The sequence below is a fragment of the Ranitomeya variabilis genome, chromosome 3, assembly GCF_051348905.1.
Source record: "Ranitomeya variabilis isolate aRanVar5 chromosome 3, aRanVar5.hap1, whole genome shotgun sequence".
In the NCBI taxonomy this organism is placed as follows: domain Eukaryota; kingdom Metazoa; phylum Chordata; class Amphibia; order Anura; family Dendrobatidae; genus Ranitomeya; species Ranitomeya variabilis.
This window is the reverse complement of record NC_135234.1, coordinates 21,846,927-22,099,213: the sequence shown is the minus strand read 5'-3', so window position 1 is coordinate 22,099,213 and position 252,287 is coordinate 21,846,927. Positions and strand designations below refer to the sequence as shown.

The window sequence follows — 252,287 nt, the reverse complement described above, 5'->3', positions numbered from 1 at the left end:
GCAGTTTTATGTGCGGACTATATAGAGGTATTATTTATGTAGTGCACGGCAGTATTAGGTGCTGACTATATAGTGGTATTATTTATGTAGTGTACGGCAGTATTATGTGAGGACTATATAGTGGTATTATTTATGTAGTGCAGGGCAGTATTATGTGCAGACTATATAGTGCTATTATTTATGTAGTGTACGGCAGTATTACGTGAGGACTATATAGTGGTATTATTTATGTAGTATACGGCAGTATTATGTGAGGACTATATAGTGGTATTATTTATGTAGTGCAGGGCAGTATTATGTGCAGACTATATAGTGCTATTATTTATGTAGTGTACGGCAGTATTATGTGAGGACTATATAGTGGTATTATTTATGTAGTGCAGGGCAGTATTATTTGAGGACTATATAGTGGTATTATTTATGTAGTATACGGCAGTATTATGTGCAGACTATATAGTGCTATTATTTATGTAGTGCACGGTAGAATTATGGGAGGACTATATAGAGGTATTATTTATGTAGTGCAGGGCAGTATTATGTGAGGACTATATAGAGGTATAATTTATGTAGTGCACGGCAGTTTTATGTGAGGACTATATAGAGGTATTATTTATGTAGTACATGGCAGTATTATAAGAGGACTATATAGTGGTATTATTTATGTAGTGCACGGCAGTATTATAAGAGGACTATATAGTGGTATTATTTATGTAGTGCACGGCAGTATTATGTGCGGACTATATAGTGGTATTATTTATGTAGTGCAGGGCAGTATTATGTGAGGGCTATATAGAGGTTTTATTTATGTAGTGCAGGGCAGTATTATGTGAGGGCTGTATAGAGGTTTTATTTATGTAGTGCAGGGCAGTATTATGTGAGGACTATATAGATGTATTATTTATTTAGTGTACGGCAGTATTATGTGAGGACTATGTAGTGGTATTATTTATGTAGTGCACGGCAGTATTATGTGAGCACTATATAGATGTATTATTTATGTAGTGCAGGGCAGTATTATGTGAGGACTGTATAGTGGTATTATTTATGTAGTGTACGGCAGTATTATGTGAGGACTATATAGAGGTATTATTTATGTAGTGCACGGCAGTATTATAAGAGGACTATATAGTGGTATTATTTATGTAGTGCAGGGCAGTATTATGTGAGGACTATGTAGTAGTATTATTTATGTAGGCAGGGCAGTATTATGTGATGACTATGTAGTGGTATTATTTATGTTGTGCACGGCAGTATTATGTGAGGACTATATAGAGGTATTATTTATGTAGCGCAGGGCAGTATTATGTGAGGACTATATAGAGGCATTATTTGTACACTGCATAGCAGTATTATGTGAACATTTATTGCTTATACATTAGTATGTACATCAGATTATCCTTGGCTTTCAAGGGGGATGTATTAGATTAGGAAATATGGCTGTGACCTTGAAGATTTAACCCATTCATGATGGGGACAAAAGAAAATACCATTTATGCTAATTAGATGCAGCATTTCTGTAGCTCCCAAAATCGCAGATACCCATCATGTGCGGAAGTGACAAAATCTCGTACTTTATCGCCATCTAGTGTAAATCCAAAAGAAGGCAATATATGTCTCCACTGTATGGCCCTTCTGTGTGTGAGAAAGCCCTGTGTGTGTTCTGTATGGCGGTATTATGTAAGCCTATAGTTGCATTAAATACTTTATGACAGTGTTATCATGTAAGCACCACATGGCGATGTTATTATAGCTCCAGAGGTCAAAGCATTATTTGAACAATACAGTGGCATGTAAAAGTTTGGGCGCCCCTGGTCAAAATTACTGTTATTGTGAAAACTCAAGCAAGTTGAAGATGAAATGATCTCTAAAAGGTCTAAAGTTACAGATGACACGTTTCCTTTGTATTTTAGTGGGGGGAAATATATAGTCTCATCTTTTACATTTAAATAAATTACAAAAAGGAAAATGAGTCAATGCAAAAGTTTTGGCACCCTTGGAGATTTTCTTGCCCAAATAACTTTGACCAAGGTTTCAGACCGTCTTTAACTTTAGGCCTTTTAGAGATCATTTCATCTTCTAATTGCTTAGCAGTTCACAATAACAGTAATTGTGACCAGGGGTGCACAAACTTTGACATGTCACTGTGGATGGCAATATTATGTGAGAAATGTATTATTTCAGCAAAATATGACTGTTATGTGAGCACTGGTGGATGGCATGATTTGCACATTATATGTTGCTACGTGAGGAGTCTACACCGCCATTATTTGAGCACAATATGACAGTATTATTGGGGAAATTGAAGGTTATACAGGTGCTCCTCACTAAATTAGAAAGTTAATTTCTTTCAGTTCTTCAATACAAAAAGTGAAACTCCTATATTCTAGAGAGTCATTACACACAGAGTGATCTATTTCACGTGTTTATTTCTGTTAATGTTGAGAATTATGGCTTACAGCCAAGGAAAACCCAAAAGTCATTATCTCAGTAAATTAGAATAATTAACAATAAACACCTGCAAAGGCTCCTAAGTGTTTATAAAGGCCATTAGTCTGTTTCAGCAGCTCCACAATCATGGGGAAGACTGCTGACCTGACAGATGTCCAGAAGGCGTCACTGACACACTCCACAAGGAGGGGAAGCCACAAAAGGTCATTGGTAAAGAAGCCGGCTGTTCACAGAGTGCTGTATCCAAGCATATTAATGGAAAGTTGAGTGGAAGGAAAAATTGTGGTAGAAAAAGGTGCACAAGCAAACGGGATAACTGCAGCCTGGAAAGGATTGTTAAGAAAAGGCCATTCAATAATGTGGGGGAGATTCACAAGGAGTGGACTGCTGCTGGAGTCATTGCTTCACCACACACAGACGTATCCAGGACATGGCTACAAGTGTCACATTCCTTGTGTCAGGCCACTCATGACCAATAGACAACGCCAGAAGCGTCTTACCTGGGCCAAGGAGAAGAACTGGACTGTTGTCAGTGGTCCAATGTGTTGTGTTCAGATGAAAGTAGATTTTGCATTTCATTTGGAAATCAAGGTCCCAGAGTCTGGAGGAAGAGTGGAGAGGCCACAATCCAAGCTGCTGGAGGTCTGGTGTGAAGTCTCCACCATCAGTGATGGTTTGGGGAGCCGTGTCATCTGCTGGTGTAGGTCCACTGTGTTTTATCAAGACCGAAGTCAGCGCAGCCGTCTACCAGGACATTTTAGAGCACTTCATGCTTCCCTCTGCCGACAAGCTTTTTGGAGATGGAAATGTCATTCTCCAGCAGGACTTGGCCCCTGTCCACACTGCCAAAAGTACCAATACCTGGTGTAAAAACAACAGTATCACTGGGCTTGATTGGCAGCAAACTCGCCTGACCTTAACCCCATAGAGAATCTATGGAGTACTGGCAAGAGGAAGATGAGACACCAGACCCAACAAAGCAGACGAGCTGAAGGCTGCTATCAAAGCAACCTGGGCTTCCATAACCCCTCAGCAGCGCCACAGGCTGATTATTATTATTATTTATATAGCACCATTAATTCCATGGTGCTGTACATGAGAAGGGGTTACATACAAAGTTATATAGATATCGTTTACAGTAAACAAATTTATGGTGACAGACTGGTACAGAGGGGAGAGGACCCTGTCCTTGCGGACTTACATTTTACAGGATAATGGGGAAGAGACAGAAGGTCGGGGGTGCGGTAGCTCTGGTGGTGGTGAGGCAGCAGCTCTGGCGGTCGGTGAGGCGGCAGCTCTGACGGTTGGTGAGGTGGCAGCTCTGGCGGTTGGCGAGGCGGCAGCACTGGCAGTTGGTTCAGAGATATAGGGAGGGGACAGGTTGTGGATGGCTTTGTGGATCAGTGTTAGTAGTTTGATCTGGATTCGCTGGGGAATTGGGAGCCAATGAAGAGATTTGCAGAGGGGAGAAATGGGAGTAGCGAATAGAGAGGTGGATTAGTCGGGCAGCAGAGTTGAGGACAGACTGGAGCGGTGCAAGAGAGTTAGTGGGGAGGCCACAGAGGAGGGTGTTGCAGTAATCAAGGCGGGAGATGATGAGGGCATGCACAAGAGTTTTAGTAGACTGAGGGCTGAGGAAGGTTACCCCGAGGCAACGGATTTCAGGTGCTGGAGAGAGCGTGATGCCGTTTACCATAATAGATAGATTAGGTAGGGGGGATACGTGAGATGGAGGAATGATGATGAGTTCTGTTGTCTACATTGAGTTTTAGGAAGCGAGAGGAGAACAAGGAGGATATGGCTGATAGACACTCCAGGATTCTGGACAGCAGAGAGGTGACGTCTGGGCCAGAGAGGTAGATCTGAATGTCATCAGCATAAAGGTGGTACTGGAAGCCATGGGACTTTATGAGTTATCCTAGGCCAAGGGTATAGATGGAAAAGAGTAGGGGCCCTAGGACAGAGCCATGAGGGACTCCAACAGACAGTGGGCAGGATGAGGAGGTAGTGTGGGAGTGGGAAACGCTGAAAGTGCGGTCAGAAAGGTATGAGGCAATCCAGGATAGGGCAAGGCCTTTGATGCCAAGGGAAGAAAGAATCTGTAGCAGTAGGCAGTGGTCGACTGTGTCGAAAGCAGAGGACAGGTCGAGAAGGAGGAGGATGGAGAACTGTCTGCTAGCTTTGGCTGTAAGTCATTAGTAATTTTGGTCAGAGCAGTTTCGGTGGAGTGGTGGGGGTGGAAGCCAGATTGGAGGTTGTCAAGGAGAGAGTTAGATGAGAGGTGGGAGGAAAGTTGACCATGGACATGCTGCTCAAGGAGTGTGGAAGCAAACGGGAGCAGTGATATGGGGCGATAGCTGGACATAGCAGTTGGGTCAAGGTTTGTTTTTTTGAGGATGGGTGTGATGGTGGCATGTTTGAAGGCAGAGGGGAAGGTACCAGAAGAGAGCGATAGGTTGAAGAGATGGGTTAGGGCTGGAATGAGCATGTTAGTGAGGTTGGGGAGCAGGTGGGAAGGGATGGGGTCAAGTGCACAGGTGGTGAGGTGCGATTTGGAAAGGAGGTGCGTAAGCTCTCCTTCAGTGATGTTGGAGAGGGAGGTTATTAGGGAAGGGCAGAGGTTTGGTATATGGAGTGGTTGGGCTGATCGCCTCCATGCCACGCCGCATTGATGTAGTAATTGATGCCAAAGGAGCCCAACCAAGTACCGAGTACATTTACTGAACATACATATCAGTAGGGGAACCCCTCGGATTTTAAAATAATTTTTCAAGCCGGTGTTATAAAGTATTCTAATTTACTGAGATAATTACTTTTGGGTTTTCATTGGCTGTAAGCCATAATCATCAAAATCTTGTTTTTGGAAATTGTATAGCTTTCTTGTGTGAGCACATTATAGCGGTATTATGAGGGTACAGTCTTTGGAAATTGTATTGCTTTTTTATGTGAGCACATTACATGTTCCAAATTATTATGCAAATGACGTTTTTCTCAGATTTTCCTAAATGGTCGGTGCAAATGACAGTCTATTAAAAGTCATCACCCGTTAGAGTATACATCGAATTTTATTGAAGAAACCTCCCAATGATAACAGTATAATCTCCAAAATCAATAAAACCTCACAATGCACTGTTCTAAATTATTAGGCTCAGTAGAATTTCTAGACATTCGATATGTTTTAAAGAAATTAAAATGCTCATTTGTGGAATTTGCAGCATTAGGAGATCACATTCACTGAACAAAAAAGCTATTTAACTCCAGAACCTCCTAACAGGCCAAGTTACATGTTAACATAGGACCCTTCTTTTATGTCACCTTCACAATTCCTGCATCCATTGAGTTTCTGCTTGTATTTCTTCCCTCCCAGAGCTGCTGTTTTGATGTGAACTGCCTCCCACCCTCATAGATCTTTTGCTTGATGATCCTCCAAAGGTTCTCTATAGGGTTGAGGTCAGGGGAAGATGGTGGCCACACCACGAGTTTATCTCCTTTTATGCCCATAGCAGCCAATGGCTCAGAGGTTTTCTTTGCAGCATGAGATGATGTATTGTCAGCATGAAGATGATTTTGCTCCTGAAGGCACGTTTCTGCTTTTTATACCATGGAGGAAAGTTGTCAGTCAGAAACTCTATATACTTTGCAGAGGTCATTTTCACACCTTCAGGAACCTTAAAGGGCCCCACCAGCTGTTTCTCCATGATTCTGGCCCAAAACATGACTCCTCCACCTCCTTGCTGATGTCGCAGCCTTGTTGGGACATGGTGGCCATCCACCAACCATCCACTACTCCATCCATCTGGACCGTCCAGGGTTGCTCGACACTCATCAGTAAACAAGACTGTTTGAAAATTAGTCTTCATGTATGTCTGGGCCCAATGCAACCTTTTCTGCATGTGAGCACTCTTTAGCAGTGGCCGAATAGTAGGTTTATGTACCACAGCAAGCCTTTGAAGGATCCTACATCTTGAGGTTCGAGGGACTCCAGACGCACCAGCAGCTTCAAATATCTGTTTGCTGCTTTGTAATGGTATTCTGGCAGCTGCTCTCTTAATCCAATGAATTTGTCTGGCAGAAACCTTCCTCATTATGCCTTTATCTGCATGATCTCTGTCTGTGCTCTGTTTCAGTCACAAATCTCTTCACAGTATGATGATCACTCTTAAGCTTTCGTGAAATAGCTAATTTTTTCATACCTTGTCCAAGGCATTGCACTATTTGATGCTTTTCAGCAGCAGAGAGATCCTTTTTATTTTCCATATTGCTTGAAACCTGTGGCCTGCTTACTAATGTGGAACATCATTCATAAGTAGTTTTCCTTTAATTTGAATCACCTGGAAAACTAATTATCACGTGTTTAAGATTGATTTCAGTGATCCATTGAGCCCTGAGACACAATACCATCCACGAGTTTATTTGAAAAGCAAAACAATTAAATCTTTGACACTTAAATCCAATTTGCATAATAATTTGGAACACAGTGTATAGCGGTCTTATGAGGGTACTGTCTTTGTAAATTGTATTGCTTTTTTATGTGAGCATATTATAGCGGTATTATGAGGGTTCTGTCTTTGTACATTGTATTGCTTTTTTATGTGAGCATATTATAGCGGTATTATGAGGGTTCTGTCTTTGTACATTGTATTGCTTTTTTATGTGAGCATATTATAGCGGTATTATGAGGGTACAGTCTTTGGAAATTGTATTGCTTTTTTATGTGAGCATATTATAGCAGTATTATGAGGGTACTGCCTTTGAAAATTGTATTGCTTTTTTATGTGAGCACATCAAAATACTACATATCTGTATAATAATTTAAAAAAAACACACGACATGGGGCACTAACATGTGCGGTGATGCGGCCCGAGATCTATCGGGGGGGAACAAGCAGAATTCTGAGTGCAGCTTTGGATGTGACTAGAGTACAAAACCTGACAAACGAGGAACCATCTGGAGGAATCTGCGGGCGCGCGGGGAAGCAGCCGGTGTGAAATAACATTTTTTCAGCACTCCGATTCCTTTTCTTAGAGATTGGAAACATGTGTAGAAAGAAAATAAATAGTTTACAGAGCGGAGGGATCGATATCCAGTCACCGCAAACCGCGGGAGGATTCTGAATCAATAGCGGCAATGCCACCGAGATTACAGCCGCTATTGACGAATCCTCGGACGGCCGCTCTGTGCCCAGAGAAATTAACTTTTCTAATTACATAACGGAAACATTCGTCCTCGCAGGAAACAATCTACTGACAACCACTTTCCCGCGCTGCCAGGACGCCATTGACTTTCCTGGAGAATATAATTATTATCTCGTGCCGGGTTCATTGCTCGAAGGAAATAAAAACCCTCCGCAGCAACGACGGCTTCCACGTGTCACTATTCATTTCATTATCATCCCCTGACCTCTCTGGGGGTCCGCCGGCGCCATAGAAGAACCCAAAGGTAGGGGGGTAGTCCATGCCATGTAGTGACATTGTATCTTGTCTACTTTGCAAATACTTTTGATTAACCCATTCACTTCCATGGCATTTTAAGTTTTGGTTCCTCTTCTTCCCAGAACAATAACTTTTTTTAAAAAAATGTTTCCATCAATATGGCCATGTGAGGTCTTCTTTTTTCTGGGACGAGTTGCACTTTTGAACGACACCATTGATTTTATCATATCGTGTCATTTCCAAGCGTGGTGAAATTGCAAAAAAAGTGCAATTCCACTAATAAAATTTTCAAGCTTTGTTTTACCATGTTCAATAAATATTACAACTGACCAGCCGATATGATTCTCCAGGTCATCCCGAGTTCATAGACACCAAACATGTCTAGGTTCTTTTTTTATCTAAGGGATCAAAAAAAAAAAAAAATCCAAAATTTGTAAAAAAAAATTTAAAAAAAAAGCACGCCATTTTCTGAGACCCCATCTCCGTCCTCCATTAGCGAGTCTGCCTTCAGTCTCTTAGTAATCGTCCGCTCGCCCCGTGTCCTTCTACATCTCGGCCTGCAGAATTAAGCAGATTTTTCCAAAATTAAAGGGATTGTCCCTAGAAGGCAGCTCCTGTCTGAGTTTGTCATAGATGTGGGTCCCCAACTTGGGACCGCCCTCTAGGAGCGAGAAAAAAAGCGACTCTGGCCTACCGTACGATCTCCTACCTGGCCAGTCTGATCAGATGAGCGCTGGTCTGGACCCCTTTAATTATAGGGTGAAGAATCACTTTTTTGGCAACAATGTAGTAGTAAAATATACTTTGAACGCGATGGCGGGTCTACAGCAGCACAAAGTATTTCAGGAGACTGGATGTAATTGTTAAATAAAAATACAAAACTTTATTTAAAAAGCACAAATCATTCGGCACTCCTGTATATGTAAGCAAGCGTTATTAGAATAAGACAGAGGATACTTAGATGGAGTACCAAAAGTCCCAGCAAGCCCTGGCTGTTACATGTTTGAGCGTTTAGAACATAACATTAATAATAACCCCATCCCTGATCTGTGCCCACTGGTGATTTGTGGGAAAGTAGCACTTAAAGGGGTAGGAAAACCCTTTGTCACACTCCCCGACATTCATGGTTTCCCCAGCGATCAGATATAATCAAGAGTTCGATATTCCTGCAGCGCACCCGCAGGACAAATGAAATATTACACAGGATGTGTGCTCCAGTGCGAGAGATGCTCTTTGTAGGATCCTAAATGGCAAATTAAGACGGGACTAGAAGAGACTTCTCAATATAATTCTGCATCTGGATGGTATGTCCCTTTAAAAAAAAAAAAAAAAAGCAAACAAACCCCAGCAGACATCATAAAAGCTTTCACAGTTTTTCCCCTTTAATCAACTCAAAATGAAAAGTTCTGAAAGTTTACTAGAAAGTTTGTAATCTCATGTCGTCGTCCCGTCCAAGATCTCTGCTCCCAGTCAGTGAATGGAAACATTCATTTTTCACATACCCTTTCCGACACTGATCCATTGTGACAAACTTCAGCTGTCAGAGCAGGACAAGACTAGGATGAGATTTTAGCCTCCGCTTGCTGTCAGTGAAAGAAAATGTTCTTGATACAATCAAAGTTCTTGAAAGGAATTTTAAAGTCTCTTAGAAAGTTGTAGACGTTTCCTTTCATGCGACGATAAAACTTTATATAAAACCAGAGCGCTCCTTTAAGATTAGATTTATGCAGAGAAGATAACGAACAAAGAGGCACATCGGCATCAGATCGAGAAAGTCTCCGCCCCCGAGGAGCCGGATCCGCAAGATCAGACCTTTAAGATAAAAAAAGAAGATATATCATGATCATGTATGTAAGGCCGCGCTCACAGAGGCCAACACAATTCCTGCGCCACCTGACAGTCGTTTCTTCCACTCAGTAGCTGTCAGGTTGCAGTCATTCCTCCTAGTTAGTGATGAGCAAGTGTACTCGTTGCTCGGGTTTTCCAGAGCACGCTCGGGTGATCTCCGAGTATTTGTGACTGCTCGGAGATTTAGTTTTCTTCGCCTCAGCAGCATGATTTACGGCTACTAGCCGGGCTGACTACATGTGAGGATTCCCTAGTAACCAGGCAACACCTACATGTACTCAGCCTGGCTAGTAGCCGTAAATCATGCAGCTGAGGCGAAGAAAAGTAAATCTCTGAGCAGTCACAAATACTCGGAGATCATCCGAGCGTGCTCTGGAAAACTCGAGCAAAGAGTATATTCGCTCGTTACTACTCCTAGTAACAGAGCGGCTATCAGTCATTCCTCCTAGTGTACAGAGAGGCTGTCAGTCATTCCTCCTAGTGTACAGAGCTGCTGTCATTCCTCCTATGGTACAGAGCGGCTGTCATTCCTCTAGTGTACAGAGAGGCTGTCAGTAGCAGTTTATTCCTCCTAGGGTACAGAGCGGGTGCCAGGTGGCATTCATTCCTCCTCATGTACAGAGCGGGTGTCAGGTGGCAGTCATTCTTCATGTACAGAGCGGCTGTCAGGTGGCAGTCATTCCTCCTCGTGTACAGAGCGGCTGTCAGGTGGTAGTCATTCCTCCTCGTGTACAGAGCGGCTGTCAGGTGGCAGTCATTCCTCCTCGTGTACAGAGCGGCTGTCAGGTGGTAGTCATTCCTCCTCGTGTACAGAGCGGCTGTCAGGTGGCAGTCATTCCTCCTCGTGTACAGAGCGGCTGTCAGGTGGTAGTCATTCCTCCTCGTGTACAGAGCGGCTGTCAGGTGGCAGTCATTCCTCCTCGTGTACAGAGCGGCTGTCAGGTGGTAGTCATTCCTCCTCGTGTACAGAGCGGCTGTCAGGTGGCAGTCATTCCTCCTCGTGTACAGAGCGGCTGTCAGGTGGCAGTCATTCCTCCTCGTGTACAGAGCGGCTGTCAGGTGGTAGTCATTCCTCCTCGTGTACAGAGCGGCTGTCAGGTGGTAGTCATTCCTCCTCGTGTACAGAGCGGCTGTCAGGTGGTAGTCATTCCTCCTCGTGTACAGAGCGGCTGTCAGGTGGCAGTCATTCCTCCTCGTGTACAGAGCGGCTGTCAGGTGGCAGTCATTCCTCCTCATGTACAGAGCGACTGTCAGTCATTCCTCCTCATGTACAGAGCGGCTGTCAGTCATTCCTGCTAGTGTACAGAGTGGCTGTCAGTCATTCCTCCTAGTGTACAAAGCGGCTGTCAGTCATTCCTCCCAGTGTACACAGCAGGTGTCAGTCATTCCTCCCAGTGTACACAGCGGCTGTCAGTCATTCCTCCTCATGTACAGAGCGGCTGTCAGTCATTCTTCCCAGTGTACAGAGCGGCTGTCAGTCATTCCTCCTAGTATACACAGCGGCTGTCGGGGGCAGTCATTCCTCCTAGTGTACAGAGCGGCTGTCAGTCATTCCCCCTAGTGCACAGAGCGGCTGTCAGTCATTCCTCCTCATGTACAGAGCGGCTGTCGGGGGCAATCATTCCCCCCAGTATTAGGACACAGACTGTCAGCTGATCGGCCGGCTCTGTATATAGTATATACTGGGCAGCTGCTATAGGCGGTACTCACTAAGGTTTGGCTTGGTAATATTCCTCCGGGGTGACGGTTTTGATTCCTCCAAAGTAATCGAGTACCCAAATGTTTGTGATGTTGAGTTTGGCAAAAAACCAGTTGTGGTCGCGCGGCCAGGTCGCCATCTCCGGGTGGCGGCTGAACAGTGCCATCTTCGCCTTGTCAGACTCGGCGGCGGCCACCTGGGTGTAAAGCATCGGTCATATCTACACTATATGCATCATGTATGTGGGCACAGCGGGGCCGCGGGGGTCCTCACCTCCTGGATGCTGCCGGACATTATAATGTGAGCGCACAGCGGACTCTGGGGGTCGTAGTGCTCCTGCCGGCAATATGGGGTCTGCGCCAGAGACATGGTCAGGGAGGCGTTGGCATTCACCTGATACGGAAGAGAAGAGGAGACTGAGGTCAGAGGCGTCCTCCGGACACTCGGACATAGGTACTGCCATCTGACGGCTACCTGTCCACAGCAAGCAAAGCTGCAGTGTAAAGCAAGAGTGTGGAAATGAGCAGCAGACTGCACTAATAAGAAGCAGAGCTGCAGTATAAAGCATGAGGGTGGAACTGAGGAGCAGTCGGAGTCACATGGGGTGTTACATAAGGCCTCGGTCATGTGACCACGTGATTCTATAGGCTCCGTATACAGCACCTCTGCCTTGGTCTCACAGACACACGCAGCTCCGGTCACGAGCCGGGAACATTGCAAAACCGCGGATTCTGCAGCGTCAACTGCAGCGTCAGCGAGAGAAAAAACACAGAAAAGAGGAAACTACGAAAAAGAAAACTCGGCGAGTGTCAGTGAGGGCACTAATAATAGTGAGGGCGAGTGATGGCGACTAGTGATGAGTAGTGTTGAGCATTCCGATACTGCAAGTATCGGGTATCGGCCGATATTTGCTGTATCGGAATTTCCGATACCGAGATCCGATACTTTTGTGGTATCGGGTATCGCAACAACATTAATGTAATAATGTGTAAAAAAGAGAATTAAAATAAAAAATATCGCTATACTCACCTGTCCGACGCAGCCGGGACCTCAGCGAGGGAACCGGCAGCGTTGTTTGTTTAAATTTCGCGCTTTTACTTGGTTACGTGAAGTCCCGGCTTGTGATTGGTCAGGGCGGCCATGTTGCCGGGACGCGGACCAATCACAGCAAGCCGTGACGAAATTACGTCACGGCTTGCTGTGATTGGTCCGCGTCCCGGCAACATGGCCGCCATTAACCAATCACAAGCCGTGACGTCACGGGAGGCTGGACATGCGCGTATTTTGAAAAGCGCGCGTGTCCAGCCTCCAGTGACGTCCCGGCAACATGGCCGCCATTAACCAATCACAAGCCGGGACGTCACGGGAGGCTGGACATGCGCGTATTTTGAAAAGCGCGCGTGTCCAGCCTCCAGTGACGTCCCGGCAACATGGCCGCCATTAACCAATCACAAGCCGGGACGTCACGGGAGGCTGGACATGCGCGTATTATGAAAAGCGCGCGTGTCCAGCCTCCAGTGACGTCCCGGCAACATGGCCGCCATTAACCAATCACAAGCCGGGACGTCACTGGAGGCTGGACACGCGCGCTTTTCAAAATACGCGCATGTCCAGCCTCCCGTGACGTCACGGCTTGTGATTGGTTAATGGCGGCCATGTTGCCGGGACGCGGACCAATCACAGCAAGCCGTGACGTAATTTCGTCACGGCTTGCTGTGATTGGTCCGCGTCCCGGCAACATGGCCGCCCTGACCAATCACAAGCCGGGACTTCACGTAACCAAGTAAAAGCGCGAATTTTAAACAAACAACGCTGCCGGTTCCCTCGCTGAGGTCCCGGCTGCGTCGGACAGGTGAGTATAGCAATATTTTTTATTTTAATTCTTTATTTTACACATTAATATGGTTCCCAGGGCCTGAAGGAGAGTTTCCTCTCCTTCAGACCCTGGGAACCATCAGGAATACCGTCCGATACTTGAGTCCCATTGACTTGTATTGGTATCGGGTATCGGTATCGGATTGGATCCGATACTTTGCCGGTATCGGCCGATACTTTCCGATACCGATACTTTCAAGTATCGGACGGTATCGCTCAACACTAGTGATGAGTGAGTATTCTCGTTGCTCGGGTTTTCCAGAGCACGCTCGGGTGATCTCAGAGTATTTGTTAGTGTTCGGAGATTTAGATTTCATTGCAGCAGCTGAATGATTTACAGCTACTAGCCAGCCTGAGTACATGTGAGGATTCCCTAGCAACCAGGTAACCCCCACATGTACTCAGCCTGGCTAGCAGCTGTAAATGATTCAGCTGGGGCAAGGAAAACTAAATCTCCGAACACTAACAAATACTCGGAGACCACCCGAGCGTGCTCTGGAAAACCCGAGCAATAAGTATACTCGCTCATCACTAATAACGATAGTAATAGTGAGGGCAGTAGTAGTAATAGTGGGGGCAGCAGTAGTAGTAATAGTGAGGGCAGCAGTAGTAGTAATAGTGAGGGCACTAATAATAGTGAGGGCGGCAGTAGTAATAGTGAGGGCGGCAGTAGTAATAGTGAGGGCGGCAGTAGTAATAGTGAGGGCGGCAGTAGTAATAGTGAGGGCGGCAGTAGTAATAGTGAGGGCAGTAGTAGTAATAGTGAGGGCAGTAGTAGTAATAGTGAGGGCAGTAGTAGTAATAGTGAGGGCAGTAGCAGTAATAGTGAGGGCAGTAGTAGTAATAGTGAGGGTAGCAGTAGTTATAGTGAGGGCAGCAGTAGTTATAGTGAGTGATGGCAGTAGTAATAGTGAGGGCAGCAGTAGTAATAGTGAGGGCAGCAGTAGTAATAGTGAGGGCAGCAGTAGTAATAGTGAGGGCAGCAGTAGTAGTAATAGTGAGGGCAGCAGTAGTAACAGTGAGGGCAGTAGTAGTAATAGTGAGGGCAGTAGTAGTAATAGTGAGGGCAGTAGTAGTAATAGTGAGGGCAGTAGTAGTAATAGTGAGGGCAGTAGTAGTAATAGTGAGGGCAGTAGTAGTAATAGTGAGGGCAGTAGTAGTAATAGTGAGGGCAGTAGTAGTAATAGTGAGGGCAGTAGTAGTAATAGTGAGGGCAGTAGTAGTAATAGTGAGGGCAGTAGTAGTAATAGTGAGGGCAGTAGTAGTAATAGTGAGGGCAGTAGTAGTAATAGTGAGGGCAGTAGTAGTAATAGTGAGGGCAGTAGTAGTAATAGTGAGGGCAGCAGTAGTTATAGTGAGTGATGGCAGTAGTAATGGCGAGGGCAGTAGTAATAGTGAGGGCAGTAGTAGTAACAGTGAGGGCAGTAGTAGTTATAGTGAGGGCAGTAGTAGTTATAGTGAGGGCAGCAGTAGTTATAGTGAGTGATGGCAGTAGTAATGGCGAGGGCAGTAGTAATAGTGAGGGCAGTAGTAGTAACAGTGAGGGCAGTAGTAGTTATAGTGAGGGCGGCAGTAGTTATAGTGATGGCAGTAGTAGTAATAGTGAGGGCGGCAGTAGTTATAGTGATGGCAGTAGTAGTAACAGTGAGGGCAGCAGTAGTAATAGTGAGGGCAGCAGTAGTAGTAATAGTGAGGGCACTAATAATAGTGAGGGCGGCAGTAGTAATAGTGAGGGCGGCAGTAGTAATAGTGAGGGCGGCAGTAGTAATAGTGAGGGCGGCAGTAGTAGTAATAGTGAGGGCAGTAGTAGTAATAGTGAGGGCAGTAGCAGTAATAGTGAGGGCAGCAGTAGAAATAGTGAGGGCAGCAGTAGTAATAGTGAGGGCAGCAGTAGTAATAGTGAGGGCAGCAGTAGTAGTAATAGTGAGGGCAGTAGTAGTAATAGTGAGGGCAGTAGTAGTAATAGTGAGGGCAGTAGTAGTAATAGTGAGGGCAGTAGTAGTAATAGTGAGGGCAGTAGTAGTAATAGTGAGGGCAGTAGTAGTAATAGTGAGGGCAGTAGTAGTAATAGTGAGGGCAGTAGTAGTAATAGTGAGGGCAGTAGTAGTAATAGTGAGGGCAGTAGTAGTAATAGTGAGGGCAGCAGTAGTTATAGTGAGTGATGGCAGTAGTAATGGCGAGGGCAGTAGTAATAGTGAGGGCAGTAGTAGTAACAGTGAGGGCAGTAGTAGTTATAGTGAGGGCGGCAGTAGTTATAGTGATGGCAGTAGTAGTAATAGTGAGGGCGGCAGTAGTTATAGTGATGGCAGTAGTAGTAATAGTGAGGGCAGTAGTAGTAACAGTGAGGGCAGTAGTAGTTATAGTGAGGGCGGCAGTAGTTATAGTGATGGCAGTAGTAGTAATAGTGAGGGCGGCAGTAGTTATAGTGATGGCAGTAGTAGTAATAGTGAGGGCGGCAGTAGTTATAGTGATGGCAGTAGTAGTAATAGTGAGGGCGGCAGTAGTTATAGTGATGGCAGTAGTAGTAATAGTGAGGGCGGCAGTAGTTATAGTGATGGCAGTAGTAGTAATAGTGAGGGCAGCAGTAGTTATAGTGATGGCAGTAGTAGTAATAGTGAGGGCGGCAGTAGTTATAGTGATGGCAGTAGTAGTAATAGTGAGGGCGGCAGTAGTTATAGTGAGGGCAGTAGCAGTAGTAATAGTGAGGGCGGCAGTAGTTATAGTGAGGGCAGTAGTAGTAATAGTGAGGGCAGTAGTAGTAATAGTGAGGGCAGCAGTAGTTATAGTGATGGCAGTAGTAGTAATAGTGAGGGCGGCAGTAGTTATAGTGATGGCAGTAGTAGGAACAGTGAGGGCAGTAGTAGTAATAGTGAGGGCAGTAGTAGTAATAGTGAGGGCAGCAGTAGTTATAGTGATGGCAGTAGTAGTAATAGTGAGGGCGGCAGTAGTTATAGTGATGGCAGTAGTAGTAATAGTGAGGGCGGCAGTAGTTATAGTGATGGCAGTAGTAGTAATAGTGAGGGCGGCAGTAGTTATAGTGAGGGCAGTAGCAGTAGTAATAGTGAGGGCGGCAGTAGTTATAGTGAGGGCAGTAGTAGTAATAGTGAGGGCAGTAGTAGTAATAGTGAGGGCAGCAGTAGTTATAGTGATGGCAGTAGTAGTAATAGTGAGGGCGGCAGTAGTTATAGTGATGGCAGTAGTAGGAACAGTGAGGGCAGTAGTAGTAATAGTGAGGGCAGCAGTAGTAATAGTGAGGGCAGCAGTAGTTATAGTGAGTGATGGCAGTAGTAATGGCGAGGGCAGTAGTAATAGTGAGTGATGGCAGTAGTAGTAACAGTGAGGGCAGTAGTAGTAATAGTGAGGGCAGCAGTAGTAATAGGGAGGGCATTATTATCATTATTACCCCCCTCCGCTCGGCGGCTGCAGTGTGTGAGATAAGCGGCGCCCCCTGCAGGCCGGCACTGATAACGCTTCTCCTCCCGCCGCTGCAGGGATAGTCACCAGTAACGCTCCCGCCTATACCGCCTCCTGCTCCTCCGGATTATCGGACTGCTGTAAGCCAGTTAACCCCTCCTGAGCTGACCCCACACTCGGGCCTCCCGGGGCAGCTATGACGTCACCCCCGGCGGCCGCCGCTCACCTGCAGGTCCTGCACGGAGATCTCCATGGCGGTCAGGTAGAAGTACAGCACGCCGCCGCTCTGGCCCCGCGGACCGTCACTCACGGAGAACACATTGGCGAAGGGCAGCCCCCGCACCGGCTCGTGGCTGGAGAGAGTGGCCAGAGCGCCCCAGTCACACTTGTGCGCCACGTACCGGGCGACCCGGGCGGTCTCATTGTGAGGGGGGATCGCAGCTGCCCCCAGCGATACGACCAGGAAGAAAACCAGAGAAACCCCCCAGGACACGATCACACCAGCCCGGCTCATCCTTCCTCCTCACTGACAGGACTGGAGGCACCTAGTGACAGAAGGAGAAGCACGCCGCCCCAGGGGAGGAGCCCGAGAACGTGCGACCAATAGGGGAGGAGAATAGTGCACGGTGGCCAATCACAACAGCCAGGAGGCGTGGTGACAATGAGGATGTAAACAACAAGTTAGAGGAGGAGTTTGTTATGTAACAACCAATAGAAAGATCATGACTAAACAAAATAGAGGAATAGTGTGTGGGCGGGGCGACACATGTCACCTTGTAGCCTCAGCATAGCGCTTCATAGTGGCAATTCTGGGTACTGCAGCTCATAACAATCCCTTCAATAAGAGCCGAGTTGCAGTACCGACAGCGGCCACTACACAGTGAGTGGCGCTGTGCTGTTCAGGGCTCCATCAGTGCAGTCCACATGTGTGTATTGTTTTTATTTTTTTTTAATGGGAAAGGGGGGGGGGGTGATTTGAATTTTCTGGGGTTTTATAAATTTTTTAAATATTTTTTAAAACTTTTTTTTTCAATTTTTTACTTTAATATAGTCCCTTTAGGGATTGTCGGCAGGTGCAGCGACTGCGCACTGGACAGAAAGGGTTTTTTCGTTTTTTCTTCCATTAAGCAATTTTTTTTTGCAGTGGATCCTCCTTGAAATAGTCTTCAAAAAACTCTTAGAAAACTTTTCCTGTTCACTTTTCTATTGGTGCAGTTCACACTTGAAAAAAAAAATTAGTTTTTAAAAGTCTCAAAAAAAAAAAACCCTCAGTGTGAATATAAAAGCTCTGTTTTTGCATTTTCTTTTTTTTTTTTATGCGGCATTTTGGTCTTTTTTTTTTCACAGCGGTTTTTGGAGGTGTGGATTACTGGTGTGTTTTGTCTATACTACGTGTTTTAATAAAGTTTTCTATTATTCAGCAAAAAGTTTTAAAAGCGCCGTGAAAACTTTTGCAGTGTTTTTTTTTTCACCCTTAGGCTACGTTCACATTTGCGTTGTGCGCCGCAGCGTCGGCGCCGCAGCGCACAACGCAAACAAAAACGCGGCAAAACGCACGCTAAAACGCTGCGTTTTGCGCCGCATGCGTCCTCTTTGGCCGAAAGTTGGACGCAAAAAAAATGCAACTTGATGCGTTTCTTGCGTCCAACGCTTGCGGCCATGCGGCGCAAAACGCAGCACAACGCATGTCCATGCGCCCCCATGTTAAATATAGGGGCGCATGACGCATGCGGCGCCGCTGCGGCACCCGACGCTGCGGCGCTGACCGCAAATGTGAACGTAGCCTTAGAAAGCAACATAAAAGTGAAAAAACGATGCAAAAATGCTGAAAAAATCGACACGCCGCGGTTCTGAAAGTCGGGAAAATAAAAGTGAAAAATCGGGAGAAGAAAAGTCACAAAAGGTCTCTAGACTCGATTTCTCCAGGAAAAGTCCAGGGCGCAGTCAGATGTCTGTGCGGCCTCTAATGCTGCAGGTGTCGGGCCCCGGGCCCCGCTCCCAGGTGTCAGCGCCGGCTCCTGAGAAGCTTCGTCCTCCGACCTCCTCATATAGGAACGTCTATGTGGGGGAGAATCAGATGAACCCCACAGGGCGGAGATAGCGCCCCCCGGTGATCAGATATGGCCATAGATCACATTCTCATGGAGATCTCCTTGGATCTGTTTGAGAGAGTTGTCAGGTGACAGCGGTGTGCCCGTCACAGGCGGCACATGACAGCACCGACATGCCCGGCCCGCCCATGGAGTCTGAGGAGGACGCTGCATGTCAATTTAGTATGTGTTGGAGAACAGGATGGGGGACACTATTACTGGAAGGGGCCAGGATGGGGACATTATTACAGGAAGGTGCCAGAATGGGGGACATTATTACAGTAAGGGGCCAGGATGGGGGACATTATTACAGTAAGGGGCCAGGATGGGGGACATTATTACAGTAAGGGGCCAGGATGGGGGACATTATTACAGTAAGGGGCCAGGATGGGGGACATTATTACAGTAAGGGGCCAGGATGGGGGACATTATTACAGTAAGGGGCCAGGATGGGGGACATTATTACAGTAAGGGGCCAGGATGGGGGACATTATTACAGTAAGGGGCCAGGATGGGGGACATTATTACAGTAAGGGGCCAGGATGGGGGACATTATTACAGTAAGGGGCCAGGATGGGGGACATTATTACAGTAAGGGGCCAGGATGGGGGACATTATTACAGTAAGGGGCCAGGATGGGGGACATTATTACAGTAAGGGGCCAGGATGGGGGACATTATTACAGTAAGGGGCCAGGATGGGGGACATTATTACAGTAAGGGGCCCAGTATGGGAGACAGTATTACAGGAAGAGGCCAGGATAGGGGACATTATTACAGTAAGGAGCACAGAATGGGAGACATTATTACTGGAAGGGGCCTGGGTGGGGGACATTGTTATATTTGTATTAAGACCTTGGGGACTATTAAGAAAAATGGGGCCAAAGCCCATACGCTCATAGGTGGATTATAATAAGGACAATCTGGGTTACCGCCCGGGTCCCGTAGCTCCAGGGGCCACATGGTCAGATTGCCCTCAGTATGAGGGGGTGGGGGTGCACAGCGGAGAGGGGGCTGTGAAAATTTTGATATAATGTTTGATAAAAGAGGCGGCCTATAAATGTCACACTCCGAATGAGCGTTATTAGATTTGGGAATTACAGTTATACGGGCCGAGTTGGAATAGTGACCCAGCTGAAGCCAGACTGGAGACGATGAAGCGGAGCATCCAAGGGGCAAAAACAGCGGGAAAGTCTTCACAGGATTGATCTGGTAAACCATCGGGGCCCAGAGAATTGTGATTGTGGCACATTTAGTAGAACTTCTATCCAATCTATGAAATGGCCACAAGGTGGCGCCAGGATCCTGTGTGAGGCTTTCTGCACATGACATCGCACAATGCTTTGCAAAAGTTTTCAGACCCACAGGGTTCTCCCAAAGACTCTGAGCTATTTATTTTACGCTTTTCTGGGATCAAATCCACATAAAAAAACACTTCAAATTCGCTTTCAGCACTTCAGCACAATGCATTATTTTTTAGCAAACGTCTTTGGAGCAGAAATGCAGCAAACCCACCCTATTCGTTTGGACCTGTGCCCCCCACCACCATGTTAGTCAGGTGTATGGGCCTTTGTAACATTCTAGATCTTATAAAGGCATGTGTATTCACCCTCAATGTAATAATGTTCCCATCCTGGCCGCTTTCTGTAATAATGTCCCGATCCTTGGCCCCTTTCTGTAATAATGTCCCACATCCTTGGCTGCAATAATGTCGCACATCCTGGCCCCTTCCTGTAATAATGTCCCCATCCTGTCGTAATATTCCTCTTCCTGCAATAATGTCCCCATCTTGGCTCCTTTCTGTAATAATATTCCCAGTCCTGGCCCCTTCCTGTCATAATGTTCCCAGTCCTGGCCACTTTCTGTAAAAATATCTGTCATCCTGGGCCCATTTTTGTAATAATGTCCCCATCGTTGACTCCTTCCTGCAATAATGTCCCCCATCCTTGGCCACTTTTTGTAATTTTGTTCCCCCTCCTATAATGTCCCGCACCCTAGGCCCCTTTCTGTTATTATGTTCCCCATCCTGACCCCTTTCTGTAATAATGTTCCCAGTCCTTTTCTCTTACTGTATAATTTTCCCAGTCCTGGCCACTTTCATAGTAACATAGTTATTAAGGTTGAAGGAAGACTAAGTCCATCTAGTTCAACCCATAGCCTAACCTAACATGCCCTAACATGTTGATCCAGAGGAAGGCAAAAAAAAACCCATGTGGCAAAGAGTAAGCTCCACCATGGGGAAAAAAATTCCTTCCCGACTCCACATACGGCAATCAGACTAGTTCCCTGGATCAACGCCCTATCAAGGAATCTAGTGTATATACCCTGTAACATTATACTTTTCCAGAAAGGCATCCAGTCCCCTCTTAAATTTAAGTAATGACTCACTCATTACAACATCATACGGCAGAGAGTTCCATAGTCTCACTGCCATACCTTCCAACCGTCCCGGATCCAGCGGGACTGTCCTGATTTTGACAGTCAGCCCCGCGATCCCGGGAGGAACATTAGTTGTCCCGCACTGGTTGGGAGGTGTGCATATCACCCGGTCAGCTCCCTGAGCCCCTGCACCCACAGAGCAGCATATTGGCTCAGGCTGCTCCGTGCACACAGGACCTGTGATGAAGTCACAGGATGGGAGGAGTCAGGGGTCACATGATCAGGAGGACCTCCATGTACAGGACTCTGCTGGTTGTCATGGTGCTGGACGAGGGTAAGCGTATGTGTGAGGTCAGGAGGTGTTTACAGTGTGGATGTAGCAGAGCAGTGTGTGTACGAGGTGTATGGATCGGAGCAGCGTGTGAAAGGTGTATGGAGCGGAGTCGTGTGTGTAAGAGGTGTACGGAGCCATGTGTACGAGGTGTACGGAGCGGAGCAGCGTGTGAAAGGTGTATGGAGCAGAGTCGTGTGTGTACGAGGTGTACGGAGCGGAGCCACGTGTGTATGAGGTGTACAGAGCAGAGCCACGTGTGTACGAGGTGTATGGAGTGGAGTGTGCAATGTGTATGGAGCGGAGCCGTGTGTGTACGAAGTGTATGGAGAGGAGCCGTGTGTGTGCAAGGTATACGGAGCGGAGCAGCTTGTGAAAGGTGTATGGAGCAGAGTCATGTGTGTACGAGGTGTACGGAGCAGAGCCACGTGTGTACGAGGTGTACAGAGCAGAGCCACGTGTGTACGAGGTGTACGGAGCGGAATTTGCAATGTGTATGGAGCGGAGCCATGTGTGTACAAGGTATACGGAGCGGAGCAGCTTGTGCAATGTGTATGGAGCGGAGCCGTGTGTGTACGAGGTGTACGGAGCGGAGCCGTGTGTGTACGAGGTGTACGGAGCAGAGCCGTGTGTACGAGGTGTATGGAGCGGAGCCGTGTGTGTACGAGGTGTACGGAGCGGAGGCATGTGTGTACGAGGTGTACGGAGCGGAGGCGTGTGTGCAAGGTGTATGGAGCTGAGTCGCATGTGTACGAGGTGTACGGAGCGGACGCTGGCTGTGTCGGATCAGAGCAGATATTGCTCCTCGCTCTGACACTGACTGGCACAGGAGACACAGGAGGTCTTGATCAGTGGCGTATCACAGCTGCAGCGACGAGAGCAGTCAGCGGCGCAGCTGGATGACACCATTCAACGCCATGGGAGTGGAAGCTGCGGGCTGCTGCGAGGGTGCCCAGTGAAAGGTGTGTGTTTGTAGTGATGGAGAAGGCAATGATGGGGGTGGGGTAACCACGTGTGGCCATTATACTGTACCCAGCATTATGTGTGGCCATTATACTGTACCCAGCATCGTGTGGGGCCATTATACTGCACAAAGCATCATGTGGGGCCATTATACTGTATGGACCATCACGTGGAGCAAGTATACTGTACGCAGCATCATGTCGGGCCATTATACAGTATGGAGCATAATGTGGCCATTATACAGTATGGAGCATTATGTGTGGCCATTATACAGTATGGAGCATCATGTGGAGCCATTATACAGTAAGGAGCATCATGTGTGGCCATTATACAGTATGGAGCATCATGTGTGGCCATTATACAATACGCAGCATCATGTGTGGCCATTATACAGTACAAAGCATCATGTGGGGCTATTATACAGTATGGAGCATCATGTGTGGCCATTATACAGTATGGAGCTTCATGTGTAGCCATTATACAGCATGGAGCATAATGTGCAGTCATTATACAGTACTAGATTGTGGCCCGATTCTAACGCATCGGGTATTCTAGAATATGCATGTCCCAGTAGTATATGGACAATGATGATTCCAGAATTCGCGGCAGACTGTGCCCGTTGCTGATTGGTCGAGGCAACCTTTATGACATCATCGTCGCCATGGCAACCATTATGGCATCTACGTCGATACTGTGCCCGTCTCTGATTGGTCGAGGCCGCGCGGCCATTTCCATTATGACATCATCGTCGCCATGCTGTGCCCGTCGCTGATTGGTTGAGGCCTGGATTTCCAGGACAGACAGACAGACAGACAGAAAGACAGACAGACAGACAGACGGAAAAACCTTTAGACAATTATATATATAGATGGAGCATCATGTGTGGCCAATATACAGTATGGAGCACTGTGTGGCCAATATACAGTATGGAGCATCATGTGGATCCATTATACAGTATGGAGCATCATGTGTGGCCATTATACAGTATGCAGCATCATGTGGGCCCATTATGCTGTATGGAGCATCACGTGGGGCCATTATACAGTATGGAGCATCATTTGTGGCCATTATACAGTATGGAGCACCATGTGTGGCCATTATACAGTATGGAGCGTCATGTGGGCCCATTATACTGTATGGAGCATCACGTGGGCCCATTATACAGTATGGAGCATCATGTGGCCATTATACAGCATGGAGCATAATGTGTGGCCATTATACAGTATGCCTGGGGCAGGCGCAGTCTTCATTGTCCGTCATCGCTCAGATGCCGGGTGCCTGACTGCGCCTGTGCGGGCAGTGCGGCCACCCTGTTACTGAATCCCTGCCCCGCACTGTGTTATGCATTATGCACAGTGCGGGGCTGGGATTCCAGGGCAGATTCCTGCACAGACCGACGCTGGAAGGCGGGGAACCTGGGGGAGCGTCTGACAAGCGCAGTGCGCATGCCCAGGAATCCCAGCCCCGCACGGTGCATAATGCATAACACAGTGCGGGGCGGGGATTCAGTAACAGGCTGGCCGCACTGCCCGCACAGGCGCAGTCAGGCACCCTGGATCTGAGCTATGAAGGACAATGAAGACTGCGCCTGCCCCAGGCAGGCACGCACAGTGCAGGCGCCGGATTTAAGAAGAAACAGCGCGCAGGGGGCGGCGACCACATCCCCAGAAGAGATGACTGACGGCAGTTGGGCGCTTCACAGAGGAGGCTTCAGACCTGCCTCCAGGTACAAAGACAGGTATTTAGGGAAAATTATAAAACGCTTTATTGAGGGAATAACAGAAGCAAAAACTAAAAGAGCCACCTTGTTAGACTGCAGCATTACTGCTGCACAAGGTGGCTCTTTTAGTTTATAACGGCTGGAGGGGGTGACAGTGGCCCTTTAAAAAGATCAGCAGAAAGCTCTTTGTACTGTCCCCTCATATATTTATACATTAAAATAAGATCACCCCTTAGTCTTCGTTTTTCCAAACTAAATAGCCCCAAGTGTAATAACCTATCTTGGTATTGCAGACCCCCCAGTCCTCTAATAACCTTGGTCGCTCTTCTCTGCACCCGCTCCAGTTCAGCTATGTCTTTCTTATACACCGGAGACCAGAACTGTGCACAGTATTCTAAGTGTGGTCGCACTAGTGACTTGTATAGAGGTAAAATTATGTTCTCCTCATGAGCATCTATGCCTCTTTTAATACATCCCATTATTTTATTTGCCTTTGTAGCAGCTGCCTGACACTGGCCACTGAATATGAGTCTGTCATCCACCCATACACCCAGGTCTTTTTCATTGATGGTTTTGCCCAGAGTTTTAGAATTAAGCACATAGTTATACATCTTATTACTTCTACCCAAGTGCATGACCTTACATTTATCCCCATTAAAGCTCATTTGCCATTTATCAGCCCAAGCTTCTAGTTTACATAAATCATCCTGTAATATAAAATTGTCCTCCCCTGTATTGATTACCCTGCAGAGTTTAGTGTCATCTGCAAATATTGAAATTCTACTCTGAATGCCCCCTACAAGGTCATTAATAAATATGTTAAAAAGAAGAGGGCCCAATACTGACCCCTGTGGTACCCCACTGCTAACCGCGACCCAGTCCGAGTGTGCTCCATTAATAACCACCCTTTGTTTCCTATCCCTGAGCCATCTCTTAACCCACTTACACATATTTTCCCCTATCCCCATTATTCTCATTTTATGTAACAACCTTTTGTGTGGTACCATATCAAAAGCTTTTGAAAAGTCCATATACACTACATCTACTGGGTTCCCTTGCTCCAGTCCGGAACTTACCTCTTCATAGAAGCTGATCAAATTAGTCTGACATGAACGGTCCCTAGTAAACCCGTGCTGATACTGGGTCATGACGTTATTCCTCTTCAGATACTCCAGTATAGCATCCCTTAGAATGCCCTCCAGGATTTTACCCACAGTAGAGGTGAAGCTTACTGGCCTATAATTACCGAGTTCAGTTTTTGTCCCCTTTTTGAATATTGGCACCACATTTGCTATACGCCAGTCCTGTGGTACAGACCCTGTTATTATGGAGTCTTTAAAGATTAAAAATAATGGTCTATCAATGACTGTACTTAGTTCCTGCAGTACTCGGGGGTGTATCCCATCCGGGCCCGGAGATTTGTCAATTTTAGTTATTTTTAGACGCCGCCGTACTTCCTGCTGGGTTAAGCAGGTAACATTAAATTGGGAATTTTTATCACTAGTCATATTGGCTGCCATGGGATTTTCTTTTGTAAATACTGATGAAAAAAAGTCATTTAGCATATTGGCTTTTTCCTCATCCTCATCCACCATTTCCCCCAGACTATTTTTAAGGGGGCCAACACTGTCATTTTTTAGTTTCTTACTATTTATGTAGTTAAAGAATATTTTGGGATTATTTTTACTCTCTCTGGCAATGAGTCTCTCTGTCTCAATCTTTGCTGCCTTGATTTGCTTTTTACAGAATTTATTTAATTTTCTGTATTTATTTAATGCCTCATCACTTCCTACTTCCTTTAATTCTCTAAATGCTTTCTTTTTGTCCCTTATTGCGCCCCTTACAGCTCTATTTAGCCATATTGGTTTCCTCCTATTTCTAGTATGTTTATTCCCATACGGTATATACTGTGCACAGGTCCTATCCAGGATGCTAATAAATGTCTCCCATTTTCTTTGTGTATTTTTGTGTCTCAGGATATCGTCCCAGTTAATTGCACCAAGATCCTCTCTCATCCGTTGGAAATTTGCCCTCCTGAAGTTTAGTGTCCTTGTCACCCCTCTACTACACATCTTATTAAAGGAGACATGAAAACTTATTATTTTGTGATCACTATTCCCCAAGTGACCCCCAACCCTTATATTTGATATGCGGTCTGGCCTGTTTGTTAATATTAGGTCTAGCAGTGCCCCCCTCCTTGTTGGGTCCTGAACCAGCTGTGAAAGGTAATTGTCTCTCATAGTTGTCAAAAACCGATCACCTTTGCTGGAACTGCAGGTTTCTGTTCCCCAATCTATTTCAGGGTAGTTGAAGTCCCCCATAATAATAACTTCTCCTGGAGTCGCAGCTTCATCTATTTGCTTTACGAGGATATTCTCCATTGCTTCCATTAGTTTTGGAGATTTATAACAAACCCCTATCAGTAATTTATTATTTTTTCCCCCTCCCCTTATCTCCACCCACAGGGACTCTACATTTTCATTAGATTCACCTATATTATCACGCAGGATGGGTTTTAAGGAAGATTTTACATACAGACACACCCCACCCCCTCGCTTATCTGTACGGTCATTTCTGAAAAGGCTATAGCCCTGCAAGTTAACAGCCCAGTCATGGCTCTCATCCAGCCAAGTCTCATGTTTCGGTAAAAATATCTCTCATCCTGGGCCCATTTTTGTAATAATGTCCCCCATCATTAGGCCCTTTCTGTAATTTTGTTCCCCCTCTGTAATGTCCCACATCCAGGACGCTTTCTGTAAAAATGTCAAATGTCTCTCATCCTAGGCTCCTTCCTGAAATAATGTCCCCCAGCCCGAGTACGTCCTGTAACAATGTCCCCCATCCTGTGCCCCTTCCTATTATAATATCCCCTGTCCTTTGCCTTTTTCTATTATAATGTCCCCATCCTGGCCCCTTACTAGTATTATCGGTCACAGATCCGGCTGAAATAGGCACTGTCATCGCCGGCCCCCTCTCACATGGACCTGGTCGCGGTCGCACCCCCTACGTCCGCCATTGTTATGCCCCTGTATATGGGTCTGTGATAGTCACTGATGAAACTGATGGTAAAAACTAATAAAAGACGTTGTGTGCACTTACCATAAAGGATACATTGACACAAAGGTTTTTAAGTAGAATTTTTAAGTGGTTTTTGCTCCACAATCCAAACAAAATTCACCCCCCAAATGCGCCATTTTGAAGAATTTGATGCTACCTATGTCGAAGAATACCGAAAGGCATAAAAAGAAAAAATAACAGAAGAGAATAAACCCCATAGATGAGGACCCAGACCTTCAGTTTTGCATTTTCAACTTTTTTTTGAGACTTTTAAGAGCAAAAAGTCGCACGTTCCGTAACAATGTTGCACACGATAAAAAACAAACAAACACTGCGGGTCGGATAAATGGAGGACATTTTTACCAAAAATTTAGCTGCAAACATCTGGATTATTAAAGCCACGTCCACAAATGGTGAGAAGAAAAAAAAATTCAGACCAACCAGTAGAAACGGACATCGAACTAGGGGCAACTGAAAAGAATTTGGCACAGAACTAAAATAAAAAATAAAATAAAAAAATAGGCACAAATGTGATAATGAACTGGGAACAAACGTTTAACAGAAATTTTTTTAATTGTGAATTTCTTTTGATACAAAGGCTGAGAGCGATGTACGGCCAAGATTTATCTCTGCAATACTGAGAATGGCCACAGAGGGGCAGCATGAGCCCGACCACGCTCTGCATGTGTGACCCATGGCCGTGTGATACTCCGCACTGTATCTAAGCCTTTCCCATGTTCCATCCGGTGTATAGAAGACTATCGCATGGGATGCCGGCTGAAGTCTCGAAGCCCATCATTTGTGATACTGTACAATGTATCCAAGTCTATCGTGTGATACTGTGCGGTGCAGCTAAGCCTGTCATGTTTGATGCTGTCTGAAGTATCTAAACCTATCATGTGTGATACTGTACGGACCGCTGTATGTAAGCCTAGAACTTCTGATACTGTTCAGTGTATCTAATCCTATCGTCTTTGATACTGTGTGGTGCATCCCTAAAGACCCCATGGAGGACAGAGGAGTGTGGAAGAGAACAGAGGAGTCTGGAGGAGGACAGAAGACCCTGGAGGAGAACAGAGGAGTCTGGAGGAGAACAGAGGAGTCTGGGGGAGAACAGAGGAGTCTGGAGGAGGAGAGAGGAGTCTGGGGGAGGACGGAGGAGCCTGGGGGAGGACGGAGGAGCCTGGAGGAGGACGGAGGAGCCTGGAGGAGAACAGAGGAGTCTGGAGGAGGACGGAGGAGTCTGGAGGAAGACAGAGGAGCCTGGAGGAGGACAGAGGAGCCTGGAGGAGGACGGAGGAGTCTGGAGGAGAACAGAACAACCTGAGGGAGGATGGAGGAGCCTGGAGGAGGACGGAGGAGCCTGGGGGAGGACAGAGGAGTGTGGAGGAGGACGGGAGAGTCTGGAAGAGGACGGAGGAGCCTGGAGGAGGACGGAGGAGCCTGGAGGAGGACAGAGGAGTCTGGAGGAGGACGGAGGAGCCTGGAGGAGGACAGAGGAGTCTGGAGGTGTTGTGATTTTGCTTTTTGCTCCCTCTAGTGGTCATTAGTGATTTGACTCTGGAGCTTCTGTCTTTTCCTGTATCCTCACCTGGGCCGTTAGTTCAGGGGCGTTGCTATAGAAGCTCCCTGGACCTTCAGTTCAATGCCTGGCATCGTTGAAATCAGAGCTAATCTGTTGTGCTCTTGTCCTCTGATCCTGGTTCCTGTTTTTCAAGCTAAGTCTTCTTCTTTGCTTTTTGCTTTTGTTTTGTTTGGTATTTTTGTCCAGCTTGTTCCTATCTGTATCCTGACCTTTGCTGGAAGCTCTAGGGGGCTGGTGTTCTCCCCCCGGACCGTTAGACGGTTCGGGGGTTCTTGAATCTCCAGCGTGGATTTTTATAGGGTTTTTGTTGACCAGATAAGTTATCTTGCTTTATTCTGCTATTAGTAAGCGGGCCTCTCTTTGCTGAACCTGGTTCATTTCTGTGTTTGTCATTTCCTCTTACCTCACCGTTATTATTTGTGGGGGGCTTGTATCTTGCTTTGGGGTCCCTTTCTCTGGAGGCAAGAGAGGTCTTTGTTTTCTTCTCCTAGGGGTAGTTAGATTCTCCGGCTGGCGCGAGTCATCTAGCGATCACCGTAGGCATGATCCCCGGCTACTTCTAGTGTTGGCGTTAGGAGTAGCTATTTGGTCAACCCAGTTACCACAGCCCTATGAGCTGGATATTTGTATCTTGCAGACTTACACGTTCCTCTGAGACCCTGTCCACTGGGGTCATAACAGTATGCCAGGCCAGTATTAAATGTTTAATGCATTGCAGAAGTGGGATTATAAGAAAGAAAATTTTGAGGTTTTTTTTCCCTCTCTCATTTTTTTTTTTTCTTTTCCCCTTTACCTCAGAGTGGCTTAAGCTTGCTGCAGACATGAATGTCCAGACCTTGATTACAAGTGTGGACCGGCTTGCCGCTCGTGTGCAGGGTATACAAGATTATGTTACCAGAAATCCTAGGTCTGAACCCAAGATTCCGATTCCTGAACTGTTTTCAGGAGACCGATTTAAGTTTAGGAATTTCAGGAATAATTGTAAATTATTTTTGTCCCTGAAACCTTGTTCGTCTGGAGACTCTGCTCAACAAGTAAAAATTGTTATTTCATTCTTACGGGGCGACCCTCAGGATTGGGCTTTTTCGTTGGCGCCAGGAGATCCGGCATTGGCTGATATTGATGCGTTTTTTCTGGCGCTCGGTTTACTTTATGAGGAACCCAATATTGAGATTCAGGCAGAGAAAGCCTTGCTGGCTATGTCTCAGGGGCAGGACGAGGCTGAAGTGTATTGCCAAAAATTTCGGAAATGGTCCGTGCTGACACATTGGAACGAGTGTGCACTGGCCGCTAATTTTAGAAATGGCCTTTCTGAGGCCATTAAGAATGTTATGGTGGGTTTTCCCATTCCCACAGGTCTGAATGATACCATGTCCCTGGCTATTCAAATTGACCGGCGGTTGCGGGAGCGCAAAACCGCAAATTCCCTCATGGTGTTGTCTGAACAGACACCTAATTCGGTGCAATGTGATAGAAAAACCGCAAATTCCCTCATGGTGTTGTCTGAACAGACACCTGATTTGATGCAATGTGATAGAATCCTGACTAGAAATGAGAGGAAAATTCATAGACGCCGGAATGGCTTGTGCTACTACTGTGGTGATTCTACACATGTTATCTCAGCATGCTCTAAACGTATAGCTAAGGTTGTTAGTCCTGTCACCGTTGGTAATTTGCATCCTAAGTTTATTCTGTCTGTAACTTTGATTTGCTCACTGTCATCTTATCCTGTCATGGCGTTTGTAGATTCAGGTGCTGCCCTGAGCCTTATGGATCTCTCATTTGCTAAGCGCTGTGGTTTTATTCTTGAACCATTAGAAAATCCTATCCCTCTTAGGGGTATTGATGCTACACCATTGGCAGAAAATAAGCCGCAGTATTGGACACAGGTTACCATGTGCATGACTCCTGAACACCGCGAGGTGATACGTTTTCTCGTTCTACATAAAATGCATGATTTGGTTGTTTTGGGTTTGCCATGGTTACAGACCCATAATCCAGTCCTTGACTGGAAGGCAATGTCAGTGTCTAGTTGGGGCTGTCGTGGTATTCATGGGGATTCCCTGCCTGTGTCTATTGCTTCTTCTACGCCTTCGGAAGTTCCGGCGTATTTGTCTGATTATCAGGATGTCTTCAGTGAGTCTGAGTCCAGTGCACTGCCTCCTCATAGGGACTGTGACTGTGCAATAGATTTGATTCCAGGCAGTAAGTTTCCTAAGGGAAGACTGTTTAATCTGTCGATACCTGAACATACCGCGATGCGTTCATATATCAAGGAGTCTCTGGAGAAAGGACATATTCGTCCGTCTTCTTCCCCTCTTGGTGCGGGATTCTTTTTTGTGGCTAAAAAAGACGGATCTTTGAGGCCTTGTATTGACTATCGGCTTTTAAATAAGATCACTGTCAAATTTCAGTATCCTTTGCCGCTGTTGTCAGATTTGTTTGCCCGGATTAAAGGTGCCAAGTGGTTCACCAAGATAGACCTTCGTGGTGCGTACAACCTTGTGCGCATTAGGCAGGGCGATGAATGGAAAACCGCATTCAATACGCCCGAAGGTCATTTTGAGTACTTGGTGATGCCATTCGGTCTCTCTAATGCACCTTCAGTTTTTCAGTCCTTCATGCATGACATTTTCCGGAAGTATCTGGATAAATTTTTGATTGTTTATCTGGATGATATTCTGTTTTTTTCTGATGATTGGGACTCGCATGTGGAGCAGGTCAGGATGGTTTTTGAGATTCTGCGTGAAAATTCTTTGTTTGTAAAAGGCTCAAAGTGTCTCTTTGGTGTACAGAAGGTTCCCTTTTTGGGGTTCATTTTTTCCCCTTCTGCTGTGGAGATGGATCCAGTCAAGGTCCGAGCTATTCATGAGTGGACTCAACCCTCGTCAGTTAAGAGTCTTCAGAAGTTCTTGGGTTTTGCTAACTACTACCGTCGTTTTATCGCAAATTTCTCTAGCGTTGTTAAACCGCTGACGGATATGACCAAGAAAGGCTCTGATGTAGCTAACTGGGCTCCTGCTGCCGTGGAGGCTTTCCAGGAGTTGAAACGCCGGTTTACTTCGGCGCCTGTTTTGTGCCAGCCTGACGTCTCACTTCCCTTTCAGGTTGAGGTGGATGCTTCGGAGATTGGGGCAGGGGCCGTTTTGTCGCAGAGAGGCCCTGGTTGCTCTGTTATGAGACCTTGCGCCTTTTTCTCTAGGAAGTTTTCGCCTGCGGAGCGAAATTATGATGTGGGCAATCGGGAGTTGTTGGCCATGAAATGGGCATTTGAGGAGTGGCGTCATTGGCTCGAGGGTGCTAAGCATCGTGTGGTGGTCTTGACTGATCACAAAAATCTGATGTATCTCGAGTCTGCTAAACGCCTGAATCCTAGACAGGCCCGCTGGTCATTGTTTTTCTCCCGTTTTGACTTTGTTGTCTCGTATTTACCAGGTTCAAAGAATGTGAAGGCCGATGCTCTTTCCAGGAGCTTTGTGCCTGATGCTTCTGGAGTCGCTGAACCTGTTGGTATTCTTAAGGATGGTATTATCTTGTCAGCTATTTCTCCAGATCTGCGACGTGTGTTGCAGAGATTTCAGGCTGATAGGCCTGATTCTTGTCCACCTGACAGACTGTTTGTGCCTGATAAGTGGACCAGCAGAGTCATTTCCGAGGTTCATTCCTCGGTGTTGGCAGGTCACCCAGGAATTTTTGGCACCAGAGATCTGGTGGCCAGATCCTTTTGGTGGCCTTCCTTGTCTAGGGATGTGCGGTCATTTGTACAGTCCTGTGGGACTTGTGCTCGAGCTAAGCCTTGCTGTTCTCGTGCCAGCGGGTTGCTCTTGCCCTTGCCTGTCCCTAAGAGACCTTGGACACATATCTCCATGGATTTCATTTCTGATCTTCCGGTGTCTCAGGGCATGTCTGTTATCTGGGTGATATGTGATCGCTTCTCCAAGATGGTCCATTTGGTTCCTTTGCCTAAACTGCCTTCCTCTTCCGATCTGGTTCCTGTGTTTTTCCAGAACGTGGTTCGTTTGCACGGCATCCCTGAGATTATTGTGTCAGACAGAGGATCCCAGTTCGTTTCCAGATTCTGGCGATCCTTTTGTAGTAGGATGGGCATTGACTTGTCGTTTTCGTCTGCTTTCCATCCTCAGACTAATGGACAGACGGAGCGAACTAATCAGACTTTGGAGGCTTATTTGAGGTGTTTTGTCTCTGCTGATCAGGACGATTGGGTGACCTTCTTGCCGTTAGCTGAGTTTGCCCTTAATAATCGGGCTAGTTCCGCCACCTTGGTTTCGCCGTTTTTCTGCAACTCTGGTTTCCACCCTCGTTTTTCTTCGGGTCATGTGGAACCTTCTGACTGCCCTGGGGTGGATTCTGTGGTGGATAGGTTGCAGCGGATCTGGAATCTTGTGGTGGACAACTTGAAGTTGTCACAGGAGAGGGCTCAGCGCTTTGCCAACCGCCGCCGCGGTGTGGGTCCCCGACTACGTGTTGGGGATTTGGTGTGGCTTTCTTCCCGCTTTGTTCCTATGAAGGTTTCCTCTCCCAAATTTAAACCTCGTTTTATTGGTCCTTACAAGATATTGGAAATTCTTAATCCTGTGTCCTTTCGCCTGGATCTTCCTGTGTCGTTTGCTATCCACAACGTGTTTCATAGGTCCTTGTTGCGGCGGTACGTTGTGCCTGTGGTTCCTTCTGCTGAGCCTCCTGCTCCGGTGTTGGTTGAGGGCGAGTTGGAGTACGTGGTGGAGAAGATCTTGGATTCTCGTCTCTCCAGGCGGAGGCTTCAGTACCTGGTCAAGTGGAAGGGCTATGGTCAGGAAGATAATTCCTGGGTGGTCGCCTCTGATGTTCATGCGGCCGATTTAGTTCGTGCCTTTCACGCCGCTCATCCTGATCGCCCTGGTGGTCGTGGTGAGGGTTCGGTGACCCCTCACTAAGGGGGGGGTACTGTTGTGATTTTGCTTTTTGCTCCCTCTAGTGGTCATTAGTGATTTGACTCTGGAGCGTCTGTCTTTTCCTATATCCTCACCTGGGCCGTTAGTTCAGGGGCGTTGCTATATAAGCTCCCTGGACCTTCAGTTCAATGCCTGGCATCATTGAAATCAGAGCTAATCTGTTGTGCTCTTGTCCTCTGATCCTGGTTCCTGTTTTTCAAGCTAAGTCTGCTTCTTTGCTTTTTGCTTTTGTTTTGTTTGGTATTTTTGTCCAGCTTGTTCCTATCTGTATCCTGACCTTTGCTGGAAGCTCTAGGGGGCTGGTGTTCTCCCCCCGGACCGTTAGACGGTTCGGGGGTTCTTGAATCTCCAGCGTGGATTTTTATAGGGTTTTTGTTGACCAGATAAGTTATCTTGCTTTATTCTGCTATTAGTAAGCTGGCCTCTCTTTGCTGAACCTGGTTCATTTCTGTGTTTGTCATTTCCTCTTACCTCACCGTTATTATTTGTGGGGGGCTTGTATCTTGCTTTGGGGTCCCTTTCTCTGGAGGCAAGAGAGGTCTTTGTTTTCTTCTCCTAGGGGTAGTTAGATTCTCCGGCTGGCGCGAGTCATCTAGCGATCACCGTAGGCATGATCCCCGGCTACTTCTAGTGTTGGCGTTAGGAGTAGCTATTTGGTCAACCCAGTTACCACAGCCCTATGAGCTGGATTTTTGTATCTTGCAGACTTACACGTTCCTCTGAGACCCTGTCCACTGGGGTCATAACAGGAGGAGGACGGAGGAGCCTGGAGGAGGACAGAGGAGTCTGGAGGAAGACAGAGGAGCCTGGAGGAGGACAGAGGAGCCTGGAGGAGGACAGAGGAATCTGGAGGAAGACAGAGGAGCCTGGGGGAGGACAGAGGAGCCTGGAGGAGGACAGAGGAGCCTGGAGGAGGACAGAGGAGCCTGGAGGAGGACGGAGGAGCCTGGAGGAGGACGGAGTAGTCTGGAGGAAGACAGAGGAGCCTGGAGGAGGACAGAGGAGCCTGGAGGAGGACAGAGGAGTCTGGAGGAAGACAGAGGAGCCTGGAGGAAGACAGAGGAGCCTGGGGGAGGACAGAGGAGCCTGGAGAAGGACAGAGGAGCCTGGAGGAGGACAGAGGAGCCTGGAGAAGAACAGAAGAGCCTGGAGGAGGACAGAGGAGCCTGGAGGAGGACAGAGGAGCCTGGAGAAGGACAGAGGAGCCTGGAGGAGGACAGAGGAGCCTGGAGGAGGACAGAGGAGCCTGGAGAAGAACAGAAGAGCCTGGAGGAGGACAGAGGAGCCTGGAGGAGGACAGAGGAGCCTGGAGGAGGACAGAGGAGCCTGGAGGAGGACAGAAGAGTCTGGAGAACAGAGGAGTCTAGAAGAGAACAGAGGAGCCTGGAGGAGAGGACAGAGGAGCCTGGAGGAGGACAGAGGAGTCTGGAGGAGAACAGAAGAGTCTGGAGGAGGACAGAGGAGCCTGGAGGAGGACAGAGGAGCCTGGAGGAGGACAGAGGAGTCTGGGGGAGGACAGAAGAGTCTGGAGAACAGAGGAGTCTGGAGGAGAACAGAGGAGCCTGGAGGAGAGGACAGAGGAGCCTGGAGGAGGACAGAGGAGTCTGGAGGAGAACAGAAGAGTCTGGAGGAGGACAGAGGAGTCTGGAGGAGAACAGAGGAGTCTGGAGGAGGACAGAGGAGTCTGGAGGAAGACAGAGGAGTCTGGGGGAGAACAGAGGAGTCTGGGGGAGGACAGAGGAGTCTGGAGGAGGACATAAGAGTCTGGAGGAGGACAGAAGAGTCTGGGGGAGGACGGAGGAGCCTGGGGGAGGACGGAGGAGCCTGGAGGAGGACAGAGGAGCCTGGAGGAGGACAGAGGAGTCTGGAGGAGGACAGAGGAGTCTGGAGGAAGACAGAGGAGTCTGGGGGAGAACAGAGGAGTCTGGGGGAGGACAGAGGAGTCTGGAGGAGGAGATAAGAGTCTGGAGGAGGACAGAAGAGTCTGGGGGAGGACGGAGGAGCCTGGGGGAGGACGGAGGAGCCTGGAGGAGGACAGAGGAGCCTGGAGGAGGACAGAGGAGTCTGGAGGAGAACAGAGGAGTCTGGAGGAGGACAGAGGAGTCTGGGGGAGGACGGAGGAGCCTGGGGGAGGACAGAGGAGTCTGGAGAGGACAGAGGAGTCTGGAGGAGGACAGAAGAGTCTGGGGGAGGACAGAGGAGTCTGGGGGAGGACAGAGGAGTCTGGAGGAGGACAGAAGAGTCTGGGGGAGGACAGAGGAGCCTGGGGGAGGACAGAGGAGCCTGGAGGACAGAGGAGCCTGGAGGAGGACAGAGGAGTCTGTAGGAGAACAGAAAAGTCTGGGGGAGGACAGAGGAGTCTGGAGGAGGACAGAGGACAGAGGAGTATGGAGGAGAACAGATGAGTCTGGGGGAGGACGGAGGAGTCTGGGGGAGGACGGAGGAGTCTGGAGGAAAGAAGAGTCTGGAGGAGGACAGAGTCTGGCAGTAGCTGTCTCATAGAGAATACAGCAGTACTTTCCTATGTGTGGGGTCAACTTATCTACCTCATTCATGGAGGATAGTATCTGGTGTATCTAAGCTTATTATGTGTTATATTTTTTAATATATCTAAGCCTATCATATGTCATACTATTCGGTGTATCTAAGCCTATTATTTTGGCTACTATCTGGTGTATCTAAGCCTATGCTGTGTACTTCGCGGACGTCGCCCCCTGTTGGTCCGGTGCAGCGCCCCACGCTCTGGGCTTCGGTCACTTCCTCACAGCTGCACATTTCGGGCGAGGTTTACAGAACGTTCAACACAATTACACAAAAACAGGATGTTACTAATCCCAGAACACAGAATACCGCCATACTGAGCTGCAATGTCCAGAGAACAGGAAACAATAAGAAAACCTACAATCTGTCCTGACGGATAATCCCTGAAATCTGCGGGCACCTGAGGGACACATCTACATGTATAACACAGCTCCACCATGGATATGTGAGATGCCTACAATGAAGGATATGGCTGCCCCCTCCCTAATAATTCCTAGCAGGACCTCTCCCCAAGATTTCCCTATATGAGATAATCCCTACAATATCCCTAGTGCTCCATTTACACCCAAAGCTGCATATTAAATCCTGATAGTTTCCATCCAGCTGTCGGCTCCAGGTTCACAGATCTCACTGCTCCTACTGATCTTATAATAAATCTACATAAGGTATCAGATAAATAATGTAGATACAGTCAAATGGGAGAGGGAAGTCAATAAAATAAGAAGCCTACAACATAGAAAACCAACCTTTAGGTACAAGAATATAACTACTATAATACTGCTCATATGGACAAGAATATAACTACTATAATACTGCCCCTATGTACAGGAATATAACCACTATAATACTGCTCCTATGTACAAGAATATAACTACTATAATACTGTCCCCTATGTGCAAGAATATAACTACTATAATACTGCTCCTATGTACAAGAATATAACTACTATAATACTGCTCCTATGTACAAGAATATAACTACTATAATACTGTCCCCTATGTGCAAGAATATAACTACTATAATACTGCTCCTATGTACAAGAATATAACTACTATAATACTGCCCCTATGTACAAGAATATAACTACTATAATACTGCTCCTATGTACAAGAATATGACTACTATAATACTGCTCCTATGTACAAGGATATAACTACTATAATACTGCTCCTGTATACAAGAATATAACTACTATAATACTGCTCCTATGTACAGGAATATAACTACTATAATACTGCCCCTATGTACAAGAATATAACTACTATAATACTGCCCCTATGTACAGGAATATAACTACTATAATACTGCCCCTATGTACAAGAATATACTTACTATAATACTGCCCCTATGTACAAGAATATAACTACTATAATACTGCTCCTATGTACAAGAATATACTTACTATAATACTGCCCCTATGTACAAGAATATAACTACTATAATACTGCCCCTATGTACAAGAATATACTTACTATAATACTGCCCCTATGCACAAGAATATAACTACTATAATACTGCTCCTATGTACAAGAATATAACTACTATAATACTGCCCCTATGTACAAGAATATACTTACTATAATACTGCCCCTATGTACAAGAATATAACTACTATAATACTACCCCCTATGTACAAGAATATACTTACTATAATACTGCCCCTATGCACAAGAATATAACTACTATAATACTGCTCCTATGTACAAGAATATAACTACTATAATACTGTCCCCTATGTGCAAGAATATAACTACTATAATACTGCTCCTATGTACAAGAATATAACTACTATAATACTGCCCCTATGTACAAGAATATAACTACTATAATACTGCTCCTATGTACAAGAATATAACTACTATAATACTGTCCCCTATGTGCAAGAATATAACTACTATAATACTGCTCCTATGTACAAGAATATAACTACTATAATACTGCTCCTATGTACAAGAATATAACTACTATAATACTGTCCCCTATGTGCAAGAATATAACTACTATAATACTGCTCCTATGTACAAGAATATAACTACTATAATACTGCCCCTATGTACAAGAATATAACTACTATAATACTGCTCCTATATACAGGAATATAACTACTATAATACTGCCCCTATGTACAAGGATATAACTACTATAATACTGCTCCTATGTACAAGAATATAACTACTATAATACCGCCCCTATATACAAGAATATGACTACTATAATACTGCTCCTATGTACAAGGATATAACTACTATAATACTGCTCCTGTATACAAGAATATAACTACTATAATACTGCTCCTATGTACAGGAATATAACTACTATAATACTGCCCCTATGTACAAGAATATAACTACTATAATACTGCCCCTATGTACAGGAATATAACTACTATAATACTGCCCCTATGTACAAGAATATACTTACTATAATACTGCCCCATATGTACAGGAATATAACTATTACACTGGTCAACAGCATTTTTGGTGCCAAAGATATTTCATCGAATTTAGGGTATTTTTGGGGTGCTGATTCTGAATATGTCATCAGTTTTGCCAGATTGGCTCAAGTTTTTGAGATTTTTGGTATCTTATTTATAGCACTTGTTGGTAAATGCGACGCATCATCTCATTAATTTCTTTGGATTAGTACTTGAACTGAGCAGTTCTCAATATAGTTTTGTGTTAATTAGTGTTCTAAAAGTTTGTTCATAGCTTGATTTTTGCACTAACTTTATGTTGTTGTCTGTTTTCCAGTGAAAAGCATGAACTCATCAAGAAGAAGTTGTCTTAACGATCCAGACTCATTCTGTTACATTTGTGGTGAATACACACTGCCAAAACATAGAAGAAACATAACAGACTTCGTAAAAAAAAGTGTATTTTGCCTATTTTGGGGTTATGCTTGGGGACCAAGACAAGTTTTGGGCACCACACATAGTGTGCAAAGCATGTATCGAATTATTACGAAAATGGAGCAAAGGACAAAGAAAAAGCTTCAAATTTGGTGTTCCAATGGTGTGGAGAGAGCCAAAAAATCATCATGATGACTGTTATTTATGGTAACCACAGGTACAGGCACATCTTCACAATGAGGGACAGGCCTTCTTGCAGATTCCATGTTACTCCCATTTTCGTTTCTTATGCTTATTGAATCCTTGCACTTGCACTGCACAGAAATAACAGTCATCATGATGATTTTTTGGCTCTCTCCACACCATTGGAACACCAAATTTGAAGCTTTTTCTTTGTCCTTTGCTCCATTTTCGTCATAATTCGATACATGCTTTGCACACTATGTGTGGTGCCCAAAACTTGTCTTGGTCCCCAAGCATAACCCCAAAATAGGCAAAATACACTTTTTTTACGAAGTCTGTTATGTTTCTTCTATGTTTTGGCAGTGTGTATTCACCACAAATGTAACAGAATGAGTCTGGATCGTTAAGACAACTTCTTCTTGATGAGTTCATGCTTTTCACTGGAAAACAGACAACAACATAAAGTTAGTGCAAAAATCAAGCTATGAACAAACTTTTAGAACACTAATTAACACAAAACTATATTGAGAACTGCTCAGTTCAAGTACTAATCCAAAGAAATTAATGAGATGATGCGTCGCATTTACCAACAAGTGCTATAAATAAGATACCAAAAATCTCAAAAACTTGAGCCAATCTGGCAAAACTGATGACATATTCAGAATCAGCACCCCAAAAATACCCCAAATTCATTAAAATAGTTTGGACACCAGAATTTTTTTTTTTTTTTTTTGTTGACCTGTGTTATAATACTGCCCCTATGTACAAGACTATAACTACTATAATACTGCCCCTATGTACAAGAATATAACTACTATAATACTGCCCCTATGTACAGGAATATAACCACTATAATACTGCTCCTATGTACAAGAATATAACTACTATAATACTGCTCCTATGTACAAGACTATAACTACTATAATACTGCTCCTATGAACAAGAATATAACTACTATAATACTGCTCCTATGTACAAGAAAATAACTACTATAATACTGCTCCTATGTACAATATAACTACTATAATACTGCTCCTATGTACAAGAATATAACTACTATAATACTACCCCTATGTACAAGAATATAACTACTATAATACTGCTCCTATGTACAAGAATATAACTACTATAATACTGCTCCTATGTACAAGAATATATCTACTATAATACTGCCCCTATGTACAAGAATATAACTACTATAATACTGCTCCTATGTACAAGAATATATCTACTATAATACTGCCCCTATGTACAAGAATATAACTACTATAATACCAGTATATTAATCTTTGAGTTAGATAAAGACAGAACAGTTCTCAATTGCACAGATTATTGTAATTTCGCTGCATTAACAATGTTGAACTTATTTTCGTATCAGCTATTGGACCCCCATGATAAATCTGTATTATGCCCCCATCTCCCATGTGCTGTATATAATTCCAGCGTGTTTTGCGGTGGGGTGTTAGGTCAGTATTAGGCTGCGGGCCCCCTGTGATTATAACCTCTGCACCCCCGGCAGCTGCACCCTGAACCCATCAATCAGAACGGTTTTCTTATTATAGATGCCTCCTGTTTCGCTTCCTGAGTACACGCTGTGGTTGTGACTGAAACTTTTTCATCGGAAGGCAGGCCTGACATCACCCTTCAGAATTCTCTATAAAGCTACGTCCTCTAGATGATCAATTATCATGTCTCATCCACATCATCACACATATTATCTAATCATCACATTAAATCAATACAATCACTTGTGTCATCTAATCTGCCCTCATCATCCATATGATTAGTGGGGCGAGACGACATCATAGTATCTTGCCCTTGAATATTGTGCTGTGAGCCAGCACTATGAGGGATCTCATTTGTCTCTTTTTTTACCACCACCTTTACATTATCTATAGAATTGTAACACTATAAGGTTTTGTTGCTGTGTGTCTCTCCCAGTAATATAGGCTGGATGTGAGGTCTGTGTGTCTCTCCTAGTAACATAGGCTGGATGTGAGATCCGTGTGTCTCTCCCAGTAATATAGGCTGGATGTGAGCTCTGTGTGTCTCACCCAGTAATATAGGCTGGATGTGAGGTCTGTGTGTCTCTCCCAGTAATATAGGCTGGATGTGAGGTCTGTGTGTCTCTACCAGTAATATAGGCTGGATGTGAGCTCTGTGTGTCTCTCCCAGTAATATAGGCTGGATGTGAGGTCTGTGTGTCTCTCCCAGTAATATAGGCTGGATGTGAGATCTGTGTGTCTCTCCAGTAATATAGGCTGGATGTGAGCTCTGTGTGTCTCACCCAGTAATATAGGCTGGATGTGAGGTCTCTGTGTCTCTCCCAGTAATATAGGCTGGATGTGAGGTCTGTGTGTCTCTCCTAGTAACATAGGCTGGATGTGAGATCCGTGTGTCTCTCCCAGTAATATAGGCTGGACGTGAGGTCCGTGTGTCTCTCCCAGTAATATAGGCTGGATGTGAGGTCTGTGTGTCTCTCCAGTAATATAGGCTAGATGTGAGGTCTGTGTGTCACTCCCAGTAATATAGGCTGGATGTGAGCTCTGTGTGTCTCTCCCAGTAATATAGGCTGGATGTGAGCTCTGTGTGTCTCTCCCAGTAATATAGGCTGGATGTGAGGTCTGTGTGTCACTCCCAGTAATATAGGCTGGATGTGAGCTCTGTGTGTCTCTCCCAGTAATATAGGCTGGATGTGAGCTCTGTGTGTCTCTCCCAGTAATATAGGCTGGATGTGAGCTCTGTGTGTCTCTACCAGTAATATAGGCTGGATGTGAGCTCTGTGTGTCTCTCCCAGTAATATAGGCTGGATGTGAGCTTTGTGTGTCTCTCCCAGTAATATAGGATGGATGTGAGCTCTGTGTGTCTCTCCCAGTAATACAGGCTGGATGTGAGCTCTGTGTGTCTCTCCCAGTAATATAGGCTGGATGTGAGCTCTGTGTCTCTCCCAGTAATATAGGCTGGATGTGAGGTCTGTGTGTCTCTCCCAGTAATATAGGCTGGATGTGAGCTCTGTGTGTCTCTCCCAGTAATATAGGCTGGATGTGAGCTCTGTGTCTCTCCAGTAATATAGGCTGGATGTGAGGTCTGTGTGTCTCTCCCAGTAATATAGGCTGGATGTGAGGTCTGTGTGTCTCTCCCAGTAATATAGGCTGGATGTGAGGTCTGTGTGTCTCTCCCAGTAATATAGGCTGGATGTGAGGTCTGTGTGTCTCTCCCAGTAATATAGGCTGGATGTGAGCTCTGTGTCTCTCCAGTAATATAGGCTGGATGTGAGGTCTGTGTGTCTCTCCCAGTAATATAGGCTGGATGTGAGGTCTGTGTGTCTCTCCCAGTAATATAGGCTGGATGTGAGCTCTGTGTCTCTCTCCCAGTAATATAGGCTGGATGTGAGGTCTCTGTGTCTCTCCCAGTAATATAGGCTGGATGTAAGGTCTGTGTGTTTCTCCCAGTAATATAGACTGGATGTGAGGTCTGTGTGTCTCTCCCAGTAATATAGGCTGGATGTGAGGTCTGTGTGTCGCTCCCAGTAATATAGGTTGGATGTGAGCTCTGTGTTTCTCTCCCAGTAATATAGGCTGGATGTGAGGTCTGTGTTTCTCGCAGTAATATAGGCTGGATGTGAGGTGTGTGTGTGTCTCTCGCAGTAATATAGGCTGGATGTGAGGTCTGTGTGTCTCTCAGTAATACAGGCTGGATGTGAGGTCCGTGTGTCTCTCCCAGTAATATAGGCTGGATGTGAGGTCTGTGTGTCTCTCCCAGTAATATAGGCTGGATGTGAGGTCTGTGTGTCTCTCCCAGTAATATAGGCTGGATGTGAGGTCTGTGTGTCTCTCCCAGTAATACAGGCTGGATGTGAGGTCTGTGTGTCTCTCCCAGTAATATAGGCTGGATGTGAGCTCTGTGTGTCTCCCAGTAATATAGGCTGGATGTGAGCTCTGTGTGTCTCTTCCAGTAATATAGGCTGGATGTGAGGTCTGTGTGACTCTCTCAGTAATATAGGCTGGATGTGAGATCTGTGTGTCTCTCCCTGTAATACAGGCTGGATGTGAGGTATGTGTGTCTCTCCCAGTAATATAGGCTGGGTGTGAGGTCTGTGTGTCTCTCCCAGTAATATAGGCTGGATGTGAGATCTGTGTGTCTCTCCCTGTAATACAGGCTGGATGTGAGGTCTGTGTGTCTCTCCCAGTAATACAGGCTGGATGTGAGGTCTGTGTGTCTCTCCCAGTAATATAGGCTGGATGTGAGATCTGTGTGTCTCTCCCAGTAATATAGGCTGGATGTGAGCTCTGTGTCTCTCCAGTAATATAGGCTGGATGTGAGGTCTGTGTGTCTCTCCCAGTAATATAGGCTGGATGTGAGCTCTGTGTGTCTCTCCCAGTAATATAGGATGGATGTGAGGTCTGTGTGTCTCTCCCAGTAATATAGGCTGGATGTGAGGTCTGTGTGTCTCTCCTGGTAATATAGGTTGGATGTGAGGTCTGTGTGTCTCTCCCTGCAATATATATATGGTTTTCAGCCTGGGTGGTCGCATCTTGTAAATTCACTAGTAAAAGCTAAGCAGACAGCAGTGAACTGATAATAATAACCTGGGAACCTTATGGAGTATTGTCCCTTGTCCCAGATCAGATTAACATCAGTCCCCAGCTGTGGGCTTTCCCTCTTCTGGTTATGAAAATTACGCATTAGCTCACAACATTTTTTTATTTATTTTACACAGGATGTACACAGTTGGTGCTGTGATCTCAGGGCGACCAGGCGACCATGATGAAAGCTGCCTTCAGCCGCCAGCGCCGGGGATCAGCATGATCTGTACTGCTTGTTCCCAGGTGCCAGTACGTACGGTACGGCTGATGACACAGGGATGTAAAAACACGGTCGCACCACCATTGAATACAGTGGGCGTTTGTGTGTCCGTACTTGCAAGCCTTAAAAAATCTGTAGCGGCAAAATGGTAGAAAAAAAGTTATTGATTATGTTTAGAAAGTTGCAAAACTTTAGGAAAAGTTGCAAAAACATTTAGAAAGTAAATTAGCACCTTTAACTATTTCTTTCTATTTGTGTTTTCTTTTTAATAAGAAAGTAACATAAAATCTGCAGATTTCTATGTGTCGTGTTTTTTTTGTGCCTGTAAAGTTTAGGTAATTTCTGTTCCACCCAGATGAGACCACTGAAGACGTCTCACCACTTGTTCCAGTGAGGTCACTTCCTATGTGAGATGCTGCAGGGTCCGCACTGCCCGGCCCTCCATCTTGCTTGGCCGGTGTTTCCTGCCCTAGGTAAACAGCCTGGAATGTGTCACAATGAGGGTCTCCATGAGTGACGTGTAGCTGTGCCTCTCAGCTTAAAGGGGTCCTCCGCCAATTAAGGGGAGGGGGCTCTAACTGCAGATTGTAATCACCATTACTGCTCTTCTCCATTACTTTCAATACAGCTGCAATACCAGACACAACCTGTAGACGGGGTGGTGCTGTTTTTGGGAAGAAAGTAATTTTTTTTTCTTTTTTACACTTTCACCATACGATTGTGCCAAGATGCCATGCACAGTTGTATCCTATGGCAATTAAAGGGAACATGTCCACATGTTTTTAAACATAGGACGTAGTAGATGCGCTTGTCCCTCAATAAAAATGGTACCTGTTTTATAGAAATCCAATGCGCCAGTCAGGAGAAATCTGGCATATAAGTCAAATCAGGCTGGAAGTGCACTGGGGCGTGTCTGCCGGAGAGTTTTCAGTGCAGTGACACGCCCCCAGTGCATTTCCAGCCTAATTTGCATATGATTTCTACGCCAGATTTCACCTGACTGGCACATCTAATCTCTATAAAAATGGTATCTTTTTTGGGGGGCAGACAAGCGCCTATAAAGCAACACTGCTACTTATATGTGCAGAGAACTTCCCTTTAACCCTTTAAATGCCATGATTAAATCACGTTGTGGCAGTAATGTTGCGTGAATACAAAGCAAAGACCCTCAGGGCTCTCAGCAGCAGAAATCTCTCCTGCCCTGATGGTTTGCTACAATGTATCAGTGCAGGTGAAATATATCTCCAGACACTTTAGCTCACCCCAATGCTAGAATCCTAGCTCTGTACTGCTGTATAACGTCCTTCATGCTACTGCTTTGTAGTGAGTGTTTTATCTAACCCCAGTGCTGGATTCACAGCTACGCTATTCAGTACTGCTGTATAATGTCCTCCATGCTGCTGCTTTATAGTAAAAGTTTTATCTCTCCACTGAACTTGATTCACAGTCACACTGCACAGTATTGCTGTATCATGTTTTCTAGGCTGTTGCTGCTCCTAGAAAGAGTCTTATCTCACTACTGTACCGGATTTAAGGCTACACTTCTCAATATTGCTGTATAATGTCACCTATGCTGCTGTTTTCTAGTAAGTGTTTTATCTAAAACCAGTGCTGGATTCATAGCTACACTGTTCAGTACTGCTGTATAATGTCCTCCAAGCTGTTGCTTTCTAGTATTATATCTCTTATCTGAACTTAATTCACAGCTACACTGCACAGTATTGCTGTATCAAGTTCTCTATGCTTCGGCTGCTTCTAGTAAGTGTCTTATCTCACCCCTGTGCTGGATTCAGAGCTACAATTCTGCTGCTTTTTAGTAAGTGTTTTATCTAACCTCAGAGCTGGATTCATAGCTACACTATTCAGTACTGATGTATAATTTCCTCCATACTGCTACTTTATAGTAAGTGTTTTAACTAACCCCAGAGCTGGATTCACAGCTACACTATTCAGTATGGCTGCTTAATGCCCTCCATGCTGCTGCTTTCTAATATGCGTTTTATCTCAACTGGATTCACGGGCACTGCACAGCATTGCTGTATAATGTTCTCTATCCGGCTTCTGTTTCTAGTAAGTGTTTAAACTCACCCCTGTGCTGTGTTTGCACCTACACTGTTTAGTAATGCTGTATAATGTTCTCCATGCTGCTGCTTTCTAGTAAATGTTCTATCTCACCACTGAGCTGCATTCATAGCTGCAATGCTCAGTACTGCTGTATAATGTCCTCCATTCTACTTTATGTCAACTCAGTGCTGGATTCACATCTACATTGCTCAGTTCTGTATAATTCCCTGTATGCTACTGCTCCTAGTATTTTTTAAAAACACTGAGCTGGAATCAGCTAAACTGCTCAGTACTGGTGTAGAATGTCCTCTTTATGCCTTTGATAGGGGGAAGGAGACTCACTTGGAAGAAAGTGAAGACTATATTTATGGCTTCTATAGGGGGTGTCTGGCCGAGGACTTACTGAGGACTGTAGAAGTGCTTGTAATGGATTTTGGAAGCTAAAGTTAGAATGAAAAACAAAAACAATAAAGTAAAATAAAAAATAATGAAAAAACAATTGCTTAAAATAAAGATTAAATCAGCCCCATTTTATGGGTTCAAAAATAAATATATATATACTGTATGTAAAAAAAAAAGTGATATCGTCGTGTCCATAAAAGTCTGACCTATCAAAATCTCAAATTATTTAGTGAAAAGAAAAAGGGAGGAGCCAGATCTGCCATTTTTGGGGGTTGCTGCGCCTCCTCAACAAAATAAAAAAAAAAAGTGATTAAAAATCATATGCACCTCAAAATGGTATTAATGAAAACATCTGCATCAAGCCCAACACAGCTTTATCGACCAAAGGAAAAGAAGTTATGGATCTCAGAAAATGACAACTTTTTTGTTAATTTTTAACAAATTTTTAATTTTTTTTTACTAAAATAAAAAAAAAAACAAAAACATTTTGGTATCATCATAATCGTGCTGCGCTGGAGAATCACATTACCGGGTCGTTTTTACTGCAAAATAAATTCCATAGAAACAAAACCCCTAAAAAATGAATGAAATAGTGAAATAAAGTCTCATTACTTCTTTTTAATATTAAAATAAAAAATGCTAAATTTTGCCCCAGATAAAAAAAAAAAGTAATGTGAAGCATAAACGTGGTGGTCATTCAGGGGTTAAACTAATAGAATTTCTTTTTTTTTGCTACTTTCTTGAAAATAATGATATATTGTCCTTCGGACTTTGCGCCATTTTTTTACGCTTTTTTTGGTGATGTCATATGACCTCCCGCAGTTTATAGAACGGTCCTGTGTGGTGTACCTGCAGGTGGATGCTGGGGGCAGTAGTGCGCCACTCCTGTCCTGCGCGCTGGCGGTGAGCCCCCCATGCTGTCCCCATGTATGGGCAGGTCAGCGCTGTTCTCGCCCCTCCGGGCTCCGCTTTGCTCTCAGTATCTGTTTAGATTTGTGTCTATATATATCCGCTGATGGCTTCTTCCCCTCCCTCCTTCCTGCCCTCTCCTCCAGATTTCGCTCTTTTGGGCAGGGTCCCCGCTCTTGTATCTCGCAGCCCCGGGACGCAGCAGCGAAGTGACAGGAGGCGAGAACGGAAATTACAAGAAGTGAAGTCCGCGGCGCAACAGGGGTCCTGGAAGATTCTGGGGGCAGCGGAGCCCGGACCCCTCCTGTGACAGAGGAAATGGAGGTACAGTCCTGCAGGCTCAGGGGTCTGCACTGGGCTCCTGCTGTCACTGCGCTCGGTGCGACCGGTCTGCTGACACTGGGGGTACAGGATAATGACACTGACACTGGGGGTACAGGATAATGACACTGACACTGGGGTACAGGATAATGACACTGACACCGGGGGTACAGGATAATGACACTCGGGGTACAGGATAATGACACTGACACTGGGGGTACAGGATAATGACACTGACACTGGGGGTACAGGATAATGACACTGACACTGGGGGTACAGGATAATGACACTGACACTGGGGTACAGGATAATGACACTGACACTGGGGGTACAGGATAATGACACTGACACTGGGGTACAGGATAATGACACTGACACTGGGGGTACAGGATAATGACACTGACACTGGGGGTACAGGATAATGACACTGGGGGTACAGGATAATGACACTGACACTGGGGGTACAGGATAATGACACTGACACTCGGGGTACAGGATAATGACACTGACACTGGGGGTACAGGATAATGACACTGACACTCGGGGTACAGGATAATGACACTGACACTGGGGTACAGGATAATGACACTGACACTGGGGGTACAGGATAATGACACTGACACTGGGGGTACAGGATAATGACACTGACACTCGGGGTACAGGATAATGACACTGACACTGGGGGTACAGGATAATGACACTGGGGGTACAGGATAATGACACTGACACTGGGGGTACAGAATAATGACACTGACACTGGGGTACAGGATAATGACACTGACACTGGGGGTACAGGATAATGACACTGGGGGTACAGGATAATGACTCTGACACTGGGGGTACAGGATAATGACACTGGGGGTACAGGATAATGACTCTGACACTGGGGGTACAGGATAATGACACTGGGGGTACAGGATAATGACACTGACACTGGGGTACAGGATAATGACACTGACACTGGGGGTACAGGATAATGACACTGACACTGGGGGTACAGGATAATGACACTGACACTGGGGGTACAGGATAATGACACTGACACTGGGGGTACAGGATAATGACACTGACACCGGGGGTACAGGATAATGACACTGGGGGTACAGGATAATGACACTGACACTGGGGGTACAGGATAATAACACTGACACTCGGGGTACAGGATAATGACACTGACACTGGGGTACAGGATAATGACACTGACACTGGGGGTACAGGATAATGACACTGGGGGTACAGGATAATGACACTGACACTGGGGTACAGGATAATGACACTGACACTGGGGGTACAGAATAATGACACTGACACTGGGGTACAGGATAATGACACTGACACTGGGGGTACAGGATAATGACACTGGGGGTACAGGATAATGACACTGACACTGGGGGTACAGGATAATGACACTGACACTGGGGGTACAGAATAATGACACTGACACTGGGGTACAGGATAATGACACTGACACTGGGGGTACAGGATAATGACACTGGGGGTACAGGATAATGACACTGACACTGGGGTACAGGATAATGACACTGACACTGGGGGTACAGGATAATGACACTGACACTGGGGGTACAGGATAATGACACTGACACTGGGGGTACAGGATAATGACACTGACACTGGGGTACAGGATAATGACACTGACACCGGGGGTACAGGATAATGACACTGGGGGTACAGGATAATGACACTGACACTGGGGTACAGGATAATGACACTGACACTGGGGGTACAGGATAATGACACTGACACTGGGGGTACAGGATAATGACACTGACACTGGGGGTACAGGATAATGACACTGACACTGGGGGTACAGGATAATGACACTGGGGGTACAGGATAATGACACTGACACTGGGGGTACAGGATAATGACACTGACACTGGGGGTACGGGATAATGACACTGACACTGGGGGTACAGGATAATGACACTGACACTGGGGGTACAGGATAATGACACTGACACTGGGGGTACAGGATAATGACACTGACACTGGGGGTACAGGATAATGACACTGACACTGGGGTACAGGATAATGACACTGACACTGGGGGTACAGGATAATGACACTGACACTGGGGGTACAGGATAATGACACTGACACTGGGGGTACAGGATAATGACACTGACACTGGGGGTACAGGATAATGACACTGACACTGGGGGTACAGGATAATGACACTGACACTGGGGGTACAGGATAATGTCACTGACACTGGGGGTACAGGATAATGACACTGACACTGGGGGTACAGGATAATGACACTGACACTGGGGGTACAGGATAATGACACTGACACTGGGGGTACAGGATAATGACGCTGACACTGGGGGTACAGGATAATGACGCTGACACTGGGGGTACAGGATAATGACAATGACACTGGGGGTACAGTATAATGACACTGACACTGGGGGTACAGGATAATGACAATGACACTGGGGGTACAGTATAATGACACACACTGGGGGTACAGGATAATGACACTGACACTGGGGGTACAGGATAATGACACTGACACTGGGGGTACAGGATAATGACACTGACTCTCGGGGTACAGGATAATGACACTGACACTGGGGGTACAGGATAATGACACTGACACTGGGGTACAGGATAATGACACCGACACTGGGGGTACAGGATAATGACACTGACACTGGGGGTACAGGATAATGACACTGACACTCAGGGTACAGGATAATGACACTGACACTGGGGGTACAGGATAATGACGCTGACACTGGGGTACAGGATAATGACACTGACACTCGGGGTACAGGATAATGACACTGACACTGGGGGTACAGGATAATGACACTGACACTGGGGGTAAAGGATAATGACACTGACACTGGGGGTACAGGATAATGACACTGACACTGGGGGTACAGGATAATGACACTGACACTGGGGGTACAGGATAATGACACTGACACTGGGGGTACAGGATAATGACGCTGACACTGGGGGTACAGGATAATGACGCTGACACTGGGGTACAGGATAATGACACTGACACTCGGGGTACAGGATAATGACACCGACACTGGGGGTACAGGATAATGACACTGACACTGGGGGTACAGGATAATGGCACTGACACTCGGGGTACAGGATAATGACACTGACACTCGGGGTACAGGATAATGACACTGACACTGGGGGTACAGGATAATGACACTGACACTCGGGGTACAGGATAATGACACTGACACTCGGGGTACAGGATAATGACACTGACACTGGGGTACAGGATAATGACACTGACTCTCGGGGTACAGGATAATGACACTGACACTGGGGTACAGGATAATGACACTGACACTCGGGGTACAGGATAATGACACTGACACTCGGGGTACAGGATAATGACGCTGACACTCGGGGTACAGGATAATGACACTGACACTCGGGGTACAGGATAATGGCACTGACACTCGGGGTACAGGATAATGACACTGACACTCGGGGTACAGGATAATGACACTGACACTGGGGGTACAGGATAATGACACTGACACTGGGGTACAGGATAATGACACTGACACTGGGGGTACAGGATAATGATGCTGACACTCGGGGTACAGGATAATGACACTGGGGGTACAGGATAATGACACTGACACTGGGGGTACAGGATAATGACACTGACTCTCGGGGTACAGGATAATGACACTGGGGGTACAGGATAATGACACTGACAGTCGGGGTACAGGATAATGACACTGGGGGTACAGGATAATGACACTGACACTGGGGGTACAGGATAATGACACTGACACTGGGGGTACAGGATAATGACACTGACACTCGGGGTACAGGATGATGACACTGACACTGGGGGTACAGGATAATGACATTGACACTGGGGGTACAGGATAATGACACTGACACTGGGGGTACAGGATGATGACACTGACACTGGGGGTACAGGATAATGACACTGACACTCGGGGTACAGGATAATGACACTGACACTCGGGGTACAGGATAATGACACGGGGGGTACAGGATAATGACGCTGACACTCGGGGTACAGGATAATGACACTGACACTCGGGGTACAGGATAATGACACTGACACTCGGGGTACAGGATAATGACACTGACACTCGGGGTACAGGATAATGACACTGACACTCGGGGTACAGGATAATGACACTGACACTGGGGGTACAGGATAATGACACTGACACTGGGGGTACAGGATAATGACGCTGACACTGGGGGTACAGGATAATGACACTGACACTCGGGGTACAGGATAATGACACTGACACTCGGGGTACAGGATAATGACACTGGGGGTACAGGATAATGACGCTGACACTCGGGGTACAGGATAATGACACTGACACTCGGGGTACAGGATAATGACACTGACACTCGGGGTACAGGATAATGACACTGACACTGGGGGTACAGGATAATGACACTGGGGGTACAGGATAATGACGCTGACACTCGGGGTACAGGATAATGACACTGACACTCGGGGTACAGGATAATGCCACTGACACTGGGGGTACAGGATAATAACACTGACACTGGGGGTACAGGATAATGACACTGACACTGGGGGTACAGGATAATGACACTGACACTGGGGGTACAGGATAATGACACTGACACTGGGGGTACAGGATGATGACACTGACACTGGGGGTACAGGATAATGACACTGACACTCGGGGTACAGGATAATGACGCTGACACTCGGGGTACAGGATAATGACACTCGGGGTACAGGACAATGACACTGACACTGGGGGTACAGGATAATGACACTGACACTGGGGGTACAGGATAATGACGCTGACACTCGGGGTACAGGATAATGACACTGACACTGGGGGTACAGGATAATGACACTGACACTCGGGGTACAGGATAATGACACTGACACTGGGGGTACAGGATAATGACAATGACACTCGGGGTACAGGACAATGACACTGACACTGGGGTACAGGATAATGACACTGACACTCGGGGTACAGGATAATGACACTGACACTCGGGGTACAGGATAATGACACTGACACTGGGGGTACAGGATAATGACACTGACACTGGGGGTACAGGATGATGACTCTGACACTGGGGGTACAGGATAATGACACTGACACTGGGGGTACAGGATAATTACACTGACACTCGGGGTACAGGATAATGACACTGACACTGGGGGTACAGGATAATGACACTGACACTGGGGGTACAGGATAATGACACTGACACTCGGGGTACAGGATAATGACACTGACACTGGGGTACAGGATAATGACACTGACACTGGGGGTACAGAATTGTTATATGTATCACCACTTGTAAGTCAGGGTGTTCTGTGACTTGTGGTTCTCCCCCATGTGACAGGTGATCGGTGTCAGTCTCAGGTCAGATCTTGTCTCTCGTTGTCCTGTATCTCGGCCGCTCCTTACATCTCCGTTGACGTCTCGTCGTTTTCTTTTCACTTGTGGATTTTTATATTTGTAAATAATAACAGGTAGAAATCGAGAAATTCTGATTTTAGTAGAAAATCTTTTTTTTTCTCTCCCGCGGTCAGTATTGGGCGGTCACATGACTTTATATAGAGGTAAATCTGAGCCACCTCCTCACTCGCTTCTCTCCCGCCCAGGTAGTGACATCTTCTGTGTTTTTGTCTCTATTCCATTTGCACAAATTCTTCTATTAGTTTGCACCTTTTTGGTCGGTTTTATTTGCATTTGCCTTTTTCTTTATTTATTGTGTGTAAGGTTTGCATTTTCCAAATATTTGCAGCCAAATCATTAATTGCTACTTTTTTTAAGGAAAAAAAAGTTTTGAAGTTTTTCCCCAAATGTCGGAGTTCCGTGCAACATTTTAGCGGATCATGTTACATTTTGCTCCAGATTTAAAAGCCGAAAATAATGGGCCGATTCATCTGTTGTGTTTTTTTGTCACTTTTTTTTTTGTCTTGTTGTATTTGTGGACTTTCTTCATAATGGGGCGGGGGGGGGGGGGCGGGGGTGTTCATGAACTTTGGAAGTAAAACATTTTTTTTATTTTTGCATTTAACTTTTGTTTGCAACTTTTTAGTGCGAGTCGTGCTTTCTGCCAAAAAGTTGCAAAATTTGCACTGAAATTTCAGGCGTGCATAAAATCATTCTGGGGGAATTCTGCATCTTTGTTAGTGCCTGCCTATAACGATGAACGTAAAAATAAACTGGGGGAACAAATCGGAGAGATTTAAAAAAAAAAAAATGAAGAAATTAAAGGACAAATGAAAAATAGGTGAAAAAAAGACAAAAAGAAGGCGCAAATGTAACAATGAAAAGTGAAAATTACTTCCAGAGTCAGGTAGGATCAGGCACTGTCGGGGCTGTCACCATTGACCACTGGTGGTCATTTTATAGGGGGTCTCCAGTATTAACCCTTCACCCAGAACAGGACGGTCACCCTGGAACCGTTTCTAGAATGTCAGCGATGAGTCCAGAGCGGGATTTTGGCCCCCGGACACAGGCGTCAGCGATCTGAGCCTGGACCTGTCCGTACATGTGCGATACAGGAGGAGCACGGAGCTGTCACCATAGTATACATGTCTGTATACATCCGGGGGTATGTGGGGGTCCGGCTACACTGGGGTCTGGCTACACTGGGGTCCTGCTACACTGGGGTCCGGCTACTCTGGGGTCCGGCTACACTGGGGTCCGGCTACACTGGGGTCCGGCTACACTGGGGTCCGGCTACTCTGGGGTCCGGCTACACTGGGGTCCGGCTACACTGGGGTCCGGCTACTCTGGAGTCCGGCTACACTGGGGTCCGGCTACTCTGGGGTCCGGCTACTCTGGGGTCCGGCTACACTGGGGTCCTGCTACACTGGGGTCCTGCTACACTGGGGTCCTGCTACACTGGGGTCCGGCTACTCTGGGGTCCGGCTACTCTGGGGTCCGGCTACACTGGGGTCCGGCTACACTGGGGTCCGGCTACTCTGGGGTCCGGCTACACTGGGGTCTGGCTACTCTGGGGTCCGGCTACTCTGGGGTCCGGCTACTCTGGGGTCCGGCTACTCTGGGGTCCGGCTACTCTGGGGTCCGGCTACACTGGGGTCCAGCTACACTGGGGTCCGGCTACTCTGGGGTCCGGCTACTCTGGGGTCGGACATGGAGCGGCAGGCCTGCGGAAGCTCCTGGTCTACTTATAAATGACTTTGGACAGATGGAGACTGTCCCAGTTGGTCTCAGGTCTTTGGGGTGATGCGGGGGTTATAATGGGGCACCGTGGATGTTATTCTGGGGTAACTGATCTGTAATTATGGGGCATTGTGATAATATGGAATCAGTATGGCTCTCATAATTATAGGAAGGGGGTGGATGTTGTTATTATGGGGGCTTCATAGTCCTAGTTATGGGGCACTATTGATGTTGATATTATGCTGACGGTGTGGATGCTGTTATGGGGAACTATACTTGTTTTTGTAAATGAAATGTGACTATAGGTATGGGGTCACCGTAGGCGTTATTATGGGGGTAATGTGACTGTAGTTATGGGGCACTGTGAATGCTGTTACTATGGGGGCACTGAGACTAGTTATAGGGCACTATAGATGCAATTATTATGGGGGTACTATGACATGTTATGGCACTGTAGATTATGTTATTATGGGGGTACTGTGAACGAATGCTGTTATTATGGGGGGACTGACTGTAGTTATAAGGCACTGTAGATGCTCTTATTATGGGGGTACTGTGACTAGTTATGGCATAGTAGATTATGTTATTATGGGGGTGCTGTGGCTGTAGTTATGGGGCACTGACTATAGATATAAGGTACTGTAGATGCTCTTATTATGGGGTACTATGACTAGTTATGGCATTGTAGATTATGTTATTAGGGGGCAAAGTGACTAGTTATTGGACACTATATATTAAGGTGTACTGACTAGTTATGGGGCACCTTGCACATTGTTGTAATAGCGGCTGTATGACTGCAGTTATGGGGCTTGTTCTGCAGGAGCTCTGCCTATGTCTGTGGTTATGGGGACACTATAGTTGTGGGGGACATGGCTGCTGCTCTTATATGACGGCACTGTACTCATGTGAGAAACCCTGTGGCTGCCATTACTGACACAATGGTGCGTTTTAAAGGATTAAGACCTGGAAACCATCAGCATGCTGCTGTTGACAGGCTCTTTCTGATTATTATTTATATTTAGTTCTTTGAATACATGATGGAGTCTGCTTCAAGGGAAATAATCCCAGCTGCTGCAGAACCTCCTAGATAAGTCGGCTTTTACCATCCTCCCTCCTTAATGGGTGAAACTATCCAGCCGAAAAGACGTAAGGAAACATGGAGTCTCCATATTTCCCATTGACTCTGATGGAGAGAGCTGGACACATGGATGCCAACCCCTCTCAAATATGGCTGCTTCAGGGAGTCGGGTGGGGTCTGGGTCCCAGAGGAATGATCGGGACCCCCACCAAATATTTTGTTCATGAGTTTCCCAGCCCTGGTGACATAGATTAGTGGTCATGGGAGGAGGGCAGGACGTTTTCTAGACTTCTTACCACTTATCCCAATGGGTGGACGCCATGATGACATGGGAGGTCCATGGTGGTGCCTCCATGGTGGTGCCTCGCCTTCACGGTCCATTGGACTTCATTACTGATTACACAGGCTGACATCATGTCTTCCATCCTCATCACCGGCCGCAGAGAACAGCTCCATTGTAGCCATGAGATCATCCTCCAGCATTATGCAATCATCGGGGTGGAGGACCAGAAGTCTCACACCATGACTCCATGGAAGAACTGAGTCGTCCACTTCTTGTTAAAACTTCTATTAAGGTGACGACCAATGTGGCCGCCTCTACTTACTAGTTTCTGCTTTCTCAGATGACATCTTGATGATCTGCCTTTCATGAGTCCTAAAAAACGGAGTCACTGCCCCTATATGACTAATACTGGTGGTCATATTAAGACGATAACCCCTGGACACCAATGTAAAATCTGGCAGAACATGTGCAGTGCTTACAAGCTCTTTCCTACTGAGCTTGCAGGCTCGGCTCTGAGACTGTCTGGGATCGCTGGAGCGCACTCTTGGCTCCCGATCCTGGCTAGATTAAGACCTTCTATGCTTCTGATTCTTCATGGAGAGCAGAGGAGAGCAACGTAACGATGCTGCTGGCCTGAACTGTCAGGAATCAGGAGCACACCGCTCCCTTCACCAACGAGGAAGATGGCGGTCTACGGAGCAGTGTGCTCCTGAAGATAAGTCACGAGAAGAATCCATTAAGGATATGCCACCACATGGTGTAACTTTGGGGAGAATTGAAGGGTCTTGGTGTCGATTTTGCACTTTGGTTCCTTTTACAGTATTTCCATGTACAGTGGCACCACAATCAACCACTGTGCAGGGGAACTGCAGCACAGCTCTGTTTAAGCCAGTGGGCTGGTTGCGGTACTCCTGCATGGTCAGGGTGCCAACGTACAGGGAATAAAAACAATGAAGAGGACAAAATTAGTCCTGAAAAACCATCATTCTCAGGATCGACGGTGGTCCCAGAGGTTGGAACCGCACTGATGATAAAGGGTACCTGACAACTTTCTTCAGGTTGTGGTCGGAGTCGACCACAAAGTGCGTTGTCGATAATTGCCCCGTTTTCAGGTCGCACTTCTCTATCCCTCTTCTTCGTCCCTGTCTCAACCAAAGAGACTTTCTGGATTTGCTCCTTTCCCAGAAATATTGGGGCTATTCATCGGGGACATTTGCCAACCATTTTGAGAGACCAGGAGATCTCTCCTGTTTTGGGAGTGATGGGTGAATCTTTTAGTATTCCGACATCTTATAATAATGGTCTGATCGACTGCTATGGGGCAGGGGGACCTTTTGGGCCCCTCATGCAGCGTTCGCCCAGAGGCGGCCATCCCCACACCCTCTATAGTTAATCTCACGATCAGATTTGCATTCACACTGATTTCTTAGAAATGCATAACAGATTTATTACAGGCTCCGCTACTGTTCTCTGTTGTCTGCCATGATATTAGAAATCTCTAATCGTTTGCGTCTGCTGCTAATCAGGACTTCCAGCTGCTGGTGACCAGACGGATGGCTCGCCCAACTAAATAGTCACACAAATGAGCAATGCCGGCTCCTGCGCTGTGTAAACTCGCTGACAGCTCGGGAGTTCTGCCTGCTGCAGATGCAACTACTGGTTACAAGTCAGATGGACTCATACGCAGTGTTGTGGGGGGGCATCTCAGAAAATGTAAGACCCCCTGGAATGGAAACCAGGGTTGAAGAAAGGTCTGTGGATGCCTCTGGGCAACGCATGTTGAGGCAGTTTTAGAAGGAAGAAATTAAAAGTAAGAATGTCCAAGTATTAGTATTGCTCAGTGCATAAATAATACCTCCATACAGTGCTACATTACAGTGCCATAATATGTTTAATTACAGTACCATCAAATATCCAAATAATATCACCATACAGCGCACACATTATAGTACTGTACTTTTAGTACTGTGCTTCAGATAACATACCCTAGATAATATCACCATACCGTGCTTATATTATACTGCTATACAGCGGTGTACTTACAGTGCCAAGAAGAACCAAATAATATCACCATACAGTGCACACATTATAGTACTGTACTTTTAGTACTGTGCTTCAGATAACATGCCCAAAGTACCTAGATAATATCACCATACCGTGCTTATATTATACTGCTATACAGCGGTGTACTTACAGTGCCAAGAAGAACCAAATAATTTCACCATACAGTGCACACATTATAGTACTGTACTTTTAGTACTGTGTTTCAGATAACATATCTAAAGTACTTAGATATTATCACCATGAAAATGACGCTGGACACTTGGCAGGATGATAATAGTGTAGTATAATATAGAATCCAAATAATACTGCTATATAGCGCCATGTGGTGAACAGCGGTCAGTGTCCAGATAATAAAGCCATTTATAAGTACAACTTTTTTTACAGCGCACTATTAAGAGAGCAGAGGGAAGATCAGTATGAGACGCACAGCTGCAGACATATTGTTCTTTATCCCTACGGTTTTGGTAATATCGTGCCTCAGGCGGTATGTTGACCTGACCTATGGGCAGTGCCCCCTAAGGGTCAAAATGAGGATGCATACATTTATATTTAGTGCCCCCCGGCCCTTTGACATGATGTGCATGTGATGAGACTCCTCCGGCTTAGCTGCATTCCACCACTGCACAAAGACTAATCCTTGACTTGGCACCATGTGGCGGTATAACAGCCAACCGCCAGTTATTAATACACCCCGGAGATGTGATCCCACCGATTATCGGCCATGATATCTGCCGGCTTATTTATAACTTATAAAACATCTTCATCAGAATGGACCTTTCACTGCAGATAATCCAGCGTGTTTTCTAAGAATTAAAGACAGATCCCAGTTAATCCCGGGAGGTGTTTGTGGCCGGGTAAATGAGGTCAATTATCATTATACCCCTGCTGCATTAATGGGGGAGGGTGGGCCTGTGGGAAAAAAACGAGAGACAGATAGTGGAGCAGTACGAAGTATGACCGTATATGGCGAGCAATGCAGTGTATAGGGGTCATACATGTGTCGTTCTCATTTCCTGCATTATCGGGTAACCCCGCAGCCACGTCTGCTAGAAGCAAAGCCTGTGTTCTAGCAGTGGTTCACGGCAGGGCACCGTGGTGGCATTGGACAAGCGCCCACCTGCAATATTTATCAAGCCCAAAAATTCACCTTTGCATACTGTAGGTATCAGCACAAGTTGTCGTCTGGTCCCATCCAAGTCATTAAAGTTCCAAACTTAGACACAGCCATGGGGACCCGGACGGTGCCGGAGCACCGACCTACAATGTGCCATTACAATACCGGTGTCTGTTTACACTGCAGAGGTCTTTGACCACCCCACAAAGCAGTTATATTGCAGTACGTAGGGGCAGTTTTATAGTAGTTCTAATCTACTTAGAGGTTGTATTACAGTAGTTATATTCGTGTACATAGGGGCAGTATTATAGTAGTTATATTCTTGTACATAGGGGCAGTATTATAGTAGTTATATTCATGTACATAGGAGCAGTATTATAGTAGTTATATTCGTGTACATAGGGGCAGTATTATAGTAGTTATATTCGTGTACATAGGGGCAGTATTATAGTAGTTATATTCGTGTACATAGGGGCAGTATTATAGTAGTTATATTCGTGTACATAGGGGCAGTATTATAGTAGTTATATTCTTGTACATAGGGGCAGTATTATAGTAGTTATATTCTTGTACATAGGGGGCAGTATTATAGTAGTTATATTCTTGTACATAGGAGCAGTATTATAGTAGTTATATTCTTGAACACAGGGGCAGTATTATAGCAGTTATATTCTTGTACATAGGGGCAGTATTATAGTAGTTATATTCTTGTACATAGGGGCAGTATTATAGTAGTTATATTCTTGTACATAGGGGCAGTATTATAGTAGTTATATTCTTGCACATAGGAGCAGTATTATAGTAGTTATATTCTTGTACATAGGGGCAGTATTATAGTAGTTATATTCTTGTACATAGGGGCAGTATTATAGTAGTTATATTCTTGTACATAGGGGCAGTATTATAGTAGTTATATTCTTGTACATCGGGGCAGTATTATAGTAGTTATATTCTTGTACATAGGAGCAGTATTAGTAGTCTATACAGGTTCATTAAATATATTCCAAATGATTTTTTTGTGCATTTGTTGCATGGGCATGAAAAACATTTGTGATTCAGAACTGTATTTGGAGCAATCATGCTTCCTCCTTTCTCTTTGGTTTTATAATTGGAACAAAGCAGATTTTCAGCAGGAAGGATTCTTGCATATTGTAAAACTATTCATATGTCAGATTCCTGTATAATTGATGTGTTGTGAATTGCTCTTAAAGGGATCATTGTACAGCTATACATAGGTCCTCACTTGCTGTTTTTTGTCGGCCTCATAGTACGGTGACGTTGGGGACGAGATATACGGTACTTTATTCCTGTTTGCACATTTCCTTTTTATTGCAGAAGGTGTCTGAGCTCTGCCGTGCGGTCGGGGAGTTGTGAAGATTTCTCACATTATTGCACGATCAGTTTTCAGATACATAATATATTTTATGCACCACAAACAATTGTTTTTTTGGCTAACCCAAGTAGGAGGTACGTGGAGGTTTGCAATTAAGCTACTGCTGAATACACGGGCACTGAATCCTATCATAGGGGGAAACATCTATTTTTTAATGACAATGTTTTTTTACCCTTTCCATTCCTGATGATGTTTTTTCTTTTTGCATTTTGTTTTTCACTCCTCTTCTTCCAAGAGCCATCACTTTTTTTTTCACTTTTCCACAAATGTACGAGGGCTTGTTTTTTTGTGTTTTTTTAATGACGCAATGGTTTCATATTTGGAGTTTTTTTTCCTGTCTCCTCTGACATATCCCAGCTGCAGACACAGGACAGATGGGGCCTTGAGCATCGTCTCCTCTTTATTAGGATATAACAGACACATTTCTCTTTGTGTTTAATTGCAGGATCCAGACTGTTATAATATTATAATTCTATATCTCCTTCCTGCGACCTAATGTAATAGTACGTCAATAGGACGGGGTATCGTGTCCAGGGGATGGTGCGTACGTTGTCACACAGTACGTGCAGACTCAGAGATTGCTCAGATCCGGGTACTTAACTCCTCCAGTGCCACAATTAACCTGATATATGAGGACCCTCTAACTACAGGACACCACCTGTTATATGCTAAATCCATTTTCCTCTGGGCCAAAGACCCACGGCCCGATGCCATATGTTAAACAGGTTGTCCACTTTTGGAGTAAATCCAAGAGCAGGAGACCGAGTGTGACGATACAGTGGCATGAAGGCCTTTCTAATGCTTCTAACCTTGGACCAGATGTAGCTTTTCTAATTTCCTTTGCAGAATTAGATCCCCCCAAAATATGAAAATTCATGGTCTGTCCACCTAAAAAGCGTCCCGCTTGCTCATCTTGTGAGGAGGCGCAAGGGCAAGCAATGGGTGGGATGTGATGAGGAAGGGACTAGGGCTTTGCAGGTGCTACCAAAATGGCCAACTATGCTTCCTATGTATTAGATCTTTTTTGTATGTTCTTTGGTTGATGACCATAATGATCTACAAATCCAACTTTTTAGGCTCAAAGTTAACGAGAACATACTGTATACCTATTAAGGGTCCAGAAACCAAGATAAAATCGGGATCTGAACTCTCTGCACTTGTCAGCTCTACACCCAAGTTTTTGGATTTATAGATGTTTTCAGAGGATTCATCAATTGTAACTTTTTTTCAAAGTTGATATGCAGCGCCCCAGAGTCCTGGTCGTGCAGTACTGTCGCTCCGCCACTAAGGGAAGCGATGTTACGTCTGATTGCACTAAAAGAGTTCACCTGACCAGGTATCACAGTCACACATTACACTTCACACTCCGGCCACCAGGGGGAGCTAAGGGTTCTATGTATTAGGCCACTCCTCACAATCTGGTAAAACTGGGGGTTGGATAGGAAGTTAGGGAGAAGCTGACTGGGTTATGCCTAGGTAACATCTAGTGAGAGAAGAGCATTGCTTGGGAAGATCCAGGGGGGTCCCTGTCAGGGGTGGGATCCTGACAGTGGCCTAGCACAGGACAGATCGTTACGGAGCCGTGTATGCACCTCATTGCGGCGGCATCTTAAGAAAGGACACGAAGCGAAGTATATTGTGGAGAAGTGAGAAACGAGATCACAGCACAAAGGAGATAGAACCAGAAGGAGTCGTGCCCCGAGATCGGCAACATCCTTCTGAGGCGCGTAGCCGGTGGCCGGAACGCCGAGAAAGTAACAGACTCTACGCATTACTTTGAACCAACGGCAGGGCAGTTAACTCTAGGTTGGCTGTCTCACCTAAATCACCTAATGAAGACAACGGAGGCAATTGTGGGAGAGGGCATCTCTAGGGTCCCTATAAAATAGCTCCAGGCCTACCCCATCATACGGGTGCGTCCTATCCATATCATCTGGGGGACGGACAGAGAAAGAACAGAAACATACATGACAGTTGTGAGGACTATCCCGTGGTGCTCAGCAGGGAAGTACTACAACACCCAGGCGCTAGTAGGTAGGCTACTAATTTCCACCTGCAAAGGGAACTGTGGATGTGCCTTCGGACCGGCCGGTCTCAGCCAGCCCTGTTAGCAGTGCTCTGGATTGCGGATGCCGAAGCCTTCAGTAAAGAGGTAAAGAGACTGCAACCCTGTGTCCTCGTCATTTACTGCGACCTACACCGTGACCTACATCTTTAATTGGACACCCCTTAGCAGGACCACGGACCGGGTCAGGCCACCGTGACAGGCCACCGTGACATCCCCAGAACCGAGAGAGAGACCAGGTACCGAGTACCCCGCTGCCCTGCGTCTGGGGGCTGCTCCAACTTGGCATCACGAACAGGATCTACTTAGACCTGAAGAATCAGGTCATGTGTGCCTTGGAACTGTGACTGAATTGTGCTTGAATCGTGATTTATTGCAAAGACTGTGTATTGCTATTTGCCGCCAAAAATTCCCGCCAAAACCACCGCCATTACAGCGCCACGAGGAGCGCAGAGAAAGAAGAAAGGCGTGCCATGGGAGGAGACTATCAAAGCGGCGCCAAAAGTGGCGACCGCCCCCTCCGACTATTGCTGCAAGATGACGACCTGCCCCAAAGCAGAGGTGAACCGCCCCCTGATTTGCAACGGCGGGAACCAAGACAAGAAGGAGCCCCACCCTGGGAAGATGGCGGAACCATGTGTGTGTGCAGCTGCCGACTGCGAAACAGCGAGGGTGACCAGCGAGTACCTGAACGACGACAAAGTGATCCCAGACTATCCCCATCGACCAGAGGCAGATCCGAACCCACCGCAGCTGGAGGATCCGAACTTCTTGGAGCTGCAGGCGGGGGAGCCAAATCAACCTATCCCGGACACGGAGCCAGCAGATGTGACGCCATGGAGGTCGGAGCTGTCCCAGGGGGTCGCATCAGAAGACCCGTTGCCCGAGCCGCTGCTGACTCCAGTGTTCTCATCAGTGGAACAGACCGGCATCGGTGGAACCACATCAGACGCAGGTATGGAAAGCACCCCTGCCCCACCGACCGATCCTGCTCCCATGGCCGCTCCCCGTCCCGACAATGACCGATTCCTCTCCACTGAGCTGGTAGTGGTAACCCCCGATACTATGGAGAAGCTGGTGCCTCCGTTACCGACATCCATGGGAGAACCGCTAGATGTGAGCTCAGAGGGGGTGATCTTCCAATTGGAAACTCCGAGGATTGGACCGGACGGAGCCAGACAGGAGGGCCTCAGCATTGCTGTGCTCACCTGGGAACAATATAAACAATGCCTAATTCTACACTGGAAAAACTGAAGAGACAGAACAAAGTGACCCACCGAAAGTACACAACCCAAAGACTGAACGCGGTAAGAAGAACTTGGTAAAACGGGGGACTGTACTAGCCTTTCACCCAAAAAGGGGTTGGGGCTCTATATAGAAACCGGGACTGCCGACTGAAGTCTTCTTTACCAGTTACAATGTGAAGACCCCGTTCCGCAACAGATGTGACAATCCACTATTATGTAAAGGAGACCAGGTGACCTACACTCGCCATCGGAGTGCGCAGGGATGGTGCGCTCGGAACGTCCAACAATGCGAGCCTGCAGTGGTGCCACCTGCTGCCCTGACTACGACTAACTCAGACCTGACAAATTCTGCTACCATCACCACTGTGTGCATTGTTGCTGCTACTGAACTTGCAACCAAAGCTGACATTTGAATCCAGACACCGGGTGACCTGACCGCGCCTGAGAGACGAACCACTGATACTGACGCCGCATCAGCCGAGAACAGGGAACCGGAGCTTCCCCGGTCAGGGAGTGTTCGCTACCGGCTGGTGTCTTGCAACCTACTATGAGGATAAACCTTGGAACAACAAAACTGTAAATAGTTAACTGTGTGTTTTCCTGCTGTTTTGCTGCTTTAAACCCGACCAGGGTTAGTCCTTAAAGGGATCCCTTCGTTTACCCGGGATCCCTATTGTTTTATGTTTTGCACAAAGTTCATCACTGTTTTAAAAGACTGACGAATCATGGACGGTGAATGATTCACAAACTGATGCTGTATATAGTTGCACCTTCTTAAAGGTGCCCCCTACTGGTTTTACAAAGAAAAGAGCTTTTTGAAGAGACTGTTCCGGATTACAATGCAGAAGTTCTTGCCTTATCAGACTGGCAAATCTATAGTTTGCACTACCTCAAAGAGACTTGAGATGTCCCTCTTAAAGGGAATGTTTACTGTTGCACTTAGCCAAAATACAATGTTGCCTTAAGAGAGTTAAATAGTAATAATGTTACATAGGAATAGTAAGTAGTTTGTTAGATAGGAATAGGAAAATGTTTAATGATGTTCTCTAAAGATTGAGGACGAAGGAAAGTTGAAGACTGAGCTTCAATAAAGTGAACCCGTAGGGGTTAGTGAGTCCTCCGGAAAGCCATAAGAAGATGGTTGGTGAATCTGTACTTAGGAAGATAAAGTAAAGTTAATTTGTAGTATAGTGTTTTATAGTAGGCCTTTAGTGGGTACCTGCCCTTACGCCCTTAAAGGAGAAAGTTAAATTATTGTTCAGAATTTGCACTTAGTAGATAGAATGCCCAGCTGGGTAATAATGGTTTATAGTCAGTTATTTAATAAATGTTATTTAAAATCTTAAGCACTATGTAAATATGTTTTTGTTTGTAACGTTCAAGTGTCCTCACCTCCCATAAAGGGAAGCACTGTAAAATTTACTTGTTTATTGCATTTCAAAATTTTGTATGTCTTTTGCTAACATGTATTGTTGTTCTTTTTTCCCAGTCCGGGAGTACTGGATTTAACCAGGGGGGGGTGCAGCGCCCCAGAGTCCTGGTCGTTGCAGTAACGTCGCTCTGCCGCTAAGGGGAGTGATGGTACGTCTGATGGCACTGAAGGAGTTCACCTGACCAGGTATCAGAGTCACACATTACACTTCACACTCCGGCCACCAGGGGGAGCAAAGGGTTCTATGTATTAGGCCACTCCTCACACTCTGGTAAAACTGGGGGTTGGATAGGAAGTTAGGGAGAAGCTGACTGGGTTTTGCCCAGGTAACATCTAGTGAGAGAAGAGCGTTACTTGGGAAGATTCAGGGGGGTCCCTGTCAGGGGTGGGATCCTGACAGTGGCCTAGCGAAAGGACAGATCGTTACGGAGCCGTGTATGCACCTCATTGGGGCGGCATCTTAAGAAAGGACATGAAGCGAAGTATATTGTGGAGAAGTGAGAAACGAGATCACAGCACAAAGGAGATAGAACCAGTAGTAGTCGTGCCCCGAGATCGGCAACATCCTTCTGAGGCGTGTAGCCGGTGGCCGGAACGCCGAGAAAGTAACAGACTCTACGCATTACTTTGAACCAACGGCAGGACAGTTAACTCTAGGTTGGCTGTCTCACCTTTTTCACCTAATGAAGACAACGGAGGCAATTGTGGGAGAGGGGCGTCTCTAGGGTCCCTATAAAATAACTCCAGGCCTACCCCGTCATACGGGTGCGTCCTATCCATATCATCTGGGGGACGGAGAGAAAGACCAGAAACATACACGACAGTTGTGAGGACTATCCCGTGGTGCTCAGCAGGGAGGTACTACAACACCCAGGCGCTAGTAGGAAGGCTACTGATTTCCACCTGCAAAGGGAACTCTGGATGTGCCTTCGGACCGGACGGTCTCAGCCAGCCCTGTTAGCAGTGCTCTGGATTGCGGATGACGAAGCCTTCAGTAAAGAGGTAAAGAGACTGCAATTCTGTGTCCTCGTCAGTCACTGCGACCTACACCGTCACCTACATCTTTAATTGGACGCCCCTTAGCAGGACCACGGACCGGGTCAGGCCACAGTGACATCCCCAGAACCGAGAGAGAGAGACCCGGTACCGAGTACCCCGCTGCCCTGCGTTTGGGGGCCGCTCCAGATACATTTCAGAGACAAATGTATTCTAGTTTCTTCTTGTAGTGATTTTAGGCACAGCTGTAAATTTAGCGCTAATTTTGTGACATTATGAGCTGAATAAGCGGCGAAACAAAAATTTAAGTGCCCAATTTATCATTTGCAAGTTTTTGTCAATTTTTCTTTGGCTTCTGGTATTTGTTTATTTTATTTTTTTTTGCAACAAATTTTTTAAAATGGCGAAAGCGGTTCGTAAATTCTGCGCAAAAATAATAATGCTTCTTACTGTTGCCTCTATTTGTGCAACTTTTTAGTGCAAAAGGGTTTGTTAAGATGTTGCAAAATGTGTGCTTACAATCAGTCTGGGGGGAAGGGGATGAGGGGGACTGGCGTAAATTTGCGCCAAAAATTGTGCAACTTTTGAAAAAGTTGCATTTGATGAATCAGCCATAAGAAATAAGCGGTAACCCAGATGCCCGACGGCTGCTTTTCTCTCCTCCTTCAAGAAAATACTAACATATAGGGGATTTTAATGGGACAATGGAAGAGGAACCATCAGTTCTCTCAGGTCTATGGACAACTTTTGGATGTATGTAGGTCCTAGAAGAGGCAGTACAGGGGATCCGTGTCTAAATGTCCACAGATTTTGGAATCTTCTCTTGGGTTTGGAGTAATTTGTTGCCTACCCTCACCCCACACTGCTACCTACTTTATTAAAACTAACCCTTTTATTTTTCCATCAGACGTCACAGGATTGTGAAACATTTCCTTTATTACCAAAAGTGACTGATTGTGACCTTTTTTGGAGGTTTTTCCGCTCTCACACCTGCACCATGCAGACTGTTCACAAGGCGGAAGATCAGATCTGAGATCTTGTGAAGAAGAGTAACCCATAAACCGATGCCCGAGCGCTGCTGTCTCTGCGGCCGCTCTCAAGTCTTGTGTTGGTAATGTCCTCACTTCCTGCTTCTGCTCCAGATGCTTCCTCTCAGGATCCAGGCTGTAAGGAACTGGCACAAGGCTACTGCCTGAGCCTGATAGGACAAAACAGGCCTCAGGTGTGAGTGCCATCACAACAGTGCCAGCCAGAATATCCTCACAACAGTGCCAGCCTCACTGCCCTCACAAAAATGTCAGCCAAAATACAGTCAGAACAGTGCCAGCCTCACTGCCCTCACAACAGTGCCAGTCACACTGTCCTCACAGCAGTGCCAGCCTCACTGTCATCACAACAGTGCCAGCCTCACTGTCCTCACAACAGTGCCAGCCTCACTGCACTCACAAAAATGTCAGCCAAAATACAGTCAGAACAGTGCCAGCCTCACTGCCCTCACAACAGTGCCAGTCACACTGTCCTCAAAACAGTGCCAGTCACACTGCCCTCACAACAGTGCCAGCCTCACTGTCATCACAACAGTGCCAGCCACACTGCCCTCACAACAGTGCCAGTCACCATGTCCTCACAACAGTGCCAGCCTCACTGCCATCACAACAGTGCCAGCCAGAATGTCCTCACAACAGTGCCAGCCTCACTGACCTCACAACAGTGCCAGCCTCACTGACCTCACAACAGTGCCAGCCACACTGCCCTCACAGCAGTGCCAGCCTCACTGCCATCACAACAGTGTCAGCCAGAATGTCCTCACAACAGTGCCAGTCACAATGTCCTCACAACAGTGCCAGACAGAATGTCATCACAGCAGTGCCAGCCAGAATGTCATCACAACAGTGCCAGCCTCACTGCCCTCACAACAGTGCCAGACAGAATGTCATCACAGCAGTGCCAGCCAGAATGTCATCACAACAGTGCCTGACACACTGCCCTCACAGCAGTGTCAGCCTCACTGCCATCACAACAGTGCCAGCCAGAATGTCCTCACAACAGTGCCAGCCAGAATGTCATCACAACAGTGCCTGACACACTGCCCTCGCAGAATTGCCAGCCTCACTGCCATCACAACAGTGCCAGCCAGAATGCCCTCACATCAGTGCCAGTCATACTGCCCTCACAACAATGCCAGCCTCACTGCCCTCACAACAGTGCCAGCCTCACTGCCCTCACAACAGTGCCAGCCACACTGCCCTCACAGCAGTGACAGCCTCACTGCCCTAACAGTGTCAGCCTCACTGCCCTCACAACAGTGCCAGCCAGAATATCATCACAGTAGTGTTAGCCTCACTGACCTCACAAAAGTGCCAGCCTCACTGCCCTCACAACAGAGCCAGTCACACGGTCCTCACAACAGTGCCAGTCACACTGCCTTCACAACAGTGCCAGCCACACTGTCATCACAACAGAGCCAGTCACACTGCCCTCACAACTGTGCCAGCCTCACTGCCCTGACAACAGTGCCAGCCTCACTGCCCTCACAACAGTGCCAGCCACACTGCCCTCACAACAGTGCCAGTCACACTGCCCTCACAACAGTGCCAGCCACACTCATCACAACAGAGCCAGTCACACTGCCCTCACAACTGTGCCAGCCTCACTGCCCTGACAACAGTGCCAGCCTCACTGCCCTCACAACAGTGCCAGCCAGAATATCATCACAACAGAGCCAGTCACACTGCCCTCACAACAGAGCCAGCTACAATGCACTCACAACAGTGCCAACCACAATGCCCTCACAACAGTGCCAGCCAGAATGTCCTCACAACAGTGCCAATCTCACTGCCCTCACAACAGTGCCAGCCACACTGCCCTCACAACAGTGCAAGCCAGAATGTCCTCACAACGGTGCCAGCCACCCTGCCCTCACAACAGTGCCAGCCACACTGCCCTAACAACAGTGCCAGCCACACTGCCCTCACAGCAGTGACAGCCTCACTGCCCTAACAGTGCCAGCCTCACTGCCCTCACAACAGTGCCAGCCAGAATATCATCACAGTAGTGTTAGCCTCACTGCCCTCACAAAAGTGCCAGCCTCACTGCCCTCACAACAGAGCCAGTCACACTGTCCTCACAACAGTGCCAGCCACACTGCCTTCACAACAGTGCCAGCCACACTGTCATCACAACAGAGCCAGTCACACTGCCCTCACAACTGTGCCAGCCTCACTGCCCTGACAACAGTGCCAGCCTCACTGCCCTCACAACAGTGCCAGCCACACTGCCCTCACAACAGTGCCAGTCACACTGCCCTCACAACAGTGCCAGCCACACTCATCACAACAGAGCCAGTCACACTGCCCTCACAACTGTGCCAGCCTCACTGCCCTCACAACAGTGCCAGCCTCACTGCCCTCACAACAGTGCCAGCCAGAATATCATCACAACAGAGCCAGTCACACTGCCCTCACAACAGAGCCAGCTACAATGCACTCACAACAGTGCCAGCCACAATGCCCTCACAACAGTGCCAGCCAGAATGTCCTCACAACAGTGCCAATCTCACTGCCATCACAACAGTTCCAGCCACACTGCCATCACAACAGTGCCAGTCACACTGCCTCACAACAGTGCCAGCCACACTGCCCTAACAACAGTGCCAGCCACACTGCCCTCACAACAGTGCCAGCCACACTGCCATCACAACATTGCCAGTCACACTGTCTCACAACAGTGCCAGTCACACTGCCCTCACAACAGTGACAGTCACAATTCCCTCACAACAGTGCCAGTCACGCTGCCCTCACAACAGTGCCAGCCAGAATGTCCTCACAACAGTGCCAGTCACAATTCTCTCACAACAGTGCCATCCACACTGCCCTCACAACAGTGCCAGTCATACTGCCCTCACAACAGTGCCAGCCACACTGCCCTCACAACAGTGCCAGCCACACTGCCATCACAACAGTGCCAGTCATACTGCCCTCACAACAGTGCCAGTCACAATTCTCTCACAACAGTGCCAGCCACACTGCCATCACAACAGTGCCAGTCATACTGCCCTCACAACAGTGCCAGCCACACTGCCCTCACAACAGTGCCAGTCTCACTGCCCTCACAACAGTGCACAACAGTGCCCTCACAACAGTGTCAGTCACACTGCCCTCACAACAGTGCCAGTCACACTGCCTTCACAATAGTGCCAGTCAGAATGTCATCACAACAGTGCCAGTCACATTGCCCTCACAACACTGCAAGCATCACTGCCCTGACAACAGTCCCAGCCTCACTGCCCTCACAACAGTGCCAGCCACAATATCATCACAACAGAGCCAGTCACACTGCCCTCACAACAGTGCCAGCCACAATGCCCTCACAACAGTGCCAGCCAGAATGTCCTCACAAAGGTGCCAGCCACACTGCTCTCACAACAGTGCCAGCCACACTGCTCTCACAACAGTGCCAGCCACACTGCCCTCACAACAGTGCCAGTCACACTGCCCTCACAACAGTGCCAGCCACACTACCATCACAACAGTGCCAGTCACACTGCCTCACAACAGTGCCAGCCACACTGCTCTCACAACAGTGCCAGCCACACTGCCCTCACAACAGTGCCAGTCACACTGCCTCACAACAGTGCCAGCCTCACTGCTCTCACAACAGTGCCAGCCACACTGCCTCACAACAGTGCCAGCCACACTGCTCTCACAACAGTGCCAGCCACACTGCCCTCACAACAGTGCCAGTCACACTGCCTCACAACACTGCCAGCCTCACTGCTCTCACAACAGTGCCAGTCACACTGCCCTCACAACAGTGCCAGCCTCACTGCCCTCACAACAGTGCCAGCCAGAATATCATCACAACAGAGCCAGTCACACTGCCCTCACAACAGAGCCAGCTACAATGCACTCACAACAGTGCCAGCCACAATGCCCTCACAACAGTGCCAGCCAGAATGTCCTCACAACAGTGCCAATCTCACTGCCCTCACAACAGTGCCAGCCACACTGCCCTCACAACAGTGCAAACCAGAATGTCCTCACAACGGTGCCAGCCACACTGCCCTAACAACAGTGCCAATCACACTGCCATCACAACAGTGCCAGCCACACTGCCCTCACAACAGTGCCAGCCACACTGCCCTAACAACAGTGCCAGCCACACTGCCATCACAACAGTGCCAATCACACTGCCATCACAACAGTGCCAGCCACACTGCCCTCACAACAGTGCCAGCCACACTGCCATCACAACAGTGCCAGCCACACTGCCATCACAACAGTTCCATCCACACTGCCATCACAACAGTGCCAGTCATACTGCCCTCACAACAGTGCCAGCCACACTGCCCTCACAACAGTGTCAGTCACACTGCCCTCACAACAGTGCCAGTCACACTGCCTTCACAAGAGTGCCAGTCAGAATGTCATCACAACAGTGCCAGTCACATTGCCCTCACAACACTGCAAGCATCACTGCCCTGACAACAGTCCCAGCCTCACTGCCCTCACAACAGTGCCAGCCACAATATCATCACAACAGAGCCAGTCACACTGCCCTCACAACAGTGCCAGCCACAATGCCCTCACAACAGTGCCAGCCAGAATGTCCTCACAAAGGTGCCAGCCACACTGCCCTCATAACAGTGCCAGCCACACTGCCCTCACAACAGTGCCAGCCACACTGCTCTCACAACAGTGCCAGTCACACTGCCTCACAACAGTGCCAACCAGAATGTCCTCACAAAGGTGCCAGCCACACTGCCCTCACAACAGTGCCAGCCACACTGCCCTCACAACAGTGCTAGCCACACTGCCATCACAACAGTGCCAGTCACACTGCTTCACAACAGTGCCAGTCACACTGCCTCACAACAGTGCCAACCAGAATGTCCTCACAAAGGTGCCAGCCACACTGCCCTCACAACAGTGCCAGCCACACTGCCCTCACAACAGTGCCAGCCACACTGCCATCACAACAGTGCCAGTCACACTGCTTCACAACAGTGCCAGCCTCACTGCCCTCACAACAGTGCCAGCCAGAATGTCCTCACAAAGGTGCCAGCCACACTGCCCTCACAACAGTGCCAGCCACACTGCTCTCACAACAGTGCCAGCCACACTGCCCTCACAACAGTGCCAGTCACACTGCCCTCACAACAGTGCCAGCCACACTGCCATCACAACAGTGCCAGTCACACTGCCTCACAACAGTGCCAGCCTCACTGCTCTCACAACAGTGCCAGCCACACTGCCCTCACAACAGTGCCAGTCACACTGCCCTCACAACAGTGCCAGCCACACTGCCCTCACAACAGTGCCAGTCACACTGCCCTCACAACAGTGCCAGCCTCACTGCTCTCACAACAGTGCCAGCCACACTGCCCTCACAGCAGTGCCAGTCACACTGCTACCACAACAGTGCCAGCCACACTGCCCTCACAACAGTGCCAACCAGAATGTCATCACAACAGTGCCAGTCACAATTCCCTCACAACGGTGCCATCCACACTGCCCTCACAACAGTGCCAGCCACACTGCCCTCACAACAGTGCCAGTCACACTGCCCTCACAACAGTGCCAACCAGAATGTCATCACAACAGTGCCAGCCAGAATGCCCTCAGTACACTGTTAGTTACACCATATTTTTTCACAGATGTACCCCTATATCAGAGACAACCACAGTACCCACGAAAAGTGCCAGTCACAGTGCCTCCTTAACAGTGCCAGACTCATACAGATAGCTACATTTTCCTATAACAGTATCAACCACAGTGCACCCATGACAGTGTCGGCCACAGGGCCCGCACATCACTGTCAGTCACACCATGTCTGTTCACAGATGACCCCCATATCAGTGGTAAACATAGTACCCCAGAAAAGTGCCAGAACCAGTGCCTCCCTCAGCAGTGCCAGACACATACAGACATCTTCATGGTCCCCATATCAATGCCAAACCCAGTAACAGTACACACATCCACATCGTTAGCCACAGTTTATCCTGTTACTGTGCCACCCACAGCACCCCCATAACAAAGGCATTCACCGTCTTTGCTCCGTACCAGAGACAACCATGATACCTCCATAAGACACGCTTACAGCCGGCCACATTGCCACCATAATACGTGCAAGGCCCAGGTGCCTCATAGCAATGCCGGCTAACCGTTCACTTCCTCCTGCGTCATCAGAACTAAAATAACGTCTCTCTGACGGAGGGAGAGATTTTATAACCTGGTTTTATTTTGCTTTCTTTGCCTTTTCAACCAATATCCTTATTTTGCTGTTATTGTAAGTTATGTTTTCAGTCACTTCTGCGTTCAGATTTCTGCTGATTGATCTTGAAAACAGACAGAAGTCTAACTAAACTTTGTTCTCAGCTCTTTCCAAACTCTCACAATGCACTTTCCCTGGAAATGAATGTCTAGCAGAATTCTGAATGCAGCTCTGGATGTGACTGGAGGATAGCATGTAACTTGGTACCTTGTCAAAAAAAGAAAACAACATATTTACAAAATTACTGTATACAGTATGTAGAATTAAAGTAGAATTCCACCCCTTAAAGAATTGTCTTCTCCTAAGGCAGATGTGAAGAACTGCAGGCCAATGTCATTTCCTCTGGCCTTTGGGCAGATTCCCGATGATCAGCAGTGCTTGGGTCGCCACCTGATGGCCCTCTAAATCACACATGCAACATTATGGGCTTGTGCACACGCTGTGGATTCCATTGTGGAACTTTCCGCAGCGGATTTGATAAATCCGCAGTGCAAAACCGCTGCGGTTTTTACTGCGGATTTATCGCGGTTTCTATTGTGGTTTCCTCCGCGGGTTTTCACCTGCAGATTTCTATTGGAGCAGGTGTAAACCCGCAGCGGAATCCGCACAAAGAAGTGACATGCTGCGGAATATAAACTGCTGCGTTTCCGTGCATTTTTTTCCGCAACGTGCACTGCGGATTTCGTTTCCCATAGGTTTACATTGTACTGTAAACTCATGGGAAACCGCTGCGGACCCGCAGCTGCGGAAACGCTGCGGTTCCGCAGCAAAATCCGGAGCGTGTGCACATACCCTATGACTTCACTCAAGCAACGCTGGATTGCGTACTGACAGGCCAGTGCCAGAGTCATGACATTTATTGTTAACACAGTTAGCGTGCTCTGCGATCTGGTCCCTACTCCTTCCTGTGGTGTATATGAAGCGATGGCCGGGGGACCACCACGGTGCAGGAAGACTACTGTACACAAGATGAGGTGCAAACAACAAAGGGTAGATTTATTGGAAGGCAAGGAACGAAGTGAATGAGGAAGATGCAAACAGGGGTATACAATGGTAAAAGACAATTTACAAGAGTTATAAACGTTATCTTTCCCGCAAAATAGCACAGTGCTCCAACTATTACAGACTCAAAATATGTCTAACAAGCAAATGTAAACAATAAACAGGTGATGATGCTACTCTACATATAACCTCCCTGGCCTTTACTAAGCAGGCCACACGGCTCCCGTGTACTGACTATTGAAGCCTACACTAGGCCCTAACAGGTGCACCAAACAGGAACAGACTCACGGTGATGTTGGAGAATCAGCTCCAGTCCCAGGGGGGCCCCCAGAAGTCTAATATGGTGGTGCGCACGGCTTTCTGTCAGCTCTGTGAAACTTGGTCTTCTCCTTGCTTCTGGATCCTAGGGATGCTCCTGGTAACTGTAAATCCCTTTCTCTGTATCTTCGTGGCTCTCTTGCAGCTATATCAGGACACAGTTCTTCTCGCTTTCAGCACAAAAAGTCCTCTCTGCAGCAGCCTCAGCTCACACACGCTGCTCCCGCTCCACACCTGCACTCTGCCAGACTAGTTCATCACACCGACTATTCCAGGGTAGAAGCAGAACATTCCATCACGCCAGACAAGGGGGTGCAGCCTCTTAAAGTGACAGCGTGTTCCTTACTGTCCATAACAGCACCACCCTCTTACATATACAGCAGTCTTGGTATATTCTATGTGATGTGTATACATCAGTCTCAGTGTTTCATGTTTGACCAAATATAATAGGGTAATTTTGTACTTGATAATTCTGTACGGCCCCCCGAATGATGATATACGTAACTATCCAAATGTCCCCTGGCAGGAAAAAAGTTGCCCCATCTGGTCGGGGGGGGGGGCATTTAAATAAGGTGCTTAGCTGCACTGCACCAGCACTATGAAAAAAAATACATACGTATAAAGTGTGTATATATATATAGATATATATGTATATATATATAGCAAAAGTGAGTACACCCCTCACATTTTTGTGAATATATTATTCTATCTTTTCATGGGACAACACCGAGGATCTGACACTTTGATAAAATGTACAGTAGTCAGTGTATACCTTGTATAACAGTGTAAATTTGATGCCCTCTAAATAACTCAACATACGACCAAACGACCATTACTGTCTAGCCACTGGCAGCAAAAGTGAGTACCATGAAAAGATAGAATAAAATATTTACAAAAATGTGGGGGGTGTATTCACTTTTATGATATAATATATATATATATATATATATATATATATATATTTATATATATATATATATATATATATATATATATATATATATAAAATGAATACATTTTAAATAAATAAATAAATATACTGTATGTATGTATGTATGTATATATATATATATTATTCATTTATTTCTTTTTTTTATTTTTTTATACCCGTTTGCCGCCCTGGAAGTGAATATAGGTCTTGTCATAATATACTCTGCAGGGGACCGTTAGGACATTTTCATTCCCCCTATAACCAGAAACGCTACATCCGCAGAGGCGTCCCATCACGCTCCGACCATAGCGGGCCATTTATAATTTTACGATGCAGGTGCCTCCATACATGGACCCATTCAGGTACCACAGCCTCGGTGTAACTACAACTTTGCACCCCTGAATCTGTAATTAAGGGAATTGCTAGTTAAGCGATTAGATCAGAGCGTCTTTCATCTGCCATAGGACTTGTACTGGTTCCCGGTAACATGGGCTGCTGTATGATCTTCCACCATCGGTCGCCCACATTCACTGCATTCCCTTTCTAGAATGCCCCCCTCCCCTCCACCTGACGTCTGCTACTGTCCCTTTAAGCACGCCAGACATTGCAAACAGCAGGGGGGGATTGAGTGAAGAACGCTGGGAATGTCATTCCCTATAAGACCCCATGTGACATCTTATTAGACAGCTCCTCCGCGCTGATGCCACCCACAGCGGTCACTTCTTATAATAAGGGGCTCAGCTTGCAAGGGTCAATGTCTTGTGTACCCGGGTGGAGGGGCTCAGGACGCGGTGCCATGCTCCGTGTGATTGTGACACCGAGCCGGGATCCCCCCTCCTACCATTGTAGATATTCTGACAGATGACCCGCATTGACCAGCTGTTCTTCACATGACGCCCTTCGCAGTAATCTTCAGGGGAGCTGCAGACGATCGTCCCTTGCGTCACACGACATCGGACTCCCGGGGCATCTTGACTATTCCGTGAGTCGCTGGTTCATGTGTCTAGATGGGTGGGTCCGTGATCGGATGTAGGTGACGAGGCTGCCCGGTATTTTGGATGTAGCCCAAGATGAATTTGTCTTTAGATAGTCTCAAGTTTTAATCCTATACCATGTATATGACCAGAAATAACATTCTCAGCTCTGCTACATTTGCTTTCACATGTGCTAATGAAATGATGATGATTATTTCGTGCCAGGTACTGGAGGGGCCCCTCGGCCACATCGTAAGCTTGCCCTGTTATAGATTCTGCATCGGGGGCCCAGGAGCTTCTACTTACGCCTCTGACTTTGCCGGTAGTTGGCCAGAGCTGGAGGTAGGAGACGTGTGCACTGTGCTGGAAGCAAATTTGTAGCATTTACTGTATGATGACACAAGAAAATGTCATCTTCTATTATAACCAGGCTGGGACTGGCCCACTGGGGAACAGGACAATCCTCCGGTAGGCCCCTGTGCAGAGGAGCTAATGAGTAATGCAGGAAAAAGTATCATCTGATCACTAATTAAGCAAATTAGCCAAATTACTATTACATAGAAGGAAATTTGTTTACCAAGGTCAGGTTATTTTTCCATGTAGCTGAACAGTGGCCCCAAGAGTCACTGTTACCGGTGGGCCTTTGCCAATCCAGTCCGACACTGATTTTATGTATCATCTGATACCTGAAATGTAGTGGTATGCACCTTTAAGTGGTTCTTTAATGGCAGCCTCAGAGTGGTGGTAAGAGGATGGGGTGTGGGGGCTGAGGTATATTTTTGGGAAGGGGGTCATGTGATTACTGTATTCTCTGAATGAGGTTCAGTTTTGGTTTCTCTTTAATAACCCCAGTCACTTCTATCATAATATAATACAGAATTATAGAACTGGAGGATTTTAGTCAATTTTGCGTTGTCGTTGTGACATTCCAGGATGCTTTGCAAAACGGGTGACTTCACAGTGTTTCATAACCATGTAACTGTCGTTCCTCCTCTGGTATCACACCATCGTTCTTAGAGTCTCATGCCAGGTGTCCAATCGCCCAGTTGCAAACCTCTCCCAGGATAGGATTACCTTCCTACTTCCTTTGTTGAGATAATCCCTTGATGATATGTTACTCATGGGTGGTCCCCAGTTCTAAGTACCAACCATTCTAAGCATATAGTAATAAGTTACTCGTGGGTGGTCCCAAGCTCCAGGTACTTCCAATGTTCAGCATATTGGGATGATAAGTTACTCATGGGTGCTCCCCAACTCCTGGAAGCTCCCATGCTCAGCTTGTAGGATTGATAAGTTACTCGTGGGTGGTCCCCAGCTCCAGGGACTTCCAATGCTCAGCCTGTTGGGATGACAAGTTACTCATGGGTGGTCCCCAGTTCTAGGTAACAGCCATTCTAAACATATAGCAATAAGTTACTCGTGGGTGGTCCCCAGCTCCAGGTACTTCCAATGTTCAGCGCATTGGGATGATAAGTTACTCATGGGTGCTCCCCAACTCCTGGAAGCTCCCATGCTCAGCTTATAGGATTGATAAGTTACTCGTGGGTGCTCCTCAGCTCCAGGTACCTCCAATGCTCAGCCTGTTGGGATGATGATACTCGTGGGTGCTCTCCTACTCCTAGAAGCTCCCATACTCAGCTTATAGGATTGATAAGTTACTAAAGGTTGGTCCCCAAAACTAAAGTGGCATAAATGTTGATGAATTAGACAAGTGGGCTTTGCCAAGCCCCTTCCCAGCACAGCCAACTTTTGTGAAGTTGCAGGGACTGACGTAAAAACACTAAATGTCGCAAAAAGTTTGCACAACTTCGGCATTGCAATATTTCAAAGTGCTTTACAACCAGAATACACTGTGGTGAATAGGACCGTTAGTCTTTCGTGGTCACCAGCTGCTGGTACATCCCATGCTCAGCTTATAAGGATGATAAGTTCCTCATGGGTGGCCCTCAGTTCCCGGTAGCTCACATGTTCAACTTATAGGGTTGATAAGTTACTTATGATTGCGCTCCATCTCCTGGTACCTCTCATGCTCAGCCTATAGAAGTTATAAGTTACTCATGGGTGGACCCAAGCTCCTTCCATGCAGTAAAGTGGTGTCAATTTTGATCAATTAGATGGGTGAGTTTCGCTCCACCCTATCCTTCCCCAGCTCTGCTGACTTTGGCAAAGCTGACGAGGATTGATGTAAAAACACCAAAAGTTACAATAAGGAGCTTTACACCAGAAATTAAAGGGGAACGGTCTTTGGGATATTGTAAATGAGTCTGTCATGACGCCACCTGTGGTGTTCGGTCAATAAGGGGCACCGACACTGCTTTAAAGGGGTCCTCTGGGGGATGTTGTTGCAGCAAAGATGGTAACGCTTCCCACAGGTGAAGCGGAGTCCCCAGGGGTCCTATAGTGTATGGCAACGATGGTGTATGCCGGGCAATGAGTAAAGGACACAAGTTGTAAAGTCTTTACTTGGTTTACTGTAGTTGGCAGGCCACAGTCCAGGGTACCAGGCACGGGTGGTGATGCGGCCCGGCCGGCTCAGAGGCAATGGGAGAATCCCTTTTCCAGTTGAAGTCCGTGAGCCTTTCCAACTAGCGCCGTTCTATGTGAGGTCCCTGCTGCCTGAAGCTTACTGGCAAAGTCCTCTTTTCCCCTGTCCTGGGACAGGTACCTGCATGACGGGCAGCTTGTGCCATTTTACAGGGACTCTATCATGTCCCGGGCTCCTCAGGTGCTACTGCGACTCAGGTGTGGTGCGGTTCGTTCACTTAAAGTTCTGAGCCCTCCGGTTTTGCCAAGTGTCCTACAGTTCCACTATAGCCTCGGGCTACCGGTACCCGGTACTGCGCTTCAGCTCTGAGGGTGCCCGGTCACAGTTCCCCTCTGAGCCCTGTTCCTCTCCTCTGCTCCTTTCCTCTGAAGCTCCACCACATACAAACCTTGGGGTCTTTCTCCTTCCAGAGGCTGCTGCTCCCACGTGGCTGCTGGGCCTCTCTGTCTGCTCTCTCAGACTTCCTTCTCCTTCTGTGTCTCTCCCAGACTGGCTAACTCCTCCACCAGACCAGGACATATATCCATATTTGAGGGAAGCTCCCCTGAATCCGGGTCCTGAGTTCCCCCTCCTGGTCTGGATTTGGAATATGTTGCACGTGAGTGCCTTACCTGATAAAGGGAATTCCATTGCCTCTGAGCATGATATCACCCTCCCCGAAAGGAAGGCAACATCACTGCAACAACCGCTTAGCTGGGTTGTTGCATTACCTGTGGGTGTTTCCCAGCTCCTGATAACTCTCATTCTCCGCCTATAGGAATGATGTTACCCATGGGTCTTCAGCTATTGGTACCTACCATGCTCAGCCTATAGGGATGATAAGTTACTCATGGGTGGTCAACAACTCCTGATATCTGTCATACTCAGCCTATAAGGATGAGAAGTAAGTCATGGGTGGCGACCTTCTCCTTGTACCTCCCATGCTCAGCCTATAGGAATGATAAGCTTCCTATAGTTATCACCAGCTCCTGGTACCTCCAAAGCTCGGCCAATAAGGAGGCTTTTTCGTCTCTCTGGCTGACAGAGGGTTTCTCCATCTATTTACATAACCAGCAGATCTAGGAAAATATTTGCAGTGCCACTAATTAAAATAAATGTTCAAAACCTTCTACCTTCTGATGAGTTTGTGGAGGACATCAGGGAATAAAAGAAATTGAATGTAATGGCTCAGAAGGAGTCAAGGGCCAGCACTGAGGTCTCCATAGTGGGGTAAATTGTATACCTCTGCTGCTCCAGGCTAGACTATAGTGGTCACAATTGATAAGATGACCCACTGGGGTACCCACTTAAAGGTTTTATGACCACTTCAGGTCCTCTGACTCCATTGGCTCTATCTGCATCTGGCTTGAATGTGAAAACGATTTTATAGTTGAGGTTAATAGTGCATTGCGTGTGGTGGATGGTTGGTCATCATGGAGCCCGTCTGGCCTTTGTCGTTGGTGGCTCACCTCGTATTTGGTGTACCCTTCCATCAGATGTGCATTTAGTCTCTTTTTTATTGTTTTTTTTGCTGTTGGTAAAATGTACAGTTCAGCAGAACTAGCGGAAGTGTGTGCATTTCCTCTGGTAAGTCTCAGTGTTACACGCGCACCTTCTTACGCTGGTTGCACACTGCCTCCGCTCACTGACAGGGCCCTATCTCTGCTTCATGGCGGGACTGTCCTCGCATTATGGAGACCTCTGGCTCACAGTCGTTGTCTGATCCTCGAAACTTCCTGATTATGTTGTTTCACAAGCCTTACAAAGACACACTTGGCAGCTTGAAGCAATGACCGCAGAGGGAATTACGCAATACTCCGCCACCGCAAGAACCATCACCCATTTCCATAAGAACTGTGTTGATAACGATTGCATTGGTTTTTTTTTTTTGCTATGATGACCGGCAAAAAACAATCATATAGAAAATTCTGTACAAATGAACCCACATTTGTCCATCTTAAGGGACCAAAACCAGAAATCACCGGCGATCAGCGGAGGTCTGTGGAGAAATCTGGCAGCAGGTGTTCTGTTTCCCTACAGCACCACCGCTGGAGAAATTAAGTATTACATGATGCTTATTCGTACCAATGGGTTATCAGTGTAATGCAGGACAGGACGGGTCCTCCAGAGCAAGAGACGCTCTTTAAAACCACTCTCCACTCTGAGAGATGAAGACCCTCAACAAAAGACCTGCCATCCCAAAAGGAAAGGGCCCCAGAAAAAGTTGCCTTCTTTATTTTCTGCCAAGTTGAAACAAATGGCAAACAGTGGGGAAAAGCTTTCCGATACTTTCACCATCGTTTCTAGCTGTGATGTCCCTTTAAATGGCGTCTCTTCCTCATACGCTGGATAAACGGGGCATCATCATAAAGAGACAAGACAGAAATGGGGACATGTAATGCAGCCAGCTCCTAAACAGCTTATTCACACGGGAACCCGAGTCCTTGGCTGCCTCTAGACGGTTAATGAGTGATCAGCCACGCGAGGGCTTAATGAGTAAACCCTTAAATCTCCGATCATTGTCATTAGAGACTTATACATGATAGGACGTGGCCAGACATGCTACAAAACTGGAGATAAATGTGCATATTCTGGACTTAGGAGTCCAATGGGCGGTACTTGTGACAAATATAGAAAAGAACCGCCCACTTGACTTCCAAGCCCAAATTAAGCAGCAGTTTATATGACTGTTTTACTAATTCTCTTGAGTACTTTTCCCACAAATATGTACGCCGATCTGCTCAGCTCCTCCTGCTCATTGAACGGTATTCATAGATAGGACTACACATTCATCATGACGGACTGAAGAGGTGGTGAAATAACGGCAGCTCCTTACTATATATCTTACTAGGACTAAAGGCAGAGGCGTAGCTAGAGTCCGATGCAACATTTGGACCTGCCCCCCCCCCCATATTAGTCACATATATGGGCCCTTGTAATGTTCTAGATCCTATGTGGACATACAAGTTTCACGTCCTGCCCCATTATCTAGTAATGTCCCCCATCCTGGGCCCATCCTAGTACACTTGTTCCCCATATTGGTACATATGTCCTTCATTCTGGCTCCATCCTGGTATATAGCGTATATGTCTTTCATGCAGGTATATATGTTCCCCTTTATGGCCCCATCCTGGTATATATGCCCCTTATCCCGACCCTCATCCTGGTATATATATATATCCCCCACCTTAATATATATGTCTCATATTCCCCGACCTGGTATATATGATCCTTATCCTGGGCTCCATCCTGGTATATATATCCCCCAACTTGATATATATGTCCTATATCCTGGGATATACATACCCCATCCTGGTATGTACAGTATGTTCCCCATCCTGATATATATATATATCCCCCATCCTAGTATACATGTTCCCAGGTTACTGCTATTCTTTAATGCATAGAAAAAAATAAATGATTCTACTCACCCTTCCTCCATTCCCCCGCCACGTGGCATCCTCTTCTGAAGCCGACAGTTGACTTCAGCGTGCTAGCGATGGGCGCACATAATGTCACTGCCATTCGCCCCTCCAGTCATGTCCACACCAACATGAACTGCTGGCTTTTGATTGGCCGGCAGCGTGTAGTGCAGCGCACAGACCCGGCTGGTCTACGCTCCACGATACACTTCAGCTGAATGTGCGTCCAAAGACGCGCATCCAGTTGAAGCATGTGCTGGTGTCGGCGGGCCTGGTCGTGGTCACGGCCTCTGTGACTGCTATAGTTACGCACCAGACTAAGGGACATCATAGGTAGGTGTTCACCTTCGGAATCCTTCATGATCCTGAGTGACGTTTTCTGTAGTGGAGCTTGCACACCATGTATTCCGTGGTCAGCCATTTGTTTAAATGTACAGAGTGTAACACAACATTTCTCCTGTAGAGGCCGAAACACAATGAAACTTCCCCCAATATCAGCCGTTTGCTCGAGGCTTCTTTAGGGACCCCACTGCAATCACATTAATAAAGTTGGGGTAATTTAAAAACGAAAGTTTTATTAGATGAGACTAACTCCAACCCTAAAAAGAATCTACTATTTTACGTGCTTTATGCATTTTTCAGTCAAGCAAAAAGGCAGCACACTGCAGCGCTAACACATGCAAACATGAAACACAGAAATTGAATTGCAATACTGCACTAAAAATATGAAAAATGAGAGCGTTTAGCGCATAAAAAAGGCCAATTTTATGTGTACCTGGTAGCCACTTTACGGCATCTCTCTTATACCAGGTCCTACGCTTTCCTTCCTCGCTGAGAATAAACGTCTCCATGTGAATGGGTACCTGTGAAAACCTCTCATGAGACTGACATTCTCTCTCTCTGTGGAGGGGTACTGGACCTGCTGCAATTAAGACACCTGTGACTAGGAGGCGGAGTGCTCGGTTAGAGTCACCAACTCCTATACAGTCAAGCTCTAAGGTTCAGCACCTGTTCACACTTGATCTATGTTTGGATGTGACGGTCAGTTTTTTCAAATGTATTATTTAGCCTTCTGACCGAGCACTCCGCCTCCTAGTCACAGGTGTCTTAATTGCAGCAGGTCCAGTACCCCTCCACAGAGAGAGAGAATGTCAGTCTCATGAGAGGTTTTCACAGGTACCCATTCACATGGAGATGTTTATTCTCAGCGAGGAAGGAAAGCGTAGGACCTGGTATAAGAGAGATGCCGTAAAGTGGCTACCAGGTACACATAAAATTGGCCTTTTTTATGCGCTAAACGCTCTCATTTTTCATATTTTTAGTGCAGTAATGCAATTCAATTTCTGTGTTTCATGTTTGCATGTGTTAGCGCTGCAGTGTGCTGCCTTTTTGCTTGACTGTATAGGAGTTGGTGACTCTAAGGTTCAGCACCTGTTCACACTTGATCTATGTTTGGATGTGACGGTTAGTTTTTTCAAATGTATGCATTTTTCAGTTCAGAGTCCATTCTGTCATAAGATTTCTAAAAAGATGTTTTTAACAGCACATATTACTAGTAGTAACAAGTTCAAGACTAGATCATTTACTCCTTTCCGGACGTGGTATATTCTCATACATGCAGATTTAAGAGCTGTAAAAAAATGTTTGTTCTTTTATTCAAATATATATATATTATTTTTCATTGTACGGGGCATAATTTTCATATTATTTTCATTTATTTATTTTTTTCCAACATCAGACAACATTGATGGGAAATTAAAGAAAATGTCTGTTTTTCACTTTTTACAATGTTTTTTTTTTTTTTCTTTATTGCAGAAATTTGTTCTACTTTCCGGAAAAAAAAAATGTTTTTATATATTGAACATGTTTTGTTTATTTTTCAATCAGGGAGCGGCAAGTAACAGTGATTTTGAGTGTCAGCAGATTTTTTTTTTCCTGCTTTTTTCTTTATTTTTCATTTATTACACATATTGTACATATTGTATCTCTTATGAAGTAAAAAAAACACAACTTTGGGGTAGCATTTCAATTTTTTTTAACATAATTTCCCCTGTAACCGGAGCTGGTATATTATCTTAAAGGGACTCTGTCACCTGAATTTGGAGGGAACAATTTTCAGCCATAGAGGTTTTCAGGTGTTTGATTCACCCTTTCCTTACCCGCTGGCTGCATGCTGGCTGCAATATTGGATTGAAGTTCATTGTCTGTCCTCCATAGTACACGCCTGCGCAATCCAATATTGCAGCCAGCATGCAGCCAGCGGGTAAGGAAAGGGTGAATCAAACACCCGAAAACCCTGCCTCTATGGCTGAAAATTGTTCCCTCCAAATTCAGGTGACAGAGTCCCTTTAAGTTACATGGGAAATAAATTCAGCCTCCTGGCTGTATAGCAGAGCTGACTGGTGTCATGATCCAGGCCAGGGTTAGTTTCTTGTTATTTTCTCCCTGGTCTGGTCATGCAGGGGTTAACCTTCTTTTCCTCGTTTTGGGTTCTATGTGGCTATTTCAGTCTGCTGTAGCCTGCAGACCAAAGTCAGTGATAGTTCATGCTCCCAGGCTAGAGCAACTGACCCCTTGATACCGTGTTTTTGACCTCTGCCTGTTTACTCTGTTCCCGTGACTCCCCTTCCCTGCCTCCCCGCTTGTCTTAGTATTCGCTCCCTGTTCTTGGACCTCTTGGTATGTCACCCGGCTTGTCTTCTGACCTGTTTACTGTTTCTCATCTCTGTTATCTCTGCTCCCGTCTGGCTCTGATGTCTGGCTTGTTTTTGACCACGTGTATTACTGTGACCTCTGGTACTTATTGTCCTGACTGTTTCTGACTCGGCCTGTTTGACCACTCTTTCGCCACCAGGTGGCACTTGTGCTGCTGGTCAGTGGTGTTACGCTGTGTGTGCAACCTCTCTCCCCTCACCAGCATCCCCTGGTTGAAGTTGCGCTATACTGTGCTGCAGCAGCATTACATTTGGGTCTCTTAGGACTTCACAGCTCCTGCTACCTCCCTATACAGAGTGATCACATGACCACTAGGTACTGAGGAGGAAGAGCCGTTAGCGCCTCCTATACATAAGGATTTGTTCAGCATTGCGTATACAGCAATTGAGAAGGTGGAGACGGTAATAAACTATTTATGCCTTCTGTATGAGGAGTCTGGCTGTGTCTGACGCGATCATGCAGCTGCTCTACTAGGTCTTTAATGAAACATTATATTTAAAGGGAAACTACACTGAAAATATTTCAGTTCCTTGGATAAGATGGCTTCTTGACTAACTAAAAGGAGATGACGTAACAAAGTTATTGATATATTTTAAGATTTATCAAAAGCCTTTTGTTTATATTTCATTTAAAAATCAGGGAATTGCTTTTTTAGCAATTAGGAATTTCCTGTTCAAATTCTATTGCCCCACTGCTTGCCTATAAAAAAAGAAGTGGCTAATCTTATAGCAGGTACTATTATTATGGCCTTCGTTCTGTCCATCGGAGTCTGCGCTGGACCAATGACACCGAGGATTAAGGGATGATGAGAAGGTGCAGATTTGTCACCTAACTAATATTTTGTAGAGGCTATAAGAGTACAAAGTCTGCCCGGAGACAAAGCCTCTGTGTGCAGAGCACTAAGCGTCAGTGTACAGATAAATCATGGGGGATTGTGTAATTCCTGTTACGTAATGACTACTGTCAGATCATCAAAGTCTGAGTGTTCCATAACCCAGAGATTATTCCAGTATCTGACGCAGCGTGATAAGTTTCAAAGCCGAGAGAGGAAAGTGAGTTTGGCAAAAGCTCAGATCGAGGGAGAACTGAGAGGTAGATAAAATTCATACGCAAAGTGTGTGAGTACTGCTCCAATACATATGCTGTGTAATAGTAACAGACCAAGAAATATCGCATCGTGTTCATAAAGAACAGTATAAGTTATATAGCAGTTATATTCCCATACAAAGGTGGCAGTATTATAGTAGTTATATTCTTGTACATAGGAGCAGTATTATAGTAGTTATATTCTTGTACATCAGGGCAGTATTATAGTAGTTATATTCTTGTACATAGGAGCAGTATTATAGTAGTTATATTCTTGTACATAGGAGCAGTATTATAGTAGTTATATTCTTGTACATCAGGGCAGTATTATAGTAGTTATATTCTTGTACATAGGAGCAGTATTATAGTAGTTATATTCTTGTACATAGGAGCAGTATTATAGTAGTTATATTCTTGTACATAGGAGCAGTATTATAGTAGTTATATTCTTGTACATCAGGGCAGTATTATAGTAGTTATATTCTTGTACATAGGAGCAGTATTATAGTAGTTATATTCTTGTACATAGGAGCAGTATTATAGTAGTTATATTCTTGTACATAGGGGCAGTATTATAGTAGTTATATTCTTGTACATAGGAGCAGTATTATAGTAGTTATATTCTTGTACATAGGGAGCAGTATTATAGTAGTTATATTCTTGTACATAGGAGCAGTATTATAGTAGTTATATTCTTGTACATAGGGGCAGTATTATAGTAGTTATATTCTTGTACATCGGGGGGAGTATTATAGTAGTTATATTCTAGTACATAGGAGCAGTATTATAGTAGTTATATTCTTGTACTTAGGAGCAGTATTATAGTAGTTATATTGTTGTATATAGGAGCAGTATTATAGTAGTTATATTCTTGTACATAGGGGCAGTATTATAGTAGTTATATTCTTGTACATAGGGGGCAGTATTATAGTAGTTATATTCTTGTACATAGGAGCAGTTTTATAGTAGTTATATTCTTGTACATAGGGGCAGTATTATAGTAGTTATATTCTTGTACATAGGGGCAGTATTATAGTAGTTATATTCTTGTACATAGGGGGCAGTATTATAGTAGTTATATTCTTGTACATAGGGGGCAGTATTATAGTAGTTATATTCTTGTACATCGGGGGGGAGTATTATAGTAGTTATATTCTAGTACATAGGAGCAGTATTATAGTAGTTATATTCTTGTACATAGGGGCAGCATTATAGTAGTTATATTCTTGTACATAGGGGGCAGTATTATAGTAGTTATATTCTTGTACATAGGGGGGAGTATTATAGTAGTTATATTCTAGTACATAGGAGCAGTATTATAGTAGTTATATTCTTGTACATAGGGGCAGTATTATAGTAGTTATATTCTTGTACATAGGGGCAGTATTATAGTAGTTATATTCTTGTACATAGGGGCAGTATTATAGTAGTTATATTCTTGTACATAGGGGCAGTATTATAGTAGTTATATTCTTGTACATAGGAGCAGTATTATAGTGGTTATATTCTTGTACATGGGGCAGTATTATAGTAATATTCTTGTACATAGGGGCAGTATTATAGTAGTTATATTCTTGTACATAGGAGCAGTATAATAGTAGTTATATTCTTGTACATGAGGCAGTATTATAGTAGTTATATTCTTGTACATAGGAGCAGTATTATAGTAGTTATATTCTTGTACATCAGGGCAGTATTATAGTAGTTATATTCTTGTACATAGGAGCAGTATTATAGTAGTTATATTCTTGTACATAGGGGGCAGTATTATAGTAGTTATATTCTTGTACATCGGGGGGAGTATTATAGTAGTTATATTCTAGTACATAGGAGCAGTATTATAGTAGTTATATTCTTGTACATAGGGGCAGTATTATAGTAGTTATATTCTTGTACATAGGGACAGTATTATAGTAGTTATATTCTTGTACATAGGGGGCAGTATTATAGTAGTTATATTCTTGTACATAGGGGGGAGTATTATAGTAGTTATATTCTAGTACATAGGAGCAGTATTATAGTAGTTATATTCTTGTACATAGGGGCAGTATTATAGTAGTTATATTCTTGTACATAGGGGCAGTATTATAGTAGTTATATTCTTGTACATGGGGCAGTATTATAGTAGTTATATTCTTGTACATAGGGGCAGTATTATAGTAGTTATATTCTTGTACATAGGAGCAGTATAATAGTAGTTATATTCTTGTACATGGGACAGTATTATAGTAGTTATATTCTTGTACATCAGGGCAGTATTATAGTAGTTATATTCTTGCACATAGGAGCAGTATTATAGTAGTTATATTCTTGTACATAGGGGGCAGTATTATAGTAGTTATATTCTTGTACATAGGGGGAGTATTATAGTAGTTATATTCTAGTACATAGGAGCAGTATTATAGTAGTTATATTCTTGTACATAGGGGCAGTATTATAGTAGTTATATTCTTGTACATAGGGGCAGTATTATAGTAGTTATATTCTTGTACATAGGAGCAGTATTATAGTAGTTATATTCTTGTACATATGGGCAGTATTATAGTAGTTATATTCTTGTTTATAGGGGCAGTATTATAGTAGTTATATTCATGTACATAGGGGCAGTATTATAGTAGTTATATTCTTGTACATAGGGACAGTATTATAGTAGTTATATTCTTGTACATAGGGGGCAGTATTATAGTAGTTATATTCTTGTACATAGGGGGCAGTATTATAGTAGTTATATTCTTGTACATAGGGGGGAGTATTATAGTAGTTATATTCTAGTACATAGGAGCAGTATTATAGTAGTTATATTCTTGTACATAGGGGCAGTATTATAGTAGTTATATTCTTGTACATAGGGGCAGTATTATAGTAGTTATATTCTTGTACATGGGGCAGTATTATAGTAGTTATATTCTTGTACATAGGGGCAGTATTATAGTAGTTATATTCTTGTACATAGGAGCAGTATAATAGTAGTTATATTCTTGTACATGGGACAGTATTATAGTAGTTATATTCTTGTACATCAGGGCAGTATTATAGTAGTTATATTCTTGCACATAGGAGCAGTATTATAGTAGTTATATTCTTGTACATAGGGGGCAGTATTATAGTAGTTATATTCTTGTACATAGGGGGAGTATTATAGTAGTTATATTCTAGTACATAGGAGCAGTATTATAGTAGTTATATTCTTGTACATAGGGGCAGTATTATAGTAGTTATATTCTTGTACATAGGGGCAGTATTATAGTAGTTATATTCTTGTACATAGGAGCAGTATTATAGTAGTTATATTCTTGTACATATGGGCAGTATTATAGTAGTTATATTCTTGTTTATAGGGGCAGTATTATAGTAGTTATATTCATGTACATAGGGGCAGTATTATAGTAGTTATATTCTTGTACATAGGGGCAGCATTATAGTAGTTATATTCTTGTACATAAGGACAGTATTATTGTAGTTATATTCTTGTACATAGGGGCAGTATTATAGTAGTTATATTCTTGTACATAGGGGCAGTGTTATATTCTTTTACATAGGGGGCAGTATTATAGTAGTTATAGTCTTGTACATAGAAGCAGTATTATAGTAGTTATATTCTTGTACATAGGTGGCAGTATTATAGTAGTTATATTCTTGTACATAGGAGCAGTATTATAGTAGTTGTATTATTGTACATAGGGGCAGTATTATAGTAGTTATATTCTTGTACATAGGAGCAGTATTATAGTAGTTATATTCTTGTACATAGGGGCAGTATTATAGTAGTTATATTCTTGTACATAGGGGCAGTATTATAGTAGTTATATTCTTGTACATAAGGGCAGTATTATAGTAGTTACATTCTTGTACATAGGAGCAGTATTATAGTAGTTATAGTCTTGTACATAGGAGCAGTATTATAGTAGTTATATTCTTGTACATAGGAGCAGTATTATATTAGTTATATTCTTGTACATAGGGGCAGTATTATAGTAGTTATATTCTTGTACATAGGGGCAGTATTATAGTAGTTATATTCTTGTACATAGGGGCAGTATTATAGTGGTTGTATTCTTGTACATAGGGGCAGTATTATAGTGGTTGTATTCTTGTACATAGGGGCAGTATTATAGTAGTTACCGTATATTCTTGTACATTATTGGGAGCATTATATAGTTTTACTGTATCATTGATTTCGCGTGTATTTATGTAGTCTCGCGGTTCCTTGACGTTGAGAACTTTTTGTGTTGTAAATTTTACTGCCCCAGAACTTTAGCCGTCCTCACAAATAATAAGCATGTGGGAAGTTTCCCATGAGAAGCTGCTTTGACTTCCATTAAATACAAAATAGCAGGAGATAACTCTTGCTGCGTCTGTTTCGTTGTTGGAATACATTCAGAACAGATTTCTTAATAAGAAATAGGAGGCTGATAAGGACAAGGGTTAATAAAGGAACGCTGCCATCTTATGCACACAGCCATGTGCATTAGGTGACGGTTGGTCGGTCATAATGGCGCATCTCATAGGATACTAAGTACACCCTACTATGGCTTCCTGGATCCTTACAGAGGATTATGTAGACTGGATAGAATTGTAACAAACCCTCTGCTGTGAGAATGATTTGTGCAAGGTTCAGCTTCAGCATCTCAGTACACTGACTGTAAGCAGAGATCTTGAAAAAGGTAGGAAAATTGGGGAATTGATAATGCTCATTTTACTTTTATTTTCCAGGGGAAATCAGCCGAGAGCAGCGCCGCCGAAGAGCCCGCGCCACCGTCTGTCGCTAAGCTCGCCGGATTGTTTGGTGACACCTTTAACAGTCCAAGAAAAGAGGTGATTACAGGGCAGGAGCGAGGGGACTGGGGCAGTATGGACGGGCACTCACTGGGCTAATGGGCGTCTCCAAGAAGTGGCGCTCTTTACATTGAATGTCCTCCTGGATCATTTGACAATTGGGGCAGGTCCGGAAGATTGACATTTTTGCACCCCGATATAATTTGGTGCCCTGGGCAACTGACCATGTTGCCTTTCCCCATATGTCACTGTGTAACACGTGGGTCAATGCTGATGTTGAGCATGTGAGCGCTGTGTTGTGTCAGAAGGGTGAATGTCCATGGATATGTCCTTGATGCATCCGCTATAACATGTCTGACTCTCTGCTATAACAAGAGCCTCATCAGTGTCCTTACCGTCTATGCGATTCACTGTACAGTGGAGCCGGCATTACCCGATTATCGCCAGCGATCGCAGTGTCCGGTCCCAATAATCAGACTGCGTCTGGGGAGTCTCATGTTTTTAGTAACGTTGTGTCTGTTCTTAGGTTCCACCACACAAGCCGACCAGAAGGAAACCACCATGTTCTCTGCCACTGCCGAAGCCCGAGATTACCAACAATGGGGATGAGGTAGGTTTACCCCAAGTGTCAGTGTCATCATCCTGTACCCCCAGTGTCAGTGTCATCATCCTGTACCCCCAGTGTCAGTGTCATTATCCTGTACCCCCAGTGTCAGTGTCATTATCCTGTACCCCCAGTGTCAGTGTCATTATCCTGTACCCCCAGTGTCAGTGTCATTATCCTGTACCCCCAGTGTCAGTGTCATTATCCTGTACCCCCAGTGTCAGTGTCATTATCCTGTACCCCGAGTGTCAGTATCATTATCCTGTACCCCCAGTGTCAGTGTCATTATCCTGTACCCCCAGTGTCAGTGTCATTATCCTGTACCCCCAGTGTCAGTGTCATTATCCTGTACCCTCAGTGTCAGTGTCATTATCCTGTACCCCCAGTGTCAGTGTCATTATCCTGTACCCCCAGTGTCAGTGTCATTATCCTGTACCCCCAGTGTCAGTGTCATTATCCTGTACCCCAGTGTCAGTGTCATTATCCTGTACCCCCAGTGTCAGTGTCATTATCCTGTACTCCAGTGTCAGTGTCATTATCCTGTACCCCGAGTGTCAGTATCATTATCCTGTACCCCCAGTGTCAGTGTCATTATCCTGTACCCCCAGTGTCAGTGTCATTATCCTGTACCCCCAGTGTCAGTGTCATTATCCTGTACCCCAGTGTCAGTGTCATTATCCTGTACCCCGAGTGTCAGTATCATTATCCTGTACCCCCAGTGTCAGTGTCATTATCCTGTACCCCAGTGTCAGTGTCATTATCCTGTACCCCCAGTGTCAGTGTCATTATCCTGTACCCCCAGTGTCAGTGTCATTATCCTGTACCCCAGTGTCAGTGTCATTATCCTGTACCCCAGTGTCAGTGTCATTATCCTGTACCCCCAGTGTCAGTGTCATTATCCTGTACCCCAGTGTCAGTGTCATTATCCTGTACCCCCAGTGTCAGTGTCATTATCCTGTACCCCCAGTGTCAGTGTCATTATCCTGTACCCCCAGTGTCAGTGTCATTATCCTGTACCCCCAGTGTCATTATCCTGTACCCCCAGTGTCAGTGTCATTATCCTGTACCCCCAGTGTCAGTGTCATTATCCTGTACCCCAGTGTCAGTGTCATTATCCTGTACCCCGAGTGTCAGTATCATTATCCTGTACCCCCAGTGTCAGTGTCATTATCCTGTACCCCAGTGTCAGTGTCATTATCCTGTACCCCCAGTGTCAGTGTCATTATCCTGTACCCCCAGTGTCAGTGTCATTATCCTGTACCCCAGTGTCAGTGTCATTATCCTGTACCCCAGTGTCAGTGTCATTATCCTGTACCCCCAGTGTCAGTGTCATTATCCTGTACCCCCAGTGTCAGTGTCATTATCCTGTACCCCAGTGTCAGTGTCATTATCCTGTACCCCGAGTGTCAGTATCATTATCCTGTACCCCCAGTGTCAGTGTCATTATCCTGTACCCCAGTGTCAGTGTCATTATCCTGTACCCCCAGTGTCAGTGTCATTATCCTGTACCCCCAGTGTCAGTGTCATTATCCTGTACCCCAGTGTCAGTGTCATTATCCTGTACCCCAGTGTCAGTGTCATTATCCTGTACCCCCAGTGTCAGTGTCATTATCCTGTACCCCCAGTGTCAGTGTCATTATCCTGTACCCCCAGTGTCAGTGTCATTATCCTGTACCCCAGTGTCAGTGTTATTATCCTGTACCCCCAGTGTCAGTGTCATTATCCTGTACCCCCAGTGTCAGTGTCATTATCCTGTACCCCAGTGTCAGTGTCATTATCCTGTACCCCCAGTGTCAGTGTCATTATCCTGTACCCCAGTGTCAGTGTTATTATCCTGTACCCCCAGTGTCAGTGTCATTATCCTGTACCCCCAGTGTCAGTGTCATTATCCTGTACCCCGAGTGTCAGTGTCATTATCCTGTACCCCGAGTGTCAGTGTCATTATCCTGTACCCCAGTGTCAGTGTCATTATCTTGTACCCCCAGTGTCAGTGTCATTATCCTGTACCCCGAGTGTCAGTGTCATTATCCTGTACCCCGAGTGTCAGTGTCATTATCCTGCACCCCCAGTGTCAGTGTCATTATCCTGTACCCCAGTGTCAGTGTCATTATCCTGTACCCCCAGTGTCAGTGTCATTATCCTGTACCCCCAGTGTCAGTGTCATTATCCTGTACCCCAGTGTCAGTGTTATTATCCTGTACCCCCAGTGTCAGTGTCATTATCCTGTACCCCCAGTGTCAGTGTCATTATCCTGTACCCCGAGTGTCAGTGTCATTATCCTGTACCCCGAGTGTCAGTGTCATTATCCTGTACCCCAGTGTCAGTGTCATTATCTTGTACCCCCAGTGTCAGTGTCATTATCCTGTACCCCGAGTGTCAGTGTCATTATCCTGTACCCTGAGTGTCAGTGTCATTATCCTGCACCCCCAGTGTCAGTGTCATTATCCTGTACCCCAGTGTCAGTGTCATTATCCTGTACCCTGAGTGTCAGTGTCATTATCCTGTTCCCCAGTGTCAGTGTCATTATCCTGTACCTCCGGTGTCAGTGTCATTATCCTGTACCCCAGTGTCAGTGTCATTATCCTGTACCCCCAGTGTCAGTGTCATTATCCTGTACCCCAGTGTCAGTGTCATTATCTTGTACCCCCAGTGTCAGTGTCATTATCCTGTACCCCGAGTGTCAGTGTCATTATCCTGTACCCCCAGTGTCAGTGTCATTATCCTGTACCCCCAGTGTCAGTGTCATTATCCTGTACCCCGAGTGTCAGCATCAATAACCTGTACCCCCAGTGTCAGTGTCATTATCCTGTACCCCAAGTCTCATTGCCATTATCCTGTACCCCAAGTGTCAGTGTCATTATCCTGTACCCCGAGTGTCAGTGTCATTATCCTGTACCCCGAGTGTCAGTGTCATTATCCTGTACCCCCAGTGTCAGTGTCATTATCCTGTACCCCCAGTGTCAGTGTCATTATCCTGAACTCCGAGTGTCAGTGTCATTATCCTGTACCCCGAGTGTCAGTGTCATTATCCTGTACCCCGAGTGTCAGTGTCATTATCCTGTACCCCCAGTGTCAGTGTCATTATCCTGTACCCCGAGTGTCAGTGTCATTATCATGTACCCCCAGTGTCAGTGTCATTATCCTGTACCCCGAGTATCAGTGTCATTATCCTGTACCCCCAGTGTCATTATCCTGTACCCCGAGTGTCAGTGCCATTATCCTGTACCCCGAGTGTCAGTGTAATCATCCTGTACCCCGAGTGTCAGTGTCATTATCCTGTACCCCGAGTGTCAGTGTCATTATCCTGTACCCCCAGTGTCAGTGTCATTATCCTGAACCCCGAGTGTCAGTGTCATTATCCTGTACCCCCAGTGTCAGTGTCATTATCCTGTACCCCGAGTGTCAGTGTCATTATCCTGTACCCACAGTGTCAGTGTCATTATCCTGTACCCCCAGTGTCAGTGTCATTATCCTGTACCCCGAGTGTCAGTGTCATTATCCTGTACCCCCAGTGTCATCATCCTGTACCCCGAGTGTCAGTGCCATTATCCTGTACCCCCAGTGTCATCATCCTGTACCCCGAGTGTCAGTGCCATTATCCTGTACCCCGAGTGTCAGTGTAATCATCCTGTACCCCGAGTGTCAGTGTCATTATCCTGTACCCCGAGTGTCAGCATCAATAACCTGTACCCCAAGTGTCAGTGACATTATCCTGTACCCCCAGTGTCAGTGTCATTATCCTGTACCCCAGTGTCAGTGTCATTATCCTGTACCCCGAGTGTCAGCGTCATTATCCTGTACCCCGAGTGTCAGTGTCATTATCCTGTACCCCAAGTGTCAGTGTCATTTTCCTGTACCCCGAGTGTCAGTGTCATTATCCTGTACCCCCAGTGTCAGGGTCATTATCCTGTACCCCGAGTGTCAGTGTCATTATCCTGTACCCCGAGTGTCAGTGTAATCATCCTGTACCCCCAGTGTCAGTGTCATTATCCTGTACCCCCAGTGTCAGTGTCATTTTCCTGTACCCCCAGTGTCCGTGTCATTATCCTGTACCCCCAGTGTCAGCATCAGTAACCTGTACCCCAAGTGTCAGTGTCATTATCCTGTACCCCGAGTGTCAGTGTAATCATCCTGTACCCCGAGTGTCAGTGTCATTATCCTGCACCCCGAGTGTCAGTGTCATTATCCTGTACCCCGAGTGTCAGTGTCATTATCCTGTACCCCGAGTGTCAGTGTCATTATCCTGTACCCCGAGTGTCAGTGTCATTTTCCTGTACCCCCAGTGTCAGGGTCATTATCCTGTACCCCGAGTGTCAGTGTCATTATCCTGTACCCCGAGTGTCAGTGTCATTTTCCTGTACCCCGAGTGTCAGTGTCATTATCCTGTACCCCGAGTGTCAGTGTCATTATCCTGTACCCCGAGTGTCAGTGTCATTATCCTGTACCCCCAGTGTCAGTGTCATTATCCTGTACCCCGAGTGTCAGTGTCATTATCCTGTACCCCGAGTGTCAGTGTCATTATCCTGTACCCCGAGTGTCAGTGTCATTATCCTGTACCCCGAGTGTCAGTGTCATTATCCTGTACCCCGAGTGTCAGTGTCATTATCCTGTACCCCGAGTGTCAGTGTCATTATCCTGTACCCCGAGTGTCAGTGTCATTATCCTGTACCCCGAGTGTCAGTGTCATTATCCTGTACCCCGAGTGTCAGTGTCATTATCCTGTACCCCGAGTGTCAGTGTCATTATCCTGTACCCCCAGTGTCAGTGTCATTATCCTGTACCCCGAGTGTCAGTGTCATTATCCTGTACCCCCAGTGTCAGTGTCATTATCCTGTACCCCCAGTGTCAGTGTCATTATCCTGTACCCCCAGTGTCAGGGTCATTATCCTGTACCCCGAGTGTCAGTGTCATTATCCTGTACCCCGAGTGTCAGTGTCATTTTCCTGTACCCCCCAGTGTCAGGGTCATTATCCTGTACCCCGAGTGTCAGTGTCATTATCCTGTACCCCGAGTGTCAGTGTCATTATCCTGTACCCCGAGTGTCAGTGTCATTATCCTGTACCCCGAGTGTCAGTGTCATTATCCTGTACCCCCAGTGTGTGTCATTATTCTGTACCCCCAGTGTCAGTGTCATTATCCTGTACCCCCAGTGTCAGTGTCATTATCCTGTACCCCCAGTGTCAGGGTCATTATCCTGTACCCCCAGTGTCAGTGTCATTATCCTGTACCCCCAGTGTCAGTGTCATTATCCTGTACCCCCAGTGTCAGTGTCATTATTCTGTACCCCCAGTGTCAGTGTCATTATCCTGTACCCCCAGTGTCAGTGTCATTATCCTGTACCCCCAGTGTCAGTGTCATTATCCTGTACCCCCAGTGTCAGTGTCATTATCCTGTACCCCAGTGTCAGTGTCATTATCTTGTACCCCGAGTGTCAGTGTCATTATCCTGTACCCCAGTGTCAGTGTCATTATCCTGTACCCCCAGTGTCAGTGTCATTATCCTGTACCCCCAGTGTCAGTGTCATTATCCTGTACCCCCAGTGTCAGTGTCATTATCCTGTACCCCCAGTGTCAGTGTCATTATCCTGTACCCCAGTGTCAGTGTCATTATCTTGTACCCCGAGTGTCAGTGTCATTATCCTGTACCCCCAGTGTCAGTGTCATTATTCTGTACCCCCAGTGTCAGTGTCATTATCCTGTACCCCCAGTGTCAGTGTCATTATCCTGTACCCCCAGTGTCAGTGTCATTATCCTGTACCCCCAGTGTCAGTGTCATTATCTTGTACCCCGAGTGTCAGTGTCATTATCCTGTACCCTGAGTGTCAGTGTCATTTTCCTGTACCCCAGTGTCAGTGTCATTATCCTGTACCCCCAGTGTCAGTGTCAGTATCCTGTACCCCCAGTGTCAGTGTCATTATCCTGTACCCCCAGTGTCAGTGTCATTATCCTGTACCCCGAGTGTCAGTGTCATTATCCTGTACCCCCAGTGTCAGTGTCATTTTCCTGTACCCCAGTGTCAGTGTCATTATCCTGTACCCCCAGTGTCAGTGTCATTATCCTGTACCCGAGTGTCAGTGTCATTATCCTGTACCCCCAGTGTCAGTGTCATTATCCTGTACCCCCAGTGTCAGTGTCATTATCCTGTACCCCCAGTGTCAGTGTCATTATCCTGTACCCGAGTGTCAGTGTCATTATCCTGTACCCCGAGTGTCAGTGTCATTATCCTGTACCCCCAGTGTCAGTGTCAGTATCCTGTACCCCCAGTGTCAGTGTCATTATCCTGTACCCCCAGTGTCAGTGTCATTATCCTGTACCCCCAGTGTCAGTGTCATTTTCCTGTACCCCAGTGTCAGTGTCATTATCCTGTACCCCCAGTGTCAGTGTCATTATCCTGTACCCGAGTGTCAGTGTCATTATCCTGTACCCTGAGTGTCAGTGTCATCAGGCCTCAGGACAATTCAACAATTGCTTTGAAATCATTAATTTTGTGGGTTTTCTTCTGCTTCTGATTTTTTTTGTAGAAATTATCTCCCCCACAGTCACAAGTGCCTAAGATCAAAGTGAAGAGCTCCCCCCTCATTGAGAAACTTCAGGTGAGATTATAGCCGAAGATATGCAGTGATTAATTATGTATAGCAGATAAATTACCGTATGTACTGTATACCAGGGGTGTCAAACTGCATTCCTCAAGGGCTGCAAACAGGTCATGTTTTCAGGATTTCCTTGTATTGCACAGGTGATCATTTAATCACCTGCACAGAATGATTCCAGCACCTTGTGCAATGAGAAGGAAATCTTGAAAACACGCATGGTTTGAGGCCCTCGAGGAATGCAGTTTGACACCCCTGCTGTATACAATGCTGCTATAACCTGGGTATCTCCTGTATATAATGATATATGTACAGCTGGTATAACCTGGGCATCTCCTGTATATAATTATATAAGTACAGCTGGTATAACCTGGACATCTCCTGTATATAATGATATATGTACAGCTGGTATAACCTGGGTATCTCCTGTATATAATTACATATGTACAGCTGGTATAACCTGGGCGTCTCCTGTATATAATTATATGAGTACAGCTGGTATAACCTGGGTATCTTCAATATATAGTTATATATGTGCAGCTGGTATAACCTGGTTATCTCCTGTATATAAATATATCTGTACAGCCAGTATAACCTGGGCATATTCTGTGTATAATTATATACAGTATGTACAGCTGGCAGGGTCGGCGTTAGGTGCAGGCAGACTAGGCAGCTGCCTAGGACCCCCGCACCTCCAGGGCCCCCCAGCCAGTGGTGTGCTGCTAATAACAGCACACCGCTGTGAAGAAACCAGATTGTATCTTAATTATCCAGACAGCTACGTTTTTGCAAACCAATAAGAACTGAATTTTCATCTGTATATTGGCTTGTGCATTTAAGTGTTTATGTCTGTTGGTTCAAGAGGACAGACTTGCAGACTGATACCATTTAACATACAGTGTAAGGGTACCGTCTCACAGTGGCACTTTGGTCGCTACGACGGCACGATCCGTGACGTTCCAGTGATATACTTACGATCTCGCTGTGTCTGACACGCTACTGCGATCAGGGACCCCGCTGAGAATCGTACGTCGTAGCAGATCGTTTGAAACTTTCTTTCGTCGTCAAGTGTCCCGCTGTGGCGGCATGATCGCATCGTGTAACAAAGGTGTGCACGATATTGTATACGATGTAATGGGTGGAGGAGCTTGATACGTAGGAGCGCCAAATTCTCCACCTCCTGTGTGCTGATTGGGCGGTACAATACTGTGCGCTCATTCGACAGACGTGGTACTATTGTTCCCGGCCGATAAAACCGCGGCTCTCGAGCGCTGTATTCTTTTCTCTCAAGAACAAAGTGAAGAAGGTACTTTTGAAAGCTGAGGTGGCGTCGGGAACAATAGCGCTCAGGTGACAATTTTTCCAACCAATGCGCGCACAGTAACCAACGGCCAATCAGAACATTACAGGTGTAGTTAGCTAGCAGCACAACACGCCCCTCGTGAACAACGTCACACATAGATTATGCAAAATGTGCTCTGAATTGTGAGAGCACCTCCTGTGTGACATGCCCGTACGACTGTCCCGTATGACTTCTACATCGCAAATACGTCATGAAATTATCGCTCCAGCGCCGTGCATTGTGAAGTGTGACCGCAGTCTACGACGCTGGAGCGATAATGGAGCGACGCTGGAGCGTCACGGATCGTGCCGTCGTAGCGACCAAAGTGCCACTGTGAGACGGTTCCCTAAGGCTGGTTTCACACTTGCGTTTTGATCTGCAGCATTTTTTTAAAAACCGCATGTGGTGAAAAAACGCATGTAAACGCGGCAAAACGCCGCGTTTTTTAGACGCATGCGTTTTTGCATGCAGAAAAAAAAACGCGGCGTTTTGCCGCGTTTACATGCGTTTTTTCCTGCGTTTGCGTTTTTGAAACGCATGCTGAGAAGTGTGTGACAGCTGCCAATCATCAAAATCAACTAGAAAACCCACTATAAATAGAAATAGCTAGGGTTAGGGTTAGGGATAGGATCCCTAGGGTTAGGGTTAGGGGTAGCTTTTTATTAGAAGAATGTCCTGGTCACCAGGTCACTGATAAGCCACCCCCCACCATCAAGGTGATAAAGGGATCCAAACCCTAACCCTAACCCTAACCCTGACAAGCCAACCCCCACCATCAAGGTGATAAAGGGATCCAAACCCTAACCCTACCCCTGACAAGCCACCCCCCACCATCAAGGTGATAAAGGCATCCAAACCCTAACCCTAACCCTAACCCTGACAAGCCACCCCCCACCATCAAGGTGATAAAGGCATCCAAACCCTAACCCTACCCCAAACCCTAACCCTAACCCTGACAAGCCACCCCCCACCATCAAGGTGATAAAGGCATCCAAACCCTAACCCTAACCCTAACCCTGACAAGCCACCCCACACCATCAAGGTGATAAAGGCATCCAAACCCTAACCCTAACCCTACCCCAAACCCTAACCCTAACTCTGACAAGCCACCCCCCACCATCAAGGTGATAAAGGCATCCAAACCCTAACCCTAACCCTACCCCTAACCCTAGGGATCCTAGGGATCCATAGGAATTGGCTATTATGTTGACCTGGTGACCAGGACATTCTTCTAATAAAAAGCTTTGTTCAATGTGGACACCCCAAGATATACGGTATTGCTATAGAGTACTAAAAATATAAACTCGTAGAGTATTGACTGTCATATAGGGTTAGGGTTAGGGTTAGGATCCCTTTATCACCTTGATGGTGGGGGGTGGCTTGTCAGGGTTAGGGTTAGGGGTAGGGTTAGGGTTTTCTTGTTTTTTCTTGTGTTTAGGGTTAGGGTTTTCTTGTTTTTTCTTGTGTTTTCTTGTGTTTTTCTATAAAAACGCATGCGTTTTTAATGCAAGCAAACGCATGTGCTTAAAAACGCATGCGTTTACATAGACAGCAATGCATTTTTTTGCCGCGAATAAACGCATGCGTTTTGTTTGCGGCAAAAAAACGCCGCTAGAAATCACTACAGGTTGCATTTCTGCAACTGAACGCACGCGTCAAAAAACGCATGCGTTGCCGAAAACGCGTCAAAACGCATGCTAAAAAACGTATGCGTTTTTTATGTTAAGTATAGGAAAAAAAACGCATGCGTTTTTTAGCGCTAAAACGCTGCGGATCAAAACGCAAGTGTGAAACCAGCCTTAAGGTACCTTCACACTAAACGACTTTGCAGCGATAACGATAGCGATCCGTGACGTTGCAGCGTCATGGATAGCGATATCGTTGTGTTTGACATGCAGCAGCGATCTGGATCCTGCTGTGATATCGCTGGTCGTTGCTGAAAGTTCAGAACTTTATTTGGCCATCAGATCGGCGTGTATCGTCGTGTTTGACAGCCAAAGCAACGATGCCAGCGATGTTTTACAGTGGTAACCAGGGTAAATATCGGGTTACTAAGCGCAGGGCTGCGCTTAGTAACCCGATGTTTACCCTGGTTACCATTGTAAATGTAAAAAAAACAAACAGTACATACTCACCTTCTGCTGTCTGTCACACGTCCCTCGCCGTCTGCTTCCCGCACTGACAGTCAGTGCGGGAAGCAGACGGCGAGGGACGTGTGACAGACAGCAGAAGGTGAGTTTGTACTGTTTGTTTTTTTTACATTTACAATGGTAACCAGGGTAAACATCGGTTAACTAAGCGCGGCCCTGCGCTTAGTAACCCGATGTTTACCCTGGTTACCCGGGGACTTCAGCATCGTTGGTCGCTGGAGAGCTATCTGTGTGACAGCTCTCCAGCGACCACACAGCGACGCTGCAGCGATCGGCATCGTTGTCGATATCGCTGCTGCGTCGTTTAGTGTGAAGGTACCTTTAGTCTGTAGTGGTGACTGTACATTGAGTGTGTTGAGCTTTGTTTGTTGATGTGTGCTTATATGCTAATATACTTAATCCCATCACCATTGTTTACCTTTTCTTGATGTTGGACTGAAAGACCCTGGGTGGTTCTAAAGGTACCTTCACACTAAACGATATCGCTAGCGATCCGTGACGTTGCAGCGTCCTGGATAGCGATATCGTTGTGTTTGACACGCAGCAGCGATCAGGATCCTGCTGTGATATCGCTGGTCGTTGGTTAAAGTTCAGAAGTTTATTTGGTCATCAGATCGCCGTGTATCGTTGGGTTTGACAGCAAAAGCAACGATACCAGCGATGTTTTACAATGGTAACCAGGGTAAATATTGGGTTACTAAGCGCAGGGCCGCGCTTAGTAACCCGATGTTTACCCTGGTTACCAGTGTAAAATGTAAAAAAACAAACAGTACATACTCACCTTCGCGTCCCCCGGCGTCCGCTTCCTGCACTGACTGAGCGCCGGCCGTAAAGTGAAGCACAGCACAGCGGTGACGTCACCGCTCTGCTGTTAGGGCCGGCACTCACACAGTGCAGGGAAGCAGGTCCGGGGGACGCGAATGTAAGTATGTAGTGTTTGTTTTTTTACATTTTACACTGGTAACCAGGGTAAACATCGGGTTACTAAGCGCGGCCCTGCGCTTAGTAACCCGATGTTTACCCTGGTTACCCGGGGACCTCGGCATCGTTGGTCGCTGGAGAGCGGTCTGTGTGACAGCTCTCCAGCGACCAAACAGCGACGCTGCAGCGATCGGCATCGTTGTCTGTATCGCTGCAGCGTTGCTTAGTGTGAAGGTACCTTAAGGGTAGCTTACATTCCTTGGGTATAAAGAGTCTGAAGTAACACAGAGCTACCAGCCAGACATTCTGCAAACCACCCAACAGACAAGAGAAAGGACTGCAGCCAATTCATCATGGCACCATCACGAGGGACACTGATCTATGATTCTATAGGATACAACCTAGGGGTTTTCGGCTCCGGTTGGAAGGACACAGATCTGATCCAGTGACCATCTCTGCACCATGGATATGTTTGGAGAAAGCCAGGGTTGGGACCGCTGGTCGCCTGGTTCCATGGAGATGGTCAGATAAGCCAGGTGGTGACTCTTGTGTCAGACTGGCTTTGGACCTTGTATGGACTCTATGGACAGTTCTTGGTCATCTCCCTATGCTTGTCGTTACCCCTTCTGTGTGCGTTCATCCACAGATGGAATAGCGACCCTGGGAGCTCTGACATCATGTCATACTGGAAATACGTGGAGACGCAGTGATATTTTATATGCGCCCATGTAACCAAACAATTCCAGCCATGGTAGGATTGTTCTGTTTGCTATTGTGTGTTGTGGTTCAATAAAGTATTGCCACACTGTTTTACTTTAACCCTGTGTTGTCTGTGTAGTGTATTGCCCACTGGGAGATAGAGCGAGCGTTCAGTGGTATGAGCCGTGGTCCATGCAGTCTTGTTAAAGACAGCGGGCCAGCGGATGAGAGCACCCACTGACCCCGTTTCTCCACAACCGCTATGGGGCCCGTGAGTAAGGGGGGGTCTGCACTATTTCGTGTGTAGGGGCACTGCACTATAGTGTGTTGTTGGGGGCTGCATTATACTATGTGTGTGTGGTTACATTATACTCTATTAAGAGGGCTGCATTATACTGTGTGTGGGAGGCTGTATTATACTGTGTCACTGTGTGGGTGGCTGCAGTATACTGTGAGTGGGGGGCTGCACTATACTGTGTGTGTTTGTGTCTGCATTATACTTTGTGGATGTGGGGCTGCATTATACTCTATGAGAGGGGCTGCATTATACTCTGAGGGGGTTACATTATACTATGTGTGGGGGGGCTGCAGTATACTCTGAAGGGGGCTGTATTATACTCTGAAGAGGGGCTGCATTATACCCTGAGGAGGCTGCAGTGTACTCTGGGGGGAGCTACATTATACTCTATGAGGGGGCTGTAGTATACTCTATACTCTAAGGGGGGCTGCATTATACTCTGAGGGGGGCTGCATTATACTCTGAGGCCGAGGGGGCTGCATTATACTCTATCAAGGACCATGAGCAGATCATTATTCTATATGTACTATATGGGACTGCATTATACTGTATCGAGGACTATCTGTCCTCGTCTTTCTTCTTCAGCTTCTGTAAAGAAACTTAGGAACAAGCGTCGAATTACTTCAATATTGTCGCTCACGCTCTTTTAGTGCTGAACTCAGCTCATATAAATACAACGGAAACATTTCTGTGTGATGGTGCAATATGTGAGCATTTGGGGCCCCACTTTAAACTTTTGTCCAGGGCCCCACTTGGTCTAAAACCGGCCCTGACAGCTGGTATAACCTGGGCATCTTCTGTCTATAACGTTGTTCTGTTTCCAGGCTAATTTGGCTTTCGCTCCTGCATCGCTTCTCCCAGGACCATCCCCAAAGAGCCCTGGATTAAAAACCATGGCCTCCCCATGGGGCACTCCTCCATCGACACCCAGCAGCCCCAGTGTCCAGCCACATTCCAGCAGCGCCGAGGAATCACCAGTCAGTTTTGAACAACCACCAGAGGGCGCTCATCTCCAGAGCTACAATAAGGTAAGGACAGATGGCGTGTTCACATGGGGGGCGGCACAAATAATGCAACCATGGATTGCTCAATATCCAGACAATACACACGCCAGGGGTCTCACCATGTGGAGTGTGTAACTGGGGAGCTGAGGATTCAAATATTTACCCTCCCGCTCCCATTATTCCAGATTGTGCAACACAAGAAACATGGATCGCAGTCATGTCCTGGACCTCCAGACATGACTCTGACACATTGTAACAACACCAGCAGCTGTGAGAGCAGGACAAGGTCACTGACAAGCAAAGGAAATAGTTATATGCCCAGTATGGCCGCATTATTTATATATAGTGTATGGAGATAGTTATGTGCACAGTATGGCAGCATTATTTATGCATAGTATATGGAGATAGTATGGCTGCATTATTTATATATATAGTGTATGGAGATAGTTATGTGCACAGTATGGCAGCATTATTTATTCATAGTGTATGGAGATAGTATGGCTGCATTATTTATATATATAGTGTATGGAGATAGTTATGTGCACAGTATGGCAGCATTATTTATATATAGTGTATGGAGATAGTTACGTGCACAGTATGGCTGCATTATTTATGCATAGTGTATGGAGATAGTATGGCAGCATTATTTATATATAGTGTATGGAGATAGTTATGTGCACAGTATGGCTGCATTATTTATGCATAGTGTATGGCGATAGTATGGCCGCATTATTTATATATAGTGTATGGAGATAGTTACGTGCACAGTATGGCTGCATTATTTATGCATAGTGTATGGAGATAGTATGGCAGCATTATTTATATATAGTGTATGGAGATAGTTATGTGCACAGTATGGCTGCATTATTTATATATAGTGTATGGGGATAGTTATGTGCACAGTATGGCTGCATTATTTATGCATAGTGTATGGCGATAGTATGGCCGCATTATTTATATATAGTGTATGGAGATAGTTATGTGCACATTATGGCTGCATTAGTTATGCATAGTGTATGGCGATAGTATGGCAGCATTATTTATATATAGTGTATGGAGATAGCTATGTGCACAGTATGGCAGCATTATTTATATATAGTGTAAGGAGATAGTTATGTGCACAGTATGGCAGCATTATTTATATATAGTGTAAGGAGATTGTTATGTGCACAGTGCCCATTTTAATGCAGATAAAAATTACCGTAGTTCAAAACAGAGAATCTCTGAACATGTTCTTTTACCTTTTTACACGTAGAATTTTTTTTTTGCCACCTGTTACATGTTGTGATTCCATTGCTGGCTGGAATCTCACAGCCATAGTCATGGTCTACTCCTGGTTTAAAGCTGGGGTTACAGAGAGCAGGTCCTTGTCGTGTCAGGGCTCTAAATCACATAGCAGCTTTTTTTACCGCTTTTCTGCCATTCTGAGGTTTGCAGATGGGACTTTCCTACATTTCTTGATCCGCTGATTGTTGAAGGGTAAATACTAATCCACCTGCTCTGTCGCTCCCCCATGCTTTACACAGCAGCTCTGCTTGTTCTGATTGACTATTAAGATAAGCACAAGCCCACCACAAGCTGAGCAGGCAGTAATACAGTCAGGTCAGGTGCAATGTATAATAATCGTACTGTCTTATCTCTAGGTCCGCACAAGAGGCTCCTTAAAACGGAGACCTCCCAGCCGAAGGTTCAGAAAATCCCAATCTGATATGGACTTTGACATTGAAACGAGCAATGAAACCGCCAAAGAGAATGGCGATAAATCGGACGAGGGTGACATTTTTGTGAAGGACAAGGAAGATGGAGAACAGTCCCCAGTGACGGAGAAATCACCGTCTGAGTCTGCGGATAAGGAGTCAGAGAACCAAAGAAATAACCGGGAAGACTCTGCCAAACAGGAGGAAGCAGCGGAGGAAAAACAGAGAGAGACGGGGGAGAAATCAGATAGAGAAGAGGAAAAATTGCTCACAAGCGAGACAGAGACACCGGATATAGAACAAGAGACAGTCAACATAGAGAAAAGTGAAGATCCAGAAGACCAGACTGGACTGGAGGCCAAGGATGAGAGCAATGAGCAAAACAAGTCCGATGGGGATGTAAGTGGTTAATGGGTGCCCCCTTGTGGAGACAAATTACATAACATCACCTAAAAAATGAAATGATCCTCATAGCGGAGATTAAAATGTACTGACGGGCAGCGCCGCTACCATTTTTTTATAAATATAAACGTTTAAATCGCTTAAAATAAAGAAATAAATAAATAGACATATTCAGTATAAAAGTGGCTGAAAAAGTCTGATCAATCAAAATATAATCAATAAAAGTTATCAAAACTTCCTATGTACCTCAAAGATCGTATCAATAAAAATGTCAGCTCGGTGGGCAATAACCGAACCTTTAAACGTGTAAATCGATGAAAGAATAAAAAAAAGTTACGGATTGTAGAAAATGGCGATGCGAAGCAAATTATTTTATTTTTTTTACCATTAAAATATAAAAAACTGAGAACGTTGCCAATAAATGATCTAAATAGAATCCAAATTTATGTTTGTTTCCCAAAATGAGGCCAATAAAAACTACGGATCAGCACGCAAAAAAAAATCCTGGCCCAGCTCCATCACGGAAATCAAAAAAAGGGTCTCAGAGAATGGTTACACAAACTAAATGATTTTTTACCCATTTTTACCAACTTTTTTTTTACCATTAAAATAGAGAAAAAAAATATAATAAATATATATATATATATATATATATAAAAGAAAAATTTATTAAAAAAAAACAAACCAAAGTTGTCGTTTTTTATCTGCCATTCTTTTCCCAATAAATGCTCCAAAAGGTTATCAAACTGTTGTTTGTTCCCCAATTGAGGCAGGTAAAAAAAACAAGCCCTGGCACAGCCCCATTGACTGAAAAACGAAAAAAAAAAATGTGGGTGTCAGAAAATGGCTGCACAAACAAAATATTTTATTTTTATGCCAATTTTTTTTTTTAAGACACTAAGATAGTAAAATAAACTATACAAGTTTGGTATCTCTATAATTGTACAAATCTGAAGAATCATATCAGCAGACCGTCTTTTTTTGTTACCAAAATAATGATCGTTGTAAAAATATCCCCCACCCACCCCAAAAAATGTATTTATGATACCTTTTTTTTCGAGCGATTCCGTTCAGCTTCAAAACAGCGCTTACAAACTCAATAGAAAAGAGTTTTTTAGCGCTTCACATGTTCTAGCAGCGGTGATCGGTCTCCAAGGCAACGAGCTGTAATGAAAAGAAAAGTGTTAATATCTCTAAATCAGCTAAAAAATTTTAATAATCAGTAAATTGCTTGTCCATATTAGCAATTTTGAACTGTCCGACAATACCCGTCTATGACAAAGGCATTAACCCTTTAAATGTTTCCCTCTTATAGGATAAACCGGAAAAGTGAAGCAAAAATGGAAAAGAGTAAAATCCCAGGTCTTCACCCAACGAACTTGGGCATCCGCCATGTTTAAGCAAAAACCTGATAATGGATGGCATCTGTCCTCATAGCAGCACAGCCGGCGTCAGCGCCACCTGGAGAATTCCTTACAGATGTATAAGAAGCGTAATGCGCAGAGTAACGGCCAACACAACGTGTATATATGTGATATACGTTCATAGGATGGCGGCTCGACAGCTGTTCTGGAGGCTGGGAGTTGTAGTTTTCTCTAGAATCCATTTTGATATGTTTATGGCGTCCCTGAGGTTTATAGATATGTTACATATTAATTACATCTTGTGCCTCATGCTCATTCAGAACCTCCGTTTAAAAAAAGTCAGTCTTTGTCTGGTTTACAACCAATATGGCCGCCACCTGGATGACAGCCAATATGGCCGCCACCTGGAAGACAGCCAAAATGGCCACTACCTTGGTGACAACCAATATGGCCTCCACCTGGATGACAACCTATATGGCCGCCACCTGGATGACAGCCAAAATGTCCACTACCTTGGTGACAACCAATATGGCCGCCACCTGGGTGATAACCAATATGGTTGCCATTACTGAGTCTACTTTTACTTTTTCCAGAATTAAGGGAATATACAATTGAAACCAGCAGTTTCCATCCACTATATATAAAGACTCATCTTCATGTTTTTCTTAATATCTGACATGAAATCAAAATAAACCTTTCCCGTTTTAGGTCAATTAGGATTATCATAATTATTAATATTTGACAAATGCCATACTAATGAGAGAGTGAGAATGTTTTAAGGCATTTTCCATCCATTTCATTAGTATTTGGTACCATTGCCCTTAACCTGAATTACTTGGGTGGGATCTCCTTCCACAAGCTTCTCACAATAGTTGGTTGGAATTTGGGTCCATTCCTCCTGACAAAACTGGTGTAACTGATCCAGGTTTGCAGGTCGCCTTGCTTGCATCGGCCTTTTCAGCTTTGCCCATACATTTTCAATAGGATTGAGATCAGGGCTTTGTGATGGCCGCTCCAAAACATTGACTTTGGCAGAATGCTTCGGGTCATTGTCCATTTGGAAGACCCATTTCCGCCCAAGCCTGGCTCACGTCTTGAGATGTTGCTTCAGTATTGCCACATAATCTTCTTTTGTCATGATGCCATCTATTTTATGAGGTGCACCAGTCCCTCCTGCAGCAAAACACCGCAATATGATCCAGCCACCTCCATGTTTCACAGTTGGGATGGTGTTCTTAGGCTTCCAAGCTTCTCCCTTCTTCCTCCAAACGTAACAATGGTCATTATGCCCAAAAGTTCATTTTAGTTTCATCAGACCACAGGACATGTCTTAAGGTCTTTGTTTCTGTGTCTATTAGCAAACATTAATATGGCTTTTTTATGTTTCTTTTGGAGTAACGGCTTCTTCCTGGCAGAGTGGCCTTCCTGCCCATGTTAATACAGTAATCGTTTCACTGTGGATATTGACATAATCTTACCAGCTTCTGCCATCATCTTCACAAGGTCTTTTGCTTTTATCCATGGGTTGATATGCACAAGTTGGACCAAAGTGCGTTCATCTCTGGGACACAGAACCCTTCTCCTTCCTGAGCGGTATGATCCCTGGAGATTACCATCTTGTTTGTACTTGCATATAATTGTTTGTACAGATGAACGGGGCACCTTCAGGTATATTGAAATTGTACCCAAGGATGAGCCAGACTTCTGCAAGTCCACAATTCTCTTCCTGATATCTTGGCTGATTTCTTGAGACTTTCCCATGATGCTACACAAAGAAGCAGTGTGTTTTAGGTGTGTATTAACTCTTTCCAGACATGCACCGTACTAGTACTGCTCTTTGGGAACTGTGTTCTGCAAACAGCAGTACTAGTACGGCGCACCGATCACGTGGCCTCATGCTGAGCGCTGCGGCGATCGTGTGCGGAAGACAGCTGACACCCCGAAGCAACGCACGTCACATTGTCCTGATGGTCTTTATGGAGATCCCCGGCCGCAAGATGGCCGCGGAGTCCTTCAGGGAACGTGGCATGTTAGTGTCTGCTCAAAGCAGGACATAAGACCTCCTGTCAGATCCTCGTCTAGATGCATTGCAAAACATCAGATCAGCGGTCTGATGTTATACAGTAATGTCCCATCCTGGAAGATTGTAAAAAAGTTTAAAAAAAATATTAGAAAGTGTAAAAATATTTTTTTTTAAATCCCCAAATAAAGAGACAAATATGTTTCCAATAAATACATTTGTTTATGTAAATAAAAAATAAACAATAAAAGTACACATATTTGGTATTGCTACGTCTGTAACTACCCGCTCTATAAAACTGTCCCACTAGTTAACCCGTAAAAAAAAAAGAGGCAAAAAACAATGCTTTATCATCATACAGCCGAACTAAAAAGTGCAATAAAACTTGATCAAACAGACGAATGTAACTAAAAATGGTACCGATGAAAAAGTCATCTTCTCCTGCAAAAAACAAGCAGCCATACAGCTCCATCAGTGGAAAAATAAAAAAAAGCTATATCTCTCAGAATAAAGCAATGCAAAAATAATTATTTTTTCTATCAAATAGTTTTTATTGTGTAAATGTGCCAAAACATAAAAAAAATATAAATTGTGTATCGCTGTAATTGTACTGACTCGAAGGATAAAGCTTGTAAAGTAATACCAATCTTTTTTACCACACGTGGAACAGTATTTAAAAAAAAAAAGAAGCTATTCCTGAATTGCTGGTTTTTGTTCATTGTCTCCCAAAAATTGGAATAGAAAGCGATCAAAAATGTCATGTGCCCGACAATGGTACCAATAAAAACATCAGCTCGTCCCCCAAAAAACCAGACCTCACATGACTCTGTCGGCCAAAATATGGTAAAATTATAGCTGTCAAAATGTTTTTGCAATAAAAAGGGCTTTTTAGTGTGTGACAGCAGCCAAACATAAAAACCCGATATAAATCTGGTATCGCTGTAATCGCACCGACCCGAAGAATAAAGCCACTTAATCTCTTATACCGCACGAGGAACGGCATGACAAATAAATAAAACCAATTCTTCACATGCTGTTGATTCTTTTCATTCTCCGAAAGATGGCAGTAATGCTTGGTGCACATTTATCCTGCGCTCTGTGCTGAGTGCTTACACCGGGGTTTCTGTGTAAATCTCTGAAATACGTGATTCAGACAGAATCCCCAGCGGAAGATTCCCTATAATGAGGCAGATGGAGACACTGGGCGCCATAGGACCTGTGATCTGATGGTGTCCATCTTTTTAGGATTGCATAAAAGTGCCATTGGCCACAGTTTTGTGCACTTCTGAAAAGGACACCACTGAACAGAGGCCAGACAGAGTCCAGAGTAACTCTGCTGCCTCATTTTAGTGAATGGATCCATCTGTCATGTCACTCAGAAATTTAGATGGAAACCCCGATTTAAGTGCTCAGTGTAGCGCGCTGGATAAATGTGGACATAAATGCTATGTAAAATATTTCCAATGAAAGCTTCAACTCAATAACCAAATAAGCAAGTCCCCACTCAGGTCTGTCATCTGTTAACAGAAATACAGGGGGCTTCCACGTTACTGGTAGCACAAAGGATCTGGAAAAGCGAAAAAGCTCCTCGCTCCCCAAAAGAAATTCAGGAAATTCTCCCCTCCCAAATCCAAATGCTCTCCTCACTTCTGATCCCCAGTGTGCCTAAACCACATTTAGTGCCCACATGTTTGGCATTGGTGTGTGTCTCCAGAAGCACGGGCTGGGCATAACGTACTGGTTCCTACAGCGTACTGGTCCCTACAGCGTACTGGTCACTATAAGGTACTGGTCACTACAACGGGAGTTTGCAATTTTCACTTAGCAACATCCACTGCTGTTTGTTTCTGGAAAATGCCCATGGAGTCAAAATGGTCACTACACCTGTAGATAAATTCCCAAAAGGTTATAATTTCCAAAATGGGGTCACTTGAGGGAGGATTCTGCTTTTCTAGCACGTAGGGGCTCTTTATATGGAATCCGCAAAAATTCTAGGAACATCTGTGTTCCAGGAGGCAAAGAGCACTCTGTCCCTCTCGAGTCTCCCCGTATGGCTAAGTAGTACAGCACTGCCACATATGGGGTATTTCTACATTCAGTAGAAATTGTGGGACACATTTTGGTGCCATTTTTACCCATTTCCCAGTATGAAAATGTAAAACTTGTAACATTATCTTGGTGGTAAAAATGTAAATTATTTTATCTTCACTGCTCAATGGTATAAAAGTCTGTGACACACCTGCGGTGTCAATATAATCACTGAACCCCTAGATGAATTATTGAGAGGTTTAATTGGTAAAATGGGGTCACATATGGGGGTTCTGCAGTTCTGACACCTCAGGGGCTCTGCCAATGTAACATGGCACCCTCAAACAAGTAATATGACGCTACTTCCCTTCTGAGCTTTGCACTGTGCCTCAAAAAACGATTTCGACCACATATGGGGTATCGGCGAACTCAGGAGAAATTGCACAACAAATGTTGGCGTCCATTTTCTCCTGTTACCCTTGTGCAAATACAAAATTTGGAGCTAAAAAAGATTTTTGAAGGACATACTTGATTTTTTTTAATTTCACGGCTCAATACACATCTAGATAAGTTCCCTAATGGGTCTAGTTTCCAAAATGGTGTCACTTGTGGGGGGTTTCCATTGTTTAGGCACATCAGGGGCTCTCCAAACGCGACATGGCGTCCGCTAATTATTCCAGCAAATTTTACATTCAAAAAGTCAAATGGAGCTTGTTCCCTTTCAAGCCCTGCCGTGCGCCCAAACAGTAGATTTCCCCCACATATGGGGTATTGGCATGCTCAGGATAAATTGCACAACAAATTGTATCGTTCATTTTCTACTATTACCCTTATGAAAATAATAAAAATTAGACACGTGGGAAATGTGAAAACAGGCTTCGGGGTGAAGGGGTTAAGATACATCCACAGATATGTCTCTAATTAACTCAGATGTTGCCAAAAACAACTATCAGAAGCTTCTAAACACATGACATCATCTTATGGGCAGCCCAGATTCGTTTAAAGGCATAGTAATCTTAGGGTATGTAAACCTTTGACTTCGCAGCAAGTAATAAAAATGCCTTAAAACTTTCTCTCTCATTATTCTGGCATTCGGCAATTATTAATAATTATGGAAATGGAGGCGATACCTGTAGTGCACACCAATATAAAAACCTAGCCTTAAAGACTTTACAGCCAAAAAATAAAATATGTCTATATGCTGTGAAAGAGGATCTATAGATTTGTTTAATATATGCTTTGGGAGCTTCTCCCACACTTAAAAATGGAAACACTCTAAAATGTGGGCCTTGTATATCAAAACTGTGATGGAAACAGAAAATGGCATTGTCCTTAGCGACCAATCAGAGCTCAGCTTCCATTTCGTATACTGTGCATAAAAAATGAAACATGGCCTCTGGTTGGTTGCTAGGGGCAATTTCCATAGAAACAGAGGCCTAGGAAAACAAATGTAGCCTCTAACCTATATTTACACACCCACTGTAACTTTGGGATCAGACCTGTCTTCCATGGGGAGACCTTTACTGTGTTATTAAAGGGGTTGTCTAGGATTAGAAAAACATGGCTGCTTTTTTTTTTTTTTTTTTTTTAGAAAAGGCACCACTGCCCGACCATGTGTTATGTGTATTATTGTGGCTCAGCTTCATTCACTTCAATGGAGCTTAGTTACAGTATCAGACGCAAGCCATGGTCAGGGGGTGGCGCTGTTTCTGTCAGAAAGCAGCTATGTTTTTTTTTTTTAAATCCTGGACAACCCCTTTAACCAGTGACTGGCGATCTACATTTATATTAACCTTAATTTTAATCTATTGTATGAAAATCAGTGTTCTTAAACATCTCTATGATATATATTGCTGTTACTTTCCATGATTTTAGTTCACATTTATACTGGTGCTCTTTGGAAACCATCAACAAGCTGCTGTTGATTCATATTCCTTCTCCATTAATTTCCCACCCATATTGCCCCCAAGCTTCTTCACACAAATGTCTCCGATGGGGGCTTCCAGGCACTGGTAAACCCCCCAAAAAGTGTGGGGACATTAGGACGCAACCATGTGACAAAAGTACCAAATAGAAGCGCATAATACGATTAACGGATCTGTCAACAGCAGTTACTTGTTGATGGTTTCCAGATTTTTTTTTTTTTTTACAGTAGGAAAAGTAATGAACATTTATTACAAAGACTATAAAGCTGGTGTGACGCTTCCCAATAAACTCAGACGCAAGATATATTTTTTTTTTTTGGGGGGGGGATGATCGCCATGTTCTCGTTCTTCTTTGATGTCCAGTTACGTCTCAGGTGAAATCAACATACATCATATATATATTTTTATAAGAAAATATATTACTGGGGTCACCCGGCTGCTTTACTGTATATAACCCCCCCCCCCATAATAGTGTTATATAGTGGGGCCCTATTCCAGTGGGGCCCCATAGTTCTGTATGTAATGACGCACGGTCCGCTACTGCCCTCTTTGACCAGTGGTAGAAGCTTATGACCGCCAGTGCTGCTTCTGTTGACGTTTGTGTCATGTGTCCGGATAATCTCTACCGCCATTCATTGTGGAGCTAAAATAAAAAAAGTGGTCATGTGACGTAAATAAATCGTGTGTTACTGCCAGGTATGCCTGGTGCTGGAAATGTTATAATCGTATTATTGCCACACACTCATGACAAGCGAAAGCTGCCATTTCCTCACAGAGAAAGTCGCCATTTTGTGACAGATTGACTAGGCTTACACATTTCTTGGTATTCAGATACACGTACTAAAAAAACATGCGTGATGTCACATTTGTGACAGACTGGTTGCTAAGGACTTCCTATATGACAACCCATATAGACGGTTATGGTTGTTAAGCATCCATAAAAACCAAACCAAAATGGCCTCCTGTTTTCTTGTCAGGTTTGTAAATGTGACTAAAAAATTGCACCTTTATGGGATATTTTATGGGAGACTTTATCGGGGCTTTAAAATATCCCATAATATTGGGAGTTATGGCATCACGCCATACGCCATCTTATCTCTTCAGAAGTTTGATGCCTCAAAATGGCCGCCACCTACGTAGATCATTGTTTTCTTCATTTGTTTACCCTTTATCTGGGCCAAGACCTTTTATTCTTCATTTTATTACCTCATAAACGGGCCTAAAAACCGCCATAGGTTCTTTTTTTTTGTCTTCAGGTCGTCTAAAAGATGCTCATTTTTTTGCTTGTTTTATGATTATTTCCTCTGTTGTTGCTTCATACATTTCTATTTTAGCTGTTAATATCATGGAATAAAATAAAGACGGCGTCCATGTCTGCATCTGTGGACAACGTGTCCGTGACTGTAAATTATAAATAAATGCATATTCTTTATAACTCGGCCTCCTGTGTCATTCATTACTACCAGAGGGCTTCCATGATGATGATCCCTCAGTATGGGGTAATAGGGTATGTGCACACGTTGCGGTTTTTCCCGCGGATCCGCGATGTTTTTGACGCTGCGGATCTGCAGCTGTTTTCCCATGCGTGTACAGTAACATGTAAACCTATGGAAAACCAAATCCGCTGTGCACATGCTGCGGAAAAAGACACGCTGGAACACAGCATTGTTTTTTCCACAGCATGTCATTTCTTTGTGTGGATCTGCAGCGTTTCTGCACCCATTGACTTGCATTGAGTCGGGCACATCCGCAGCAAAAGCGCAGATGTAAAAAAGATCTGCGTTTTAGCTGCGGGGGAAATGCTGTAGATCAGGAGGGCATGTGTGGGCAGAGTGTGGGCGGTGACTGTGTGCGTGTATGTGTGTGCGGGCTGTCAGTGGGTCTGCCGATGCGTCTGTGAGGCTGTCGGGGGTCTGTGCGGGGCTGCTGGGGTTCTGCCGGGGCTGTCGAGGGTCTGTGCGGGGTTGTCGGGGGTCTGCCGTGGCTGTCGGGGATCTGTGCGGGACTCCGTGCGGGGCTGTCGGGGGTCTGTGCGGGGCTGTCGGGGGTCTGCCGTGGCTGTCGGGGATCTGTGCGGGACTCTGTGCGGGGCTGTCGGGGGTCTGCTGGGGCTGTCGGGGGTCTGTGCGGGGCTGTCGGGGGTCTGCCGGGGCTGTCGGGGGTCTGTGCGGGGCTGCCGGAGGTCTGTGCGGGGCTGTCGGTGGTCTGTGTGGGGCTGTCGGGGGTCTGTGCGGGGCTGTCGGGGGTCTGTGTGGGCTGTCGGGGGTCTGCCGCGGCTGTCGGGGGTCTGTGCGGGGCTGCCGGGGGTCTGTGCGGGGCTGTCGGTGGTCTGTGCGGGGCTGTCGGGGGTCTGTGCGGGGCTGTCGGGGGTCTGTGTGGGCTGTCGGGGGTCTGCCGCGGCTGTCGGGGGTCTGTGCGGGGTGTCGGGGGAGGTCTTTGGGGGGGTGTGTGTGTGCGCGCAGGCATCGTCCGATGGGATTACAAGTCCCATCGGGCTATGCCTCCTACAGTGACAGTGATTGACACATTAGCCAATGATGGGACAGTAGTAGTCCCATCATCCGGCTAATGTGTTGAATGTAAAAAAAAAAAAGCACATACAGTACATACAACATATAACATACAACAACTCCCCTTCGAAAAAGCTGGACCGCGAAACGCGCGTCAGGGGCGTCAGGGAGTTCGTGGGACCGACTATCTTCCATGGATAAGCGTTTATAATTACACCAGTGTACCTTGCGGGTGGCGGTATTGTAATTGACATTATGCTATGATGCATTTGATAACATGCTGTGCCCCCTATATTGTGTACACTGGCATATATACTGGGCTCGCACCATGGTCTAATACTATAGGGGTCTGTGTCCCCATGAACTTTCTGCTGTACCACTAGTTTGTTTCTTGGTTTGTTCCTGTGTTTTGTACACCATATTTATATGATTGAATTGCTTTTTGGTATCTATGTAATAAACTGTGCATTTTTATAATGATTTTTGAGATTCTATGTCTACTCCATTTTTCTCTTGTGTTGGATATAACATACAACAGTACATACAACATACAACAGTACATACAACATACATACGACATACATACAACATACATACAACAAACAACATACATACAACAGTACATACAACACACAACAGCACATACAACATATATACAACAGTACATACAACATACGGCATACGACATACATACAACAGTACATATAACAGTACATACAACATACGACAGTACATACAACAGTACATACAACATACATACAACAGTACATACAACATATGACATACATACAACAGTACATACAACATATGACATACATACAACAGTACATACAACATAAGACATACATACAACATAGAACAGTACATACAACATACTACATAAAACAGTACATACAACAGTACATACAACATACATACAACAGTACATACAACAGTACATACAACATACAACAGTACACACAAGATATGACATACATACAACAGTAAATACAACATACGACATACATACAACAGTACATACAACATACATGCAACATACGACATACATACAACATATGACATACATACAACAGTATATACAACATACGACATACATACAACAGTACATACAACATACGACAGTACATATAACATACATACAACAGTACATACAACATATGACATACATACAACATACATACAACAGTACATACAACATACATACAACAGTACATACAAAATACATACATTACATACAACAGTACATACAACATATAACATACAGTACATACAACACATACATATAGATATACAGTACATACAACATAGAGTACATACTCACCATCACCTTGATCCCTGAAGCCATTGCTCACCTGTAAAAAATATTAAAATAATAAACCAACAATATACTTCCTGATCCGCAGAAATCCAATTAATGAGTGTCCCATGATGATCTCCTGTGGAGAGCAGCCTGTTGTGGATTCTGTTTGCGGGCTCCCTCTGGTGGTTACTGCTGGTACTGGGTGACTTTGGTGGGTTGCGGCCTTTGGTTTCCATCTGTCCATCAGAGGCTGGGTGTTTCCTATTTTACCTGGCCTTTCTGTCATTTCCCTTGCCGGCTACCAATGTGTTCAGATGTGCTCTGTTTGGTTCCTGCCTACCTGCTCCCAGATCTTTCAGGATAAGCTAAGTGCTGATTTTCAGTTGTTTGGTTTTTTGTCCAGCTTGCTTAGAATGTCTCTTTGTTAGCTGGTTGCTCTAGTGGACCGAGGTTCTCCCCATGTGCCATGAGTTGGCACATGGGTTCTTGTAATCTCAGGATGGTTTTTTTGATTAGGGTTTTTTGCTGACCGCTCAGTCCCCTTTTGTGTCATTCTGCTTTCTAGTTTTCAGCGGGCCTCTATTTGCTAAAGCTATATACATCATCTCTATGTGTGTGCCTTCCTCTCATTTCACCGTCAATACATGTGGGGGGCAACTATATCTTTGGGGTTAATTCCTCTGGAGGCAAGTGAGGTCTTTGTTTCCTCTGCAGTACTAGTTAGCTCTTAGGCTGGTGCGTGGCGTCTAGAACCAACGTAGGCACGCTCCCTGGCTATCTCTAGTTGCGTTTGTCAGGCGTAGGGCAGCGGTCAGCCCAGGTTCCATCACCCTAGAGCTCGTCCGATATTTATTATACTTTGCTAATCCTGTGCTATCCCTAGCCATTGGGGATTCATGACAGTATAGCCGGCCCACAAAGTGTTAATTGTTTGGGCTGAAGCAGGAGAAATAGAAGTGTTCAAGGGAAAATTTTTTTTTTTTCCTTCAGAGTTTTGCTGCCTAGCCCTTAATTGCTGTCTAGCTGCTTCTTACCTCCTCTTAACCCTTGAATGGCTCTGATCTTAGCTGTTTATCATGGATGTCCAGAGTTTGGCTTCCAGCCTGAGTAATCTCGCGGCAAAGGTTGAAAACATACAGGATTTCGTTGTTCACACTCCCATGTCTGAACCTAGAATTCCTATTCCAGAGTGTTTTTCTGGAGATAGATCTACCTTCCTGAATTTCAGGAACAATTGTAAATTGTTTCTCTCTTTGAAATCTCGCTCCTCTGGAGATCCTGCTCAACAGGTCAAGATTGTTATATCGTTCCTACGGGGCGACCCTCAGAATTGGGCATTTGCATTGGCACCAGGGGATCCTGCATTGCTCAGTGTGGATGCGTTTTTTCTGGCATTGGGATTGCTCTATGAGGAACCTAACCTAGAGATTCAGGCTGAAAAGGCTTTATTGGCCCTCTCTCAGGGGCATGATGAAGCGGAAATATATTGTCAGAAATTTCGGAAATGGTCGGTGCTTACTCAGTGGAATGAGTGCGCCCTGGCTGCAAACTTCAGAAATGGTCTTTCTGAGGCCATTAAGGATATTATGGTGGGGTTCCCTGCGCCTACAGGTCTGAATGAGTCTATGGCTATGGCCATTCAGATTGATCGGCGTTTACGGGAGCGCAAACCCGTGCACCAGTTGGCGGTGTCTTCTGAACAGGCACCTGAGACTATGCAATGTGATAGAATTCAGTCCAGAAGTGAACGGCAAAATTATAGGCGGAAAAATGGTTTGTGTTTTTATTGTGGTGATTCAGCTCATGTTATATCAGCATGCTCTAAACGCACAAAAAGGGTTGATAAATCTTTTGCCATTGATACTCTGCAGTCTAAGTTCATTTTGTCTGTGACTCTGATTTTTTCACTGTCTTCCATTTCCGTCGATGCCTATGTGGATTCAGGCGCTGCCCTGAGTCTTATGGATTGGTCATTTGCTAAACGCTGCGGTTTTAGTCTAGAGCCTCTGGAAGTTCCTATTCCTCTGAAAGGAATTGATTCTACACCATTGGCTATGAATAAACCGCAGTATTGGACACAAGTGACCATGCGCATGACTCCCGTTCATCAGGAGGTGATTCGCTTCCTTGTACTGTATAATTTACATGATGTACTAGTGCTTGGTCTGCCATGGTTACAAACTCATAATCCTGTCCTGGACTGGAAAACAATGTCTGTGCTAAGCTGGGGATGTCAGGGGGTTCATGATTATGCACCTCCGATTTCTATCGCTTCATCTACTCCTTCTGAGATCCCTGCGTTTTTGTCGGATTATAGGGATGTTTTTGAGGAGCCTAAGCTCAGTTCGCTCCCTCCCCATAGAGAGTGTGACTGTGCTATAGAATTGATTCCTGGCAGTAAGTTCCCTAAGGGTCGTTTATTTAATCTGTCACTGCCAGAGCATACTGCTATGCGGAATTATATTAAGGAGTCCTTGGAAAAGGGACATATTCGTCCATCTTCGTCCCCTCTGGGAGCAGGTTTTTTTTTCGTGGCAAAAAAAGATGGTTCCCTGAGGCCTTGTATAGATTATCGCCTTCTGAATAAGATTACAGTCAAATACCAGTATCCATTGCCATTATTTACTGATTTGTTTGCTCGCATTAAGGGGGCTAGGTGGTTCACTAAAATGGATCTTCGTGGTGCGTATAATCTGGTGCGGATAAAGCAGGGTGATGAGTGGAAAACCGCATTTAATACGCCTGAGGGCCATTTTGAGTATTTGGTGATGCCTTTTGGACTCTCCAATGCTCCGTCAGTCTTTCAGTCCTTTATGCACAATATTTTCCGTGAATATCTGGATAAGTTTATGATTGTGTATTTGGATGATATTTTGGTGTTTTCTGATGACTGGGAGTCTCATGTTCTACAGGTCAGGAAGGTGTTTCAGGTTTTGCGGGCCAATTCTCTGTTTGTGAAGGGCTCAAAGTGTCTCTTCGGAGTCCAGAAGATTTCTTTTTTGGGGTACATTTTTTCTCCTTCTACTGTTGAGATGGATCCCGTTAAGGTTCAGGCTATTTGTGACTGGACACAACCTACATCTGTTAAGAGCCTTCAGAAGTTCTTGGGGTTTGCTAATTTTTATCGTCGGTTCATTGCTAATTTTTCCAGTATTGTTAAACCTTTGACTGATTTGACTAAAAAGGGTGCTGATGTTGCTGATTGGTCTCCTGCGGCCGTGGAGGCCTTTCGGGAACTTAAGCGCCGGTTTTCTTCTGCTCCTGTGTTGTGTCAACCAGATGTTTCACTTCCTTTCCAGGTGGAGGTTGATGCTTCCGAGATTGGAGCGGGGGCGGTTTTGTCACAGAGAAGTTCTAATGGCTCGGTGATGAAGCCATGTGCTTTCTTCTCTAGAAAATTCTCGCCCGCCGAGCACAATTATGATGTGGGTAATCGGGAGCTTTTGGCCATGAAGTGGGCATTTGAGGAGTGGTGTAATTGGCTTGAGGGTGCTAAACATCGCGTGGTGGTCTTGACTGATCACAAGAATCTCATTTACCTTGAGTCTGCCAGGCGTTTGAATCCTAGACAGGCTCGTTGGTCGTTATTTTTTTCTCGTTTCAATTTCGTGGTTTCATACCTGCCAGGTTCAAAGAATGTGAAGGCAGATGCTCTTTCCAGGAGTTTTGTGCCTGACTCTCCTGGAGACACTGGGCCTGCTGGTATCCTTAGGGATGGGGTAATATTGTCCGCCGTATCCCCAGACTTGCGACGCGCATTGCAGGAGTTTCAGGTGGATAAACCGGATCGATGTCCACCAGAAAGACTGTTTGTTCCGGATGATTGGACCAGTAGAGTCATCTCCGAGGTCCATTCTTCTGTGTTGGCTGGTCATCCTGGAATATTTGGTACAAGAGACTTGGTGGCCAGGTCTTTTTGGTGGCCTTCCTTGTCTAGGGATGTGCGTACCTTTGTGCAGTCTTGTGAAGTGTGTGCTCGAGCTAAGCCTTGCTGTTCACGGGCTAGTGGGTTGTTGTTATCCTTGCCCATCCCGAAGAGGCCTTGGACGCACATTTCCATGGATTTTATTTCTGATCTCCCGGTTTCACAGAAAATGTCCGTTATCTGGGTTGTGTGTGACCGCTTTTCTAAGATGGTTCATTTGGTGCCCTTGCCTAAGTTGCCCTCCTCTTCTGAGTTGGTTCCTTTGTTTTTTCAGAACGTGGTTCGTTTGCATGGGATTCCGGAGAATATCGTTTCTGACAGGGGATCCCAGTTTGTGTCTAGATTTTGGCGGACGTTTTGTGCCAAGATGGGCATTGATTTGTCTTTCTCGTCTGCATTCCATCCTCAGACGAATGGCCAGACGGAGCGAACTAATCAGACCTTGGAAACTTATTTGAGGTGTTTTGTTTCTGCTGATCAGGATGACTGGGTTGCTTTTTTGCCACTGGCCGAATTTGCTCTTAATAATCGGGCTAGTTCGGCCACGTTGGTCTCTCCTTTTTTTTGTAATTCGGGGTTTCATCCTCGTTTTTCCTCTGGTCAGGTGGAGTCTTCGGATTGTCCTGGAGTGGACGTGGTGGTGGACAGGCTACATCACATTTGGAATCAGGTGGTGGACAATTTGAAGTTATCTCAGGAGAAGACTCAGCAGTTTGCTAATCGCCGTCGCCGCGTGGGCCCCCGACTTTTTGTTGGGGACTTGGTGTGGTTGTCTTCTCGTTTTGTCCCTATGAAGGTCTCTTCTCCTAAGTTCAAGCCTCGGTTCATCGGTCCTTATAGGATCTCGGAGATTCTTAACCCTGTATCTTTCCGTTTGGATCTCCCAGCATCGTTCGCTATTCATAATGTGTTCCATCGGTCGTTGTTGCGGAGGTATGAGGTGCCTGTTGTTCCTTCGGTCGAGCCTCCTGCTCCGGTGCTGGTGGAGGGAGAATTGGAGTATGTTGTTGAAAAGATCTTGGATTCTCGTGTTTCCAGACACAAACTCCAGTATTTGGTTAAGTGGAAGGGTTATGGTCAGGAGGACAATTCCTGGGTGGTCGCCTCCGATGTTCATGCGACTGATTTGGTCCGCGCCTTCCATAGAGCTCACCCTGATCGCCCTGGGGGTTCTCGTGAGGGTTCGGTGACCCCTCCTCAAGGGGGGGTACTGTTGTGGATTCTGTTTGCGGGCTCCCTCTGGTGGTTACTGCTGGTACTGGGTGACTTTGGTGGGTTGCGGCCTTTGGTTTCCATCTGTCCATCAGAGGCTGGGTGTTTCCTATTTTACCTGGCCTTTCTGTCATTTCCCTTGCCGGCTACCAATGTGTTCAGATGTGCTCTGTTTGGTTCCTGCCTACCTGCTCCCAGATCTTTCAGGATAAGCTAAGTGCTGATTTTCAGTTGTTTGGTTTTTTGTCTAGCTTGCTTAGAATGTCTCTTTGTTAGCTGGTTGCTCTAGTGGACTGAGGTTCTCCCCATGTGCCATGAGTTGGCACATGGGTTCTTGTAATCTCAGGATGGTTTTTTTGATTAGGGTTTTTTGCTGACCGCTCAGTCCCCTTTTGTGTCATTCTGTTTTCTAGTTTTCAGCGGGCCTCTATTTGCTAAAGCTATATACATCATCTCTATGTGTGTGCCTTCCTCTCATTTCACCGTCAATACATGTGGGGGGCAACTATATCTTTGGGGTTAATTCCTCTGGAGGCAAGTGAGGTCTTTGTTTCCTCTGCAGTACTAGTTAGCTCTTAGGCTGGTGCGTGGCGTCTAGAACCAACGTAGGCACGCTCCCTGGCTATCTCTAGTTGCGTTTGTCAGGCGTAGGGCAGCGGTCAGCCCAGGTTCCATCACCCTAGAGCTCGTCCGATATTTATTATACTTTGCTAATCCTGTGCTATCCCTAGCCATTGGGGATTCATGACAGCAGCCACATCAGCTGATGCGACCGCTCTCCAGGGGCTCCAGCAATACAATGACGGAAGGTATCCTTCCGCAATGTATTCCTCCGCCACTGTGAAAAATAGTCCCTATTCTCACTTGTGGCACTGCGGTGTGGGAAAATTCCCACGCAGCTTTGCCATAAAGTGAGACCCTGAACTCAGGTAACCTCTTCAGTGATGCACTGCAGGAGCCATTGTCTCCTGTCCGTGTGTCACTGGAGGCCTATAGAGCAGTGACATCACCCGATGTCACTGTTCTATAGGGGAGATCGTTGTGGGACACTCATTATTAATTGGACTACGGCGGAAAGTGAGTATACGGTTGGTTTATTTTTTTACGCCATTTTTTTTCCGTTTCTTTTTTTTTAATTATATGTTCATTAATCAACACCGGCCTTGCTATTATATATCTATGGATATATCTATAGATATATTTATAGACAGATATATCTATAGATACATAGATATATCTATCCATATATCTATCTACATCTATCCATAGATATATCTATCCATATATCTATCTGGCTACTTTCACACATCAGGTTTTTGCCGCCAGGCATAATCCAGCGAGTTTTGAAAAAAATGGATCCATTTTTTTTTTTTTGGCTGTATCCGTTTTTTTTCTCATAGAGTTGTATTAGCGCCGGATCAGTTTTTTACTATTTGCAACGGATCCGTTTTTTCAATAATTCGCCGGATCCTGCCTGACGGAAAAAAACTGATGTGTGAAAGTAGCCTATCTATCCATATATCTATCTACATCTATCCATAGATATATCTATCCATACATATATCTATAGATATAGATCTATCTATTCATATATCTATAGATCTATCTATATGTAGATCTATCTATATATCTATCTCATTCCTTCTATCTATCTATAGATATGGGATAGATACATGGATAGAAGGAATGAGATAAATATATCTATGGATAGATGTAGATATATGGATATAGATATATCTATTAGTGATGAGCGAATATACTCGTTACTCGAGATTTCTCGAGCATGCTCGGGGGTCCTCCGAGTATTTTTTAGTGCTCGGAGATTTAGTTTTTATTGCCGCAGCTGAATGATTTACATCTGTTAGCCAGCATAAGTACATGTGGGGATTTCCTAGCAACCAGGCAACCCCCACATGTACTTATGCTGGCTATCAGATGTAAATCATTCAGCTGCGGCAATAAAAACTAAATCTCCGAGCACTAAAAAATACTCAGAGGTCACCCGAGCGTGCTCGAGAAATCTCGAGTAACGAGTATATTCGCTCATCACTAATATCTATCTCATTCCTTCTATCTATTCCATCTATCATCTATTTATCTACCTCATTCCTTCTATCGATAGAAGGAATGAGATACATAGATGATAGATATAATAGATAGAAGGAATGAGCTAGATAGGTGTAGATAGATCTATAGATAGATAATATCTATAGATCTATGTATAGATCTATCTCATTCATTCTATCTATCATCTATCTATATTTATATCTATCTATCTATCTGTGTGTAATGGAGTGTGGGTTTGACAAATGTAAAAGAGGAGGTTGGACAAGACATGACATCACAAATCTTTTTTTTTTTTGTTCAATAATACATCTTCATTTAGCTTTCAAAAACGCATCAAAAAACGCATAAAAACGCGCAAAAAATGCATCAAAAATGCGCAAAAAAACGCGCCTGCGTTTTCTGCCAAGAGCTGCGGATTTAGTGCAGAAAAATCTGCAGGCAAATCTGCAATGTGTGCACAGACCCATAATGTGCGTCATCCAGCCATAACATTAAAGCCAACTTCTAAGGCCATTTCTACACATATACGTGCTGCAATTCCTGGACCTCATGGACAAAGGTTTGTTCCCCCTCCATATTGGAGCTTTTCTGATCACCCATTGCACATCCATTAATATGGAGTCAGTCCTGTTACAGCTTGCACTCTTCTACAAGATTTTGGGGGTGTCTGTGGGAATTTTTGGCCAGTTATCCATCAGACCATTTGTGACGTCAGACATTGATGTTGGACGAGAGGACGCACATGTAATGCCCATCACTCCACAGAACTCGTTTCCTTTGCTCGAGTTGTTACGTGCCTTACACCACAACGTCCAACACTTGGACTTGTGCTTGGTGATGTAAGGCTTGCAAACCCACACTATGATGCTCCCGCCTGAGGGCACGGGTTCTGTGCTGATGTTAATGCCAGAGGTTTAGAAAGGGGTGCGGCCAGAAAGGGGTTGGGGGTGCTGTACAACCCCATTTAAGGGGTCTCTACCAGACTTACTAAGAATGCTGGCACTGGAGAAACCATGGATGACAATAAAGGTGTAGGTGCAGGGTAGCTGGCACTTGAGTGATTGTGGCTGTGGGCACGTTGGCCAACACTGGACTGTGGGGTGCACAGAGACTGGCCGGTATGGGGGGGCTAAGCCGATACTGGGGGATCTGTTGCTGGTACAGGGGGCACTGTAGCTGCACTGTAGCTGATACTGGGGGCACTGTTGTGGTATAGGGGGCACTATAGCTGATAGTGGGGGCATTGTAGCTGGTATAGGGGGCACTGTAGCTGATACTGGTGGAACTGTGGATGGTATAGGGGGGCACTGTAGTTGATACTGGGGGAACTGTGGATGGTATAGGGGGGTACTGTAGCTGATACTGGGGGAACTGTGGATGGTATAGGGGGGCACTGTAGCTGATACTGGGGGAACTGTGGATGGTATAGGGGGGCACTGTAGCTGATACTGGGGGAACTGTGGATGGTATAGGGGGGTACTGTAGCTGATACTGGGGGAACTGTGGATGGTATAGGGGGGCACTGTAGCTGATACTGGGGGAACTGTGGATGGTATAGGGGGGCACTGTAGCTGATAATGGGGGAACTGTGGATGGTATAGGGGGGTACTGTAGCTGATACTGGGGGAACTGTGGATGGTATAGGGGGGCACTGTAGCTGATACTGGGGGAACTGTGGATGGTATAGGGGGGCACTGTAGCTGATAATGGGGGAACTGTGGATGGTATAGGGGGGTACTGTAGCTGATACTGGGGGAACTGTGGATGGTATAGGGGGGCACTGTAGCTGATACTGGGGGAACTGTGGATGGTATAGGGGGGCACTGTAGCTGATAATGGGGGAACTGTGGATGGTATAGGGGGGCACTGTAGCTGATACTGGGGCACTGTTGTGGTATAGGGGGCGCTGTAGCTGATACTGTGAGGACTGTAGCTGGTATAGGGGGCGCTGTAGCTGATACTGGGGCATTGTAGCTGATACTGGGGGCACTGTTGTGGTATAGGGAGGCACTGTAGCTGATACTGGGGCACTGTAGCTGGTATAGTGGGCACTGTCTGTAGCTGATACTGGGGCACTGTTGTGGTATAGGGGGCGCTGTAGCTGATACTGGGGCACTGTAGCTGGTAAAGGGGGCGCTGTAGCTTATACTGGGGGCACTGTGGAAGGTATAGGGGGCACTGTAGCTGGTATATGGGGCACTGTAGCTGATACTGGGGGCACTGTGGAAGGTATAGGGGGCACTGTAGCTTATACTGGGGGGCACTGTGGCTGACACTGGGGGCACTGTGGAAGGTATAGGGGGCACTGTAGCTTATACTGGGGGGCACTGTGGCTGATACTGGGGGCACTGTGGATGGTATAGGGGGCACTGTAGCTTATACTGGGGGGCACTGTGGCTGATACTGGGGGCACTGTGAGTGGCAGAGTCCCAGTTCTCGTGCAGTTCCCCTTCACCTCCACCAGGGGGAGCGCTTCTCCGTGATTTCTCCTTCCCTCCATGTATCATACAGTCACTACTGTAAATGAATTAATCAGAGCCCCTGCAGCACGGCCGGGAGACCCCCTACACGCACATCTTTCTGGGGGAGTCATCTGCGCTCGGTGACTGGCTTTGGTCTCCTTCCCTCCATCTTCCTACACCCGCCGCGTCCGCAGGACCCTGACGTTCACCGGCACCGCGTCTCCGTTCTCCCACAGATGTGTAGACTGTCCGTCTTGTCGGCCGGGGGATCGACTCGGCATAAATGCAAGCCTGGCCACTAAAAATAAAAAGAACGACGTCGCGGCGACATCCACGGCGGGCGCAAGGAGAGCAACATGGCGGCCGGGGAGGAAGTGAGCGGTCGGGATGTGACGAGTTAAAGCGCTGAAGACGCAGATCAGACATAGCGAGTGGCTCGTTGGTCTAGGGGTATGATTCTCGCTTCGGGTGCGAGAGGTCCCGGGTTCAAATCCCGGACGAGCCCAGCTTTTATTTCTTTTAATTACTTTTTTTTTTCCGTGTAGCCAGGGTTAAAGGAGGAGAATAGGAACCCGCCGGTCTCTGCCGAGCGTCACACAGCGCGGTGCTGCGAGCAGAGACCGGACCGGAGGGCGGGGCGACAAGATGCTCATTTAGTGCGAACTTCACCAGATCTGCTGTTTTTCAAAGTGGAGAAAATTGTAACATTATGAACTTTGCCAAAAATAAAGGGCTCGTCCGGGATTTGAACCCGGGACCTCTCGCACCCTAAGCGAGAATCATACCCCTAGACCAACGAGCCGACGTGTGTATGTAAGATAGAGAATGGAGTATACAGCAGTGCAGGCTGGGACATGGGGCGCAGGAGGAGCCCCATAATAAGTATTGTACCCCTGACATCAGCCAAGTGCCCTATAACAAGTATGTGCCCCAATATTATCAGCCAAGTGCCCCATAACAAGTGCTGTGCCCCCAAAATCAGCTAAGTGCCCCAGTATCAGATTAGTGCCCCATAACAAGTACCCCAATATCAGTTAAGTGCCCCATAACAAGTGCTGTGTCCAAATATCAGCCAAGTGCCACATAACAACTACTGTGCCCCAATATCAGCTAAGTGCCCCAGTATCAGATTAGTGCCCCATAACAAGTATGTGCCCCAATATTATCAGCCAAGTGCCCTATAACAAGTACAGTGCCCCCAATATAAGCCAGGTGCCCTATAACAAGTGCTGTCCCCAATATCAGCTAAGTGCCCCATAACAAGTGCTGTGCCCCCAATATCAGCCAAGAGCCCCATAACAAGTGCTGTGCCCCAATATCAGCCAAGTGCCCTATAACAAGTGCTGTGCCCCAATATCAGCTAAGTGCCCCATAACAAGTGCTGTGCCCCCAATATCAGCCAAGAGCCCCATAACAAGTGCTGTGCCCCAATATCAGCCCAGAGCCCTATAACAAGTGCTGTGCCCCAATATCAGCTAAGTGCCCCATAACAAGTGCTGTGCCCCAATATCAGCTAAGTGCCCCATAACAAGTACTGTGCCCCAATATTAGCCAAGAGCCCTATAACAAGTGCTGTGCCCCAATATCAGCCAAGTGCCACATAACAAGTGCTGTGCCCCCAATATCAGCCAAGAGCCCCATAACAAGTGCTGTGCCCCAATATCAGCTAAGAGCCCCATAACAAGTACTGTGCCCCAATATTAGCCAAGTTCCCCATAACAAGTGCTGTGCCCCCAATATCAGCCAAGAGCCCCATAACAAGTTCTGTGCCCCAATATCAGCCAAGAGCCCCATAACAAGTGCTGTGCCCCAATATCAGCCCAGAGCCCTATAACTAGTGCTGTGCCCCAATATCAGCTAAGTGCCCCATAACAAGTGCTGTGCCCCCAATATCAGCCAAGAGCCCCATAACAAGTGCTGTGCCCCAATATCAGCCAAGAGCCCCATAACAAGTGCTGTGCCCCATAACAAGTTCTGTGCCCTCAATATCAGCCAAGTGCCCCATAACAAGTGCTGTGTCCCCAATATCAGCCAAGAGCCCCATAACAAGTGCTGTCCCCAATATTAGCCAAGTGCCCTATAACAAGTGCTGTCCCCAATATTAGCCAAGAGCCCCATAACAAGTGCTCTGCCCCATAACAAGTTCTGTGCCCTCAATATCAGCCAAGTGCCCCATAACAAGTGCTGTGCCCAATATCAGCCAAGAGCCCCATAACAAGTGCTGTCCCCAATATCAGCCAAGAGCCCCATAACAAGTGCTGTCCCCAATATTAGCCAAGAGCCCCATAACAAGTGCTCTGCCCCATAACAAGTTCTGTGCCCTCAATATCAGCCAAGTGCCCCATAACAAGTGCTGTGCCCAATATCAGCCAAGAGCCCTATAACAAGTGCTGTCCCCAATATTAGCCAAGAGCCCCATAACAAGTGCTGTGCCCAATATCAGCCAAGTGCCCTATAACAAGAGCTGTCCCCAATATTAGCCAAGAGCCCCATAACAAGTGCTGTGCCCAATATCAGCCAAGAGCCCCATAACAAGTGCTGTCCCCAATATCAGCCAAGAGCCCCATAACAAGTGCTGTGCCCCAATATCAGCCAAGTGCCCCATAACAAGTGCTGTGCCCCCAATATCAGCTAAGAGCCCCATAACAAGTGCTGTGCCCCCAATATCAGCCAAGAGCCCCATAACAAGTGCTGTGCCCCAATATCAGCCAAGAGCCCCATAACAAGTTCTGTGCCCTCAATATCAGCCAAGTGCCCCATAACAAGTGCTGTGTCCCCAATATCAGCCAAGAGCCCCATAACAAGTGCTGTGCCCCAATATCAGCCAAGTGCCCTATAACAAGTGCTGTCCCCAATATTAGCCAAGTGCCCCATAACAAGTGCTGTGCCCCATAACAAGTTCTGTGCCCTCAATATCAGCCAAGTGCCCCATAACAAGTGCTGTGCCCAATATTAGCCAAGAGCCCCATAACAAGTGCTGTGCCCCATAACAAGTTCTGTGCCCTCAATATCAGCCAAGTGCCCCATAACAAGTGCTGTGCCCAATATCAGCCAAGAGCTCCATAACAAGTGCTGTCCCCAATATCAGCCAAGAGCCCCATAACAAGTGCTGTGCCCCAATATCAGCCAAGTGCCCTATAACAAGTGCTGTCCCCAATATCAGCCAAGTGCCCTATAACAAGTGCTGTCCCCAATATTAGCCAAGAGCCCCATAACAAGTGTTGTGCCCCAATATCAGCCAAGAGCCCCATAACAAGTACAGTGCCCCCAATATCAGCCAAGTGCCCTATAACAAGTGCTGTGCCCCCCAATATCAGCCAAGAGCCCCATAACAAGTGCTGTGCCCCAATATCAGCCAAGTGCCACATAAGTGCTGTGCCCCAATATCAGCTAAGAGCCCCATAACAAGTGCTGTGCCCCCAATATCAGCCAAGAGCCCCATAACAAGTGCTGTGCCCCCATTATCAGCCAAGAGCCCCATAACAAGTACTGTGCCCCAATATTAGCCAAGTGCCCCATAACAAGTGCTGTGCCCCCAATATCAGCCAAGAGCCCCATAACAAGTACAGTGCCCCCAATATCAGCCAAGTGCCCCATAACAATGAATGGGGTGCATGAAGAATAATGTTACTGGGGAGAATTCCTTGGTAATGGAGAATTTACTTTATACAAATCAAGACAAGAATTATTGAGAACCTACGAAGCATTTTGGACATTTTCTTATTGTTGTTCCTATTTTTTAATTCCTTTAATACAGCTAATAAAAACTGGGCTCGTCCGGGATTTGAACCCGGGACCTCTCGCACCCTAAGCGAGAATCATACCCCTAGACCAACGAGCCGATGTGCATGCAAGAAATTGACGTAATCATTCCCGCAACACCAAATGAGCAGAATTACTGACAAATATTGCAAAGTTGACACATCATACTGCTATACTGATACATCATACTGCTATACTGATACATTATACTGCCATACTGATACATCATACTGCTATACTGACACATCATACTGCTATACTGATACATCATACTGCCATACTGATACATCATACTGCCATACTGATACATCATACTGCTATACTGATACATCATACTGCCATACTGATACATCATACTGCCATACTGATACATCATACTGCCATACTGATACATCATACTGCTATACTGATACATCATACTGCCATACTGATACATCATACTCCTATACTGATACATCATACTGCCATACTGATACATTATACTGCTATACTGATACATCATACTGCTATACTGATACATCATACTGCCATACTGATACATCATACTGCCATACTGATACATCATACTGCCATACTGATACATCATACTGCCATACTGATACATCATACTGCTATACTGATACATCATACTGCCATACTGATACATCATACTCCTATACTGATACATCATACTGCCATACTGATACATTATACTGCCATACTGATACATCATACTGCCATACTGATACATCATACTGCCATACTGATACATCATACTCCTATACTGATACATCATACTCCTATACTGATACATCATACTGCCATACTGATACATTATACTGCCATACTGATACATCATACTGCTATACTGATACATCATACTGCCATACTGATACATCATACTGCCATACTGATACACACTGCCATACTGATACATCATACTGCTATACTGATACATCATACTGCTATTCTGATACACCATACTGCTATACTGATACATCATACTGCCATACTGATACATCATACTGCTATTCTGATACACCATACTGCTATACTGATACATCATACTGCCATACTGATACATCATACTGCTATACTGATACATCATACTGCCATACTGATACATCATACTGCCTGTTGTGAACTCTATTTTTGGGCTCCCTCTAGTGGTCACAAGCGGTACTGTGTAGTGTTGTCTTTCTGCAGGTTGCAGCATCAGCTGGTTCGTTATCCTTGGTTGGTTTCCTATTTAGCTCACCTGGAGACTCAGTTCCTTGCCTGCTATCAATGTATTCAGTGCTCTTCAGATTCCTTGTGTCTACCTTGCTCCCAGTCTCTCCAAGACAAGCTAAGTTTTTGTTTGATCATTTTTTGATTATCAGCGTTCATTATGTTTTTAGTCCAGCTCGCTAAAATGTGATTTCCTCGCTTCCTGGTTGCTCTAGGGGACTGAGTTTCTCCCCCCACACCGTTAGTTGGTGTGGGGGTTCTTGAAATCTCAGAGTGGATATTTTGTGTTGTGAATTTGCTTTTTGCTCCCTCTAGTGGTTACTAGTTTTTTGACTCTGGTTTTTCTGTCATTCCTTTTATCCGCACCTGGGTCGTTAGTTAGGGGTGTTGCTATATAAGCTCCCTGGACCTTCAGTTCAATGCCTGGCAACGTAGTTATCAGAGCTAGTCTGCTGTGCTCTTGTCTACTGATCCTGGTTCCAGTTATATCAGCTAAGTCTGCCTTTTGCTTTTTGCTATTTGTTTTGGTTTTGTATTTTTGTCCAGCTTGTTCCAAATCTATATCCTGACCTTTGCTGGAAGCTCTAGGGGGCTGGTGTTCTCCCCCCGGACCGTTAGACGGTTCGGGGGTTCTTGAATTTCCAGTGTGGATTTTGATAGGGTTTTTGTTGACCATATAAGTTACCTTTCTTTATTCTGCTATCAGTAAGCGGGCCTCTCTGTGCTAAACCTGGTTCATTTCTGTGTTTGTCATTTCCTCTTACCTCACCGTCATTATTTGTGGGGGGCTTCTATCCAGCTTTGGGGTCCCCTTCTCTGGAGGCAAGAAAGGTCTTTGTTTTCCTCTACTAGGGGTAGCTAGATTCTCCGGCTGGCGCGTGTCATCTAGAATCAACGTAGGAATGATCCCCGGCTACTTCTAGTGTTGGCGTTAGGAGTAGATATATGGTCAACCCAGTTACCACTGCCCTATGAGCTGGATTTTTGTATTCTGCAGACTTCCACGTTCCTCTGAGACCCTCGCCATTGGGGTCATAACAGTTTGCCAGGCCAGTATTAAATGTTTAATGCATTGCAGAAGAGGGATTATAAGAAAGAAGATTCTGAGTTTTTTTTTTCTTTTCTTCCCCTTTACCTCAGAGTGGCTATGCTTGCTGCAGACATGAATGTCCAGACCTTGATTACAAGTGTGGACCAGCTGGCTACTCGTGTGCAGGGCATACAAGACTATGTTATCAGAAATCCTAGGTCAGAACCTAAAATACCGATTCCTGAACTGTTTTCCGGAGACAGGTTTAAGTTTAGGAATTTCGTGAATAATTGTAAATTGTTTTTGTCCCTGAGACCCTGTTCATCTGGAGATTCTGCTCAGCAAGTAAAAATTGTTATTTCGTTCTTACGGGGCGACCCTCAGGATTGGGCTTTTTCGCTGGCGCCAGGAGATCCGGCATTGGCTGATCTTGATGCGTTTTTTCTGGCGCTCGGTTTACTTTATGAGGAACCCAATCTTGAGATTCAGGCAGAAAAGGCCTTGCTGGCTATGTCTCAGGGGCAGGACGAGGCTGAAGTGTATTGCCAAAAATTTCGGAAATGGTCCGTGCTGACACATTGGAACGAGTGTGCACTGGCCGCTAATTTTAGAAATGGTCTTTCTGAAGCCATTAAGAATGTTATGGTGGGTTTTCCCATTCCCACAGGTCTGAATGATACTATGGCACTGGCTATTCAAATTGACCGGCGGTTGCGGGAGCGCAAAACCGCAAATTCCCTCATGGTGTTGTCTGAACAGACACCTGATTTAATGCAATGTGATAGAATCCTGACTAGAAATGAGAGGAAAATTCATAGACGCCGGAATGGCTTGTGCTACTACTGTGGTGATTCTACACATGTTATCTCAGCATGCTCTAAACGTATAGCTAAGGTTGTTAGTCCTGTCACCGTTGGTAATTTGCAACCTAAATTTATTCTGTCTGTAACTTTGATTTGCTCACTGTCGTCTTATCCTGTCATGGCGTTTGTAGATTCAGGTGCTGCCCTGAGTCTCATGGATCTCTCATTTGCTAAGCGCTGTGGTTTTACTCTTGAACCATTAGAAAATCCTATTCCTCTTAGGGGTATTGATGCTACGCCATTGGCAGCAAATAAACCGCAGTATTGGACACAGGTTACCATGTGCATGACTCCTGAACACCGCGAGGTGATACGTTTCCTGGTTTTACATAAAATGCATGATTTGGTTGTTTTAGGGCTGCCATGGTTACAGACCCATAATCCAGTCCTGGACTGGAAGGCTATGTCAGTCTCAAGTTGGGGCTGTCGTGGTATTCATGGGGATTCCCTGCCTGTGTCTATTGCTTCTTCTACGCCTTCGGAAGTTCCGGAGTATTTGTCTGATTATCAGGATGTCTTCAGTGAGTCTGAGTCCAGTGCACTGCCTCCTCATAGGGACTGTGACTGTGCTATAGATTTGATCCCAGGCAGTAAATTTCCTAAGGGAAGACTGTTTAATCTGTCGGTACCTGAACATACCGCTATGCGTTCATATATCAAGGAGTCTCTGGAGAAAGGACATATTCGTCCGTCTTCTTCCCCTCTTGGTGCGGGATTCTTTTTTGTGGCAAAAAAGGACGGATCTTTGAGACCTTGTATTGATTATCGGCTTTTAAATAAGATCACTGTCAAATTTCAGTATCCTTTACCGCTGTTGTCTGACTTGTTTGCCCGGATTAAGGGTGCCAAGTGGTTCACCAAGATAGACCTTCGTGGTGCGTACAACCTTGTGCGCATTAAGCAAGGTGATGAATGGAAAACCGCATTCAATACGCCCGAAGGTCATTTTGAGTACTTGGTGATGCCTTTTGGGCTCTCCAATGCGCCTTCAGTTTTTCAGTCCTTTATGCATGACATTTTCCGGAAGTATCTGGATAAATTTTTGATTGTTTATCTGGATGATATTTTGGTTTTTTCTGATAATTGGGATTCGCATGTGGAGCAGGTCAGGTTGGTCTTTAAAATTTTGCGTGAAAATTCTTTGTTTGTCAAGGGCTCAAAGTGTCTCTTTGGTGTACAGAAGGTTCCCTTTTTGGGGTTCATTTTTTCCCCTTCTGCTGTGGAGATGGACCCAGTCAAGGTCCGAGCTATTCTTGATTGGACTCAGCCCTCGTCAGTTAAGAGTCTTCAGAAGTTCTTGGGCTTCGCTAACTTCTACCGTCGTTTTATCGCTAATTTTTCTAGCATTGTGAAACCTTTGACGGATATGACCAAGAAGGGCTCCGATGTAGCTAACTGGGCTCCTGCTGCCGTGGAGGCTTTCCAGGAGTTGAAACGCCGGTTTACTTCGGCGCCTGTTTTGTGCCAGCCTGACGTCTCACTTCCCTTTCAGGTTGAGGTGGATGCTTCGGAGATTGGGGCAGGGGCCGTTTTGTCGCAGAGAGGCCCTGGTTGCTCTGTTATGAAACCTTGTGCCTTTTTCTCTAGGAAGTTTTCGCCTGCCGAGCGAAATTATGATGTGGGCAATCGGGAGTTGTTGGCCATGAAATGGGCATTTGAGGAGTGGCGTCATTGGCTTGAGGGTGCTAAGCATCGTGTGGTGGTCTTGACTGATCACAAAAATCTGATGTATCTCGAGTCTGCTAAACGCCTTAATCCGAGACAGGCCCGCTGGTCATTGTTTTTCTCCCGCTTTGATTTTGTTGTCTCGTATTTACCAGGTTCAAAGAATGTGAAGGCCGATGCTCTTTCTAGGAGCTTTGTGCCTGATGCTCCTGGAGTCGCTGATCCTGTTGGTATTCTTAAAGATGGAGTTATCTTGTCAGCTATTTCTCCGGATCTGCGACGTGTGTTGCAGAGATTTCAGGCTGATAGGCCTGAGTCTTGTCCACCTGACAGACTGTTTGTCCCGGATAAGTGGACCAGCAGAGTCATTTCCGAGGTTCATTCCTCGGTGTTGGCAGGTCACCCGGGAATTTTTGGCACCAGAGATCTGGTGGCCAGGTCCTTTTGGTGGCCTTCCTTGTCAAGGGATGTGCGGTCATTTGTGCAGTCCTGTGGGACTTGTGCTCGAGCTAAGCCTTGCTGTTCTCGTGCCAGCGGTTTGCTCTTGCCCTTGCCTGTCCCGAAGAGACCTTGGACTCATATCTCCATGGATTTCATTTCTGATCTTCCGCTATCTCAGGGCATGTCCGTTATCTGGGTGATATGTGATCGCTTCTCCAAGATGGTCCATTTGGTTCCTTTGCCTAAGCTGCCTTCCTCTTCCGATCTGGTTCCTGTGTTTTTCCAGAACGTGGTTCGTTTGCACGGCATCCCTGAGAATATTGTGTCAGACAGAGGATCCCAGTTCGTTTCCAGGTTCTGGCGATCCTTTTGTAGTAGGATGGGCATTGATTTGTCGTTTTCGTCTGCTTTCCATCCTCAGACTAATGGACAGACGGAGCGAACCAATCAGACTTTGGAGGCTTATTTGAGGTGTTTTGTCTCTGCTGATCAGGACGATTGGGTGACATTCTTGCCGTTGGCTGAGTTTGCCCTTAATAATCGGGCTAGTTCCGCCACCTTGGTTTCGCCTTTTTTCTGCAACTCTGGTTTCCATCCTCGCTTTTCTTCGGGTCATGTGGAGCCTTCTGACTGTCCTGGGGTGGATTCTGTGGTGGATAGGTTGCAGCAGATCTGGAATCATGTGGTGGACAACTTGAAGTTGTCACAGGAGAAGGCTCAGCGCTTTGCCAACCGCCGCCGCGGTGTGGGTCCCCGACTACGCGTTGGGGATTTGGTATGGCTTTCTTCCCGCTTTGTTCCTATGAAGGTCTCCTCTCCCAAATTTAAACCTCGTTTTATTGGGCCTTACAAGATATTGGAAATCCTTAATCCTGTATCTTTTCGTCTGGATCTTCCTGTGTCGTTTGCTATTCACAATGTATTTCATAGGTCCTTGTTGCGGCGGTACATTGTGCCTGTAGTTCCTTCTGCTGAGCCTCCTGCTCCGGTGTTGGTTGAGGGCGAGTTGGAGTACGTGGTGGAGAAGATCTTGGATTCTCGCCTCTCCAGGCGGAGGCTTCAGTACCTGGTCAAGTGGAAGGGCTATGGTCAGGAGGATAATTCCTGGGTGGTCGCCTCTGATGTTCATGCGGCCGATTTAGTTCGTGCCTTTCATGCCGCTCATCCTGATCGCCCTGGTGGTCGTGGTGAGGGTTCGGTGACCCCTCACTAAGGGGGGGGGTACTGTTGTGAATTTGCTTTTTGCTCCCTCTAGTGGTTACTAGTTTTTTGACTCTGGTTTTTCTGTCATTCCTTTTATCCGCACCTGGGTCGTTAGTTAGGGGTGTTGCTATATAAGCTCCCTGGACCTTCAGTTCAATGCCTGGCAACGTAGTTATCAGAGCTAGTCTGCTGTGCTCTTGTCTACTGATCCTGGTTCCAGTTATATCAGCTAAGTCTGCCTTTTGCTTTTTGCTATTTGTTTTGGTTTTGTATTTTTGTCCAGCTTGTTCCATATCTACATCCTGACCTTTGCTGGAAGCTCTAGGGGGCTGGTGTTCTCCCCCCGGACCGTTAGACGGTTCGGGGGTTCTTGAATTTCCAGTGTGGATTTTGATAGGGTTTTTGTTGACCATATAAGTTACCTTTCTTTATTCTGCTATCAGTAAGCGGGCCTCTCTGTGCTAAACCTGGTTCATTTCTGTGTTTGTCATTTCCTCTTACCTCACCGTCATTATTTGTGGGGGGCTTCTATCCAGCTTTGGGGTCCCCTTCTCTGGAGGCAAGAAAGGTCTTTGTTTTCCTCTACTAGGGGTAGCTAGATTCTCCGGCTGGCGCGTGTCATCTAGAATCAACGTAGGAATGTTCCCCGGCTACTTCTAGTGTTGGCGTTAGGAGTAGATATATGGTCAACCCAGTTACCACTGCCCTATGAGCTGGATTTTTGTATTCTGCAGACTTCCACGTTCCTCTGAGACCCTCGCCATTGGGGTCATAACAATTTTGTAAGGGTTTTTTACTGACCGCATAGATTCCCTTTTCTATTTTCTGCTATCTAGTATTAGTGGGCCTCATTTGCTGAATCTGCTTTCACCCCTGTGTATGTGCCTTCCTCTTACCTCACCGTTATTATTTGTTGGGGGCTTCTATATCTTTGGGGATTATTTCTCTGGAGGCAAGAGAGGTCTTTCTTTCTCTCTAGGGGTAGTTAGTTCCTCAGGCTGGCTCGAGACGTCTAGGATTTTTAGGCACGTTCACCGGCTACTTCTAGTGTGTTTGGATAGGTTCAGATTTGTGGTCAGTCCAGTTTGCCACCTCCCTAGAGTTGTCCTATGTTTGTTACTTAGCTGGAGTAATTTGTGATCCTCAACCACTAAGGATCATAACAGTATAGCAGGCCAAAAAGTGTTTATTGCATCGCAGAAGTGGGATTAAAAGAAGACCTGAGTACATTTTTTTTTTTCTTTTCCTCCCGCTTTTCCTTTGCTGCAGTCTGTTTAGCTTCTTTCATCCCCTTGAACTCTGGGTGGTTTTGAGCTCAGCTGCAGACATGAATGTTCAGACTCTGACTTCTAGTGTGGATCATCTTACTGCACGGGTGCAAAGTATTCAGGATTTTGTTATTCATAGCCCTATGTCAGAACCAAAGATACCCATTCCTGAGTTGTTTTCTGGAGATAGATCTAGGTTTCTAAATTTTAAGAATAATTGTAAGTTATTTCTATCTCTGAGACCTCGTTCCTCTGGTGATTCCGCTCAGCAAGTTAAAATTGTTATCTCCTTGTTGCGTGGCGACCCTCAAGATTGGGCTTTCTCTCTGGCGCCAGGAGATCCTGCATTGCTTAATGTAGATGCTTTTTTTCTGGCTCTTGGACTGCTTTATGAGGAGCCTAATCTTGAGAATCAGGCAGAAAAAGTGTTGCTGGCTATCTCTCAAGGTCAGGATGAAGCAGAGGTGTATTGTCAAAAATTTCGGAAATGGTCGGTGCTTACTCAATGGAATGAGTGTGCCCTGGCTGCAAATTTCAGAGGTCTTTCTGAGGCCGTTAAGAATGTTATGGTGGGGTTTCCCACCCCTACAAGTCTGAGTGATTCTATGGCTTTAGCCATTCAGGTTGATCGGCGTTTGCGGGAGCGCAAATCTGCTCATCCTTTGGCGGTATTTTCTGGACAGAGACCTGAGTCTATGCAATGTGACCGAACTCTGACCAGAATTGAGCGACAAAGTCATAGACGTCAAAATGGAATGTGCTTTTACTGTGGTGATTCTACTAATGTTATATCAGCATGCTCTAAACGCTTAAAAAAAATCGCTAAACCTGTCACCATTGGTACTATACAGCCTAAATTTATTTTGTCTGTTACTTTGATTTGTTCTTTGTCATCCTACCCGGTTATGGCTTTTGTGGATTCGGGTGCTGCCCTGAATCTGATGGATTTGTCGTTTGCCAGGCGCTGTGGTTTTGTCCTGGAGCCTTTGGAATTTCCTATTCCTCTGAGGGGAATTGATGCTACGCCATTGGCTGAGAATAAGCCTCAGTATTGGACGCAAATGACCATGTGCATGACTCCCGTACATCAGGAGGTGATTCGCTTTCTTGTTCTGCATAATTTGCATGATGTTGTCGTTTTGGGTCTGCCATGGCTGCAAGCTCATAATCCAGTTTTAGATTGGAAAGCAATGTCTGTGTCGAGTTGGGGTTGTCAGGGAATTCATGGCGATACTCCGTTGGTGTCTATTGCGTCTTCCACTCCTTCTGAGGTCCCTGAGTTTTTGTCTGACTTCCAGGATGTATTTGATGAGCCCAGGTCCAGTGCCCTGCCCCCTCATAGGGATTGTGACTGTGCTATAAATTTAATTCCTGGTAGTAAATTCCCTAAGGGACGACTTTTTAATTTGTCTATACCAGAGCATGCCGCGATGCGGAGTTATATAAAGGAGTCTTTGGAGAAGGGACATATTCGCCCATCCTCTTCCCCTCTTGGTGCAGGATTTTTTTTTGTGGCCAAGAAGGACGGGTCTTTGAGACCTTGTATAGATTATCGTCTTCTGAATAAAATTACAGTCAAATTTCAGTATCCTTTGCCACTATTGACTGATTTGTTTGCTCGGATTAAGGGTGCCAGTTCGTTCACCAAAATAGATCTCTGTGGTGCGTATAACCTTGTGCGCATTAAGCAGGGAGATGAATGGAAAACAGCATTTAATACGCCCGAAGGCCATTTTGAGTACTTAGTGATGCCTTTTGGACTCTCTAATGCTCCTTCTGTGTTTCAGTCTTTCATGCATGACATCTTCCGAGAATATCTGGATAAATTTATGATTGTTTATCTGGATGACATTTTGGTCTTTTCTGATGATTGGGAGTCCCATGTGAAGCAGGTCAGGATGGTGTTTCAGGTCCTGCGTGCTAATGCTTTATTTGTGAAGGGCTCAAAATGCCTCTTCGGAGTACAGAAGGTCTCCTTTTTGGGTTTTATTTTTTCTCCTTCTACTGTGGAGATGGACCCAGTCAAGGTCCAGGCTATTCATGACTGGACTCAGCCCACGTCTGTTAAGAGTCTTCAGAAGTTCTTGGGTTTTGCTAATTTTTACCGTCGTTTCATCGCTAATTTTTCTAGCGTGGTTAAACCTTTGACGGATTTGACCAAGAAGGGTTCTGATGTGACTAATTGGTCTCCTGTGGCCGTGGAGGCCTTTCGGGAGCTGAATCACCGGTTTTCTTCAGCTCCAGTCTTATGTCAGCCAGATGTCTCTCTCCCCTTCCAGGTCGAGGTTGATGCTTCTGAGATTGGAGCAGGGGCTGTTTTGTCGCAGAGAAGCTCTGAGGGCTCTGTGATGAAGCCATGTGCTTTCTTTTCAAGAAAGTTTTCGCCTGCCGAGCGGAATTATGATGTTGGTAATCGGGAGTTGTTGGCTATGAAGTGGGCATTTGAGGAGTGGCGACATTGGCTCGAGGGAGCTAAGCATCGTGTGGTGGTCTTGACTGATCACAAAAATCTGATTTACCTCGAGTCTGCCAAGCGCCTGAATCCTAGACAGGCTCGTTGGTCGTTGTTTTTCTCCCGTTTCAACTTCGTGGTCTCATACCTGCCCGGTTCGAAGAACGTGAAAGCTGATGCACTTTCTAGGAGTTTTGTGCCTGACTCTCCGGGAGTTTCTGAGCCGGCTGGTATTCTCAGAGAGGGAGTTATTTTGTCTGCCATTTCCCCAGATTTGCGACGAGTGCTGCAGAAATTTCAGGCGGATAGACCTGACCGTTGTCCACCAGAGAGACTGTTTGTCCCGGATAGATGGACCAGCAGAGTTATTTCCGAGGTTCATTCTTCAGTGTTGGCGGGTCATCCTGGGATTTTTGGTACCAGAGATTTGGTGGCTAGGTCCTTCTGGTGGCCTTCCTTGTCGCGGGATGTGCGTTCCTTTGTGCAGTCTTGTGGGATTTGTGCTCGGGCTAAGCCTTGCTGTTCTCGTGCCAGCGGTTTGCTTTTGCCTTTGCCTGTTCCGAAAAGGCCTTGGACGCACATTTCCATGGATTTTATTTCGGATCTTCCAGTATCTCAGAAAATGTCTGTCATCTGGGTGGTGTGTGATCGTTTTTCCAAGATGGTCCATTTGGTGCCCTTGCCTAAGTTGCCTTCTTCCTCCGATTTGGTTCCTCTATTTTTTCAGAATGTGGTTCGCTTGCATGGCATTCCTGAAAATATTGTGTCTGATAGAGGATCCCAGTTTGTGTCCAGGTTTTGGCGGACTTTTTGTGCTAAGATGGGCATTGATTTGTCTTTTTCGTCGGCCTTCCATCCTCAGACTAATGGCCAAACCGAGTGAACTAATCAGATGTTGGAAACTTATTTGAGATGTTTTGTTTCTGCTGATCAGGATGATTGGGTGACTTTTTTGCCTTTGGCCGAGTTTGCCCTTAATAATCGGGCTAGTTCTGCTACTTTGGTTTCGCCTTTTTTCTGCAATTCTGGTTTCCATCCTCGTTTTTCCTCGGGTCAGGTTGAGCCTTCTGACTGTCCTGGGGTAGATTCTGTGGTGGATAGGTTGCAGCAGATTTGGAACCATGTGGTGGACAATTTGAAGTTGTCACAGGAAAAGGCTCAGCGCTTTGCCAACCGCCGCCGCGGTGTGGGTCCCCGACTTCGTGTTGGGGATTTGGTGTGGCTGTCTTCTCGGTATGTTCCTATGAAGGTCTCCTCTCCTAAATTCAAGCCTCGCTTCATCGGTCCTTATAAGATCTTGGAAATCCTTAACCCGGTGTCTTTTCGTTTGGATCTCCCAGCATCGTTTGCCATTCATAATGTGTTCCATAGGTCTTTGTTGCGGAGGTATGTGGTACCTGTGGTTCCTTCTGTTGAGCCTCCTGCTCCGGTGCTGGTCGAGGGCGAATTGGAGTACGTGGTGGAGAAAATTTTGGATTCTCGTATCTCTAGACGGAGGCTGCAGTATTTGGTTAAGTGGAAGGCCTATGGTCAGGAGGATAATTCCTGGGTTGTCGCCTCTGATGTTCATGCGGCCGATTTGGTTCGTGCCTTCCACGCGGCTCATCCTGATCGCCCTGGGGGTCTTGATGAGGGTTCGGTGACCCCTCCTCAAGGGGGGGGTACTGTTGTGAACTCTATTTTTGGGCTCCCTCTAGTGGTCACAAGCGGTACTGTGTAGTGTTGTCTTCTGCAGGTTGGCTGTATCAGCTGGTTCGTTATCCTTGGTTCGTTTCCTATTTAACTCACCTGGATACTCAGTTCCTTGCCTGCTATCAATGTATTCAGTGCTCTTCAGATTCCTTGTGATTACCTTGCTCTCAGTCTCTCCAAGACAAGCTAAGTTTTTGTTTGATCATTTTTTGATTATCAGCGTTCATTATGTTTTTAGTCCAGCTCGCTAAAATGTGATTTCCTCGCTTGCTGGTTGCTCTAGGTGACTGAGTTTCTCCCCCCACACCGTTAGTTGGTGTGGGGGGTTCTTGAAATCTCAGAGTGGATATTTTGTAAGGGTTTTTTACTGACCGCATAGATTCCCTTTTCTATTTTCTGCTATCTAGTATTAGTGGGCCTCATTTGCTGAATCTGCTTTCACCCCTGTGTATGTGCCTTCCTCTTACCTCACCGTTATTATTTGTTGGGGGCTTCTATATCTTTGGGGATTATTTCTCTGGAGGCAAGAGAGGTCTTTCTTTCTCTCTAGGGGTAGTTAGTTCCTCAGGCTGGCTCGAGACGTCTAGGATTTTTAGGCACGTTCACCGGCTACTTCTAGTGTCTTTGGATAGGTTCACATTTGCGGTCAGTCCAGTTTGCCACCTCCCTAGAGCTTGTCCTATGTTTGTTACTTAGCTGGAGTAATTTGTGATCCTCAACCACTAAGGATCATAACAACTGCCATACTGATACATCATACTGCCATACTGATACATCATACTGCTATACTGATACATCATACTGCCATACTGATACATCATACTGCCATACTGATACATCATACTGCTATACTGATACATCATACTGCCATACTGATACCCACTGCCATACTGATACATCATACTGCTATACTGATACATCATACTGCTATACTGATACATCATACTGCCATACTGATACACACTGCCATACTGATACATCATACTGCCATACTGATAAACACTGCCATACTGATACATCATACTGCCATACTGATACATCATACTGCCATACTGATACATCATACTGCTATACTGATACATCATACTGCCATACTGATAAACACTGCCATACTGATACATCATACTGCCATACTGATACATCATACTGCCATACTGATACATCATACTGCCATACTGATACATTATACTGCCATACTGATACATTATACTGCCATACTGATACATTATACTGCCATACTGATACATTATACTGCCATACTGATACATCATACTGCCATACTGATACATCATACTGCCATACTGATGCATCATACTGCCATACTGATACATCATACTGCCACACCAATACACCATACTGCCATACTGATACATCATACTGCCATACTGATACACACTGCCATACTGATACATTATACTGCCATACTAATACACACTGCCATACTGATACATCATACTGCCATACTCATACATCATACTACCATACTCATACATCAAACTACCATACTGATACATACTGTTTGTCACGATAATATAAATATGCCATATTCTGAGTATACTTCTAGAAGGTTCCATGGCTTTACAGACACATGCTGTGGGCTTTTTGACCCCCCTCCCAGCTCCTTCTCACTACACACTCTGTGCAAGGTGATACCAGTGTGCTAGCAGCCCCCACTGAGTAGTTTATGGCCCTAAGCTGGCTGAAGCCAGTTGTGGACATGCGCTCTTATGTTAATTTAAAAACTTAATAGTAGGGCATAACTTTACCCCAATTACTGATAGAGATATAAAAGTTACATATTTCGAATGTCCACCGAAAGATCTATAACCCAGTGAAATCTCTAGGATCCAGGCCCAACAAAATCCAAGGAATGGATTTCTCCGTAAGCAGGTCATGTATCCACTTTGTGTTTATACTTAAACGAGATGGTGGCCCGATTCTAACGCATTGGGTATTCTAGAATATCTATGTATGTATGTATATAGCAGCCACATAGTATATAGCACAGGTCATGTAGTATATAGCAGACAAATACTACGTGGCCTGTGCTATATACTATGTGGCTGCTATATACATACATATTGTACAATACCCGATGCGTTGATACAGCCCACGCAGTATATAATACAGCCCACGCAGTATATAACACAGCCCACGTACTATATAACACAGCCCACGCAGTATATAGCAGCCACGCAGTATATAACACAGGCGACTTAGTATATAACACAGGCCAAACAGTATATAACACTGGCCACGTAATATATAGCACAGCCCACACAGTATATAACATTTACTACATAGTATATAACACTGCCCACGCAGTATATAGCACAGCCCAAGTGGTATATAACACAGCCCACGCAGTATTTAGCAGTGTGGGCACCATATCCCTGTTAAAAAAATGTTTAAAATAAAAAATAGTTGTATACTCACCCGCAGGGATCCAGCGAAGCTGTGCCGAGACGCGTGCGGCTGCTGCCATCTTCCGTTCCCAGGATGCATTGCGAAATTATCCAGATGACTTAGCAGTCTTGCGATACCGCTAAGTCTTCTGGGTAATTTCGCAATGCATCTCTGGGAATGGAAGCTAGCGGAGTCCGCGAGCGTCTCGGCGGACTACGGAAGGTGAGAATAACAGGTTTTTTGTTTTTTTTAATATTTTTAACATTACATTTTTGTACTATTGATGCTGCATAGGCAGCATCAATAGTAAAAAGTTGGGGACACACAGGGTTAATAGCAGCGGTAACAGAGTGCATTACCCGCGGCATAACGTGGTCCATTACTGCTGGCATTAACCCTGTGTGAGTGGTGACTGGTGGGGGAGTATGGAGCGGGCACCGGGCACTGACTGGACCGAAGTAGGGTGGGACTAATCGGACTGTGCCCGTCACTGATTGGTCACAGCAGCCATGACAGGCAGCTGGCGAGACCAATCATCGACGCGGGATTTCCGGGACAGACAGACGGAAGTACCCCTTAGACAATTATATAGTAGATGAACCCCCCATGTCATGCTGAGCATAATGATAAATTTTGTCTTTCTTCTACGAGGTTCACCCTAAGATTTGGGTAATAGAGTATTTCATAATTGTTCAGAAAGGGGAGTTCCCCAACCACCCAGTGAGGTCAGCACAGTAGGAGTGCCTTAAGTTTGAGCACAGATATAAGACACAGAGGTGGGACTAGAGCCCCCCCTCTCTCTCTCTCTCTCTCTCTTGGCCTGGGAAGTCACCTAGCAGATACTGCGCCTGATGCATTGGGACATATGCTCCCCCTCCTCCCTGCCGCATGGCTTACCATGGAATGACATAAGACAAATGTAAGTTTATTTTCATCTTTAATCCCTTCTGTTTTGTAATTGTTCTGTACATACTATAATTGTCTCATCTTGTAATTGTCTTTTTTTATACCTTTTGTAAACACTGCCTATTTCTTTTTGGAGTAAAAGTTATAATATTTACTAGCTTTGTTTTCCTTGCTCTAAAATGCACCCCCATCGTCCTCTGAAGTAAATTACGCTACTGATTGGGTTGGCTACTGACCCGCTATTAATCATAGGAATAGGAGCTGTGGCAGCAGATCGTACTGAGCTTGTTGGGTATAGCTGGCAGTGACGGATGGCATTTGATAATTATAATTCCTGCCTGAGTGGGAGTAGTTATATCGCCCTCGCTGCAGCGTGCCCAATAGTCAGTGTATGACCAGGCAGCCTTTCTGGCGACTACTTATCTTAGGTGTAGTTCCCTGACTGACCTGAGGCTAAGAGGGGCGCCAGAGAGCTGCAAGTTCCAAACCGGAAGTGGGATATAAAGTAATCCCTGAAGAAAGAACTGGGGCAACCAAACACCCCCCAGTTCAAGCCACTGCCATACTGATACATAATGATACATCACACTACCATACTGATACACACTGCCATACGGATAGATTCTGGCATACTGATACATTACACTGCCACACTGATATACATTGCCATACTGATACACACTGCCATGTTTTGTTTCCAGTAATGCCATACAGCATGTGGTGGGTTGTGAGTGGTAACTGGTCTGGTGTTTTACCTTATCGGAGTTTAACCCTTTAAGAACCGAGAACATTTTCAGTTTTATGCTTGCATTTTTTTTAACAATAATAATAATTTTATTTCTATAGCGCCAACAACACCTTAATTTTTAAAGGGGACTTGTACAGACAATAAACGACATTACAGAATAACAATACTGTAATCTCATAAATCAACAGATACCGAGGGGGAGTGAGGGTCCGGCTGCTCACAAGCTACAATCTATGAGGAAATAGGGGGGACACGAGAGGTGGATGGTAACAATTCCTTGTATTGTACGGTCCGGCCATCAATGTAATAAATAGGATGATCAGGTAATGCTGCATGAACCGGTCACCAGCCAGTGTGTATACGGCACAGAGGGCTATTACGTGCATGGGGGGCATGTCAACAGATGATACGAGAGTCCTGGTTTTGAAGAAAATTTTGTATTTGGCAAAACGGGGATTGTTAGATTACTGAGGTGAGACAGTAGGCCAGTATAAAGAAAGCCGTTTCTAAGACACTCTTGACCTTGTGGGTATTGGGGATTAATTGAGGTGTCCTGGGTAGTGCATTCTAGAGAATTGGCACAGCGCGTGAGAAGCCTTGATGACGGGAGTGGGAGGTTCTGATTATTGAGGATGTTAATCTCCGGTCATTAGCAGAATGGAGGGCACGGGTAGGGTGGTAGACTGAGACCTGGGAGGAGATGTAGGGTGGTGCTGAACCATGGAGCGCTTTGTGAGTGAGAGTGAAAGTTTATATATAACTCTGTATCGGATGGGTAACCAGTGCAATGACTGGCACAGGGTGGAGGCACCGGTGTAGCGGTTGGCGAGGAATATGATCCTGGCTGCTGCATTCAGGCCGGATTGTAGAGTTTAGTAAGAGGGAGACCAAATAGTAGAGAGTTGCATTAGTTCAGATGAGAATGAATGAGCCACAGTAAGGCTAAGCTTACACTAGTCGTTTTTCCTGCGCTTTTTATGCTAATTTTCAGCTGCGTTTTACAGTACCAGCAAAGCCTATGAGATTTCAGAAATCTCATGTACACACGTTTTTTTTTCTGTCATCAGTATTTTATGCTTTGCATGGTTTTTTGGACATAGAGCATGTCACTTCTTTCAGTGTTTTTCACCCATTGAAAGCAATGGGTGATGAAGAAAATGTTGATAAAATTAAAATAAGCATGTACAGCATTATATGAAACCCATTTATTTTTGTGATTTTTCCAGGTTTTCCATCTTGTCTTGGTCACCTGAGATGTAAGTTGGGATTGGTACAGTTTAATTCAATTAGTGATGCGCAAAAAGTGAATATTGGATAACAAAGGCGTGAGACTGAACAATGCCTGTGGCTGACCAAGGTGTGAAATTGCATAATGTGTGAGCAACTCAATGGCAGATCAAAGCGTGAAACTTAAACAGCGTCCTACAAACTCAATGCACTGCCAGTGTCGTAGGTAAGTGATTCCAGACCAATTCCCCTCCCTCAGCTGTCATATTTGTATGTGTATTTTTTCATGAACATATGTCTTGTATTGGTGACCTGTGTACATGCTTTTGTGGTGGATGCAAAGCTTAACTTTTGGATCCTGAAAAATGCGAGTGATCGGATGTGGGGATGAAGGAAAATAGTTGAATCACATATGACCCCAAGACAGCGGGCATGTTGCTGGGGAGTAATGGTGGAAACACACGCGGAAATGGCAATGTCAGCCGATGGAGCGGAGCATAGTGAGGAGGAGCTGATGATCCACAGTGTCGAATGCTGTGGAGAGATCCAAGAGAATTAGCATGGAGTAGTGACCATTAGATTTAGCTGTTAGTAGGTCATTAGAGACTTTAGTGAGGGCAGTTTCAGTAGAGTGTTAAGAGCGGAAACCAGATTGAGGAGGGTCGAGAAGAGAGTTATCTGAGAGATAGTGGATGAGACGGGAGTGGACCAGGCGTTCGAGGAGTTTGGAGATGAAGGGAAGATTAGAGACAGGTCTGTAGTTAGCGGCACAGTTTTGGTTGAGGGATGTTTTTTTAAGTAATGGATGGATGCTGGAGTGTTTAACTAAGGAGGGAAAGATACCATAAGACAGGGAGAGGTTGAATATTTTTGTCAGGTGAGAGGTGACAGCCGGGGAAAGGGACTGGAGGAGATTTGACGGAATAGCGTCACTGGTGCAAGTAGTTGGGCAAGAAGATGCAAGGAGCCTGATCACTTCTTCTTCCATGGCTGGTTCAAAGACAGAGAGTGAGCTTGTTGCAGTGGAGGAGGGAGGACAGTGCATGGTATTAAAGGATTGGGAGAAAAGTTACTGTCTGATATGGTCAGTTTTTTCTTTGTAATAATTGACCAGATTGTCAGGGCTGAGGTCGGTGGTCGGGGCCTGCACTCTTGAATTGAGCAGGGAATGAAAAGTGTCAAAGACACTTTTAGGATTGTTGGATAATGAGGTGATGAGGGTGTTTCAATAGTTTTTTTTTAGAGAGGTGAAGGACAGAGTTGTTTGTTTTAGGCATAAATTTATAATGGATGAAATCTTCGGGTAGATTGGATTTTCTCCAGACGTTCGGCGCACCTGGAGCACCGCTGTAGGAAACGTGTTTGCAGCGTGTGCCACGGTTGTCACCATCTGTGGCAAGTTATTCTATGTGTAGGAGGTGCAGCTTCATCCAGGGAACTTTGCAGTGTGTCATTATAATTTTTCAGTGCAGAATCAGGACATGAAAGGGAGTAGATAGGGGCCAATGATGTCTGCAAATTCTTCTTAAGTTTCTGGGTGTTAATAGTGCATATATTTCTATAAGTGTGGAACGTGTGGTTGTCCTAAGAAGGGTGACAGTTACTGACAGAGAATGAAAGAAGGTTGTGGGCAGAGAGCAGGAGAGGGGAGTTGGTAAAATCATGCACTGAGCAGATCCGGGAGAAGACCAAGTCACGGGAGTTTCCGTCTTTATGTGTAGGAGAGTTAGTAAGCTGTGAAAGGCCGAAGGTGGTTAGAGATAAAAGGTGAGTGGCAGATGAGGAGAGGGAATCACCAATGGGTATGGTAAAGACCCCCATGATGAGGGTGGGGATGTCACAGTATAGAAAATATGGAAGTGAGGTGGAAAAGTGAGCATAAAACTGACAGCAGGGGCCCAGATGACCTCAAAAGAAGGGAAGTGAGGGTACTGGGTGGATAGCCTGAAAAGTGCATCTCAATAGAGGGATAAGAGAAGTTCTGAGACCATTTTTTTTTTTCCTCTGCAGTGTTTTGTTTTTCTTTTCCCCTAAATCTCTGGGTGGTTCAGGACACAGGTGTAGATATGGACATTCAAGGTCTGTCCTCTTGTGTGGATCAACTCACTGCAAGGGTACAAGGCATTCAAGATTATGTAGTTCAGAACCCGATGTTAGAACCAAGAATTCCAATTCCTGATTTGTTTTCTGGGGATAGATCTAAGTTCCTGAATTTCAAAAATAATTGTAGGCTGTTTTTTGCTTTGAAACCCCGCTCCTCTGGTGACCCCATTCAGCAAGTAAAAATCATTATTTCTTTGCTGCGTGGCGACCCACAAGACTGGGCATTTTCCCTTGCGCCAGGAGATCCTGCATTGCGTGATGTAGATGCGTTTTTTCTGGCGCTTGGATTGCTTTATGATGAACCAGATTCAGTGGATCAGGCAGAGAAAATCTTGCTGGCTTTGTGTCAGGGTCAGGATGAAGCGGAGGTATATTGTCAGAAGTTTAGAAAGTGGTCTGTGCTTACTCAGTGGAATGAGTGTGCCCTGGCAGCAATTTTCAGAAAGGGTCTTTCTGAAGCCCTTAAGGATGTTATGGTGGGATTCCCCACGCCTGCTGGTCTGAATGAGTCTATGTCCTTGGCCATTCAGATCGATCAACGCTTACGTGAGCGCAAAACTGTGCACCATTTGGCGGTATCTTCTGAGCAGAGGCCTGAGCCTATGCAATGTGATAGGACCTTGACCAGAGCTGAACGGCAAGAATACAGACGTCAGAATGGGCTGTGTTTCTACTGTGGTGACTCCTCTCATGCTATCTCTGATTGTCCTAAGCGCACTAAACGTTTGCCAGGTCTGCCACCATTGGTACGGTACAGCCAAAATTTCTTTAGTCCGTTACTCTGATTTGCTCTTTGTCGTCCTATTCTGTTATGGCATTTGTGGATTCAGGCGCTGCCCTGGATTTGATGGACTTGGAGTTTGCCAGGCGCTGTGGTTTTTTCTTGGAGCCCTTACAGTATCCTATTCCATTGAGAGGAATTGATGCTACGCCTTTGGCCAAGAATAAGCCTCAGTACTGGACTCAGTTGGCCATGTGCATGGCTCCTGCACACCAGGAGGATATTCGCTTTTTGGTGTTGCATAATCTGCATGATTTGGTCGTTTTGGGTTTGCCATGGCTACAGGTCCATAATCCAGTATTGGATTGGAAATCAATGTCTGTATCCAGTTGGGGTTGTCAAGGGGTACATGGGGATGTCCCATTGTTGTCAATTTCGTCTTCCCATCCTTCTGAAGTCCCTGAGTTCTTGTCAGATTACCGGGATGTATTTGATGAGCCCAAATCCAGTGCCCTACCTCCTCATAGGGATTGCGATTGTGCTATTAATTTGATTCCTGGTAGTAAGTTTCCGAAGGGCCGACTGTTCAATTTATCTGTGCCAGAACACGCCGCTATGCGGAGTTATATAAAGGAGTCCTTGGAGAAAGGGCATATTCGCCCGTCGTCGTCACCGTTGGGAGCAGGGTTCTTTTTTGTGGCCAAGAAGGATGGTTCTCTGAGACCTTGTATAGATTACCGCCTTCTTAATAAAATCACCGTCAAATTTCAGTACCCTTTGCCGCTACTGTCTGATTTGTTTGCTCGGATTAAGGGGGCTAGTTGGTTCACCAAGATAGATCTTCGAGGGGCGTATAATCTTGTGCGTATTAAACAGGGCGATGAATGGAAAACAGCATTTAATACGCCCGAGGGCCATTTTGAGTACCTGGTGATGCCATTCGGGCTTTCTAATGCTCCATCTGTGTTTCAGTCCTTCATGCATGACATCTTCCGAAAGTACCTGGATAGATTCATGATTGTATATTTGGATGATATTTTGGTCTTTTCGGACGATTGGGAGTCTCATGTGAAGCAGGTCAGAATGGTGTTCCAGGTCCTTCGTGCTAATTCCTTGTTTGTGAAGGGGTCTAAATGTCTCTTTGGAGTTCAGAAGGTTTCATTTTTGGGCTTCATTTTTTCCCCTTCTACTATCGAGATGGACCCTGTTAAAGTTCAGGCCATTTATGATTGGACTCAGCCTACTTCTGTGAAGAGCCTTCAGAAATTCCTGGGCTTTGCTAATTTTTAACGTTGCTTCATCGCTAATTTTTCTAGTGTTGTTAAACCATTGACTGATTTAACCAAGAAAGGTGCTGATGTGGTCAATTGGTCCTCGGCGGCCATTGAGGCTTTTCAGGAGTTGAAGCGTCGTTTTTCTTCTGCCCCTGTGTTGTGTCAGCCAGATGTTTCGCTCCCGTTTCAGGTCGAGGTGGATGCTTCTGAGATTGGAGCAGTGGCTGTCTTGTCTCAAAGAAGTTGTGATGGCTGGGTGATGAAACCATGTGCTTTCTTTTCTAGAAAGTTTTCGCCTGCTGAGCATAATTATGATGTTGGCAATCGGGAGCTGCTAGCTATGAAGTGGGCGTTCGAGGAGTGGCGACATTGGCTTGAAGGAGCCAAGCATCGCATGGTGGTCTTGACGGATCACAACAATCTGACTTATCTCGAGTCTGCCAAGCGGTTGAATCCTAGACAGGCTCGATGGTCGCTGTTTTTCTCCCGCTTCAATTTTGTGGTTTCGTACCTTCCGGGTTCTAAGAATGTGAAGGCTGATGCCCTTTCAAGGAGTTTTGTGCCTGATTCTCCGGGAGTTCCTGAGCCGGCTGGTATTCTCAAAGAGGGGGTAATTTTGTCTGCCATCTCCCCTGATTTGCGGCGGGTGCTGCAGGAGTTTCAGGCTGATAGACCTGACCGTTGCCCAGCGGAGAAACTGTTTGTCCCTGATAGATGGACTAGTAGAGTTATCTCTGAGGTTCATTGTTCGGTGTTGGCTGGTCATCCTGGAATCTTTGGTACCAGAGATTTGGTGGCTAGATCCTTTTGGTGGCCTTCCTTGTCACGGGATGTGCGTTCTTTTGTGCAGTCCTGTGGGACTTGTGCTCGGGCTAAGCCCTGCTGTTCTCGTGCCAGTGGGTTGCTTTTGCCCTTGCCAGTCCCAAAAAGGCCCTGGATGCATATTTCCATGGATTTTATTTCAGATCTCCCTGTCTCTCAAAGGATGTCTGTTATCTGGGTGGTTTGTGATCGCTTCTCTAAGATGGTCCATTTGGTACCTTTGCCTAAATTGCCTTCCTCCTCTGATTTGGTTCCATTATTTTTCCAGCACGTGGTTCGTTTGCATGGCATTCCGGAGAACATCGTGTCGGACAGAGGTTCCCAGTTTGTTTCAAGGTTTTGGCGGGCCTTTTGTGCTAAGATGGGCATTGATTTGTCTTTTTCTTCAGCTTTCCATCCTCAGACAAATGGCCAAACCGAACGAACCAATCAGACTTTGGAAACATATCTGAGATGCTTTGTTTCTGCTGATCAGGATGATTGGGTGTCCTTCTTGCCTTTGGCTGAGTTTGCCCTTAATAATCGGGCCAGCTCGGCCACTTTGGTTTCGCCTTTTTTCTGTAATTCTGGTTTCCACCCTCGTTTTTCTTCAGGGCAGGTTGAGCCTTCGGACTGTCCTGGTGTGGATTCTGTGGTGGACAGGTTGCAGCAAATTTGGACTCATGTGGTGGACAATTTGACATTGTCCCAGGAGAAGGCTCAACGTTTCGGTAACCGCCATCGCTGTGTTGGTCCCCGACTTCGTGTTGGGGATTTGGTTTGGTTGTCGTCTCGTTATGTTCCTATGAAGGTTTCGTCTCCTAAGTTTAAGCCTCGTTTCATTGGTCCTTATAAGATTTCTGAGATTCTTAATCCTGTGTCATTTCGTTTGGACCTTCCAGCTTCTTTCGCCATCCATAATGTGTTCCATAGGTCGTTGTTGCGGAGATATGTGGCTCCTATGGTTCCCTCCGTTGACCCTCCTGCCCTGGTGTTGGTTGAGGGGGAGTTGGAGTATGTGGTGGAAAAGATTTTAGATTCTCGTATTTCGAGACGGAAACTTCAGTACCTAGTCAAGTGGAAAGGTTATGGTCAGGAGGATAATTCCTGGGTGGTTGCCTCTGATGTTCATGCTGCCGATCTGGTTCGTGCCTTTCATTTGGCTCGTCCTGATCGGCCTGGGGGCTCTGGTGAGGGTTCGGTGACCCCTCCTCAAGGGGGGGTACTGTTGTGAATTCTGTTTTCGAACTCCCTCCTGTGGTCATGAATGGTACTTCGGCGAGTTCTGTCCATGGACTCCCTCTGGTGGCTGTGAGTGGAGCTGCTGGTTCTGAGGTTCCTTCCTCAGCTGACCTCGTTTAGTTCTAGGCTGCTGCTCTATTTAACTCCACTCAGATCGTTACTTGATGCCAGCTGTCGATGTCCTAGTACTGGTTCAGTTCTCACTTGGATCTTTCAGATGACCTGTCTACTCCAGCAAAAGCTAAGTCCCTGCTAGCTTATTTGTTCACCACTGTTTTCTTGTCCAGCTCGCTATTATGATTTTGCCTTGCTAGCTGGAAGCTCTGGGATGCAGAGTGGCACCTCCGCATTGTGAGTCGGTGCAGGGGTCTCTTTTGCACACTCTGCGTGGTTTTTGTAGATTTTTGTGCTGACCGCAAAGATACCTTTTCTATCCTCAGTCTGTCTAGTTAAGTCTGGCCTCCTTTGCTGAAACTTGTTTCATTCCTGTGTATGTGACTTCCATCTTAACTCACAGTCAATATGTGTCGGGGGCTGCCTATTTCTTTGGGGAATTTCTCTGAGGTAAGTCAGGCTTTATTTTCTATCTTTAGGGGTAGTTAGCTCTTAGGCTGTGAAGAGGCGTCTAGGCAGAGTCAGGTACGCTCCACGGCTATTTCTAGTGTGTTGTGATAGGATTAGTGGTTGCGGTCAGCAGAGCTCCCACTTCCCAGAGCTTGTCCTGTATTACTAGTTTGCTCATCAGGTCATTCCTAGTGCTCCTAACCACCAGGTCATCATAACAGCTATTACGTGCATGGGGGGCATGTGAACAGATTATTATTATTTATTGTTATAGCGCCATTTATTCCATGGCGCTTTACATGTGAGGAGGGGTATACATAATAAAAACAAGTACAATAATCTTAAACAATACAAGTCATAACTGGTACAGGAGGAGAGAGGACCCTGCCCACGAGGGCTCACAATCTACAAGGGATGGGTGAGAATACAGTAGATGAGGATAGAGCTGGTCATGCAGCGGTTTGGTCGATCGGTGAACAGATGATACGAGGGTCCTGGTTCTGAAGAAAATTTTGTATTTGGCAAACGGGGATTGTTAGATTACTGAGGTGAGGCGGTAGGCCAGTATAAAGAAAGCCGTTTCTAAGACACTCTTGAAACTGTGGGTATTGGGGATTAATCGAGGTGTCCTGGGTAGTGCATTCTAGAGAATTGGCGCAGCGCGTGAGAAGCCTTGATGACGGGAGTGGGAGGTTCTGATTGAGGATGTTAATCTCCGGTCATTAGCAGAATGGAGGGCATGGGTAGGGTGGTAGACTGAGACCTGGGAGGAGATGTAGGGTGGTGCTGAACCATGGAGCGCTTTGTGAGTGAGAGTGAAAGTTTATATATAACTCTGTATCGGATGGGTAACCAGTGCAATGACTGGCACATGGTGGAGGCACTGGTGTATCGGTTGGCGAGGAATATGATCCTGGCTGCTGCATTCAGGACGGATTGTAGAGTTTAGTAGGAGGGAGACCAATAGTAGAGAGTTGCATTAGTTCAGATGAGAATGAATGAGCCACAGTAAGGCTAAGCTTACACTAGTCGTTTTTCCTGCGCTTTTTATGCTAATTTTCAGCTGCGTTTTACAGTACCAGCAAAGCCTATGAGATTTCAGAAATCTCATGTACACACGTTGTTTTTTTTTCTGTCATCAGTATTTTATGCTTTGCATGGTTTTTTGGACATAGAGCATGTCACTTCTTTCAGTGTTTTTCACCCATTGAAAGCAATGGGTGATGAAGAAAATGTTGATAAAATTAAAATAAGCAAGTACAGCATTATATGAAACCCATTTATTTTTGTGATTTTTCCAGGTTTTCCATCTTGTCTTGGTCACCTGAGATGTAAGTTGGGATTGGTACAGTTTAATTCAATTAGTGATGCGCAAAAAGTGAATATTGGATAACAAAGGCGTGAGACTGAACAATGCCTGTGGCTGACCAAGGTGTGAAATTGCATAATGTGTGAGCAACTCAATGGCAGATCAAAGCATGAAAGTTAAACAGCGTCCTACAAACTCAATGCACTGCCAGTGTCGTAGGTAAGTGATTCGAGACCAATTCCCTGTTATGACCCCAATGGCAGGGGGTCTCAGAGACAATAGCGAAATCTGCAAACATAAAACCCAGCTCATAGGGCAGTGGTAACTAGGCTGACCATATAGCTGAACCTAGCACTCAAATAACAGCAGCCGGGGAACGTACCTACGTTGATTCTAGACGTCCCGCGCCAGCCGGAGAACTAACTAACCCTAGCAGGGAAAAGAAAGACCTTTCTTGCCTCCAGAGGAAATACCCCAAAAAGTTGGATACAAGCCCCAAACAAATAATAACGGTGAGGTAAGAAGAAAAGACAAACGCAAGAAATGAACTAGGTTTTAGCAAAGAGAGGCCCGCTAACTAATAGCAGAATATAGGAAGATGGCTTATATGGTCAGCGAAAACCCTCACAAAAACTCCACGCGGAATATTCAAGAACCCCCGAACCGTCTAACGGCACGGGGGGAGAACATCCGCCCCCTAGAGCTTCCAGCAATATCAGGAATCACATTTAGTACAAGCTGGACAAAAATAAGAGCACAGAAAATAACCAAAAACAAGAAAGCAGGACTTAGCTTAATTTTGCATAGAACCAGGACCAGCAGATAGGAGCAAACAGAAGGATCTGATTACAACGATGCCAGGCACCAGACTGAAAATCCAGGAAGTTCAAATAGCGACACCCCTGGACTAACGAGGCCAGGTGGATACCAAGCAAGGGAAGGAATATCAAAGTGTAATATCACTAGTGACCACAAGAGGGAGCCAAAAGGTCAATTCACAACAATTCCCCTCACTCAGCTGTCATATTTGTATGTGTATTTTTTCATGAACATATGTCTTGTATTGGTGACCCGTGTACATGCTTTTGTGGTGGATGCAAAGCTTAACTTTTGGATCCTGAAAAATGCGAGTGATCGGATGTGGGGATGAAGGAAAATAGTTGAATCACATATGACCCCAAGACAGCGGGCATGTTGCTGGGGAGTAATGGTGGAAACACACGCGGAAATGGCAATGTCGGCCGATGGAGCGGAGCATAGTGAGGAGGAGCTGATGATCCAGTGTCAAATGCTGCGGAGAGATCCAAGAGAATTAGCATGGAGTAGTGACCATTAAATTTAGCTGTTAGTAGGTCATTAGAGACTTTAGTGAGGGCAGTTTCAGTAGAGTGTAAAGAGCGGAAACCAGATTGAGGAGGGTCGAGAAGAGAGTTATCTGAGAGATAGTGGATGAGACGGGAGTGGACCAGGCGTTCGAGGAGTTTGGAGATGAAGGGAAGATTAGAGACAGGTCTGTAGTTAGCGGCACAGTTTTGGTTGAGGGATGTTTTTTTAAGTAATGGATGGATGCTGGCGTGTTTAAATAAGGAGGGAAAGATACCATAAGACAGGGAGAGGTTGAATATTTTTGTCAGGTGAGAGGTGACAGCCGGGGAAAGGGACTGGAGGAGATTTGACGGAATAGCATCAGCGGTGCAAGTAGTTGGGGAAGAAGATGCAAGGAGCCTGATCACTTCTTCTTCCATGGCTGGTTCAAAGACAGAGTGAGCTTGTTGCAGTGGAGGAGGGAGGACAGTGCATGGTATTAAAGGATTGGGAGAAAAGTTACTGTCTGATATGGTCAGTTTTTTCTTTGTAATAATTGACCAGATTGTCAGGGCTGAGGTCGGTGGTCGGGGCCTGCACTCTTGAATTGAGCAGGGAATGAAAAGTGTCAAAGACACTTTTAGGATTGTTGGATAATGAGGTGATGAGGGTGTTTCAATAGTTTTTTTTTAGAGAGGTGAAGGACAGAGTTGTTTGTTTTAGGCATAAATTTATAATGGATGAAATCTTCGGGTAGATTGGATTTTCTCCAGACGTTCGGCGCACCTGGAGCACCGCTGTAGGAAACGTGTTTGCAGCGTGTGCCACGGTTGTCACCATCTGTGGCAAGTTATTCTATGTGTAGGAGGTGCAGCTTCATCCAGGGAACTTTGCAGTGTGTCATTATAATTTTTCAGTGCAGAATCAGGACATGAAAGGGAGTAGATGGGGCCAATGATGTCTGCAAATTCTTCTTAAGTTTCTGGGTGTTAATAGTGCATATATTTCTATAAGTGTGGAACGTGTGGTTGTCCTGAGAAGGGTGACAGTTACTGACAGAGAATGAAAGAAGGTTGTGGGCAGAGAGCAGGAGAGGGGAGTTGGTAAAATCATGCACTGAGCAGATCCGGGAGAAGACCAAGTCACGGGAGTTTCCGTCTTTATGTGTAGGAGAGTTAGTAAGCTGTGAAAGGCCGAAGGTGGTTAGAGATAAAAGGTGAGTGGCAGATGAGGAGAGGGAATCACCAATGGGTATGGTAAAGACCCCCATGATGAGGGTGGGGATGTCACAGTATAGAAAATATGGAAGTGAGGTGGAAAAGTGAGCATAGAACTGACAGCAGGGGCCCAGATGACCTCAAAAGAAGGGAAGTGAGGGTACTGGGTGGATAGCCTGAAAAGTACATTTGGTTGATAGGAGCACACCAATGCCTCCACCTGGTCTGCTCTCACATCTGGGGATATGTGAAAAATGTAGGTCACCATATGAAAGAGCAGCGGCGGTGGTGGTGTCTGACTGCTGGATCCAGGTGTCAGTAAAAGCGGGAAGGTATTGGATGTAGGAGAGTCTGTTACACACTGGGCTTGAATTCCAGAGGGCAGAGTTAAAAGAGACAGAAGGCATGCAGGGAATATTAATTAGATTGGCAGGGTTTCTGAGTGTAGTAGGGGAGAGGTGTGACTTATTATGACAAGAAGGGCCAGGGTTGGGAGAGATGTCTCTTGCAACAGGGAGGAGGATAGAGTGAATGAGCAAAAAAAAAAATTGGGGTGTTGTTTCCATGACTCGTAACATTTTTATTTTTCCATCAATAGAGATGTGTTAGGGTTTGTGTACTGTGGCCTGAGATGATGGTTTTATTGATGTCATTTTTGGTGCACATGATGCTTTCTTAGTTTTTTATTGCATTTGTGTTGCGGTGACCAAAACCACACTTCTGGTATCTATAATTTTTTTCTTTACAGCTTTTACCATACAAGATAATTAATTTTATATTTAGATGGAATGGACTTTTATATATACGAAGATACAATTTTATTTTACTTTTTTTAATGAGGGAAAAAAAAGATGATTTTAATTTTTATTTTGTAGCCCCTTTAAGACATTGAATCTGTGATTGTCTGATCATTTGTCCTATTTGCAGTATGTTGTGTAAATTGCAGTCTCTTATGAAGCCTGGCCTATAATTGAGCTTTGGAGGAGGACCAAGTTGGCAGGAACACAGGCATCCAGCAAGCACCGGGGTCTGAGGCGGAGGCCAATGTGGTGACACATTCTGTATTTATTTTTGGGTATGCTTCACTATAATGCATCTTTATCTCTATGCTATTGATTTAATTTTGTGTATTACATTGCACCAAATTACTATAGAACTGCATTGTAATTAATTCCTTGGTAGTATTCTGCCACCCGGTGGCTACCCCTTGTATTGCTTTCATATCTTCATGATTGTGTGTTTCTTATCGGCCTCCCCTTGCTTTCATTGTTTCTTGATTTTAATTATTAACTTTTAATTTTTTACTTTTTGGCATAGTTATGTATCTTCAATAAAATATTTATTGTTTATATACATTTGTTTGATTTCTGATTATTATGGAGTAACACTTATATGAAATCTTCACAGTATTTTTCCTCTCTACCCATTCACACTCTTAGGACTTCCCACAATTGATTTTGTCTCCAATGCCTTCAGAATAGTGAGCGCAGCTCTGGAGTATAATACAGGATGTAACTCAGGATCAGTCATGTAATGTATGTACACAGTGACTGCACCAGCAGAATAGTGAGTGCAGCTCTGGAGTATAATACCGGATGTAACTCAGGGTCAGTAATGTAATGTATGTACACAGTGACTGCACCAGCAGAATAGTGAGTGCAGCTCTGGGGTATAATACAGGATGTAACTTAGGATCAGTAATGTAATGTATGTACACAGTGACTGCACGAGCAGAATAGTGAGTGCAGCTCTGGGGTATAATACAGGATGTAACTTAGGATCAGTAATGTAATGTATGTACACAGTGACTGCACCAGCAGAATAGTGAGTGCAGCTCTGGAGTATAATACAGGATGTAACTCAGGATCAGTAATGTAATGTATGTACACAGTGACTGCACCAGCAGAATAGTCAGTGCAGCTCTGGGGTATAATACAGGATGTAACTCAGGATCAGTCATGTAATGTATGTACACAGTGACTGCACCAGCAGAATAGTGAGTGCAGCTCTGGGGTATAATACAGGATGTAACTCAGGATCAGTAATGCAATGTATGTACACAGTGACTGCACCAGCAGAATAGTGAGTGCAGCTCTGGGGTATAATACAGGATGTAACTCAGGATCAGTAATGCAATGTATGTACACAGTGACTGCACCAGCAGAATAGTGAGTGCAGCTCTGGAGTATAATACAGGATGTAACTCAGGATCAGTAATGCAATGTATGTACACAGTGACTGCACCAGCAGAATAGTGAGTGCAGCTCTGGAGTATAATACAGGATGTAACTCAGGATCAGTCATGTAATGTATGTACACAGTGACTGCACCAGCAGAATAGTGAGTGCAGCTCTGGGGTATAATACAGGATGTAACTCAGGATCAGTAATGTAATGTATGTACACAGTGACTGCAGCAGCAGAATAGTGAGTGCAGCTCTGGGGTATAATGCAGGATGTATATCAGGATCAGTAATGTAATGTATGTACACAGTGACTGCACCAGCAGAATAGTGAGTGCAGCTCTAGAGTATAATACAGGATGTAACTCAGGATCAGTAATGTAATGTATGTACACAGTGACTGCACCAGCAGAATAGTGAGTGCAGCTCTGGGGTATAATACAGGATGTAACTCAGGATCAGTAATGTAATGTATGTATACAGTGACTGCACCAGCAGAATAGTGAGTGCAGCTCTGGAGTATAATACAGGAGGTAACTCAGGATCAGTAATGTAATGTATGCACACAGTGACTGCACCAGCAGAATAGTGAGTGCAGCTCTGGGGTATAATGCAGGATGTATATCAGGATCAGTAATGTAATGTATGTACACAGTGACTGCACCAGCAGAATAGTGAGTGCAGCTCTAGAGTATAATACAGGATGTAACTCAGGATCAGTAATGTAATGTATGTACACAGTGACTGCAGCAGCAGAATAGTGAGTGCAGCTCTGGGGTATAATACAGGATGTAACTCAGGATCAGTAATGACAAGACAATAGAACTGAACATATTAGTTGCACTAAATGAAAAGCTCAGTATCTCAGGAACCATATGACAGATTTTTAAGAAGGATGAAACTGGAACCCTGAGAATATTGGCACTTTTGACCCTTTTTGCAGCGGACAGTGAAGATTCGGAGCCGGTCGTGTTGATCACAGTAACGTTCTCTCTGAAGTTTCAGTCGTTGGCCGCACATTACAGGAATGACGAGGAGCAGGAGGGTTTTTTTCAAGGCCGTTTAGAATCCAAATATTTGTGAGATTGTCACATTGTATCAGGTTCAGCACAGTTTCTGTCCAGGGCGCAATTTCCATCTTTTAGGAAGAATTTTGAAGTGTCCAGTGATGACGATGATCGTACACTCGGGTATATACAATACGTTGGAAAGTGACCACATGGGCTGTAATGGGACTGCGGAGGTGTCCGGAGGGGACCGCGGCCCAGAGAAGCAATATTACATGCCAATAAGGGTCCTCATGGGCTCAATTATTATGTCAGAGTCGGGGTCCTCCAGAGCCCACCCGATCCTGACCGTGGCACTGTTGGGTCATAGTTTCCAGATTCATAACAAATGCATATAAAATAGACTTCAAAAAGGCTCAAGGTAAAAGAAAAATTGGTGCAAAACAAACCAGGCTAAAAACAACAAAAACTAGGCAAAAAAAAAAGGCACAAAAAGTGTTTATTCTGCCGCCGCCCTCTTATTGGAACATTGTATCCCATAATCCTTCCTGTAAGATCCGAGCGGGACACGGAAAGAACGAGTCATTATCATGGAGTGTGTCCCAGCCTGCTGACGATTATTCATAGGACTCGCAACTGATAAAGACAGATCGCTTGCGGTGATCCCTTTAAAGGGATCATGCTTAAAGGGATCACTGCGAGTCTGGCACTTTTGGTAGCACAACCCCTATAAAAGGCTTGTAGTACTTGGCAAGTCCCGATTTGTTAGAAGGATCTCCAAAAATAAGTGCAGCAATGGCAGAGGAGCACGGATGCCTCTACTCAATTACCCTGCAGCTCCCCCACAGGAGAAGTATGGTATTACACTGTTCTCATTAAAATCAATGGAATGCTGCGTTCTTCAGACAGAGGTGCAGTCTGTAGCTACCTTCCACTCTGGAGACTTAAAGGGCTTGTATTAAAAAAACCCAAAACATTCTTTATTTAACACTTTATCCATTAAGCAGTGGGTTGGAGTGTGCGGATCGGTGCTTAGAAGCCGAGCCTGCTCCTAAAGCGAAGGTTCCGGCACCTTCCCCAGTCAGCAGTGATCGGAGCTAACTACATGGAATAAATGGCGCTATAATAGTAAATAATTAATAATAATTAATAATAACTAGAGCCAGGGTGAGGACTAGGGTTTGGGCTAGGATAATGCAGTAATAACAAATAAAATGTATTCTAAAAAAATAGTATAAGAAGGATAATGTTTTATGTTTTTACAATTTTATGTCAGATTTCTGCAGAAATAATTGAGTGTAAAGGGCAAACAATAATTAGATGAATGTTTTCATATATATTTGATAATAACAATGGTGATAACAACAATAACAGTAAGACTGTGTGCACACGTTGCAGATTTTTCGCGTTTTTTTTTTCGCTATAAAAACGCAAAAAAACCCCACATACATTATGCATCCCATCATTTAGAATGCATTCCGCAATTTTTGTGCACATGTGCATCGCGGTAAAAAACGCAGCATGGTCATTAATTTTGCGGATTTCCCACTATATTATTGCATTGGGAACCTCCGCAAAAAAAAAAAAAGCACCAAAAACGCGGTAAAAACGCATGCAGATTTGTTGTAGAAAATGTCCGGTTTTGCTCAGGAAATTTCTGCAAGAAATCCTGAACGTGTGCACATAACCTAATAGTAGTAATGACAGTAATAAAAAAACAATAATAATAACATCAGTAACAATAAGAACAAAAACAATAATAACAGTAGTAGTAATAATAATAATATCAATTATAACATTAATAAAAATAGTAATAACAATATCAGTAATAATAACTAATTCTAAAAATAATAGTAGTAATGACAATAAATATATTAATAACTGTAATAATAATAAATATTAAATATTAAGAATAAAAAAGTAAAAAAATATATAAATATGTATATAAAGTAACAAAACTTTTTATATATTTCTTAATAGAAGTAACAAATGCTTTTTTATATTTCTTTATTTTAGATTTCTCATATTTACATTTTAAATGTTTTTATGCCTGTTATTAAAGAAAAGTAAAACATGGTAAAAAAAAAAGAACATATAAACTGGGCTCGTCCTAACGGGAGCGACAAAATGCTCATGCAGATTAGTGCAAAGTTCACCAGATCTGCTGTTTTTCAAAGTGGAGAAATTGTAACATTATGAACTTTGCTAAAACAAAATCTGGGCTCGTCCGGGATTTGAACCCGGGACCTCTCGCACCCTAAGCGAGAATCATACCCCTAGACCAACGAGCCGCCGTGCTGATGGTGGTGGCTGCTCGCTCTGTGTCTCGCCCAGAGTCCTCACATTTCCTGCTCTTCTTTCCCTCATTCCTGCTGCTTAGGACAAGTCTTCCCGGAGACTCCACATCTTTTCTCTGTGCCGAACCCTAAAACCCACCCACTCAGCAGGACCCTCTCCTACGAACCAATCGGATTAAGCGCTTGGTTTCCGGATTGTGATGGACATCACTGTAAGCCAATAAGATTCGTGTATGCAAAGTAGAGGCGAGGCGTTCCGGCCAATCATGAGCGAGTCTTCTTCTTTGGCAGCTTAGTCTTCATACAGTATTCACTTTGTAACTTTTGCACAGTTGACAAAGTTTTACATACTTATTTTGCCTTTAATTTTTTTTTTTCATATTTTTATCTTACCAATTTATATAAAAATACATAGCGTAGTCTTTACTTATTTTTTTTTAATTAAGATATAAATAACATATTTTATTTATTTTTATTCTAAAATGGAAGCATGGAGATGGTTTCCCTGCAGAAACAGCCCTGATATGAGACTGCTCTGATACCACTAAGTCCATTTATCACCTATCCACAGCATGTGTGTGACTACTGGGGGGACTGACTGTAGAGCATACCTCCCAACCATCCCGGATCCAGCAGGACTGTCCCGATTTTGACAGTAAGCCCCGCGATCCCGGGCGGGACATTAGTTGTCCCGCACTGGTTGGGAGGTGTGTATATCACCCGGTCAGTTCCCTGAGTCCCTGCACCCGCAGAGCAGCACACCACATATTGGCTGCTCTGTGCGCACAGGACCTGTGATGAAGTCACAGGATGGGAGGAGTCAGGGGGTCACATGATCGGGAAGACCTCCATGTACAGGACTCTGCTGGTTGTCATGGCGCTGGAGGAAGGTAAGCGTATGTGTGAGGTCAGGAGGTGTTTACAGTGTGGATGTAGCAGAGTCGTGTGTGTACGAGGTGTACGGAGCAGAGCCAAGTATGTACGAGGTGTACAGAGCAAAGCCACGTATGTACGAGGAGTACAGAGCAGAGCCGTGTGTGTACAAGGTATACGGAGTGGAGCAGCGTGTGCAATGTGTATGGAGCGGAGCCGTGTGTGTACGAGGTGTACGGAGCGGAGCCGTGTGTGTATAAGGTGTATGGAGCGGAGCCGTGTGTGTACGAGGTGTACGGAGCGGAGCCGTGTGTGTACGAGATGTATGGAGAGGAGCCGTGTGTGCAAGGTATACGGAGCGGAGCAGCGTGTGCAATGTGTATGGAGCGGAGCCGTGTGTACGAGATGTATGGAGCAGAGCTGTGTGTGTACGAGGTGTATGGAGCAGAGCCGTTTGTGTACGAGATATATGGAGAGGAGTCGTGTGTGTATGAGGTGTACGGAGCGGAGCCGTGTGTGTGCAAGGTATACGGAGCAGAGCAGCGTCTGCAATGTGTATGGAGCGGAGCCGTGTGTACGAGATGTATGGAGCGGAGCCATGTGTGTATGAGGTGTACGGAGCGGAGCCGTGTGTGCAAGGTATACGGAGCGGAGCAGCGTGTGCAATGTGTACGGAGCGGAGTTGTGTGTGTAGGAGGTGTACGGAGTGGAGCAGTGTGTGTATGAGGTGTACGGAGCAGAGCCGTGTGTGTGCAAGGTATACGGAGCGGAGCAGCGTGTGCAATGTGTACGGAGCGGAGCCGTGTGTGTACGAGGTGTACGGAGTGGAGCCGTGTGTGTACGAGATGTATGGAGAGGAGCCGTGTGTGTATAAGGTGTACGGAGCGGAGCCGTGTGTGTATGAGGTGTATGGAGCGGAGCCGTGTGTGTACGAGGTGTACGGAGCGGAGCCGTGTGTGTACGAAGTGTATGGAGTGGAGCGGTATGTGTACGAGGTGTGTGTGGGGAGGAGCCGTGTGTGTATGAGGTGTATGGGGAGGAGCCGTGTGTGTACGAGGTGTACGGAGTGCAGCCGTGTGTGTACGAGGTGTACGGAGCGGAGCCGTGTGTGTATGAGGTGTACGGAGCGGAGCCATGTGTGTACGAGGTGTACCGAGCGGAGCCGCATGTGCAAGGTGTATGGAGCTGAGTCGCATGTGTACGAGGTGTACAGAGCGGACGCTGGCTGTGTCGGATCGGAGCAGATATTGCTCCTCGCTCTGACACTGACTGGCACAGGAGACACGGAGGTCTTTATCAGTGGCGTATCACAGCTGTAGCGACGTGAGCAGTCAGCGGCGCAGCTGGATGACACCATTCAACGCCATGGGAGTGGAAGCTGCCGGCTACTGCGAGGGAGCGCGGTGAAAGGTGTGTGTGTGTGTAGTGATGGAGAAGGCAATGATGGGGGTGGGGTAACCATGTGTGGCCATTATACTGCACCCAGCATTGTGTGGGGCCATTATACTGTATGGAGCATCATGAAGGGCCATTATACTGTACCCAGCATTATGTGTGGCCATTATAATGTACCCAGCATCGTGTGGGGCCATTATACTGTACAAAAGCATCATGTGGGGCCATTATACTGTACGCAGCATCATGTGGGGCCATTATACAGTATGGAGCATAATGTGGCCATTATACAGTATGGAGCATTATGTGGGGCCATTATACTGTACGCAGCATCATGTGGGGCCATTATACAGTATGGAGCATAATGTGGCCATTATACAGTATGGAGCATTATGTGTGGCCATTATACAGTATAGAGCATCATGTGGGGCCATTATACAGTATGGAGCGTCATGTGTGGCCATTATACAGTATGGAGCATCATGTGTGGCCATTATACAGTATGGAGCATCATGTGTGGCCATTATACAGTATGGAGCATCACGTGTGGCCATTATACAGTATGGAGCACTGTGTGGCCATTATATAGTATGGAGCATCATGTGTGGCCTTTATACAGTATGGAGCGTCATGTGTGGCCATTATACAGTATGGAGCGTCATGTGTGGCCATTATACAGTATGGAGCGTCATGTGTGGCCATATTTTTTTTTGTTCATAATTATTTTTTAGAAGTGCTAAATGGGTGTGGTTGGGGCGTGACTAGTTGTGAAATGGGTGTGGTCAGAGGTGTGGCCTAAAATTTTCCCCTCTTTCCCTTCCTCGAAAGTTGGGAGGTATGCTGTAGAGACCCCTACCGAACCTGAGAACAGGGGAGGAAGCCATCACTCCATCGATGCCGCGGAACCCGGGAACCCCCCTACAATCATATATTTATTACCCATAATATAACTAAGGGGGTAAATGTATTTGGAAGGAGGGGGGGAAATCCTTTAACCCTTCTGATGCCACAAACAGTAGTGATCGTGGCCTTAATCTTAAGCCCTGGCAATAGTGATCAGTGACGATCCCCCTAGGACTTTTCACTGTAAGTCCCTGGGCATTTTGCATACATTGGAAAGTGTAACGCATAAAGAAATGCAAGGAATGATAATAAATAATCATTTGTAATTAAAAGATATTTTATTAAAAGTAATAAAAATGAAGATTTCCCGTCTCCCTCCTTGGCCTTTTTACTGATACACCCTGTGCATGATGTGGGGGCTTTGGACGTGCGCAGAAGAAGGGTCCGCTCCGTGGTAAGAGGATGTGTGCTGGGAAACTGCTGCTTGGATTGTACGCGTTCTTCTAAGCCTTAGGTTGGAACCTGAGCGCCAACTGGAAAGCAGCACAAGTCATCTGGAAGATTGGGTGACCTGGGCCGAAGACATCAATAATAAGGATGGAGCCTAGGAGAGCAACAGCGCTGGAGAGCCTGAACACAGGAGAGCAGCAGTGCTGGAGAGCCTGAACACAGGAGAGCAGCAGTGCTGGAGAGCCTGAACACAGGAGAGCAGCAGTGCTGGAGAGCCTGAACACAGGAGAGCAGCAGTGCTGGAGAGCCTGATCATAGGAGAGCAGCAGTGCTAGAGAGCCTGAACACAGGAGAGCAGCAGCACTGGAGATCCTGAGCATAGGAGAGCAGCAGTGCTGGAGAGCCTGATCATAGGAGAGCAGCAGTGCTGGAGAGCCTGAACACAGGAGAGCAGCAGTGCTGGAGAGCCTGAACACAGGAGAGCAGCAGCACTGGAGATCCTGAGCATAGGAGTGCAGCAGTGCTGGAGAGCCTGATCATAGGAGAGCAGCAGCACTGGAGATCCTGAGCATAGGAGAGCAACAGCGCTGGAGAGTCTAAGCATAGGAGAGCAGCAGTGCTGGAGAGCCTGAGCACAAGAGAGCAACAGTGCTGGAGAGTCTAAGCATAGGAGAGCAGCAGTGCTGGAGAGCCTGAACACAGGAGAGCAGCAGTGCTGGAGAGCCTGAACACAGGAGAGCAGCAGTGCTGGAGAGCCTGAACACAGGAGAGCAGCAGTGCTGGAGAGCCTGAACATAGGAGAGCAGCAGCGCTGAAGATCCTGAACACAGGAGAGCAGCAGTGCTGGAGAGCCTGATCATAGGAGAGCAGCAGCACTGGAGATCCTGAGCATAGGAGAGCAACAGTGCTGGAGAGTCTAAGCATAGGAGAGCAGCAGCACTGGAGAGCCTGAGCACAGGAGAGCAGCAGTGCTGGAGAGCCTGAGCACAGGAGAGCAACAGTGCTGGAGAGTCTAAGTATAGGAGAGCAGCAGTGCTGGAGAGCCTGAGCACAGGAGAGCAGCAGTGCTGGAGAGCCTGAGCACAGGAGAGCAGCAGTGCTGGAGAGTCTGAGCACAGGAGAGCAACAGTGCTAGAGAGTCTGAGCATAGGAGAGCAACAGCGCTGGAGAGCCTGAACACAGGAGAGCAGCAGTGCTGGAGAGCCTGAGCACAGGAGAGCAACAGTGCTGGAGAGTCTAAGCATAGGAGAGCAGTAGTGCTGGAGAGCCTGAGCACAGGAGAGCAACAGTGCTAGAGAGTCTAAGCATAGGAGAGCAGCAGTGCTGGAGAGCCTGAACACAGGAGAGCAGCAGTGCTGGAGAGCCTGTGCACAGGAGAGCAACAGTGCTGGAGAGTCTAAGCATAGGAGAGCAACAGCGCTGGAGAGCCTGAACACAGGAGAGCAGCAGTGCTGGAGAGCTTGAACACAGGAGAGCAGCAGCGCTGGAGAGCCTGAACACAGGAGAGCAGCAGCGCTGGAGAGCCTGAACACAGGAGAGCAGCAGTGCTGCAGAGCCTGAACACAGGAGAGCAGCAGTGCTGGAGAGCCTGAACACAGGAGAGCAGCAGTGCTGGAGAGCCTGAACACAGGAGAGCAGCAGTGCTGGAGAGCCTGAACACAGGAGAGCAGCAGTGCTGGAGAGCCTGATCATAGGAGAGCAGCAGCGCTGGAGATCCTGAACACAGGAGAGCAGCAGTGCTGGAGAGCCTGATCATAGGAGAGCAGCAGTGCTGGAGAGCCTGATCATAGGAGAGCAGCAGCGCTGGAGATCCTGAGCATAGGAGAGCAACAGTGCTGGAGAGCCTGAGCACAGGAGAGCAACAGTGCTGGAGAGTCTAAGCATAGGAGAGCAGCAGTGCTGGAGAGCCTGAGCACAGGAGAGCAGCAGTGCTGGAGAGCCTGAGCACAGGAGAGCAACAGTGCTGGAGAGTCTAAGCACAGGAGAGCAGCAGCGCTGGAGAGCCTGAGCACAGGAGAGCAGCAGTGCTGGAGAGCCTGAGCACAGGAGAGCAACAGTGCTGGAGAGTCTAAGCATAGGAGAGCAGCAGTGCTGGAGAGCCTGAGCACAGGAGAGCAGCAGTGCTGGAGAGTCTAAGCATAGGAGAGCAGCAGTGCTGGAGAGCCTGAGCACAGGAGAGCAGCAGTGCTGGAGAGCCTGAGCACAGGAGAGCAGCAGCGCTGGAGAGCCTGAACACAGGAGAGCAGCAGCACTGGAGAGCCTGAGCACAGGAGAGTAGCAGTTTTTAAATGGTGGAACACTGAAAAAAAGAAAAAGCTGAATAGCAGAAATTTGAGGAGTTATTATTAAACTAGCTATTGAACCCGTTCTACGCCCGGGTGGCGAGCATTTATATTGGAATATGGTCTCCATCCTGGTATGTGCTGCTCCTATCCTGTCATATGCTGCTCCATCCTGCGCCCCCATCCTGTCATGTGCTGCTCCACCGTGTCATGTGCTGCTCCATCCTGCGCCCCCATCCTGTCATGTGCTGCTCCACCGTGTCATGTGCTGCTCCATCCTGCATCCCCATCCTGTCATGTGCTGCTCCACCGTGTCATGTGCTGCTCCATCCTGCGCCCCCATCCTGTCATGTGCTGCTCCACCGTGTCATGTGCTGCTCCATCCTCATCCCCATCCTGTCATGTGCTCCCATCCTGCGCCCCCATCCTATCACGTGCTGCTCCATCCTGCGCCCCCATCAGTGCGGGCGGCTGTGCTGAGTGCGGGCGGCTGTATGTGGCTGTGCTGAGTGCGGGCGGCTGTATGTGACGTGGCTGTGCTGGGTGCGGGCGGCTGTGCTGGGTGCGGCAGCTGTGGACGGCTGTGCTGGGTGCGGTGGCTGTGCTGGGTGCAGCGGCTGTGCTGGGTGCAGCGGCTGTGCGTGGCTGTAGGCGGCTGTGGGAGGCTGTGCTGGGTGCGGCGGCTGTGCGTGGCTGTGGGCGGCTGTGCTGGGTGCGGCGGCTGTGCTGGGTGCGGTGGCTGTGCTGGGTGCGGCGGCTGTCCGTGGCTGTAGGCGGCTGTGCTGGGTGCGGAGGCTGTGCATGGCTGTGGCGGCTGTGCTGGGTGCGGCGGCTGTGCTGGGTGCGGCGGATGTGCTGGGTGCGGCGGCTGTGCTGGGTGCGGCGGCTGTGGGTGGCTGTGCTGGGTGCAGCGGTTGTGCGTGGCTGTGGGCGGCTGTGCTGGGTGCGGCGGCTGTGGGCGGCTGTGCGTGGCTGTGCTGGGTGCGGCGGCTGTGCGTGGCTGTGGGCGGCTGTGCGTGGCTGTGGGCGGCTGTGCTGGGTGCGGCGGCTGTGCTGGGTGCGGCGGCTGTCCGTGGCTGTGGGCGGCTGTGCGTGGCTGTGGGAGGCTGTGCGTGGCTGTAGGCGGCTGTGCGTGGCTGTGGCGGCTGTGCATGGCTGTGCTGGGTGCGGCGGATGTGCTGGGTGCGGCGGCTGTGGGTGGCTGTGCTTGGTGCGGCGGCTGTGCGTGGCTGTGGGCTGTGCGTGGCTGTGGGCGGCTGTGCTGGGTGCGGCGGCTGTGGTCGGCTGTGCTGGGTGCGGCGGCTGTGCGTGGCTATGGGTGGCTGTACGTGGCTGTGGGCGGCTGTGCTGGGTGCGGCGGCTGTGCTGGGTGCGGCTGTGCGTGGCTGTGGGCGGCTGTGCGTGGCTGTGGGCGGCTGTGCTGGGTGCGGCGGCTGTGGTCGGCTGTGCTGGGTGCGGCGGCTGTGCGTGGCTGTGGGCGGCTGTGCTGGGTGCGGCGGCTGTGGTCGGCTGTGCTGGGTGCGGCGGCTGTGCGTGGCTATGGGTGGCTGTACGTGGCTGTGGGCGGCTGTGCTGGGTGCGGCGGCTGTGCGTGGCTGTGCTGGGTGCGGCTGTGCGTGGCTGTGGGCGGCTGTGCGTGGCTGTGGGCGGCTGTGCTGGGTGCGGCGGCTGTGCGTGGCTGTGGGCGGCTGTGCTGGGTGCGGCGGCTGTGCGTGGCTGTGGTCGGCTGTGCTGGGTGCGGCGGCTGTGCGTGGCTATGGGTGGCTGTGCGTGGCTGTGGGCGGCTGTGCTGGGTGCGGCGGCTGTGCGTGGCTGTGGTCGGCTGTGCTGGGTGCGGCTGTGCGTGGCTGTGGGCGGCTGTGCGTGGCTGTGGGCGGCTGTGCGTGGCTGTGGGCGGCTGTGCTGGGTGCGGCGGCTGTGCGCGGCTGTGCTGGGTGCGGCGGCTGTGGTCGGCTGTGCTGGGTGCGGCGGCTGTGCGTGGCTATGGGTGGCTGTACGTGGCTGTGGGCGGCTGTGCTGGGTGCGGCGGCTGTGCGTGGCTGTGGTCGGCTGTGCTGGGTGCGGCTGTGCGTGGCTGTGGGCGGCTGTGCGTGGCTGTGGGCGGCTGTGCGTGGCTGTGGGCGGCTGTGCTGGGTGCGGCGGCTGTGGTCGGCTGTGCTGGGTGCGGCGGCTGTGCGTGGCTGTGGGCGGCTGTGCTGGGTGCGGCGGCTGTGCGTGGCTGTGGTCGGCTGTGCTGGGTGCGGCGGCTGTGCGTGGCTATGGGTGGCTGTGCGTGGCTGTGCTGGGTGCGGCGGCTGTGGTCGGCTGTGCTGGGTGCGGCGGCTGTGCGTGGCTGTGGTCGGCTGTGCTGGGTGCGGCTGTGCGTGGCTGTGGGCGGCTGTGCGTGGCTGTGGGCGGCTGTGCGTGGCTGTGGGCGGCTGTGCTGGGTGCGGCGGCTGTGGTCGGCTGTGCTGGGTGCGGCGGCTGTGCGTGGCTGTGCTGGGTGCGGCGGCTGTGCGTGGCTGTGGTCGGCTGTGCTGGGTGCGGCGGCTGTGCGTGGCTATGGGTGGCTGTGCGTGGCTATGGTCGGCTGTGCTGGGTGCGGCGGCTGTGCGTTGCTGTGGGCGGCTGTGCTGGGCGCGGCGGCTGTGCTGGGTGCGGCCATTTTCTTGGTCCTGCTCCCGGAGTCGGCGCCTGCGCAGTCCGCGCTTTCCGGCGCCATTTTCTTGAAGACACTGCAATGTGTCTTCAAGAAAATGGCGCCGGAAAGCGCGGACTGCGCAGGCGCCGATTCCGGGAGCAGGGGGACAGTCACGGCCCGGAAGCGCGTCGGTGGAACGGGTCAGGTAAGTATACTCACCCTCCGCCTCCTGGCTCGTCCCTGCTTGTCCGGTGGAGATCGCGGTGTGCGTTCAGCGCTTACGCATACCGCGATCTCCTGGGAGCGTCGCTCTGTGCGGTCCAGACTGCGCCGGCGCTTGCGCTTGCGCAGTCTATAGAGGCTTCGGACAGAGTGACGCTCCCAGCGTTATATTATAGATGGAAATACCCATCAGAACATCCCACTTCATCCAGTGCCACAGGGGCCATAACTTTCTCTATTTCGCTGATAATGGATGTATGATGACTTGGTTTTTTTTTGTTTGGCAGGATGAGTTGTAGTTTTGAATAACACCATTCACTTTACTTACAGTGCTGAAAATGTGAGAGATCAAATGTTTCTTTGTTGTAGAGTCTGCAGTGGTCGTGGCTGGAAAAATGTATCATGTCAGCCTTGGCCTTATGGAAAATATGGGACTCCATCAGAAAGAACCTTATGTGTAGTCACCATCTATAACTATGCTGTAATGTCTGATATGTTCTGCAGGACTGGTATCTACCGCTATATGTCACTGTATGGCAGTAATATCGGGATTGGTTTTTATATAGTGATTTTATTTTCAATAACCGCTCAGTAATCTGCGGAGGTTCCCCTGTACCCACTATGATTAGGGTGCGCCACCATAGTTGTAAACTCAGCTACGTAGGTTAGAGGCGCACTCATATGTGTTTCCAAAAACCGCTGTATACACAGCTAATAACACAAGATCCACCATTCACAATAGGTGATGTCACAGCTCACCTCCTCCTCCTCCTGTACAATGACTGATAACACCTCTATATACAGTAGATAACACAAGATCCACCATTCACAATAGGTGATGTCACAGCTCACCTCCTCCTCCTCCTGTACAATGACTGATAACACCTCTATATACAGTAGATAACACAAGATCCACCATTCACAATAGGTGATGTCACAGCTCACCTCCTCCTCCTGTACAATGACTGATAACACCTCTATATACAGTAGAAAACACAGGATCAACCATACAAAACAGGTGATGTCACAGCTCACCTCCTCCTCCTGTACAATGACTGATAACACCTCTATATACAGTAGATAACACAGGATCCACCATTCACAATAGGTGGTGTCACAGCTCACCCCCTCCTTCTGTACAATGACTGATAACACCTCTATATACAGTAGATAACACAGGATCCACCATTCACAATAGGTGGTGTCACAGCTCACCCCCTCCTTCTGTACAATGACTGATAACACCTCTATATACAGTAGATAACACAGGATCCACCATTCACAATAGGTGGTGTCACAGCTCACCCCCTCCTCCTGTACAATGACTGATAACACCTCTATATACAGTAGATAACACAGGATGCACCATTCACAACAGGTGATATCACAGCTCACCTCCTCCTCCTGTACAATGACTGATAACACCTCTATATACAGTAGATAACACAGGATCCACCATTCACAATAGGTGGTGTCACAGCTCACCCCCTCCTCCTGTACAATGACTGATAACACCTCTATATACAGTAGATAACACAGGATGCACCATTCACAACAGGTGATATCACAGCTCACCTCCTCCTCCTGTACAATGACTGATAACACCTCTATATACAGTAGATAACACAGGATCCACCATTCACAATAGGTGATGTCACAGCTCACCTCCTCCTCCTGTACAATGACTGATAACACCTCTATATACAGTAGATAACACAGGATCCACCATTCACAATACGTGATGTCACAGCTCACCTCCTCCTCCTGTACAATGACTGATAACACCTCTATATACAGTAGATAACACAGGATCCACCATTCACAATACGTGATGTCACAGGTCACACCCACCCAATCATGTACAATAACTTACAACACCTCTATACATAAGTGGATTATACCGCCCCGGAGTCTGAGACTCCAGGGGGCCCATGGCCAGTTTGCCCTCATCATTATGTTTAACATCCTGGCAGGGAGATTTCCTGGCGCTCTGCTACTGAGCAGTATTATAGCAGTTATATTCTTGTACATAGGAGCAGTATTATAGTAGTTATATTCTTGTACATAGGGGCAGTATTATAGTAGTTATATTCTTGTATATAGGGGGCAATATTATAGTAGTTATATTCTTGTACATAGGGGCAGTATTATAGTAGTTATATTCTTGTACATAGGGGGCAGTATTATAGTAGTTATATTCTTGTACATAGGAGCAGTATTATAGTAGTTATATTCTTGTACATAGGGGCAGTATTATAGTAGTTATATTCTTGTACGTAGGGGCAGTATTATAGTAGTTATATTCTTGTATATAGGGGGCAATATTATAGTAGTTATATTCTTGTACATAGGGGCAGTATTATAGTAGTTATATTCCTGTACATAGGAGCAGTATTATAGTAGTTATATTCTTGTACATAGGAGCAGTATTATAGTAGTTATATTCTTGTACATAGGGGCAGTATTATAGTACTTATATTCTTGTACATAGGGGCAGTATTATAGTAGTTATATTCTTGTACATAGGGGCAGTATTATAGTAGTTATATTCTTGTACATAGGAGCAGTATTATAGTAGTTATATTCTTGTACATAGGGGCAGTATTATAGTAGTTATATTCTTGTACATAGGAGCAGTATTATAGTAGTTATATTCTTGTACATAGGAGCAGTATTATAGTAGTTATATTCTTATACATAGAGGGCAGTATTATAGTAGTTATATTCTTGTACATAGGAGCAGTATTATAGTAGTTATATTCTTGTACATAGGGGCAGTATTATTTATTATTGTAGTTATTTGTAGCATTATTTATATCTCGCAGCATTGACAGTTTATTAGTGGTTAGACTCCAGTCTCTATGCTCATCTGATTGGAGGTCAGTGTCAATGATGACTAATATATTTAGACAACTCCTATCTATTTGTGAAATACATGATTTAGAGACTCTTCATTTGTTTTGTAAACTCCTATTTTGTGTTTTAGGCCTCTTTTACACTTCCGTCTTCCAAATCTGCACAGGATCCGTCAAGAAGTTGAAATGACGGATCCTGTGAAGATTGTGGAAAACGTGTGCACTGGGCCCATTTTCCTGACAGACCCATTGAGGCTATGTGCACCTGTTGTGTATGCGTCTTCGCAGTGGTTTTCCGCTGCGAAAACGCATACACAGCACAATCCAGGTGAAAAAAAATAAAAAATAAAATCGCAATATTCTTACCTTCCGGCATCCCGCGCAGCGTTACCGATGCTTCTGGCAGCTAGTGTTCCCAGTAATGCATTGCGGCAATAACCCAGAAGACCTAGCGGTCTCGCGAGACCGCGAGGTCATCGGATCATTTCGCAATGCATTACTGGAAACGGAAGCTGCCGGCGGCATCGGGAGCATCGGTAACGCTGTGCGGGACCCTGGAAGGCAAGAATATTGGGGTTTTTTAATTTTTTTTTTTTAATATTTGTAACATGATATCTTTTTACTATTGATGCTGCATAGGCAGCATCAATAGTAAAAGGAGAGAGAGAGCGCATTTCCCTCACGGGAAATTCTTCCACGCATGATCAGTTTCAAAAGATGGGACCCGTCGCTGGACTTCTGCTTTTGACGGTCAGCGACGGATCCTGCGTCCATAGACTTCCATTATAGCCAACGACGGACAGTGCAGGATCCGTCGCTGAGCGATTTTACGATGCGCAGAAAAAACGTTCCTCTGAACGTTTTTTCCACCCGACGGACAGCAATTTTCCGACGGATCCACTGCACGACGAAACGGAAGGCCATCCGTCACAATCCGTTGCTAATACAAGTCTATGAGGAAAACAGGATCCAGCAGAAAAATTTGCTGGATCATGTTATTTCAAAAATCGACGGATTGTGACGGGAGGAAAAAGACGGAAGTGTGAAAGAGGCCTTAAGCATTTTTTTTTATTCATTTAGTGAAGATTTGTGGGTGTTGCGTTGATATCAGAAACATCTGGTCTCTAAGCTCTCCCTGGTTGTAGTAATCATTGCCAGGGTCATTGGCCTCATCTTCATTAGCCTCATGTTCCTGGTATGAGAAAAATTTCCAAAGTTGTGAAATCACATACTTGAGATGTATAAGGTATGAGGATTTTTGTTTCTGCATCACTACCCTTATTACGATAAATAGAAAAATGAAACTTTTACTGTATGGAATATAAATGGTGCGTTTTTACTGCTAGGGATTAGGTTTGTGCTGGAAAACCCTATTTAATTCAGGCCAGTGATATATATATAGAGATAATAAAACCACTTGGCAAAATTTCCCCCCAGTAAAACCTTCAGCAATCGGTGATAAAATTCTGTCTGCAGCCACCACTAGAGGAAGCACCCTGTATACAGAGAAACATGATAAGATGCTGTCTGCAGCCACCACTAGGGGGAGCTCCCTGTATACAGAGATACATGATAAGATCCTGTCTGCAGCCACCACTAGGGGGAGCTCCCTGTATACAGAGATACATGATAAGATCCTGTCTGCAGCCACCACTAGGGGGAGCTCCCTGTATACAGAGATACATGATAAGATCCTGTCTGCAGTCACCACTAGGGGGAGCTCCCTGTATACAGAGATACATGATAAGATCCTGTCTGCAGTCACCACTAGGGGGAGCTCCCTGTATACAGAGATACATGATAAGATCCTGTCTGCAGCCACCACTAGGGGGAGCTCCCTGTATACAGAGATACATGATAAGATCCTGTCTGCAGCCACCACTAGAGGAAGCACCCTGTATACAGAGAAACATGATAAGATGCTGTCTGCAGCCACCACTAGAGGGAGCTCCCTGTATACAGAGATACATGATAAGATCCTGTCTGCAGCCACCACTATGGGGAGCTCCCTGTATACAGAGAAACATGATAAGATGCTGTCTGCAGCCACCACTAGGGGGAGCTCCCTGTATACAGAGATACATGATAAGATGCTGTCTGCAGCCACCACTAGGGGGAGCTCCCTGTATACAGAGATACATGATAAGATGCTGTCTGCAGCCACCACTAGGGGGAGCTCCCTGTATACAGAGATACATGATAAGATCCTGTCTGCAGCCACCACTAGAGGAAGCACCCTGTATACAGAGAAACATGATAAGATGCTGTCTGCAGCCACCACTAGAGGGAGCTCCCTGTATACAGAGATACATGATAAGATCCTGTCTGCAGCCACCACTATGGGGAGCTCCCTGTATACAGAGAAACATGATAAGATGCTGTCTGCAGCCACCACTAGGGGGAGCTCCCTGTATACAGAGATACATGATAAGATCCTGTCTGCAGCCACCACTAGGGGGAGCTCCCTGTATACAGAGATACATGATAAGATCCTGTCTGCAGCCACCACTAGGGGGAGCTCCCTGTATACAGAGATACATAATATCCTGTCTGCAGCCACCACTAGGGGGAGCTCCATGTATACAGAGATACATGATAAGATCCTGTCTGCAGCCACCACTAGGGGGAGCTCCATGTATACAGAGATACATAATAAGATCCTGTCTGCAGCCACCACTAGGGGGAGCTCCCTGTATACAGAGATACATAATAAGATCCTGTCTGCAGTCACCACTAGGGGGAGCTCCCTGTATACAGAGATACATGATAAGATCCTGTCTGCAGCCACCACTAGGGGGAGCTCCCTGTATACAGATACATGATAACATCCTGTCTGCAGCCACCAATAGGGGGAGCTCCCTGTATACAGAGATACATAATAATATCCTGTCTGCAGTCACCACTAGGGGGAGCTCTCTGTATACAGAGATACATGATAAGATTGTGTCTGCAGTCACCACTAGGGGGAGCTCCCTGTATACAGAGATACATGATAAGATCCTGTCTGCAGCCACCACTAGGGGGAGCTCCCTGTATACAGAGATACATAAGATCCTGTCTGCAGCCACCACTAGTGGGAGCTCTCTGTATACACAGATACATGACAAGATCCTGTCTGCAGCCACCACTAGGGGGAGCTCCCTGTATACAGAGATACAGTACATGATAAGATCCTGTCTGCAGTCACCACTAGGGGGAGCTCCCTGTATACAGAGATGCATGATAAGACCCTGTCTGCAGCCATCACTAGGGGGAGCTCCCTGTATACAGAGATACATGATAAGATCCTGTCTGCAGCCACCACTAGGGGGAGCTCCCTGTATACAGAGATACATAAGATCCTGTCTGCAGTCACCACTAGTGGGAGCTCTCTGTATACACAGATACATGATAAGATCCTGTCTGCAGCCACCACTAGGGGGAGCTCCCTGTATACAGAGATACAGTACATGATAAGATCCTGTCTGCAGTCACCACTAGGGGGAGCTCCCTGTATACAGAGATGCATGATAAGATCCTGTCTGAAGTCACCACTAGGGGGAGCTCCCTGTATACAGAGATACAAGATAAGATCCTGTCTGCAGCCACCACTAGGGGGAGCTCCCTGTATACAGAGATACATAATAAGATCCTGTCTGCAGTCACCACTAGGGGGAGCTCCCTGTATACAGAGATACATGATAACATCCTGTCTGCAGCCACCAATAGGGGGAGCTCCCTGTATACAGAGGTACATGATAAGATCCTGTCTGCAGCCACCACTAGGGGGAGCTCCCTGTATACAGAGATACATGATAAGATCCTGTCTGCAGCCACCACTAGGGGGAAATCCCTGTATACAGAGATACATAATAAGATCCTGTATGCAGTCACCACTAGGGGGAGCTCCCTGTATACAGAGATACATGATAAGATCCTGTCTGCAGCCACCACTAGGGGGAGCTCCCTGTATACAGAGATACATGATAAGATCCTGTCTGCAGCCACCACTAGGGGGAGCTCCCTGTATACAGAGATGCATGATAAGATCCTGTCTGCAGCCACCACTAGGGGGAGCTCCCTGTATACAGAGATACATGATAAGATTCTGTCTGCAGTCACCACTAGGGAGAGCTCTCTGTATACAGAGATACATGATAAGATCCTGTCTGCAGCCACCAATAGGGGGAGATCCCTGTATACAGAGGTACATGATAAGATTCTGTCTGCAGCCACCACTAGGGGGAGCTCCCGGTATACAGAGATACATAATAATATCCTGTCTGCAGTCACCACTAGGGGGAGCTCCCTGTATACAGAGATACATAAGATCCTGTCTGCAGCCACCACTAGGGGGAGCTCTCTGTATACACAGATACATGATAAGATCCTGTCTGCAGCCAACACTAGGGGGAGCTCCCTGTATACAGAGATACAGTACATGATAAGATCCTGTCTGCAGTCACCACTAGGAGGAGCTCCCTGTATGCAGAGATACATGATAAGATCCTGTCTGCAGTCACCACTAGGGGGAGCTCCCTGTATACAGAGATACATGATAATATCCTGTCTGCAGCCACCACTAGGGGGAGCTCTTTGTATACAGAGATACATAAGATCCTATCTGCAGCCACCACTAGGGGGAGCTCCCTGTATACAGAGATACATGATAAGATCCAGTCTGCAGTCACCACTAGGGGGAGCTCCCTATATATAGAGATACATGATAAGATCCTGTCTGCAGCCACCACTAGGGGGAGCTCCCTGTATGCAGTGATACATGATAAGATTCTGTCTGCATTCACCACTAGGGGGAGCTACCTGTAGACAGAGATACATGATAAGATCCTGTCTGCAGGCACCACTAGGGGGAGCTCCCTGTATATAGAGATACATGATAAGATCCTGTCTGCAGCCACCACTAGGGGGAGCTCCCTGTATACAGAGATACATGATAAGTTCCTGTCTGCAGCCACCACTAGGGGGAGCTCCCTGTATACAGAGATGCATGATAAGATCCTGTCTGCAGCAACCACTAGGGGGAGCTCCCTGTATACAGAGATACATAATAAGACTCAGTCTGCAGTCACCACTAGGGGGAGCTCCCTGTATACAGAGATACATGATAAGATTCTGTCTGCAGCCACCACTAGGGGGGGCTCCCTGTATACAGAGATACATGATAAGATCCTGTCTGCAGCCACCAATAGGGGGAGCTCCCTGTATACAGAGATACATAAGATCCTGTCTGCAGCCACCACTAGGGGGAGCTCCCTGTATACAGAGATACATGATAAGATCCTGTCTGCAGCCACCACTAGGGGGAGCTCCCTGTATATAGAGATACATGATAAGATCCTGTATGCAGCCACGACTAGGGGGAGCTCCCTGTATACAGAGATACATGATAAGATCCTGTCTGCAGTCACCACTAGGGGGAGCTCCCTGTATATAGAGATACATGATAACATCCTGTCTGCAGCCACCAATAGGGGGAGCTCCCTGTATACAGAGATACATGATAAGATTCTGTCTGCAGCCACCACTAGGGGGGGCTCCCTGTATACAGAGATACATGATAAGATCCTGTCTGCAGCCACCAATAGGGGGAGCTCCCTGTATACAGAGATACATAAGATCCTGTCTGCAGCCACCACTAGGGGGAGCTCCCTGTATACAGAGATACATGATAAGATCCTGTCTGCAGCCACCACTAGGGGGAGCTCCCTGTATATAGAGATACATGATAAGATCCTGTATGCAGCCACGACTAGGGGGAGCTCCCTGTATACAGAGATACATGATAAGATCCTGTCTGCAGTCACCACTAGGGGGAGCTCCCTGTATATAGAGATACATGATAAGATCCTGTATGCAGCCACGACTAGGGGGAGCTCCCTGTATACAGAGATACATGATAAGATCCTGTCTGCAGCCACCACTAGGAGGAGCCCCCTGTGTACAGAGATACATGATAAGATCCTGTCTGCAGCCACCACTAGGGGGAGCTCCCTGTATACAGAGATACATGATAAGATCCTGTCTGCAGCCACCACTAGGGGGAGCTCCCTGTATACAGAGATACATGATAAGATCCTGTATGCAGCCACGACTAGGGGGAGCTCCCTGTATACAGAGATACATGATAATATCCTGTCTGCAGTCACCACTAGGGGGAGCTCCCTGTATACAGAGATACATAAGATTCTGTCTGCAGCTACCACTAGGGGGAGCTCCCTGTATACAGAGATACATGATAAGATCCTGTCTGCAGCCACCACTAGAGGGAGCTTCCTGTATACAGAGATACATGATAAGATCCTGTCTGCAGCCACCACTAGGGGGAGCTCCCTGTATACAGAGATACATGATAAGATCCTGTCTGCAGCCACCACTAGGGGGAGCTCCCTGTATACAGAGATACATGATAAGATTCAGTCTGCAGCCACCACTAGGGGGAGCTCCCTGTATACAGAGATACATGATAAGATTCTGTCTGCAGCCACCACTAGGGGGAGCTCCCTGTATACAGAGATACATGATAAGGTCCTGTCTGCAGTCACCACTAGGGGGAGCTCCCTGTATACAGAGATACATGATAAGATCCTGTCTGCAGCCACCACTAGGGGGGAGCTCCCTGTATACAGAGATACATGATAAGATCCTGTCTGCAGCCACCACTAGGGGGAGCTCCCTGTATGCAGTGATACATGATAAGATTCTGTCTGCAGTCACTAGAGGGAGCTCCCTGTATACAGAGATACATGATAAGATCCTGTCTGCAGTCACCACTAGGGGGAGCTCCCTGTATACAGAGATACATGATAATATCCTGTCTGCAGCCACCACTAGGGGGAGCTCCCTGTATACAGAGATACATGATAAGATCCTGTCTGCAGCCACCACTAGGGGGAGCTCCCTGTATACAGAGATACATGATAAGATCCTGTCTGCAGCCACCACTAGGGGGGAGCTCCCTGTATACAGAGATACATGATAAGATCCTGTCTGCAGCCACCACTAGGGGGAGCTCCCTGTATGCAGTGATACATGATAAGATTCTGTCTGCAGTCACTAGAGGGAGCTCCCTGTATACAGAGATACATGATAAGATCCTGTCTGCAGTCACCACTAGGGGGAGCTCCCTGTATACAGAGATACATGATAATATCCTGTCTGCAGCCACCACTAGGGGGAGCTCCCTGTATACAGAGATACATGATAAGATCCTGTCTGCAGCCACCACTAGGGGGAGCTCCATGTATACAGAGATACATGATAATATCCTGTCTGCAGCCACCACTAGGGGGAGCTCCCTGTATACAGAGATACATAAGATCCTGTCTGCAGCCACCACTAGGGGGAGCTCTCTGTATACACAGATACATGATAAGATCCTGTCTGCAGCCACCACTAGGGGGAGCTCCCTGTATACAGAGATACAGTACATGATAAGATCTTGTCTGCAGTCACCACTAGGGGGAGCTCCCTGTATACAGAGATACATGATAAGATCCTGTCTGCAGCCACCACTAGGGGGAGCTCCCTGTCTACAGAGATACATGATAATATCCTGTCTGCAGTCACCACTAGGGGGAGCTCCCTGTAAACAGAGATACATGATAAGATCCTATCTGCAGTCACCACTAGGGGGAGCTCCCTGTATACAGAGATACATGATAAGATCCTGTCTGCAGTCACCACTAGGGGGAGCTCCCTGTATACAGAGATACATGATAAGATCCTGTCTGCAGTCACCACTAGGGGGAGCTCCCTGTATGCAGTGATACATGATATGATCCTGTCTGCAGTCACCACTAGGGGGAGCCCCCTGTATACAGAGATACATGATAAGATCCTGTCTGCAGTCACCACTAGGGGGAGCTCCCTGTATACAGAGATACATGATAAGATCCTGTCTGAAGCCACCACTAGGGGGTTCTCCCTGTATGCAGAGATACATGATAAGATCCTGTCTGCAGTCACCACTAGGGGGAGCTCCCTGTATGCAGTGATACATGATAAGATTCTGTCTGCAGACACCACTAGGGGGAGCTCCCTGTATACAGAGATACATGATAAGATTCTGTCTGCAGCCACCACTAGGGGGAGCTCCCTGTATTCAGTGATACATGATAAGATTCTGTCTGCAGTCACCACTAGGGGGAGCTCCCTGTATACAGAGATACATGATAAGATCCTGTCTGCAGTCACCACTAGGGGGAGTTCCCTGTATACAGAGATACATGATAAGATCCTGTCTGCAGCCACCACTAGGGGGAGCTCCCTGTATACAGAGATACATGATAAGATCCTGTCTGCAGCCACCACTAGGGGGAGCTCCCTGTATACAGAGATACATGATAAGATCCTGTCTGCAGCCACCACTAGGGGGAGCTCCCTGTATACAGAGATACATGATAAGATCCTGTCTGCAGCCACCACTAGGGGGAGCTCCCTGTATACAGAGATACATAATATGATCCTGTCTGCAGCCACCACTAGGGGGAGCTCCCTGTATACAGAGATACAAGATAAGATCCTGTCTGCAGCCACCACTAGGGGGAGCTCCCTGTATATAGAGATACATGATAAGATCCTGTCTGCAGCCACCACTAGGGGGAGCTCCCTGTCTACAGAGATACATGATAATATCCTGTCTGCAGTCACCACTAGGGGGAGCTCCCTGTATACAGAGATACATGATAAGATCCTATCTGCAGTCACCACTAGGGGGAGCTCCCTGTATACAGAGATACATGATAAGATCCTGTCTGCAGTCACCACTAGGGGGAGCTCCCTGTATACAGAGATACATGATAAGATCCTGTCTGCAGTCACCACTAGGGGGAGCTCCCTGTATGCAGTGATACATGATATGATCCTGTCTGCAGTCACCAGTAGGGGGAGCCCCCTGTATACAGAGATACATGATAAGATCCTGTCTGCAGTCACCACTAGGGGGAGCTCCCTGTATACAGAGATACATGATAAGATCCTGTCTGCAGTCACCACTAGGGGGAGCTCCCTGTATACTGAGATATATGATAAGATCCTGTCTGCGGTCACCACTAGGGGGAGCTCCCTGTATACAGAGATACATGATAAGATCCTGTCTGCAGCCACCACTAGGGGGTTCTCCCTGTATGCAGAGATACATGATAAGATCCTGTCTGCAGTCACCACTAGGGGGAGCTCCCTGTATGCAGTGATACATGATAAGATTCTGTCTGCAGACACCACTAGGGGGAGCTCCCTGTATACAGAGATACATAAGATCCTGTCTGCAGCCACCACTAGGGGGAGCTCCCTGTATACAGAGATACATGATAAGATTCTGTCTGCAGCCACCACTAGGGGGAGCTCCCTGTATTCAGTGATACATGATAAGATTCTGTCTGCAGTCACCACTAGGGGGAGCTCCCTGTATACAGAGATACATGATAAGATCCTGTCTGCAGTCACCACTAGGGGGAGCTCCCTGTATACAGAGATACATGATAAGATCCTGTCTGCAGCCACCACTAGGGGGAGCTCCCTGTATACAGAGATGTTGTGAAATTGGATTCTGGGCTCCCCCGGTGGCCACTTGTGGAATTTAACTTGTGTGCATCATCCCCTCTGTTCACCTGCTCCTATCAGGATGTGGGAGTCGCTATATAACCTTGCTCCTCTGTCAGTTTCATGCCGGTCAACAATGTAATCAGTAGCCTTTCTGTGCATGTTCCTGCTACTAGACAACTCCCAGCTAAGTTGGACTTTTGTCCTTGTGTGTTTTTGCATTTTGTTCCTGTTCACAGCTGCTGTTTCGTTACTGTGTCTGGAAAGCTCTTGTGAGCGGAAATTGCCACTCTGGTGTTATGAGTTAATGCTAGAGTCTTAAAGTAATTTCTGGATGGTGTTTTGATAGGGTTTTCTGCTGACCATGAAAGTGCCCTTTCTGTCTTCATGCTATCTAGTAAGCGGACCTCGATTTTGCTAAACCTATTTTCATACTACGTTTGTCATTTCATCTTAAATCACCGCCAATATATGTGGGGGTCTCTGTCTGCCTTTTGGGAAAATTTCTCTAGAGGTGAGCCAGGACTGTCTTTTCCTCTGCTAGGATTAGGTAGTTCTCCGGCTGGCGCTGGGCATCTAGAGATAAAAAAAAACGTAGGCATGCTACCCGGCCACTTCTAGTTGTGCGGCAGGTTTAGTTCATGGTCAGTATAGTTTCCATCTTCCAAGAGCTAGTTCTCATATATGCTGGGCTATGTTCTCTCGCCATTGAGAATCATGACAGTTTGACCGGCCCAAAAAAGGGTTAAATTACTGGCTGAGAAAGGAGAGAAAAAAGAAGTCTGCTACAATTTTTTTTTTTTTTTTTTCCCTCTAGTTCTGAGTGTGCTCTTAATTGAATCACTTGCTAGTCTGCCTATACTGCAGCCTTCCTCTCTTCCTCTCCTTCTAATCCTTGAATGGCTCTGTGTTCACCTGTTTCTAATGGATCTTCAGAGTGTAGCTACAGGTTTGAATAATCTCGCCACAAAGGTACAAAATTTGCAAGATTTTGTTGTTCATGCACCTATGTCTGAGCCTAGAATTCCTTTGCCTGAATTCTTCTCGGGGAATAGATCTCACTTTCAAAATTTTAAAAATAATTGCAAATTGTTTTTGTCCCTGAAGTCTCGCTCTGCCGGAGACCCTGCACAGCAGGTCAGGATTGTAATTTCCTTGCTCCGGGGCGACCCTCAAGACTGGGCTTTTGCATTGGCACCAGGGGATCCTGCGTTGCTCAATGTGGATGCGTTTTTTCTGGCCTTGGGGTTGCTTTATGAGGAACCTCATTTAGAGCTTCAGGCGGAAAAGGCCTTGATGTCCTTGTCTCAGGGGCAAGATGAAGCGGAAATATACTGCCAAAAATTCCGCAAATGGTCTGTGCTTACTCAGTGGAATGAGTGCGCCCTGGCGGCGATTTTCAGAGGTCTCTCTGATGCCATTAAGGATGTTATGGTGGGGTTCCCTGTGCCTGCGAGTCTGAATGAGTCCATGACGATGGCTATTCAGATCGATAGGCGTCTGCGGGAGCGCAAACCTGTGCACCATTTGGCGGTGTCTACTGAGAAAACGCCAGAAAATATGCAATGTGATAGAATTCTGTCCAGAAGCGAGCGGCAGAATTTTAGACGAAAAAATGGGTTGTGCTTCTATTGTGGTGATTCAACTCATGTTATATCAGCATGCTTTAAGCGTACTAAGAAGCCTGACAAGTCTGTTTCAATTAGCACTTTACAGTCTAAGTTTATTCTATCTGTGACCCTGATTTGTTCTTTGTCATCTATTACCGCGGACGCCTATGTCGACTCTGGCGCTGCTTTGAGTCTTATGGATTGGTCCTTTGCCAAACGCTGTGGGTATGATTTGGAGCCATTGGAGGCTCCGATACCTCTGAAAGGGATTGACTCCACCCCATTGGCTAGTAATAAACCACAATACTGGACACAAGTGACTATGCGTGTTAATCCGGATCACCAGGAGGTTATTCGCTTTCTGGTGCTGTATAATCTACATGATGTTTTGGTGCTGGGATTGCCATGGCTGCAATCTCATAACCCAGTCCTCGACTGGAGAGCTATGTCTGTGTTAAGCTGGGGATGTAAAGGAACTCATGGGGACGTACCTTTGGTTTCCATTTCATCATCTATTCCCTCTGAGATTCCTGAATTCTTGTCTGACTTTCGTGACGTTTTTGAAGAACCCAAGGTTGGTTCACTACCTCCGAGTGCGATTGTGCCATAGACTTGATCCCGGGTAGTAAATACCCTAAGGGTCGTTTATTTAATCTGTCTGTGCCTGAACACGCGGCTATGCGAGAATATATAAAGGAGTCCTTGGAAAAGGGACATATTCGTCCTTCGTCATCTCCCTTAGGAGCCGGTTTTTTCTTTGTGTCTAAGAAAGACGGCTCTTTGAGGCCGTGTATTGATTATCGACTTTTGAATAAAATCACGGTTAAATATCAATATCCGTTACCACTGCTTACTGATTTGTTTGCTCGTATAAAGGGGGCCAAGTGGTTCTCTAAGATTGATCTCCGTGGGGCGTATAATTTGGTGCGAATCAAGCAGGGGGATGAGTGGAAAACCGCATTTAATACGCCCGAGGGCCATTTTGAGTATTTGTGATGCCTTTTGGTCTTTCAAATGCCCCTTCAGTCTTCCAGTCCTTTATGCATGACATTTTCCGCGATTATTTGGATAAATTTATGATTGTGTATCTGGATGATATTCTGATTTTTTCGGATGACTGGGACTCTCATGTCCAGCAGGTCAGGAGGGTTTTTCATGTTTTGCGGTCTAATTCCTTGTGTGTGAAGGGTTCTAAGTGTGTTTTTGGGGTTCAGAAGATTTCCTTCTTGGGATACATTTTTTCCCCCTCTTCCATCGAGATGGATCCTGTCAAGGTTCAGGCTATTGGTGATTGGACGCAACCCTCTTCTCTTAAGAGTCTTCAGAAATTTTTGGGCTTTGCTAACTTTTATCGTCGATTTATTGCTGGTTTTTCTGATGTTGTAAAACCATTGACTGATTTGACTAAGAAGGGTGCTGATGTTGCTGATTGGTCCCCTGATGCTGTGGAGGCCTTTCGGGAGCTCAAGCGCCGCTTTTCTTCCGCCCCAGTGTTGCGTCAGCCTGATGTTGCTCTTCCTTTTCAGGTTGAGGTCGACGCTTCTGAAATCGGAGCTGGGGCGGTGTTGTCGCAGAGAAGTTCCGACTGCTCCGTGATGAGACCTTGTGCTTTTTTTTCCCGTAAATTTTCGCCCGCCGAGCGGAATTATGATATTGGGAATCGGGAGCTTTTGGCCATGAAGTGGGCTTTTGAGGAGTGGCGTCACTGGCTTGAGGGGGCCAGACATCAGGTGGTGGTATTGACTGACCACAAAAATTTAATTTACCTTGAGTCTGCCAGGCGCCTGAATCCTAGACAAGCGCGCTGGTCGTTGTTTTTCTCTCGGTTTAATTTTGCGGTGTCTTACCTACCGGGTTCTAAGAATGTTAAGGCGGATGCCCTTTCTAGGAGTTTTGAGCCTGACTCCCCTGGTAATTCTGAGCCCACAGGTATCCTTAAAGATGGAGTGATATTGTCTGCCGTTTCTCCAGACCTGCGGCGGGCCTTGCAGGAGTTTCAGGCGGATAGACCTGATCGTTGCCCACCTGGTAGACTGTTTGTTCCTGATGATTGGACCAGTAGAGTCATCTCTGAGGTTCATTCTTCTGCGTTGGCAGGTCATCCTGGAATCTTTGGTACCAGGGATTTGGTGGCAAGGTCCTTCTGGTGGCCTTCCCTGTCACGAGATGTGCGAGGCTTTGTGCAGTCTTGTGACGTTTGTGCTCGGGCCAAGCCTTGTTGTTCTCGGGCTAGTGGATTGTTGTTACCCTTGCCTATCCCGAAGAGGCCTTGGACGCACATCTCGATGGATTTTATTTCGGATCTGCCTGTTTCTCAGAAGATGTCTGTCATCTGGGTGGTGTGTGACCGTTTCTCTAAGATGGTCCATCTGGTTCCCTTGCCTAAGTTGCCTTCTTCTTCCGAGTTGGTTCCTCTGTTTTTTCAAAATGTTGTTCGTTTGCATGGTATTCCGGAGAATATCGTTTCTGACAGAGGGACCCAATTCGTGTCTAGATTTTGGCGGGCATTCTGTGCTAGGATGGGCATAGATTTGTCTTTTTCGTCTGCTTTCCATCCTCAGACTAATGGCCAGACCGAGCGGACTAATCAGACCTTGGAGACATATTTGAGGTGTTTTGTGTCTGCGGATCAGGATGATTGGGTTGCTTTTTTGCCTTTGGCGGAGTTCGCCCTCAATAATCGGGCCAGCTCTGCCACCTTGGTGTCCCCGTTTTTCTGTAATTCGGGGTTTCATCCTCGATTTTCCTCCGGTCAAGTGGAATCTTCGGATTGTCCTGGAGTGGATGCTGTGGTGGAGAGGTTGCATCAGATTTGGGGGCAGGTGGTGGACAATTTGAAGTTGTCCCAGGAGAAGACTCAGCTTTTTGCCAACCGCCGTCGTCGTGTTGGTCCTCGGCTTTGTGTTGGGGACTTGGTGTGGTTGTCTTCTCGTTTTGTCCCTATGAGGGTTTCTTCTCCTAAGTTTAAGCCTCGGTTCATCGGCCCGTACAAGATATTGGAGATTCTTAACCCTGTGTCCTTCCGTTTGGACCTCCCTGCATCCTTTTCGATTCATAATGTTTTTCATCGGTCATTGTTGCGCAGGTATGAGGTACCAGCTGTGCCTTCCGTTGAGCCTCCTGCTCCGGTGTTGGTTGAGGGTGAGTTGGAGTACGTTGTGGAAAAGATCTTGGACTCTCGTGTTTCCAGACGGAAACTCCAGTATCTGGTCAAATGGAAGGGATACGGTCAGGAGGATAATTCTTGGGTCACTGCCTCTGATGTTCATGCCTCCGATCTTGTCCGTGCCTTTCATAGGGCTCATCCTGATCGCCCTGGTGGTTCTGGTGAGGGTTCGGTGCCCCCTCCTTGAGGGGGGGGGGTACTGTTGTGAAATTGGATTCTGGGCTCCCCCGGTGGCCACTTGTGGAATTTAACTTGTGTGCATCATCCCCTCTGTTCACCTGCTCCTATCAGGATGTGGGAGTCGCTATATAACCTTGCTCCTCTGTCAGTTTCATGCCGGTCAACAATGTAATCAGTAGCCTTTCTGTGCATGTTCCTGCTACTAGACAACTCCTAGCTAAGTTGGACTTTTGTCCTTGTGTGTTTTTGCATTTTGTTCCTGTTCACAGCTGCTGTTTCGTTACTGTGTCTGGAAAGCTCTTGTGAGCGGAAATTGCCACTCTGGTGTTATGAGTTAATGCTAGAGTCTTAAAGTAATTTCTGGATGGTGTTTTGATAGGGTTTTCTGCTGACCATGAAAGTGCCCTTTCTGTCTTCATGCTATCTAGTAAGCGGACCTCGATTTTGCTAAACCTATTTTCATACTACGTTTGTCATTTCATCTTAAATCACCGCCAATATATGTGGGGGTCTCTGTCTGCCTTTTGGGAAAATTTCTCTAGAGGTGAGCCAGGACTGTCTTTTCCTCTGCTAGGATTAGGTAGTTCTCCGGCTGGCGCTGGGCATCTAGGGATAAAAAAAACGTAGGCATGCTACCCGGCCACTTCTAGTTGTGCGGCAGGTTTAGTTCATGGTCAGTATAGTTTCCATCTTCCAAGAGCTAGTTCTCATATATGCTGGGCTATGTTCTCTCGCCATTGAGAATCATGACACAGAGATACATGATAAGATCCTGTCTGCAGCCACCACTAGGGGGAGCTCCCTGTATACAGAGATACATGATAAGATCCTGTCTGCAGCCACCACTAGGGGGAGCTCCCTGTATACAGAGCTACATGATAAGATCCTGTCTGCAGCCACCACTAGGGGCAGCTCCCTGTATACAGAGATACATGATAAGATCCTGTCTGCAGTCACCACTAGGGGGAGCTCCCTGTATACAGAGATACATGATAAGATCCTGTCTGCAGCCACCACTAGGGGGAGCTCCCTGTATACAGAGATACATGATAAGATCCTTTCTGCAGCCACCACTAGGGGGAGCTCCCTGAATACAGAGATACATGATAATATTCTGTCAGTAGTCACCACTAGAGGGAGCTCCCTGTATACAGAGATAATGATAAGATCCTGTCTGCAGCCACCACTAGGGGGAGCTTCCTGTATATAGAGATACATAAGATCCTGTCTGCAGCCACCACTAGGGGGAGCTCCCTGTATACAGAGATACATGATAACATTCTGTCTGCAGCCACCACTAGGGGGAGCTTCCTGTATACAGAGATACCTGATAAGATCCTGTCAGCAGCCACCACTAGGGGGAGCTCCCTGTATACAGAGATACATAAGATCCTGTCTGCAGCCACCACTAGGGGGAGCTCCCTGTATACAGAGATACATGATAAGATTCTGTCTGCAGCCACCACTAGGGGGAGCTCCCTGTATTCAGTGATACATGATAAGATCCTGTCTGCAGTCATCACTAGGGGGAGCTCCCCGTATACAGAGATACATGATAAGATTCTGTCTGCAGTCACCACTAGGGGGAGCTCCCTGTATACAGAGATACATGATAAGATCCTGTCTGCAGCCACCACTAGGGGGAGCTCCCTGTATATAGAGATACATGATTAGATCCTGTCTGCAGCCACCAGCAGGGGGAGCTCCCTGTATACAGAGATACATGATAAGATCCTGTCTGCAGCCACCACTAGGGGGAGCTCCCTGTATACAGAGATACATGATAAGATCCTGTCTGCAGCCACCACTAGGGGGAGCTCCCTGTATATAGAGATACATGATTAGATCCTGTCTGCAGCCACCAGCAGGGGGAGCTCCCTGTATACAGAGATACATGATAAGATCCTGTCTGCAGCCACCACTAGGGGGAGCTCCCTGTATACAGAGATACATGATAAGATCCTGTCTGCAGCCACCACTAGGGGGAGCTCCCTGTATATAGAGATACATGATAAGATCCTGTATGCAGCCACGACTAGGGGGAGCTCCCTGTATACAGAGATACATGATAAGATCCTGTCTGCAGCCACCACTAGGAGGAGCCCCCTGTGTACAGAGATACATGATAAGATCCTGTCTGCAGCCACCACTAGGGGGAGCTCCCTGTATACAGAGATACATGATAAGATTCTGTCTGCAGCCACCACTAGGGGGAGCTACCTGTATACAGAGATACATGATAAGATCCTGTATGCAGCCACGACTAGGGGGAGCTCCCTGTATACAGAGATACATGATAATATCCTGTCTGCAGTCACCACTAGGGGGAGCTCCCTGTATACAGAGATACATGTGTTGTGAATTTGCTTTTTGCTCCCTCTAGTGGTTACTAGTTTTTTGACTCTGGTTTTTCTGTCATTCCTTTTATCCGCACCTGGGTCGTTAGTTAGGGGTGTTGCTATATAAGCTCCCTGGACCTTCAGTTCAATGCCTGGCAACGTAGTTATCAGAGCTAGTCTGCTGTGCTCTTGTCTACTGATCCTGGTTCCAGTTATATCAGCTAAGTCTGCCTTTTGCTTTTTGCTATTTGTTTTGGTTTTGTATTTTTGTCCAGCTTGTTCCAAATCTATATCCTGACCTTTGCTGGAAGCTCTAAGGGGGCTGGTGTTCTCCCCCCGGACCGTTAGACGGTTCGGGGGTTCTTGAATTTCCAGTGTGGATTTTGATAGGGTTTTTGTTGACCATATAAGTTACCTTTCTTTATTCTGCTATCAGTAAGCGGGCCTCTCTGTGCTAAACCTGGTTCATTTCTGTGTTTGTCATTTCCTCTTACCTCACCGTCATTATTTGTGGGGGGCTTCTATCCAGCTTTGGGGTCCCCTTCTCTGGAGGCAAGAAAGGTCTATGTTTTCCTCTACTAGGGGTAGCTAGATTCTCCGGCTGGCGCGTGTCATCTAGAATCAACGTAGGAATGATCCCCGGCTACTTCTGTTATGACCCCAATGGCGAGGGTCTCAGAGGAACGTGGAAGTCTGCAGAATACAAAAATCCAACTCATAGGGCAGTGGTAACTGGGTTGACCATATATCTACTCCTAACGCCAACACTAGAAGTAGCCGGGGATCATTCCTACGTTGATTCTAGATGACACGCGCCAGCCGGAGAATCTAGCTACCCCTAGTAGAGGAAAACAAAGACCTTTCTTGCCTCCAGAGAAGGGGACCCCAAAGCTGGATAGAAGCCCCCCACAAATAATGACGGTGAGGTAAGAGGAAATGACAAACACAGAAATGAACCAGGTTTAGCACAGAGAGGCCCGCTTACTGATAGCAGAATAAGAAAGGTAACTTATATGGTCAACAAAAACCCTATCAAAATCCACACTGGAAATTCAAGAACCCCCGAACCGTCTAACGGTCCGGGGGGAGAACACCAGCCCCCTAGAGCTTCCAGCAAAGGTCAGGATATATATTTGGAACAAGCTGGACAAAAATACAAAACCAAAACAAATAGCAAAAAGCAAAAGGCAGACTTAGCTGATATAACTGGAACCAGGATCAGTAGACAAGAGCACAGCAGACTAGCTCTGATAACTACGTTGCCAGGCATTGAACTGAAGGTCCAGGGAGCTTATATAGCAACACCCCTAACTAACGACCCAGGTGCGGATAAAAGGAATGACAGAAAAACCAGAGTCAAAAAACTAGTAACCACTAGAGGGAGCAAAAAGCAAATTCACAACAGTACCCCCCCCTTAGTGAGGGGTCACCGAACCCTCACCACGACCACCAGGGCGATCAGGATGAGCGGCATGAAAGGCACGAACTAAATCGGCCGCATGAACATCAGAGGCGACCACCCACGAATTATCCTCCTGACCATAGCCCTTCCACTTGACCAGGTACTGAAGCCTCCGCCTGGAGAGGCGAGAATCCAAGATCTTCTCCACCACGTACTCCAACTCGCCCTCAACCAACACCGGAGCAGGAGGCTCAGCAGAAGGAACTACAGGCACAATGTACCGCCGCAACAAGGACCTATGAAATACATTGTGAATAGCAAACGACACAGGAAGATCCAGACGAAAAGATACAGGATTAAGGATCTCCAATATCTTGTAAGGCCCAATAAAACGAGGTTTAAATTTGGGAGAGGAGACCTTCATAGGAACAAAGCGGGAAGAAAGCCATACCAAATCCCCAACTCGTAGTCGGGGACCCACACCGCGGCGGCGGTTGGCAAAGCGCTGAGCCTTCTCCTGTGACAACTTCAAGTTGTCCACCACATGATTCCAGATCTGCTGCAACCTATCCACCACAGAATCCACCCCAGGACAGTCAGAAGGCTCCACATGACCCGAAGAAAAGCGAGGATGGAAACCAGAGTTGCAGAAAAAAGGCGAAACCAAGGTGGCGGAACTAGCCCGATTATTAAGGGCAAACTCAGCCAACGGCAAGAATGTCACCCAATCGTCCTGATCAGCAGAGACAAAACACCTCAAATAAGCCTCCAAAGTCTGATTGGTTCGCTCCGTCTGTCCATTAGTCTGAGGATGGAAAGCAGACGAAAACGACAAATCAATGCCCATCCTACTACAAAAGGATCGCCAGAACCTGGAAACGAACTGGGATCCTCTGTCTGACACAATGTTCTCAGGGATGCCGTGCAAACGAACCACGTTCTGGAAAAACACAGGAACCAGATCGGAAGAGGAAGGCAGCTTAGGCAAAGGAACCAAATGGACCATCTTGGAGAAGCGATCACATATCACCCAGATAACGGACATGCCCTGAGATAGCGGAAGATCAGAAATGAAATCCATGGAGATATGTGTCCAAGGTCTCTTCGGGACAGGCAAGGGTAAGAGCAAACCGCTGGCACGAGAACAGCAAGGCTTAGCTCGAGCACAAGTCCCACAGGACTGCACAAATGACCGCACATCCCTTGACAAGGAAGGCCACCAAAAGGACCTGGCCACCAGATCTCTGGTGCCAAAAATTCCCGGGTGACCTGCCAACACCGAGGAATGAACCTCGGAAATGACTCTGCTGGTCCACTTATCCGGGACAAACAGTCTGTCAGGTGGACAAGACTCAGGCCTATCAGCCTGAAATCTCTGCAACACACGTCGCAGATCCGGAGAAATAGCTGACAAGATAACTCCATCTTTAAGAATACCAACAGTATCAGCGACTCCAGGAGCATCAGGCACAAAGCTCCTAGAAAGAGCATCGGCCTTCACATTCTTTGAACCTGGTAAATACGAGACAACAAAGTCAAAACGGGAGAAAAACAATGACCAGCGGGCCTGTCTCGGATTAAGGCGTTTAGCAGACTCGAGATACATCAGATTTTTGTGATCAGTCAAGACCACCACACGATGCTTAGCACCCTCGAGCCAATGACGCCACTCCTCAAATGCCCATTTCATGGCCAACAACTCCCGATTGCCCACATCATAATTTCGCTCGGCAGGCGAAAACTTCCTAGAGAAAAAGGCACAAGGTTTCATAACAGAGCAACCAGGGCCTCTCTGCGACAAAACGGCCCCTGCCCCAATCTCCGAAGCATCCACCTCAACCTGAAAGGGAAGTGAGACGTCAGGCTGGCACAAAACAGGCGCCGAAGTAAACCGGCGTTTCAACTCCTGGAAAGCCTCCACGGCAGCAGGAGCCCAGTTAGCTACATCGGAGCCCTTCTTGGTCATATCCGTCAAAGGTTTCACAATGCTAGAAAAATTAGCGATAAAACGACGGTAGAAGTTAGCGAAGCCCAAGAACTTCTGAAGACTCTTAACTGACGAGGGCTGAGTCCAATCAAGAATAGCTCGGACCTTGACTGGGTCCATCTCCACAGCAGAAGGGGAAAAAATGAACCCCAAAAAGGGGACTTTCTGTACACCAAAGAGACACTTTGAGCCCTTGACAAACAAAGAATTTTCACGCAAAATTTTAAAGACCAACCTGACCTGCTCCACATGCGAATCCCAATTATCAGAAAAAACCAAAATATCATCCAGATAAACAATCAAAAATTTATCCAGATACTTCCGGAAAATGTCATGCATAAAGGACTGAAAAACTGAAGGCGCTTTGGAGAGCCCAAAAGGCATCACCAAGTACTCAAAATGACCTTCGGGCGTATTGAATGCGGTTTTCCATTCATCACCTTGCTTAATGCGCACAAGGTTGTACGCACCACGAAGGTCTATCTTGGTGAACCACTTGGCACCCTTAATCCGGGCAAACAAGTCAGACAACAGCGGTAAAGGATACTGAAATTTGACAGTGATCTTATTTAAAAGCCGATAATCAATACAAGGTCTCAAAGATCCGTCCTTTTTTGCCACAAAAAAGAATCCCGCACCAAGAGGGGAAGAAGACGGACGAATATGTCCTTTCTCCAGAGACTCCTTGATATATGAACGCATAGCGGTATGTTCAGGTACCGACAGATTAAACAGTCTTCCCTTAGGAAATTTACTGCCTGGGATCAAATCTATAGCACAGTCACAGTCCCTATGAGGAGGCAGTGCACTGGACTCAGACTCACTGAAGACATCCTGATAATCAGACAAATACTCCGGAACTTCCGAAGGCGTAGAAGAAGCAATAGACACAGGCAGGGAATCCCCATGAATACCACGACAGCCCCAACTTGAGACTGACATAGCCTTCCAGTCCAGGACTGGATTATGGGTCTGTAACCATGGCAGCCCTAAAACAACCAAATCATGCATTTTATGTAAAACCAGGAAACGTATCACCTCGCGGTGTTCAGGAGTCATGCACATGGTAACCTGTGTCCAATACTGCGGTTTATTTGCTGCCAATGGTGTAGCATCAATACCCCTAAGAGGAATAGGATTTTCTAATGGTTCAAGAGTAAAACCACAGCGCTTAGCAAATGAGAGATCCATGAGACTCAGGGCAGCACCTGAATCTACAAACGCCATGACAGGATAAGATGACAGTGAGCAAATCAAAGTTACAGACAGAATAAATTTAGGTTGCAAATTACCAACGGTGACAGGACTAACAACCTTAGCTATACGTTTAGAGCATGCTGAGATAACATGTGTAGAATCACCACAGTAGTAGCACAAGCCATTCCGGCGTCTATGAATTTTCCGCTCATTTCTAGTCAGGATTCTATCACATTGCATTAAATCAGGTGTCTGTTCAGACAACACCATGAGGGAATTTGCGGTTTTTCTATCACATTGCACCGAATTAGGTGTCTGTTCAGACAACACCATGAGGGAATTTGCGGTTTTGCGCTCCCGCAACCGCCGGTCAATTTGAATAGCCAGTGCCATAGTATCATTCAGACCTGTGGGAATGGGAAAACCCACCATAACATTCTTAATGGCTTCAGAAAGGCCATTTCTAAAATTAGCGGCCAGTGCACACTCGTTCCAATGTGTCAGCACGGACCATTTCCGAAATTTTTGGCAATACACTTCAGCCTCGTCCTGCCCCTGAGACATAGCCAGCAAGGCCTTTTCTGCCTGAATCTCAAGATTGGGTTCCTCATAAAGTAAACCGAGCGCCAGAAAAAACGCATCAATATCAGCCAATGCCGGATCTCCTGGCGCCAGCGAAAAAGCCCAATCCTGAGGGTCGCCCCGTAAGAACGAAATAACAATTTTTACTTGCTGAGCAGAATCTCCAGATGAACAGGGTCTCAGGGACAAAAACAATTTACAATTATTCACGAAATTCCTAAACTTAAACCTGTCTCCGGAAAACAGTTCAGGAATCGGTATTTTAGGTTCTGACCTAGGATTTCTGATAACATAGTCTTGTATGCCCTGCACACGAGTAGCCAGCTGGTCCACACTTGTAATCAAGGTCTGGACATTCATGTCTGCAGCAAGCATAGCCACTCTGAGGTAAAGGGGAAGAAGAAAAAAAAAAAAACTCAGAATCTTCTTTCTTATAATCCCTCTTCTGCAATGCATTAAACATTTAATACTGGCCTGGCAAACTGTTATGACCCCAATGGCGAGGGTCTCAGAGGAACGTGGAAGTCTGCAGAATACAAAAATCCAGCTCATAGGGCAGTGGTAACTGGGTTGACCATATATCTACTCCTAACGCCAACACTAGAAGTAGCCGGGGATCATTCCTACGTTGATTCTAGATGACACGCGCCAGCCGGAGAATCTAGCTACCCCTAGTAGAGGAAAACAAAGACCTTTCTTGCCTCCAGAGAAGGGGACCCCAAAGCTGGATAGAAGCCCCCCACAAATAATGACGGTGAGGTAAGAGGAAATGACAAACACAGAAATGAACCAGGTTTAGCACAGAGAGGCCCGCTTACTGATAGCAGAATTAAGAAAGGTAACTTATATGGTCAACAAAAACCCTATCAAAATCCACACTGGAAATTCAAGAACCCCCGAACCGTCTAACGGTCCGGGGGGAGAACACCAGCCCCCTAGAGCTTCCAGCAAAGGTCAGGATATATATTTGGAACAAGCTGGACAAAAATACAAAACCAAAACAAATAGCAAAAAGCAAAAGGCAGACTTAGCTGATATAACTGGAACCAGGATCAGTAGACAAGAGCACAGCAGACTAGCTCTGATAACTACGTTGCCAGGCATTGAACTGAAGGTCCAGGGAGCTTATATAGCAACACCCCTAACTAACGACCCAGGTGCGGATAAAAGGAATGACAGAAAAACCAGAGTCAAAAAACTAGTAACCACTAGAGGGAGCAAAAAGCAAATTCACAACAACTTCTAGTGTTGGCGTTAGGAGTAGATATATGGTCAACCCAGTTACCACTGCCCTATGAGCTGGATTTTTGTATTCTGCAGACTTCCACGTTCCTCTGAGACCCTCGCCATTGGGGTCATAACATACATGATAAGATTCTGTCTGCAGCCACCACTAGGGGGAGCTCCCTGTATACAGAGATACATGATAAGATCCTGTCTGCAGCCACCACTAGAGGGAGCTTCCTGTATACAGAGATACATGATAAGATCCTGTCTGCAGCCACCATTAGGGGGAGCTCCCTGTATACAGAGATATATAAGATCCTGTCTGCAGTCACCACTAGGGGGAGCTTCCTGTATACAGAGATACATGATAAGATCCTGTCTGCAGCCACCACTAGGGGGAGCTCCCTGTATACAGAGATACATGATAAGATCCTGTCTGCAGCCACCACTAGGGGGAGCTCCCTGTATACAGAGATACATGATAAGATTCTGTCTGCAGCCACCACTAGGGGGAGCTCCCTGTATACAGAGATACATGATAAGATCCTGTCTGCAGCCACCACTAGGGGGAGCTCCCTGTATACAGAGATACATGATAAGATTCTGTCTGCAGCCACCACTAGGGGGAGCTCCCTGTATACAGAGATACATGATAAGATCCTGTCTGCAGCCACCACTAGAGGGAGCTCCCTGTATACAGAGATACATGATAAGATCCTGTCTGCAGTCACCACTAGGGGGAGCTCCCCGTATACAGAGATACATGATAAGATTCTGTCTGCAGTCACCACTAGGGGGAGCTCCCCGTATACAGAGATACATGATAAGATCCTGTCTGCAGTCACCACTAGGGGGAGCTCCCTGTATACAGAGATACATGATAAGATCCTGTCTGCAGCCACCACTAGGGGGAGCTCCCTGTATACAGAGATACATGATAAGATCCTGTCTGCAGCCACCACTAGGGGGAGCTCCCTGTATATAGAGATACATGATAAGATCCTGTCTGCAGCCACCACTAGGGGGAGCTCCCTGTATACAGAGATACATGATAAGATCCTGTCTGCAGCCACCAGCAGGGGGAGCTCCCTGTATACAGAGATACATGATAAGATCCTGTCTGCAGCCACCACTAGGGGGAGCTCCCTGTATGCAGAGATACTGTACATGATAAGATCCTGTCTGCAGCCACCACTAGGAGGAGCTCCCTGTATACAGAGATACATAATTTCCTGTCTACAGCCACCACTAGGGGGAGCTCCCTGTATACAGAGATACATGATAAGATCCTGTCTGCAGCCACCACTAGGGGGAGCTCCCTGTATACAGAGATACATGATAAGATCCTGTCTGCAGCCACCACTAGGGGGAGCTCCCTGTATACAGAGATCCATGATAAGATCCTGTCTGCAGCCACCACTAGGGGGAGCTCCCTGTATACAGAGATACATGATAAGATCCTGTCTGCAGCCACCACTAGGGGGAGCTCCCTGTATACAGATACATGATAAGATCCTGTCTGTAGCCACCTCTAGGAGGAGCTCCCTTCTATGGATTTTTCCAGCTAATGCTATTCTTAAAGGGAGGTGTAAAACTCTTTGTGTAGTGATCTGTTTCAAATGTTGGTGCAAATGAAAACTGCAAGGAGAAGGAGTTCAGGTCTGGGTGACTTCTTATTATTGGCCCTTAAAGAATCATAAAATTTTCTTCAACAAAAGTGTTATAGCTTCTCCGGCCCACAGCATAGTAGGATGTCAATATTTGCTCTGGTGCTACCTTTCCTTTATGTACAATCTTCACATGGATGTATGAGTCAGATCGCCATCACCATATATCACAGGTTCAGAAGTAGCAGCAACAGAAAGGTTTGTTATACTGCATTGCTTTGCAGTGTAACTGTAAATCCAGCTGTAAAGTGAGATGAAACACTTACTACAAAGAAGCAGCATGGAGGACTTTATAAATTAATACCGTGCAGTGCAATCCAGCCCTGGGGTGAGATAAAACATTTAATTGAAGAGGATATTATACAGTAGTGCTGGATAGTATATCTCTGCACACAACACTAGTGTGAGATAAAACAGTTACTAAAAAGAAGAACAGGGGCTCAGTTGTGAGCACTGCGGTTTAGCAGATCTGGGAGAGAAAACACTTTTTAGAAATAAGCAGCATAGAGGACATTATAGAGAGGTACTCAGCTTTTTAACTGTGAATCCAGCACTGTGGTGAGATAAAACATTTACTTGAAAGAAACGAAACATAGAGGACACAACAGTGGGGTGAGATAAAACACTTACTAGAAATAAGTATGGTGGCTCTGTGGTGAAGTTATTTTGCAATGCTTGGGTCCTGCGTTCAAATTTCACCAAGGGCAACATCTGAAAGGAGTTTGAATGTTCTTTGCATCGGTTTCCTCCCACAATCCAAAGACATAGTGATAGTTAAGTTAGATTTTTGAGTCTCAATGGGGACAGTGATGATGATGTCTGTAAAGTGCGGTGCAATTAACGGAGCTATATAAGCAAGGAAAATAAAGAAGCAGCTTGGAGCACATTATTCAGCTGCATTGAGCAGTGTAGCTGTGAATTCAGCTCTGAGGCGAGATAAAGCACTTATTCGAAAGCTGTAGCAGCATGTAGGATATTATAGAACAATTGTCAGCAGTGTAGCTGTAAATCCATCACTAAGGTGAGATAAAACATTTGCTAAAAAGAAGTGGCATAGTTTGTGTGTGTATCTGCCGCTTTCTTTCACTGTGCGACTCCTATCCCTTCCTCTGTCCATAGACTTCAATAGGTAGCTGTAATCTGATTCCTCAGTGAATTGGCATTCTGCTTGGTTTTGAGTAATATTGATTTTAAACAAAAGTTTTTCAAAATTAATAATGACTTAAAGAGGCGGGAAGGGAGAAATGGCTCCTAAGTGGAGAAAGCAGCTGATTTCTCTGATTGTAATACATGCCAAGTTTCTTATTGATTTATCAAAGTTTCTATATCGACCATTTAGAACTTCACGGGGCAGGAGTGGATGCAAATGTAATGATCCCGCAGCTGTGAGAAGTATTACGCCTGTGGTTGGAAAGAAGAATGTTCCTATTCACCGACAGCAAGCAGAGAACGGTGAGAGCAGGGGAATAAGTCTATAAAGCGGTGGATGGAGGGTAATGAGCGAGTTCCCCTGCCGTCTGCGCTCCCCCGAGGTCACGTGTATATATGTATACTCAGTGCGGTACAGTCGTCCCGTGGAGATTCGCAGCCCGTCCGCCACGTGTGCTTTCTGTGCCGCGTCCAGGAAGCAGATTGTTTGTGAGGTTTTCCGCTGGCTCCTGATCTGCTCCCAGGAGGGGGATGTGCAGCAAGTGACAGAACATCTGCGAGAAAAAATGTAAAAAAAAAAAAACATCACAGTGTCCGACTATTAAAGGAACAGAATTCGTGATATGTAACAAATGCAAGAAAAAGTGTCAAAGGGGACGACAAGCTTCACCTACAGGATAGAAAGATGCCAGAGACCCGGAGACATTGTCCCAATATTGTATCATCACAACTGGTAAAAGGAGACAAAGGAAAAAGCTAAAATAGTTGGAAATCTTCTTGTAGTTGCAGCTGTAGAGTCGGTGGGCGAGTATGGTCACTGGTGCTATGGCTGTAATGTGGCCGGATCAGAGGGGGCGCTGCTGAGTAGCGGGGGCTCTGTAGTTACAGAGGGGGGAAATAAGTATTTGATCCCTTGCTGATTTTGTAAGTTTGCCCACTGACAGACATGAACAGTCTATAATTTTAAGGGTCGATTAATTTTGAGGCCGGCGTCACACTAGCGAGTTTTACGGACGTATGAGAGGCGTAGAGAATACGGATTGCATACGGTACAATGATTCTCTATGGCCCAGCTCCTATCTGCCGTATTTTACTGATCCGTATTATACGGTCTTGTACGGCCGTAGAAAATCCCAGCATGCTGCGTTTGTCACCGTATTGTGCAAAAAATCCGCCAATGAAAGTCTATGGGGGCGAGAAAAATACGGATTACACACGGACCATGCGTGTCACTTGCGAGAAATACGCAGCGGTGTTCTCTAGAAAAGCCGGTAATTCAGTGCGGTGTACAGTAAAATCACACTGACAGAATAGAATAGGTAGAATAAATGTGTACACATAGGAGATATATATATATATATATATATATATATATATATATATATATATATGTCAGTGAGACACATATATATTTAATTCAGCGCTAGATAGCATAAAAGCCGGTAATTCAATTGCCGGCTTTTCCTCTCTCCTTCACAAACCCGACAGGATATGAGACATAGTTTACATACAGTAAACCATCTCATATCCCTTCTTTTATTACATATTCCTCTTTACTAATGTAACAAGTGTCTGTGTGTAAAATTTGGGGTCTCTAGCTATTAAAGGGTTAAATCCCGGAAAAAACTGGCATGGGCTCCCGCGCAATTTTCTCCGCCAGAGTGGTAAAGCCAGTGACTGAGGGCAGATATTAATAGCCTAGAGAGGGTCCATGGTTATTGGCCCCCCTGGCTACAAACATCTGCCCCCAGCCACCCCAGAAAAGGCACATCTGGAAGATGCGCCTATTCTGGCACTTGGCCTCTCTCTTCCCACTCCCGTGTAGCGGTGGGATATGGGGTAATGAAGGGTTAATGCCACCTTGCTATTGTAAGGTGACATTAAGCCAGATTAATAATGGAGAGGCGTCAATTATGTCACCTATCCATTATTAATCCAATAGTACGAAATGGGAAATAAAACACACACACACACATAATTAAAAAATATTTTAATGAAATAAAGACACATGGTGTTTTAATATTTCATTATACTCTCAATCCATCTGAAGACCCTTGTCACCTGAAATAAAGTTAAACAAAACAAACAACAATATCCCATACCTTCCGTCGTTCAGTCTTGTCCCACGCTGTAAATCCATCTGAAGGGGTTAAATCATTTTACACCCAGGAGCTCTGCTAATGCAGCTGTGCTCCTGCCTGTAAAACTTGGTGAATGAATGGAATGCAGGGGAATGTCCTGTAGTTACCTCGAGTCGCGGTGATGCACCCTCTGCTGGATGAACTCATATGAACTCAACTGTGGGAACTTTTCTGAAAAGTCCCCACGCTCGAGTAAAGTAAAGTAATAAAAGAAGGGATATGAGATGGTTTACTATGTCTCATATCCTGTCGGGTTTCTGAAGGAGATAGGAAAAGCCGACAATTGAATTACTGGCTTTTATGCTATCTTGCGCCGAATTAAATATATATATATATATATATATATATATATATATATATATATATATGTGTGCATGTGTCTCACTGACATTATATATATATATATATATATATATATATATATATATATATATATACACACTCACCGGCCACTTTATTAGGTACACCATGCTAGTAACGGGTTGGACCCCTTTTGCCTTCAGAACTGCCTCAATTCTTCGTGGCATAGATTCAACAAGGTGCTGGAAGCATTCCTCAGAGATTTTGGTCCATATTGACATGATGGCATCACACAGTTGCCGCAGATTTGTCGGCTGCACATCCCAAAGATGCTCCATACAAGGCAGGATGGATCCATGCTTTCATGTTGTTTACGCCAAATTCTGACCCTACCATCCGAATGTCGCAGCAGAAATCGAGACTCATCAGACCAAGCAACGTTTTTCCAATCTTCTACTGTCCAATTTCGATGAGCTTGTACAAATTGTAGCCTCAGTTTCCTGTTCTTAGCTGAAAGGAGTGGTACCCGGTGTGGTCTTCTGCTGCTGTAGCCCATCTGCCTCAAAGTTCGACGCACTGTGCGTTCAGAGATGCTCTTAGGCCTACCTTGGTTGTAACGGGTGGCGATTTGAGTCACTGTTGCCTTTCTATCAGCTCGAACCAGTCTGCCCATTCTCCTCTGACCTCTGGCATCAACAAGGCATTTCCGCCCACAGAACTGCCGCTCACTGGATTTTTTTTCTTTTTCGGACCATTCTCTGTAAACCCTAGAGATGGTTGTGCGTGAAAATCCCAGTAGATCAGCAGTTTCTGAAATACTCAGACCAGCCCTTCTGGCACCAACAACCATGCCACGTTCAAAGGCACTCAAATCACCTTTCTTCCCCATACTGATGCTCGGTTTGAACTGCAGGAGATTGTCTTGACCATGTCTACATGCCTAAATGCACTGAGTTGCCGCCATGTGATTGGCTGATTAGAAATTAAGTGTTAACAAGAAGTTGGACAGGTGTACCTAATAAAGTGGCCGGTGAGTGTATATATATATATATACAGTACCTACAAGTAGTATTCAACCCCCTGCAGATTTAGCAGGTTTAATAAGATGCAAATAAGTTAGAGCCTTCAAACTTCAAACAAGAGCAGGATTTATTAACAGATGCATAAATCTTACAAACCAAAAAGTTTTGTTGCCCAGTTAAATTTTTATAAATTTTAAACATAAAAGTGTGGGTCAATTATTATTCAACCCCTAGGTTTAATATTTTGTGGAATAACCTTTGTTTGCAATTACAGCTAATAATCGTCTTTTCTAAGACCTGATCAGGCCGGCACAGGTCTCTGGAGTTATCTTGGCCCACTCCTCCATGCAGATTTTCTCCAAGTTATCTAGGTTCTTTGGGTGTCTCATGTGGACTTTATCTTGAGCTCCTTCCACAAGTTTTCAATTGGGTTAAGGTCAGGAGACTGACTAGGCCACTGCAACACCTTGATTTTTTGCCTCTTGAACCAGGCCTTGGTTTTCTTGGCTGTGTGCTTTGGGTCGTTGTCTTGTTGGAAGATGAAATGACGACCCATCTTAAGATCCTTGATGGAGGAGCGGAGGTTCTTGGCCAAAATCTCCAGGTAGGCCGTGCTATCCATCTTCCCATGGATGCGGACCAGATGGCCAGGCCCCTCGGCTGAGAAACAGCCCCACAGCATGATGCTGCCACCACCATGCTTGACTGTAGGGATGGTATTCTTGGGGTCGTATGCAGTGCCATCCAGTCTCCAAACGTCACGTGTGTGGTTGGCACCAAAGATCTCGATCTTGGTCTCATCAGACCAGAGAACCTTGAACCAGTCAGTCTCAGAGTCCTCCAAGTGATCATGAGCAAACTGTAGACGAGCCTTGACATGACGCTTTGAAAGTAAAGGTACCTTACGGGCTCGTCTGGAACGGAGACCATTGCGGTGGAGTACGTTACTTATGGTATTGACTGAAACCAATGTCCCCACTGCCATGAGATCTTCCCGGAGCTCCTTCCTTGTTGTCCTTGGGTTAGCCTTGACTCTTCGGACAAGCCTGGCCTCGGCACGGGAGGAAACTTTCAAAGGCTGTCCAGGCCGTGGAAGGCTAACAGTAGTTCCATAAGCCTTCCACTTCCGGATGATGCTCCCAACAGTGGAGACAGGTAGGCCCAACTCCTTGGAAAGGGTTTTGTACCCCTTGCCAGCCTTGTGACCCTCCACGATCTTGTCTCTGATGGCCTTGGAATGCTCCTTTGTCTTTCCCATGTTGACCATGTATGAGTGCTGTTCACAAGTTTGGGGAGGGTCTTAAATAGTCAGAAAAGGCTGGAAAAAGAGATAATTAATCCAAACATGTGAAGCTCATTGTTGTTTGTGCCTGAACTACTTCTTAATACTTTAGGGGAACCAAACAGAATTCTGGGGGGTTGAGGGGTTGAATAATAAATGACCCTCTGGAAAAACTTTTCACAATTAAAAAAAAAAATAAACAAAGAAATAACATTCTTTTTTGCTGCAGTGCATTTCACACTTCCAGGCTGATCTACAGTCCAAATGTCACAATGCCAAGTTAATTCCAAATGTGTAAACCTGCTAAATCTGCAGGGGGTTGAATACTACTTGTAGGCACTGTATATAACTGTATATATGTTTTTAGGAATATTTTAGCCGACGGATCCATGATTTGTCCATTTTGCAAGCCTGCGCAAAAAAAATCGCCGTACGGAAGCCATATGGATGACACATGGATACATTTGTCAGTAAAAATCGCATCCTCGCATTGAATACGGAACAGTGTTTTGGGAAAATGACTGCGTATTACGGCCGTAAAATACGGACCGTATTTCCCTATGCTGAGTGTGACGCCGGCCTAACATTGAGAGATAGAATATCAAAAATAAAATCCAGAAAATCACATTGTATCAATTATATAAATGTATTTGTGTTTTGCAGTGAGAAATAAGTATTTGATCCCTCTGGCAAACAAGACTTAAAGGGAACCTGTCACCCCCCCCAGGCGTTTGAAACTAAAAGAGCCACCTTGTGCAGCAGTAATGCTGCATTCTGACAAGGTGGCTCTTTTAGTTCTGGGTGCTGTAACTAGAGAAATAATCCGTTTTGTAATTTGTCAGAAATACCTGGTCTTCAGTCCTGGATGCCGGCGTTTCCCCCCTGCTTCAGACGCCACACAGCCGTCACTCAGATCTTCTTGGCGCCCGGCGCCGCCTCCTCAGCGCTGTTTTGAAAATAGCCGGCGCCTGCGCTCTTTTCTCCTGCCTGGTGCAGGCGCAGTGAGCGCTGCCCGTCTGTCCTCATATGCAGCCCAGCTGACTGCGCCTGTGCGGCCGCCCTGCCTGGGAATCCCAGCCCCGCAGTGACTTATGATTTATTCACATTGCGGGGCTGGGAATCACAGGCAGGGCGGAACAAGAAGATTTGAGTGACGGCTGTGTGGCGTCTGAAGCAGGGGGGAAACGCCGGCCCACTTGACTGAAGACAATGTATTTCTGACAAATTAAAAAACGGATTATTTCTCTAGTTACAGCACCCAGAACTAAAAGAGCCACCTTGTCAGAATGCAGCATTACTGCTGCACAAGGTGGCTCTTTTAGTTTGAAACGACTGGGGGGGGGGGGGGGGTGACAGGTTCCCTTTAATACTTGGTGGTAAAACCCTTGTTGGCAAGCACAGCAGTCAGACGTCTCTTGTAGCTGATGATGAGGTTTGCGCACATGTCAGGAGGAATTTTGCTCAACTCCTCTTTGCAGATCATCTCTAAATCATTAAGATTTTGAAGCTGTCACTTGGAACTTCAACTCCCTCCGTACGTTTTCTTTGGGATTAGTCTGGAGACTGGCTAGGCCACTCCATGACCTTAATGTGCTTCTTTTTGAGCCACTCCTTTGTTGCCTTGGCTGTATGTTTTGGGTCATTGTCTTGCTGGAAGACCCAGTCACGACCCATTTTTAATGTCCTGGCGGAGGGAAAGAGGTTGTCACTCAGGATTTTATGGTACATGGCTCCATCTATTCTCCGTAGTCCTGTGGCCTTAGCAGAGAAACACCCCCAATGCATAATGTTCCCACCTCCATGCTTGACAGTGGGGACGGTGTTCTTTGGGTCATAGGCAGCATTTCTCTTCCTCCAAACACGGCGAGTTGAGTTAATGCCAAAGACATCAATTTTTGTCTCATCTGACCCCAGCACCTTCTCCCAATCACTCACAGAATCATCCAGGTGTTCATTGACAAACTTCAGATGGGCCTGCACATGTGCCTTCTTGAGCGGGGGGACCTTGCTGGCACTGCAGGATTTTATACCTTTACGGCGTAATGTGTTACCAATGGTTTTCTTGGTAACTGTGGTCTCAGCTGCCTTCTGATCATTAACAAGTCCCCCCCGTGTAGTTTTAGGCTGATATTTCACCTTCCTCATGATCACGGATACCCCACGAGGTGAGATTTTGCACGGTGCATCAGATCAATGCCGATGGACAGTCATTTTGTATTTCTTCCATTTTCTTACTATTGCACCAACAGTTGTCTCCTTCTCGCCCAGCGTCTTACTTATGGGTTTGTAGCCCATTCCAGGTGTGTCCAGGTCTATGATCTGGTCACTGACATCCTTATAAAGCTCTTTGGTCTTGCCCATGTTGTAGAGGTTAGAGTCTGACTGATAATTGAGTCTGAGGACAGGAGTCTTTTATAAAGGTGACTATGTAAGACAGCTGTCTATAATGCAGATAACGAGGTGATTAGGAGAATCTAACTGGTCTGTAGGAGCCAGAAGTCTCAATGGTTGGTAGGGGATCAAATACTTATTTATGTCTGGTATGGGGGCTGTAGTTATAGCTGGAATGGGGGGGCTGTAGTTATATCTGGTATGGGGGGGCTGTAGTTATAGCTGGTATGAGGGGCTGTAGTTATATCCGGTATGGGAGGCTGTAGTTATATCCGGTATGGGGGGCTGTAGTTATATCCGGTATGGGGGCTGTAGTTATATCTGGTATGGGGGCTGTAGTTATAGCTGGTATGGGGGGCTGTAGTTATAGCTGGTATGGGGGGCTGTAGTTATAGCTGGTATGGGGGCTGTAGTTATAGCTGGTATGGGGGGCTGTAGTTATATCTGGTATGGGGGCTGTAGTTATATCTGGTATGGGGGCTGTAGTTATATCTGGTATGGGAGGCTGTAGTTATAGCTGGTATGGGGGCTGTAGTTATATCTGGTATGGGGGCTGTAGTTATAGCTGGTATGGGGGCTGTAGTTATATCTGGTATGGGGGGGCGCTGTATTCAGCTCTATTGTTTGGTGATTGTCGTGATGACATTGTAGCAGTAGGATTCGCCAGGTGGGTCCTGATTGGTCAGATACAGACTGAGAACACGATCCTCCGAGTTTTGGATGATCCATTTTCCATACCTCTCAACTTTCGAGGAAGGGAAAGAGGGACAAAGTCAGCGGAACGCGCAGCGGCAAATTTTAGGCCACACCTCTGACCACACCCATTTCACGCCCCAACCACACCCATTTAGCACTTCTGATCACAATGTTTCGGAAACAATAATTATTAACAAAAAAAATATGGCCACACATGATGCTCCATACTGTATAATGGCCACACATGATGCTCCATACTGTATAATGGCCACACATGACGCTCCATACTGTATAGTGGCCCCAAATGATGCTGCATACAGTGTACTGGCCCCACGTGATGCTCCATAAAGTATAATGGGCCAACATGATGCTGCATACTGTATAATGGCCACACATGATGCTCCATACTGTATATTGGCCAGACAGTGCTCCTACTGTATAATGGCCAGACAGTGCTCCATACTGTATAATGGCCACACATGATGCTCCTTACTGTATAATGACCACATGATGCTCCATACTGTATAATGGCCACACATGATGCTCCTTACTGTATAATGACCACATGATGCTCCATACTGTATAATGGCTACACATGATGCTCCATACTGTATAATGGCCACACATGATGCTCCATACTGTATAATGGCTCCACATGATGCTCCATACTGTATATTGGCCACACAGTGCTCCATACTGTATAATGGCCACACATGATGCTCCATACTGTATAATGGCCACATTATGCTCCATACTGTATAATGGCCACACAGTGCCCCATACTGTATAATGGCCACACATAATGCTCCATACTGTATAATGGCCACATTATGCTCCATACTGTATAATGGCCCCACATGATGCTGCATACAGTATACTTGCCCCACGTGATGGTCCATACAGTATAATGGCCCCACATGATGCTTTGTATAGTATAATGGCCCCACACAATGCTGGGTACAGTATAATGGCCCCTCACGATGCTCCATACAGTATAATGGCCCCACACAATGCTGGGTGCAGTATAATGGCCACACATGGTTACCCCACCCCCATCATTGCCTTCTCTGTTATGGACCTGGTGGTTAGGAGCACCCGGAATGACCTGATGAGTAAATTCAAAATCAGGACTAGCTCTGGGTAAGTGGGAACTCTGCTGACCGCAACCCTACTCCTATCACACACAACTAGAAATAGCCGTGGAGCGTACCTAACTCTCCCTAGACGCCTCTTCACAGCCTAAGAGCTAACTACACCTAAAGATAGAAATAGAAGCCTTACCTTGCCTCAGAGAAATTCCCCAAAGGTAAAGGCAGACCCCCACATATATTGACTGTGAGTTAAGAGGAAAGTCACAAACACAGGAATGAAACAGGTTTTAGCAAAGGAGGCCAGATTTCACTAAACAGTCAGAGGATAGAAAAGGGATCTATGCGGTCAGCACAAAAGACTACAAAAAACACGCAGAGTAAGCAAAAAGACTCCCCACACCGACTCACGGTGTGGAGGTGCCACTTTGCACCCCAGAGCTTCCAGCTAGCAAGGGAATATCATGATAGCAAGCTGGACTAGAAATTAGCAGTACTAAGAAATATATTCAGGAAGCAGTAACAACAAATGAACTAGCAAAGACTTAGCTTCTGCTGGAGTAGACAGGTCCTCAGAGAAGTCCAAGAGAGATCTGAACCAATACTGAAAACATTGACAGCTGGCATCAAGTAACGATCTGAGTGGAGTTAAATAGGGAAGCCAGCAAGCAATAAACAAGAGCAGCTGACAAAGCCAACCTCAGTGACCAGCAGTTCCGCTCAAAGCCACCAGAGGGAGTCCAAGAGCAGAACTAACCAAAGTACCATTCATGACCACAGGAGGGAGTCCGAGAACGGAATTCACAACAGTACCCCCCCCCTTGAGGAGGGGTCACCGAACCCTCACCAGGGCCCCCAGGCCGATCAGGACGAGCCAAATGAAAGGCACGAACTAAATCGGCAGCGTGGACATCGGAGGCAACAACCCAGGAATTATCCTCCTGACCATAGCCCTTCCACTTAACCAGGTACTGAAGCTTCCGTCTCAAAATACGAGAATCCAAAATTTTTTCCACCACATACTCCAACTCCCCCTCAACCAACACCGGCGCAGGAGGATCAACGGAGGGAACCATAGGCGCCACGTACCTCCGCAACAACGACCTATGGAACACATTATGGATGGCAAAAGAAGCTGGAAGGACCAAACGAAATGACACAGGGTTGAGAATTTCAGAAATCTTATAAGGACCAATGAAACGAGGCTTGAACTTAGGAGAAGAAACCTTCATAGGAACATAACGAGAAGACAACCAAACCAAATCCCCAACACGAAGTCGGGGACCAACACAACGACGACGGTTAGCGAAACGTTGAGCCTTCTCCTGGGACAACGTCAGATTGTCCACTACGCGAGTCCAAATTTGCTGCAACCTGTCCACCACAGAATCCACACCAGGACAGTCAGAAGGCTCAACCTGCCCCGAAGAAAAACGAGGATGAAAACCAGAATTGCAGAAAAAAGGCAAAACCAAAGTAGCCGAACTAGCCCGATTATTAAGGGCGAACTCAGCCAATGGCAAGAAGGTCACCCAATCATCCTGATCAGCAGAAACAAAGCATCTCAGATAGGTTTCCAAAGTCTGGTTGGTTCGTTCGGTTTGGCCATTTGTTTGAGGATGGAAAGCCGAAGAAAAAGACAAATCAATGCCCATCTTAGCACAAAAGGACCGCCAAAACCTAGAGACAAACTGGGAACCTCTGTCCGACACAATGTTCTCCGGAATGCCATGCAAACGAACCACATGTTGAAAAAACAATGGCACCAAATCAGAGGAGGAAGGTAATTTAGGCAAGGGTACCAAATGGACCATCTTAGAAAAGCGATCACAAACCACCCAGATGACAGACATCCTTTGAGAGACAGGAAGATCTGAAATAAAATCCATGGAAACATGCGTCCAAGGCCTTTTCGGGACTGGCAAGGGCAAAAGCAACCCACTGGCACGAGAGCAGCAGGGCTTAGCCCGAGCACAAGTCCCACAGGACTGCACAAAAGAACGCACATCCCGTGACAAGGAAGGCCACCAAAAGGACCTAGCCACCAAATCTCTGGTCCCAAAAATCCCAGGATGACCAGCCAACACTGAGCAATGAACCTCAGAAATAACTCTGCTAGTCCATCTATCAGGGACAAACAGTTTCTCCGCTGGACAACGGTCAGGTCTATCAGCCTGAAACTCCTGCAGCACCCGCCGCAAATCAGGGGAGATGGCAGACAGAATTACCCCCTCTTTGAGAACACCAGCTGGCTCAGGGACTCCCGGAGAATCAGGCACAAAACTCCTAGAAAGGGCACCAGCCTTCACATTCTTAGAACCTGGAAGGTATGAGACCACAAAATCGAAACGGGAGAAAAACAGCGACCATCGAGCCTGTCTAGGATTCAACCGCTTGGCAGACTCGAGATAAGTCAGATTTTTGTGATCCGTCAAGACCACCACGCGGTGCTTGGCTCCCTCAAGCCAATGTCGCCACTCCTCGAATGCCCACTTCATAGCCAGCAGCTCCCGATTGCCAACATCATAATTACGCTCAGCAGGCGAAAACTTTCTAGAAAAGAAGGCACATGGCTTCATCACAGAGCCATCAGAACTTCTTTGAGACAAAACAGCCCCTGCTCCAATCTCAGAAGCATCAACCTCGACCTGAAAAGGGAGCGAAACATCTGGCTGACGCAACACAGGGGCCGAAGAAAAACGGCGTTTCAGCTCCTGAAAAGCCTCAACGGCCGCAGAGGACCAATTCACCACATCAGCACCTTTCTTTGTCAAATCAGTCAAAGGTTTAACCACACTAGAAAAATTAGCGATGAAGCGACGGTAAAAATTAGCAAAGCCCAGGAATTTCTGGAGGATCTTCACAGATGTAGGTTGAGTCCAATCATAAATGGCCTGGACTTTAACTGGATCCATCTCGATAGTAGAAGGGAAAAAAATGAAGCCCAAAAAGGAAACCTTCTGAACTCCGAAGAGACATTTGGACCCCTTCACAAACAAAGAATTAGCACGAAGAACCTGGAACACCATTCTGACCTGTTTCACATGAGACTCCCAATCATCCGAAAAGACCAAAATATCATCCAAATATACAATCATGAATCTATCCAGATACTTTCGGAAGATGTCATGCATAAAGGACTGAAACACAGATGGAGCATTTGAAAGCCCGAATGGCATTACCAGGTACTCAAAATGGCCCTCGGGCGTATTAAATGCTGTTTTCCATTCATCGCCCTGTTTAATACGCACAAGGTTATACGCCCCTCGAAGATCTATCTTGGTGAACCAACTAGCCCCCTTAATCCGAGCAAACAAATCAGACAGCAGAGGCAAAGGCTACTGAAATTTGACCGTGATTTTATTGAGAAGGCGGTAATCTATACAGGGTCTCAGAGAACCATCCTTCTTGGCCACAAAAAAGAACCCTGCTCCCAACGGTGATGAAGACGGGCGAATATGCCCTTTCTCCAAGGACTCCTTTATATAACTCCGCATAGCGGCGTGCTCTGGCACAGATAAATTGAAAAGTCGGCCCTTAGGAAACTTACTACCAGGAATCAAATTAATAGCGCAATCACAATCCCTATGAGGAGGTAGGGCACTGGACTTGGGCTCATCAAATACATCCTGGTAATCCGACAGAAACTCAGGGACTTCAAAAGGAGTGGAAGCAGAAATTGACATCATAGGAACATCGCCATGTACCCCCTGACAACCCCAACTAGACACAGACATTGATTTCCAATCCAATATTGGATTATGAACCTGTAGCCAAGGCAAACCCAACACGACCACATCATGCAAATTATGCAACACCAAAAAGCGAATATCTTCCTGATGTGCAGGAGCCATGCACATGGTCAACTGAGTCCAGTACTGAGGTTTATTCTTGGCCAACGGCGTGGCATCAATTCCCCTTAATGGAATAGGATACTGCAAAGGCTCCAAGAAAAAACCACAGCGCCTGGCAAACTCCAAGTCCATCAAATTCAGGGCAGCGCCTGAATCCACAAATGCCATAACCGAGTAGGATGACAAAGAGCAAATCAGAGTAACAGATAAGAGAAATTTAGGCTGTACCGTACCAATGGTGGCAGACCTAGCGAACCGCTTAGTGCGCTTAGGACAATCAGAGACAGCATGAGTAGGGTCACCACAGTAAAAACACAGCCTATTCTGACGTCTGTGTTCTTGACGTTCAGTTCTGGTCAAAGTTCTACCACATTGCATAAGCTCAGGCCTCTGCTCAGAGGACACCGCCAAATGGTGCACAATTTTGCGCTCACGCAAACGCCGATCAATTTGGAAAACCAAGGACATTGATTCATTCAGACCAGCAGGCGTGGGGAATCCCACCATAACATCCTTAAGGGCTTCAGAAAGACCCTTTCTAAAAATTGCTGCCAGGGCACACTCATTCCTGTTGTGAAATTGGATTTTGGGCTCCCCCGGTGGCCACTGGTGGAATTGAACTGGTGTGCATCATCCCCTCTGTTCACCTGTTTCCATCAGGATGTGGGAGTCGCTATTTAACCTTGCTCCTCTGTCACTTCCATGCCGGTCAACATTGTAATCAGAAGCCTTTCTGTGCATGTTCCTGCTGCTAGACAACTCCCAGCTAAGTTGGACTTTAGTCCTCGTTTGTTTTTGCATTTTGTTCCAGTTCACAGCTGTAGTTTAGTTTCTGTGTCTGGAAAGCTCTTGTGATCTGAAATTGCCACTCTGATGTTATGAGTTAATACTAGAGTCTTAAAGTAATTTCAGGATGGTATTTTGATAGGGTTTTCAGCTGACCATGAAAGTGCCCTTTCTGTCTTCCTGCTATCTAGTAAGCGGACCTCAATTTTGCTAAACCTATTTTCATACTACGTTTGTCATTTCATCTAAAATCACCGCCAATATATGTGGGGGCCTCTGTCTGCCTATCGGGGAAATTTCTCTAGAGGTGAGCCAGGACTATATTTTCCTCTGCCAGGATTAGTTAGTCCTCCGGCCGGCGCTGGGCGTCTAGGGATAAAAACGTAGGCAACGCTACCCGGCTACTGTTAGTTGTGCGGCAGGTTTAGTTCATGGTCAGTTTAGTTTCCATCCTTCCAAGAGCTAGTACTTATGTTTGCTGGGCTATGTTCTCTTGCCATTGAGAACCATAACAGTTTGACCGGCCAAAAAGGGTTAAATTAATTAACAGAGAAAGGAGAGAAAAGAGAAGTCTGCTGAAGATTTTTTTTTTTTTTTTCCCTTCCCTTCAGTTCTGAGTGTGCTTGTAATTGAATCTCTTGCAAGTCTGCCTATATTGCAGCCTTTCTCTCTCTCTCTCTCCTTCTAATCCTGGAATGGCTCTGTGTTTACCTGTTTAAAATGGATATTCAGAGTTTAGCTGCAGGTTTGAATAATCTCACCACGAAAGTTCAAAATTTACAAGATTTTGTTGTTCATGTTCCTATATCTGAACCTAGAATTCCTTTGCCTGAATTTTTCTCGGGGAATAGATCTTGCTTTCAAAATTTCAAAAATAATTGCAAGTTGTTTTTGTCCCTGAAAGCTCGCTCTGCTGGAGATCCTGCTCAGCAGGTCAGGATTGTGATTTCCTTGCTCCGGGGCGACCCTCAGGATTGGGCTTTTGCATTGGCTCCAGGGGATCCTGCGTTGCTCAATGTGAATGCGTTTTTTCTGGCCTTGGGGTTGCTTTATGAGGAACCTCAGTTAGAGCTTCAGGCGGAAAAGGCCTTGATGTCCCTATCTCAGGGGCAAGACGAAGCTGAAATATACTGCCAGAAATTCCGTAAATGGGCTGTGCTTACTCAGTGGAATGAGTGCGCCCTGGCGGCGAATTTCAGAGAGGGTCTCTCTGATGCCATTAAGGATGTTATGGTGGGGTTCCCTGTGCCTGCGGGTCTGAATGAGTCCATGACAATGGCTATCCAGATCGATAGGCGTCTGCGGGAGCGCAAACCTGTGCACCATTTGGCGGTGTCTACTGAGAAGACGCCAGAGAATATGCAATGTGATAGAATTCTGTCCAGAAGTGAACGGCAGAATTTAAGACGAAAAAATGGGTTGTGCTTCTATTGCGGTGATTCAACTCATGTTATATCAGCATGCTCTAAGCGTACTAAGAAGCTTGATAAGTCTGTTTCAATTGGCACTTTACAGTCTAAGTTTATTCTATCTGTGACCCTGATTTGTTCTTTATCATCTATTACCGCGGATGCCTATGTCGACTCTGGCGCCGCTTTGAGTCTTATGGATTGGTCCTTTGCCAAACGCTGTGGGTATGATTTGGAGCCTCTTGAAACTCCTATACCCCTGAAGGGGATTGACTCCACCCCATTGGCTAGCAATAAACCACAATACTGGACACAAGTAACTATGCGGATTAATCCGGATCACCAGGAGATTATTCGCTTTCTTGTGCTGTATAACCTACATGATGTGTTGGTGCTTGGATTGCCATGGCTGCAATCTCATAACCCAGTCCTTGACTGGAAAGCTATGTCTGTGTTAAGCTGGGGATGTAAGGGGATGCATGGGGACGTACCTGTGGTTTCCATTTTATCATCTATTCCCTCTGAGATTCCTGAATTCTTGACTGAATATCGTGACGTTTTTGAAGAACCTAAGCTTGGTTCATTACCTCCGCACCGGGAGTGCGATTGTGCCATAGATTTGATTCCGGGTAGTAAATACCCTAAGGGTCGTTTATTTAATCTGTCTGTGCCTGAACATGCTGCTATGCGAGAATATATAAAGGAGTCCTTGGAAAAGGGACATATTCGTCCTTCGTCATCTCCCTTAGGAGCCGGTTTTTTCTTTGTGGCTAAGAAAGATGGCTCTTTGAGACCGTGTATTGATTATCGGCTTTTGAATAAAATCACGGTTAAATATCAATATCCGTTGCCACTGCTGACTGATTTGTTTGCTCGCATAAAGGGGGCCAAGTGGTTCTCTAAGATAAATCTCCGTGGGGCGTATAATTTGGTGCGAATTAAGCAGGGGGATGAGTGGAAGACCGCATTTAATACGCCCGAGGGCCACTTTGAGTATTTGGTGATGCCTTTTGGTCTTTCAAATGCCCCTTCAGTCTTTCAGTCCTTTATGCATGACATTTTCCGTGATTATTTGGATAAATTTATGATTGTGTATCTGGATGATATTTTGATTTTTTCGGATGACTGGGACTCTCATGTCCAGCAGGTCAGGAGGGTTTTTCAGGTTTTGCGGTCTAATTCCTTGTGTGTGAAGGGTTCTAAGTGCGTTTTTGGGGTTCAAAAGATTTCCTTTTTGGGATATATTTTTTCCCCCTCTTCCATCGAGATGGATCCTGTCAAGGTTCAGGCTATTTGTGATTGGACGCAACCCTCTTCTCTTAAGAGTCTTCAGAAATTTTTGGGCTTTGCTAACTTTTATCGTCGATTTATTGCTGGTTTTTCTGATGTTGTTAAACCATTGACTGATTTGACTAAGAAGGGTGCTGATGTTGCTGATTGGTCCCCTGCTGCTGTGGAGGCCTTTCGGGAGCTTAAGCGCCGCTTTTCTTCCGCCCCTGTGTTGCGTCAGCCTGATGTTGCTCTTCCTTTTCAGGTTGAGGTCGACGCTTCTGAAATCGGAGCTGGGGCAGTTTTGTCGCAGAGAAGTTCCGATTGTTCCGTGATGAGACCTTGTGCCTTTTTCTCGCGTAAATTTTCGCCCGCCGAGCGGAATTATGATGTTGGGAATCGGGAGCTTTTGGCCATGAAGTGGGCTTTTGAGGAGTGGCGTCATTGGCTTGAGGGGGCTAGACATCAGGTGGTGGTATTGACTGACCACAAAAATCTAATTTATCTTGAGTCCGCCAGACGCCTGAATCCTAGACAGGCGCGCTGGTCGTTGTTTTTCTCTCGGTTTAATTTTGTGGTGTCCTACCTGCCGGGTTCTAAGAATGTTAAGGCGGATGCCCTTTCTAGGAGTTTTGAGCCTGACTCCCCTGGTAACTCTGAACCTACAGGTATCCTTAAGGATGGAGTGATATTGTCTGCCGTTTCTCCAGACCTGCGGCGGGCCTTGCAGGAGTTTCAGGCGGATAGACCTGATCGTTGCCCACCTGGTAGACTGTTTGTTCCTGATGATTGGACCAGTAAAGTCATTTCTGAGGTTCATTCTTCTGCGTTGACAGGTCATCCTGGAATCTTTGGTACCAGGGATTTGGTGGCAAGGTCCTTCTGGTGGCCTTCCCTGTCTCGAGATGTGCGAGGCTTTGTGCAGTCTTGTGACGTTTGTGCTCGGGCCAAGCCTTGTTGTTCTCGGGCTAGTGGATTGTTGTTGCCCTTGCCTATCCCGAAGAGGCCCTGGACGCACATCTCGATGGATTTTATTTCGGATCTTCCTGTTTCTCAGAAGATGTCTGTCATCTGGGTGGTGTGTGACCGTTTCTCTAAGATGGTCCATTTGGTTCCCCTGCCTAAGTTGCCTTCTTCTTCCGAGTTGGTTCCTCTGTTTTTTCAAAATGTGGTCCGTTTGCATGGTATTCCGGAGAATATCGTTTCTGACAGAGGAACCCAATTCGTGTCTAGATTTTGGCGAGCATTCTGTGCTAGGATGGGCATAGATTTGTCTTTCTCGTCTGCTTTCCATCCTCAGACAAATGGCCAGACCGAGCGGACGAATCAGACCTTGGAGACATATTTGAGGTGTTTTGTGTCTGCAGATCAGGATGATTGGGTTGCTTTTTTGCCTTTAGCGGAGTTTGCCCTCAATAATCGGGCCAGCTCTGCCACCTTGGTGTCTCCTTTTTTCTGTAATTCGGGGTTTCATCCTCGATTTTCTTCTGGTCAGGTGGAATCTTCGGATTGTCCTGGAGTGGATGCTGTGGTGGAGAGGTTGCATCAGATTTGGGGGCAGGTAGTGGACAATTTGAAGTTGTCCCAGGAGAAGACTCAGCTTTTTGCCAACCGCCGGCGTCGGGTTGGTCCTCGGCTTTGTGTTGGGGACTTGGTGTGGTTGTCTTCTCGTTTTGTCCCTATGAGGGTTTCTTCTCCTAAGTTTAAGCCTCGGTTCATCGGCCCGTACAAGATATTGGAGATTCTTAACCCTGTGTCCTTCCGTTTGGACCTCCCTGCATCTTTTTCTATTCATAATGTTTTTCATCGGTCATTGTTGCGCAGGTATGAGGTACCGGTTGTGCCTTCCGTTGAGCCTCCTGCTCCGGTGTTGGTTGAGGGCGAGTTGGAGTACGTTGTGGAAAAAATCTTGGACTCCCGTGTTTCCAGACGGAAACTCCAGTATCTGGTCAAATGGAATGGATACGGTCAGGAGGATAATTCTTGGGTGACTGCCTCTGATGTTCATGCCTCCGATCTGGTCCGTGCCTTTCATAGGGCTCATCCTGATCGCCCTGGTGGTTCTGGTGAGGGTTCGGTGCCCCCTCCTTGAGGGGGGGGTACTGTTGTGAAATTGGATTTTGGGCTCCCCCGGTGGCCACTGGTGGAATTGAACTGGTGTGCATCATCCCCTCTGTTCACCTGTTTCCATCAGGATGTGGGAGTCGCTATTTAACCTTGCTCCTCTGTCACTTCCATGCCGGTCAACATTGTAATCAGAAGCCTTTCTGTGCATGTTCCTGCTGCTAGACAACTCCCAGCTAAGTTGGACTTTAGTCCTCGTTTGTTTTTGCATTTTGTTCCAGTTCACAGCTGTAGTTTCGTTTCTGTGTCTGGAAAGCTCTTGTGATCTGAAATTGCCACTCTGATGTTATGAGTTAATACTAGAGTCTTAAAGTAATTTCAGGATGGTATTTTGATAGGGTTTTCAGCTGACCATGAAAGTGCCCTTTCTGTCTTCCTGCTATCTAGTAAGCGGACCTCAATTTTGCTAAACCTATTTTCATACTACGTTTGTCATTTCATCTAAAATCACCGCCAATATATGTGGGGGCCTCTGTCTGCCTATCGGGGAAATTTCTCTAGAGGTGAGCCAGGACTATATTTTCCTCTGCCAGGATTAGTTAGTCCTCCGGCCGGCGCTGGGCGTCTAGGGATAAAAACGTAGGCAACGCTACCCGGCTACTGTTAGTTGTGCGGCAGGTTTAGTTCATGGTCAGTTTAGTTTCCATCCTTCCAAGAGCTAGTACTTATGTTTGCTGGGCTATGTTCTCTTGCCATTGAGAACCATAACACATTCCATTGAGTAAGCACAGACCATTTTCTAAACTTCTGACAATATATCTCCGCTTCATCCTGACCCTGACACAAAGCTAGCAAGATTTTCTCTGCCTGATCCACTGAATTCGGTTCGTCATAAAGCAATCCAAGTGCCAGAAAAAACGCATCTACATTAAGCAATGCAGGATCTCCTGGCGCAAGGGAGAATGCCCAATCTTGAGGGTCGCCACGCAACAAAGAAATAACAATTTTTACTTGCTGAATGGGGTCACCAGAGGAGCGGGGTCTCAAAGCAAGAAACAGTTTACAATTATTTTTGAAATTCAGAAACTTAGATCTATCCCCAGAAAACAAATCAGGAATTGGAATTCTAGGCTCTAACATCGGATTCTGAACTACATAATCTTGAATGCTTTGTATTCTTGCAGTGAGATGATCCACACAAGAGGACAGACCTTGAATATCCATATCTACACCTGAGTCCTGAACCACCCAGAGATTAAGGGGAAAAGAGAGACAAAACACACTGCAGAGGAAAAAAAAAATGGGTTCAGAACTTCTCTTATCCCTCTTTTGAGATGCATTAACACTTTGTGGGCCAGCTGTACTGTTATGGACCTGGTGGTTAGGAGCACCCGGAATGACCTGATGAGTAAATTCAAAATCGGGACTAGCTCTGGGTAAGTGGGAACTCTGCTGACCGCAACCCTACTCCTATCACACACACTAGAAATAGCCGTGGAGCGTACCTAACTCTCCCTAGACGCCTCTTCACAGCCTAAGAGCTAACTACACCTAAAGATAGAAATAGAAGCCTTACCTTGCCTCAGAGAAATACCCCAAAGGTAAAGGCAGACCCCCACATATATTGACTGTGAGTTAAGAGGAAAGTCACAAACACAGGAATGAAACAGGTTTTAGCAAAGGAGGCCAGATTTCACTAAACAGTCAGAGGATAGAAAAGGGATCTATGCGGTCAGCACAAAAGACTACAAAAAAACACGCAGAGTAAGCAAAAAGACTCCCCACACCGACTCACGGTGTGGAGGTGCCACTCTGCACCCCAGAGCTTCCAGCTAGCAAGGGAATATCATGATAGCAAGCTGGACTAGAAATTAGCAGTACTAAGAAATATATTCAGGAAGCAGTAACAACAAATGAACTAGCAAAGACTTAGCTTCTGCTGGAGTAGACAGGTCCTCAGAGAAGTCCAAGAGAGATCTGAACCAATACTGAAAACATTGACAGCTGGCATCAAGTAACGATCTGAGTGGAGTTAAATAGGGAAGCCAGCAAGCAATAAACAAGAGCAGCTGAAAAAGCCAACCTCAGTGACCAGCAGTTCCGCTCAAAGCCACCAGAGGGAGTCCAAGAGCAGAACTAACCAAAGTACCATTCATGACCACAGGAGGGAGTCCGAGAACGGAATTCACAACACTTATCCATCACTACACACACACACCTTTCACCGCGCTCCCTCGCAGCAGCCGGCAGCTTCCACTCCCACGGCGCTGAATGGTGTCATCCAGCTGCGCCGCTGACTGCTCACATTGCTGCAGCTGTGATACGCCACTGATAAAGACCTCCGATCCGACACAGCCAGCGTCCGCTCCGTACACCTCGTACACATGCGACTCCGCTCCATACACCTCGTACACACACGACTCCGCTCCATACACCTTGCACATGCGGCTCCGCTCCGTACACCTCGGACACACACGGCTCCGCTCCGTACACCTCATACACACACGGCTCCTCCCCTTACACCTCATACACACATGGCTCCACTCCATACACTTCGTACACACACAGCTCCGCTCCATACACCTTATACACACACGGCTCAGCTCCGTACACCTCATACACACACGGCTCCTCTCCATACATCTTGTACACACACTGCTCCACTCCGTACACCTCGTACACACATGGCTCCGCTCCATACACCTCATACACACACGACTCCGCTCCATACACCTTGCACATGCGGCTCCGCTCCGTACACCTCGTACACACGCGGCTCCGCTCCATACACCTCGTACACACACGGCTCTGCTCCATACACCTCGTACACACACGGCTCTGCTCCATACACCTCGTACACACACGGCTCTGCTCCATACACCTCGTACACACACGGCTCCGCTCCATACACATTGCACACGCTGCTCCACTCCGTATACCTTGTACACACATGGCTCTGCTCCGCACACCTCGTACACACGTGGCTTCGCTCTGTGCACGTCTTACACACACGACTCTGCTCCATACACCTTTCACACGCTGCTCCGATCCATACACCTCGTACACACACGGCTATGCTACATCCACACTGTAAACACCTCCTGACCTCACACATACGCTTACCTTCCTCCAGTGCCATGACAACCAGCAGAGTCCTGTACACGGAGGTCCTCCCGATCATGTGACCCCCTGACTCCTCCCATCCTGTGACTTCATCACACAGGTCCTGTGCGCACAGAGCAGCCAATATGTGGTGTGCTGCTCTGCGGGTGCAGGGGCTCAGGGAGCTGACCGGGTGATATACACACCTCCCAACCAGTGCAGGACAACTAATGTCCCGCCCGGGATCGCTGGGCTGACTGTCAAAATCCCGCTGGATCCGGGATGGTTGGGAGGTATGACTTTCATACTGGTAAAACCTGATCCAGACGGAGCAGAAAGGGGTATTACAACCCTATTATAAAAACTTAAAGGGATTCTCCACTTTGGTCAATCGATCCCTATTTTTCTTGACTACAAGGTAATCACAATGTGCTCCCTGCCGAGACCCCAGGGATCAGCTGTACTATGTGGGAAATCCTGGTAGTAAGTGTTCATTTTCCCTGCAGCGCCCCCAGTGGGCAACTGAAACATTACACTGTGTCCATTCACAGATCGTCTGATCGCTCTGGGCCTGCACCCAGAATCCCTGGCAAAGATCGGATTTAGTCATGGAAGCCTTTGGCCAGCTTGTCTTTTTCCTTGCAGTGACCCCTATGGCGGACATGTGACATTACAGGTGGCTTTTATGAGTATATCCCATTAAATTAATTACTATAATGGCTTTATGACTACCCTTGTGAGTCAGATGGGAGGAGATATTAGGATCACATGACACTTAGGGGAGTGGTTTCATAATAAAAAAAAGGTACTGGGTGTGGCTTGATACCATGTATTAAAGAGACAGTACCCTCTTAAAATGCAACCAAGTCATTAGTTGATCGCCTTTTGTCCTGCTGATGTGCACGAGCCCCCTTATATGACTAGTAGGACACATGCACTGGAATTTCTTCCTTTTTCTGAGTGCAATAAGGATGAAGCAATCGTAGTGATGGGTTCCCATCTGCAGCCTCTGAAAAGTGGAAATAAGCGTCCGTTCAGGAAAGAGCGCCACACTTGCCCACAGGTTGTGGGTGGTATTTCACATAGACCAGACCCCTAACAAAATACAGACCCCAGAGCATACTTCTGTAATGACAGACCCCCCCCAACCAAAAACTAAGGGATATGAAAAACCTTTTAAGGATGGAAATACTTTATCAACAAATTGCCCAAAATAAACCCCCATCTATAAAGGATGTTTTAAAACAGGACTTTTATTAAATATAAAAAGGTCTATAAAGTTTTAAAGTTCACTAGAGTGATGGTGTATTGATTATATATACACTAAGATTGGTAAATCCCATCTATTCTGCTGGTTATTCCCAACAGACACTGGTCCCAGGCTATCAGAGCCACCACGGCTGCAGTCCATGGTTTAACAGAAACCTATCATGAAACGTATTGCCGATGATATATATATATATACACACACTCACTGGCCACTTTATTGGGTACACCTGTCCAACTTCTTGTTAACACTTAATTTCTAATCAGCCAATCACATGGCGGCAACTCAGTGCATTTAGGCATGTAGACATGGTCAAGACAATCTCCTGCAGTTCAAACCGAGCATCAGTATGGGGAAGAAAGGTGATTTGAGTGCCTTTGAATGTGGCATGGTTGTTGGTGCCAGAAGGGCTGGTCTGAGTATTTCAGAAACTGCTGATCTACTGGGATTTTCACGCACAACCATCTCTAGGGTTTACAGAGAATGGTCCGAAAAAGAAAAAAAATCCAGTGAGCGGCAGTTCTGTGGGCGGAAATGCCTTGTTGATGCCAGAGGTCAGAGGAGAATGGGCAGACTGGTTCGAGCTGATAGAAAGGCAACAGTGACTCAAATCGCCACCCGTTACAACCAAGGTAGGCCTAAGAGCATCTCTGAACGCACAGTGCGTCGAACTTTGAGGCAGATGGGCTACAGCAGCAGAAGACCACACCGGGTACCACTCCTTTCAGCTAAGAACAGGAAACTGAGGCTACAATTTGTACAAGCTCATCGAAATTGGACAGTAGAAGATTGGAAAAACGTTGCTTGGTCTGATGAGTCTCGATTTCTGCTGCGACATTCGGATGGTAGGGTCAGAATTTGGCGTAAACAACATGAAAGCATGGATCCATCCTGCCTTGTATGGAGCATCTTTGGGATGTGCAGCCGACAAATCTGCGGCAACTGTGTGATGCCATCATGTCAATATGGACCAAAATCTCTGAGGAATGCTTCCAGCACCTTGTTGAATCTATGCCACGAAGAATTGAGGCAGTTCTGAAGGCAAAAGGGGGTCCAACCCGTTACTAGCATGGTGTACCTAATAAAGTGGCCGGTGAGTATATATATATATATATAATTTTCACTAGAGCAACTACAATGAATCCATAGCCACCAGAACATGTTTCGCCTTGACAGGCTTCCTCAGGGGGCTGTGCTATATTGAGATATGAAGGAGGACGTCGGACCTTTTAAAGCTTTTGCTCTATTCTCATTCGTCCTCACTTAGGCCAATGATGTATCTACTATTAAATGACCAATCATATACCCCAATGGCCATTCTTAGTGCAGGTCTTGCTGTGCGGACTCCTCTCATATGACGAGACAACGGAGTTTCGGCTTCAGTACCCCCAACCCAACCCCGTATAATACTGACCTCACAGCAAATCCCTAACCAAACCAGCCCCAGAGCAGAACGCTTAAAAACAAAGACCCCAGACCAGCCTTCCTAAATAGATACAAACCCCAGAGAAAAAACCCTGCATACAGATTATAAGTCTCTAATAACAGACCCCAAACAAAATCCCAATATTATAGACCTCAGATCAAAAACCTAACAAAACCAGCCCCCCAGAGCAGACTCCCTAAATAAACACATACCCCAGATCTTACCTCCTAAATAAATACCATCCACTAAACATATCCAGACTCTAGACCAGACAAAGTCAATGACAATGTTCCTTTTAGATGTCAACAAAAAATAGAATTATTCTTACCGTTAATTCGGTTTCTAGTAACCCACCACGACAGCACACCTGGAGGATGTTACCCCTTTCCTAATAGGGACAGGAAATGACAAGAGGTTAAATAACCCCTCCCTCATCCTCCCCTCAGTGTTATTATAAAGGACCACAGGAGAATGAATGCTTCAAATTATATTTATTCTTTTCAGAACGTATATTAAGCAAAGGGAGGGATTACTCCTGCTGTCGTGGTGGGTTACTAGAAACCGAATTAACGGTAAGAATAATTCTATTTTCTCTAGTAACCCCCCACGACAGCACACCTGGAGCAGTACCCAAGAGTAATTATTAGGGAGGGACTACAGCACTAAGGACTTTTTCTCCGAAGGCTAAGTCTTCTTTTGACATCAGGTCAAGCCTGTAATGTTTGGAGAACGTATGGACCGAGGACCACGTAGCCGCTCTGCAAATTTGCTCGATGGAAGCACTGGCTTTCTCGGCCCAGGAGACAGCTGTTGCTCTAGTAGAATGGGCTGTGAGCTTTCCTGGTGGTGGAAGGCCTTGAATTTGATAAGCCTCCAGGATTGCTCGTTTGATCCAATTTGCAATTGTGGATCTGGAAGTCTTCTTCCCTTTATTCTGGCCGAGAAGATGAATAAACAGATTTTGATCTTTCCTAAACTTCTCTGATGCATGAAGATAATAGAGTACCATTCTTCGAACATCCAAGGTATGGAAATGTTCCTCTTCCTCATTCTTTGGTTCTTGATAGAAAGATGGAAGAATTATCTCCTGCGATTTGTGGAAATCGGAGACTACCTTTGGGAGAAAGGATGGGTCTAATCGCAGGATAAGCCTGTCCTGAAGAATCTTCATGTAGGGCTCATTGATTGATAGGGCTTGTAGTTCACCCACTCTTCTGGCTGTTGTTATGGCTACTAGGAAGGTGGTCTTCCAAGCGAGTTTATCCATGGTTATGGAAGATAAGGGTTCAAACGGTGGCAGTGTAAGTCCTTTCAGGACTATATTCAGGTCCCAGGATGGAACTATATTTATGGGTCTTGGAGATATGCGGGATGCCGCCGTCATGAATCTTCTTACCCATCTATGTTCAGCTAAAGACTGGTCAAAATAAGAGCTCAAGGCTGCTACTTGTACCTTGAGGGTGCTGGGTCTGAGACCCTTCTCTAGCCCATCTTGTAGAAAATCCAGGATCTTGGCTAGGTTTGGCTTATCTGGGTTAGGTTGTTCAGGAGCACACCATGTGATGAACGTCTTCCAGATCTTATGGTAAATAGAATTAGTAACCGTTTTGCGGCTTTTTTGTAATGTTTTAATTACCCTCTTTGATAGTCCTCTAGTTCTCAAAATTGAGAATTCAGAAGCCAGGCATTTAGGTGTAGCCTCTCGGGATCTGGATGCAGTATTGGCCCCTGGTAGAGAAGGTCTTTGACCGGTGGAAGTGCTATTGGCCCATCTATCTTTAGACTGATGAGGGCCCCGAACCAACCTCTTTTGGGCCAAAGTGGAGCCACTAGGATCACCTTGAGTTTTTCTGCCCTTATTTTCTGCAGGACTTTTGGTAGGACTGGCAATGGCGGGAAAGCGTATGCTAGCGTGAATGTCCATGGCTGGACCAATGCGTCCACAGCTAACCCCGGATTCATCGGATCTAGCGAGAAGAACTGGTCTACCTTTGTGTTCTGGCTGTTTGCGAACAAGTCCACTTCTGGCTGACCCCATCTTTTGACTAGTATCTGAAAGACTTCTGGGTTTAGGCTCCATTCTCCTGGATGGACCTCTGTTCTGCTCAAGAAGTCGGCTTGTACGTTTATCTCCCCTTTTATATGTAGGGCGGATATGGAGAGAACATGTTCTTCGGCCCACGAAAATATTCTTGCTGATATTGTCTTTAGATCTTCGTGTCTTGTACTTCCCTGGTGGCGAAGGTGGGCAACTGTTGTCATGTTGTCTGAGTATATTTTTATGTGGGAATTTTGTACAAGAATTACCGCTGTTTTGAGGACTTCTTCCACTGCCTTTAGCTCTTTGAAATTTGAGGATTTTTGTGCTATTTCGGCTGACCAGGATCCCTGGAATATGTGCTGGTCTACCGTGGCTCCCCAACCTTTTCCACTGGCATCTACTGTTATGGTCACTGCTGGGACCTGCAACCAGGGAACTCCTCTTATTAGGTTCTCTTTTTGTAGCCACCATGTTAATGAGGACTTTACATGCGGTGGTATCCGGATCTTTTTGTCTAGAGAACCTGGGGATCCGTCCCAGCTTGACAGAATAAATGTCTGAAGTATCCTGGTGTGGGCTTGAGCCCATGCCACCATCTGGATGCAAGATGTCATGGTACCTAGAACCGACATGGCCCATCTTAGAGATACACACTTCTTGTCCCGTAATGTTCTTATCTTTGATGTAAGCAGGGACCGTTTTTGTTCGGGTAAGACAGAGGTTTGTCTGTGGGAGTCTAATAAGACCCCTAAAAATATCTTTGTTGTGGACGGAACCATATCCGATTTTTTGGGGTTTATCACCCAACCCAGGGATGACAGGATCTGGACTGTTGTCTGAAGGTGTTCCTGTAGAATTGGAACCGTGGGGCCCACTACCAAGAGGTCGTCGAGGTATGGGATTATGCATATCTGCCGACTTCTGATGTACGCCATCACCTCGGACATGACCTTTGTAAAGATCCTTGGAGCTGCTGATAGTCCGAATGGGAGGACATTGAACTGGAAGTGGTCTATAACTTCTCCCCTGGTGACTGCAAACCTTAGGAATTTCCGATAGGTTGGATGGACTGGGACGTGGTAATATGCGTCCTGTAAATCGATGGTTGCCATGACGAAGTCTTGCCCTATTAAGGGTACTGTTGATCTGATGGACTCCATTCTGAATCTTCTGTAGGTTACATATTGATTCAGCGGTTTCAGATTGATTATCATCCGATGGGTTCCGTTTGGTTTCCTTATCAGAAATAGGCTGGAATAATGGCCCTTGTTTCTTTCGTCTTTTGGGACTGGGGAGATCACATTGTTGATTAAGAGATCTTCTATCCCAGTTATCAGGGTGGACTGTAGCTTTGGTGTTGATAACGTTGTAGTTTTCATTCTTTTTTGGGGGTATGATGTAAACTCTATTTTCATCCCCTCTTTGACCAATTTTAAGGTCCACTGATCCACCCCGATCTTTTGCCAGACTGGGAGGAAGTTCGAAATCCGACCCCCCACTATGACGGCGTCATTGCTTTCTCTGGTTTTGGGGTTGTGAAAGAAAAAGATTCCTGTCTTTCCCTCCTTTCGGATAGCTCCAGCGACCTGTTTTACCCTTTCCTCTGTATTGAGGGGTATGCTCCTGCTGAGCGCGGAAGGGTTTTTTCCTAGGGTTTCTAGGTTCTGGTAAGGTCTTTTTCTTGTCTGAAGCCTTTTCCAAAAGATCATCCAAGGCTGGTCCAAACATATACTTTCCTTTAAAAGGAATGGAACACAGCCTCATCTTGGAAGTCATATCCCCAGACCAGGATCTTAGCCAGAGTGCACGCCTTACTGAGTTTGACAGTGCGGATGATCTCGCCGTCACTCTCACGGATTCTGCAGAAGCATCTGCTAAAAAGCCTGTTGCTTTCTGGAAGATAGGCAAGGAGGCCAGAATATCTTCTCTCGGAGTACCTGAGGACAAGTGCTCCTCTAGCTGTCCCAGCCAGCGATGCATCGATCTAGCAACGCAAGTGGATACTGAATTGATGCTCAGTAAAGATGCTGACGTCTCCCACGACTTCCTTAGTAGTCCGTCCATCTTGCGTTCCAGAGGGTCTCTCAGTTGGGAGGCATCCTCGAATGGTAGTGTGGTCTTTTTGGCTACTCTGGCAATCTGGACGTCCACTTTTGGGACTTCTGACCAGCATGACGCTGTTTCGGCATCTACAGGAAATCTGTCTTTAATTTCTGCTGGAGTAGTCAGCTTCTTTTCTGGGGATTCCCACTCGTCCAGAACTAAATCTCGGATGTTTTGGTGAATAGGAAACACCTGACGCTTCCTAGAACGAAGTCCTCCAAACATCTCTTCTTGCACCGAGTGGGCCGTCTTTTCTTCCTCAACCTCCATAGTTTTCCTTACAGCCGTAAGGAGTTCTTCCATATCAGATGAAGAGAAGTAGTATCTTTCTTGCTGGACAGTTTCAGAGTCCAGGGATAATTCACCCTCCTCTGGGGGTTCGTCCGATGTCTCTCCCTGAGAGTCCTCCTGCTCTTCCTCCTGTGGATTAAGTTTTCTTTTCTTAAGGCCCCGTCTCACTAAGCGATTTACCAACGATCACGACCAGCGATACGACCTGGCCGTGATCGTTGGTAAGTCGCTGTGTGGTCGCTGGGGAGCTGTCACACAGACCGCTCTCCCCAGCGACCAACGATCAGGGGAACGACTTCGGCATCGTTGAAACTGTCTTCAACGATGCCGAAGTCCCCCTGCAGCACCCGGGTAACCAGGGTAAACATCGGGTTACTAAGCGCAGGGCCGCACTTAGTAACCCGATGTTTACCCTGGTTACCAAAAAAAACCAAACAGTACATACTCGCCTTTCGGTGTCCAGGTCCCTTGCCGTCTACTTCCTGCTCTGACTGAGCCGCCGTACAGTGAGAGCAGAGCGCAGCGGTGACGTCACTGCTGTGCTCTCACTTCTCACTGTACGGCCGGCAGTCAGTGAGAGCAGGAAGCAGACGGCAAGGGACCTGACGGACATCAGAAGGCGAGTATGTACTGTTTGTTTTTTTTTACATTTACGCTGGTAACCAGGGTAAACATCGGGTTACTAAGCGCGGCCCTGCGCTTAGTAACCCGATGTTTACCCTGGTTACCAGTGAAGACATCGCTGGATCGGTGTCACACACACCGATTCAGCGATGTCAGCGGGGCCTCAACGACCAAAAAAAGGTCCAGGCCATTCCGACACGACCAGCGATCTCGCAGCAGGGGCCTGATCGCTGGTACGTGTCACACATAGCGAGATCGCTATGGAGGTCGCTGTTGCGTCACAAAACTTGTGACTCAGCAGCGATCTCGCTAGCGATCTCGCTATGTGAGACGGGGCCTTTAGCCTCAGGAGGGGCACTAGGAGATGGTGTAGGTTGGGAAAGAGTGGCTAGAGATGTTTTAATCTCCTGCTGGATTAAGGTTTTAATCTCTTCTATCAGGGATGGCCGTTCCTCGCTGACAATTTTGTCTGTGCATTCTTTGCACAATGATTTTTTATATGAAGAGGACAGCTTCTTCATACAGACTGCGCATTTGCGGGTCATTTTTGTTTTGCTTCCTGATGTGGGTTCCTTGTCCCCCTAAAAAGGAAGGGGAGAAGGAATCATAAGACTACAACCCACATCAGGGAATGGACACCCGGGGCCAGATTACTCACTGGGGCCGGGATGGTGCTGTGTTCTGCAGGTGCAGAGCGCGAGGAAGCAGACATCTCCATAGTCTTCACCACACAGTGGTCCTACCTGCGATGTCTTCCTGTCCAGGGCCTGAATATATAGGCGACCGGACGTAGCACCTGTCCTCCTGCATGAGGACCTCCTCCTCCGGTGTCCGGAAGTACATGGGGGGAGGACGCCGACGTCTTCCCTGCTATCTGCCTAGCGTTCCTGGCTGGAACGCACGAGGAACTTCCTGATTCAAAGAAGCCGGCCGGCGTCTGACGTCATATCCGGCCGCAGACCGGAAGTACCTACACGCGCGCGTGGTACGGAGGAGGAGAAGGGCTGGAGAGCTCCGAGAGGCCTCCAGCCGAAGAACGCCCCAGACCTTACCCGCAGGTGCGGAATGGCGGCGGTGAAGAGTCCCGAGTCAGAGGAGACGGGAGCAGCGACAGGGAATGGACGTAAGTCTGATCCCAGCTGCCCGGCCAGATTATCTGTATACCCCCCGGTGACCGCTGCCGGCACAGTGCACCTGGGATGACCTCTTCATCCCTAGTAGGGACAGGAAAGAACACTGAGGGGAGGATGAGGGAGGGGTTATTTAACCTCTTGTCATTTCCTGTCCCTATTAGGAAAGGGGTAACATCCTCCAGGTGTGCTGTCGTGGGGGGTTACTAGAGAAAACACTGTTTCCTGTACTGATCCGGAGTTACATCCTGCATTATACCCCAGAGCTGCACTCACTATTCTGCTGGTGCAGTCACTGTGTACATACAGTACATTACTGATCCTGAGTTACCTCCTGCATTATACTCCAGAGCTGCACTCACTATTCTGCTGGTGCAGTCACTGTGTAGAGACAATATATTACTGATCCTGAGTTACCTCCTGTATTATACCCCAGAGCTGCACTCACTATTCTGCTGGTGCAGTCACTGTGTACATACATTACTGATCCTGAGTTACCTCCTGCATTATACTCCAGAGCTGCACTCACTATTCTGCTGGTGCAGTCACTGTGTACATACATTACATTACTGATCCTGAGTTACCTCCTGTATTATACCACACAGCTGCACTCACTATTCTGCTGGTGCAGTCACTGTGTACATACATTACTGATCCTGAGTTACCTCCTGCATTATACTCCAGAGCTGCACTCACTATTCTGCTGGTGCAGTCACTGTGTACATACATTACTGATCCTGAGTTACATCCTGTATTATACTCCAGAGCTGCACTCACTATTCTGCTGGTGCAGTCACTGTGTACATACATTACATTACTGATCCTGAATACTCCAGAGCTGCACTCACTATTCTGCTGGTGCAGTCACTGTGTACATACATTACATTACTGATCCTGAGTTACATCCTGTATTATACTCCAGAGCTGCACTCACTATTCTGCTGGTGCAGTCACTGTGTACATACATTACTGATCCTGAGTTACATCCTGTATTATACTCCAGAGCTGCACTCACTATTCTGCTGGTGCAGTCACTGTGTACATACATTACATTACTGATCCTGAATACTCCAGAGCTGCACTCACTATTCTGCTGGTGCAGTCACTGTGTACATACATTACATTACTGATCCTGAGTTACATCCTGTATTATGCTCCCGAGCTGCGCTCACTATTCTGCTGGTGCAGTCACTGTGTACATACATTACATTACTGATCCTGAGTTACATCCTGTATTATACCCCAGAGCTGCACTCACTATTCTGCTGGTGCAGTCACTGTGTACATACATTACATTACTGATCCTGAGTTACCTCCTGCATTATACTCCAGAGCTGCACTCACTATTCTGCTGGTGCAGTCACTGTGTACATACATTACATTACTGATCCTGAGTTACATCCTGTATTATACCCCAGAGCTGCACTCGCTATTCTGCTGGTGCAGTCACTGTGTACATACATTACATTACTGATCCTGAGTTACCTCCTGCATTATACTCCAGAGCTGCACTCACTATTCTGCAGGCATCAGACACAACATCTGAGACAACACTATTAAGGGTAAGTTCACACAGGGCGTTTTTTATGCTAATTTTCAGCTGCTTTTTACAGTACCAGCAAAGCCTATGAGATTTCATGCACACACATGGGGTTTTTGTGTCATCAGGATTTTGTGTTTTGCTGCGTTTTTTGGACAAAGGGGAAGTCAGTACTTTCAGCGTTTTTCCACCCATTGACTTGGGTGGATGGTGAAAAAACGCTGCAAATACGCAGGTTGACTTTTTTTGCAGCGTATTTGCTGTAGAAAAGTCATCACAGCCGGATGTGGCCTCACACTCGGCTCTGCTACCTCCAGATGGCAGGCTGCATGATGCATCCATACAGCCCGTCATCCAGCAGAGCGGACCCCAACCCCGTTCACTTGAATGGGGGTCCGACAATACAGTGCTTGACACGCCGTGATATGCATGGCAACACGGCTTCTGATCGGAGGTGAAACCATCCCCACCAGTCAGAGCCGCGGTTCCCGCACTGTTAGAAGACAGCAGGAGCGCTCAGCTGTGATCGGAGGTGTAAACTTCACCTCCAATCACTGCTGTCAGGGGATGGGACTACTGATCCCATCATCTGTCACCTACAGCCAGACAAAACTCACAGCTGGGGGCTGCAATCCCCAGCTGTCAGCTTCAGCAAGGCTAGTTATCAAGAATAGAGGGGCTCACACGCTGTATTTTTTAATTATTTAAGTAAATAATTTAAAAAATGGCGTGGGGGTCCCCCCATTTTTGACAACCAGCCCTGCTAAAGCTCACAGCTGGGGGCTGGTATTCTCAGGCTGGTAAGGGGCCATTGATATAGGCCCCCCCAGCCTTAAAATAGCAGCCCGCAGCTGCCCAGAAAAGGTGCATCAAATGCACCAATTCTGGCGCTTTACCCGGCTCTTCTCACTTGCCCTGTAGTGGTGGCAAGCGGGGTAATGGGGGGTTAATGTCACCTTGCTATTATAAGGTGACATTAAGCCCGTCTTAGTAATGGAGAGGCATCAATAAGAGACCTATCCATTAAATCCTATAGTAGTGAAAGGGTTAAAAATAAACACACACACAGTAAGAAAGTCTTTTAATAAAATAAAACACCACACAGTTTTACCATTTTATTGTTCTGCCATTCCAAAGCGAAGCCCTCGATCTCCTGTAATAAAAATAAAACAAAAAAGCAAAAGTACAGTATACTCCCTGATCCGTCGTAGTCCGCTATACCGAGTGTCCCACGACGTATCTGGGGGAGATAAAGCTGCTAATGAGACGGCTCCCAGATGTAAACGACTGGGGAATGGATGAGGCGGAGCGGGCGCAGGCCCAGGACCTAGCGGTGATGTCACCGAGCCTGCGCTCCCTCACTGCCTGACCGGAGATAACCTGCAAGGCGGAAGTTGGTTTCTTATTCGTTCAGTTTCTTATTCGCCAATTTTTTTTCTCTGTTTTTATAGGTTTAACAACAAAAAATAATCATCACAATAAGGCCGGCCTCACACTAGCGAGTTTTACGGACGTATGAGCGCATAAACTACGTCCGTAAAATACACATTACACACGGCCCAATGATTCTCTATGGCCCAGCTCCTATCTGCCGTATATTACGCATCCGTAATATACGGTCTTGTACGGCCATAGAAAATCCCAGCATGCTGCGTTTGTCACCGTATTGCGCAAAAAAATCGCCAATGAAAGTCTATGGGGGCGAGAAAAATACGGATTACACACGGACCAGCAGTGTGACTTGCGAGAAATACGCAGCGGTGTTAGTGAAAAGCCGGTAATTCAATTGCCGGCTTTTCATTTCTCCTTCACAAACCCGACAGGATATGAGACATGATTACATACAGTAAACCATCTCATATCCCCTTTTTTTTGCATATTCCACACTACTACTGTTAGTAGTGTGTATGTGCAAAATTTGGGCGCTGTAGCTGCTAAAATAAAGGGTTAAATGGCGTGGGCTCCCGCGCAATTTTCTCCGCCAGAGTGGTAAAGCCAGTGACTGAGGGCAGATATTAATAGCCTAGAGAGGAACCATGGTTATTGGCCCCCCCGTGGCTACAAACATCTGCCCCCAGCCACCCCAGAAAAGGCACATCTGGAAGATGCGCCTATTCTGGCACTTGGCCTCTCTCTTCCCACTCCTGTGTAGCCCTGGGATATGGGGTAATGAAGGGTTAATGTCACCTTGCTATTGTAAGGTGACATTAAGCCAGATTAATAATGGAGAGGCGTCAATTATGACACCTATCCATTATTAATCCAATTGTATGAAAGGGTTAAAAAAAACACACACACATTATTAAAAAGTATTTTAATGAAATAAACACAGCGGTTGTTTTAAAGGGCCACTGTCACCCCCTCCAGCCGTTATAAACTAAAAGAGCCACCTTGTTAGACTGCAGCATTACTGCTGCACAAGGTGGCTCTTTTAGTTTATAACAGCTGGAGGGGGTGACAGTGGCCCTTTAATATTTTATTGCTCTCTCAATCCACCTGAAGACCCTTGCTCTGAAAAATAATAAACCAACAATATACATACCTTCAGATGATCTGTCACGTCCCACGAAGTAAATCCATCTGAAGGGGTTAAATCATTTTACAGGCAGGAGCTGTGCTAAAGCACTCGCTCGTGCCTGTAAACCCCGGGTGCTGAAAGGAAAGCTGGGTGATCTGTACTTACCTTGAGTCACGGTGAGGCGCCCTCTGCTGGATGTCCTCATGAACTGGAGCCTTGGAAAAGTTCCCACGCTCGAGTTCATATGAGGACATCCAGCAGAGGGCGCCTCACCGCAACTCAAGTACAGATCATCCTGCTTTCCTTTCAGCACCCGGGGATTACAGGCACGAGCGAGTGCTTTAGCGCAGCTCCTGCCTGTAAAATGATTTAACCCCTTCAGATGGATTTACTTCATGGGACGTGACAGATCATCTGAAGGTATGTATATTGTTGGTTTATTATTTTTCAGAGCGAGGGTCTTCAGGTGGATTGAGAGAGCAATAAAATATTAAAACAACCTGTGTGTTTATTTCATTAAAATACTTTTTAATAATGTGTGTGTGTTTTACTAACCATTTTGTACTATTGGATTAATAATGGATAGGTGACATAATTGACGCCTCTCCATTATTAATCTGGCTTAATGTCACCTTACAATAGCAAGGTGACATTAACCCTTTATTACCCCATATCCCACCGCTACACGGGAGTGGGAAGAGAGTGGCCAAGTGCCAGAATAGGCGCATCTTCCAGATGTGCCTTTTCTGGGGTGGCTGGGGGCAGATGTTTGTAGCCACGGGGGGGGGGGCCAATAACCATGGACCCTCTCCTGGCTATTAATATCTGCCCTCAGTCACTGAGTTTACCACTCTGGCGGAGAAAATTGCGCGGAAGCCCACGCCAATTTTTTCCGCCATTTAACCCTTTATTTTAGCAGCTACAGCGCCCAAATTTTGCACATACACACTACTAACATTAGTAGTGTGGAATATGCAAAAAAAAGGGGGATATGAGATGGTTTACTGTATGTAATCATGTCTCATATCCTGTCGGATTTGTGCAGGAGAAATGAAAAGCCGGCAATTGAATTACCGGCTTTTCACATATCTCGTGCTGAATTAAATATAAATACAGAATATATATATATATATGTGTCTCAATGACATTTATATATATATATATATATATATATATATATATATACACTCACCGGCCACTTTATTAGGTACACCATGCTAGTAACGGGTTGGACCCCTTTTGCCTTCAGAACTGCCTCAATTCTTCGTGGCATAGATTCAACAAGGTGCTGGAAGCATTCCTCAGAGATTTTGGTCCATATTGACATGATGGCATCACACAGTTGCCGCAGATTTGTCGGCTGCACATCCCAAAGATGCTCCATACAAGGCAGGATGGATCCATGCTTTCATGTTGTTTACGCCAAATTCTGACCCTACCATCCGAATGTCGCAGCAGAAATCGAGACTCATCAGACCAAGCAACGTTTTTCCAATCTTCTACTGTCCAATTTCGATGAGCTTGTGCAAATTGTAGCCTCAGTTTCCTGTTCTTAGCTGAAAGGAGTGGTACCCGGTGTGGTCTTCTGCTGCTGTAGCCCATCTGCCTCAAAGTTCGACGCACTGTGCGTTCAGAGATGCTCTTAGGCCTACCTTGGTTGTAACGGGTGGCGATTTGAGTCACTGTTGCCTTTCTATCAGCTCGAACCAGTCTGCCCATTCTCCTCTGACCTCTGGCATCAACAAGGCACTTCCGCCCACAGAACTGCCGCTCACTGGATTTTTTTTCTTTTTCGGACCATTCTCTGTAAACCCTAGAGATGGTTGTGCGTGAAAATCCCACTAGATCAGCAGTTTCTGAAATACTCAGACCAGCCCTTCTGGCACCAACAACCATGCCACGTTCAAAGGCACTCAAATCACCTTTCTTCCCCATACTGATGCTCGGTTTGAACTGCAGGAGATTGTCTTGACCATGTCTACATGCCTAAATGCACTGAGTTGCCGCCATGTGATTGGCTGATTAGAAATTAAGTGTTAACAAGAAGTTGGACAGGTGTACCTAATAAAGTGGCCGGTGAGTGTATATACTGTATATATGTTTTAACGAACATTTGAGCACATAAATCCATTAGATGTCGGTTTTGCAAGCCTGCGCGAAAATCTCGCAGTACGGATGCCATACGGATTACATACGGAGGATGCCATGCACAAAATACGCTGACACACCCTGACTACGGATCACTATTTTGGGGACTTTTCTGCGTATTACGGCCGTAAAAAACGGACCGTATTTACATACGCTGAGTGTGACGCCGGCCTAATAACACACACTGCAGCGAGGAGCCCTGATGGGAAGACACTTAACAACAGCTACAAAAACAATAAAACTGGCACAAAAATGGGCATCAAAGAGCGTTGAAGAAAGGGTTAAATGACGTTGGGCCGCTGATCTCACACTGCAGACATATAGAACAGGGAGCCCCACAGCAAACCCAGGACCCTCCAGCCCGGCCCCAATGGATTCTGGGCATCAGAACTGGCATCAAAGTGGGCAGACAGCTCATTCTCACAGATTTGAATAAGTAACTGGTGTTTTTAAGGGCTTAAAGGGAACCTGTCACCAGAACCCATTGGGGCTGGGCTGGAGGGTCCTGGGTTTGATGTGGGGCTCCCTGTTCTATAGGTCTGCAGTGTGAGATCAGCGGCCCAAAGGCATTTAACCCTTCCTTCCACGCTCTTTGGTGCCCATTCTGTAGCTCTTTTTCAGTGTGTTCACATCAGGCGCCAGTTGTTTTTTTTCTCTGTGTGCACTCAACTTTATTGGCATGCACAAAGAGATAAACGCATGAAAAACGCACCTAAACCTGCGTTATTTGCCGCAGCTTCTTTCCTGCCAAGATGATCAGGTTTTGCTGCAGAAAAAAAAAAGCTGTGAAAACGCCCTGTGTGAAGTGAACGTACCCTAACACCGGGTGACGGTTGCATTACTGCTGCCGCCGCCGCGTCACTCCGAAACCGGAAGGCAAAATCACAGCAGGTTTCGCTCCTCCCACGTGGTCTGTAACCCCCTCCTATATGACGTCGCCTTAAACCAACCAATCACCGCTTCCCATGCTGCAGCCAATCAAACTCGGCTTTTTCTTCCTTTGATGAACATTCCTCTCAACCAATAGGATTCGTCAATGCTGACCTGAGGGGCGTTTTCCTGGCCAATGGGGAGTCTTCTCGGTGCGAAGAGGGCGGGTCTCCGACATTGGCAGTGAAGTGGCCGTCCTGAGGCAATGGCTGCGGCTCGGGTGTCGGTCTCTCGGTGCGGGCGGTGTTTTCTGCTGGTCGCGGTGCTGTGTGCGGGTGAGTAACGGTGGTCTGCTCCCCCTAATGGCGGCCACAGTCAGTGCTGCGGCTGAGGTAATATGGCCACCTTTGTCGGGCTGCCTTTCCTGGGCACGTATGGCTTTTGTGACTGGGGCTGTACCTGAGGAGGTTTCGTGCCTTTATCGTGTTTACCCTGTAAATCATGTCTGTGGCCCCTGGTGACTGAGCTTATTGTGGCCCCTGGGGGTTCATTAATTCTGCCTGAACTCCGAGCTGCTTATCTCACTGACACATCTGGCTGCTGCTGCTGTAACAAACCCTCAGCTGTGAGAAGAACCGCTTTTAGATTTGGGGGGGGAGGGAATAATGTTTCTATTTCCTGCCAGCAAGCAGAGATCTTCCGCCTGGTCACACCTGATCTGGGAGGATTTGTGCCAAACTTATTTACATTGGACAGGGTCTTCATTTACTAGAAACACTTGAAATGTGAAGACCACACCCACTTGTCAATTATGACAAATACAAAAAACAGAAGCTATTTTATGCTTAGCATAAAAGGCACAGGAAAAGTCTATTAAAAAATAGTATAAATTTCCGTAATGTGATATTATATATTTTTTAATGTTTTTGCACCTGATGGGACTGTGATGTTTATGCTGATGCATGCCTCTGGTCATGTGACCAGGTGTGATAATTCTGCCGCCTCGCTGTCCTTGGGCTGGACATTATCAGTGGTATTAGTCTGCAGATCCTGCTGTGTGATCCTCTGCTCTGCATCTGGCAGGTCTCCAGTGCTGCGCTCGACATATATGTTTTTAAAATGTTTTTGCACCTGATGGGACTGTGATGTTTACTCTGACGCATGCCTCTGGTCACGTGACCAGGTGTGATAGTTCTGCCGCCTCGCTGTCCTTGTGCTGGACGTTATCAGTGGTATTACTCTGCAGATCGTGCTGCGTGATCTTCTGCTCTGCATCTGGCAGAACTCCAGCGCTGCACTCTACATTTTTTTTTTTTTTTTTTAAGTTCATATTTTGGTTTTAGCCAGGGGTTACTTTGAAGAGAATGTCCGGCAGAGCTGTTGCATCCTGTCTGCTCCTCTATGTCGGCCGCTCTCTCCTTATTTTCCTTTGCTGCAGCACCTTCAGCCAGGTTGGAGTGTCAGGAGTTGGATCCACACTGATTATAGAGGTGTGAATTGACGCAGAGGGCCCTAGTACAGTGATGTGTATGCATGTCGTGGTGCTACAAAACCAAAAGAGGCGCCAAGGATATTCCAGGGGTCACGGAATATTGACCAGGGTCCCGCTCATCTAATATTCATGACCCGTCCGAAGGAAACATAAATAATATTGTAAGTCGTGAGAAAAAAAAAAATCTGAATCAAAAACTTTTTTTTTCAGCTTTTGTATTAAATTTCTTCCCACTTTTTTTTTTTTTTTTTTTTGCAGCAGCAGTATGAACAGCAATGCAGTTTTCTGAAGGAAATAAATAGGAAGCAGAATCTGTGTCAAAAACCTTAAAGGGAAAAAAAGTCATTTTTGGAAGGGTTATTTTATTCTGTTTTTTTTTTGTAATTTATTAACAATAGTCTGCTTCATAGGTTTAGAGAAATATCAGAAATAAAAAGTAAAAACACTTGGCACAAAATGGGGAAAAAAAGTACTACTAGAAATACTTTGGAAAAACCCTTGAAACGCGAGGCGTTTTTTTTTTTTTTGCAAGCTTTAAGGCTATGTGCCCACGATCCAGAAGTAGCAGCGCTTTGGACATGGCGTATATTAAGGGCAGATATATTGAACGCAGGTAAATCTGCATGCGTTTACAGAATGTGCGGATTTATCGCATTCAGTACATTCGCAGCGTCAAACCCGCAGCAATTCCTGATCGTTGGCACGTGCCCTTAAAGTAGTGATGAGAGATTATGCTCAGATATCGTGATATCCCAGCATGCTCGGGTGCTATCAGAGTATCTTGGGCAAGCTTGAGTAATATGTTAGAGTCCCTGCGGCTGCATGTTAAGACAGCCGCAATATATATGCGGAGATTGCTTAGCAAGCAGGAAATCTAACTGCCACGAGACATGCAGCCGCATTGACTCGAACGCATTACTTGAGCACGCACAAGACACTCGGATAACACGTTATCCCAGGACGTCCGCTCATCACTATTTAAAAGTAATGTTTGAAACTTTTTAAAGGGGTTGTCCGGGACTTTAACATTGATGACCTATCCTAAGGATAGGCCAAAGTCTGATCGGTGGGGGTGCAACACCCAGGGTCCCCGCCGATCAGCTGTTCCTGGTGTTGGCCGGTTACGGAGCTGTCCAGCTTCCTCGACTGCATAGTATGGAATATCTACCCTCTATTCCAATCAGTAGGGGGTGACCCTGTTGCGACCGCTATCGGTGGGGCTGTGCTGTGTAGCTCTGTACTTTTCGCACCTCCACCGATCAGACATTTATGTCCTTTCCTAAGGGTTGGCCATCAATCCCAGACAAACTCTTGAGGGTCTTTTCATCAGTGGCCACAAGATTCTGTACAGCAGCTGCTCTGCTTGACCTTGAACCTTCACCTTCAGTGGCCCTCTGGGTTTAGACGTTGCACAACTGACCGCTGATCATAGTGTGGCCTTAGTCATCTTTTTGGACAAGTTCATTTTTGGTTTGAAGGGTCTCGGATGAACCCTTTTTACACTTTTTACAGGTTTTTACACTGCTGTCAACTCTGAGCAGTGTTGGACTGGGGGTGCCAATGACCCACTGCTCAGCTGCAAGCAAATATTCACCTCTTTCTTTGTGGTCCAGTCTGATCCTGCCTCCGAATAATCAGTTGTACTCTATGGGAGAATCTGGTACCAAGTGTTCAGTTCCTCTTTAGCGTCACCACGGGGGAAATAAAGCATTACCTGTTGCCACTTTTGCCCACTAATTCCTCGCTACTTTCTTTGATCTCCTGTCCATGCTATGTTATAATAAATGCCATTGGACAGATGGAACTCTGCACGTTTGGTTGCAATTCGACAATTGTGTGAGTGATAGCCTCCTTTAATTGGCAGAGAAGCAGCTGATATTGGTAATTTCTAAGGATGTGACGCTGGTTATGTGGCGTAATGATCAAAGATGCAGAGTTTACCCAGAAATTTCTGTATTCTTTTTTTTTTTTACTTTTAATAAATTAGACTGAAACGGCTGACAACAGGGAGCAGTAGAATGGGCTTCTTGTGTTGTTGGGTAAAGCCGGATTCCCCACTATGAACACTGAAGCTTTATTCTTCATGTCTTCAGTTATTCCTATCTGGTGCAGTCATTGCCTTCTGCTTTATGAATAATGAATATTAATACGACAGGGGAAAGTGAGTGCGCCTCATTATAGTCGCCGCTGTTTTGCTCTCACTTCTCAAAAACTTCCGCTGCGGTTAGTTTTGTGGTGATGAAACGCCCAAGGAACGTCGCTGCTCCCACGGCTCTCAAGAGATTTGCTGCACATAACTTGATGACAGATGTGTCTCTATCTCACACACGGACTGATTCCCGTGGCAGAACATGGCACTGACCAATATGTAAAGTATTCATACCCCGTGTACTAACTTTCTGAGGGATCGCCAGTGCTGCTGATCTGACAATGTGGAGCTCTTGCTCTGTTAGAATCCCCGTATGGACCCTTTTGATTATTAGCCCTTCTAAGAAGTGCATCCTGGGCTCTGGAGGATGTGGCACTACTATTTATTATGTATAGAGGCAAACAATGCAGAGATAATCCCAAAATATTTAATGTCTTACTCCCTTGTGGTTAATGCAAGATATAAAAAAAAAAATACAGGTGCCCATGAACTGGCCTACATATTTCGGTAGGTTATGCGTAATTTATGGCCTACAGCATTTATTAAAAAAGCTTATAATATAGCACTTTTTTTTTTTTTTTTTTTTTTTTAAATCGAAAATGCAAAAACTGTCAACCAAGTACTATTTAAAGTGGTTGTCTACTACTCGTACGACTCCCTCTCAATCAGAATATTTCCCCGAGTAAAATGACACTTTATGCTCACCTCCGTTGCTGGCGCTCGCTCTCCTGGCGCTCGCTCTCCTGGCACTCGTGCGCTGGCGCTCGCTCTCCTGGCACTCGTGCCCTGGTGCTCGTGCCCTGGTGCTCGCTCTCCCATGGCTTGCATGACATAACAATCTGATGAATCAAACATTAGTAGGAAGTAAACAGCTAGCCGCATCTGACTTCCACTTGATTTTCTGATCTGTCTGAATGTGGGGACAGTGAAGCCAGCATTGATGGAGCAGAGCGGTCGCATGACATAGCAATGTGAAACGAGCGCCGGGAGAGCAAGTGCCGACACTGCTGGAACAGCTAGTCTATGTGTTTTTACTCTGGCAAACGTGCTGATTGAGACAGGTCATTTCTGGTAGTAGACAGCTCCTTTGAAGGCTGCTTTCACACTAGCGTCGGTACGGGGCCGTCGCACCGACGCATACTGTGCAAAAAATGCCCGACGTGGGCAGTGGAAACAGTCTTAGGACGCTTCCTCTGCCCCATTGCAAGGGCCGGGGAGGAGGGGGCGGAGTTTCGGCCGCGCATGCGCGGTCGAAAATGGCTGTCTCGACGCACAAAAAAACGTTACATGTAACTTTTTTTTGTGGCGGCGGTGCGCCAAAACACGACGCAACCGTTGCACGACGGTTGCGACGTGTGGCGATACGTTGCAATGGGTCGGTAATGTAAGTCTATGGGGAAAAAACGCATCCTGCAGACAACTTTGCAGGATGCGTTTTTTTCTCCTAAACGACGCATTGCGACGTCCGCCGAAAAACGCTAGTGTGAAAGTAGCCTAAGGCTCTTTTAAAGGGATCTTGTCACCCCAAAATGGAAGTTGAGCTAAGCCCACCAGCATCAGGGGCTTATCTACAGCATTCTGGAATGCTGTTGATAAGCCCCTGATGTATCCTGAAAGATGAGGAAAAAGAGGTTAGATTATACTCACCCAGGGGCGGTCCCGCTGCGGTCCGGTCCAATGGGCGTCACGGTCCGGGGCCTCCCATCTTCAAAGGATGACGTCCTCTTCTTGTAGTCACGCTGCGGCTCCGGCGTTCTGATTTGCCCTGTTGAGGGAAGAGCAAAGTACTGCAGTGCGCAGGCGCTGTGCCTCTCTCACCTTTCCCGGCGCCTGCGCACTGCAGTACTTTGTTCTGCCCTCAACAGGGCAAATCAGAACGCCGGAGCCGCAGCGTGACTACAAGAAGAGGACGTCATCGTAAGAAGATTGGAGGCCCCGGACCGTGACGCCCATCGGATCGCACCGCCCGCCAAGGTGAGTATAATCTAACCTCTTTCTCTCATCTTTCAGGTTACATCGGGGGGGGGGGGGGGGGGCTTATCTACAGCATTCCAGAATGCTGTAGATAAGCCCCTGATGCCCTTGGGCTTAGCTCCACTTCCATTTTGGGGGTGACAGATTCCCTTTAAGTGTCTCTGCTGCAAATATCGACAAATTGATGTCTCCTGCCCCATGCTGGAAACCAGATGGACAATGGAGTCTTCATAGACTTCATAGACTTCCTCCCACATTCCAAAGACATACTGATAGGGAATTTAGATTGTGAGCCCCATTGGGGACAGCAATGATAACGTCTGTAAAGCGCTGCGGAATATGTTAGCGCTATATAAAAATAAAGATTATTATTATAGATACCATTGGTATCTGGATCACAAAACGCTGATATAAACGAGCCTTAGGATATGTTCACGTGGTGTTTTGTAGACTTTTTTTTTTGCTGCAAAAATACCAGCATAGTGCATGAGACTTCAGATATTTCATACTGAAGCTTTTTTTTTTAATTTGCAATCTATCAATTTCTGTGGAGTTTTTCACGCCAATCTACTGTAATAAGTTTCACAGGTTTAATTCATCTTGTTTTGCAGTTTCTTGCCACATCTTTTGTGCTGCCAGATGTCGGCTGTGAGAAAATCTATAAAAGTATAAAACGTGCTACAAACGATTGCAATATTTAGAGATTTTTTTTTAATCCTTTTAAAAAGGGGGAAAAAAGCTGCAAAGAAACTATAGGGGATAATGTATCAACACTGGTACTTTATACACCTCTAAAATTTGGCACATCTTTGGGGCTTCCCATGTGCCACCAGTAGAGGTTACACTAAATAGAAGCTAATGTAGATAGCCTCTATTGTTGACCTCAATTATAGTCATTCTGCTGGCTAATCCTTGACGTTTTTTATTTTTTAGTAAAGTGGAGAGCCTAGTGTAAATCTTAAAATCAAAGTTTCACTTTTTTTTTTTTTCTTGCACAAACTGCCTGTTAGGAATGCCATGTGCACACTACGTCTTTATCAGTTAACATCCAGAAAGAAGAACATGTGTATTTTTATGCAAAGTCTCCTTGCTGTGCAGATCTTCAGGCTTTTGAGCGTCTTTTAACCATTTCCGGCTTCTAAAAACACCAAGCCGGTGAAAGAAGTGACCGTTCCATTCTTCTGCCGCCATTCAGAAGACGCTCTGTGCTTTACAAATCAATGGAAAAGCTCAAAAGACGCCTGGAGGTGTAAAGGGACCCTGTCGACTCCCCCCATGCCCAGCAGCATTCACTTATCTATGAGTAAATTCCCTGCCTAACCATCCCTGCATAAAGTTTTTCTGTAAAAATGAGGTTTAAAAAAGCATTTACCGTATATTGTCCCCGTTTCCTATGCTAATTACGTCTTTGACTAGTCGAGGGGCATTAGTAGCCCCAGACTAGTCAGCCCTCTTTCCATGTTATCGTGCCCCGAGATTTGCAGGAGCTTTCGTTATCGTCGGCTCCTGCAAATCTTGCGCATTTTCTCCACACATTTTGGCAGCGTCACTGAACCTCTGCAGCCGGTTGTACACTTCTCGACTTCAGAGGCACACTGCTCATGACTGGACGCCATCTTCTGAATTTTCGGTTATGCGCACTCCTCCGCCTTTGAAGCCGAGAATCGCGCACCCGGCTGCAGAGGTGCAGTGACGCTGCCGACATGCGCGAGATTTACAGGAGCTGGAGATGGCGGCAACTCCTGCACATTATGTTATCATGCCCACAGGGGCATAACATGGAAAAAGGGCTGACTGGTCTGGGCCAACTAATGCCCCATCAACTAGTTGAAGCCCCAATTAGCATAGGAAACGGGGACACTATAAGGCTATGTGCACACGTGGCGGATTTTGCTGCGGATCCGCAGCGGATCTGCAGCTGCGGGTCCGCAGCAGTTTCCCATGAGTTTACAGTACAATGTAAACCTATGGAAAACAGAAAACGCTGTGCCTATGCTGCGGAAAAAAATGCGCGGAAGCGCAGCAGTTTACATTCCGCAGCATGTCAATTCTTTGTGTGGATTCCGCAGCGGTTTACACCTGCTCCACAATAGGAATCCGCAGGTGTAAAACCGCAGGGGAATCCGCACAAAATCCGCATAAAAATCTCTGTAAATCTGCAGGTAAAACGCAGTGCCTTTTACCTGCGGATTTATAAAATCCGCAGAGGTCCGTTCTACGTGTGCACATACCTTAAATGCTTTTTAAAAACCTCATTTTTGCAGAAAAATGTTATGCAGGGAATTTACTCATATAATGAAGTTAATGCTGCGGTGTTGGTGGGGATGAGGGACCTGACAAATTCCCTTTTTAAATAATGAAGAAACTGCTAGTCTTTTTTTTTTTTTTTTTTCATGGAATAGAGTGAAAAAATTGACTAGGAAACAAAACAGAACAAAAAAAAAACCACTCAGGAAATCACACGAGGCGTCCTGAAGTGTCTTCTCCGTGGAAAACTTTGGGTTCACTTGAGTTTAAAAGGTGTTATGTGAACAAGCCTTGAATAGATTTTTGATTTTCAGCAAATATAATGGAGGGGTCTGCTATTTTCTGATACTGTTTAGCAATCACACAGCATTTTTTCAAGGTCACTACTTCCTCCTGCGGTTGTCGGGGAATGCTGGGAGTTGTAGTTTGAGAACACCTGGAGTGCTGTCAGCTGCTGATGCCTGCTCTCATTTACAAACCCTCCTTGTTCATTTCCCACATCTCTGCTTTGGGTTCTTACATAGTTGCCAGGTGGTGACAACTATGGTAACTTGGAAATAATGATACATAAGGTATGTTAGAGAATTACAATTGCTTTGTTTCTTGAAACTGGAGGCCTCCTTCCATAAATTGTAGGTGTTTTTTTATTTATTTCCCCCCCATCCCATGGAACCTCCTCTGTGGATGTTTACTGGGAGCTGTTCATCACCTATAGCTACGTGCACAGTTTTTTGTTTTGTTTTTGTTTTGTTTTTTAGAAGTCTTTTTAACGCTCTTCTGCTCAAACATAAATCTTGAAAAATCACTCAAAACACTTCAAAAGACTTCTGGCTTCCAAAAACACCAAGTGTTTAAAAGAAGTGACCGGTCAGTAGTTCTTTACAGGAAAAGTCAATGAGAAGACTACAAAAAATACCCCCTGGAAAATGTCTGGAAATCTTTTTGAGCTCCTTGTAAACATTTTTTGCATCATGAAATTCTAGAGTTTTATTAATCACTTAAAGGAATTAAAAAAAGAAAAAAAAAATCTACAAAAAATGCTTTAAAAGCGCCCCAAAAAGTTTACTACAAGACACGTTTTTGCAGTTCATTAAAACGCTATAGGACATGAAACCCGCCAGGAAAACCTTACATGGGAACGCTTTCTGATGCTTTTTCTACTGACCACCTTATGTGCTCATACCCATACACAACCGTAAGTGCGGGATCTGCGGACAACCCATGAAAGTCTATAGTCACTACTTTCCATAGGCCATAATTTGCCCTATAATGGATCATCGTGCTTAAATATATACGTCTTGTACTTGCTGATAGCAGAACAGGTTCCAGCGAGGTATTTTTGGATAGGTTTCTGTGTTTTCCAAGCCTCTGGCTGTGTGACTTTCTATAGGACATTGATCACATTTCCTGGTGTCCCTTTGATGCTCTTGGATGTTTATTTCCTGCTGCTCCTGGATATGTGCAGGACGCAATGAATGTGTCCCAGACATGAGCTAAAGTCCACCCATCGTTAGATCGCCCCTTCCCATCCTATAGATAGATTTAGATCATTCCCCCATGTAAGGTTTGCTTTATGGATTCTTCTGCGTCTCTATTGTCTTAGATTGGCATTTTCTGGTTCCTTGCCAGGTCTCCAGTAAAGGGAGTTTATATTTACCCCAAATAATTTGGAGGCTTTTTGTGTGTAAATATTGGTTTATTTTTGGGTAGACAGATGGGTTATTTGTATGCATTACCGGTGTGAACTCTCTCTTCACATGCTGTATTTTTTTGTTACCATAATATTACAGAAAGTGCAATTCAATGGCCGCCTTCTTCTACAACTTTGACCTTGAAAAGAACTACAGTATTGTGCTTTACTGTAATGGCAATATTGGCATTATAAGTCGTGCTCTTTATTATGTAATCCATATCCTGGATATTTTAGGATAGGCCACACTTTTCTCTCCTCCCGCCGCAGCTAAACCTTCTCTCCAAGAGGCCTCACCATTTCCTCGACAATGGCGTCCGTACATAGACGGATTTGCTCCCGTTCTGGCAATCAATGGCTAGAACACAGGACAGCTAAAAGGCAAAACAGCGGCGCTCCATGGTGGAGACGGGGATGATGAAAGGAGCTCACCGGGTAGAGATATGCAATGCAGGTACAACTCTGATGAGGGTAGTAGTCCCTCTGTAGACTGCTGCTCCACCACCTTTCAGCCAACGAAGAGTCTCATAAATACTATGGACACAGCGGGGGAAACATGCCAATGGAAGCGCCCACTGCAACTTTTTTTTTTTTTTTTTCTTTTCTAATAAATTTGTCCCCCTTTATTATTTTTTTTATTTTGACAATGATAAATCTTATGGCCAGGAGCTGTTCTCCTCCTTTAGCAGCTTTTAGGCTACGTTCACATTAGCGTTGCGTCAGGCGCAGCCGCGGCGACGCATGCGTCATGCGCCCCTATATTTAACATGGGGGGGCGCATGGACATGCGTTGCACTTGCGTTTTGTGACGCATGCGTCACTGTGGTGCATGCGTCAGGGCGCAGAGGACGCTGCATGATGCAGTTTTTTCTGCGCCAAAAAGCATGCAAAAATGAACGCATGCGTCACAAAATGCTGCGTTGTGCATGCGTTTACATTTGCGTTATGCGTTGCATCGCCGACGCAGCACCGCACAACGCTAATGTGAACATAGCCTTACTTCTGTATTGGGGGGTTGCTATTGACAGCATTTCCAGGTGCTGGCCTTGACACATGGAAACCTGTCGGATATGGTGCCCGTGTCCTTTTCTATTAATAATTCTTATTTATATTTATATAGCGCCAACATATTCTACAGCACTTCACTTTATAGAGGGGACTTGTACAGACAATAGACATTACAGCATAACAATAAACACAGATCAAAACAGATACAATAAGAGGAGTGAGGGCCCTGCTCACAAACTTACAATCTATGACACATGGAAACTTGTCTGGTGTGGTTCCCGTGTCCTGTTCTGTTGAATAGGATGGGAGTTTAGGGGAGCACTAGGGAAGGAGCCCGGCAGGACGAGAGGTGCTGCTTCTGCCTGTAGGTGATTGGTGTATTGTGTTCATGTATACGGCACCAAAAATACTTGGCTATTGACAATAAAAAGGTAAAAACGCTGTTACAGGTGGAAGGGGTCCGTCAGGGTGATGTAAGGCCACGTGTAGCTACCACAGGCTGATTTGCAAGTATGTTCTTCTGACCAGAAACTACAGCAGCTTATACTATGAATGTGGTTTTCAGTTTTCGGCTTTTTCTGCACCATTTCTACTTTTATTTCGGTATTTTGCATGCAGTTTAGCTCTGGGCTCTTTTAGAATGAGTGAGGCTGTTACATTTTATCTCCTGTTGTAATTACCTGCAGTTTCACTCACTGAGTCTGTTTGTTCAGTGGGACTGAAACCTCTGACTCTGATAACTGAGCACTATATAATCAGCACTGTATAACCGGCCTGTATAGCAGAGTGTTAGGCTACGTTCACATTAGCGGCGCCCGCCGCAGCGGCGGGCGCCGCAGCGGCGCCGCATGCATCATGCGCCCCTATATTTAACATGGGGGCGCATGGACATGCGGTGCACTTGCTTTTTGCGCCGCATGCGTCCCTGCGGCGCCCGCGTCGGGTCGCGGAGGACGCAGCAAGTTGCATTTTTGCTGCGTCCAAAATCAATGAAAAAAAGGACGCATGCGGCGAAAAAAGCTGCGTTGTGCATGTGTTCACATTTGCGCTGTGCGTTGCGGCGGCGACGCTGCGGCGCACACCGCAAATGTGAACGTAGCCTTATCTGCAGATTAGCTTTGGAGCTAAAAGGGTTTCAGCAGTGATCGTATTGCAGTCTTGTGAAACTACCTACAACTCTCATCATATCCTGACAGTCACATGTCCGATCCCTCATGAATCATGGAGCTTTCTTCCATTGAATCAAGACTCCTGCCTCTGCCCAACTGCGAAACATTCCAATGGGCTCCTACTGGATCGCAGCTGTCAGGCGATGACTCCACTTTTTTTTTTTTTTTTTTTTTTTTTTTTTATTCACAGCTGCAACTTTTCGTTTTGCATAAACAATAATGTCTGTGGAAAAAAAAAATATATATAATTATATTCTCTCTCTCTCTCTCTCTCTCTCTCTCTCTCTCTCTCTCTCTCTCTCTCTCTCTCTCTCTCTCTCTCTCTCTCTCAAAATATATATATATATATTATCTCTCTCTCTCTCTCTCTCTCTCTCTCTCTCTTCTCTCTCTCTCTCTCTCTCTCTCTCTCTCAAAATATATATATAATTATATTACCCTCTCTC

General features: G+C 46.2%; 3 protein-coding genes, 1 long non-coding RNA gene and 4 other non-coding genes across 10 annotated transcripts in view; 3 read left to right on the top strand and 5 right to left on the bottom strand.

Moving 5' to 3' along the window:
- Positions 1–8,737: 8,737 nt before the first annotated feature.
- On the bottom strand, positions 8,738–17,273 carry CREG1 (cellular repressor of E1A stimulated genes 1). 2 transcript variants are annotated; one of them, XM_077293738.1, is made up of 4 exons: positions 16,943–17,273; positions 11,701–11,820; positions 11,438–11,623; positions 8,738–9,689 (listed from the first exon to the last, which is right to left on the bottom strand). In XM_077293738.1, exons 1-3 carry the CDS (start codon positions 17,228–17,230, stop codon positions 11,438–11,440), a joined length of 594 nt encoding a protein of 197 aa, XP_077149853.1. In that variant the 5' UTR covers positions 17,231–17,273; the 3' UTR covers positions 8,738–9,689. The 2 variants fall into 2 exon arrangements, with proteins under 2 accessions (XP_077149853.1, XP_077149852.1); XM_077293737.1 differs by having other exon boundaries at positions 8,738–9,692; positions 11,439–11,623; positions 16,943–17,272.
- A 10,046-nt stretch (positions 17,274–27,319) lies between these two features.
- LOC143814988 (uncharacterized) lies at positions 27,320–128,607 on the bottom strand. The gene is made up of 3 exons (XR_013223651.1): positions 128,383–128,607; positions 108,506–108,621; positions 27,320–27,412 (listed from the first exon to the last, which is right to left on the bottom strand). It is a non-coding gene; the product is annotated as an uncharacterized LOC143814988 (long non-coding RNA).
- Positions 47,655–114,456, top strand: RCSD1 (RCSD domain containing 1). Its single transcript, XM_077293736.1, has 7 exons — positions 47,655–47,869; positions 91,689–91,790; positions 92,278–92,361; positions 98,876–98,947; positions 105,179–105,382; positions 107,002–107,454; positions 108,773–114,456. The coding sequence occupies exons 1-7, from the start codon at positions 47,864–47,866 to the stop codon at positions 108,788–108,790; spliced, it is 939 nt and encodes a 312-aa protein (XP_077149851.1). The 5' UTR covers positions 47,655–47,863; the 3' UTR covers positions 108,791–114,456.
- Positions 128,608–128,703: 96 nt separating the features above from the next.
- Positions 128,704–128,775, top strand: TRNAP-CGG (transfer RNA proline (anticodon CGG)). The gene has a single exon. It is a non-coding gene; the product is annotated as a tRNA-Pro (tRNA).
- A 225-nt stretch (positions 128,776–129,000) lies between these two features.
- On the bottom strand, positions 129,001–129,072 carry TRNAP-AGG (transfer RNA proline (anticodon AGG)). The gene has a single exon. It is a non-coding gene; the product is annotated as a tRNA-Pro (tRNA).
- A 2,967-nt stretch (positions 129,073–132,039) lies between these two features.
- On the bottom strand, positions 132,040–132,111 carry TRNAP-AGG (transfer RNA proline (anticodon AGG)). Its single transcript has one exon. It is a non-coding gene; the product is annotated as a tRNA-Pro (tRNA).
- Positions 132,112–165,086: 32,975 nt separating this feature from the next.
- Positions 165,087–165,158, bottom strand: TRNAP-AGG (transfer RNA proline (anticodon AGG)). The gene has a single exon. It is a non-coding gene; the product is annotated as a tRNA-Pro (tRNA).
- Positions 165,159–240,290: 75,132 nt separating this feature from the next.
- The window catches only part of MPZL1 (myelin protein zero like 1), a 24,382-nt gene continuing 12,385 nt past the window's right edge, over positions 240,291–252,287 (top strand). For both annotated transcript variants that reach the window (XM_077293734.1, XM_077293733.1), the window contains exon 1: positions 240,291–240,447. In XM_077293734.1, coding sequence (XP_077149849.1) covers positions 240,378–240,447 — 70 coding nt within the window. In that variant the 5' untranslated portion in view covers positions 240,291–240,377. The remainder of the gene's footprint in view (positions 240,448–252,287) is intronic.

Coding starts and splice junctions, on each gene's coding strand:
- RCSD1 (XM_077293736.1), top strand. Junction 92,362..98,875: donor TTACCAACAATGGGGATGAG/GTAGGTTTACCC, acceptor TTTTTTTTGTAG/AAATTATCTCCCCCACAGTC. Junction 105,383..107,001: donor ATCTCCAGAGCTACAATAAG/GTAAGGACAGAT, acceptor TCTTATCTCTAG/GTCCGCACAAGAGGCTCCTT.
- CREG1 (XM_077293738.1), bottom strand. CDS start 17,230: ATGAGCCGGGCTGGTGTGATCGTGTCCTGGGGGGTTTCTCTGGTTTTC. Junction 11,821..16,942: donor TCTCCGTGCAGGACCTGCAG/GTGAGCGGCGGC, acceptor CTTCCGTATCAG/GTGAATGCCAACGCCTCCCT. Junction 11,624..11,700: donor TGTCCGGCAGCATCCAGGAG/GTGAGGACCCCC, acceptor CTTTACACCCAG/GTGGCCGCCGCCGAGTCTGA.